This window comes from Salvelinus fontinalis, chromosome 19 (genome assembly GCF_029448725.1).
Source record: "Salvelinus fontinalis isolate EN_2023a chromosome 19, ASM2944872v1, whole genome shotgun sequence".
Classification (NCBI taxonomy): Eukaryota; Metazoa; Chordata; class Actinopteri; order Salmoniformes; family Salmonidae; genus Salvelinus; species Salvelinus fontinalis.
Window position 1 is genome coordinate 37,571,454 of NC_074683.1, and position 288,358 is coordinate 37,859,811.

The 288,358-nt window shown below is 43.1% G+C and overlaps 3 protein-coding genes, 1 long non-coding RNA gene and 1 pseudogene across 13 annotated transcripts in view; 3 read left to right on the forward strand and 2 right to left on the reverse strand.

Annotated features, from left to right (window-relative positions):
- Positions 1-76,277: 76,277 nt before the first annotated feature.
- On the reverse strand, positions 76,278-78,885 carry LOC129816687 (uncharacterized). Its single transcript, XR_008753589.1, has 3 exons — positions 77,608-78,885; positions 77,170-77,230; positions 76,278-77,085 (listed from the first exon to the last, which is right to left on the reverse strand). It is a non-coding gene; the product is annotated as an uncharacterized LOC129816687 (long non-coding RNA).
- Positions 78,886-79,148: 263 nt separating this feature from the next.
- LOC129816686 (heparan-sulfate 6-O-sulfotransferase 3-B-like) lies at positions 79,149-221,126 on the forward strand. Its single transcript, XM_055871456.1, has 2 exons — positions 79,149-80,245; positions 217,982-221,126. The coding sequence occupies exons 1-2, from the start codon at positions 79,707-79,709 to the stop codon at positions 218,724-218,726; spliced, it is 1,284 nt and encodes a 427-aa protein (XP_055727431.1). The 5' UTR covers positions 79,149-79,706; the 3' UTR covers positions 218,727-221,126.
- Positions 221,127-226,837: 5,711 nt separating this feature from the next.
- Positions 226,838-230,766, reverse strand: LOC129817032 (2-oxoglutarate receptor 1-like; annotated as a pseudogene).
- Positions 230,767-241,810: 11,044 nt separating this feature from the next.
- On the forward strand, positions 241,811-286,605 carry LOC129816688 (muscleblind-like protein 2a). Of its 10 annotated transcripts, none has more exons than XM_055871459.1 (10): positions 241,812-242,025; positions 243,249-243,330; positions 249,856-250,647; positions 269,353-269,517; positions 270,339-270,563; positions 271,495-271,749; positions 275,692-275,745; positions 276,159-276,312; positions 278,032-278,067; positions 282,915-286,605. In XM_055871459.1, exons 3-10 carry the CDS (start codon positions 250,474-250,476, stop codon positions 283,037-283,039), a joined length of 1,188 nt encoding a protein of 395 aa, XP_055727434.1. In that variant the 5' UTR covers positions 241,812-242,025; positions 243,249-243,330; positions 249,856-250,473; the 3' UTR covers positions 283,040-286,605. The 10 variants fall into 10 exon arrangements, with proteins under 10 accessions (XP_055727440.1, XP_055727434.1, XP_055727437.1 ...); XM_055871460.1 differs by lacking the exon at positions 243,249-243,330 and having other exon boundaries at positions 241,817-242,025; positions 282,915-283,076; positions 283,494-286,605; XM_055871461.1 differs by lacking the exon at positions 243,249-243,330 and adding an exon at positions 279,351-279,445 and having other exon boundaries at positions 241,819-242,025; positions 282,915-283,014.
- Positions 286,606-287,111: 506 nt separating this feature from the next.
- LOC129816691 (ras-related protein Rap-2a-like) overlaps positions 287,112-288,358 on the forward strand; it is a 21,401-nt gene continuing 20,154 nt past the window's right edge. The window contains exon 1 of the mRNA XM_055871468.1: positions 287,112-288,284. Within this exon, the coding sequence (XP_055727443.1) occupies positions 287,971-288,284 (314 nt within the window). The 5' untranslated portion in view covers positions 287,112-287,970. The remainder of the gene's footprint in view (positions 288,285-288,358) is intronic.

Below are 288,358 nucleotides of genomic sequence, written 5' to 3' on the forward strand. Positions count from 1 at the left end.
CTGAACATAATATAGTGGCCATATCTAGAAAAGTCAAAGTTCCAAAGGCTAGATCTAAAATAGTGTATAAGAGATCATACGAAATGTTTTGTACTGATTCCTATGTTGAAGATACAAAAAGTATTTGTTGGTCTGATGTGTGTAATGGGTAGCATCCAGACGCTGCAGTTGATGCAGTTATTGATAAGCATGCACCTACTTAGAAACAGACTTTTGGAACTGTTAAGGCCCTGTGGATTGATGAGGAATTGAAAAGCTGTATGATGGAGAGGGACGAGATAAAAGGAGCGGTGAATAAATCTGGCTGCACATCTGATTTGCAAACTTACTGTAAATTGAGAAAGAATTAACTAAACAAAAATAATAAGAAATTGAACTATGAAACCAAGACGGAGGACAATGTATAATACAGAAAGACTAATTCAACTCCATCTTTTATTAAATCACATGGCTAATTTATCACAAAAACCTTTTGGTGTTGCCAATTACGTTAATCACTATTTTATTGGGAAAGTAAGCAAACTTAGTCATGAAATGCCAAAATCAAAATGTGAATCATCATATTCATGCATGAAATACCTAATAATGAAAGAAAAGCATTGTCATTTTGAATTCTGTAAAGTTAGTGTGGGTGAGGTGAGAAAATGATTGTTGTCCCTCAATAATGAGAAACCACCTGGTATTGCCAACTTGGAAAGCTACTGAGGATGGTAGTGGACAATGTTGCCACTCTCTTATTTGTCATATTTTGTATCTGAGTCTAGAGACAAATGTTTGTTCTCAGCTTGAGCAGATACAATGCTATTTCTCTGTAAACAAATAATCAACAGACTTTCAGGGCACTCAACAAGTACTGCATTAATACAAATTACTGATAATTTGGTTGAAAGAAATTGCTAAGAAGAAGATTGTGGGAGCTGTACTGTTAGATTTCAGTGCAGCCTATAATATTATTGACCATAACCTGTTGTTGAAAAAACGTACGTGTTAAGGCTTTTCTACCTCTGCCATATTGTGGATTTAGAGTCATCTATCTAATAGAACACAGATGGTTTTCTTTAATGGTGTAACACCCAACGCAGGAGGTGAGAAGCAGGTACAGGGAGTGAACCATTAAATATAGACGGACATGCAATGGAACAAGAACAGCGTCTGGACATAAACACGACAAGCAATAATACTACAGGGAACAACACAGAGGAGCAGGCATATATGCAGGGGCAATCAACAATCGCTGGCCATGGCAGAACACTGACATTCCTGTCTTGCAGGAAATCACGCACAGAACGAGCAGTATGGCTGGTGGCATTGTCATGCTGGAGGGTCATGTCAGGATGAGCCTGCAGGAAGAGCACCACATAAGGGAGCAGGATGTAACGCACAGCGATGAGATTGCAGGCAATGACAACAACCTAAGTCCGATGATGCTGTGACACATCGCCCCATGACGGACCCTCCACCTCCAAATCGATCCCGCTCCATAGTACAGGCCTCAGTGTAACACTCATTCCTTCGACGACAAACACGAGTCCGACTCGTCAGTAAAAAATGTTTTTGGACAGTTCTGTCTGGTCCAGTGACGGTGGGTTTGTGCCCATAGGCAATGTTGTTGCCGGTGATGTCTGGTGAGGACCTGCCTTACAACAGGCCTATAAGCCCTCAGTCCCGCCTCTCTCAGCCTATTGCAGACTGTCTGAGCACTGATGGAGGGATTGTGCGTTCCTGGTGTAACTTGGGCAGTTGTTGTTGCCATCCTGTACATGTCCCGCAGGTGTGATGTTCGGATATACCTATCCTGTGCAGTTGTTGGTACACGTAGTCTGCCACTGCGAGGACGATCAGCTGTCCGTCCTGTCTCCCTGTAGCGCTGTCTTAGGCGTCTCACAGTACGGACATGGCAATTTATTGCCCTGAACGTGTCAGGGCAAGAAATTGACACAGAACGTGTCTCCTGACACAGAACGTGTCTCCTTTTTGAGCGGTACGACGGCTGCGTGGTCCCATGGTGTTTATACACTGCTCCAAAAAATAAAGGGAACACTTAAACAACACAATGTAACTCCAAGTCAATCACACTTCTGTGAAATCAAACTGTCCACTTAGGAAGCAACACTGATTGACAACACTGATTGAACTGCACTACCTGAGCCACTTGTGTGGGTTGTAGACTCCGTCTCATGCTACCACTAGAGTGAGAGCACCGCCAGCATTCAAAAGTGACCAAAACATCAGCCAGGAAGCATAGGAACTGAGAAGTGGTCTGTGGTCACCACCTGCAGAATCACTCCTGTTTTGGGGGGTGTCTTGCTAATTGCCTATTATTTCCACCTTTTGTCTATTCCATTTGCACAACAGCATGTGAAAATTATTGTCAATCAGTGTTGCTTCCTAAGTGGACAGTTTGATTTCACAGAAGTGTGATTGACTTGGAGTTACATTGTGTTGTTTAAGTGTTCCCTTTATTTTTTTGAGCAGTGTACTTGCATACTATTGTTTGTACAGATGAACGTGGTACCTTCAGGCCTTTGGAAATTGCTCCCAAGGATGAACCAGACTTGTGGAGGTCTACAATTTATTTTCTGAGGTCTTGGCTGATTTCGTTTGATTTTCCCATGATGTCAAGCAAAGAGGCACTGAGTTTGAAGGTAGGCCTTGAAATACATCCACAGGTACACCTCCAATTGACACAAATTATGTCAATTAGCCTATCAGAAGCTTCTAAAGCCATGACATATTTTTCTGGAATTTTCCAAGCTGTTTGAAGGCACAGTCAACTTAGTGTATGTAAAGTTCTGACCCACTGGAATTGTGATACAGTGACTGATAAGTGAAATAATCTGTCTGTAAACAATTGTTGGAAAAGTTAATTGTGTCAAGCACAGAGTAGATGTCCTAACCGACTTGACAAAACTATAGTTTGTTAACATGAAATTTGCGGAGTGGTTGAAACACTTATGTTGGAGTCATTAAAACTCGTTTAAGTAAACTTCCGACTTCAACTGTATTTTGTGTGTATGTATTGATATGTAGGCCGTGTGTGCTGTTTTTATGTGTATGTAGTTATGTCCTTTCACTGTTCTTGTTTATTATTGTTCTGTAGTATGTAATGTTAATGTTTTGTGTGGACCCCTGGAAGAAAGCTGCTGCTTTTGCAACAGCTAATGGGGATCCTAATAGGTCCCTGACAGGTAATTTAAACATTTCCGCGGTCGTAACTTTAACATAACAATTTGACAGGCCGAAGCAAGACTATGAAAGAGTCTCAGGAGTAAAATTAAAGCAATCACTCCAGCGAGATCTATGTGACAAGTGGATTTTGCACCTCTCAAACACAGGAAATAGATGGCTGCAAAGACAGCTCCTCAGGTGGGCGGTGCATGCACGTTTCTTGTGTCAGTGTAAACGCAACACGCTAAACAGACACACACACCTAGGTCTACAGTAGCACAATAAATAAAAAAATCTTAGAGTAACAGCTCAGTCTGGCTACGAGGGCACAGTGTCTCCTGCAGAAACCGAAACATTATTAGTGTCCATGTATTTTGGATCAACTCGCCCAACAATCAATGCTCTCACCACACTTCTGTTGATGTAACTTGATAAAATGAAGTATACGTAACATCTATGTATGGGAGAATGCACCGCACTCTTACCTAGCAATGGGGTCCCATATTCCCTTGTTCTCTGTGGCTTCACTGAGGAGGTCCTCACTGATATTTGTTCCTTGTGGCTTCACTGAGGAGGTCCTCACTGATATTTGTTCTCCGTGGCTTCACTGAGGAGGTCCTCACTGATATTTGTTCCTTGTGGCTTCACTGAGGAGGTCCTCACTGATATTTGTTCTCCGTGGCTTCACTGAGGAGGTCCTCACTGATATTTGTTCTCCGTGGCTTCACTGGGGAGATCCTCACTGAGATTTGTCAGCCTTTTTTATGCACCTACAGTGTAAAATCAGATGGAGGCACACAGTGTTTTCATTTCAATCCAGCATGCAATATCCTTAGATTATGAGATGACACATTACACTAACAGATACAAATAATGTCTCCTTAACTGCAGTATCTTGGAATTATGCACGTGGTAGAGATACAGTGCCTTCAGAAAGTATTCACATCATTGGACTTTTTCCACATTGTGTTGTGTTAAAAGGTGTGATTTATTTGTTTGTCAACAATCTACACAAACTACTATTATGTCAAAGTGGATTAAAAAAAACACTACTGTATCTTTGGTACATAACTATTCAACCCCTTGAGTCAATACATGTTAGAATCACCGTTGGTAATGATTACTATTGTGAGCATTTCTGGGTAAGGTTTTAAGATCTTTGCACACCTGGATTGTACAATATTTGCATGTTATTATTTTTTAAATCCTTCAAGCTGTCAAATTGGTTGTTGATCATTGCTAGACAGCAATATTCTTGCCATAAATGTTCATGCTGATTTAAGTAAAACTGTAACTAGGCCACTCAGGAACATTCAATGCCGTCTTGGTAAGCAACAGTATATATTTGGCCTTGTATTTTAGGTTATTGTCCTGTTGAAAGGTGAACTTGTCTCTTGGAAAGCAGACTGAACAAGGTTTTCATCTAGGATTTTGCCTGTGCTATGCTCTATTACATTTATTTTTATCCTAAAGAACTCCCCAGTCCTTGCCGATGACAAACATAGCCATAACATGGTGCAACCACACCATACTAGAAAATATTAAAGAGTGGTGTTCAGTGATGTGTTGTGCTGGATTTGCCCCAAACATAACAGGACCTAAAGTTTATTTATTTTCCAATTTATTTGCAGTTTTACTTTAGTGTCTTATTGCAAACAGGATGCATGTTTTAGCATAGTTTTATTCTGTACAGGCTTGTTTCTTTTCACTCACTTAGGTTAGTATTGTGGAGTAACTACAATGGTGTTGATCCATCCTTACTTTTCTCCCACCACAGCCATTCAACTCTAACTGTTATAAAGTCATCATTGGCCTCATGGTGAAATCCCAGAGAAGTTTCCTTCCTCTCCAGCAACTGAGTTAGGAAGGACAACTGTATCTTTGTAGTGACTGGGTGTACTGATACAACATCTAAGGTGTAATTAATAACTTTACCATGCTCAAAGGAATATTCAATGTCTACAATGTCTACTCCCATATACCATCGTTGTGACGCATTGGAAAACCTCCCTGGTCTTTGTGGTTTAATCGGTGTTTGAAATGCCCTGCTTGACTGAGGGATCTTACAGATAATTGTATGTGTGGGGTACAAAGATGAGTTACAGTGGTCATTCAAAAATCATGTTAAACACTGTTAATGCACACAGAGTGATTCCATGTAACTTATTATGTAACTTGTTTAGCAAATGTTTACTCCTGAACGTATTTAGGCATTTAGCCATAACAAAGAGGGTGAATACTTATTGACTCAGAACATTTCAGCTTTTAATATTTTATTAATTTGAAAACAATTCTAAAAACATCATTCCACTTTGACATTATGGGGTATTGTGTGTAGGCCAGTGACACAAAATCTCAATTTAATCCATTTTAAATTCAGGCTGTAACACGACAAAATGTGGTAAAGGTCCAGGGATGTGTATACTTTCTGAAGGCACTGTTTGTGGGTAGAGTATACATACCCTGACATTGATGATTCGCTATGGAAGCTGTTCAGCACAACTTTAAAGTCACCGTAAACTTTAGGAGAATCGGTCTTGTCATGTCAACAATTATGGTGAAATAGTTCTAATTTAGTAGGTATAACATAGTATTCTCTAAACAGCATCTCCTATTTACCTTCCCTCTGTAGAGTTGTACATATTTTAGTATCCATAAACGTGGACCACCAGCTAACGTGTACTAGTGACTGAAGAAGCCCACAGCACATCCCAGTCCCAGCCAAAACCATCAATCCAGAGGGAAGAAAAAAACAAGGACAACAACAAAGGTTATGCTCATGAAGGAAACATGATGAGAGAAAAGCATTGGAGACTGCCGACAAGGCACACATACAGACACAACAGAATGATGTGAACAGGCCATTCTGGGAACTCTGCCAGGGTCATGCTCAGACCATATTAATTCCTCCCTCTCATCCTTCAGTATCCCCTTTATTCCATTTTATTAGTTGTTACTTTCCAATCGTGCTTTCTGTGTTATCTATTGGCACATTCTTTAAAAGGAAACCCCTGTGGTATCGATTATGTGGCCACTGGCCTTGGCTTTGATTGTTTTTAAGACAACCCACTGCTCGATCCTTAACCCTTGTCCAGTGGAGAGTGTACAGGGTCTGAAGGTTGGAACATCACTGAACCTGAGCCTCTGCCTCAGTCGAGACCATTGTGGTAGGAAAAGGACCAGAGATCAATTTGTATCCCTGCTACAAGGAGAGCTGAGCGTCACATTCATCGCTGTCAGGGCCAGTCCGTGCCCTGCCCATACAGTTCGCTACAGGAGAGGGCAGGCATTAAGACTAGCATGGAACAGGCGCTCCCACTCAGCTCCTATTTGTAGATGTCCACATATTCTAAGTCAGAACCGTCCAGAGTAGTGATGCAGGACAAGCGGGCACGTGCGGGCAGCGATTGGTTGAAGAACATGCATTTAGTTTTACTTGTGTTTAAGAGCAGTTGGAGGCCACGGAATGAGAGTTATATGGCATTGAAGCTCGTCTGGAGGTTAGTTAACACCGTGTCCAAAGAAGGGTCAAAACTATACAGAATGGTATTGTCTGTGTAGAGGTGGATCAGAGAATCACCAGCAGCAAGAGCGACATCATTAATGTATACAGAGAAAAGAGTCGACCCTAGAGAATTGAACCTTGTGGCACCCCCATAGAGACTGCCAGAGGTCCAGACAACAGGCCCGAGAATTGAACCTTGTGGCACCTCCATAGAGACTGCCAGATTTGACACACTGAACTCTGTCTGAGAAGTAGTTGGTGAACCAGGCGAGGCAGCCATTTGAGAAACCAAGGATGTTGAGTCTGACGATAAGAATGTGGTGATTGACAGAGTCAAAAGCCTTGGCCAGGTCTATCAAAACGTTTTTAAAAAGAATAGAAAACAAAAGTGATAACTGGCTCAGGCACAGTATTGTCTCTTATCGATGGAGGTTATGATATCGTTTAGGACCTTGAGCATGGCAGAGGTACACCCATGACCAGCTCAGAAACCAGATTGCATAGCGGAGAAAGGACTCGAAATGGTCGGTGAGCTGTTTGTTAACTTGGCTTTCGAAGACCTTAGAAAGGCAGGGTAGGATAGATATAGGAGAGCCTTAGCTTTCCTAACTGCCTGTGTATATTGGTTCCTAACTTCCCTGAAAAGTTGCATATTGCGGGGGCTATTCAAATGCAGTACGCCACAGGATGTTTTGTGATGATCAAGGGCAGTCAGGTCTGGAGTGAACCACATGCTGTATCTGTTCCTGGTTCTAAATGTTTTGAATCAATCAATCAATCAATCAGTCTGTCTGTCTGTCTGTCTGTCTGTCTGTCTGTCTGTCTGTCTGTCTGTCTGTCTGTCTGTCTGTCTGTCTGTCTGTCTGTCTGTCTGTCTGTCTGTCTGTCTGTCTGTCTGTCTGTCTGTCTGTCTGTCTGTCTGTCTGTCTGTCTCTCTCTCTCTCTGGAAAAGCGAACAATTTCTCAACAGATAGAAAAGTAAGAAAGAGCTTAAGACGGGCAGCCAACTGAACTAATATCCTCATCGCCATCCACCTCAAGCTATGGACGTCTTGGAAGATATTCAAATGTGCTCATAGTTGCAGAGGATGGAATGCACCTGTGCTCGCCAGCAGCAAAGTAGAGTTAGCAGCCCTCGGTCACTGCTAGGGCATTGCAGTTGGAAGGAGTCTTGTGCTCTAAATTGGCTTAAAAATAAGCTTGTCCATATTCTCCAAAAGCCACAAATAAGGTTAATGCCACTCAATTGCGCAAACTTGATCGAGAGAATACATTAAAATCTCTCTATTGCCACCATACCTCTATGCACTACCAAATGTGTTTTTAAACAATTTGCCTTAAGAACCAGGGGAGGCCCAGAGCAATAAGATGGTGTAATTAAGCAGATAGCATCTGTGATGCAATCTCAGAGAGTTCCTGGGTGGTCAGACACACCCACACTACAGCACTTGGACAGGAAGTTTAATTAGGATCAGAGGAGGAGGTTTACCTCTTGAGGGGCGTCTCGGACAGACAGCTTGGCCCAGCAGTTCATAAACACCTGCAGTTTCGCATTGACCACTTGACTGAGCACCTGCAAGAGGAGGGAGGGGAAGGGGGGGGGGGGGGCACAGCGGGGGCAACCCAGTTACCACACAGCTAAATAAACCGCACTCAACGGTTCTACAGACAAGCTCAAAGTCTGTGATCTGTCACTACTCAGATACTGTATACTACCTTGAAAACCTGTTTGAACCAACGTTGATCAATGAGATAACAAGCTATATTCACCCACTCACAAAGACAACCAAAAATGTTCAATGATTTATCACTATGATTTCAACCATCTAAAAAGCACAACCAAATTACAATGGTTGAAATTACAATGGTACAAATGAAATGGTACAAATTAAAAACAATGTCAGATTTTTGGTTTAGTTATCACGCAAATGTACAGTATATCACTGCGCTTACAACCATTTAAAAGCACAGCAAAATTCAAATGGGAATACAGCGTCAGATATGTTGCTTATTTCATTAACAGATGATGGTGTTGTCACTGTGCTTCATCTAATAGAAGACCCAAATGACCTGGATTGTAGTTGAAATTACATTAAAAGTACATGGTGCAATGGATCACTGCCGTTCGAGATCTGCATAGATTATTATAGCAATTGTGAAGATCTCTACAGACCTGTGACGACCTACTGTATGCATGCTATCTTTATTTTTAATGCTTACTTTATATGATTACATAACAAGAAATGTGTAGTTACAGTAACCTCAACATGTGACCATGGATGTGTTACTCATTTTAAGGTTGAATGTTACATTAGCTGGTAAGATAGCCTTAACTTCAGTCTATTTACTGTATTACAAAGTAATATTGAATTTTGTTTGGTTAACAATGCAACCAAATATCAAGGAGATGCATCTACTTAAAGGAGATGTACCTACTGCTTGGATAGTTCCATCTGAGACACTGGCTTAAACCAATTTGTTAACTTGTCGACAAGTTAATAGGCTATTTATTGTATTTCAAAAGTGATATTGAATTGTGTATGGTTGTCAAAACAAACCAAATATCACCATTTGAAGGAGATGTATATTCGGACTGGATAGTTCCAGCTGTGCCACTGATTTAATCTGGCTTTAATTCCAGTTTGTCTACAAATCAATTATTGACATGTTGGATTCACATCTCCATCTCCACCAAAAATCAAAGGTAGCCATTTACACTTGTACCCATATCCGAGTTGAAAATGGCAGATTTGGACACTGATAAGCGCCTAAATTGGAACGCAGTGGCTGTACAGTAAAATGCTGAACATGACGTCTGAGCTCTGGCTCCGCTCTTCACAGCTCTGTATGGGTTTTGACTGCCAGCCTTTCTGAACTTGAGCACCACACGTGACACTAAATATAGTTGAAGATTCTTCTTTGAGTCAAAGAAAAGTTAATTGAACTTACTTAATACCTGTGCACACTTTGGAGAGGTTTGTGGCCACTTTGGAGAGGTGTGGGGCCACTTTGGAGAGGTGGGTGGTCAACGTTGGAGAGATGTGTGGCCACTTTGGAGAGGTGTGGGCACTTTGGAGAGGTGTGGGCACTTTGGAGAGGTGTGTGGCCACTTTGGAGAGGTGGGTGGTCAACGTTGGAGAGGTGTGTGGCCACTTTGGAGAGGTGTGGGCACTTTGGAGAGGTGTGTGGCCACTTTGGAGAGGTGGGTGGTCAACGTTGGAGAGGTGTGTGGCCACTTTGAAACAACAGTTAGACCTCTCACTCAAACCCTTGTCATTTTTATTTTATGTTCCACCTACCCCAAATTTTCCAATAATATTCTCATCATGTTACTGAATGTATACAGAGTATTTTCATAGTTCGTTATCAACAAGTGTGGCAAAAAGTACAGTAAATGTAAAATAGACATTTGATTAACCTGTCTGGCTCTGGCGTTCCGCTAGCGGAACTCCTCCCACATTCCACTGAAAAGGCAGAGCGCGAAATTCAAAAGATATTTTTTAGAAATATTTAACTTTCACACATTAACAAGTCCAATACAGCAAATGAAAGATACACATCTTGTGAATCCAGTCAACATGTCCGATTTTTAAAATGTTTTACAGCGAAAACACCACATATATTTATGTTAGCTCACCACCAAATACAAAAAAGGACAGACATTTTTCACAGCACAGGTAGCATGCACAAAGCCAACCTAACTAACCAAGAACCAACCAAACTAACCAAGAAACAACTTCATCAGATGACAGTCTTATAACATGTTATACAATAAATCTATGTTTTGTTCGAAAAATGTGCATATTTGAGGTATAAATCAGTTTTACATTGCAGCTACCATCACAGCTACTGTCAGAAATAGAACCGAAGCAGCCAGAGTAATTACAGACACCAACGTCAAATACCTAAATACTCATCATAAAACATTTTTGAAAAATCGATGGTGTACATCAAATTAAAGACAAACATCTTGTGAATCCAGCCAATATTTCCGATTCTTTAAGTGTTTTACAGCGAAAACACAATATAGCATTATATTAGCTTACTACAATAGCCTACCACACTACCGCATTCATTCATCAAGGCACGTTAGCGATAGCAATAGGCACGTTAGCGATAGGGAATAAACCAGCAAAAGATATTTAATTTTCACTAAATTAATAAACCTTCATCAGATGACAGTCCTATAACATCAGGTTATACATACACTTATGTTTTGTTCGAAAATGTGCATATTTAGAGCTGAAATCAGTGGTTATACATTGTTCTAACGTAGCATCTTTTTCCCAGAATGTGCAGATATTTTTATGACACTCCAACTATTCTGACCAAATAACTATTCATAAACGTTACTAGAAAATACATGTTTTATAGGAAATGATAGATACACTAGTTCTTAATGCAATCGCCGTGTTAGAATTCTAAAAATAACTTCATTACGACATCCAGCTTAGGTATAGCGAGAGAGTACCCAAAATCTGGGCGCAAACGACTAGTACAGATATATGAAATAGCATCATAAAATGGGTCCTACTTTTCATGATCTTTCATCAGAATGTTGTACAAGGGGTCCTTTGTCGGGAACAATCGCTGTTTGGATTTAGAATGTCCTCTTCTCCAGTCAATTAGCACGGAAAGCTAGCAAAGTAGCGCAAAGCTCTCCTTCCTCAACAAAGGCACACAACGCAACACGCCTAACGTCCCGAATAAATTTCAATAATCTAATAAAACTTTATTGAAAAAACATACTTTACGATGATATTGTCACATGTATCAAATAAAATCAAAGCCAGAGATTTTAGTCGTCCATAACGACAGCTTATCAGAAGGCAAAACCCGTTCCCTTCACTTCCAGAAAACAGGAAACTGGTGACACGTCATGCCGAGAGCTTTTATTCGACCCCAGATCAAGTTATACACTTCATTTCTTCTCTCACTGCCTGTCGAGATCTAGTGGAAGACGTATGAAGTGCATCTATACTAATAAATATCAAGGACATTAATAGGCAGGCCATAGGCAGGCCCTAGAACAGAGCATCGATTTCAGATTTTACACTTCCTGTCATGAAGTTTGCTGCAAAATGAGTTCTGTTATACTCACAGATATAATTCAAACAGTTTTAGAAACTGGAGAGAGTTTTCTATCCAATAGTAATAATAATATGCATATTGTACGAGCAAGAATTGAGTACGAGGCCGTTTAAATTGGGCACGATTTTCCCCCAAAGTGAAAACAGCGCCCTCTGTCCTCTTGTGAACTGTTGTGTCCTCTCCTTTAGTCCAATACTTGGACTAATACTTTTCCCATAACCTTTGAATTGCTACCATGGTTATCATATGCTTTTCAATTTTTCTTCTGTACAAACATTTCAGTTTAGCCCTATCAATATAGGCCAATTCCCACAAGTGTAAAGGCTTAAAGAATAGGACCAAATCAAACAACCTTAAAGGCACTTTAAATAAAGTGTGATTTGATTTAGTCATATTCTTTCACTTAGATTTTTGTTTGAGATGAAGACGTGAATCCAATTTATTAATTTGTAAACAAACTGGAATTAAAGCCAGACGAAGTCAGTGGCACAGACGATACATCTCCTTCAAATGTTAATATTTGGTTGCGTTGACAACCAAACACAATTCAATCTCACTAAATGTCAATGCATTAGAAATCAACCAGAGAATGAAACTCTAGGCCTATTATTGTATTGACTATTTTTTGTGGAATTCTGGGTTGAATTGAAACAATAGCTGTTGACGACTCTGCAAATTCTATATAGGGCTAAATAGCATCATTTGCTCTGTTAAACTTACCCTTTTGAATGACTTCGATAGCAACGATGAATCTATTAAGTGGAGATTTCTCAACAATCATTCTCATGATACCACGTTGGTAATAGTCAGTGACAAATATCATATAAGCAGATCTGGGCTTGGTTAAAACCTTGGATGGGAGACCAATTCTCCAGTAAGAGGTGCTGCCCAGTGGTTATAACATTGAAGATCTGACATGGTTTTAAAGGTAGAAATTCAACATGGTATAAACAAGGTTTGTTTATGTTGAAATTTGGTTACCATCGTTTAAATATCACCCTCAAAACAACAGTTTTTTCAAATCCAATGTATTTTCCACGTAGATTCCACATCACAATACGTTGATAAATGACATTGAAACAACGTTGATTCAATCAGCTTGTGCCCAATGGGAGTGTAAGTCTGGCTGACTACAGCTGGTTCTCTACTATACGTCCCAGATGTTCCTGGCTGCCTGTGAACACCACCCCATCACTACATACTGCAACACACTCTCCCGGTCTCCCCGACACACTCTCCCGGTCTCCCCGACACACTCTCCCGGTCTCCCCGACACACTCTCCCAGTCTCCCCGACACACTCTCCCAGTCTCCCCGACACACTCTCCCAGTCTCCCGGACACACTCTCTCAGTCTCCCCGACACACTCTCCCAGTCTCCCCGACACACTCTCCCAGTCTCCCCGACACACTCTCCCAGTCTCCCCAACACAATCTCCCAGTCTCCTCAACACACTCTCCCAGTCTCCCCAACACAATCTCCCAGTCTCCTCAACACACTCTCCCAGTCTCCTCAACACACTCTCCCAGTCTCCCCAGCACACTCTCCCAGTTTCCCCGACACACTCTCCCAGTCTCCCCAAGACACTCTCCTAGTCTCCCCAACACACTGTATATCATATTGTCTGGCTAGCTGGCTGGCTGGGTGGCTGGGTAGTTGGCTGGCTGGCTGGTTGGTTGGCTTGCTGCTCAGGCAGTGATAGATAGAATTCACATCAGTCATGTAACTGGGTTGGTTAAAGAGCCCAGCTAGCCCACAGCTGCAGCAAGCAAGCAGGCAGGCAGACAGGCAGGATGGCAGGCAGCTAATGTACAGAGAGCAGCAAGTGGGATTGTGTCAGTGAGTCATCATCAATAGCATATTGAATACGCAGGCAGCTCCAAATAGCACCATACCTTCCTTTCCCTGAGGAACTTAGAGCTTTACATCACACACTGTGCTGAATAAATAACTGGTTAATATCAAGATGGGTAATTACACTGAACAAAAATATAAACACAACATGTAAAGTGCTGGTCCCATGTTTCATGAGCTGAAATAAAAGATCACAGAAATGTTCCATAAGCACAAAAAGCGTATTTCTCTCATTTGTTTACATCCCTGTTTATTAACATTTCTCCTTTACCAAGATAATCCATCCACCTGACAGGTGTGGCATATTACGAAGCTGATTAAACAGCATGATCATTACACATGTGCGCCTTGTGCTGGATACAACAACAAAAAAACTCTACAAAAGTGCAGGTTTGTCACATAACACAATGCCGCATGCTGACTGCAGGAATGTCCACCAGAGCTATTGCCAGATAATTGAGTGCTCATTTTTCTACCATAAGCCACCTCCAATGTCGTTATAGAGAATTTGGCAGTATGTCTAACCAGCCTCACAACCGAAGACCACGTGTAACCACGCCAGAACAGGACCTCCACATCCGGCTTCTTCACCTGCGGGATCGTCCAAAAAATAATTTCTGCACAAACTGTCAGAAACCGTCTCAGGGAAGCTCATCTGCGTGCTCATAGTCCTCACCAGGGTCTTGACCTGACTGCAGGTCGGCTTCAGTGGGCAAATGCTCACCTTCCATGGCCACTGGCATGCTGGTTTCAGCTATACCGGGCAAATGGTAGACAGCGTGTATGGCTCCATGTGGGCGAGCAGCTTGCTGATGTCAACGTTGTGAACAGTGTGCCCCATGGTGGCGGTGGGGTTATGGTATGGGTAGGCATAAGCTATGGGACAACGAACACAATTGCATTTTATCGATGGCAATTTGAATGCAGAGAAATACCGTGACGAGATCCTGAGGCCCATTGTCGTGCAATTCATCTGCCGCCATCTTCTCATGTTTCAGAATGATAATGCACGGCCCAATGTTGCAAGAATCTGTACACAATTTCTATAAGCTGAAAAGGTCCCAGTTCTTCCATGTCCTGCATACTCACCAGACATGTCACCCATTGAGCATATTTGGGTTGATCTGGATCGACGTGTACGACAGTGTGTTCCAGTTCCTGCCAATATCCATCAACTTCGCACAGCCATTGAAGAGGAGTGGAACAACATTTCACAATCAACAGCCAGATCAATATCAGATCATATGATCATATGTCAAGGAGATGTGTCGAGCTGGTTATATGGTCACACCAGATACTGACTGGTTTTCAGATCCACGCCCCTACCTTTTTTTAAAGATATTTGTGACCAACAAATGCAAATCTGTATTCCCAGTCATGTGAAATCCATAGATTAGGGCCTATTTAATTTATTTCAAATGACTGATTTCTTTGTACGAACTGTAACTAATCTTTGAAATTATTGCATGTTGCATTTTTATTTTTGCTTAAAGTAACATGGAATAGGCCTTGAAGCGTAAAGAGTTATCTCTGAATCTAGACAAACACACAGTACCAGTCACAAGTTTGGACACGTCTACTCATTCAAAGTTTTTTTCTTCTACATTGTAGAATAATAGTAAAGATATCAAAACTATGAAATGACACATACGGATTCATGTAGTAACCAAAAAAGTGTTAAAACAAATCATGAAATATTTCAGATTTTAGATTCTTCAAAGTAGCACTTTGACTTGATTCTCTCAACCAGCTTCACCTGGAATGATTTCCCCACAGTCTTTAAGGAGTTCCCACATATGCTGAACACTTGTTGGCTGTGTTTCCTTCACTCTGCGGTCCAACTCATCCCAAACCATCTCAATTTGGATGAGGTCGGGTGATTGTGGAGGCCAGGTCATGTGGTGTGGCACTCCAATACTCTCCTTCTTGGTAAAATAGCCCTTACACAGCCTAGAAGTGTGTTGGGTCATTGTCCTGTTGAAAAGCAAATGATAGTCCCACTAAGGGCAAACTACCGGTAGATTGGTTGGCATATTGCTGTGGTAGCCATACTGGTTAAGTGTGCCTTGAATTCTAAATAAATCACGACAGTGTCACCAGCAAAGTACCCCCACACCATCACACCTTCTCCTTCATGCTTGATGGTGTGAACAACAGAGATCATTCGTTCACCTACTCTGCGTCTCAAAAGGACACAGCAATTGGAACCAAAAATCGCAAATTTTGTCTCATCAGACCAAATGACACATTTCCACCGGTCTAATGTCCATTGCTCCTGCTTCTTGGCCCAAGCATGTATCTTCTTCTTATTGGTGTCCTTAAGTAATTGTTTCTTTGCAGCAATTTGACCATGAAGGTTTGATTCACGCAGTCACCTCTGAAGAGTTGATGTTTAGATGTGTCTGTTACTTGAACTCTGTGAAGCATTTAAGTTGGGCTTCAATTTCTGAGTCTGGTAACTCTAATGAACTTATCATCTGCAGCAGAGGTAACTCTGGGTCTTCCTTTCCTGTGGCGGTCCTCACTTCCGGCGTTGACAGAGATGGCCGCCTCGCTTCGCGTTCCTAGGAAACTATGCAGTATTTCGTTTTTTTATGTGTTATTTCTTACATTGTTACCCCAGGTAATAATAGGTGTTATTACATACAGTCGGGAGGAACTATTGGATATAAGAGCAACTGTCAACTCACCAACATTATGACCAGGAATACGACTTTCCCGAAGCGGGTTCCTCTGTTTTGCCCAACACCCAGGACAATGGATCGGATCAAAGCCGGCGACCCAAAACAACGACGCCATAGAAGGGGCAGACGGAGCGGTCTTCTGGTCAGGCTCCGTAGACGGGCACATCGCGCACCGCTCCCGAGCATACTACTCGCCAATGTCCAGTCTCTTGACAACAAGGTAGACAAAATCCGTGCAAGGGTAGCCTTCCAGAGAGACATAAGAGACTGTAACGTTCTTTGTCTCATGGAAACATGGCTCACTCGAGACACGCTATCGGAGTCGGTACAACCAGCTGGTTTCTTCACGCATCGCACCGAAAGAAACAAGCATCTGTCTGGTAAGAAGAAGGGCGGGGGTGTATGCCTTATGAATAACGAGACGTGCTGTGATCATAACAACATACAGGAACTCAAGTCCTTCTGCTCACCTGACTTCCTCACAATCAAATGCCGACCGCATTATCTACCTAGAGAATTCTCTTCGATTATAATCACAGCCGTATATATATCCCCCCCAAGTAGACACATCGATCGCCCTGAACTAACTTAATTTGACTCTATGTAAACTGGAAACCACATATCTTGAAGCTGCATTTATTATATTTGGGGATTTTAACAAGGCTAATCTGAAAACAAGGCTCATTAAATTCTATCAGCATACCGCCCCGTAGCACTCACTTCCGTCATCATGAAGTGCTTTGAGAGACTAGTCAAGGACCATATCACATCCACCCTACCTGACACTCTAGACCCACTCCAATTTGCTTACGGCCCCAATAGGTCCACAGACGATGCAATCGCAATCCCACTGCACACTGCCCTAACCCATCTGGACAAGAGGAATACCTATGTGAGAATGCTGTTCATCGACTACAGCTCAGCATTTAACACCATAGTACCCTCCAAAATCGTCATCAAGCTCGAGACCCTGGGTCTTGACCCCGCCCTGTGCAACTGGGTCCTGGACTTCCTGACGGGCCGCCCTCAGGTAGTGAGGGTAGGTAACAACATCTCCACCCCGCTGATCCTCAACACTGGGGTCCCACATGGGTGCGTTCTCAGCCCTCTTCTGTACTCCCTGTTCACCCACGACTGCGTGGCCAGGCACACCTCCAACTCAATCATCAAGTTTGCAGATGACATTACAGTGGTAGGCTTGATTACCAACAACGACGAGACGGCCTACAGGGAGGAGGTGAGGGCCCTTGGAGTGTGGTGTCAGGAAAATAACCTCACACTCAATGTCAACAAAACAAAGGAGATGATCGTGGACTTCAGGAAACAGCAGAGGGAGCACCCCCCTATCCACATCGACGGGACAGTAGTGGAGAGGGTAGAAAGTTTTAAGTTCCTCGGCGTACACATCACGGACAAACTGAAATGGTCCAACCACACAGACAGCGTGGTGAAGAAGGCGCAGCAGCGCCTCTTCAAACTCAGGAGGCTCTTCAAACTCATTGAGAGCATCTTGTCGGGCTGTATCACCGCCTGGTACGTCAACTGCTCTGCCCATAACCGTAAGGCTCTCCAGAGGGTAGTGACACAAGGTCTGCACAACGCATCACCGGGGGCAAACTACCTGCCCTCCAGGACACCTACACTACCCGATGTCACAGGAAGGCCAAAAAGATCATCAAAGACGACAACCACCCAAGCCACTGCCTGTTCACCCCGCTATCATCCAGAAGGCGAGGTCAGTACAGGTGCATCAAAGCAGGGACCGAGAGACTGAAAATCAGCTTCTATCCTGCAGTGCCAGACGTGTCCCCCTGCTTAAGCCAGTACATGTCCAGGCCCGTCTGAAGTTTGCTAGAGAGCATTTGGCTGATCCAGAAGAATATTGGGAGAATGTCATATGGTCAGATGAAACCAAAATATAACTTTTTGGTAAAAACTCAACTCGTCTTGTTTGGAGGACAAAAAATGCTGAGTTGCATCCAAAGAACACCATACCTACTGTGAAGCATGGGGGTGGAAACATCATGCTTTGGGGCTGTTTTTCTGCAAAGGGACCAGGACGACTGATCCGTGTAAAGGAAAGAATGAATGGGGCCATGTATCGTGAGATTTTGAGTGAAAACCTCCTTCCATCAGCAAGGGCATTGAAGATGAAACGTGGCTGGGTCTTTCAGCATGACAATGATCCCAAACACACTGCCCGGGAAACGAAGGAGTGGCTTTGCAAATAAATTCATAAAAAATCCTACAATGTGATTTTCTGGATTTCTTTTTCTCATTTTGTCTTTCATAGTTGAAGTGTACCTATGATGAAAATTACAGGCCTCTCTCATATTTTTAAGTGGGAGAACTTGCACAATTGGTGGCTGACTAAATACTTTTTTGCCCCACTGTATATGTTTTCATATCCTACATTACTCATCTCATATGTATATACTGTACTCTATACCATCCACTGCATCTTGCCTATGCTATTTATGTACATATTCTTATTCATTCCTTTACACTTGTGTGTAGAAGGTAATTGTTGTGAAATTTTTAGGTTACTCGTTGGATATTACTGCATTATCGGAACTAGCACAAGCATTTCGCTACACTCGCATTAACATCTGCTAACCATGTGATGGTGACAAATACCATTTGATTTGATGAGAGCCATTTACATCATAGCGCTTGATGGTTTTTGCGACTGCACTTTGAAGAAACGTTCAATGTTTTTGAAATTTTCCACATTTACTGACCTTAATTTCTCAAAGTAATGATGGACTGTCATTTCTCTTTGCTATTTTGAGCTGTTCTTGTCATAATATGGACTTGGTCAATTACCAAATAGGGCTATCTTCTATGTACAACCCTACCTTGTCACAACACAACTCATTGGCTCAAACGCAATAAGGAAAGAAGTTCCAAGGCATACCTGTTAATTGAAATGTCATCCAGGAGACTACCTCAGGAAGCTGGTTGAGAGAATGCCAAGAGTGTGCAAGCTGTAATCAAGGCAAAGGGTGGCTACTTTGAAGAAGCTCAAATATAAAATATATTTTGATTTGTTTAACACTTTTTTGGTCACTACAAGATTCCATATGTATTATTTCACAGTTTTGATGTCTTCACTATTAGTCCACAATGTAGAAAATAGTCAAATCAAAGAAAAACCCTGGAATGAGTAGGTGTGTCCAAATGATTGAGTGGTACTGCACATTCACGAATGATGAAATTCAAAAGAAGCATTAAAAAAGTACCAATTTACAATTAAGAACTACGAGATTGTAGAGAATGAAAAATAACAACATCAGTTATCGGTTTGAAAACATTTTCTCTTCAGCCTGCAGTTGCACACTTGCTGTAACGTGTGCGCTGGGAGTCGGGAAGCAAGTTCAGGGAGTGAATCATTTAATAATAAATAAATGAAAACATAACACAAAACAAGAAACACGAACAACGCACAGCAATGAAACTGAAATAGAAACAATGACGCCTGGGGAAGAAACCAAAGGGAGTGACATATATAGAGAAGGTAATCAGGGAAGTGATAGAGTCCAGGTGAGTGTAATGACGCGCAGGTGCGCGTAACGATGGTGACAGGTGTGCGCCATAACGAGCAGCCTGGTGACCTAGAGGCCGGAGAGGGAGCACAGGTGACACTTGCTCTTGTCTCAGGTCGTTAATATAACTGTAGCCTTTCTGCAAATGAAACTACATGCTGAATGTCCTTGACGTAGTCACAATAAAATATGGGATGATAGAGGAAAGGGCTGCTCAACAGCGATGACATCTTCTGGGTGGCTCAAGCGGGCCACGTGGTCTTCTCCAGGAGTGAGATGGAGCACACTGGAGAGGAGAAAGAGAGAGCAGTCAGCACAGCACAGCAGCGTCAGTGTAACAGTATAGCTTCCGTCCCTCTCCTCGCCTCTACCTGTGCTCGAACCAGGGACCCTCTGCACACATCGACAACAGCCACCCTCGAAGCATCGTTACTCATCACTCCACAAAACCGCGGCCCTTGCAGAGCAAGGGGAACAACTACTTCAAGGTCTCAGAGCGAGTGAAGTCACCGATTTAAACGTTATTAGCGTGCAACCTGCTAACTAGCTAGCCATTTCACACTGGTTACATCAGCACAGCAGGGTCAGCACAGCAGCATCAGCACAGCAGCGTCAGCACAGCAGTCAGCACAGCCGAGTCAGGACAGCCGCGTCAGCACAGCAGCATCAGAAAGATACAGGGGTTATTACATCACTTATTCATTATGCTTCTTAAGGTGGTCAGAAATGAGTCCCAAATGACAACCTATTCCCTTCTTTAGAGCACTTTTGACAAGGGTCCATTTGGGGAATAGGGTGCACTATATTGGTGTAGGGTGCCATTTGGAACACAGAGACATCTTTCCTCGGTTATGACTTCAATCTGTTTTCGTGGAGGGGGGGGGGGGGGGGGTCCAATGAATAAGATGGCTAGAGACAGATCCAGAAAGGAGATCACAAGACAATTTACAAAAAGCAGTAGTTTCTAAAGTCTTTATAGATAGATTGTAGTTCAGAAGATAATCTTACTGTGAGACTAGAAGATACGACAAGCGCTTTAGAAAATGATCAGAGTATTTTCCCTTGATAACATCTTATGGCTTTCATCATAAAATGATACTTTGTGCAGATGGTGAAGCACAGGGCCCTGATACAGACAGTGAGTCCAAACAGAGAAAAAGATAGAGAGATGTTAACATACGTACTGATTTCCCTTCATTCCCATACTGCTTGATTCTAGTTTGATTTTCTCGGCTGTGGTGCTGAGTGTAATCTCTGTAACAAATCGAAATCCTCCACGTTGAATTACTCCTCCTTCTCAAATGGTGCCAGGCAATGTTCCCTTTAAACTGCGCGCATGAGAGGGCCCGCAGCTCCCCAGGACTGCCAAGCAGAATAAATATCAGCGTGCGCAGAGAAGCACGAGATTGAACTTCAGTCAACTTTATAGAGTTTTCCCCTATGCTATCAACATTTCTCTTTACTGTGGGAATTGTGATCGAATCAACGCAACATTAGCCAATTTCAATGCAACACACTGAAACAAAACGAACTACGCAATACTTAATATGGACAACCATCTATACAACAGATTTTGTTGTCGGCAGAACGCATCAGAATAGGATTCTATTGCATTGACAGGCAAGATTCAGGTACATACTCTAAATAGACCGGTGCGGCATAACCAAAGCTGCAGTAGGCCTATATGTAAATAGAATGTGCCATGTACTTTGAACTGGACTGTTTTTACAGCATGAGCAGTTGTGAGTAGATGCGCTTGTTTTGAGATCAAAGCGAGAGCTACATGTAGTGCCGTGTGCACATTTTGTCCATATCCTTTGCTAGTTAGTGAGTTATTAGCCCAGTAATACATCATTGGGACTCAGCAAAGGGGGAGTGATTGCTTCCTACAAGAGCACAAAACGTGTACATTTCTAGACATCTTTGAAAAGTGAGTCACATAAAGAGCGTTTAGGTCTTAAAGGGGCAGTGTTGTATTTTGTGACAGTCTTGAATAAGCTAAGTAGCCAATAGGCAGAGGGTAGCACAATTTGTCTGATTCTCTAAAATAATGGTGTGGGAATAATGATGCATTTTATTTTGGAAGGTTGTTTCTTGCATCAAACAGCACAACAACATGTTCAGTCACCTGCTTGTCTGAAGGACACGTGGAAAAACAGGTTCATGTCAAGCCCTGCATGTTTTTTTTCAAGTCTCATGGAATGTAGGTCTGCCCTACATTGAAGACCCCACATTGGCTGTAAATGTAGGCTGAACGAGAGAATAGCTATTTCCATGTTCAAATGTTATTGGATGCACATTAACCATTGTTTTTGATGGTAGGGCACTCTGGTAGGCCTACATTATGATCAAGTAGTCACAGTAGCCTACTTGACCACTGTGAAAACTAACTTAAGAGTGGGAACAGCCTCATTGTTCACAGTAAACGCACAAAGAACTTTCACAACGTTCAAGTTTGCACACAGCAGACATAAAATTTGCTCAGTGATGAAGAAAATGAGGGAACATTTGGTCCCTGGATCTAGCATGGAGGGAAGACCATTTCATTCAATGTTTTGAGAGGAATAGGTGGAAAAGTGAGGTGCCACACGTAGAGCAATAAAAACGTTCAAATGTAATAATAAACTAATAAAATGCATTCTTCAACAATGTCCAAGTCAAACAATGTGCTCTGATGTTTCTGTTTCTAGACTTTACATGTTGGACTGTGATACAGAGCAGCAGTATACCTACAGTATAGAACTAAAGCAAAGGGAGATGGGTGTTTCATCTCTTCCACCTACAGTTGAAGTCGGAAGTTTACATACACCTTTGCCAAATACATTTAGACTCAGTTTTTCACAATTCCTGACATTTAATCCTAGTAAAAAATTCCCTGTCTTACGTCAGTTAGGATCATCACTTTATTTTAAGACTGTGAAATGTCAGAATAACAGTAGAGATAATGATTTATTTCAGCTTTTATTTATTTCATCACATTCCCAGTTGGTCAGAAGTTTACATACACTCAATTAGTATTTGGTAGTATTGCCTTTAAATTGTTTAACTTGGGTCAAATGTTTTGGGTAGCCTTCCACAAGCTTCCCAGAATAAGTTGGGTGAATTTTGGCCCATTCCTCCTGACAGAGCTGGTGTAACTGAGTCAGGTTTGCAAGCCTCCTTGCTCACACACACTTTTTCAGTTCTGCCCACTCATTTTCTATAGGATTGAGGTCAGGGCTTTGTGATGGCCACTCCAATACACTGACTTTGTTGTCCTTAAGCCATTTTGCCACAACTTTGGAAGTATGCTTGGGGTCATTGTCCATTTGGAAGACCCATTTGCAACCAAGCTTTAACTTCCTGACTGATGTCTTGAGATGTTGCTTCAATATATCCACATAATTTTCCTCCCTCGTGATGTCATTTATTTTGTGAAGTTTAACAGTCCCTCCTGCAGCAAAGCAGGTAGTTTTCTGAGGTCTTGGCTCATTTCTTTTGATTTTCCCATGATGTCAAGCAAAAAGGCACTGAGTTTGAAGGTAGGCCTTGAAATACATCCACAGGTACACCTCCAATTGACTAAAATTATGTCAATTAGCCTATCAGAAGCTTCTAAAGCCATGACATAATTTTCTGGAATTTTCCAAGCTGTTTGAAGGCACAGTCAACTTAGTGTATGTAAAGTTCTGACCCACTGGAATTGTGATACAGTGAGTTATAAGTGAAATAATCTGTAAGTTAGCGGGATCAAATTCGACAACATCCGGTGAAGCTGGAGCACACCAAATTCAAATTACAAAATTGTAATATTAAACATTCATGAACACACAAGTGTCTTACATCATTTAAAAACTTATTGTTAAACCAACCGCTTTGTCAGATTTCAAAAAGGCTTTACGGCAAAAGCATACCATGCGATTATCTGAGGACAGCGCCGGCTTCACAAAAATCACAAATAGCGATAAAATAAATCACTTACCTTTGAAGATCTTCCTCTGTTTGCAATCCCAAGGCTCACAGCTACACAATGAATGTTTGTTTTGTTCGATAAAGTCCTTCTTTATATCCAAAATAATCAGTTTAGTTGGTGCCATTGATTTCAGTAATCCACTCCTTCAACCTGCATACAAAGGAATCCAAAAAACGTCATCCAAACAAGTAAAACAATGTTTCTAATCAATCCTCAGGTACCCTGATATGTAAATAAACGATCATATTTCAGATGGAAAGAACGGTGTTCCTTTCCTGATGAGAAAACCTTGGATAAACTACAACTACTTGTTTGTTTTTCAAGAAACAAGCCTGAAACCCTGTCTAAAGACGGTTGACATCTAGTGGAAGCCATAGGAACTGCAATCTGGGAGCTATTTTTGTATATCCCATAGGCTTGCATTGAAAAGGCCTGTCACCTCAAAAAATATATTTTACGGATGTTTTTTTTCTGTTTTTTGTCCTGCCATATCAGTTCTGTTATACTCACAGTTATTATTTTAACAGTTTTAGAAACTTGAGTGTTTTCTATCCAATGCTGCCATCCTACATCCTAGCTTCTGGGCCTGAGTAACAGACAGTTTACTTTGGGCACGTCAGTCATCCGGAAATTCAGGATACTGCCCCCTAGCCTTAAGAAGTATTAACAAGACATTTGTGGAGTGGTTGAAAAATGAGTTTTAATGACTCCAACCTAAGTGTTTTTAAACTTCTGACTGCAACTGTATATGGTCACTCTGCGTTCCAGAGCTGCTGCCTATCCATTTTTTTCGTTTCTATTTTAAGAGGAGAGAGAGCACCCCCTACGCTGCAGGACTGACTGTAGAGGAATGTAAAATTATATTAATTGTTACTGCCATCTCAGGGCCTGGCCCCTTCATCCTCTGCTGCTGAGACATCAGTCCTCAGCTCTGCACTATGATAACACACACACACACACACGCTCGCTGCAGACCTCTGTGAAACAGACGTCATGCTGACTGGACAGTCTAGAGGAGTTCAGTGAAACACCAGAGAGAGAATAGTCCCCTGCTACAGCAGCTTACTGTGGGATACCCCACTCATCTCATCTCCCCCTGACAACACTGACAGCGCTTACCGCACCAAAACGTCAATGTTCTATACTACCCCTCCAGATTGACAGTAATCCATGGCTCATATAATTATTTTTTATGTTGATTTAGTATGACTCAGTAAGTATTGCTGAGCAGAGACATTCCCTGGTTTATTCATGTCATTGCAGTGGACAGCAGACTGTCACTACAGCACTGGTAAAAAAAATATGTGTTACAGGGTCAGCCATAGTAGTACAGTGCACCTGGAACAAATAAGGTTTAAGTACCTTGCTTAAGGGCACAACGGCAGATTTTTCACCTTATCAGCTCATGAATTGGAACCAGCTACCTTTTGGTTACTGGCCCAATGCTCTAACCACTGCGCAGAGCAAGGACTGTAGTGTCCTGTCCACTCACCCTGCCGTTGCTGACCCACAGCCCTTTGTCCAGCATTCAGCTTCAGGACATCTCTGCAGAACAGCTGCGGATGAAATCCACCACCATTGTGTTGAATTTCTTCTCAAAGGCGTCCACATCCATGCCCTGCAGTGGAGAGGGAGACACAACACATACACTGTTGGAGGAGGATCAGGTGATATATGATCTGATAGGCCTCAAGGACATTGCTCCCATTGAAGTCCGCTCAGAACAAAGTCTGAATCAGATTGACATAAAGTATGATGCATGCCAGGCTAGAAATCACTATGTTATTAACAAATCATTGAAGTCCTGCATCACAGCAATCACTGCGACGCTTTTAAACATAAATACTGTATTTCATAGGCTTTTAGCAATGCGAATGCCGGGGGAAAGAAATCTGAAGAGATGAATCAATGTGCAATTAATCTAACGCAATTTTAATTAAACATTGGCAATTTTGGCAATAACAAACCAGCAACCAGAGAAAGCGTTAAGTTTGCAGAGTCAGATTATTAGTTTCTCAAACAATGTTTTTAGCCCCCAAGGAGAACAGGTGAAATAACAAAAATGTCAGGCCCAACTCTGTCAGCAAGTCTGTCTTGCAGCCAATAATAACCTCATATCCCCAGCCCTCTGGATCCCAAACCCCAACCCACAAAGCCTCCACATAGAGACAGAGTAAAGCTGGGACGATAAAGCAAACATTTCTGACGATAAACCAAACATTTCTGACATTGACTTCCTCTTACCGAAGCATTTTGACTGTCGGTAATTTTTGGTGATTTTGCTACACAACATTCCTGTAGATTGTTCTAGAACCATTATTCGAGCAACAGTAATAGCCTATCAAATCACATTTATTTATATAGCCCTTTGTACATCAGCTGATATCTCAAAGTGCTGTACAGAAACCCAGCCTAAAACCCCAAACAGCAAGCAATGCAGGTGTAGAAGCACGGTGGCTAGGAAAAACTCCCTAGAAAGGCTATGTATTATGTTGTTTCCTGTCACTGTTTTGCTGTCGGTTGTTGACTCTCACTGTGTGCACTGAGGAGGGAGAGATGCATTCTGAGAAGCAAAAGCATATGAGCATTGCTCAAAGTGCTATTGCGGGAAAAATACAGCTTTCAAAGTGTTTCCACTAGGCACATACAGTACGTCAATTCAACATATATTCCACGTTGGTTCAACACTAACTTAATTGAAATGACGTGGAAACGACGTTGATTCAACCAGAGTGTGCCCAGTGGGACTACTGTTGGTCTAGTTACAGAGAGGAAGGTCACAGCTTTCTGTGAAAATACCATGAAGTTTTCACCTTATGGCTGCAGGGGCAGTATTGAGTAGCTTGGATGAAAAGGTGCCCAGAGGTGCCCAGAGTAAACTGCCTGCTCCTAAGTCCCAGTTGCTAATATATGCATATTATTAGTATATGTGGGTAGAAAACACTCTGAAGTTTCTAAAACTGTTTGAATGATGTCTGTGAGTATAACAGAACTCATATGGCAGGCAAAAACCTGAGAAAAAAATCCAACCAGGAAGTGGGAAATATGAGGTTTGTAGGTTTTCAACTCATCGCCTATCGAATACACAGTGGGATATGGGTCATTCTGCACTTCCTGAGGCTTCCACTAGATGTCAACAGTCTTTAGAACCTTGTATGATGCTTCTACTGTGAAGTGGGGCCGAATTAGAGGGTATTGAGTAAGGTCCGCCATGACCTGAACATGCGCTGACCATGCGCATGTTCAGTGAGAGCGAGCTCTTTTTAAAGCCTTTTTTTAAATCGGACACTGTGGTGGGATTAATTAACAACAAGATTACCTTTTAAAATGGTATAAGATACTTGTATATTTGAGCAATTTTAATTATGAGATTTGTCACAAGCCGGCTCATAGCCTGTGACAAAAATGAGGGGACACGAACAACAGGTATAGGCCAATTTAAAAATGTTCTTTATTATTAAACAAACTATTAACTTAAACTAAGAAATAGGAATGAGGTGTGGATGTATCTGTATGTAAAGTGTATGTAAAGTGCAGGGATGTGTGAATATGTGTGTGTGAACATGACTGAGTGAAAACTATGCAAAACTACAAAGGAACAAACAAATCATGAGCATACCTGGAGGAGCAGAGAGAGAGAGAGAGAAGTGATTAGTGACAGTTTAAATATTTAGAGCCCAGGTGACTCCAATCACTAACGACCCTCCTCTGCCTGCAGGAGGAACCGCCCCCTGCACTGCAGAGGAGGAGCCGTGACAGATTTCTGTTTGAATTTGGCGCCCTGCATTTTCACTGGCTGTTGTCATGTCGATCACGTTAACGTGATTGCAGCCATAACAAGTTATACTTCGGGATTTTGGTATTTAGGGTAATTTCCTACTTATCCAGAGTCAGACGAACTCATGGGTGCAGTTTGAAGGAAATTGAAGGTATCATATTGTTAGCTTAGCCCCAATTGCTGGAAATCTATGGGTATCTACTAGCCAGCTCCTCTCAAAAGCAGGGAAATAGACATTATATCCTCCTTCCTACTCCAATGCATGGGAGGTCAGGACATTGCACTCTAAGTATTCTTTACAAAAATGGAATTATAATATTTTGATTATAGTTGTTTGAAAAACAAACTATGCGTTTCATTAATCCGCTGTGACTGTGGATGCAAGGATAGGCTATGCGTGAGTGTCAACTCAGCTGGCCAGTTTTTAACAAGTTTGGTAGATATCAAGTAAGCAAAGTGTGAGAAGAGCAGGAGAGGGGTAAGGCTTGTTTGAAAAATTAGACTGCATTTAGAAGAGGTACGATGATGAGAAAGCGTAAGAATGTCACTAAACTTAGACCTTCGTCTCCCGAGTACACACTTTCAACTCCTGAGTACATACCTTCCTCTCCTGAAAACAAACCAAGTAATCTTACCCTTAGGTCTTCTTGCTCTCTTGATAATCTTGAGGATCTCGAAATGGAGTTGGTTGGCAATGGTGAGTGCTCTGAAATTGAGCCAGACCAGGATGAAGTGGGCCTACCTGCGGCAAAAGGTGTGGTAGAGACTTCCAGTGTTTTCCCTGTGAATCCTACAGAGAAGATTTTGGACCGGTGGGCGGGAGATTTTTGGAAAGAGTGGAATCCTGCTTTTTTGGCCGACCCATACTTTGTGTCAAGCTGGGTAAAGGGCAAACTGGGAATGGTTACATCTGTTAAATTTTCGAGAAGTGGAATTGTTTGGTTTTTATTGTGCATCCTCTGCCCAGAGGAAGCAGATTCTTTACTCTCCGGAACAAGGCACCTCTCAAAGGAGGGATCATGTGGAAGTGGATCAATTGAAACATTATATTCCTGGTGTTCTGGTGAGATGTAGACCCGGTGGCAATGGCGAGACGGAGAATTCCCTGTCTGTCTTGTTGAGTTTTAACACAGAGTTTATACCTGATAAGGTCAGGTTAGGTTATATTTGTTATTCTGTGAGGGCCTATGTTCTGAACCCGCTACGGTGCTTTAAGTGCCAATGATTTGGACATTTGGTTGCGGCAGTGTGTAGAAGTGAGATCCCATGATGTGAGAAATGTGCAGGAGGGCATAGTCAGAGGGAGTCTACAGTTGGGATAGAGAAAGCACTGTGTCAACTGTTGGGGGTGGCCATTCAAGTGGGGATTCGAAGTGCCCTGTGAGAGAGAGACAGGTTGAGATTGCCAGAGTTCGAATGGGGCAGAAAGTTTCCTATCTTGATCCAGTAAAGACAGTAGAGGATAGTCCAAGGGTGAGTGATTCGACTGTGAGCCCCTCAGTGAGTAGGCCTGAAAAGAGAGATCCAGAGAGTATGCGTTTAGTAAGGTTGGATTTCTTTGTGTTTATAGCCATGGTGATAGTCACGCTGGTATAAAGGATTCGGAGACAGGCGCATGAATACATCATCTGGGTTTTTAATACACCCAAAACAAACACGTATACAAAACACTGGGATGTTCCCAAACAAAAGTGTGAGGGTAAACGTCGTAGAATGACACGGGACGAGACCCGTAATACACAATGCCCAAAACACGCAGCACAGGCTGAGACAACGCATAGGTACTCACACGACCTGGGAACACTAATCCACAGCTCAATGGGGAAACAAAGGCCACATTTATACAAACACATTCAGTGAGGAATTGGAATGAGGTGTGTGTAATGACACAGTTCAGTGCAGCCTAGGTTGACGTCACAGTTCAGTGACGTCAACCTCCGGAACTGGTGAACAGAATGAGCAGCAGCACCGGGGCGATCCGTGACAGTGATCAACTGCACTGCGCTGATGGAGCGGAAATCACAGAAGATAAGATGTGGTAGATGTAAATATTTTGCGGTGAGATTTAGTGCAGAAGATCAACAGGAAGTTTGTAGAGAAGGGTTCCATTCTCCCAGGCCGATGGCCTGGTGTAGGTTATTTTAGAACCAAAGTAGTGGTACGGTGGGGGTGGGTTTTTGGGGACACTGTATAGATGCAAGACTAGATGGTGGTGCAATTGAAGAGTTTCTAATCCCCCTTTTCCAGTTTGTGATCAAAATATGCCATCCACACTCAACACAGTGTCTAGTCTGCCGGAAAGCCACATGAAGAAGAAGTGAGAAGAGAACATGAATGACTAACCCCACAGAAGAAGAAGAGTTATATATATATATATATATATATATATATATATATATATATATATATATATTAAGAGTATATTGCTCGTCCAAAGCAACATTTTTAGCTCACAGCTGTAACTGTGAAGATTGTTGACATTGCTGGAAGTATTTTCAAGCTATTAGCTAGCTCGCCGCCTGAACAAGGCAGCTAACCCACTGTTCCTAGGTCGTCATTGAAAATAAGAATTTGTTCTTAACTGACTTGCCTAGTTAAATAAAGGTTTAAAAAAATGTGTAGTGAGACTTGTGTTACATCGACAGACTACCATCACAAACTTCCATTGAATGATCCAGACCGATTGAAATAATTGGCTAGTTCCATGAGCATACCAAACATAAGGAACACCTTCCTAATATTACATTGGCTGGATGTTCTTTGGTTGGTGGACCAAATCTTGATACACACAGAAAACTGTACACTCAGTGTAAATGACACCACTATTGACCTCAGAAAGTTAGTAGTTTGCTCTGAATATGTTTTACCAGGGGACTATTATGAGAGGATGGAACTGACAAGCCAAGATGAGATGTTTCCTGAGGGATACAGCATTCTACGCATGCCAGAACAAAGTGGAATGGGGGTAAGTGTGCTGATGATCTAACATTATCTGACTGATTGAATTGTAGCTAGCTGTTAACTCTGTTTATTGTCTATGCATAACCACTTTAACTCTACCTACATGTACATATTACCTCAATTACCTCGACTAACCTGTACCCCCCCCACATTGACTCTGTACCAGTACCTCCTGTATATAGCCCCGCCACTGTTATTTTACTGCTGCTCTTTAATTATTTGTTATTTTTACTAACTATTTTTTACTTAACACTTATTTTTCTTAAAACTGCATTGTTGGCTAAGGGCTTGGCTTGTAAGTAAGCATTTCACTGTAAGGTCTACACCTGTTGTATTTGGCGCATGTGTCAAATACAATTTGATTTGATAAAATGTGATAGGCTTGCCAATTTTCTGGTGGATAGGCTGTCCATGTCATTCGTTACATGTTTGTGAATGCCCTTCTTTCAAAGCCAAAGAATAGTACAACAACACGACAAAGAATGCTCATAACTGTATGCTGTCCTTTCAAATTGAGTAGTGACATTATTTTTGTATTTATTCAACTTGAATCAAATACTTCCAACTAATTATACAATTTCCACATCCTGCTTCAAGTGTGTTCTCCTTTGTTTATTTCAAATGAATACCAGCATTTCCTGTTTGCTTGTCCTTTATTTCTCACTCAGGTTGAGATAAGATACGTGCCCGCTGTGGACAGTCCGCAAGGAACGGACTCCATGTCTACTGGAGTATCACATTCAGAACCAGAATAGAGGACAAGCCTCAACCGTTGCTGGTAAGTACTCAATGTTCTGGTTTACACTTTAGCACTTGTTTTGTCATATTGGAATGGTAATGAAATCCTTGACCGATCCAGACAGAGCTCTTCTAAAAGAAAAAGGACAGGGAAATGGCCCATCTGAGATAGTTTGGTCAACATGTTTTGTCATGGGATGGTATTGCAATCATTGGCCTGTCCAGACAGATCTGTTCTAACCGAAGGACAGGTAGCCTAATTGCCCTTCCAGGATAGTTTGTTTGAATTGGGGAAAGTGTGTGTGGGGGGGGGGGGGTGTTCTTTGGGGGATGATGCTCCTTTTCAAGTGTGATCAGAGGCACCCTTTTTCTCATGTGGCACCTGACTATATCCACTACACCAGGGATGGGTAACTCCGGTCCTCAGGGGCTGGAGTGATGTCACACTTTCCCCCCCCATCTCTAGCAAACACAGCTGATTAAACTAATTACATTCTAAACTGAACATGATTAGTTCATTATTGGAGTCAGGTGTATTGGCTGGGGCCAAAGTGTCACACCAATCAGCCCCTGGGGACTGGAGTTGCTCATCCCTGCACTACACTAATTAATGTACACTACTGTACATTAATCTGACCAACTGCATCCAGCCTGAGTGCAATGTAGCAAACAAATAAGTGTCCCATATGTTCATTCAATATGTATGTCACCGTCATAACAATAAAAACAGTGTATATATAAGCCCACCACTCAATGATTCAGGAATGACCTGTTGGAGCGTGTCATAAAGCGATGCATGGACAAATTCTTGGAGCCCAAATCTTGTGGAAGAGGCCATCTTCTGGCTGCAAACAGCATTTTAGTCATTTACCAGACCTCTTATTCAGAGTGACTTACAGTTAGTAAATTCCTCTAAATTTAAACTAGTTAGGTGGGACAACCACATATCACAGCCATAATAAGTACATTTTCCCTCAATAAAGTAGCTATAAGCAAAGTCAGAGCTAGTAAGGTGGGGAAAAGTCACATTTGAGTGAGTTCATGAAGGGGGGCTGTGGGATTATTTACTCTTTGAAGAGGTAGGGTGTCACTCCCTGACCTTAGAGATCCTTTTTATGTCTCTATTTTGGTTTGGTTGGGGTGGGGTGGGGTGGGCATTCTATGTCTTGGTTCTATGTGGTCTATTTCTATGTGTTTGGCCGGGTGTGGTTCTCAATCAGAGTCAGCTGTCTATCGTTGTCTCTGATTGAGAACCATACTTAGGCTGCCCTTTTCCCTCTTTCGGTGTGGGATCTTGTTCTTTGTTTGTGTGCCGCTAGGTTGCACGACGTAGCTGTTCGGTCGTCGTATTTTTTATTGTTTTGTTGTGTCGTAGTTTCACTTCGTGATTAAAATTATGTGGAACTCAAAGAACGCTGCGCCTTGGTCTCATTCTTCCCAGGACGATCGTTACATAGGGTTTCAGATGTTTTTGGAAGATGGGCATGGACTCTGCGGTCCTAGCTTCAGGGGGAAGCTGGTTCCACCATTGGGGTATTTGTATTTGTACTTGTAGGCAGCATCTACTCTTCCTGGGGTCTGGCAAAATTAAGGCAGTTATACAGTTTTAAAGTGCTCGGGTTGAGGTGTAGGATTTGAGCATAGCCTGAAGGTAGAGAGGGGCAGTTCCTCTTGCTGCTCTGTAGGCAAGTACCATGGTCTTGTAGTGGATGCACGCTTCGACTGGAAGCCAGTGAAGTGTGCAGAGGAGTAGGGTTAAATGGGAGAACTTGGTAAGGTTGAACACCTTACCAGACGGGCTGCAGCATTCTGGATACGTTGCATGGGGGTTGATGGCACAAGCGGGGAGTCCAGTCAACAGTTGCAGTTGTCCAGACCGGATATGAAGTGCCTGAATTTGGACCTGCGCTGCTTCCTCTGTGAGTTAGGGTGGTATTCTACAGTTGTTGTAGAGTATCAACATATCAGCTTGTCACTGCTTTGATGTTTGCAGAGAATGACAGGGTGTTGTCCAGGGTCACGACAAGGTTCTTTACACTCTGGGAGGGGGAGTTGTCAACCGTGATGGAGATGTCTTGGAGTGGACAGGCTTTCCCCGGGAGGTAGAGCAGCTCTGTCTTGTCGAGGTTGAGCTTGAGGTGGTGGGCCGACATCCAAGCTGAGATATCTGCCAGGCACACAGAAATGAGTGTCGCCACCTGGATGTCAGAGGGGGAAGGAGAAAAGTAGTTGAGTGTCATAAGCATAGCAATGATAGGAGACACCATGTGAGGATATGACAGAGCAGAGTGACTTGGTGTATAGAGAGAAGAGGCCTAAAATTGAGCCCTGGGGGACACCAGTAGTGAGAGTACATGGTGCAGACACAGATCCTCTACCACGTCACCTGGTAAGAGCGGCCTGCCAGGTAGGATGCAATTCAATAGCGTGCAGAGCCTGAGACGCAGAGCCCTGAGAGGGTGGTGAGGAGGATCTGATGCTTCACGGTGTTGAAGGCAGCAGATAGATCTAGGAGGATGAGAATAGAGGAGAGAGAGTCAGCTTTGGCAGTGTGGAGAGCCTCCGGGACACAGAGAAGAGCAGTCTAGGTTGAGAGACCAGTCTTGAAGCCTGACTGGTTAGGGTCAAGAAGATTATTCTAAGAGAGATACAGAGAGAGTTGGTCAGAGACAGCATGCTCAAGTGTTTTGGAAAGAGTAGAAAAAAGGAATACTGGTAAGTCGTTTTTTATTTCAGAGGAATCAAGTGTTGGTTTCTTGAGGAGGGGAGCGACTCGGGACATTTTGAAGTAAAAGTTGACGCAGCCAGTGGTCAGGGATGAGTTGATGAAGGAAGTGAGGAGTGGGAGAAAGTCTCCGAAGATGGTCTGGAGAAGGGAGGAGGGGATTGGGTCGAGCGGGCAGGTTGTCGGGCGGCCGGACCTCACTAGCTGCAAGATTTCATCTGGAGAGAGAGGGAAGAAAGAGGTCAAGGTGTAGGTTAGTTCTGTGAGTGAGACCAGTGTACTCAATAGGGTGAGTGAATTTGGAGCGGATGTCATCAACCTTCTTTTCAAAGTGGTTGACAAAGTCATCATAAGAGAGGGAGGAGGGAGGGGGGGTTGAGGAGGGAAGAGAAGGTGGCAAAGGGTTTTCTAGGGTTAGAGGCAGAAGCTTGACATTTAGAGTGATAGAAAGTGGCTTTAGCAGTAGATGCAGACGAAGAGAAGGGAGTGAAATTTTTGCTAATCTGCCCGCAACCCTGTTCTGTAAACTCGCAATGTCACTCAGCCACGGTAAAGGAGGGGAGTGCCAAGCTGGCCGGGAGGAAAGGGGACAGTGCGAATCATAGGTTGCGGAAAGGGAGGAGAGTAGGGTCAAAGAGGCAGAATCAGGAGACTGAAGGGAGAAGGATTTAGCAGAAGGGAGTGATGGTATAGAAATGGAGAGAGTAGCAGTGGAGAGCGAAGATTGTGACAGTGCATGACCATCTGGGTAGGGGCTGAGTGGCTAAGGCTAGAGGACAGGGAAGAAACTAAGTAGTGATCAGAGAGGATGGAGGAGGATTGCAGTGAAATTTGGTCCCTGTTTTTCCGGATTTGAACATTCTGCTTGCCCTGACCCTGAGCCTACCTGCCGTTCTGTACCTTGTGACACTGCCCTGGTTTACTGACCTCTGCCTGCCCTGACCCTGAGCCTACCTGCCGTTCTGTACCTTGTGACACTGCTCTGGATTACTGACCTCTGCCTGCCCTGACCCGGAGCCTACCTGCCGTTCTGTACCTTGTGACACTGCTCTGGATTACTGACCTCTGCCTGCCCTGACCCGGAGCCTACCTGCCGTTCTGTACCTTTTGGACTACTGCTCTGGATTACTGACCTCTGCCTGCCCTGACCCGGAGCCTACCTGCCGTTCTGTACCTTTTGGACTACTGCTCTGGATTACTGACCTCTGTCTGCCCTGACCCGGAGCCTACCTGCCGTTCTGTACCTTTTGGACTACTGCTCTGGATTACTGACCTCTGCCTGCCCTGACCCGGAGCCTACCTGCCGTTCTGTACCTTTTGGACTACTGCTCTGGATTACTGACCTCTGCCTGCCCTGACCCGGAGCCTACCTGCCGTTCTGTACCTTGTGACACTGCTCTGGATTACTGACCTCTGCCTGCCCTGACCCGGAGCCTACCTGCCGTTCTGTACCTTTTGGACTACTGCTCTGGATTACTGACCTCTGCCTGCCCTGACCCGGAGCCTACCTGCCGTTCTGTACCTTTTGGACTACTGCTCTGGATTACTGACCTCTGCCTGCCCTGACCCGGAGCCTACCTGCCGTTCTGTACCTTTTGGACTACTGCTCTGGATTACTGACCTCTGCCTGCCCTGACCCGGAGCCTACCTGCCGTTCTGTACCTTTCGGAATACTGCTCTGGATTACTGACCTCTGCCTGCCCAGACCCGGAGCCTACCTGCCGTTCTGTACCTTTTGGACTACTGCTCTGGATTACTGACCTCTGCCTGCCCTGACCCGGAGCCTACCTGCCGTTCTGTACCTTTTGGACTACTGCTCTGGATTACTGACCTCTGCCTGCCCTGACCCGGAGCCTACCTGCCGTTCTGTACCTTTTGGACTACTGCTCTGGATTACTGACCTCTGCCTGCCCTGACCCGGAGCCTACCTGCCGTTCTGTGCCTTTTGGACTACTGCTCTGGATTACTGACCTCTGCCTGCCCTGACCTGTTGTTTGCCTGCCCCCTGTTTTTGTAATAAACTTTTGTTACTTCGAACCGTCTGCATCTGGGTCTTATCCTGAGGTCTGATATAGACTTCCAGTCATTGTGCTAACACTAGTTAGCATTGGCTCAATAAACAACCTCTAACGTCCTCCATACTGGACACAGAGACAAACAAATGGTATCCACAAGTTCATCTGACTCAGGGGAAGTAGATAAATGGCCTCAATGCAAAAATCCCAGTATCCCTTTAACACAGTGTTGGGGTTAAGTGGGTTAAAATATTCCTAGAAGTCACAGAGGATGATAGAGGGACATGTCAAAATACTGAAATGTGGCACGTCTACATTCATGTTAAAAATCAGATTCATTAAATGTTATATACACTGCTCAAAAAAATAAAGGGAACACTAAAATAACACATCCTAGATCTGAATGAATTAAATATTCTTATTAATTACTTTTTTCTTTACATAGTTGAATGCGCTGACAACAAAATCACACAAAAATGATCAATGGAAATCAAATTTATCAACCCATGGAGGTCTGGATTTGGAGTCACACTCAAAATTAAAATGGAAAACCACACTACAGGCTGATTCAACTTTGATGTAATGTCCTTAAAACAAGTCAAAATGAGGCTCAGTAGTGTGTGTGGCCTCCACGTGCCTGTATGACCTCACTACAACGCCTGGGCATGCTCCTGATGAGGTGGCGGATGGTCTCCTGAGGGATCTCCTCCCAGACCAGGACTAAAGCATCCGCCAACTCCTGGACACTCTGTGGTGCAACGTGGCGTTGGTGGATGGAGCGAGACATGATGTCCCAGATGTGCTCAATTGGATTTAGGTCTGGGGAACGGGCGGGCCAGTCCATAGCATCAATGCCTTCCTCTTGCAGGAACTGCTGACACACTCCAGCCACATGAGGTCTAGCATTGTCTTGCATTAGGAGGAACCCAGGGCCAACCGCACCAGCATATGGTCTCACAAGGGGTCTGAGGATCTCATCTCGGTACCTAATGGCAGTCAGGCTACCTCTGGCGAGCACATGGAGGGCTGTGCGGCCCCCCAAATAAATGCCACCCCACACCATGACTGACCAACCGCCAAACCGGTCATGCTGGAGGATGTTGCAGGCAGCAGAACGTTCGCCACGGCGTCTCCAGACTCTGTCACGTCTGTCACGTGCTCAGTGTGAACCTGCTTTCATCTGTGAAGAGCACAGGGCGCCAGTGGCGAATTTGCCAATCTTGGTGTTCTCTGGCAAATGCCAAACGTCCTGCACGGTGTTGGGCTGTAAGCACAACCCCCACCTGTGGACGTCGGGCCCTCATACCACCCTCATGGAGTCTGTTTCTGACCATTTCAGCAGACACATGCACATTTGTGTTCTGCTGGAGGTCATTTTGCAGGGCTCTGGCAGTGCTCCTCCTGCTCCTCCTTGCACAAAGGTGGAGGTAGCGGTCCTGCTGCTGGGTTGTTGCCCTCCTACGGCCTCCTCCACGTCTCCTGATGTACTGGCCTGTCTCCTGGTAGCGCCTCCATGCTCTGGACACTACGCTGACAGACACTGCACACCTTCTTGTCACAGCTCGCATTGATGTGCCATCCTGGATGAGCTGCACTACCTGAGCCACTTGTGTGGGTTGTAGACTCCCTCTCATGCTACCACTAGAGTGAAAGCACCGCCAGCATTCAAAAGTGACCAAAACATCAGCCAGGAAGCATAGGAACTGAGAAGTGGTCTGTGGTCACCACCTGCAGAACCACTCCTTTATTGGAGGTGTCTTGCTAATTGCCTATAATTTCCACCTGTTGTCTATTCTATTTGCACAACAGCATGTGAAATGTATTGTCAATCAGTGTTGCTTCCTAAGTGGACAGTTTGATTTCACAGAAGTGTGATTGACTTGGAGTTACATTGTGTTGTTTAAGTGTTCCCTTTATTTTTTTGAGCAGTGTATATCAACCCTCATACTACCAACTGGGGTATATTTTTCATTAATTCTATTAAATTCTTCATGCCTTTGTCAATTAACTTGTTCTTAATAAATCAAAATTGTTTAGTGTTACTGTATCAATCTGGACTTTAAAAAAATAATTCTAATTTCTATTCTAACTATAGCCTAATTCTGCCTATAGTAATTTGATAGTTACGATTTTTATTTGAATCTAGTTCGGATTGGTGTGCCATGTACTGTAGCACGCTTCTGTCTATAACATGAGCTGGTCATTATGTGTAGGTAATCGTTTCTAATGCGTCTTTTTTGAAAGATATAATGTCGTAGAAGTGCAAAGGTGTTGCTCTCCACTTCCGAGTTTTTAAATAAGTGGAATGCTTGGTGGAATATGAGTATGACAGCTAAGGAGATGGAGAAAATGCTGGCGTTTGATTGCAAATACGCAGACGGAGTTGAAAACAGAACACACAGAAGGCTGTTGTTTAAAACACCTGTCTCCGGATTACATCTTCAAACTAAGGGCAACCATTGCATCCGTGACAGAGAGGGAGAAGCGTCTATCCATGTACTGTATACGGGTAAGATAGTCTAGCTGGCAACATTTTCAGATATTACATGTTTCTAATTTTGTCAGAAAGTTTTCATTTCAAGTTAAAGCGTACTTGTCACGTTCTGACCATAGTTCTTTTGTGTTTTCTTTGTTTAGTGTTGGTCAGGACGTGAGCTGAGTGGGCATTCTATGTTGCGTGTCTAGTTTTCCCGTTTCTGTGTTTGGCCTGATATGGTTCTCAATCAGAGGCAAGTGTTAGTCATTGTCTCTGATTGGGAACCATATTTAGGTAGCCTGTTTTGTGGGTGGTTGTCTTCAGTCTTTGTGTGTCTGCACCAGACAGAACTGTTTCGGTTTTTCACATTTGTTGTTTTGTATTTTGTAGTGTTCACGTTTATTGTCTTTAATTAAACATTATGGACAATTACCATGCTCGCTAGCTAATGTTATTTGTATGATCTGTGTATTAATATTATTCATATCTCAGAAACATTTCCATTGCTAGTTATAGTCTAATGTTATCTAGCTAACTAACATTGAACCTGGTTGGTTAGCTACCTGCAGATTCATGGAGGGTAGTAACGTTATGAGTTGGGATTATGGTTCATTGTTTAGCTATGTACATCTCTAAACAAAAGACTCCACTATGCAAGTAACCATTTTAATAGAATGTTCATGATGTCACTACAACAACTGTTGATAGGCGTAGCTGTTGAATATGGCCGGTGTCAACAAACGTTGGCAAAAAAAACGTAATGAAATTGTTTCCAGATACACAGTTGCAGTCACCAACGCTCTGGATAACATAACAACAGCCTAACCAGCTCTGCTAGGGCGAGTAAAATGATCAGAGTGAGCTGTTCCCTCATTTGTGTCTGGAAGTAGCCAGCCAACGTTAGCCAGTTAGCTTGGGTGCTTGATTGCTATTGTTAGGGTCAGAGCGCTTGAATCAACCTTACTCCTCGGCCAGAGCGTCCAGTGTGTACTCTGAGCGCGCCGAGAGGGAAACACTGTGAATTTATGAACTGACAATCTGACAACGCTCTGAGATTACAAAATGTATAAAACACGTTTTTTGCTATGTCATTATGGGGTATTGTGTGCAGATTGATGAGGGGAAAAAACGATTTCATCCATTTTAGAATAAGGCTGTAACGTAACAAAAAGGTTAACCTGTTTGGGCTGCAAGGGGCAGTATTGAGTAGCCAGATAAAAAGTGCCCATTTCAAACGGCCTCGTACTCAATTCTTGCTCGTACAATATGCATATTATTATTACTATTGGATAGAAAACACTATCTAGTTTCTAAAACCGTTTGAATTATTTCTCTGAGTGAAACAGAACTCATTCTGCAGCACATTTCCTGACCAGGAAGTGGAAAGTCTGAAATCGATGCTCTGTTCTTTTTCCTGCCTCTAAATGGGCACCAGACCTATTAGTATACATGCACGTCATACACCTTCCCCTGGGTGTCAAGAGGCTGTGAGAGAAGAAATGAGGTGATTATCTTGGTCTGAGATGGAACACATCATCTTGGAATGACGTGTCCCCCATTTTCGGTACTCTGAAGAGCGCGAGGTGGACAGTGGGATTGCCTTTTGTTTAGCTGCCGTTATAGGCGACTACTATCTCCGGCTTTGAATTTATTTGATACATGTCACCATATCATCGTAAAGTATGTTTTTTCAATATAGTTTCATCAGATTATTGAAACTTTTTCGGGAGTTTTGCCGTGTTCCGTTCTCTTCCGTTTGTTGACATGGAGAGATTCGAGGCGCTTGGCTAGCGCGCTTGCTAAATGAAGAGGGAATGTTGCCGTTCTGAATCCAAACAACGACTGTTCTGGACAAAGGACACCTTGTCCAACATTCTGATGGAAGATCAGCAAAAGTAAGAAACATTTTATGATGCTATTTCATATATCTGTCGTAGTCGTCGGCGCCCAAGTGTTTCTGGCTATTGTGCTAAGCTAATATAACGCTACATTTTTTTTTCGCTGTAAAACACTTAATAAATCGGAAATATTGTCTGGCATCACAAGATGCCTGTCTTTCATTTGCTCTACACTATGTATTTTTCAGAAATGTTTTTTGATGAGTAATTAGGTATTTGACGTTGGTGCCTGTAATTATTATGGCTGCTTTCGGTGCAATTTCTGTTTGTAGCTGCAATGTAAACTATGATTTATACCTGAAATATGAAAATTTTTCTAACAAAACATATGCTATACAATAAATATGTTATCAGACTGTCATCTGATGAAGTTGTTTCTTGGTTAGTGGCTATTTATATCTTTATTTGGTCGAATTTGTGATAGCTACTGATGGAGTAAAAAACTGGTGGAGTAAAAAAAGTGGTGTCTTTTGCTAACGTGGTTAGCTAATAGATTTACATATTGTGTCTTCCCTGTAAAACATTAAAAAAATCGGACATGTTGGCTGGATTCACAAGATGTGTACCTTTCATATGCTGTATTGGACTTGTTAATGTGTGAAAGTTAAATATTTAAAAATAAATATATTTTGAATTTCGCGCCCTGCACTTGAAGTGGCTGTTGTCATAAGTGTACCGACGCCGGGCTGGGGGCTGAAAACCTTTTGAAAGCACTGTATCTTTAAGCATGGTCAAGTTAATTATTATGCTGTTGATGATGTATTAAACCACCCAGACACATCAAGATGCAGTCGTCCTTCTGAACTGAGCTGCAGGACAAGAAGGAAACTGCTTAGGGATGTCACCATGAGGCCATTGGTGATTTTAAAATAGCTACAGAGTTCAATGGCTGTGGTGAGAGAAAACTAAGGATGGATCTTTAACATTGTAGTACTCCACAATAATGACCTAAATGATAAGGTGAAAAGAAGAAAAATATACAGAAGGCAAATCCAACACAACAAATCACTGAGTAACTGCCTCCTTATGTTCAATCATGGTTGTGGCTGCATCATGTTATGGGTATGTTTGACATCGGCAAAGACTAGGAAGTTTTTCAGGATGAAAAATAAATGTGATGGAGCTAAGCACAGGCAAAATCCTAGAGGAAGACCTGCTTCAGTCTATTTTGCACCATACACTGGGAGAGGTATTCACCTTTCAGCAGGACTATAACCTACAACACAAAGCCAAATCTACACTGGACTTGTTTACCAAAAAGACAGTGAATTATCCTAAGTGGCCAAGTTGTGGCAAGACTTGTATCTATGGCAAGACTTGGAAATTGCTGTCTAGCCATGATCCCCAACACCTTGACAGAGCTTGAAGAATTTTTTAAAGAATAATGGGCAAATATTGCATAATACAGGTGTGTGAAGACTCACAGCTGTAATCGCTGCCAAAGGTGTTTCTAAACATGTATTGACTCAGCGGGGTGAATACTTACAGTATCTAATCAAGGTATATTAGTGTTTCATTTTCATTAATCCCCCAAAAATTAAAAATATTCCACTTTGACATTACACAGTACTTTGTGTAGATTGTTAAAAAAAAGACAATTAAAACATGTTAATCCCACCTTGTAACACAATAACATTTGAAGAAATCCAAGGGGTGTATAGACTTTCTATAGGCACTGTAAATATGACAAAATTCATATTTAGTTCAAAATTCTAAAAACGAAATGATACTACAACCAAATGATAGAGAATCAGCTCTTTAGTGGTAATGTGGAATGTACTTTGGAAAACAGCTGCACATAATTTAAGGGAAGGTGTATACATGCATTTTAGTTTTACAGAATATGAAATAACATTTTGTCTTTTTTATTATTCAAATAACATTATTTACATGTTTAATTATGTTTTGTTACGAATTAAGTTGATTGTTGCTCTTTCCAAAAGTTTCTTCCTAGGGTCAAATTGACCCAGCTGTTAATCCATTTATGCAAAATACGTTGGTAGTATGCGGGTTAAAGGACAATTCATTTTATACAAGAGGCTTTTAAAATGCTATTTTTGAGCACTATTTCTACTTAAAATATCAACGTTTTGCAAAAGGCGCTAATTCCGTGGAACGACGCAACTATGCCTATACAGAGAATGTTGTGTATGTCCTTGAAATGACTGTGCAGACAGGAGATTTGTTTTGGGAGTACGAGAGTCCACTAACTTTATAATATTCGTGTCTCATTGACAACTGTCTCAGTAGATTAGGTCATAATAACTGTACCTTCATAATAGTCTCAATAGCTTGCAATGGCCAGACCTTCAGACTCTGTTAATGGTCTGTTACGCTCGATGAGGATAAAGGTAAGGAGTCAGGCGCAGAGAGCAAAGGTAACGGGAAAAAACCACTTTTAATGTCCACCCAGAAATACAACTGGTAATGTCAAAAAACATTGGCGTACAACTCCAACCTGAATAAAGTCCAAAACTGGAAACATAAATACAGACTGTGGTAAATCCCAATGAAAAATAGCAACCTCAACATACAAACAGAGAAACAAGCCCGCACAAACATAAACGGGCTAAACGAACTTAAATAACCCCACCCTAACAACCAAACACTAAACAGGTGAAATCAATTAGACAAAAACAAACGAAAAGGAAAAAAGGATCGGTGGCAGCTAGTAGACCGGCGACGACGACCGCCGAGCGCCACTCGAACAGGAAGGAAGGCCACCTTCGGTAATACTCGTTACAGTACCCCCCTCCTGACGCGCAGCTCCCGCAGCGCGCCGACGCCGGCCTCGAGGACGACCCGGGGGCCGAGGCGCAGGGCGATCCGGATGGAGGCGATGGAACTCTCTTAGCATAGATGGATCCAATATATCCCCCACCGGGACCCAGCACCTCTCCTCCGGACCGTACCCCTCCCAGTCCACGAGGTACTGAAGGCCCCCCACCCGACGTCTGGAATCCAGAATAGACCTTATCCTGTACGCCGGGGACCCCTCTATATCCAGAGGGGGTGGAGGGACCTCCGGCACCTCACCTTCCTGCATGGGACCAGCTACCACCGGCCTGAGGAGAGACACATGAAATGAGGGGTTAATACGATAATAAGAAGGAAGTAACAATCGGTAACACACCTCATTTATTCTCCTCAGGACTTTAAATGGCCCTACACACTGCGGACCCAGCTTCCGGCAGGGCAGGCGGAGGGGCAGGTTTCGGGTCGAGAGCCAGACCCTATCCCCCGGTGCAAACACGGGGGCCTCACTGCGGTGACGGTCAGCGCTCTTCTTCTGTCGTCTACTCGCCTGACGCAGAGACTCCTGGACGGCTCTCCAAGTCTCCTTAGAGCGCTGTACCCACTCCTCCACCGCAGGAGCCTCGGTCTGACTCTGATGCCATGGTGCCAGAACCGGCTGATACCCCAACACACACTCAAATGGTGACATGTTGGTAGAGGAGTGGCTTAGTGAGTTCTGAGCGATCTCTGCCCAAGGGATGTATCTTGACCACTCCCCTGGCCGGTCCTGGCAATACGACCGCAGAAACCTACCCACCTCCTGGTTCACTCTCTCCACCTGCCCATTACTCTCCGGGTGATACCCCGATGTAAGGCTGACCGAGACCCCCAAATGCTCCATAAACGCCTTCCATACTCTGGAAGTAAACTGGGGACCCCGATCAGAAACAATATCCTCGGGCACCCCGTAATGCCGGAAGACATGGGTAAATAATGCCTCCGCAGTCTGCAGGGCCGTAGGGAGACCGGGCAACGGGATAAGACGGCAGGACTTAGAGAACCGATCCACAACGACCAGGATCGTAGTGTTCCCCTGAGATGGAGGTAAGTCAGTCAGAAAATCTACCGAAAGATGGGACCACGGCCGTTGTGGAACGGGGAGGGGTTGTAACTTCCCTCGAGGCAGGTGCCTAGGAGCCTTACTCTGAGCGCACACCGAACAGGAAGAGACATAGAATCGCACATCCTTCTCCAAGGTGGGCCACCAGTACTTCCCCCTAAGACCTCGCACTGTCCTCGAAATACCCGGGTGACCCGACGAGAGTATACCATGAGCCCATCGAATCAATTGATCACGAACAGCGAGCGGTACATACCTACGCCCCTCCGGGCACTGTGGAGGTGCAGGTTCCTCCCTTAACGCCCGCTCGATGTCCGCGTCCACCTCCCATACTATCGGTGCCACCAACTTGGCCGCCGGAATGATGGGAGTAGGATCGATGGACCGTTCCTCTGAGTCATAGAGACGAGACAGCGCGTCGGCCTTAGTATTAAGTGAACCTGGTCGATACGAGATAGTAAAACGAAATCTGGTGAAATACATGGCCCACCTTGCCTGACGCGGATTCAGTCTCTTAGCTGATCGAATATACTCCAGGTTACGGTGGTCAGTCCAGATGAGAAAAGGGTGCTTAGCCCCCTCAAGCCAGTGTCTCCACACCTTCAAGGCCTTAACCATAGCCAACAACTCCCTATCCCCCACATCATAATTCCGCTCCGCTGGCCCAAGTTTTTTCGAAAAAAAAGCACAAGGGCGGAGTTTTGGTGGCACACCCGAGCGCTGTGAGAGCACCGCTCCAACCCCAGCCTCGGATGCGTCCACCTCTACTATAAACGCCAAAGAAGGGTCCGGATGCGCCAACACTGGCGCCTCGGTAAACAGCACCTTCAACCTACAGAAGGCCCTGTCTGCCTCTGCCGACCACTGCAAACGCACCGGCCCCCCCTTCAGGAGTGAGGTAATAGGGGCTGCTACCTGACCAAAACCCCGGATAAACCTCCGGTAGTAATTGGCAAACCCTAAGAACCGCTGCACCTCTTTTACCGTGGTCGGAGTCGGCCAATTACGCACGGCTTTTACGCGGTCACCCCCTATATCCACCCCCGAGCTGGAAATGCGGTAACCCAGGAAGGAAACGGCTTGTTTAGAAAACTCACATTTCTCCGCCTTCACGTACAAGTCATGCTCCAGCAGTCGCCCAAGAACCTTGCGCACCAGAGACACATGCGCGGCGCGTGTAGCAGAGTAGATCAAAATATCGTCAATATACACCACCACACCCTGTCCGTGCAGGTCTCTGAGAATCTCGTCAACAAAGGATTGAAAGACAGCTGGAGCATTCTTTAACCCGTACGGCATGACGAGGTACTCATAATGGCCCGATGTAGTACTAAACGCGGTTTTCCACTCATCTCCCTCCCGAATACGCACCAGATTATACGCGCTCCTGAGATCCAGTTTCGTGAAGAACCGTGCTCCGTGGAATGATTCCATCGCCGTAGCGATGAGAGGTAGTGGGTAACTAAAACCCACCGTGATGGAATTGAGACCTCGATAATCAATACACGGACGCAACCCACCATCCTTTTTCTTCACAAAAAAGAAACTCGAAGAGACGGGTGACATGGAGGGCCGAATGAATCCTTGTCCCAGAGCTTCCGTGACATATGTCTCCATAGCCAACGTCTCCTCCTGGGACAAAGGATACACATGACTCCTGGGAAGTGCAGCGTTTACCTGGAGGTTTATCACGCAATCCCCCTGTCGATGGGGAGGTAATTGGGTCGCCTTCTTTTTACTGAAGGCGATAGCCAAATCGGCATACTCAGCGGGAATGCGCACGGTGGAAACCTGGTCTGGACTCTCCACCGTTGTCGCACCGATGGAAACTCCTACACACCTGCCTGAACACTCATCAGACCACCCCTGTAGAGCTCCCTGTTTCCACGAAATAGTCGGATTGTGAATAGCCAGCCAAGGAATTCCCAGCACTACCGGAAACGCAGGTGAATCGATAAGAAACAGACTAATCCGTTCCTTATGATTCCCCTGCGTAATCATCTCCAAAGGAATTGTGGACTCCCTGACCAGGCCTGACCCTAACGGTCGACTATCTAAAGAATGTACAGAAAAAGGGGGGTCAACCTTAACTAACGGAATCCTCAACCTCTGAGCGAGTCCGCGATCTATAAAATTTCCAGCTGCGCCTGAATCGACTAGCGCCTTATGCTGGAGAGAGGGAAAAAATTTAAGGAAGCATATTAACAAAAACATGTGACCAACAGGAAGCTCTGGGAGAGTGTGGTGCTGACTCACCTGAGGTGACCGAGGAGTGTTCTGCCTGCCCTCTCTATTCCCAGATGACCTCCTCCAGCACCGACCGGAAGTGTGCCCTCTTCGGCCACAACTGGTACAGGAGGAGTCTCCTCCGATCTCCCTAGATGCTGCCCCTCCTAGCTCCATCGGGATGGGAGCAGGAGGGTCAGGAGATGGAACGAACAGGACCCTTTCAGAACGTCCGCGAGCAGCTAGCAGATGGTCTAACCGGATAGACATGTCTATTAGTTCATCCAAACTTAGCGAAGTGTCCCGACAAGCCAGCTCTCTGCGGACGTCCTCTCTCAGGCTACACCTGTAATGGTCTATCAGGGCCCTGTCGTTCCATCCTGCTCCAGCAGCCAAGGTCCGGAAATCCAGCGCGAAGTCCTGCGCGCTCCTCGTCCCCTGTCGTAGATGGAACAGTCTCTCACCCGCCGCTCGGCCATCTGGAGGGTGATCAAACACGGCCCGAAAACGGCGGGTGAACTCCGGGTAGTGGCCCCTCGCTGAGTCGGCCCCGTTCCAAACTGCATTGGCCCACTCTAGGGCTCTACCCGTCAGGCAGGAGACGAGGACACTCACGCTCTCCTCATCCGAGGGAGCCGGTCGAACGGTGGCCAGGTACAGGTCTAATTGTAGCAGGAATCCCTGGCACCCCGCCGCCGCTCCATCGTACTGGCTAGGAGGCGTAATACGCAACGCGCTGGTACCGGGTCCCGCTGGAGGAGATGGTAATGGTGCTGGAGGGAGGGTAGGTGGGCTTGTAGTGTTTGTAGGGAGACCACTCCTCTCCCAACGATCCATCCTCTCCATCATAAGATCCATTGCTGATCCAATACGATGAAGGATGGACGTGTGATGAAGGACTCTCTCCTCCATCGTGGGGAGAGGGGTGGTCGCTGCTCCTGCTGGCTCCATTCGTGGTGCGGGCTTCTGTTACGCTCGATGAGGATAAAGGTAAGGAGTCAGGCGCAGAGAGCAAAGGTAACGGGAAAAAAACACTTTTAATGTCCACCCAGAAATACAACTGGTAATGTCAAAAAACATTGGCGTACAACTCCAACCTGAATAAAGTCCAAAACTGGAAACATAAATACAGACTGTGGTAAATCCCAATGAAAAATAGCAACCTCAACATACAAACAGAGAAACAAGCCCGCACAAACATAAACGGGCTAAACGAACTTAAATAACCCCACCCTAACAACCAAACACTAAACAGGTGAAATCAATTAGACAAAAACAAACGAAAAGGAAAAAAGGATCGGTGGCAGCTAGTAGACCGGCGACGACGACCGCCGAGCGCCACTCGAACAGGAAGGAAGGCCACCTTCGGTAATACTCGTTACATGGTCTTTCTCTTCTTATCTGCAGAAGTGAGTGAGGTGTAACCTCTGGCTGGGTTTTTAAAACCACCATAGAATATTTATGTGGGTATTTATCAGAGAACAACTGCAGCCTGTGTTTGTTTGTTTCAGGCTGAGATGAAATGTGTCCCATGCAAGTTTGACATTTTAATTCCAGAAAAGTTTCTTCACACCTACTTTGTTCAACTACAGTTGAAGTCGGAACTTTACATACCATCTTAGCCAAATATATTTAATCTCCGTTTTTCACAATCCCTGACATTTAATCCTAGTAAACATTCCCTGTTTTAGGTCAGTTAGGATCACCACTTTATTTTAAGAATGTGAAATTTCAGAATAATAGTATAGAGAATGATTTATTTCAGATTTTATTTCTTTCATCACATTCCCAGTGGGTCAGAAGTTTACATACACTCAATTAGTATTTGGTAGCATTGCCTTTAAATTGCTAAACTTGGGTCAACGTATCGGGTAGCCTTCCACAAGCTTCCCACAATAAGTTGGGTGAATTTTGGCCCATTCCTCCTGACAGAGCTGGTGTAAATGAGTCAGGTTTGTAGGCCTCCTTGCTCGCACATGCTTTTTCAGTTCTGCCCACAAATATCTATAGGATTGAGGTCAGGGCTTTGTGATGGCCACTCCAATACCTTGACTTTGTTGTCCTTAAGCCATTTTGCCACAACTATGGAAGGATTCCTGAGCGGTATGACGGCTGTGTGGTCCCATGGTGTTCATACTTGTACTATTGTTTGTACAGATGAAAGTGGTACCTTCAGGCGCTTGGAAATTGCTCCGAAGGATGAACCAGACTCATGGAGGTCTTACATTTTTTTTCTGTGGTCTTGGCTGATTTATTTTGATTTTCCCATGATATCAAGCAAAAAGGCACTGTGTTTGAAGGTAGGCCTTGAAATACATCCACAGGTACACCTCCAATTGACTCAAATGATGTCATTTAGCCTATCAGAACCTTCTAAAGCCATGACATCATTTTCTGGAATTTTCCAAGCTGTTTAAATGCACAGTCAACGTAGTGTATGTGAACTTCTGACCCACTGGAATTGTGATACAGTGAGTTATAATTTAAATAATTTGTCTGTAAACAATTGTTGGAAAAATGACGTGTGTCATGCACAAAGTAGATGTCCTAACCGACTTGCCAAAACTATAGTTTGTTAATAACAAGAAGTTTGTGGAGTGGTTGGAAAATTTGTTTTAAAAAGGCTAAAAATATATAAAAAACTAAATTAACGGCAACTCTGGAGCAATTAGGGTTAAGTGCCTTGCTCAAGGGCACATCAACAGACTTTTCAACTTGTTGGCTCGGGGATTCAAACGTGTGACCTTTCGGTTACCCAACACTAACTGCTAGGCTACCTGCCAGGGCTGCCTAACCCTCTTCCTGGAGATCTACCGTCCTGTGGGTTTTCAGTCCAACACACCTGATTCTACTTATTAGCTGCTCAACAAGACCTTAACTAGCTGAATCAGATATGCTAAATTAGGTTTGGACTGAAAACCTACAGGACAGCAGATCTCCAGGAAGAGGGTTGGGCAGCCCTGCTCTAAGCGCAAGGCTACCTGCCACCCCATTGCTCTAACTGCTAGGCTACCTGCCACCCTAACACTCTAACTGTTAGGCTACCTGCCACCCTAACACTCTAACTGTTACTCTGACTGTTAGGCTACCTGCCACCCTAACTCTCAAACCGCTAGGCTACCTGCCACCCCATTGCGCTAAGCGCTAGGCTACCTGCCACCCCATTTCTGGCTGATGTGAGTGTTGTTGTTTTTTGTATTTAGTACTGCATTCTAATTAAATGCAGCTATTCTACCAATGCTTTCACTGTACTGATTACTCTGAAGTCAGCCTAAGGACAGTTTTACTCAGTTTAAGACAAAACGAATGAAACATTCTCACAACCTAATACTCTAAACCTGCTTTCCTCTTGCTTTGTCTTACTCAGAGGATTAACTATGTGCCGCAGCTGGCCCACAAGTGTTCAGGGGTATGTTCCCTGGAGTCATCCACCAGATCTGGTGAGTCCCTGGAGGAGAGCAGAGCAGAGCAGAGGAGAGGAGAGGACAGCTGGGAGGGCTTGTGACACAAAGCCACTGGAACAGTTGGTTCTGGTTTTTAGAGGAAGTCATGTATAATGCGTAGCGACCAGGTCAGGTGAATTTGCACTTGTGGATACTACATGTCAAAGCAATCAGATTATAAAAGGTTGTTTGTTCTAGCAGAGTAGTCAATGGGACTTCCTTTTTGTTGTGTGCAGGTGCTGTTTCTGGACCCAGTTCAGGAAGAGAGTATTGAGCTGGTGAAAATGTCAGAGCTCTTCTGCAAACACAATATTGCTCTCGGCTACTTTAAAGGCTGCTGAGAACTACAAGTTTATCTTCACACCTGTCAACTCCACCAGAAGGTGAATCATACAGTTTCTACAAACTGAAACAATGAATTTTTCTGCTTATTTATGAATCAGATGTGTGTTTGTCGTCAGTACTGAAAGTCGATGGCATTACGGATGCTGGAGTTGCATTTTTCCGGATTTTGAATTACATCGCCGACAAGTATGATTCACAGGCTGTCATGTCTATGGTCTCTGTGAGTATCTTTTGCATTTACATCTCTGCCATTTCCAGCGAGCACTTTCTTGTGGAAATATTTAAGCACAATCTTTTGCAACTTCATGCAACCTTTGATGTTTATCACTTGTATAATGGTACCCTTAGTCCCGTTGGGCCGCTGTCTCAGCCAACATTGGACTAGACGAGTGAGGGTTTGCCTGAGGCATCAGCCTCTCTAGGCAGGGCTGGAAGTTAACTTCTCTGATCTACGGATCCCGGATACGGGTTTGAATTCGACAACATACGGTGATCGCCACAAATAGTCATATTAAACATTCCTGTAAATACAAGTCTCTCACATGCTTCAAAAGCCTAGAATCTTGCTAATCCAACTGCGCTGTCAGATTTAAAAAAGGATTTACTGCGAAAGAATACGATGCGATTATCTGAGCACAGAGCCCCATACCAAACTACTTTTTCAACCAGCACAGGCGTAACAAAATCACAGATAGCAATGAAATAAATCGTTTACCTTTGAAGATCTTGCTCTGTTTGCAATCCCAAGGCTCATTGTTACACAATGAATGGTCTTTTGTTCGGTTAAATCCATTTTTATAGCCTAACACGAAACATTTTGTGAAAGCTTATCTCGTTGAATTTCGTGTCATTCAATTTTCGACTAAACATTCGATGGAAATACACAGACTAAATCTGACTTTATTCAGTCATGTTTGGTTTCCTTGCAATCAACTGTTTGTTTGTAACACAACCAAACATGATGGGTCATTTCGCGGGACGTATTGACCCGAAAAAAACGATTGGAAGACAACAAGCAACGACCTCATTGTGCACCAATTATATGACCGCTGTTTCGTTGATTGACTGTATTTTAACCCAATGACCACTGATCGTCTTGAAATCTAGCTGGGTAGATAGCCAGTGAGCAGAGGTAAACGGCAATATCTAATGTTTGTGTTTTGGAAGACCAACCCATGTAGTAAACTCCGGCGTAAAGATCGTCATTCGCCATTGAAGTTTCAGACTGGAAGTAGCCAAACTCATTACGCACAGCACTGTTTCGGTAACAAGCATCTTCAGATGTTTATATATCGAAAAGCATGGCGAATAAGTCAGGGAAAGCTAAATCTAAGACTAGATATACGAATGTAGACAAAATTATAGAGGGAATTGATCGTGAGAGTGAAACATATGCTTTTGGAAGACAACTCAGTTAGCGACCATGACTCAAATGGAAGCATATTTTTTCAACGGAGAGGACATTGTTTTGGACTGGTAAGTTCTTCTCATGCTAATGCCGTTGTTTGAAATTAATAATATAAAATATTATTTGTGATTGTATTTACAATTTATTTGCAATATATAAAAATGTAATGAAATGTGTAAAGTACACATTGGCTATACTTCCTCCAGCGCATGCTTCCTCAACTCAGTCTACATATTATGGATTAGAGGGAGCATGGTCAAGATGTGTGTGTCTGCCGCCAACGTGTCCATCCCCAACGTGTGTCCATCCCCCTCTGAAGCTGGTTCATCCAGCTGGACCCCTGCTGTCTCTGGCTCCACACCTCCCGGGCCATCTAGAGGTAAACTGTTCATATTTACTCTTGAGGGCTATATAAATTGATTTGATTTGATAGAGGACTGAGGGTCTTCCAAATATTGAAAGTGTGTAAATAGTTACCCATATTATTTTGTAAATGTATATATTTATTTTCTTTATATTTTTTCCCAAATATTTTCCCCATTTTTTTTTTCTCCATTTTTTTGGGGGGGTGTGTTAGAATACCATTTTGGTATTTTGTATATAGTTATTTGTTTCAAAATGTATACCTTCACCAATTTGGCCACCTGGGTACATTTGGGCTACTTGTGTGGGACACCTGGGTGACTTCATGATAAATGTCATGTAGCACACTCATTTTGGAAGTTATCATTCTGAAACTTTGCACAAGTACTGTTGACCTCTTATGTGTTTCACTGAAATTGTCCCCATATTCATATCTGAATGCTTGTTTTATCTTGTTCATTTTAAAGATGATACAACAATTAAAAAGAAAAAACGTATGTTTTTTTTCATTGTATTATCTAAACCAGATCTATTGTGTAAATTCACATTTACACAAACTTCAGAGTGTTTTCTTTCAAATGGTACCACGAATATGAATATCCTTGCTCCTGGGCCTGAGCTAGATGCAGTTAGATTTGAGCATGTCTTCAGGCGGAAATTGAAAGAAGGGGGGGTAGTTGTTAGAGGTTTTAACCACAGTGCCTGTGATGTAAAGGAGATTGATGGTTAAGTCTCACTGAACTTTTTTGTGCACTTGCAGATGTAGAGTACAACAAAGTGCAGATCGGCGAGATATTATCTGTCGATACGGTGTCTGCATGTCTCAAGAAGAAATTCCCCAAAGCCAGTGCTGCAAGGATTCTTGGGGAGGATTCTGATTCTGATAACAAAATAAAGATATGTACAGTATGTTTCACTGGTGCATACAGTGTCTTGCAAAAGTATTCATCCCCTGTCACGCCCTGACCTTAGAGATCCTTGTTATTCTCTATGTTTGGTTAGGTCAGCGTGTGATTTGGGTGGGCATTCTATGTTCTCTATTTCTTTGTGTTTGGCAGAGTGTGGTTCCCAATCAGAGACAGCTGTCTTTCATTGTCTCTGATTGGGGATCATACTTAGGCAGCCCTTTTGCCCTTCTTCAGTGTGGGATCTTGTCTTTGTTTGAGTGCATGTAGTTTGCACGACGAAGCTGTACGTTCGTTGTGTTATTTATTGTTTTTCTTGGTGGAACATTTAAATAAAAGAATGTACGCCTACCACGCTGCACCTTGGTCTCCTTCCGACGACAAATGTTACATCCTCTTTGGCGTTTTTCCTATTTTGTTGGGGAAATGAAATGAAAAAAAATACTTGTTTCAAAAAAAAGAAAAGAATCAAAACTCAAAAAGTGGTGCGTGCACATGTCTTCACCCCCTTTGCTATGAAGACACTAAATAATATCTGGTGCAACCAATTACCTTCAGAAGTCACATAATTAGATAAATAAAGTCCACCAGTCTGCAATCTAAATGTCACGTTATCTGTCACATGATCTCAGTGTATATACACTGCTCAAAAAAATAAAATAAAAAATAAAGGGAACACTTAAACAACACAATGTAACTCCAAGTCAATCACACTTCTGTGAAATACAACTGTCCACTTAGGAAGCAACACTGATTGACAATAAATTTCACATGCTGTTGTGCAAATGGAATAGACAACAGGTGGAAATTATAGGCAATTAGCAAGACACCCCCAATAAAGGAGTGGTTCTGCAGGTGGTGACCACAGACCACTTCTCAGTGCCTATGCTTCCTGGCTGATGTTTTGGTCACTTTTGAATGCTGGCGGTGCTTTCACTCTAGTGGTAGCATGAGACGGAGTCTACAACCCACACAAGTGGCTCAGGTAGTGCAGCTCATCCAGGATGGCACATCAATGCGAGCTGTGTCAAGAAGGTTTGCTGTGTCTGTCAGCGTGGTGTCCAGAGCATGGAGGCGCTACCAGGAGACAGGCCAGTACATCAGGAGACGTGGAGGAGGCCGTAGGAGGGCAACAACCCAGCAGCAGGACCGCTACCTCCGCCTTTGTGCAAGGAGGAGCAGGAGGAGCACTGCCAGAGCCCTGCAAAATGACCTCCAGCAGAACACAAATGTGCATGTGTCTGCTCAAACGGTCAGAAACAGACTCCATGAGGGTGGTGTGAAGGTCCGACGACCACTGGTGGGGGTTGTGCTTACAGCCCAACACCGTGCAGGACGTTTGGCATTTGCCAGAGAACACCAAGATTGGCAAATTCGCCACTGGCGCCCTGTGCTCTTCACAGATGAAAGCAGGTTCACACTGAGCACATGTGACAGAGTCTGGAGACGCCGTGGAGAACGTTCTGCTGCCTGCAACATCCTCCAGCATGACCGGTTTGGAGGTGGGTCAGTAATGGTGTGGGGTGGCATTTCTTTGGGGGGCCGCACAGCCCTCCATGTGCTCGCCAGAGGTAGCCTGACTGCCATTAGGTACCGAGATGAGATCCTCAGACCCCTTGTGAGACCATATGCTGGTGCGGTTGGCCCTGGGTTCCTCCTAATGCAAGACAATGCTAGACCTCATGTGGCTGGAGTGTGTCAGCAGTTCCTGCAAGAGGAAGGCATTGATGCTAAGGACTGGCCCGCCCGTTCCCCAGACCTGAATCTAATTGAGCCCATCTGGGACATCATGTCTCGCTCCATCCACAACGCCACGTTGCACCACAGACTGTCCAGGAGTTGGCGGATGCTTTAGTCCAGGTCTGGGAGGAGATCCCTCAGGAGACCATCCGCCACCTCATCAGGAGCATGCCCAGGCGTTGTAGGGAGGTCATACAGGCACGTGGAGGCCACACACACTACTGAGCCTCATTTTGACTTGTTTTAAGGACATTACATCAAAGTTGGATCAGCATGTAGTGTGGTTTTCCATTTTAATTTTTAGTGTGACTCCAAATCCAGACCTCCATGGGTTGATAAATTTGATTTCCATTGATAATTTTTGTGTGATTTTGTTGTCAGCACATTCAACTATGTAAATAAAAAAGTATTTAATAAGAATATTTCATTCATTCGGATCTAGGATGTGTTATTTTAGTGTTCCCTTTATTTTTTGGAGCAGTGTATATACCTGTTCTGAAAGGCCCCAGTTTCTGCAGCACCACTAAGCAAGGGGCACCACCAAGCAAGCAGCACCATGAAAACCAAGGAATTCTCAAAACAGGTCAGGGACAAAGTTGTGAAGATGTACAGATCAGGGTTGGGTAATAAAAAAATATGAAACTTTGAACATTCCACGGAGCACCATTAAATCCATAAATAAAAAATGGAAAGAATATGGCACCATAACAAACTTGCCAAGAGAGGGCAGCCCACCAAATCTCACGGACCAGGCAAGGACGGCATTAATCAGAGAGGCAACAAAGAGACCAAATATAACCCAGAAGTAGCTGCAAAGCTCCACAGCGGAGATTGGAGTATCTGTCCATAGGACCATTTTAAACCGTACACTCCACAGATCTGGGCTTTACGGAAGAGTGGCTAGAAAAAAGCCATTGCTTAAGAAAAAAATTAAGCAAACTTGTTTGGTGTTTGCCAAAAGGCATGTGAGAGACTTCCCAAACATATGGAAGAAGGTACTCTGGTCAGATGAGACTAAAATGTAGCTTTTTTGGGCATCAAGGAAAACGCTATGTCAGGCGCAAACTCAACACCTCCCATCACCCTGAGAACACCATCCCCACAGTGAAGCATGGTGGTGGCAGCATCATGCTGTGGAGATGTTTTTCATTGGCAGGGACTGGGAAACTGTTCAGAATTGAAGGCATGATGGATGGTGCTAAATACAGGGAAATTATTGAGGAAAACCAATTTTTCTTCCAGAGATTTAAGCTGGGACAGAGGTTCACCTTCCGGCAGGACAATAACCCTAAACATATTGCTATAGCAACACTCAAGTGGTTTAAGGGGAAACATTTAAATGTATTGAAATGGCATAGTCAAAGCCCAGTCCTCAATCCAATTGGGAATCTGTTGTATGACTTAAAGATTGCTGTACACCAGCATTACCCCACCAACTTGAAGGAGCTGGAGCAGTTTTGCCTTGAAGAATGGGCAAAATTCCCAGTGGCTAGATGTGCCAAGCTTATAGAGACATGCCACAATAGATTTGCTGCATATGGTGGCTCTACAAAGTATTGACATTGGGGGGTGAATAGTTATGCACGCTCAAGTTTCTTAAATTTTTTCTCTTATTTCTTGTCTGTTTCACAATAAATATTTTAATAATAAATATTTTGCATCTTCAAAGTGGTAGGCATGTTGCGTACATCAAATGATACAAACACCCAAAACCTCAATTTTAATTCCAGGTTTTAAGGCAATAAAATAGGAAAAATGCCAAGGGGGGTGAATACTTTCGCAAGCCACTGTATACTTTAAAATGTAAACAATGATATTATGCAGTTGTTTCAAAATACATTTGATGCCTCTAAAGGTTGGTTCATGATGCCTACATACATAACTCATGAAACCAGTGGAGGCTGCTGAGGGAAGGAAGGCTCATAATAATGTCTGGAAGGGAGTGAATGGAATGTTATCAAACATATGAAAACCATGTTTTCGATACAATTCCATTTACTCCATTCCAGCCATTATTACGAGCCGTTCTCTCCTCAGCAGCCTCCACTGCATGAAACATACGATACAACATGTTACACATCTAATCAAATAGCATGCACATCCATCAACCCTGGCTCTGGTCTGTGTTGGGGGGGAGCAGACCGGTGCAGTGTTGTACAAGAAGAGTGCCTTGGGCCCCCTGCCTCTGTTCAACGGAGTCCCACTCAGTGCTGAAGAGAGAGTCTCCAGCTCATCTGGGTCTGTCACCCTGCAGCTCATCATGGACACCACCAACTTCTCCGAGAGAGCTGTCTGTATGGTAAGGGAATGTTGGGGGAATTGTAGTAATTTTTTATTTAATGACTCTTGCAGAAGAACAAGGACACTATGTCAATGTGTGTCCATTTATTGTCCATTTGTGGAAGAAGAGCAATAATACTTGATCTATTTGTGGAAATAGATTTTCTTTGTTATTGAATATGCTAGAACTGGCTCTGGATAGATTGAATATGGTTAACTCACCTGACCATGTCCAGCTGGCTCAAAGGGCAGATATGGTGACACATCTGACGGACCAGGCCAACGTGGTGCCACGCATCAACCCTCTCATTCTCAGCATAGACAGAACACATCTGGACCTCACAGCTTCTCCAGGTAACACAAACAATTTGATATCCTCTGTTGATGTGTATATTTACAAATACAGTCCTTTAAATACGTCTTACACAACGTTTGTTACCATGATGGATTTTTCCCTCCTTCCTTTCAGATGTAGATGAGTGGGAGGACACCACCATGTTCTCATACGCAAGACTGATGTGAAAGTGAATCAAGTATTTCACCAAAAATGGTGAGAGTCAAGAAATCATTTCTTTCACAATTTTTTTTCTTTATAATTTTTTCCCTCTTGAGTGTACATGCTGTAATGTTTTATGGTTCAGTATACTTGAACATGTAGACAATTTTGTTCCAACAAAGCGGAGCAGTTCAAACGAGACAGGGAACAACTGAGGAGTCTTTGTTCCTTAAACATCTCATCTCGCCAGGTGGATCTTCACTCTATACACATGGATATAATATTGACATATTAGTATGGGTCCAGGGATGTGTAAAATTGCCCTTTAGGGAAGTCGTCTGAGTTAATTTCTCTCTCTCTCTCTCAAAACTTGAGACAGATTAAATTTCCCTTCTCACTGCCTGTTTCCACTGTTAGTAGGTGATCTGTGTCAAGACCCTTTTAAGGGATTAACAATATTCCCTTATAAGGCAAGCTGGAGCTTTTAGATTGAGATCCCCCTTGTCAGAAATACTTTCATCTTTTTGCTTTTCATATGATGTCAAGACTGGCGGAGTCACTGTGTAGTTGAGTATTTGAAGTGATTCAGGGCATTTTGACAATGGCCGTTTTTCTGCTGTCAGAAAAGTCAACCTATTTATAATTTTTCATTATAGAGGAGAGTGGGGTTAGTTGAGCCACCTTAACTGGACTCCCGAGTGGCACAGTGGCACAACTGCATCTCAGTGCAAGAGGTGTAACTGCAGTACCTGGTTCAAATCCAGGCTGCATCACATCTAGCTGTGGTTGGGAGTCCCATAGGGTTGCGCACAATTGACCCAGAGTTGTTTGGCTGGAGTACTTGTTCTTAACTTACTTGCCTAGTTAAATAAAGGTTTATTACAAAAAAAATGATTTCTAGTAAACCATAAACAAAATGTATAATTTGACCAAATATTTAGGAAGAGCTCATCAAATCAAATCAAGGTTTATTGGTCACGTACACAGATTTGCACAGAAATGTGTTTTGAGCTACCTGTGTTTTGAGCTACAGTGCAGTAATATCCAGCAATGCAAAACAATACACACGTAATCCAAAAAGAAAGAAATAAAATAATATCAGAACAAGCAATGTCAGAGTCCGGAATATATACTGAGTATACAAAACATTAAGAACACCTGCCCCTTCCATGACATAGACTGACCAGGTGAATCCAGGTGAAAGCTATGATCCCTTCTTGATATCAATTGATAAATCCACTTCAAATCAGTGTAAATGAAGGGGAGAAGACAGGTTTTTTAGGATTTTTAAGTCTTGAGACAATTGAGAGATGGATTGTGTATGTGTGCCATTAAGAGAGTGATTGGGAAAGACACATTTTTTAAGTGCCTTTGAACAGGGTTTGGTGGTAGGTGCCAGGTGCAATGGTTTGTGTCAAGAACTGAAACACTGCTGGGTTTTTCACGTTTAACAGTTTCTCATGTGTATCAAGAAAGGTCCACCACCCAAAGGACATCCAGCTAACTTGACACAACTATGGGAAGCATTGGAGTCAACATAGGCCAGCATCCCTGTGGAACACTTGACTCCTTGTAAAGTCCATTCCCCCAACGAATTGAGGCCATTCTGAGGGAAAATGGGGGTGCATATCAATATTAGGAAGGTGTTCCTAATCTTTGTACACTCAGTAAGCTACGTGTGTGGGAAATACAACAAGACATGGTTTTAAAAAGGTAGTGGTAATATTTCATTCAATACAGAAATTCAAATAAAAAATAAAATACAATTCTATCGGTTACATTCACGTGTTTAGCAGATGTCATTGCGGGTGTAGCGAAATGCTTGTGCTTCTAGCTCCGACAGTGCAGTAATATCTAACAAAAATGTCTAACAGTTTCACAACATATACCCAAAATACACGTAAATCTAAGTAAGGAATGGATGAAGAATATTTATACATATATGTCAGAGCGGCATTGGTCCAAGATAACGTAGAATAGTAGAGTACAGTTTATACATATGAGATGAGTAATGCAAGATACAGAGACATTATTAAAGTGGCTAGTGATTCATTTCCTTAAAGTGGCCAGTGATTCCTAATATATGTCTGTAGGCATCAGCCTCTGATGTGCTAGTGATGGCTGTTTAACAGTCAGTGGTGTAGTATAGAATACAATACAGTATATACATATTTTGTAGGCAGCTCAACTTAACCAAAACACAGGGTAAATTGTGGCAAGAGACCACTTTTTCGGACAAGTTATGTTTTTAGAACTGTAATGTTGACATGAATTCTGATTATTTCCAGGGATACACAACATCCTGAAATATAATGTATGTAGATATCTTTGTTAGAAAGAACACTATATTTCCCTTGACAGAGTGATGCTGAATGTAAAAACTCTGCTCAACTTACCCAACCACCTCAACTTATGTCACACCCTGGCCTTAGTTATCTTTGTTTTCATTATTATTTTAGTTAGGTCAGGGTGTGACATGGTGAAGTATGTGTTTTTTGTATTGTCTAGGGTGTTGTTTGGTTTAGGGGGTTTAGTAGAATAGATGGTTTATGTTCAGTGTAGGTGTCTAGGAAAGTCTATGGTTGCCAGAATTGGGTCTCAATTAGAGACAGCTGGTTATTGTTGTCTCTGATTGGGAGCCATATTTAAGGCAGCCATAGGCTTTAGCTGTTTGTGGGTCATTTTCTATGTCTAGTCTATGTTGAACGTAAGTAGTTTGTGTGTGCACTTGCGTTTGTAGCTTCACGGTCGTTTGTTGTTTTTGTTAGTTATTCAAGTGTATTTCGTTTCGTGTTTTTTTTCGTCTTGTTCATTAAAATCATGTCATTTCAAAACGTTGTGTTTTGGTCGAATCCCTGCTCCTCCTCTTCTGATGAAGAGGAGGAGGAAAGCAGTTACAGAACCACCCACCTCACAACAGTGTGAAAACACCTACCTTAATATGACTCTCAGAGGAAATGAAAACCACCTGCCTCTAATTGAGAGCCATATCAGGTCACCCTTATACAAACATAAAAACACATAACATAGACTACCCACCCAAACTCACGCCCTGACCGTCTAACACATACAAAATAACAGAAAACCGGTCAGGAACGTGACAACTTACCCCACTCTCCCCTACAGTAATGGATGTTTCTCGGCAGATGAAGATGAAATTAATGGAGTGACAGCATGGATCATTGGAGATTTTGAAAAGGCCTCAGGGAGAAGACTGCTGCTGAACGCACTGAAACGTGGTGAGATTCTGCTGCTGTACTCTACTGCACATCTCCTCCTTCCCCTTATTCACACAATGCACACAAAAAGGAAAGCTTTTTCACTGGCAAAGTTTTGAGCAATGAATTAAGCTATGCATAAATAATAATGTATTCTAAAAAATAGAATCCAACGTTTTTGCTCAGTATTACCGATCAGTCATGTCAATTTGATTTAGGAATTCAAATGAATTACACTGCAGTGGCTTGCCCCACACCAATGCAAATGTGGTTTCTTATGTACAGTTGAAGTCGGACATTTACATACACTTAGGTTGGAGTCATTAAAACTTTTACTTGGTCACCATCCCGGATCCGGGAGCATCCTCATCAGTAAAAAAGCTGACTAGCATAGCCTAGCATAGCGCCACAAGTAAATACTAGCATATAAATATCATGAAATCACAAGTCCAAGACACCAAATGAAAGATACACATCTTGTGAATCCAGCCATCATTTCCGATTTTTAAAATGTTTTACAGCGAAAACACAATATGTATTTCTATTAGCTAACCACAATAGCAAATGACTCAACCACAAATTTTCACAATTTTTTTACTGCATAGGTAGCTATCAGAAAACCGACCAAATAGAGATATAATTAGTCACTAACCAAGAAACAACTTCATCAGATGACAGTCTTATAACATGTTACACAATACATTTATGTTTTGTTCGAAAAATGTGCATATTTGAGCTATATATCATAGTTTTACATTGCAGCTACAATCAAAAATATCACCAAAGCAGCTAGAATAATTACAGAGAGCAACGTGAAATACTTAAATACTCATCATAAAACATTTATGAAAAATACATGGTTTACAGCAAATGAAAGATAAATATCTTGTGAATCCAGCCAATATTTCAGATTTTTTAAGCGTTTTACAGCGAAAACACAATATAGCATTATATTAGCTTACCACAATAGCCAACCACACAAACGCATTTATCAGCAGCAAAAGGTAGCGATCGCAAAAACCAGCAAAAGATATTAAATTATTCACTAACCTTGACAAACTTCATCAGATGACAGTCCTATAACATCATGTTACACAATACATATATGTTTTGTTCGAAAATGTGCATATTTAGAGCTACAAATCCTGGTTTTAAAATATGAATACGTAGCCAAACTGCACAAAATTCTCAGGAGATATTTTGGACAGTCACCTAATCTAATCAAAGAACTCATCATAAACTTTACTAAAACATACATGTTGTACAGCAAAGGAAAGATACACTAGTTCTTAATTCAACCGCTGTGTTAGATTTTTTTTAAATAACTTTAGTACAACATACAGCTTACGTTATAGCGAGACAGCGCCCGCATTGAGGGCGGAAAATAGGACTAAACATTTTCCACAGAAATACGAAATAACATCATAAATGGTTCCTACTTTTGCTGAGCTTCCATCAGAATCTTGTACAAGGAGTCCTTTGTCCAGAATAAATCGTTGTTTGGTTTTAGAATGTCCTCTTCTCCTGTCGAATTAGCAACCATAGCTAGCCATGTGGCGCAAACGTGCCCAACTTCACCTGACGCAAAGAAAAGAAAATTCCAAAACTCGCAATAAACCTTCAATAAACTGATACAACTTGTTTGAAAAAAAACTACTCTATGATGTTTTTATCACATCTATCAAATAAAATCAGAGCCGGAGATATCTAACCTGTATACCGAAAGCTTTTCAGAAGGCAATCTGGGGTTCCTTCTCGCGCCTTCGAAGACAATGAAATTTCCAGACACGTCATTCCAAAAGCTCTTGTTCGGCCTCAGATCAAGCTAGACACCCCATTCCACCTCCCACTGCCTGTTGACATCTAATGGAAGGCGTATGAAGTGCATGTATATCCATAGATTTCAGGCAAATTAATAGGAAGGCCCTGGAACAGAGCCTCGATTTCAGATTTTTCACTTCCTATCAGGAAGTTTGCTGCAAAATGAGTTCTGTTTTACTCACAGAAATAATTCAAACGGTTTTAGAAACTTGAGAGTGTTTTCTATCCAATAGTAATAATATGCATATTGTACGAGCTAGAATAGAGTACGAGGCAGTTTCATTTGGGCATGATTTTTTACAAAGTGAAAATAGCGCCCCCCTATTGAGAAAAGGATAACCTCTTGGCGCACCGATCCCTTTAGCGGGATCATTTTCATCAACATCCGCAGAATTGCAGAGCACCAAATTCTAAAACAATTACTAAAAATATACAATTTTCATGAAATGACAAGTGCAAGCGCAGGATATGAGCCGGCGCAGGATATACTGGGCCGAGGAGGCACACTGGAGGTCTGGAACGTAGAGCTGGCACCACACTTCCTGGCTGGATGCTCACCCTAGCCCGCCAACTGCGGGGTGCTGGCACAGGACGTACTGGGCTGTGGACACGCACCGGAGACACAGTGCGCAGAGGGGCAGAACAACAGATTTTTACCTTGTCAGCTCAGGGATTCAATCTAGCAAACTTTCGGTTACTGGCCCAATGCTCTAACCACTAGGCTTCCTGACGCCCCAATAACGGAAGACCCTAGCTGTGACCCCACTGTCCAAGGTGTCTCAGGGGGAGTTGGGATATGCAATTTTTTTTTAAACATTTCCAATTTAAACATGCATATTATTACACACTTATATATATGTGTGTGTTGAGTCGGACAAATATAAGCACCTACCAAATTATTATTAAATATTGGCAACCTTATCTAACATATCAGCAACCTACAGTTCAGTTTGTGAAAACGATCAAATTCATTCAATGTTGCTGCACTTCATTCGATATTACCCAAGGAGGAGATATGATGCTGCGTTGGCTCCATCGGAGTGAATGGTGCATGAGAGGTTAATTACATGTATACAGTAGACTCCATTATTAGGAAGTAGAGAAGCAGACGTCTACTGTAGCTAAATAATACATTAAAAGCCAAACTGGCACTTTCAGCACTCTCGACCTCAAAAGGCTGAGAAACCTCCCTGAGAAATCCTAGAGCCACACTGGCATACTACTGTAACACTCCTTCCTGTCTATCTCTGCCCAGAGCAGACAAGCCAGAAGTAAACATTCTACGTGACAGACAGACAGCAAGCCTGGCTAGAAAAACACAACTACAGTATATTTAAATATGTCATACCATTTGTTTTTGTTTTTTCAATGCAATTTACATAATAACCTGTTGAGGATGGGGGCGCTGTTGTCACTATTTATGCTAATCGTGTAATTTTTGAAACGGCTTTCCACAAAATTCTTGATCGTACAATATGCATATTATTATTATTATTGGATAGAAAACAGTCTATAGTTTCTATAGGAGTTGAAATTTTGTCTCTAAGTGGAACAGAACCCATTCTACAGCAATTTCCCTGACATGGAGTCAGATTTCAGAAATGTTGGCCCCTGATCTGGAGTCAGTTAAAAGGGCACTGTTATTGCTATGAGTATACGGACACTGCTTACGTCTTCCCCTGGATGCCTTTACGTGATGACGATTTGAATGGGGTCGATTGCGCGTTCACAGGCACTATAAATTAAAAAAACCTGTAGCTAGCAAGTTTTTTCTTGCTGCGTAATGCGCCTGGAGGACATCGACCCGCACTTGTTCCAGGCATTAGTGGAGGGAGTAATATTACTCTGGTCATGTTTCTACTCGTTATGGGAGTTAAAAACATCATAAGGTAGTTAATTTAAAGCGTTTTATAGCAATTTATATCCGTTTAGTGCGATTTTGGGACATTTATTTCTGAAACGCTGTGAATTGCTGGGAACGCTTCCAGTTCATCCCGAACGCAGTTGGCATTTCCACATGGCAAGAGGACAGCTTTCCACCAAAAGACGATTAGACCCAAGAAAGGATCCTTTGCCCAAGATACTGATGGAAGAACAGCTCAAAGTAGGACATTTTTATTATGATAAATCGTGTTTCTGTCGAAAAATGTTAGTGGCTTAGGACGCCATGTTTTTTGACGTAGCTTCGCTTGGCGCAAACTGTATTGAAAAGTAAGGATAATTTAAAAAATGTAATTCCGCAATTGTATTAAGAATTAAATTGTCTATCAATCCCTGTCCACCCTATATTTTTTAGTCACGTTTATGAGTATTTATGTATAAGAGTAGATCACTGTCTAATATGGCGCACGGACATTTTCTCACCAGCTGGGCTACATTTCACATTGTCTAACCATGATTTTGGTGGCTAAATATAAACATTTTCGATCAAACTCTATATGGATTGTGTAATATGATGTTACAGGAGTGTCATCTGAAGAATTCTGAGAAGGTTAGTGAAAAAATTAATATATTTTGGCGATGTTGACGTTATCGCTCACTTTGGCTAGAATCAATGCTGGGCTGCTATGTGCTATGTGCTATGCTAATATAACGATTTATTGTGTTTTCGCTGTAAGACACTTAGAAAATCTGAAATATTGTCTGTATTCACAGGATCTGTGTCTTTCGATTAGTGTATGCTGTGTATTTTTACGAAATGTTTGATGATTAGTAAGTAGGTAAACACGTTGCTCTATGTAGTTTTTCTAGTCCATTTGTGACGGTGGGTGCAATTGTAACCTATGCCATCTACCTGAAATATGCACTTTTTTCTAACAAAACCTATCCCATACCATAAATATGTTATCAGACTGTCATCTGATGAGTTTTTTTCTTGGTTAGGGGCTATAAATATCTTAGTTTAGCCGAATTGGTGATAGCTACTGGTGTTGGTGGACAAATAAAAGATGGTGGATTATGCTAATGTGTTTTTAGGGAAATAGATGTACATCTTTACATATTGTGTCTTCCCTGTAAAACATTTTAAAAATCGGACATGTTGGCTGGATTCACAAGATCTGTGTCTTTCATTAGCTGTATTGGACTTTAATGTGTGAAAGTTAAATATTTAAAAAAAATATTTTTTTGGAATTTCGCGGCACTGGTTTTTCAGTGGGGGTGGGGGGGGAGTGCCGCTAGCGGCACCCTCATCCTAGACAGGATAATATGGCAAAGGGGCCTCATATTAAATTAAGGCTGGGCGATATGGCCAAAATATCATATCACAATATTTGTCCTTTTTTTGACAGTTTAAGTGTATCTGATATTTGTGAATATTACCCTTTCTACATATTCTTCATGACCCTAGGGTGGCCAGACATACATTCTACATTGTTTTAATGTTGTTTACCTTTATTTAACTAGGCAAGTCAGTTAAGAACAACTTCTTAGTTACAATGACGGCCTACCGGGAAACAGTGGGTTAACTGCCTTGTTCAGGGGCAGAACGACAGATCTTTACCTTGTCAGCTCAGGGATTTGATCTAGCAACCTTTCTGGTTACTGGACTAATGTTCAAACCACTAGGCTACCTGATGCTTTTCTCTCTTCGGATTGTTTTATATTATTCAAACAAACTTTTTCTGCATTTCTTCACTCATTTGTTATAATTTCCACACCGTACCACATTTGTTTTGTATTTGTACACCTCTATTTTGTGAAAAAGTATATTTTCCTTAATCAGAATCTTTGTCTATGACCATGTACATTATTTTCAATGGATTCAATGACAGTTCTTACGTTTGCCACTAGGGGCATTGTGACGATTTGTAGGGAGCTTTTGGCACCAGTATTGCCTCACAAGTAAGATTCATGGGAAAAAATATATTTGTGCACCTTTGCATCAGTGCTGCCTCACAAGCACTATTCATGGCAAAAAAAACGACAAAGATTGTCTATTATATTGACAAGATAGTTAAGTGACCACTCTAACAATGGGAATACATGTCCTCAAAGATGGAAGACAGGCAAGACCAGGTGGAACCATTATGGTCATTGAGAGGGCAGATACGTGTGTGAACAACAAGCCATGAAGATCACTAGAGGACTCATCTTTATCTGTGTCATTATAGCATCTGTAACAGCGTGGGCAGTGCCATTGAGGCTATCTCTTAACGTAGTCAGTTTAATTTTTCTTCATTGGCAGATTGCTCCCAACTCATAGGAATCCCCACTCAGTTGACAACTTTAAAATGGAGGAAGTCCTCAGTGGCAATGTCCATGCTGAAATGGGTTATGTCCATGAGGTAGGCCTGATTACCAACAATGACGAGACAGCCTACAGGGAGGAGGTGAGGGCCCTGGTGGAGTGCTGTCAAGACAAAAACCTCTGTCTCAACGTCAACAAAATGAAGGAGCTGATGGTGGTCTTCAGGAGACAGCAGAGGGAGCACGCCCCCATCCACATCGATGGTGCCGCAGTGGAGAGGGTGAAAAGTTCCACAGCATGCACATCACTGACAACCTGAAATAATCTATCCACACAGACAGTGTGGTGAAGAATGCTCAACATCTCCTCTTTAACCTCAGTAGGCTGATGAATTGTGGCGTTGCCCTTAAAGCCACCGGAGCCAGGGCATGTTCACCCCGCTACCATATAGAAGGTGGAAACAGTACAGGTGCATCAAAGCTGGGGCCGAGAGACTGAAAAACAAGTCATGGACTTTTGCCCCATTTAAGCATGTGCATCGTTCTCGGGACGTTGTCAGTTAACCCATCTATATTATAGCTTTCCTTGGCTGGCTACCCAGTGCAAAATTGAGGTTTTGGGCAGACTTGGACATGTGCAATTAGGGTTGCAAAGCTACTGGTAATTTACCAAAGTTATCAAAATCTTATGTAATGTTGGTAATTATGTTGGTAATCCATGGAAAAATTTGGTAACTTTGGTAATTTATACTTGAATAAATTTGATTTTTTTTTTTATATCTGTGTCCATATTATCCATAAGTTTTTACTGTATAGACCATATGGTTCAAGAGAAAATAGCCTGATTAATGAAAAAAAACATCTAATTAACAATGGCTTAATTTTCACCTGTTTGGCCCCAAGACATTACCAACCAAGACATATTGACATATAAAGAATATTCATTGTTGAAACCCTCATATTAAGTACCAAATGTGTTCACTAAGTTGATGCTTTTTTTTCAGTATAATGTATCACAGCTTTGTCATTCTATTTTTTATTTAAAAACTTCTTATTAGATTTTGTGTGCCTTTTACATGTGATAAAGCCACTCAGGGGGCCAAAGCACCTGTGAAAATATGAAGTTCCCAAAAAGGACACTAGACACAATCTGATAAAATTCCATATATTCCTTGAAAGTTACCAAAATGATGTTAGTTTACTGGTAAACTTCTAAAGTTTCCAGTAATATACCCTTCCTTTGCAACCTTACGTGCAATAGTTTAATCCACACCCCAATGCCAGCACTCAAGACAAAGCACCTGCAATGCTGGTCTGGGCCAGGCAAGATAAAAAAATAATTCACTTCCACAGGACTGTGTTGTTGGCACGGATTCATCTCTGACTCTCACCATTATACAGTGCGTTCCTTAGCTATTGGGACAATGGTCCATTTTGTGTTGTTTTGGCTCTGTACTCCTTTGGAATTAAAATGAGTTTAAAGTGCAGACTTTGAGCTTTAATTTGAAGGTATTTTCATCCACAACTGTTTAGAAATTACAGCACTTTTTGTACATAGTCCCCCCATTTTAGGGGACCAAAAGTTTTGGGACAAATTCACCTATACTGTATGTGTATTAAAGTAGTCAAAAGTTGTATATTTTCATAGTACTACATAAACCTTCTGACAAACGTGTTGGATGCATTTGCTGTTTGTTTTGGTTGTGTTTCAGATTATTATAATGTCTTGTTTCATTTTGAAGTCACTTTTATTGTGATTAAGAATATAATATGTTTCTAAACTCTTCTACATTGATATGGATGCTACCATGATTATGGATAGTCCTGAATAAATCACAAATAATGATGAAAATAAATATGCTAACCTCGCATCATTACAATAACAGGGGAGGTTAGCATTTTATATCATACCCCCAAGACATGCTAACCTCGCGTCATTACAATAACAGGGGAGGTTAGCATTTTTGAGGGGGTATGATATTTATGTGTCTAACTTTTCTCTCAAAAAATAAATGCTTCACTGTCCCAATACTTACAGAGGGCACTGTAGCTGGATGGTGGATGTTTAAGGTATAGTTTTCTTCCACTGGGATCATGGGCAGTCTCGCTAGCTTGCCCAGGTTTACTCCCTTAGTTGCCAGGGTATGGAGGCCCTCTAGAATCTTGGCTTCTCCTCTGATGGTGGCACTCCCATCTGTAACCCTGAAATGCTTTGAAAGGCAGGTCATGGCTCACATCAATAGCATCATTCCAGACACCCTGGACCCACTCCAATTCACATTCTGCCCTAAAAGTGCCGTCAGTGCCGTTTATGAGGATATTGGATGACTGTCATTCACAATCCATTCACCCAGTTCAAAGTAACAGCGATAGGTTTAGGCTACTACGTGATACTCAAATCTTCCCTACACCATCATGAAGTTGCTACAACCTAGTCTATGAATGAACGTTTACAACATAGGGGCAGACAGGTCGAGAGACAAATTTGAGACATGGACAGACAATGACATTCAATACCGCCTTGCACACTCTTGCCTGCATCAAGCTGATATAGGATGTAATTAGTAGTCCAACAGTTGCAAACTAGAGTTTATATTGGACAAATTCAAGTTGGTTTATCCCCATTTTGTTCCGTTTGCTTCCATTTAAGTAATGTTTTTCATCAGAATCGGCGGAATGAATACACCCCTGATCACACGTAAACACACAGCCACGTTGTATTCCTTCTGGCATCCATGCGCTCTCCTCCTCTGCTTGTGGACTTCAATGCACAACACATCAGCTGTATGTGACCTGGCAAAAAAACATTTCCAAGACAAAATGCCACACACAGCCTACATTGTTGTCACCATATTAGCTGGTGGGCCCCGGTGGCAATAAAACCAAAAGCGTACCTTGACTTGGAAGTTCCAGTGTTGTGTTGGATAATCATGGCCAGCTAGCTAACATAGCATCCCTCTGTTTGAGCAAGGTGTTTCAGTAGGCTAAACTAGCTAGTTGCATTTGCTAGCTAAGTAAGTGAAACTGAAAAAAAATGACAATCTGTCTCTATTTCTCTCTTGCTTCACCTTCATTTTGGAAGAAATACATTTGTTCAACTATTGTCTTTCTCTCTCACTTTGAGTCAACTACTCCCAACATTTTATACACTGCAGTCCTAGCTAGCTGTAGCTTATGCTTTCAGTACTAGATTCATTCTCTGATTCTTTGATTGTTTGGACAGCATTTCAGTTCATGCTGCAAGAGCTCTGATAGGTTGGAGGACATCCTTCAGAAGTTGTCATAATTACTGTAAGTCTATGGAAGGGGGTGAGAACCATGAGCCTCTTACGTTTTCTATTTAAGTCAATGTACCCAGAGGAGGACGAAAGCTACCTGTCCTCCGGCTACACCATGGTGCTGCTCTACAGAGTGCTGTTGATGCTACTGTAGGCCTTCTTTGTAAAATAGTGTGTTTTAATGAAATATTTGGTGACGTGATTATATTTATTATACATTTTAAATGTTTTACCATTTTTATTTTTATGAAATTCACTGAGCAGGATGGTCCTCCCCTTCCTTCTCTGAGGAGCGTGTTCTACTTTTCTATTATTTCTCAATTTTCTTTCTCTCTGCATGGTAAGTAATTATTTCACTGTTAGATAACACCTGTACAAAGTGAAATGTTATTTTATTTGATAGTGTCAAAGATTCTACTAAAGACAGAGAATCTAAGAAATCACAGGTCAGCTTTCATCTTCCCTGAACAGGGGAGCTGTCTGTTGATGGTGCGCTAAGCCAGCTCTGATCCTGCAGCCCTGGATCACTGAGCTGTGGGCAGCCAGCTAGCTCTGATCCTGCAGCCCTGGATCACTGAGCTGTGGGCAGCCAGCTAGCTCTGATCCTGCAGCCCTGGATCACTGAGCTGTGGGCAGCCAGCAGTGTTGGGGAGTAGTGAACTACGAACTACGTGTAAACTACCTTTTGCACACCGGAGGTTGGTGGCACCTTAATTGGGGAGAATGAGCTCGTGATAATAACTGGAGAGGAATAGGTGGAAGGGTATCACATGCTTTCCAAGTGTTTGATGCCATTCCATTTGCTCTGTTCCAGCCATTTAAGCCGTTCTCCCTTCAGCAGCTTCCTGTGCTTTTGCAGTAGCTCGGTGGTGGTTGAACTACATTCAAATCTTGGTAGTGTTTTCAGTAGTTAATAACTGTAGTGGGGTAGCTAACTACTGGAAACTACTTTTCAGTAGGAAAGAATTTCCTTTCTTTTTTGGTTACTTTAGTTCAGTAAACTATATTTTTCTTAAGGGTAGCTTAAGCGTAGCTTCACTTAATCCAGAGTGAAGTAATTGGTAGCTTCATAAACTATATTTTCAGAGTAGCTTCCTCAACGGTGGGAGCCCGGGCGAAGGCTGAGGTGACCTAGCGAGAGAGAGAATAGAGCAGGAGAACTTGACTGCAGAGCTGAGTTGAGCTGAGCAGAGGTTGTTGACGTCCAGATCATTGTGCAGGCCATTAATGTACAGGAATGCTTCTCCTGGGTGGATCCCCATGGTCTCGCTCAGCCGCTGCAACAGAGAACAACTCACTGCTGTTAGCCAGCCGCTGCAACAGAGAACAACTCACTGCCGTTAGCCAGCCGCTGCAACAGAGAACAACTCACTGCTGTTAGCCAGCCGCTGCAACAGAGAACAACTCACTGCCGTTAGCCAGCCGCTGCAACAGAGAACAACTCACTGCTGTTAGCCAGCCGCTGCAACAGAGAACAACTCACTGCCGTTAGCCAGCCGCTGCAACAGAGAACAACTCACTGCTGTTAGCCAGCCGCTGCAACAGAGAACAACTCACTGCCGTTAGCCAGCCGCTGCAACAGAGAACAACTCACTGCTGTTAGCCAGCCGCTGCAACAGAGAACAACTCACTGCCGTTAGCCAGCCGCTTCAACAGAGAACAACTCACTGCTGTTAGCCAGCCGCTGCAACAGAGAACAACTCACTGCCGTTAGCCAGCCGCTGCAACAGAGAACAACTCACTGCTGTTAGCCAGCCGCTGCAACAGAGAACAACTCACTGCCGTTAGCCAGCCGCTGCAACAGAGAACAACTCACTGCTGTTAGCCAGCCGCTGCAACAGAGAACAACTCACTGCCGTTAGCCAGCCGCTGCAACAGAGAACAACTCACTGCTGTTAGCCAGCCGCTGCAACAGAGAACAACTCACTGCTGTTAGCCAGCCGCTGCAACAGAGAACAACTCACTGCTGTTAGTCGAATACTATCCAAAACCTAGTATGCACTGAGAATACAAAACATTAAGGACACCTGCTCTTTCAATGAAATAAACTGACAAGTTGAATCCAGGTGAAATCTATGATCCCTTATTGATGTAATTTGTTAAATCCACCTCAATCAGTGTAGTTGAAGGGGGAGAGACATGATTTTTAAGCCTTGAGACAATTGAGACATGGATTGTGTATGCGTGCCTTTCAGAGGGTGAATGGACAAGACAAAACATTTAACTGCCTTTGAACAGGGTATGGTAGTAGATGCCAGGTACACCTGTTTGTGTCAAGAACTACAATGCTGCTGGGTTTTCACGCTCAACAGTTTCCCCACGTGTATCAAGAATGGTCCACCACCCAAACGACATTCAGCCAACTTGACACAACTCTGGGAAGCATTGGAGTTATCATGGGCCAGCATCCCTGTGAAACTCTTTCGACACCTTGTAGAGTCCATTCACCAATTTTATTAAGGTTGTTCTAAGTGCAAAAGGGGATGATAAGTGCACAGTTTTAGGGACAAACTGTCAGGGATCTATGGGAACAGTAAAACATGTACAGTCACCATCAGCTTTTTCTCCCCCATACCTGGAGTTGCCAGGACAAAATGGACACGTTCCTTAGGATGTCCACATTATACAGTGAGTAAGCTAGTATCAAATATGAAGTTAACAACCTAATAACTTCGTTACTTATTTCTTCACAATGCCGAGTAACTTTCCAGTTTTATTTTTGCCAGCTTAACATCAGAGTAACTTTATAATGATGTGTCTTAGACAGAAGCAGTGACAAGTGTAGCCCACTTGTCATTCTAATCTCCTTTGCTTTAGCGTAGCCTCTTCTGTAGCCTGTCAAATATGTGTCTGTCTATCCCTGTTCTCTCCTCTCTGCACAGACCATACAAACGCCTCACACCGCGTGGCCGCGCCCACCCTAACCTGGTGGTCCCAGCCCGCACGACCCACGTGGAGTTCCAGGTCTCCGGTAGCCTCTGGAACTGCCGATCCGCGGCCAACAAGGCAGAGCTCATCTCAGCCTATGCGTCCCTCCAGTCCCTCGACTTCTTGGCACTGACGGAAACATGGCTCACCACAGATAACACTGCTACTCCTACTGCTCTCTCTTCGTCTGCCCACGTGTTCTCGCACACCCCGAGAGCTTCTGGTCAGCGGGGTGGTGGCACCGGGATCCTCATCTCTCCCAAGTGGTCATTCTCTCTTTCTCCCCTTACCCATCTGTCTATCGCCTCCTTTGAATTCCATGCTGTCACAGTTACCAGCCCTTTCAAGCTTAACATCCTTATCATTTATCGCCCTCCAGGTTCCCTTGGAGAGTTCATCAATGAGCTTGATGCCTTGATAAGCTCCTTTCCTGAGGACGGCTCACCTCTCACAGTTCTGGGTGACTTTAACCTCCCCATGTCTACCTTTGACTCATTCCTCTCTGCCTCCTTCTTTCCACTCCTCTCCTCTTTTGACCTCACCCTCTCACCTTCCCCCCCTACTCACAAGGCAGGCAATACGCTTGACCTCATCTTTACTAGATGCTGTTCTTCCACTAACCTCATTGCAACTCCCCTCCAAGTCTCCGACCACTACCTTGTATCCTTTTCCCTCTCGCTCTCGTCCAACACTTCCCACACTGCCCCTACTCGGATGGTATCGCGCCGTCCCAACCTTCGCTCTCTCTCCCCCGCTACTCTCTCCTCTTCCATCCTATCATCTCTTCCCTCTGCCCAAACCTTCTCCAACCTATCTCCTGATTCTGCCTCCTCAACCCTCCTCTCCTCCCTTTCTGCATCCTTTGACTCTCTATGTCCCCTATCCTCCAGGCCGGCTCGGTCCTCCCCTCCCGCTCCGTGGCTCGACGACTCATTGCGAGCTCACAGAACAGGGCTCCGGGCAGCCGAGCGGAAATGGAGGAAAACTCGCCTCCCTGCGGACCTGGCATCCTTTCACTCCCTCCTCTCTACATTTTCCTCTTCTGTCTCTGCTGCTAAAGCCACTTTCTACCACTCTAAATTCCAAGCATCTGCCTCTAACCCTAGGAAGCTCTTTGCCACCTTCTCCTCCCTCCTGAATCCTCCTCCCCCTCCCCCCCCCCTCCTCCCTCTCTGCAGACGACTTCGTCAACCATTTTGAAAAGAAGGTCGACGACATCCGATCCTCGTTTGCTAAGTCAAACGCCACCGCTGGTTCTGCTCACACTGCCCTACCCTGTGCTTTGACCTCTTTCTCTCCCCTCTCTCCAGATGAAATCTCGCGTCTTGTGACGGCCGGCCGCCCAACAACCTGCCCGCTTGACCCTATCCCCTCCTCTCTTCTCCAGACCATTTCCGGAGACCTTCTCCCTTACCTCACCTCGCTCATCAACTCATCCCTGACCGCTGGCTACGTCCCTTCCGTCTTCAAGAGAGCGAGAGTTGCACCCCTTCTGAAAAAACCTACACTCGATCCCTCCGATGTCAACAACTACAGACCAGTATCCCTTCTTTCTTTTCTCTCCAAAACTCTTGAACGTGCCGTCCTTGGCCAGCTCTCCTGCTATCTCTCTCAGAATGACCTTCTTGATCCAAATCAGTCAGGTTTCAAGACTAGTCACTCAACTGAGACTGCTCTTCTCTGTATCACGGAGGCGCTCCGCACTGCTAAAGCTAACTCTCTTTCCTCTGCTCTCATCCTTCTAGACCTATCGGCTGCCTTCGATACTGTGAACCATCAGATCCTCCTCTCCACCCTCTCCGAGCTGGGCATCTCCGGCGCGGCCCACGCTTGGATTGCGTCCTACCTGACAGGTCGCTCCTACCAGGTGGCGTGGCGAGAATCTGTCTCCTCACCACGCGCTCTCACCACTGGTGTCCCCCAGGGCTCTGTTCTAGGCCCTCTCCTATTCTCGCTATACACCAAGTCACTTGGCTCTGTCATAACCTCACATGGTCTTTCCTATCATTGCTATGCAGACGACACACAACTAATCTTCTCCTTTCCCCCTTCTGATGACCAGGTGGCGAATCGCATCTCTGCATGTCTGGCAGACATATCAGTGTGGATGACGGATCACCACCTCAAGCTGAACCTCGGCAAGACGGAGCTGCTCTTCCTCCCGGGGAAGGACTGCCCGTTCCATGATCTCGCCATCACGGTTGACAACTCCATTGTGTCCTCCTCCCAGAGCGCTAAGAACCTTGGCGTGATCCTGGACAACACCCTGTCGTTCTCAACTAACATCAAGGCGGTGGCCCGTTCCTGTAGGTTCATGCTCTACAACATCCGCAGAGTACGACCCTGCCTCACACAGGAAGCGGCACAGGTCCTAATCCAGGCACTTGTCATCTCCCGTCTGGATTACTGCAACTCGCTGTTGGCTGGGCTCCCTGCCTGTGCCATCAAACCCCTACAACTCATCCAGAACGCCGCAGCCCGTCTGGTGTTCAACCTTCCCAAGTTCTCTCACGTCACCCCGCTCCTCCGCTCTCTCCACTGGCTTCCAGTTGAAGCTCGCATCCGCTACAAGACCATGGTGCTTGCCTACGGAGCTGTGAGGGGAACGGCACCTCAGTACCTTCAGGCTCTGATCAGGCCCTACACCCAAACAAGGGCACTGCGTTCATCCACCTCTGGCCTGCTCGCCTCCCTACCACTGAGGAAGTACAGTTCCCGCTCAGCCCAGTCAAAACTGTTCGCTGCTCTGGCACCCCAATGGTGGAACAAACTCCCTCACGACGCCAGGACAGCGGAGTCAATCACCACCTTCCGGAGACACCTGAAACCCCACCTCTTCAAGGAATACCTAGGATAGGATAAAGCAATCCTTCTGCCCCCCCCCCCCCCCTTAAAAGATGTAGATGCACTATTGTAAAGTGGCTGTTCCACTGGATGTCATTAGGTGAATGCACCAATTTGTAAGTCGCTCTGGATAAGAGCGTCTGCTAAATGACTTAAATGTAAATGTAAATGTAGGCGTAGTCTGCTTTTGGCGATAAAACCCATTTTTAATCTGTAAAATCTGAGGGGCCCTCAGACGGTAGTATATCTACAGCTGACTCTGTGAACATGAGCCACACCGCTGATTCAGCACTAGTGGGTTGTTGCTCATAACCACTGTCTAAAACAAGTTACATCCTAGGATTGGATTCAAGTCTACAAACTGGCAGTACTTCTTAATTCATTTCAACAGGAATATTTATTCCTGTTGAATGTGCGAGGGGTTTGAAATAGAAAGAGTGTGTGGCGGTGTCAAGGTTTACCTTGGCTCTGCTGGAGAAATTCTGACTTAGGTATGCTACAGAGAATCAATCTTTGGTACAGACAATGGTGGAAGCAGCTGCCTGGAAGCTTAGATCTACAGAATGAAACATTTAGCATTTTCATCAAAAGTAAAAATTATTTTAAATTGAGCCAGTTGATTATTTTTCTTGGGAATGTACATCACCTTGGCATGCCTATAGTGCTTGTTGAAAATGTTACATGCATAAACACAAATAATCGTACAGATTTAATAAAATATTATATAATATAATTATATACAATAAATCATATATTATTTGTTTTATTCAGAAGTACTCTGTGCAACTCTGTGTCCTGCAAAGTCTGTACATATATCATTGGCTCAATGTCAAAAATGTTCAAATAGAATCATACCATGCTGTGTTGAACTGATTGGGATTAAGGTTTATTGAGAGCTCCCTTTTCCTTTCCATTTATACAATCAAAGCCATAACACATGGGGTGGTTGGAGCAACATGTGGCCAAGCCCTGTCCATTTATCGTGTGCTTGGCAATCTCTCTATTGTACAGAATAATATTGTCCATAATAACATGATTGATTGCTTTAGTAAACTCTATAGTAAGTATAGTGCTATGATTTCCATTTCATTCCCATTAATCAAACTGTTACCACAGCGATCCTTACAGTCACGGATTCAGTGGGTAGCCCTTTGCTAATGGGTAGGGCCATGGGTTTTACTGTCTAGTTTTAACTAGGGCCCTGAGTTTTTCCTAGTCAGGTCATGTGGTCAGGAAAAACTTGCAGCATAAATAATGGTTGTTCCAGTACTTTGAAGGTCCCGCACTTTGAGAAGGGCCATGTCGTTGGTGCTTGCGGAGAGCCCCTAGCTGCTCCTCCAAATCTGGGTGTGATTTTCTGGGATGGAAGAAGGGAGAAGGTGATTATATTGTTCCGATCCTCATTATACAAATACATTCACTTACATATACATTGACTTACGTCAATTTCCCGACGAGAAAGCCCTGGACTTCATCAATGTCATCCTGTTCACTGTTCCTTTCTGTATAGACAAGTAATAGAGTTGCCATTAACGTTCTTCAATTAGCATCTGTTGAATATATTTTAATACAGAATAGACATGCACAAACACACTGTTTACTTGTGTGTCATTCACAGCTTTGTATTCAGTGCTTTTTATGGCCTGTTCAACACCATATCCAGACAAAAGCATATTTTGAGACTTTGGCTCCTGTAGTGGAAATAAACAACGGAAAAATAATCTTAACCATAAAAAACATTTGTTTTAATCCAAAAATAAGAACCAATGATCCTGATGTGTCTGGAATACCGACACTGAATACGTGGGAAGAAAAACATTTACTTCTAGGACTTCAAGGCCTATAGGAAATCATATTTTTTCTTTGTGAGTGGACTGACCCTTTTCATTTCCGTGACCCTTTGATTCTTAACATTTTCTCCACATCTCAGAGACTCTCTGAATGTGGCTCGGTGAACTCTGTGGTACATCTCTGAAAAGAACACATTAGTGGTGATCCTCACAGTGTCAGACCATCCGTTAGTCAGGCCTCAGCTAACTTCCTCTGCTTTTTCCGTGTTCTTCTGCTGAACACTGGCAGCTAATGCAATCCATGTGTAGTACAGTCCTGATGACTTTGTCCTTTTGTGGGTGTTGTTCTTAAAGCCAGCCTTCAGGCCACCCCTCCCATTCCATCTTCCCACAGGAGCTCAAGGTTGGGACCAGTGACCGCGTACCGTAAAGCACGAGCTTGCTGTCCATTGTCACTTCTAAGCCTTAATACCAACAACATCCGTCTAATATTGGTTTGAAATCCCAATCAGATTTTCACATGTACAACAGCACAGCCAACCATTATGAGGTGTAGCAGTTGCTGTGTGTGAAGTAGGCCTATTTAAAACTAATTTTGACTTGGAACTAGGCTGAATTTGGTTAATGTAATGTCTCCTATAGTTAGCCCACATAATGTGATTCCTGAAACAAAATAAGTAGACTGCAATATACATATAGTCTATTTGGATCTCTGATGTCTCTTTTAGAGGGATTCTAAAACATAGGCTATAACACAGCATATAACCGGATTCACTAACAATGTCTTGTAGGCTATAGGCTATTTTCCCACAAAGTGTTCATCGTGGGAATCAATCATCCTCACTACTACTGTCAGAACCATGAGTCAACAATTTATAGTAGACTCCATGCGTCAACAATTTGCAGTAGATTGCTTGCGTCAACAATTTAGAAAAGCCTAATGTATTGTTACGCGATACCTGGGATCTGTCCATGGTGCCTGAAGTCGAAAATGATGATGGTTCATTCCCACGAATGGTTGATACTTCAAAAAATATTTTTTTCACGTCTATATTTATTTTTTCATTAATGTATTAATATCGTGCAAACTGTGTTTCAATTGCTTTTGGCTCTCATGAGACCATATATCACTGCATGAATCATGCTGCATGAAGTTAGTAGCCTACAGTATTTGGATTGGACTGGGTACGATTGGCCGTCGTTTTTTATTTTATTATTCTAACCACTGACTTTCGAAGAAAATTTTCAACGTGCTTTTGGTTAAATTTTGTTGGTAAAAAATCTACTATTTGCTAATTGCCCAGCATTAAACTCACATTCCGTTCTCAATTGCCCATAGATTATTTTACGAACATCGACTTTCGGTTGTCCAGTCACTTGTGTGTGCTGATTGATCCGCAAGAGCTGATTGATCCGCAAGAGCTGAATGCAGGCTATCTGATAAGATTATGAGCCCTTTCTCCTATGCTAGCCTATAGCCAAGGTAGCCTACAATATGTGTCCACATAAATCGATAGATAGGATATGACAACGAAAAGTGCATAACATGATCACCGAGTCTTGGATACAGAATATTCAAGTAGTAGCCTACAATATTTGAAACAAACTAAACCGCGCGATGTATGAGGAAGCTTCAGGACCCATCCCACTGTAGTCGGAGCTGCAGTCACTTGCCTCCTTTTGCGCACGCCTTGGAGATAAGGAAAACGTCTGACGTTTCTCCAGTAACCTACAGCCTACATGCATGTTTGTGGTGCTGAATTTAAACAGACGGGACTGTTTCACGAGACGTAAATTGTCATTTTGTGGGATCAAAATGAAACATTTTGAATGGCTCGTTTCCACTTGAAATTCAAGTACGAGGGACGTTAGTATGCAGCGCCGTCTGTGAAGTTCGGACAACCAACAGGGATATGTAACCGAAATATGACGTTTATTTTTTGCAAACCTGCCTTGTTTTAAATGATCTGCGTTGAGGAATATGAATGCCGTATCATTAAAACATAAAGGTAGGCTACGTGTTTAGACCAGAATACCGTTTTTGATAGCCTAAATATATACTAAGTCTTGTCCATCAACATGTGGCACTTTGAAGGTCCGTAGACATTATTATGATGAATCAAGAAGAAACTAATGAAAGGATCATGTGTAATAATTCACACTAATATGAAAACACCTTATTGTTATAATGGATGAGAAATCCAATAAGCTGATTTTAGTTCCTATTTTAGCTGTTCTTTTTGTAATGATAGGCTATCAATATATCTGTCCAGCTGGCAGCAACTCTTGCCACTTCAATAGTGGGGAAAAATTGAGAGGGGCCAGTATACTTTCTACTCAATATCGGGCAACCGAAGACTTTTACACAGAACTGGAGGATGACAGCCCACCGAAATTGCTGTCAAAATTCAACTTTACTGAACGAGACCTTCAGCGGCACGTGGATTTCAACATCAAAGGAGACGATGTGATAGTGTTTTTACACATTCAAAAGACTGGTGGAACCACGTTTGGAAGGCACTTAGTTAGGAATATTCGTTTGGAGCAACCATGCGACTGTAAATCAGGGCAGAAGAAATGTACTTGCCACCGACCAGGCAAAGACGAGTCCTGGCTGTTCTCTCGGTTCTCTACGGGCTGGAGCTGTGGTTTGCATGCCGACTGGACAGAGCTCACCAACTGTGTACCTGTCATCATGGACAAGAAGAAAGCTCAAAAGAACAGAAGGTACTGTATAACATTCTATGTGATCTATGTGTGTGTGTGTGTGTATACACATTTGACTATACTCGAGAAATACCTTTACATTGACAATCACACTTTCAGTAGCATTGCCTTCAAGAAAAAGTGCTTCAACTTCTGAAATTGCTTCATAGCTACTTATAGTTAAACGTTGAACTTCGAGACTATGAACTGTAATGCAAAACAGATATTTTAAGTTACCTGAAACAACACTGAGTTGTCGGTGATGCTTTACAGGTCTCAGGGTTAGAGACATCCAAATCAAATCCAAATCATATTTTATTGGTCACATACACATGGTTAGCAGATGTTAATGCGAGTGTAGCGAAATGTTTGTGCTTATAGTTCCCGACAGTGGCAGTAATATCTAACAAGTAATCTAACAATTCCATAACAACTACCTAATACACACAAATCTAAAAGGGGTGAATGAGAATATGTACATATAAATATATGGATGAGCGATGGCCGAGCGGCATAGGCAAGGTGCAGTAGATCAGTGGTCACCAACCTTTTCTGTGTCAAGATCACTTTTGCAGTCGAAAAGCAAGCTGAGATCTACTACTCAGATTTGTATTTCTTTACATTAACCTCACACAAACAGTTTTGTAGGAATAATACGGTTTGGGCAGTAAGGCCTAATACATTATCACAGCATATTGGCTATATGATTGGCCTGCCAATACTGTTAATCAGACCATATTATATTTCAAAACTCGAGATTTGATAACAAAATAGATCAGTTGTTTTAGCACTTGTGAGGCACTGTGGGGCATGAATTTAAATCATTCGCTTTTTTATTTTACTGGACTGATGGTACCTGCATCTGATGGTCAACGAGGTCAAATCATGATGTCAGTGATCTTCAGGTCGAAAAGTCGGTGCGACCACTGCAATAGATGGTATAAGATACAGTGTATACATATGAGATGAGTAATGTTAGATATGTAAACATGATTCAAGTGGCATTATTTAAAGTGACTAGTGATCCATTTATTAAAGTGGCCAATGATGTGAGTCTGTATGTAGGCAGCAGCCTCTGAGTTAGTGATTGCTGTTTAACAGTCTGATGGCATTGAGATAGAAGCTGTTTTTCAGTCTCTCGGTCCCAGCTTTAATGCACCTGTACTGACCTCGCCTTCTGGATAGTAGTGGGTTGAACAGGCAGTGGCTCGGGAGGTTGTTGTCCTTGATGATCTTTTTGGCCTTCCTGTGACATCGGGTGCTTTAGGTTTCCTGGAGGGTAGGTAGTTTGTCCCCGGTGATGCATTGTGCAGACCGCACCACCCTCTGGAGAGCCTTGCAGTTGAGGGTGGTGCAGTTGCCGTACCTGGCGGTGATACAGCCCGACAAGATGCTCTCAATTGTGCATCTGTAAAAGTTTTCAGATTGCACAGACAGAGATCGTCGTAGGTGACAAGCCACATTTCTTCAGCCTCCTGAGGTTGAAGAGGCGCTGTCGCGCCTTCTTCACCACACTGTCTGTGCGCCGAGGAAGTTCCATTGTTCCACCTTCTCCACTATGTCCCGTCGATGTGGATAGGGGCTGCTCTGTTGTTTCCTAAAGTTCACCATCATGTCCTTTGTTTTGTTAACGTTGAGTGAGAGGTTGTTTTCCTGACACCACACTCTGAGTGTCCTCACCTCCTCCCTGTTGGCTGTCTTGTCGTTGTTTGGGAATCAAGTCCACTACTATTGTGTTGTCTGCGAACTTGATGATTGAGTTGGAGGCATGCATGGCCATGCAGTCATGGGTGAACAGGGAGTACAGGAGTGGGCTGATAACGCACCCTTGTGGTGCCCCAGTGTTGAGGATCAGCGGGGTGGAGATGTTGTTTCCTACCTTCACCACCTGGGAGCGGCCGGTCAGAAAGTCTAGAACCCAATTGCATAGGGCGGGGTTGAGACCCAGGGCCCTAAGCTTAATGATGAGCTTGGAGTGTACTATGGTGTTGAATGCTGAGCTGTAGTCAATTAACAGCACTCTTACATAGGTATTCTAGATGACACAGACAGAGATCGTCGCCTCACTTCAAGTCCTTTGGAAACTATGCAGTATTTGGTTTTTCATGTATTATTGCTTACATTGTTACCCCAGGAAATCTTAAGTCTTATTACATTCAGCCGGGAAGAACTATTGGATATAAGAGCGACTTCAACTTGCCAACATTACGACCAGGAATACGACTTTCCCGAAGCGGATCCTCTGTTTGGACCACCACCCAGGACAATGAATCTAATCCCAGAAGCCGACCCAAAACAACGGAGCCGCAGAAAGGGCAGACGGAGCGGCCTCCTGGTCAGGCTCCGTAGACATGCACATTGCCCACCGCTCCCGAGTATACTACTTGCCAATGTCCAGTCTCTTGACAACAAGGTAGATTAAATTTTAGCAAGGGTTGCTTTCCAGAGAGACATCAGAGATGGAAACATTCTCTGTTTCATGGAAACATGGCTCTCTCGGGATATGTTGTCGGAATCGGTTCAGCCAACGGGCTTCTCCATGCATCGTGACGACAGAGATAAACACCTCTCTGGGAAGAGGAAGGGAGGGGTGTATGCTTCATGATTAATGACTCGTGGTGTAATCATAACAACATACAGGAACTCAAGTCCTTCCGCTCACCCGACCTAGAATTCCTTACAATCAAATGCCGGCCATATTACCTCCCAAGAGAATTCTCGTCAGTTATCGTCACAGCTTTGTACATTCCCCCGAAGCAGACACCAAGATGGCCCTCAAGGAACTTCGCTGGACTCTATGTAAACTGGAAACCATATATCCTGAGGCTACATTTATTGTAGCTGGGAATTTTAACAAAGCAAATTTGAGAACAAGGCTACCTAAATTCTATCAGAATATTGATTGCACGACGTGCGGGGGTAATACACACGATCACTGCTACTCTAACTTCCGCAATGCATACAAGGCCCTCCCCCACCCTCCCTTGGGCAAATCCGACCACAATGCTATCTTGCTCCTACCATCTTAAAGGCAGAAACTCAAACAGGGTGTACCAATGACAAGAACCATTTAACACTGGTCTGACCAATCAGAATCCACGCTTCAAGATTTTTTCTATCATGCGTACTGGGATATGTTCCGGTTAGCCTCAGAGAACCACATCGATCTATACGCTGACTCGGTGAGTGAGTTTATAAATAAGTGCATTGGAGATGTCGTACCCACTGTGACTATTAAAACCTACCCAACCAGAAACTGTGGATGGATGGCGGCATTCACTCAAAACTGAAAGCACGAACCATCGCTTTTAACCATTGAAAGAGGACTGGGAATATGGCTGAATATAAACAGTGTAGTTATTCCCTCCGCAAGGCAATCAAACAAGCGAAATGCCAGTACAGGGACAAAGAGTCGCAATTCAACAGCTCAGACACGAGACGCATTTGGCAGGGTCTACAGAAAATCACAGACTATAAAAAGAAAACCAGGCCGTTCATGGACACCTACGTCACGCTTCTAGACAAACTAAACACCTTCCTTGCCCGCTTTGAGGATAATACAGTGCCACCTTCGCAGCCCGCTAACAAGGACTCTGCCCCCCCCCCCCCCCCATGTGTATTTGACCAATACCATTTGATTTGATTTGATTCCTCTTATCCAGATGGGATAGGGCAGTGTGCAATGTGACAGTGATGGTGGACCAGTTAACCCGGAGATTTTAAATGCAGCTGGTGGCAATCAATCAATCTCTGCACAGAGAGATAGTGCTGGAGAAGACAGTGGATGGATGTGATAGAAACCGGAAATATCTGTCACGTTCCTGACCTGTTTTCCATTGTTTTTGTATGTGTTTAGTTGGTCAGGGCGTGAGTTGGGGTGGGCATTCTATGTTATGTGTTTCTATTTTTGGTTAAATGTGTTGCCTGATATGGTTCTCAATTAGATGCAGGTGTTTGACGTTTCCTCTGATTGAGAACCATATTAAGGTAGGCTGTTCTCACTGTTTGTTTGTGGGTGATTGTCTTCCGTGTCTGTGTATGTCGCACCACACGGGACTGTTTCGTTTTCGTTGGTGTATGTAGTCTGTTCCTGTTCGTGCGTTCTTTGTGTTATTATGTAAGTTCACATGTTCAGGTCTGTCTACGTCGTTTTGTTGTTTTGTGTTCGTCTTCGTCTTTAAATAAATCATCATGAATTCAACCAACTCTGCATTTTGGTCTGACCCTTACTCTTCCTCCTCGTCCGATAGCATGGAAAGTGATGTAGAACATAAGGGATGTTGGCCAGTCACAAGGTTCAGAGCTTCCCTGGAGGATTCTGAACGCAGCTCTGTTTCCTCAGAAACATTTCCACCACTATCGACCTCTTGAGCGGTAGTGAACACACACAAACTGCCATTTACACTTCTGGCTTGTCTACAGCCAAGCCTTTCAAGTCGACATCTTCAGTGTAGCCTATTAATTTTGCTATTCGTGTTCAAACATGATGTGGTCAGTGTATACACCATTGAGAAACTCTTCGATTTTAAATAAAACATTTTTTTTTCGGGGGGTGGATTACAGGAGGGCTATTCAAGAGGACTATCTGAAAGGCATGCCAGTTCATAGTGTGGGTTGTGTGAGTTTTACTCTTTTGTCTGGTATCTGTTTCTGTTCAAACGCTCTCTATAATCTTCAAGTCAACCATGTAATCTCTAATCTAATCCATTATAGCTTCCTTTTAAGAATTGTATCTCCACTCCTCACTGTCTGTGGCATGAATTGTAATGTGTCCTCCAGACATGATGTTCATTTTCTTAAACAGTTCAGTGAAAATCTCACTTTATAAGTTCATATTATTTTAACTCATACCCAAATAATGTTGTTGACTAATCCTAAACTCGTTTTTGTGGCCTAAGCATAAATTGGAGAAAAAACACATAAAAAACCCTACCTCAAAAACGTGTATCTCGAACAGACCGTTTTAAAAATTCTTGCTATTTCCTCATACATTACCAGTCAAAATTTTTAGAACACCTACTCATTCAAGGGTTTTTCTTTATTTTTAATATTTTCTCGATTGTAGAATAATAGTGAAGATATTAAGACTATGAAATAACACATATGGAATCATGTAGTAACCAAAAAAGTGTTTAACAAATCGAAATATATTTTATATTTGAGATTCTTCAAAGTAGCCACCCTTTGCCTTGATGACAGGTTTGCACACGTTTGGCATTCTCCTAACCAGCTTCATGAGGAATGCTTTTCCAACAGTCTTGAAGGAGTTCCCACATATGCTGGGCACTTGTTGGCTGCTTTTCCTTCACTTTGCGGTCCAACTCATCCCAAGCCATCTCAAATGGGTTGAGGTTGTGTGATTGTGGAGGCCAGGTCATCTGATGCAGCACTCCATCACTCTCCTTGGTTAAATAGCCCTTACACAACTTGGAGGTGTTTTTGTCATTGTCCTGTTAAAAACAATTGATAGGCCCACTAAGCCCAAACCAGATGGGATGGCGTATCGCTGTAGAATGCTGTGGTAGCCATGCTGGTGAAGTGTGCCTTGAATTCTAAATAATTCCTAGAAAATGTCACCAGTAAAGCACCCCCACACCATCACACCTCCTCCTCCATGCTTCACGGTGGGAACCACACATGCAGAGATGCAAATGCATTCACCTACTACTAGTTGATGTTAAGATGTGTCTATTACTTGAACTCTGTGAAGCATTTATTTGGGCTGCAATTTCTGAGGCTGGTAACTTGAATGAACTTATTCTCTGCAGCAGAGGTAACTCTGGGTCTTCCTTTCCTGTGGCGGTCCTCATGAAAGCCAGTTGCATCATGACGCTTAATGGTTTTTGCGACTGGACTTGAAGAAAGTTTAAAAGTTCTTGACATTTTCCGTATTGACTGACCTTCATGTCTTAATGTAATGATGACTGTTGTTTCTCTCTTTTTGAGCTGTTTTTGCCACAATATGGACTTGGTCTTTTACAAAATAGCTGTATTCTGTATTCCACCTCTACCTTGTCACATCACAACTGATTATCTCAAACGCATTAAGAAGCAAAGAAATTCCAAAAATGTACTTTTAACAAGGCACACCTGTCAATTGAAATGCATTCCAGGTGACTACCTCATGAACCTGGTTGAGAGAATGCCAAGCGTGTGCAAAGCTGTCATCAAGGCCAAAGGTGGCTACTTTTGAGAAGAATAAGATCACCACATTGAAGCTTCCCAGCAACAGCAGTGTTGTCATCATACAGTCTCTTGAGGGGAAGGAGTCACTCCAAGAAATGGCCATATCACAGTCTGACGATATGTACAGCCCCATCAAGAGGATCCTCCTTGATGATGTATTTTGGGAGAGAGTGGTAAGCAGTCTGAAACTCCTGAAACCTTAAGCAATAGCCATTGCACGGATTGAGGGAGACAATGCCATCTTGTCTGATGTTCAGACTCTGCTTGCAGATGTCAGAGAAAACATCCGTACTGCCCTGCCCACTTCACTGTTGCTCCAAGCAGAGGAAACTGCAGTTCTGAAATACATCAAAAAGCGTGAAGACTTCTGCCTGAAGCCCATACACGCCGCAGTGTACATGTTGGACCCCAAGTATGCTGGCAAGAGCATCCTGTCTGGTGCAGAGATCAACAAGGCCTATGGTGTCATCAATACCGTGTCTCGCCACCTCGGCCTGGATGAGGGCAAGGTTCTTGGCAGTCTGGCGAAGTACACTTCCAAGCAAGGGCTTTTGGATGGAGATGCAATATGGCAGTCGTGCCACCTGATAGAAGGGACTTTGTGGATCTGAGGCTCTTTCCCCTGTTGCCTCCGTCATCCTCCAAATCCCACCAACATCAGCCGCCTCAGAGTGCAACTGGTCCTTGTTTGGGAACACACACACCAAAGCACGCAACAGGCTGACGAATACAAGGGTTGAAAAACGGGTGGCTATCCGGGAAAATTTGAGGCTTTTTGAGCCTGACAACGAGCCATCCTCAACAATGTTGGAAAATGACAGTGAAGATGAGGCCTCAGTCTGATGTTCAAGAGGTGGACATTGAGGAGGACCAGGGAGAAGACATGGAAGCCTGAGAGGAAGACAACCAAAGCTTTTGTTTCTAGACTATCATTTTATAGATGTATGTTGAAAATGTTTTTGGGAGATGCGATGGATCATTGGGGATCATTCAATCTTCCCTTTCTTTTGTTGTTCCGTGAAATCGTCCCATGTGAAGAGTCAACTCATTTAATTAAAGTTCAATTTGTAACTAAATAGTTTTTTAACATTTCTATTGGAAGGTTTTAATAATTTGCAATTATGATAAGGTCATGTTTATGTTTCTGTCTCCAATATGATTTGGTAAATATATCCAATGCAAAAAACATCTCCATTTAAATGGTATTAATATTCATTTGCATATATTTCCGTTAATTCCCATATATTCCCTTTAATTCCCACAGAAAGTTTCCACCTCTGAATATTCCCCAAAATGTGCAACCCTACTCAGAATCATATTTTTCAAGGAACTTGAAGAGACCCCACATCATTATATTATCGCTCTCAGAACAGTGTCAGATGGTGTTCTATTCAGCTGGAATGGAGCATGGTGTGATTTCCACACACCACCCCTGAAAGCTGAGAGTGTGTGAGCGCAAGGTGCTCAAGTCACCTTAGTTACTAACCAGAGAGTGGGAGAGTGAGAGCGAAAGAGAGAGAGAGTGAGAGAAAAAGCGAGAGTGAGAGAGAGAGAAACAGGGTGAGAGAGAGAAACAGAGTGAGAGAGAGAAACAGAGTGAGAGAGAGAAACAGAGTGAGAGAGAGAGAGAAACAGAGAGTGAGAGAGAAAGAGTGAGAGAGAGAGAGAAACAGAGTGTGAGAGAGAAAAAGAGAGTGAGAGAGACAGATAGAGAGAGAAAGAGAGTGAGTGAGAGTGAAAGAGAGAGAGAGAGAAACAGAGAGAGAAAGCGAGAAACAGAGAAAGAGAGATTGAAAAACAGAGAGAGAGAAACAAAGGGGTGACTGTTGTTTCTGCCACTGCTACTGATTATCCAGCAGTCTCTCTGTCTTTGCTTAAATTATTGACAACATTGCTGCAAACTTTGGCGAAATGGCAAATCAAAGCCCCACTCTGCCAGATGACTTTGTCATGCAAAGTAACAAGGTTCATGCTGTCTCATTGATTTACCAAATTAATACAAAGTTAATTATGGTCTTTAATGATTGTTTTCATCTCATTTGATGGAATGACATTCAATGTTTGACTTTGTCAGCATCTTCATTGGCTTGTTGCAGCCTGCAGTTGTTACACACAACTATAAATGTCAGCAAGAACCATTCATTTTAAAATGAAAAACTCTGTTTAGCAGTCGTCTTGACATTTAACAAATCACTGGCATAGCTGTGGGAAAATAAGTAGATTGACGTTCTATATCCCCATCTTAAATCTGCTTAAGATTCAATTATTAAAGTATTTGTATATTTGATATTAGCTACAGTGCTTCTTTTCATTTGTTCTCTTTTCAAAGTTTTCACGTGATTGAGCTTAAATTTCACATGTATAAAATGTAGAGTTCACATTTTCACCTCATATATAGAATCTTTTCACCTCATGTGGAATTTCAAGTTCACATTTGAAACACATTAACATGTGAAAATCATTTTTGCAGTTTCACATCTGAAAAAAACTCCACTTGTAAATCTCACTTTCACATGTGGAATTGCAAGTTCACATGAGGGGTTAAAATAGTGTTATTCTCCTCACATGAAAAGGTGGTTTCAATATATTGCTGTAGCAATGTTTCCACATGTGGAATTGCAATGGCTGTAATGCCATTCTGTACAATTAAAAGGTTACTTAGCCTACCTGAGTATAATAATTCAAGTTTGTTAAAAATGTCTTATTTCTGTGCCATCCACTCCACTATTACTGTCATCATCCATGGTGTTGCATTGATACACATGTGTACTTAACACTACCACTAGGCGGAGGCATTCGGAGTGTTACTGCCGCAGGCGCATGCCTCTCTTCTTCGCACGTTGGTCCGTGACTGTTGGAAGAAGTCTGGTGAAAAGAACAGAGAAGCTAGCTCTCTGTCACGTTCCTGACCTATTTCTGTTAGTTTGTTGTATGTGTTAGTTGGTCAGGACGTGAGTTTGGGTGGGCATTCTATGTTGTCTGTTTCTATGTTGGTTTAAGGGTTGCCTGGTATGGCTCTCAATTAGAGGCAGGTGTTTGGCGTTCCTCTAATTGAGAGTCATATTTAGGTAGGTTGTTTCACAGTGTTCGTGGTGGGTGGTTGTCTCCTGTGTCAGTGTTTGTCGCACCATACGGGACTGTTCGGTTGTTTTGTACGTTCTTTTTGTGTATTCTATTTTTCCCTGTTCGTGCGTTCTTCGTGTTTTATGTAAGTTCGTATGGTTCAGGTCAGTCTTCATCGTTTTGTTATTTTGTTAGTTAATTCAAGTATAGTTCGTTTTCTGTCTTCGTTGTTTTTGTCGTTTCTTGATTAAATTATGTCATCACAACCCGGTTCAATCACTATTCCTCCTTTTCGGTGGAAAAGGAGGAGGAACGCCGTAACAGAACCACCCACCAAATAACCAGAACCAAGCAGCGGTGTAAAGGGAGGAAGGGACAGCGCAAGAAGGAGGAATGGACTTGGGAGGATGTTTTAGACGGTAAAGGTTGCTACACATGGGAGGAGATCCTGGCTGGAAGGGATCGCCTCCCATGGGAACAGCTGGAGGCACTGAGGAGAGCAGAGGAAACCGGAGAAGGGAACCGGCTTTATGAGGGGACGCTTCTAGCACGGAAGCCCGAAAAGCCCGTGAGTACTACCCAAAAATTTCTTGGGGGGGGGCTAAGAGGTAGTGGGCCAAGGGCAGGTAGGAGACCTGCGCCCACTTCCCAGGCTAACCGTGGAGAGCGGGAGTACGTGCAGACACCGTGTTACGCAGTAGAGCGCACGGTGTCTCCTGTACGTGTGCATAGCCTAGTGCGGGTTATTCCACCTCCCCGCACTGGTAGGGCTAGATTGGGCATTGAGCCAAATGTCATGAAGCCGGCCCTACATATCTGGCCACCAGTACGTCTCCTTGGGCCGGCTTACATGGCACCAGCCTTACGCATGGTGTCCCCGGTTCGCCTACATAGCCCGGTGCGGGTTATTCCACCTCCCCGCACTGGTCGGGCGACGGGGAGCATTCAACCAGGTAAGGTTGGGCAGGCTCGGTGCTCAAGGGAGCCAGTACGCTTGCACGGTCCGGTATTTCCGGCACTACCTCCCCGCCCCAGCCCAGGACCACCAGTGCCTCCTCCACGCACTCTCTCTGTGGTGCGTGTCTCCAGCCCAGTGCCTCCAGTTCCGGCACCACGCACTGAGCCACCTGTGCGTCTCCAGAGCCCTGTACACACTGTTCCTTCTCCCCGTACTCGTCCTGATGTGCGTGCACTCAGCCCGGTGCCACCAGTGCCGGTACCACGCACCAGACAAATAGTACGCTTTGAGAGTCCAGTGTGCCCTGTCCCTGCTCCCCGCACTAGGCTTGAAGTGCGTGTCTCCAGTCCGGTGCCTCCAGTTCCGGCACCACGCACCAGGCCTACAGTGCGTCTCAGCCGGCATGAGTCTGCCGTCTGCCCAACGGCGCCTGAACTGTCCGTCTGCCAAGCGCCGCATGAACTGCTCGTCTGTATTGAGCCTGCAAAGCCGCCCGTCTGCCATGAGCCTACAGAGCCTTCCGCCAGACTGGAGCCGCTAGAGCCTTCCGTCAGACAGGAGCCGCTAGAGCCTTCCACCAGACAGGAACAGCCAAAGCCTTCCACTAGACAGGATCAGTCTAAGTCTCCGCAGCGCCATCTGAGCCATCCGTCTCCCCAGCGCCGTCTGAGCCATCCGTCTCCCCAGCGCCGTCTGAGCCATCCGTCTCCCCAGCGCCGCCTGAGCCATCCGTCTGTCCCGAGCCATTAGAGCCGCCCGTCTGTCCCGAGCCGTCAGAGCCGTTAGTCAGTCAGGAGCCGCTAGAGCCATTCGTCAGTCAGGATCTGCCAGAGCCGCCAACCAGACAGGATCTGCCAGAGCCGCCAACCAGACAGGATCTGCCAGAGCCGCCAACCAGACAGGATCTGCCAGAGCCGCCAACCAGACAGGATCTGCCAGAGCCGCCAACCAGACAGGATCTGCCAGAGCCGCCAACCAGACAGGATCTGCCAGAGCCACCAGCGAGCCATGAGCGTCCAGAGCCGCCAGCCAGCCATGAGCGTCCAGAGCCGTCAGCCAGCCATGAGCGTCCAGAGCCGTCAGCCAGCCATGAGCTTCCAGAGCCGTCAGCCAGCCATGAGCGTCCAGAGCCGTCAGCCAGCCATGTGCGTCCAGAGCCGTCAGCCAGCCATGAGCGTCCAGAGCCGTCAGCCAGCCATGAGCGTCCAGAGCCGTCAGCCAGCCATGAGCTGCTTCTCAGCCCAGAGCGGCCATTAATCATGAACTGCCCCTCAGTCCAGAGCTGTGTCTCTGTCCGGAGCTGCCCTTCAGTCCGGAGTTGCCCCTCTATCCTGAGCTACCTCTCTATCTTGACCTACCTCTCTGTCTTGAGCTGTCTCTCTCTCCTGCGCTACCTTATACTGGTGCTGCCCCTTATCTTGAGGGTACCATGTAAATTAAGTGGGTGTAATAGGAGGGTGGTCATTCTAAGGGGAAGACGTAAGCTGGGATTGACTATGGTGGGGTGGGGACCTCGCCCAGAGCCTGAGCCACCACCGTGGTCAGATGCCCACCCAGACCCTCCCCTATACTTTGTGCTGGTGCGCCCGGAGTTCGCGCCTTAGGGGGGGGGGGGGGGTTATGTCACGTTCCTGACCTATTTCTGTTAGTTTGTTGTATGTGTTAGTTGGTCAGGACGTAAGTTTGGGTGGGCATTCTATGTTGTCTGTTTCTATGTTGGTTTAAGGGTTGCCTGGTATGGCTCTCAATTAGAGGCAGGTGTTTGGCGTTCCTCTAATTGAGAGTCATATTTAGGTAGGTTGTTTCACAGTGTTCGTGGTGGGTGGTTGTCTCCTGTGTCAGTGTTTGTCGCACCATACGGGACTGTTCGGTTTGTTTTGTACATCGTTCTTTTTGTGTAGTCTATTTTTCCCTGTTTGTGCGTTCTTCGTGTTTTATGTAAGTTCGTATGGTTCAGGTCAGTCTTCATCGTTTTGTTATTTTGTTGTTAGTTAATTCAAGTATAGTTCGTTTTCTGTCTTCGTTGTTTTTGTCGTTTCTTGATTAAATTATGTCATCACAACCCGCTGCGCATTGGTTCAATCACTATTCCTCCTTTTCGGTGGAAAAGGAGGAGGAACGCCGTAACACTCTCCGTGTTTCCTTTTTTAAAATCCTGTTTTACGGTTTGTACGCGTAGATACGTATTCGACGTGTTTAAAACCTCTTGTTAATAGGGGGCGCTGTTTTCACTTTGGGAAAAAATCGTGCCCAAATTAAACAGTCTCGTACTCTGTTCTAGATCATACGATATGGATATTATTATTACTGTTGGATAGAAAACACTCTGACGTTTCTAAAACTGTTTGAATTATATCTGTGAGTAAAACAGAACTCATTTGGCAGCAAATTTCCAAACAGGAAGTGAAAATTCTGAAAATGGGTCTCTGTGTAAGGCCTTGCCTATTCAATTGCCTTTTATTTATGGATCTGTATGCACGTTATACGCCTTCCACTAGATGTCAATAGGCAGTAGAATGTTGAATAGGGTGTCTAGCTTGATGTGAGACCGAATGAGAGCTTTTTGAGTGACAGGTCCGCCATATTGGCAGTATTTTGCTGCGCACCAGAGAGCACCATATTGTTTTCTGCAATGCGTTAGGTAGACTCGACGAAATGCTCCGTCTTGGACGTTATTGGATACATATGAGAAAAACATCATAAAGATGGATTTTCAACTGAGTTTGACCAGTTTATTCAACGTTTATTATGACTTTTGGAATTTTTCGTTCCATGCGCCAAGCGTTCATGGACATGTGCGCTCCACCATGCTAGCCAAAGTTGCTAATTCGACAGAAGAAATGGACATTCTAAAACAAAACAACGATTTATTGTGGAACTAGGACTCCTTGCACTGCATTCTGATGGAAGATCATCAAAGGTAAGAGAATATTTATGATGTTATTTCATATTTTTGTGGAATATGTTGGCTCCAACATGGCGGAGAATGGCTGGGCGCTGTCAATCAATCAAGTTTATTTTATATAGCCCTTCATACATCAGCTAATATCTCGAAGTGCTGTACAGAAACCCAGCCTAAAACCCCAAACAGCAAGCAATGCAGGTGTAGAAGCACGGTGGCTAGGAAAAACTCCCTAGAAAGGCCAAAACCGAGGAAGAAACCTAGAGAGGAACCAGGCTATGAGGGGTGGCCAGTCCTCTTCTGGCTGTGCCGGGTGGAGATTATAACAGAACATGGCCAAGATGTTCAAAATGTTCATAAATGACAAGCATGGTCAAATAATAATCAGGAATAAATGTCAGTTGGCTTTTCATAGCCGATCATTAAGAGTTGAAAACAGCAGGTCTGGGACAGGTAGGGGTTCCATAACTGCAGGCAGAACAGTTGTCTCAGATTATTGCATGCTGTGCTTTGTACTAAAGTTATTTTTTTAAATCTAACACAGCAGTTGCATTAAGAACAAGTGTATCTTTCATTTGCTGTACAACATGTATTTTTCAGCAAAGTTTATGATGAGTTTTTTGGTTAGATTACGTCGCTGTGTAAAATTTCTCCGGACAATTTGGTGTTATTTGTGATGATGGCTGCGTTGTAAAACCCAGATTTGTAGCTATAAATATGCAAATTTTCGACCAAAACATAAATGTATTGTATAACATGATGTTATAAGACTATCATCTGATGAAGTTGTTCAAAGTTTAGTGATTCATTTTATCTCTATTTGTGGGTTTTGTGAAAGCTATGTTTGCGGTGAAAAAATGGCTTTGTGTGTTTGGCTATTGTGGTGAGCTAACATAAATATATATTGTGTTTTCGCTGTAAAACACTTAAAAAATCAGAAATATTGGCTGGATTCACAAGATGTTTATCTTTCATTTGCTGTACAACATGTATTTTTCATAAAAGTTTTATGATGAGTATTTATGTATTTCACGTTGCGCTCTGTAATTATTCTGGCTGTTTTGGTGTTATTTGTGACGATGACTGCAATGTAAAACTACGATTTATACCTATAAATATGCACATTTTCGAACAAAACATAAATGTATTGTATAACATGATGTTATAAGACTGTCATCTGATGAAGTTGTTCAAAGGTTAGTGATTAATTTTATCTCTATTTTTGTGGGTTTTGTGAAAGCTATGTTTGCTGTGAAAAAATGGCGTTGTGTGTTTGGCTATTGTGGTGAGCTAACATAAATATATATTGTGTTTTCCCTGTAAAACATTTTAAAAATCGGAAATGTTGGCTGGATTCACAAAATGTTTATCTTTCATTTACTGTATTGGACTTGTGATTTCATGAAATTATATTATATGATATCCCTGTGGCGTTAGCCTAGGCTATGCTAGTCAGCTTTTTTGATGAGGATGATCCCGGATCCGGGAGGGGGGGCCCATAGAGGTTTTAAGTAAACTGTGTTGAGTTGTCTGGTAATTTTGAGTGAGTGAAAAACGAGTGAGATTGACCCAGAGTAGCCAAGTATCTAGCTAGCTCACTTTTGTATGCAAGTCAATGAGAAAATATATAACGGGAAATAAATGTGTGTGTATAAACAGTGTGCCTTAGTACAGTTGAGCTCCATGGTGCGTACAGCATGGTGATAAATGCCCCAACAATTTAGAAAATAATAGATTCACAACCTCACCATTTCCAGGACAATCAGAGTAATGAGCAACCTGCAGCAGCAGTAATGGTCTGTTATTACTCACATGGCACAGCGATGACACGCTTCTGCCCCACTCCTGGCTGAATAATACACCACATCATATTTTATTCATTATAGCCAATGCAGAGAGGGCTGCAATTACTGATTACACCTTGATGCTTAGATCGGATCACCCAGCCATGTCTGCCTGCCTCCACCTGTCCCTGGTATCACTGAGCCATTTCTGGCTGCCTGTCCCTGGTATCACTGAGCCATGTCTGGCTGCCTGTCCTTGGTTTCACTCAGCCATGTCTGCCTGCCTCCACCTGTCCCTGGTATCACTGAGCCATGTCTGGCTGCCTGTCCCTGGTATCACTGAGCCATGTCTGGCTGCCTGTCCCTGGTTTCACTCAGCCATGTCTGGCTGCCTGTCCCTGGTATCACTGAGCCATGTCTGGCTGCCTGTCCCTGGTATCACTGAGCCATGTCTGGCTGCCTGTCCCTGGTTTCACTGAGCCATGTCTGGCTGCCTGTCCCTGGTATCACCCAGTCATGTCTGCCTGCCTCCCCCTGTCCCTGGTATCACCCGAATATGGTCTGCCTGCCTACCCCTGTCCCTGGTATCACCCAGTCATGTCTGCCTGCCTCCCCCTGTCCCTGGTATCACCCAGTCATGTCTGCCTGCCTCCACCTGTCCCTGGTATCACCCAATCATGTCTGCCTGCCTACCCCTGTCCCTGGTATCACCCAGTCATGTCTGCCTGCCTCCCCCTGTCCCTGGTATCAGCCAGTCATGTCTGCCTGCCTCCACCTGTCCCTGGTATCACCCAGTCATGTCTGCCTGCCTCCCCCTGTCCCTGGTATCACCCAGTCATGTCTGCCTGCCTCCACCTGTCCCTGGTATCACCCAGTCATGTCTGCCTGCCTCCCCCTGTCCCTAGTATCACCCAGTCATGTCTGCCTGCCTCCCCCTGTCCCTGGTATCACCCAGTCATGTCTGCCTGTCTCCACTTGTCCCTGGTATCACTCAGTCATGTCTGCCTGTCTCCACTTGTCCCTGGTATCACTCAGTCATGTCTGCCTGTCTCCACTTGTCCCTGGTATCACCCAGTCATGTCTGCCTGCCTCCCCCTGTCCCTAGTATCACCCAGTCATGTCTGCCTGCCTCCCCCTGTCCCTGGTATCACCCAGTCATGTCTGCCTGTCTCCACTTGTCCCTGGTATCACTCAGTCATGTCTGCCTGTCTCCACTTGTCCCTGGTATCACTCAGTCATGTCTGCCTGTCTCCACTTGTCCCTGGTATCACCCAGTCATGTCTGCCTGCCTCCCCCTGTCCCTGGTATCACTCAGTCATGTCTGCCTGCCTCCCCCTGTCCCTGGTATCACCCAGTCATGTCTGCCTGCCTCCACCTGTCCCTGGTATCACCCAGTCATGTCTGCCTGCCCCCCCCCCCCTGTCCCTAGTATCACCCAGTCATGTCTGCCTGCCTCCACCTGTCCCTGGTATCACCCAGTCATGTCTGCCTGCCCCCCCCCCCCCCTGTCCCTAGTATCACCCAGTCATGTCTGCCTGCCTCCCCCTGTCCCTGGTATCACCCAGTCATGTCTGCCTGCCCCCCCCCCCTGTCCCTGGTATCACCCAGTCATGTCTGCCTGCCTCCCCCTGTCCCTGGTATCACCCAGTCATGTCTGCCTGCCTCCCCCTGTCCCTGGTATCACCCAGTCATGTCTGCCTGCCTCCACCTGTCCCTGGTATCACCCAGTCATGTCTGCCTGCCCCCCCCCCCCCCCCGTCCCTGGTATCACTCAGTCATGTCTGCCTGTCTTCACTTGTCCCTGGTATCACTCAGTCATGTACGCCTGCCTCCACCTGTCCCTGGTATCACCCAGTCATGTCTGCCTGCCCCCCCCCCCCCGTCCCTGGTATCACCCAGTCATGTCTGCCTGCCTCCCCCTGTCCCTGGTATCACCCAGTCATGTCTGCCTGCCTCCCCCTGTCCCTGGTATCACCCAGTCATGTCTGCCTGCCTCCACCTGTCCCTGGTATCACCCAGTCATGTCTGCCTGCCTCCCCCTGTCCCTAGTATCACCCAGTCATGTCTGCCTGCCTCCCCCTGTCCCTGGTATCACCCAGTCATGTCTGCCTGCCTCCCCCTGTCCCTGGTATCACCCAGTCATGTCTGCCTGTCTCCACTTGTCCCTGGTATCACTCAGTCATGTCTGCCTGTCTCCACTTGTCCCTGGTATCACTCAGTCATGTCTGCCTGTCTCCACTTGTCCCTGGTATCACCCAGTCATGTCTGCCTGCCTCCACCTGACCCTGGTATCACCCAGTCATGTCTGCCTGCCCCCCCCCCTGTCCCTAGTATCACCCAGTCATGTCTGCCTGCCTCCCCCTGTCCCTGGTATCACCCAGTCATGTCTGCCTCCCCCCCCCCCCCCCTGTCCCTGGTATCACCCAGTCATGTCTGCCTGCCTCCCCCTGTCCCTGGTATCACCCAGTCATGTCTGCCTGCCTCCCCCTGTCCCTGGTATCACCCAGTCATGTCTGCCTGCCTCCACCTGTCCCTGGTATCACTCAGTCATGTCTGCCTGTCTCCACTTGTCCCTGGTATCACTCAGTCATGTCTGCCTGTCTCCACTTGTCCCTGGTATCACTCAGTCATGTCTGCCTGTCTCCACTTGTCCCCCAGTGCCTGGGCCTTAGCTAGTTAGTCTTAGACATCTCCCAGCGTTTTGACATGTGGGTGGGGATGGACTGTCAGGATGAAGTCTGGTTGTGGCTATACAGTAGGTTTTGTTTTTTAGAATACTACACAGTACTGTGACCTAACTTAAAGCCAAGAAAACATGGTTTGTCATTAACATATTGGTGGATTAGTAAAGGCAAGAAAACAGGGTTGACCATTAACATATTGGTGGATTAGTAAAGGCAAGAAAACAGGGTTGACCATTAACATATTGGTGGATTAGTAAAGGCAAGAAAACAGGGTTGACCGTTAACATATTGGTGGATTAGTAAAGGCAAGAAAACATGGTTGACCATTAACATATTGGTGGATTAGTAAAGGCAAGAAAACAGGGTTGACCGTTAACATATTGGTGGATTAGTAAAGGCAAGAAAACAGGGTTGACCGTTAACAAATTGGTGGATTAGTAAAGGCAAGAAAACAGGGTTGACCGTTAACATATTGGTGGATTAGTAAAGGCAAGAAAACAGGGTTGACCGTTAACATATTGGTGGATTAGTAAAGGCAAGAAAACAGGGTTGACCGTTAACATATTGGTGGATTAGTAAAGGCAAGAAAACAGGGTTGACCGTTAACATATTGGTGGATTAGTAAAGGCAAGAAAACAGGGTTGACCGTTAACATATTGGTGGATTAGTAAAGGCAAGAAAACAGGGTTGACCGTTAACATATTGGTGGATTAGTAAAGGCAAGAAAACAGGGTTGACCGTTAACATATTGGTGGATTAGTAAAGGCAAGAAAACATGGTTGACCGTTAACATATTGGTGGATTAGTAAAGGCAAGAAAACAGGGTTGAGTAGTCAATAGGAAGACTTATGTAAATGAATAATTACTGTTGTGGAAGTTCAAAAGGGATACGTTCCCTTCATAAGAAATACATTACTCTACACATTTAGCAAACACTCTTATCCAATATGTTTTACAGGAGACATTAGGGTTAAGTGCCTTGCACAAGGAGACTAGTCTTTCAACTAGTCGGCTCGGAACGGATACCTTGCGGTTACTGGCCCAACGCTCTTTACCACTAGGCTACATGCAACCATGCAACCATCAGCGAAACAAGAGCAACTGAAAAGGCCCCAGCGATGGTCTGACCTAACACATTACAGGAGGAGCAGCAGGCTATGGGCCAGAAGCCCAGGGACCACAGATAAACCTGCAGAAGTAAAGTTTTACAGATTTACGGCCCTGGCCGCATCAGCAGGCCTGCGAGGCGAGCGCTCCCGATTATGGGATGTTTATTATGTGTGGAGCTGAGTGTGCCCTTGTGGGCCCGGTCCTCTCGGGTGTGGAGATTGCTTTTCATGTGTCATTAATCCAAGCCGTCATCGCTGGCAGGGCAGAGCTGTAATCCAGTTGGTTCCAGTGGTGGGTTTACCATTAGGCAGAAGAGACAATTGCCTCAGGCCTCATATCATCAAGGGGCCCCATGAGCTGGGCATAATTTAAGAAAATAATAATAGTAAAATAATCATAAAATAAATATAAAGAGGTGCTTTCAGAGAAAATGTTAAGGCATTTATTTTGTAATAAACAGCTGCTGCTGACAAGACTGCCTTCGTCGTCGAGGTGGCTTCTCCACATGTTGCTGTGTTGCACACATCTACACACAATACCCCATAATGAGAAAGTGAAAATGTTTTTTTTTTTTACATTTCTGCAAATGTATTGAAAATGAAATACAGAAATATCTCATTTACATGAGTACATATGTAAGTGTAATAATGGCCGCTGTTTTATGGCCCTCTAACCAGTTGTGTTTTTGTTGCATTATTTGTATATGATTTTGAACATAATGTTTCTGCCACCGTGTCTTATAACTGAAAAGAGTTTCTAGATATCAGGACAGAGATTACTCACCACGTACTGGAGGAATACTTTTTCTTCAACGAGTCGGACGGGAAGGATTTACTTCAGACGCCCGACAAGGCCCTCATCCCCGTCATTCGCAGGAGAACGAGATGGAGGTACTAAGGTCTGGATCCGACGGCGAGTGGGTAATCTCCTTTTACCATTTGTCCTATTAGACAACGTACAATCAATGGATAATAAAATAGACTGACTGCGATCACGTATATCCTACCAACGGACATAAACTGTAAAGAATTTTCATCTATATTTTTCGTAGCTGTCAATTTACCACCGCAAACCGATGCTGGCACTAAGACCGCACTCAATGAGCTGTATAAAGCCATAAGCAAACAGGAAAACGCTCTCCGTAGCCGATGTGAATAAGATCTTTTAACAGGTCAACATTCACAAAACAGCAGGGCCAGACGGATTGCCAAGATGTGTACTCCGAGCATGCGCTGACCAAATGGCAAGTGTCTTCACTGACATGTTCAACCTCTCCCTGTCTGAGACTGTAATACCAACATGTTTCAAGCAGACCACCATTGTCCCTCTGCCCAAGAACACCAAGGAAACCTGCCTAAATGACTACCAACCCGTAGCACTCACATCTGTAGCCATGAAGTGCTTTGAAAGGGTGGTCATGGCTCACATCAACACCATCATCCCAGAAACCCTAGACCCACTCCAGTTTGCATTCTGCCCAAACAGATCCACAGATGATGCAATCTCGATCTATTGCACTCCACACTGCACTTTCCCACATGGACAAAAGGAACACCTATGTGAGAATGCTATTCATTGACTCCAGCTCAGCGTTCAACACCATAGTGCCCTGAAAGCTCATCACTGAGCTAAAGACCCTGGAACTAAACACCTCCCTCTGCAACTGGATCCTGGACTTCCTGACTATCCGCCCCCAGGTGGTAAGGGTAGGTAACAGCACATCCGCCACGCTGATCCTCAACACGGAGGCGCCTCAGGGCTGCTTACTCAGTCCCCTCCTTTACTCTCTGTTCACTCATGACTGCATGGCAAGGCACGACTCCAACACCATCATTAAGTTTGCTGATGACACAACAGTGGTAGGACTGATCACCGACAACGATGAGACAGCCTATAGGGAGGAGGTCAGAGACCTGGCCGTGTGGTGCCAGGACAACAACATCTCCCTCAACGTGATCAAGACAAAGGAAGATGATTGTGGACTACAGGAAAAGGAGGACCGAGCACACCCCCATTCTCGTTGATGGGGCTGTAGTGGAGCAGGTCGAGAGCTTCAAGTTCCTTGGTGTTCACATCACCAACAAACTATCATGGTCCAAACACACTAAGACAGTCGTGAAGAGGGAATGACAAAGCCTATTCCCCCTCAGGAGACTGAAAATATTTGGCATGGGTCCTCAGATCCTCATAAGGTTCTACAGCTGCACCATCGATAGCATCCTAACTGTTTGCATCACTGCATGCTATGGCAACTTCTCGGCCTCCGACTGCAAGGCTTTACAGAGGGTAGTGCATACGGCCCAATACATCACTGGGGCAAAGCTTCCTACTATCCAGGACCTCTATACCAGGTGGTGTCAGAGGAAGGCCTTAAAAATTGTCAAAGACTCCAGCCACCCTAGTCATAGACTGTTCTCTCTGCTACCGCACGGCAAGCGGTACCAGAGCACCAAGTCTAGGTCCAAATGGTTTCTTAACAGCTTCTACCCCCAAGCCGTAACAGCTAATCAAATGGCTACCCAGACTATTTGCATTGCCCCCCCCCACTCTTTTACACTGCTGCTACTCTCTGTTCATTTTCTATCTAGCAAAATGTCCTGAGCCTGACAAACTACAAGGTTTCCTCCGAGGCATTGAACTTCCTTGACGAGCTCAGCAGTGACAGAACTAGATAGACCCATATCAGAAGTTCTCAAAAACTCAAAAATAATGAAAGTCTCGGTTCTGATGGGCATATTAATGAATTCTTTAAAACCTTCCCGGACCATGTCACTCCAATATTAGTGGAAGTGTTTTCAAATGTATTAGAAACCAGAGATCTACCTCACTGTATACTTGGAGATAATCTCTGATCAGTGGTTTAAAGAAGGCAAAGATGCTACTGATTGTAATTCATTTTGACCTATGGCTTTGCACCAAAACAATTACCAACTGCTTACTTCCATCTTGGCAAAGCGACTAGGAGAAGTCATAACAGATATTTTAAACCCTGATCAAACGGGGTTCGTTGCTGGTCGTCAACTATAAGAAGATGCCTAAATGTTACATCATCTGCCCAGACTCAGGGTAGGGAAAATGTGGCTCTGGCTTTTGATCAGGTATCATGGCCTTGTCTGTTTCAAGTGCTGCATGAATTTGGATTTGGTCCCAAGGTCATTAGATGAGTCCAAATCTTTTATTCGACTCCCCACCCTAGAGTCAGACTAAATGGACATTTATCTGCAGCTTTCATCATTTAAACAGGGGTCTGGCAAGGATGCCCACTGAGCGCACCCCTTGTTGCCAGTAGTAGTGAACCTCTTTCCCAGACAGTTAGATCCAGTACGAATATCAAAGGTATAGAAATTGTTGAGGAAGAGCATAAGATCTCTCTGTATCCTGATGATGTATTACATTGCCTTGTAAAACTATTCCTCCCCCTTGCTGTTTTTCCTATTTTGTTGCATTACAACCTGTAATTTAAATGAATTTTTATTTGGATTTCATGTAATGGACATACACAAAATAGTCAAGTGAAATGAAAAAAATAACTTGTTTCAAAAATATATATACACTGCTCAAAAAAATAAAGGGAACACTTAAACAACACAATGTAATTCCAAGTCAATCACACTTCTGTGAAATAAAACTGTCCACTTAGGAAGCAACACTGATTGACAATAAATTTCACATGCTGTTGTGCAAATGGAATAGACAACAGGTGGAAATTATAGGCAATTAGCAAGACACCCCCAACAAAGGAGTGGTTCTGCAGGTGGTGACCACAGACCACTTCTCAGTTCCTATGCTTCCTGGCTGATGTTTTGGTCACTTTTGAATGTTGGCGGTGCTTTCCTTCTAGTGGTAGCATGAGACGGAGTCTACAACCCACACAAGTGGCTCAGGTAGTGCAGCTCATCCAGGATGGCACATCAATGCGAGCTGTGTCAAGAAGGTTTGCTGTGTCTGTCAGCGTAGTGTCCAGAGCATGGAGGCACTACCAGGAGACAGGCCAGTACATCAGGAGACGTGGAGGAGGCCGTAGGAGGGCAACAACCCAGCAGCAGGACCGCTACCTCCGCCTTTGTGCAAGGAGAAGTAGGAGGAGAACTGCCAGAGCCCTGCAAAATGACCTCCAGCAGGCCATAAATGTGCATGTGTCTGCTCAAACGGTCAGAAAGAGACTCCATGAGGGTGGTGTGAAGGCCCGACGTCCACAGGTGGGGGTTGTGCTAATAGCCCAACACCGTGCAGGACGTTTGGCATTTTTCCAGAGAACACCAAGATTGGCAAATTCGCCACTGGCGCCCTGTGCTCTTCACAGATGAAAGCAGGTTCACACTGAGCACATGTGACAGACGTGACAGAGTCTGGAGACGCCGTGGAGAACGTTCTGCTGCCTGCAACATCCTCCAGCATGACCGGTTTGGCGGTGGGTCAGTCATAGTGTGGGGTGGCATTTCTTTGGGGGGCCGCACAGCCCTCCATGTGCTCGCCAGAGGTAGCCTGACTGCCATTAGGTACCGAGATGAGATCCTCAGACCCCTTGTGAGACCATATGCTGGTGCGGTTGGCCCAGGGTTCCTCCTAATGCAAGACAATGCTAGACCTCATGTGGCTGGAGTGTGTCAGCAGTTCCTGCAAGAGGAAGGCATTGATGCTATGGACTGGCCCGCCCGTTCCCCAGACCTGAATCCAATTGAGCACATCTGGGACATCATGTCTCGCTCCATCCACCAACGCCACGTTCCATTGATAATTTTTGTGTGATTTTGTTGTCAGCACATTCAACTATGTAAAGAAAAAAGTATTTAATAAGAATTTTTCATTCATTCAGATCTAGGATGTATTATTTTAGTGTTCCCTTAATTTTTTTGAGCAGTGTATATATATTTAAAAGTGGTTCGTGCATATGTATTCACCCCCTTAACTATGAAGCCCCTAAATACGATCTGGTGCAACCAATTAACTTCAGAAGTCACATAGTTAGTTAAATAAAGCTCACTTGCTTCATGATCTGTTACATGATCTCAGTATATGTACACCTGTTCTGAAAGGCCCCAGAGTCTGCAAAATTACTAAGCAAGGGGCACCACCAAGCAAGCTGCACCATGAAGACCAAGGAGCTCTCCAAACAGGTCAGGGACAAAGTTGTGGAGAAGTACAGATCAGGGTTTACATATAAAATAATATCAGAAACTTTGAACTTCCCACTGAGAACCATTAAATCCATTATTAAAAAATGGAAAGAATATGGCACCACAACAAACCTGCCATGAGAGGGCCGTCCACCAAAACTCACGGACCAGGCAAGGAGGACATTAATCAGAGGCAACAAAGAGACCAAAGTTAACCCTGAAGGAGCTGCAAAGCTCCACAGCGGAGATTGGAGTATCTGTCCATAGCACCACTTTAAGTCGTACACTCCACAGAGCTGGGTTTTACAGAAGAGTGGCCAGAAAAAAAACATTGCTTGAAGAAATAAATGAGCAAACACATTTGGTGTTCGCCGAAAGACATGTGGGAGACTCCCCAAACATATGGAAGAAGGTACTTTGGTCAGATGAGACTAAAATGTAGCTTTTTGGCCATCAAGGAAAACGCTATGTCTGGCGCAAACCTAAAACCTCTCATCACCCCGGGGACCCCATCCCTACAGTAAAGCATGGTGATGGCAGCATCATGCTGTGGAGATGTTTTTCATTGGCAGGGACTGGGAAACTGGTCAGAATTGAAGGCATGATGGATGCCGCTAAATAGAGGGAAATTCTTGAGGGAAACCTTTTTCAGTCTTCCAGAGATTTGAGACTGGCACGAAGGTTCACCTTCCAGTAGGACAATGACCCTAAGCATACTGCTAAAGTAACACTCGACTTATTTAAGGGGAATCATTTAAATGTCTTGGAATGGCCTAGTCAAAGTTCAGACCTCAATCCAATTGAGAATCTGTGGTATGACTTAAAGATTGCTGTACACCAGCGGAACCCATCCAACTTGAAGGAGCTGGAGCAGTTTTGCCTTGAAGAATGGGCAAAAATCCCAGTGGCTAGATGTGCCAAGCTTATAGAGACATACCTCAAGAGACGTGCAGCTGTAATTGCTGCAAAATGTGGCTCTACAAAGTATTGACTTTGGGGGGGTGAATAGTTAGGCACACTCAAGTTTTCGTTTTTTGGTCTTATTTCTTGTCTGTTTCAACATATTTTGCATCTTCAAAGTGGTAGGCATGTTGTGTACATCAAATGATACAAACCTCCCAAAAATCTATTTTAATTCCAGGTTGTAAGGCAACAAAATAGGAAAAATGCCAATTGGGGTGAATACTTTCGCAAGCCACTTTATCCATTGATGAAATTGATAAAAACATGGGATTTACTCAGGATATGAACTGAATGTCAAAGCAGCAAAGCAGTTTACCACCCTGCATACCACTGCTGGCTTGCTTCTGAAGCTAAGCAGGGTTGGTCCTGGTCAGTCCCTGGATGGGAGACCAGATGCTGCTGGAAGTGGTGTTGGAGGGCCAGTAGGAGGCACTCTTTCCTCTGGTCTAAAAAATATCCCAATGCCCCAGGGCAGTGATTGGGGACACTGCCCTGTGTAGGGTGCCGTCTTTCGGATGGGACGTTAAACGGGTGTCCTGACTCTCTGAGGTCATTAAAGATCCCATGGCACTTATCGTAAGAGTAGGGGTGTTAACCCCGGTGTCCTGGCTAAATTCCCAATCTGTCCCTCAAACCATCATGGTCACCTAATAATCCCCAGTTTACAATTGGCTCATTCATCCCCCTCCTCTCCCCTGTAACTATTCCCCAGGTCGTTGCTGCAAATGAGAACGTGTTCTCAGTCAACTTACCTGGTAAAATAACGGTAAAATAAAAATAAATAAAAAATATATAAGTAAGACTGAAGCCTACGCTATGAATTGATTCACCCTCTATCAGGTACCCTGTCTGTCAAAAAAAAAAAAAGCATTACTAATCCTACCTCTCTTGAGGATCTGTATAAAACGAACTATACCAAATTAATTGATGCGATAACCACAGATCTTAGAAGATGGATGATTTTACCTCTCACTTTATCAAGAAAGGTAGAAACAATTAATTAATATTCTTCCCAGACTGCTATTCCCATTTCAGACACTAACAGTTTAGGTTCCAGAATCCAAATTTTAACAAATAGACCCGCCTAATATCAAGGTTCCTAAGGCAAAGTAAAACAATGTGGGTGATGTACAAAACCCTCCAACTGCAATCATGACAGAGTGAAAACATCGTTATAGATTTTTTTGCAAATTTATTGAAAATTAAACACATATCTAATTGACATAAATATTCACACCCCTGAGTCAATACTTTGTAGAAGCAGACCAGAAACAACCAGTGAATGCTGAAGAAAATGTGGGGAACTATTCACAAATGACCTACATATATTCTGGTCTTGTCCTAGAAAAATGACATTCTGGAATTATGTTTTGACTTTGTAAACAATCTATTTAAATGCTCCCTGGAAAAGAACCCAAAGAGTGCTCTCCTTGGAGTAATACCTGAATGCTTTCCAAATGCCTGTAGTGTCTATTCATTATACTTTTGTCTGCAGCAAAGAAATGTATTACAGCACATTAGCTAAATAAGAACAGTCCTACCATGGAAGAATGTAGAGTGAAAATAAATGTATTTAATGGAAAGGAATACTCATAAAATAAATCTGCAAACAGATATGTATGTGAAAAAAAGATGGGAACCACTCCTTGTAAATAATATTGTGTTCACAAAAGCCTAATTTGTTTCGAAGAAACAAAACATAAGATAAATGTCATTTTTGCATTCATGTATTGTTATTATTATTGTTATTGTTATTTTATTCTAATTGTTTTTAATTTAGTTGCTTAATTGTATAGTTATCTGGTTTGTTGTATGCCTGTTTGTATCTCAGAAGACCAGAACCTTCATAATATTCACCATATTTACGTCACAAACATTAGGTATACTAGTTGACCACATATAGCACACAGGCATAGAACTGACTCTGGTTGGGAAAGGGTATGGAGGCTTGACAAGCAGAGACCCAGACCCTGCTGCTATCGGAGATCACATATACTGGCTCAAGGTAGTTAAGGAATGGGTAAGGGATATCTCTATAATGAATTGTTGTGATGTAAACTTGTGCTTGAAAACTTTATCATAATATATACACTGTATATATATTTTTAAAAACACTACCATTGCACAGAGAGTGAGTCCCTGCAACGTATTACATTGCATTCTGAAAGTATTCAGACCCCTTGACTTTTTCCACATTTTGTTACGTTACAGCCTTATTCTGAAATGGATTACATATTTGTTTCCCCTCATCAATCTACACACAATAGCTCATAATGACAAAACCAAAACAGGTTTTTAGACATTTTTGCAAATGTATTTGTATTCAAATGTATTCAGACTCTCCTCTATGAGACTTGAAATTGAGCTCAGGAGCATCCTGTTTCCATTGATCATCCTTGAGATGTTTCTACAACTTGATTGGCGTCCACCTGTAGTAAATTCAATTAATTGGACATGATTTGGAAAGGCACACACCTGTCTATATAAGGTCCCACAGTTGACAGTGCATGTCAGAGCAAAAACCAAGCCATGAGGTCAAAGGAATTGTCCGTAGAGCTCCGAGACAGGATTGTGTTAAGGCACCGATATGGGGAAGGGTACCAAAAAATGTCTGCAGCATTGAATGTCCCAAAGAACACAGTAGCCTCCATTATTCTTAAATGGAAGATGTTTAGAAACAGCAAGACTCTCCCGAGAGCTGGCCGCCCGCCAAACTGAGCAATCGGGGGAGAAGGGCCCAAGTCAGGGAGGTGACCAAGAACCTGATGGTCCCTCTGACAGAGCTCCAGAGTTTCTCCTTGGAGATGGGAGAACCGTCCAGAAGGACAACCATCTGTGCAGCACTCCACCAATCAGGCCTTTATGGTAGAGTGGCCAGACAGAAACCACTCCTCAGTAAAAGGCACATGACAGCTCACTTGTAGTTTGCCAAAAGGCATCTAAAGGACTCTGACCATGAGAAACAAGATTCTCTGATCTGATGAAACCAAGATTGAACTCTTTGGCCTGAATTTCAAGCGTCACGTCTGGAGTAAACCTGTGAAGCATGGTGGTGGCAGCATCATGTTGTGGGGATGTTTTTCAGCGGCAGTGACTGGGAGACAAGTCAGGATCGAGGGAAAGATGAACGGAGCAAAGTACAGAGAGATTATTGATGAAAACTTGCTGCAGAGTGCTCAGGACCTCAGACAGGAGCGAATGTTCACCTTCCAACAGGACAACGACCCTAATTACACAGACAAGACAATACAGGAGGGGCTTTGAATGCCATTGAGTGGCCCAGCCAGAGCTGTTTAATCAGTTTATTGATATGCCACACCTGTCAGTTGGATTGATTATCTTGGCAAAGGAGAAGTACTCACTAACAGGGATGTAAACAAATTTGTGAAAAAACGTGAGCGAAACACGCTTTTTGTGCATATGGAACATTTCTGGGATCGTTTATTTCAGCTCATGAAACATGGGACCAACACTTTACATGTTGCGTTTATATTTTTGTTCAATATAATTAATTTAGACATTATGGGGTGTTGTTTGTCGGGCAGTGACAAAAAAATCTATTTAATCCATTTGAATTCAGGCTGTAACATAACAGAATGTGAATACTTTCTGAAAGTGTAGCCCATGTATCTGATGCTGTCTGGCCCAAAATAATTTGGCATGTCAGCTTGTCCTCTCCCTGGGGTCTCCAAATGACTAAGTCCGCCCCTGGTTGATTCGATAGTTAGGTGTTACCTAGACAGGGGATGGTTACAGCATAGGTAAAGCACTTGTTCACTGTCTTGACAAAGCAAATAAAAGGGAGGCAACCAAGCATGTGATTAAATATGATTTCAGAGTAGATACATTATCGGTACTATCAGTGTTGCAATTTGAAAACACGTTTAAAGATGATATAGTCAAGTAGTTCCAGTGTGCTCGTGCTCACATGAAATCCTATTGGCTCTTCTCATATGTGTGGTGGTCATGGAAACAGGCCACTTCTGCTTATTTGTTTTTGAGTAATGTCTCTGTGGGCCTTTAACATGTCTGTTTTATGATTCTGATGTCCGTCTCTGTTAGGATGTGTAGGCTGAAACAAAGCATATATTCAGTGCTTCAGAACTTTTTAATCTATTACTACTTTGATGAAGATTTGCGTAAGCACAGTGAAGTTTATTTTTTTAAGCAGAAACAAGACAGAAATGTGATGCTTGGTTTGTGACGGATTAAAATGGTGCACGAAGTTGCCTTCACGTTTTTTGTTGTTGTTGTCTTGTGTGCTTTGATTAAATAGCAGAGAGCACTGATTTGAGTTTACAGGCTCTGGCCCAGTACTATTAGCATTTTGGGAAATGAAAAGCCCTGCATGTTTATGAGATCGTTCTGCATATTTGATGCTATTTCCTATGAAACTGTTTAATATGAGCTCATAGTGTATCTCTAAAAGCCACTCTGAGTAATGAAAGGCGTGCAGCTTGCCAGAACAGCCAGACAGGCAAACAGCTCGTCTGCTCTGACGCTGCTGTCAAATACTTGCTGGTCCGGCAAATATGAATCTCCTAGTATATGATTCAGCTCTTCTTCTCTGATAATTATTTTTTATTTACCCAGGCAAGTCAGTTAAGAACAAATTCTTATTTACAATGATGGCCTAGAAACAGTGGGTAAACTGCCTTGTTCAGGGGCAGAACAACAGATTTTTTCCTTGTCAGCTCAGGGATTCGATCTAACAACCTTTCGGTTACTGGCCCAATGCTGCTCTAACCATTAGGCTACCTGCTGCCGATATAGAGGTACTCCTGGACTGGACGAGTGGCTGGCCAGGACCTCTCTGCTTCCTGAAGCCTCAACACTACTGGAGATGGCTTGTTGAGTGTTCAGGTCTCCCTGTTTCACTGTAGTCAGATCATCTTTCTGCATTTATCCATGTACCAAATACACTGTTGCATTTTAATATTTTGCAGCCTTATTTTGATGATGTTTGACATTTTTAGTGCTCCAGTTTTAAGACTTGTCTTAACACTCTCTTTTATTTCCTCTCATTGAGACCTCTTGTAAATCCTGCAGTGCTTTTGAGGTGGAATGAGATGTAATATTTACAATAGGCTTGAACACCTAGTGGGATAATTCTCTACTTCATAGGGCATATTGTGCCTGAACACAATATAGACACCATCCACACTGTTTCTCTTTTATTTGATAAAAAGGAGATCATTGCCAGACGGGGAGAGGACGGAGGATGTGGCTGCACACTGGAAAAACAGATCAAGTCATCAATGTGATGTGAGTGAGTCACTGCACACATAGTGGAGTGAGTCAGAGACAAGGTGCCCTGCATGTCCCCCAGAGTGACTCAGAGACAAGGCGCCCTGCATGTCCCCCAGAGTGACTCAGAGACAAGGCGCCCTGCATGTCCCCCAGAGTGACTCAGAGACAAGGAGCCCTGCATGTCCCCCAGAGGACTTCCTGCCTGTGTGGTGGCTGAGCTCAACATTACTAACTGTAATGGCGAAAAACTGGAGATTGTGATTATAAATTCTTCATTGTACACTAATGAAAATATCTTGATCAGCAGTTTCTCACAACAACGTGCTTGAAGGATTTAGGGAAAACTGACATAAACAGCTGGAATGCTGTTTCTTAGCTTTCTTTTTCTGTCGTCTTGCACATCTCGGGGTTTGTTTTAAGACTCTTACGCGTTTGTACCTCCCATTAAAAGTTTTAGTGTCACAAGCTTGCTCAATAAACTCAGTTAGTTTAGATTGTGTTAACCTCAACAGAAATAGAAGATATTTGAAAACCATGCAGATAACCACAGTACTGGGATAGGTAAAACCTTTAAAAGTCTAAGCCATTGGGTGGAGGTTCAACGAAACTAAAATAGGCCTTTACTACTATAGCCCATACAAACACATTGAATAAAACATTCTTAAATAGCAATGAAAAACTGTTTGTCCTATATCTGGGAGATATAAGAAAGATCAGGAAATATTTGTCTTTTTTTTTACACATATTTAACCCCTTTTTTGGGTAGACACAAAACTACCTCCATACTTCCATAAATGTTTTAACCGGTGCCGGGTACCTTCAGACGAGTCCGGTACCGGGTACCTTCAGACGAGTCCGGTACCGGTTACCTTCAGACGAGTCCGGTGCCGGGTACCTTCAGACGAGTCCGGTGCCGGGTACCTTCAGACGAGTCCGGTGCCGGGTACCTTCAGACGAGTCCGGTACCGGTTACCTTCAGACGGGTCCGGTACCGGGTACCTTCACCGGGTACCTTCAGACGAGTCCGGTACCGGTTACCTTCAGACGAGTCCCATGGGGCTTGTGGGTGAGTCTCATCTTTCCATAGAATGGTCATATTATTTAGTAGGCCAAACCATTTGAACGCTACAAACGTTTTCGTGAAAAGACCAATTTTTTTGATGTCTCCTGGTCTGACAAACAGCGCTGTAGCTCTGCCTCTTCCACTTTCCACCGCAGATACAGACTGGCATCATAGGCAAATGATGGATTGAGACCCAGCCAATGCAAAAAAAACAAATTCTGTCAGAATTTGATGGAGTTTTATTTTTAATGTGTTCTGTAGATTGGCGCACGTCAATAGACTCTTAAGGATTTAATGGTGGTATCTTCCATTGCTGTCTACCGTGCAAGTTTTCAATTTCTGTAGGATTATTCTGTACATAGGTAGCAGTGTATGTGCTCAGTTTGAGTCATGTAGAGGTGTTATTGTATGACAGCATACTTATTATCTCACCAAACACAGTCTTAAAGACAAAGAAAACTAGATTGATTTCGCTGTTGATTTCTACAGCCAGGGACTGACTTTCCTCTCTGAAGCCGCGTGTTGTTCCTGCTTCGTTATTTAAGTGACAGATTGACAGATCAAACAGCGACAGGGAAAACGCCAGCTCAGATACTTTGCTGTGTTATTTTTCGATTGATACCTGTAAGGCCTGATGAAAGGTTTCTGCCAGGGAAAGTCTGATTTATCAGAACAACCTGGAGAAAGGTCATCTGTCCTTATTTGGGGCGTGCTGCTGACAGATATGTTATGCTGCAGGGAGGAGAGGAGAGGGGAGGGGAGGAGAGAGGGGGGGCCGGGGTTGGAGAGAGGAGAGCCAGCGAGGAGAGGGGAGCGCCAGGGTTGGAGAGGGGAGGGCCGGAGAGGGGAGGTGAGGGGATGGCCAGGGAGGAGAGAGGAGGGCTGGGGAGGAGAGGGGAGGGGAGGGCCAGGGAGAAGAGGAGAGGGGAGGGCCGGGGTTGGAGAGGTGAGAGGAGGGGAGGGCCAGGGAGGAGAGGGGAGGGCCAGGGAGGAGAGGGGAGGGGAGGGGAGGGGAGGAGAGGAGAGGGGATGGCCAGGGAAGAGAGAGGAGGGCTGGGGAGGAGAGGAGAGGGGAGGGGAGGGCCAGGGAGAAGAGGAGAGGGGAGGGCCGGGGTTGGAGAGGGGAGGGCCGGGGTTGGAGAGAGGAGGGCCGGGGTTGGAGAGGTGAGGGGAGGGCCAGGGAGTAGAGGAAAGGGCAGGGCCGGGGTTGGAGAGGGGAGGGCCGGGGTTGGATAGAGGAGGGCCGGGGTTGGAGAGGTGAGGGGAGGGGAGGGGAGGGCCAAGGAGGAGAGGGGAGGGGCAGGGAAGAGAGAGGGGGGGGGGCAGGGAGGAGAGGGGAGGGCCGGGGAGTAGAGGGGAGGCTTGTGGGGCTGGTGCTCATCTTTACTGCAGGCCCAGACCCAGGGCAGGGCTCAGCTCTGCTCTGCTGCCAGGGGATTGGTTCATCCCTGTGATGTCACTGTGCCAGCCTACAGAGCACCAATCGTTGTGCTGGTACGGATTTCAGGAACCTCTATTCCACTGCGGGGTCGATCTCTGAGGAGTGATTCTTAGGGATGTTGACAGTGATTGACAAATATGTGGAGACACTCTCAGGGCCCCTTGCAGAGGCTTTTGACAGTGCTTTTAGTGGCTCTGACTATAATCTCAGATACTACTTTATTATGCACAGACCACCCCTCTACGACCAAATGTAATTCACAATGTTCTCTCCTGAAAATCTCCATGGCATTTTGGAAACATCTCTTTCCGTCTCTTCGTCATGTAGAAGACTGGCTGCGAGAGAGGCTAGAATGATCTCACTGAACAGATTGCAGCCCAGATTGCTTCTTAGACTCTTCTGTTTATAAATAGATGCTTGTCTATGTTCCTGGTTTCATTTTCTAGATCATTTCTAATATTTCTAATAACAGTAGTGCACTGTATCTAAGGATATGCACATATTTTTACATCCTTTTAGTTTTACATCCATAGTTTCTTAACCACTCGACTTTTTGGAAAAAGTGAACACCTATTTTGATTACGTATGCATTTGAGGATATAACTCTGATGCTTTCAATTGAAATGTTTTCTCTCCTAACTTCAGAATGTCTCTTCTCGTCATCGTTCAACACAGTGTTTTCAACTGACAGTATAAGAGAGCCGAATTTGGTACTGTATACATATCATTTTGTATGTTCTAAGTTCTTTCCGACTAAAGTATAATGGCCCCATATTGCAGTATAATGGCCCCATATTGCAGTATAATTGCCCTATATTGCAGGATAATGGCCCTACATTGCAGTATGTTGGCCCTATATTGCAGTATAATGGCCCAATACTGCAGTGTTCCCCTATATTGCAGTATAATTGTCCTATATTGCAATATAATTGTAACGATATGCGCTGAGAGTCGGGAAGCAAGTTCAGGAAGTGAGTGTTTTAATAAAATATATGGAACATAATACAAAACAAGAAACACTAACAGCACACAGACATGAAACAATAACGCCTGGGTAAAGCAACCCAAGGGAGTGACATAAATAGGGCAGGTAATCAGGGAAATGATGGAGTCCAGGTGAGTCTGATTGATGATGCGTAGGTGCGCGTAACGATGGTGACAGGTGTGCGCCATAACGAGCAAGCTGGTGACCTAGAGGCCGGAGAGGGAGCACTCGTGACAATAATGGCCCTATAATGCAGTATAAATCGACTCCCAGTCCACTGTATCATAATTATGGACTGGAAATCCATCCAAACAACAGGAATGGCACTAGAGAATAGAGTAACTTCTTGTGGTATCACAGAGTGGTAGTGTGGAACAAATAGCATTGTACCCCAGTGTTGGCTGGGACACAGAACATCAACTTTATCATAGGAAATGAATCAAATGTCCCTCAATGTAAGCCAGTCCTGAGCCGCTAGCGCCAGGACTACTAGCTACAGCTAGAAATTCAGGGATCACTCTTCACTGGCAACACACTGGTTGAATCAAAGTTGTTTCCATGTCGTTTCAAATAAATTACATTGAACCAAGGTGGAATAGAAGTTGAATGGTAATCTGTGTCCAGTGGGTCTGCTGTCATCAGTCTGGGTTCTGCAGTGAATCATATACTTTTCCGCCGAGCGACTTGTGTGTTATTCAATATTCAAGCCCAGTTCCCTGTGTTCACTGTCTGGAAATTCAGGGAGGATTTGTTTGCTTGCTCTTCGAGGGCGGTAAAGGAACTGGCCCTATTGCTTCATGTGTTGAAAGTGCTTGTAATGCCAAGCATGCTTTTGAATCGTAATCAGGAACAGACGAACGTCATTACATATCTGGGTTTGAGTGGTCCCACTTCTTCTCAGTCTGAATGATCTCCAACAGGCGATCTCATCCCTTCTGTCAAGACAGAACGGCTCACTCTGTTGTCATGCCAACAAGTTAAATATCCTATGGCACATTATGAAGATTCAGTTCCAAACAGCCAGTGAGTGCATGGCATCGGAGCAGTGACACGTAGTCCTTGTCACTTTGCCACCAATTCCACAGCTGCCAAGAGTCCCTCTACCTCTGGCCGACACATTCTACAGTAATTGTGCACCCATTGAGGGCATTGCTTAATTTCTCATCCATGGGTCTGGACCTGTGTGGAGGAGGTGTAGGGAGGGCTGGGCCCCAGCCCCAGGAGCACAATGCAGGGTGCCAACATGACTAATGGGCCTCACCTGGACCCGCTATCAACTGCATAGAAAATATGCCTAAACCATAATCTGCCCTCCAGTAATTTGGTTTCATGGAAATGTGATGTAAAACATAAAATGTTGCTGCAGCAAGGCAGAAGGTGCTGTTAAGTATCATCCAGAACATCAAACGTGTAACATGACCAGCGAGGTGTATTCTGACCCATGCCCCCTGTAGCCCTTTTCTCTTCAGTCTAAGGTCCGTTTTCATCATGTTATTTTGGAATAGACTACAGTTTGAACTGATTGATTTCCTTTGACATTTTTTTTGTCTGTTTATGACAAGCGATTTGTTTGTTAGTGTAACGGATGTGAAATGGCTAGCTAGTTAGCGGGTGCGCGCTAGTAGCATTTCAATCAGTTACGTCACTTGCTCTGAGACATTAAGTAGGGTTGCCCCTTGCTCTGCAAGTGCCGCGGCCTTTGTGGAGCGATGGGTAACGATGCTTCGTGGGCAACCGTTGTTGATGTGTGCAGAGGGTCCCTGGTTCGCGCCCGTGTCGGGGCGAGGGGACGACGTAAAGTTATACTGTTACATTGCCAAGACATCGTCAAGGTAACACAGCAGGCTAAGAAAGTTCTGATCCCCAAAGATGTTTAGCATCATCCTCATAAAGGTTGCAGGACTATTACATAACCCCTGTGGCATACGATTGTATTCGTACAATCCAAATGGCGACGTAAAAGCTGTGAATCTCCGGTCATCCTCATGCACTTCCACATTGTAGTAGCCAGAGGTAAGGTCCATTGTCGAGAAAAAGGCATTTCCACCTAAAGCAGCCAGTGCATCAGCCTGGTGAGGGAGTGGGTGGGCGTCTTTGATGGTGCGAGCATTGAGCAAACGAAAATCAGTACAGAGTCTCAGGTCTCCAGACTTCTTCCATACAAGGACAAGGGGAGAGGCGAACTCACTACTAGACTTCCTTATGATTTCACGTTCTTCCATCTCATTCAATGCTTGTTTGAGCTTCTCATAATGATTTGGTGAAAGGCGTCGGTAGGGCATCCGAAAGGGTTTCTCATCATAGCTAGCCATTTCACATCCGTTACATTAGCTTGTTAGCTATTCCGAGTGTATCTCAGCTTCCCAGTTAACTCACCCGTCCCTCTTAGTTTTAAGAAATCCTCCAGTCTGTGAGAACAAGACTGAGCAGAACACATCTTCATAACTGTACTTTCTTGGGTTCCAGTCCAGCAATACTCTGTTCGGGAAGACCTTGCCTGAAGTCTGCGAATGACATTCCTAATCAGAAAATCATTATAATAGCAAAAGCCATGTGTACACAGCCGGTGTAAAACAGAGGACACGATACGTACGCACTTCACCATGCTGTCAGGGTCAAAACATGATTGCATTGTGTGCTCTGGGCTTCCTATTTGAGCCACACTGATTACATTTCTGTGGCAATTCTCGTTTGTTTTCTCCTGCAAGTACAAGCACAGCCTCAAGTCAAATTAGCAAGTGCTGTCCAGTTGATGTGGAAACCAGATATGGCTGTTCCAACCAGGCTGTGCCAGTTTGATATGTAAATAGGATATGACTGTCCCAGGCAGGCTGTGCCAGATTGATATGTAAATAGGATATGACTGTGCCAGGCAGGCTGTGCCAGTTTGATATGTAAATAGGATATGACTGTCCCAGGCAGGCTGTGCCAGTTTGATATGTAAATAGGATATGACTGTCCCAGGCAGGCTGTGCCAGTTTGATATGTAAATAGGATATGACTGTCCCAGGCAGGTTGTGCCAGTTTGATATGTAAATAGGATATGACTGTGCCAGGCAGGCTGTGCCAGTTTGATATGTAAATAGTATATGACTGTCCCAGGCAGGTTGTGCCAGTTTGATATGTAAATAGGAAATGACTGTGCCAGGCAGGCTGTGCCAGATTGATATGTAAATAGGATATGACTGTCCCAGGCAGGTTGTGCCAGTTTGATATGTAAATAGGATATGACTGTGCCAGGCAGGCTGTGCCAGTTTGAAATGTAAATAGGATATGACTGTCCCAGGCAGGTTGTGCCAGTTTGATATGTAAATAGGATATGACTGTCCCAGGCAGGTTGTGCCAGTTTGATATGTAAATAGGATATGACTGTGCCAGGCAGGCTGTGCCAGTTTGAAATGTAAATAGGATATGACTGTCCCAGGCAGGTTGTGCCAGTTTGATATGTAAATAGGATATGACTGTGCCAGGCAGGCTGTGCCAGTTTGATATGTAAATAGGATATGACTGTCCCAGGCAGGCTGTGCCAGTTTGATATGTAAATAGGATATGACTGTCCCAGGCAGGCTGTGCCAGTTTGATATGTAAATAGGATATGACTGTCCCAGGCAGGCTGTGCCAGTTTGATATGTAAATAGGATATGACTGTGCCAGGCAGGCTGTGGCAGATTCACATCTGTTTCTGGACACCACAGGATCATTCTAATGGCCACAGAGGAATTCACTTTCAGTGCCACTGTTGGTCTAACTAACACATGACATGAACATGCTATTATAACACTAAGTGCTGTGTAATGACATAGTAATGGCAGTGTACTACACTAGCTATTATGATTCATTGACTTTGTCCCTCTGTGAAGATAATATACTGTGTTAAGTCTGTTCTCGCATCAGTTAGTAGGTCTGTGTTTACGTGCGTGTGTGTGCTCAGCTATAGGTGTAGTTAGGATTGTGTTGAAAAAGCCACAGCAGTAAATGGGATATTTGTTATACCCGAGGGACAATGTTTAAGCAACACCAATATCCTAAAGCTGAGTGTCGGAGATGGAGCTGAACGCTCTAAGTTTTCTCCAAAGCTACAATGTAGATGATTGATATAGGTGCAGTGGACAGGGAAGGAGGGAAAGAAGGGAGAGGTTTTGGGCTGTGTTCATTAATTATGCTACATTACCACACAGAAAACATTTATCACACCTGACCATAGGCTTCAGTCTAAAGGAAATGTTGAACCCAATCTCACAGCTCACACACAATCCATTCAGGGACACAAAAAGGAAGGCAGGAGATCCAACCACATCCATTTATTGGATATGACGGGGAGTGCTCCCCTGAGTCGAAGAGAGCCCCTGGAAATCCAAGAGCCATTCAGTTCTTGTATTTCATATTTTGAGTTTAACTTTTGATCTATCTAACAGTTCTGAACCACAGTGCTACTGTATATATATTATATAGTATTATATACAGTACCAGACAAAAGTTTGGACACACCTACTCATTCAAGGGTTTTTCTTTATTTTTACTATTTTCTACATTGTAGAATAATAGTGAAGACATCAACACTACGAAATAACACATATGGAATCATGTAGTAACCAAAAAAGCGTTCAACAAATCAAAATGTACTTTATATTTGAGATTCTTCAATGTAGCCACCCTTTCCTTGATGACCGCTTTGCACACTCTTGGCATTCTCTCAACCAGATTCACCTGGAATGATTTTCCAACCCAGTCAACAGGGTTGAAGTCAGGTGATTGTGGAGATCAGGTCATCTGATGCAGCACTCCATCACTCTTGTTGTTGGTCAAATGGCCCTTGCACATCCTGGAGGTGTGTTGAGTCTTTGTCTTGTTGAAAAACAAATGATAGTCCCACTAAGCGAAAACCAGATGGGATGCCATATCACTGCAGAATGCTGGGGTAACCATGCTGGTTAAGTGAGCCTTGAATTCTAAATAAATCCCGACAGTGTCACCAGCAAAGCACCCCCACACCACCTCCTCCATGCTTCACGGTGGGAATCATCATCCGTTCACCTACTCTGCTTCTCACAAAGACATGGCGGTTGGAACCAAAAATCTAAAATGTGGACTCATCAGACCAAAGGACCGATTTCCACCGGTGTAATGTCCATTGCTCGTGCTTCTTGGCCCAAGTACTTCTCTTATTATTATTTTGTCCTTTAGTAGTGGTTTCTTTGCAGTAACTTGACCATGAAGGCCTGATTCACAGTCTCCTCTGAATAGTTCATGTTGAGATGTGTCTGTTACTTCAACTCCGTGAAGCATTTATTTGGGCTGCAATTTCTGAGGCTGGTAACTCTAATGAACATATCCTCCGCAGCAGAGGTAACTCTGGGTCTTCCTTTCCTGTGGCGGTCTTCATGGAAGCCAGTTTCATCATAGCGCTTGATGGTTATTGTGACTGCACTGGAAGAAACTTGAAGAAACAAATTGACTGACCTTCATATCTTAAAGTAATGATGGACTGTCATTTCTCTTTGCCTATCAGAGCTGTTCTTGCCATAATATGGTCTTGGTATTTTACCAAATAGGGTTATTGTCACGTCGGTAACAATGATTCGGGAGACAGGCGCAGGAATGCGTAATATGGTTTTTATTCAGACCAAATTACTGTGTGCCGTGTAAAGCAAAGGGACGAAGACCAAACAAACACGTAACAAAACCACAGGGTTGGAACCCAAACAAAAGAGCGAGGAGTACCTATAATAAATAACACACACGCACAATGATTAACACATGGGACGAGACCCGTAATCATCTGCGCAATCCACAAGGGCATGAAAGCCCCAAAACACACAACACAGGTACTCACACGCACCAACAGACATAGAACAATAATAGACCCCACCATGGTGAACAAAGGGCACATATGTACAAATACGATCAGAGGGAATAAGGGCTAGGTGTTTACGCAATGAATGTTCCAGCGGGATCCGTGACAGCTATCTTCTGTATACCCCCCCCCACCCCCCCCCCCCCCCCCCCCACCTTGTCACAACACAACTGATTGGCTCAAACGCATTAAGGAAGAAAGAAATTCCACTAAAAAGGCACACCTGTTAATTGAAATGCATTCCAGGTGACTACCTCATGAAGCTGGTTGAGAGATTGACAAGAGTGTGCAAAGCTGTCATCAAGGCAAAGAGTGGCTACAATGAAGGATTTCAAATATAAAATATATTTAATTTTGTTTAACACTTTTTTTATTACTGCATGATTCCAAATCCCTGGACTGAGTAGGTGAGTCCAACGTTTTGACTGGTACTGTATATTTAGGTGCTTTTGTGTTTGCAACATGCTTGCTGCAACTTGAAAGTGTTTTTTTCTGTATTTGTTGGTGTTCTTTCAAAGAATCATATACATTGAGATGCGCCGGAAGGAATGGCAGCAGTTTTACAGGTGCCCAACCAATTGTGTTTTTTTTTGTTGCGATATTTGTAAATTATTTTGTACATAAGGTTTCTGAAACCATATGTTACGGCAGAAAAGAGCTTCTGGATGTCAGGACAGCGATCACTCACCTCGGATTAGACAAAGATTTTATCAACAACAAGCAGGACTCACACGATATTCTCCAAACACCCGGCAGGGCCGACATCCCAGTTATTCGCAAGAAGAAGCGACGCAGGTACAGAGGACAAAGAGCCGGATGCCTCGTCAGGCGAGTAGGAAAGCTGCCGTTACCGTCAATATTGTTCGCCAACGTGCAAATTGGACAACAAATTAGACGAGGTACGATCACGAATACCAACGGGACATCAAAGACTGTAATATCCTATGTTTCACATAATCGTGGCTGAATGACGACATGGATATTCAGCTACAGAACAGCACACTCCGGTAAGACGAGGGGGGGGGGTGGTCTGTGCATATTTGTAAACAACAGCTGGTGCACGAAATCTAAGGAAGTCTCTAGATTTTGCTCGCCTGAAGTAGATTATATTGTGATAAATTGCAGGCCACACTACTTGCCTGGAAAGTTTTCAGCTATACTTTTCGTGGCTGTTTATTTACCACCACAAACAGATGCTGGCACTAAAACCGCACTCAGTCAGCTTTATAAGGAAATAAGCATACAGTAAACCCCTCACCCAGAGGCGGCGCTCCTAGTGGCCGGAGACTTTAATGCAGGGAAACTTAAATCAGTTCTAACAAATCTCTATCAACATGTTAAATGTGAAACCAGAGGGGAAAAAAAGTATAGATCACCTGTACTCCACACACAGAGACGCGTACAAAGCTCTCCCTCGCCCTCCATTTGGTAAATCCGACCACAACTCTATCCTCCTGATTCCTGCTTACAAGCAAAAATTAAAGCAGGAAGCACCACGACTCGGTCTATAAAAAAGTGGTCAGATGAAGCAGATGCTAAACTACAGGACTGTTTTGCTATCACAGACTGGAACATGTTCCGGGATTCTTCCGATGACATTGAGGAATACACCACATCAGTCACTGGCTTTATCAATAAGTGCATTGAGGACGTCGTCCCCACAGTGACTGTACGTACATACCCCAACCAGAAGCCATGGATTACAGGCAACATTCGCACTGAGCTAAAGGGTAGAGCTGCCGCTTTCAAGGTGCGGGACTCTAACCCGGAAGCTTACAAGAAATCCCGCTATACCCTGCGACTAACCATCAAACAGGCAAAGCGTCAATACAGGGCTAAGATTGAATCATACTACACCAGCGCTGACGCTCGTCGGATGTGGCAGGGCTTGCAAACTATTACAGACTACAAAGGGAAGCACAGCCGCGAGCTGCCCAATGACACGAGCCTACCAGATGAGCTAAACCACTTCTATGCTCACTTCGAGGCAAGCAACACTGAGGCATGCATGAGAGCATCAGCTGTTCCGGACGACTGTGTGATCACGCTCTCCGTAGCCGACGTGAATAAGACCTTTAAACAGGTCAACATACACAAGGCTGCGGGGCCAGACGGATTGTCAGGACATTTGCTCCGGGCATGTGCTGACCAACTGGCAGGTGTCTTCACTGACATTTTCAACATGTCCCTGATTGAGTCTGTAATACCAACATGTTTCAAGCAGACCATCATAGTCCCTTTGCCCAAAAACACAAAGGCAACCTGCCTAAATGACTACAGGCCCCTAGCACTCACGTCCGTAGCCATGAAGTGCTTTGAAAGGCTGGTAATTACATCAACACCATTATCCCAGAAAACCTAGACTCACTCCAATTTGCATACCGCCCAAACCGATCCACAGATGATGCAATCTCTATTGCACTCCACACTGCCCTTTCCCACCTGGACAAAAGGAACACCTATGTGAGAATGCTATTCATTGACTACAGCTCAGCGTTCAACACCATGGTGCCCTCAAAGCTCACCACTAAGCTAAGGAACCTGGGACTAACACCTCCCTCTGCAACTGGATCCTGGACTTCCTGACAGGCCGCCAATAGGTGGTGAGGGTAGGTAGCAACACATCCGCCATGCTGATCCTCAACACTGGAGCTCCCCAGGGGTGCGTGCTCAGTCCCCTCCTGTACTCCCTGTTCACCCACAACTGCCTGGCCAGGCACGACTCCAACACCATCATTAAGTTTGCAGACGACACAACATTGGTATGCCTGATCACCGACAATGACTAGACAGCCTATAGGGAGGAGGTCAGAGACCTGGCCGGGTGGTGCCAGAATAACAACCTATCCCTCAACGTAACCAAGACTAAGGAGATGATTGTCGACTACAGGAAAAGGAGGACCGAGCAAGTCCCCATTCTCATCGACGGGGCTGTAGTGGAGCAGGTTGGGCGCTTCAAGTTCCTTGGTGTCCACATCACCAAACAAACTAGAATGGTCCAAACACACCAAGACAGTCATGAAGAGGGCACGACAAAGCCTATTCCCCCTCAGGAAACTAAAACGATTTGACATGGGTCCTCAGATCCTCAAAAGGTTTTACAGCTGCAACAACAAGAGCATCCTGACCAGTTGCATCACTGCCTGGTAGGACAATTGCTCGGCCTCCGACCGCAAGGCACTTTAGAAGGTAGTGCGTACGGCCCAGTACATCACTAGGGCAAAGGTGCTTGCCATCGAGGACCTCTACACCAGGCAGTGTCAGAGGAAGGCCCTAAAAATTGTCAAAGACCCCAGCCACCCCAGTCATAGACTGTTCTCTCTACTACCACATGGCAAGCGGTACCAGAGTGCAAAGTCTAGGACAAAAAGGCTTTTCAACAGTTTTTACCCACAAGCCATAAGACTCCTGAACAGATAACCAAATGGTTACCCTGACTATTTGCATTGTGCCCCCCCCCCCCCCCAACCCCTCTTTTACGCTGCTGCTACTCTCTGTTTATCTTATATGCATAGCCACTTTAACTATACATTCATGTACATACTACCTCAATTGGCCCGACCAACCAGTGCTCCCGCACATTGGCTAACTGGGCTACCTGCATTGTGTCCCACCACCCGCCAACCCCTCTTTTTACGCTACTGCTACTCTTTGTTCATCATATATGCATAGTCACTTAAACCATACATACATGTACATACTACCTCAATAGGCCTGACTAACAGGTGTCTGTATATAGCCTTGCTACTCTTATTTTCAAATGTCTTTTCACTGTTGTTTTATTTCTCTACTTACCTACACACACACACACACACACACACAAACAGACATACCTTTTTTTTGCACTATTGGTTAGAGCCTGTAAGTAAGCATTTCAATGTATTCGGGGCACGTGACAAATACACTTTAATTTGATTTGATTATATGTGCATTCCCTTTAAACTATGTTAAAAAATGTTTAAATCCTCTGTCTCCTCTAAAGTTTCGCTCTACACCAACTTTTAATGAGTTGTGTTGTGACAGGTATGAGCTAATTACCAAAGTGTCATTTTAGCAGGCATGGAAGTGATTGCCAGTGGTATAATGCCTCATGGTGCTACATGACATTGTTTTAGTGGAGCAGGAGAGCCCCCTCAGTGCTCCACGCCCCTCAGTCCCAAACGTGGGCTGTGGTAATGGTTCTGCCAGTGGGGGGATGCTTTCACTCCCTGAAATAATGGGCATGGAGCTCAATGGGACCTTCCCATTGTCCCGCCGAGGAAGCTGAGCTAAAAGCCACTTAATACAGCTCAGCCAGTCATGTGAGAGGTGTTAAGCTTTTAATTGGGAGATACACTCATCTTAATGCTCTTGTTTACTTTAGTGTGGGCTTGTGTGGGTTTTGAAAAATGCCAGCACTTCATCTTTGGTGGTATTGATCAAATGTCACATTGGATTGGGAGGTGGGCCATACACCTTTCCTCTTGGATGAGTAGAAGGGGCCTTATGTTCTCTTCTGCGTCATACATTTATTTACTGTACCTTAAGAAGAGTAAACGTGTGGTGGAAATCAGGTCCTAAGTGGTTGGCTTCACATTTTTATTTTACTGGACGCTCTTATCGATCAGGGTTAAGTGCCTTGCTCAATGGCACATCAACAGAGTTTGCACGCTGGGACTCGAACCAGCAACCTTTCAGTCACTGGCCCCAACACCGCTAGCCTACCTGCTTCCCTTAAATTTCCCAGAATCACAGAGTGGTTCATTGTGTCTAATTGGTTGATGCATTAGGAGAGGGTAATGTAGAAAATCTCATTATCAAGATTATTCTTTTCATAAGCATACAACATATGTGGTAGTTTGTATGTTGTTAATTGTCAGCATTATAATGTTTTCCATACTTTTACACAAATGCTAAGACGGTGATAGCTTTAGAAAGATAATGTATATTTTAAATAACTGTATGGTTGAGACTTACGGTATGGTTGAGTAACTGTATGGTTGATACTTACTGTATGGTTGAGCCTTACTGTATGGTTGAGCCTTACTGTATGGTTGAGTAACTATATGGTTGAGACTTACTGTATGGTTGAGACTTACTGTATGGTTGAGTAACTATATGGTTGAACCTTACTGTATGGTTGATACTTACTGTATGGTTGAGTAACTATATGGTTGATACTTACTGTATGGTTGAGCCTTACTGTATGGTTGAGACTTACTGTATGGTTGAGTAACTATATGGTTGAGACTTACTGTATGGTTGAGCCTTACTGTATGGTTGAGACTTACTGTATGGTTGAGTAACTATATGGTTGAGACTTACTGTATGGTTGAGCCTTACTGTATGGTTGAGACTTACTGTATGGTTGAGACTTACTGTATGGTTGAGTAACTGTATGGTTGATACTTACTGTATGGTTGAACCTTACTGTATGGTTGAGTAACTGTATGGTTGATACTTACTGTATGGTTGAACCTTACTGTATGGTTGAACCTTACTGTATGGTTGAGTAACTGTATGGTTGATACTTACTGTATGGTTGAACCTTACTGTATGGTTGAACCTTACTGTATGGTTGATAGTTACTGTATGGTTGATAGTTACTGTATGGTTGAGCCTTACTGTATGGTTGATACTTACTGTATGGTTGAGCCTTACTGTATGGTTGAGACTTACTGTATGGTTGAGTAACTGTATGGTTGATACTTACTGTATGGTTGATACTTACTGTATGGTTGAGCCTTACTGTATGGTTGAGACTTACTGTATGGTTGAGACTTACTGTACTTACTGTATGGTTGAGACTTACTGTATGGTTGAGCCTTACTGTATGGTTGAGACTTACTGTACTTACTGTATGGTTGAGACTTACTGTATGGTTGAGCCTTACTGTATGGTTGAGACTTACTGTACTTACTGTATGGTTGATACTTACTGTATGGTTGATACTTACTGTATGGTTGAGTAACTATATGGTTGATACTTACTGTATGGTTGAGACTTACTGTTTGGTTGAGTAACTGTATGGTTGAGTAACTATATGGTTGATACTTACTGTATGGTTGAGTAACTGTATGGTTGAGCCTTACTGTATGGTTGATACTTACTGTATGATTGATACTTACTGTATGGTTGATACTTACTGTATGGTTGAGTAACTATATGGTTGATACTTACTGTATGGTTGAGACTTACTGTTTGGTTGAGTAACTGTATGGTTGAGTAACTATATGGTTGATACTTACTGTATGGTTGATACTTACTGTATGGTTGAGCCTTACTGTATGGTTGAGTAACTGTATGGTTGAGCCTTACTGTATGGTTGAGTAACTGTATGGTTGAGACTTACTGTATGGTTGAGTAACTGTATGGTTGAGACTTACTGTATGGTTGAGTAACTGTATGGTTGAGCCTTACTGTATGGTTGAGTAACTGTATGGTTGATACTTACTGTATGGTTGAGTAACTGTATGGTTGAGCCTTACTGTATGGTTGAGTAACTGTATGGTTGATACTTACTGTATGGTTGAGTAACTATATGGTTGAGCCTTACTGTATGGTTGAGACTTACTGTATGGTTGAGTAACTATATGGTTGATACTTACTGTATGGTTGAGTAACTATATGGTTGATACTTACTGTATGGTTGAGTAACTGTATGGTTGAGCCTTACTGTATGGTTGAGTAACTGTATGGTTGATACTTACTGTATGGTTGAGTAACTATATGGTTGAGCCTTACTGTATGGTTGAGACTTACTGTATGGTTGAGTAACTGTATGGTTGAGACTTACTGTATGGTTGAGTAACTATATGGTTGAGTAACTATATGGTTGATACTTACTGTATGGTTGAGACTTACTGTATGGTTGAGTAACTGTATGGTTGAGCCTTACTGTATGGTTGAGTGACTGTATGTTTGAGAGTTACTGTATCATAGCTCCATGCCAAGATCCTAAGAATGTGAAGAATATTTAAAGAGACATCAAGCCTATCGCCAACATATGGACGTGTATGAAGCCCATCTGTCCTGGGCTGCACAATGTCAGTGTTTAGACAGTGTGTCTGGTCTCTCTCCCTCTCTAGTACCCCCTGTATATGTTTTATAATTGTTTAAAAGCACGGCTGTTGCACTACACGCTCCCTTAGGTCCTAAGCACTGACGCTTGATAAGGTAACATAAACAGGTACTTGTTTATACGGGGCTTTGATGAATGTGCTGTGTTTTTCATGTTAGGAAGACGCACAACATCGACGGAAGGGTAACTACCGCATGTTTTCATTCAACTGACACACTTGCAATCACGGCAATAAACCTGTCCGCCGTCGCTGTCTGATGAAAGTAAATCACAGTCAAACCCATCCTAACAGTTTGATGTGGTTCCCTGACGTCTCTGAATGGGTGTTTGCCTGGAAATGAGGGAGGCAAATATATATTTCTGGAGTTTAACATCACTCCACATTCGGAGGCTTCCTGTTCAGTCAGGATTGAGGTGCTGTGACATTCCCCTCTGACTCAGAGAGTGGCAGGTCCTCCTGAAATGTTTATGCATAGAAACAAATGGAAATTAAATGAGTGTGAGAGGTGTCCTGCATTGATGTGCGGTGGAGGGGAAGACAGTGACATTTAACTGTGAGGAGGAGACGAGCATTCCTCCGCCCATCTTGAGTGCACAGCTCAACAGCAACAGAGGCCTCCTCCACGTACATTCTACAAGTCTCTGTCTGGTCATTATAGAGGAGAGAGAGGACCGAGGAAAGACAGAGGACCGAGGAGAGACAGAGGACCGAGGAGAGACAGAGGACCGAGGAGAGAGAGAGGACCGAGGAGAGAGAGAGGACCGAGGAGAGAGAGAGGACCGAGGAGAGAGAGAGGAGAGAGAGAGGACCGAGGAGAGAGAGAGGACCGAGGAGAGAGAGGACTGAGGAGAGAGAGAGGACTGAGGAGAGAGAGGACCGGGGATAGAGAGAGGGCCGATGATAGAGGTTCGAGGAGAGATAGAGGTCCGAGGAGAGATAGAGGACCGAGGAGATAGAGATGACCGAGGAGATAGAGATAGAGGACCGAGGAGAGAGAGTGGACCGAGGAGAGGGTAAAGGAGCTACCCCAGCCTTGTCCTGCCAAAGTCGGAGGAGACAAAAAGGAAAATCAATAGTCCCACTCAGGACAGCTCACTACAACGACCTCCCTCAGCACCACTGTCTGTAACAGATAGTCCCTCAAGCAGGACGAGAACTGCTGACGAGAGTTGTCAGACCACTGAGAACACCCTCACAGAGAGATAGAGCGAGGAAGACAAAAACAGCGGGAGTTCAGCGAGTGAGAGAGAGAGAGTGAGAGAGAGAGAGTGACGTTCGGAATTAAAGAGCGAGAGGTTTTACTAGAGGGAGAGATGTCTACAGAGAGACAAAGTAAAATGTGTCCACAGAAAGGTTTGTAGAGATAGAGGGCGGGTAAAGATAGAGGGGGTTGAGATATAGTGGCAGGGTAGAGATAGAGGGGGTACAGCTATAGAGGTGGGGTAGTGAAAGAGGTGGGGTAGTGAAAGAGGTGGGGTAGTGAAAGAGGTGAGGTAGAGATATAGAGGGGGTAGAGATATAGAAGGGGGTTGAGATATAGTGGCGGGGTAGTGAAAGAGGTGGGGTAGTGAAAGAGGTGGGGTAGAGATAGAGGTGGGGTAGAGATAGAGGTGGGGTAATGAAAGAGGTGGGGTAGTGAAAGAGGTGGGGTAGAGATAGAGGTGGGGTAGATATATAGAGGGGGGTAGTGGAAGAGGTGGGGTAGAGATAGAGAGGGGGTAGACATATAGAGGGGGGTAGTGAAAGAGGGGGTCGAGATATAGAGGGGGTAGTGAAAGAGGTGTGGAAAAGATATAGAGGAAGTAGAGATAGAGAGGAGGGTAGGAATATAGAGGGGGATAGGGATATAGAAGGGGGTTGAGATATAGTGGTGGGGTAGTGAAAGAGGTGGGGTAGAGATAGAGGTGAGGGGGTAGAGAGAGAGGGGAGGGGGTATAGATAGAGGTGAGGGGGTAGTGATAGAGGTGGGGTAGTGATATAGAGGGGGTAGATATATAGAGGAAGTAGAGCTAGAGAGGGGCTAGAGATATAGGTGGGGGGTAGAGATATAGTGGGGGGTAGAGATTTAGAGGGGGTTAGTGAAAAAGGTGGGGTAGAGATAGAGAGGGGGTAGAGATATAGAGTGGGGTAGTGAAAGGGGTGGGGTAGAGATATAGAGGGGGGTAGAGATATAGAGGAAGTAGAGATATAGAGGAAGTAGAGATATAGAGGGGATAGAGATATAGAGGGGGTAGAGATATTGGCAGGGGTAGAGATATAGGCAGGGGTAGAGATATAGTGGGGGGTAGAGATTTAGAGGGGGTAGGGATAGAGAGGAGGTAGAGAGAGAAGAGGTACAGATATATAGGGGGATAGAGATATAGAGGAGGGTGGATATATAGAGAGGGGGTAGAGAGAGAAGGGAGTAGAGATAGAGAGGAGAGTAGAGATAGAGAGGAGAGGAGAGATAGAGAGGGGAGTAGAGATAGAGAGGGGAGTAGAGATAGAGAGGGGAGTAGAGATTGAGAGGAGAGTAGAGATAGAGCGGGGGTAGAGAGAGAAGGGGTAAATATATATAGGGGGATAGAGATATAGAGGGGTGGTGACTTAGAGGGGGTAGAGAGGGGTTAGAGATAGAGAGTAGAGTACAGATTGAGAGGAGAGTAGGGATAAAGATGGGGTAGAGAGATAGAGGGGAGTAGGGATAGAGAAGGGGTAGAGATAGAGAGAGATTGGGTAGAGAGAGGGGGTAGAGAGAGGGGAGTAGGGATAGAGAGGAGAGAGGAGAGGAGGGATAAAGAGGGGGGAGTAGGGATAGAGAGGGGAGTATAGATAGAGAGGGGAGTAGAGCTAGAGAGGGGAGTAGAGATAGAGAGGGGAGTAGAGGTAGAGAGGGGAGTAGAGGTAGAGAGGGGAGTAGGGATAGAGAGGGGAGTATAGATAGAGAGGGGAGTAGAGATAGAGAGGGGAGTAGAGGTAGAGAGGGGAGTAGAGGTAGAGAGGGGAGTAGAGGTAGAGAGGGGAGTAGAGGTAGAGAGGGGAGTAGAGGTAGAGAGGGGAGTAGAGGTAGAGAGGGGAGTAGAGGTAGAGAGGGGAGTAGAGGTAGAGAGGAGAGTGGGGAGCGAGAGGAGAGTAGGGAGCGAGAGGGAAGTAGAGATAGCGAGGGAAGTAGTGATAGTAGAGGGGAGTAGAGATATAGAGGGGAGTAGAGATGGGGAGTAGAGATTGAAAGGATAGTAGAGATAGAGATGAGCGTAGAGAGTGTGAGTAGAGATATAGAGGGGAGTAGAGATAGAGACGGGAGTAGAGGTAGAGAGGGGAGTAGAGGTAGAGAGGGGAGTAGAGGTAGAGAGGGGAGTAGAGATAGAGAGGGGAGTAGAGATAGAGAGGGGAGTAGAGATAGAGAGCGGAGTAGAGATAGAGAGGAGAGTAGAGATAGAGAGGGGAGTAGAGATAGAGAGGGGAGTAGTGATAGAGAGGGGAGTAGAGATAGAGAGGGGAGTAGAGATAGAGAGGGGAGTAGAGATAGAGAGGGGAGTAGAGATAGAGAGGGGAGTAGAGGTAGAGAGGGGAGTAGAGGTAGAGAGGGGAGTAGAGATAGAGAGGGGAGTATAGATGGAGAGGAGAGTATAGATATAGAGGGGAGTATAGATAGAGAGGGGAGTAGAGATAGAGAGGGGAGTATAGATATAGAGGGGAGTAGAGATAGAGAGGGGAGTAGAGATAGAGAGGGGAGTAGAGATAGAGAGGAGAGTAGAGATAGAGAGGGGAGTATAGATAGAGAGGGGAGTAGAGATAGAGAGGGGAGTATAGATGGAGAGGAGAGTAGAGATAGAGAGGGGAGTAGTGATAGAGAGGAGAGTATAGATAGAGAGGGGAGTAGAGGTAGAGAGGGGAGTAGAGGTAGAGAGGGGAGTATAGATGGAGAGGAGAGTAGAGATAGAGAGGGGAGTAGTGATAGAGAGGAGAGTATAGATAGAGAGGGGAGTATAGGTAGATAGGGATGTCTGTCACAATGGTCAGAATATAATTCATGGCAATAACAGTGTTACACTAGCATGTGTGTTTTAATGGTCTTTCAGGCCTTCCATTCTTTAAGTTGTAAATGTAAATAACTGTTAATATTTGTGTTTTTTGAAGGGCATACAGTAGCTCATTCAATGCAGATATTAGGCTACATGTGTAGCTTAACTATGAACATTCTGCTTCTCTGACGTCTTCAACTTTCCCTCAGTAATAGTTTCAACATTCTCTCGGTAATAGTTTCAACTTTCCCTCGGTAATAGTTTCAACTTTCCCGCAGTAATAGTTTCAACATTCTCTCGGTAATAGTTTCAACTTTCCGTCGGTAATAGTTTCAACATTCTCTCGGTAATAGTTTCAACATTCTCTCGGTAATAGTTTCAACATTCTCTCGGTAATAGTTTCAACATTCTCTCGGTAATAGTTTCAACATTCTCTCGGTAATAGTTTCAACATTCTCTCGGTAATAGTTTCAACATTCTCTCGGTAATAGTTTCAACATTCTCTCGGTAATAGTTTCAACTTTCCCTCGGTAATAGTTTCAACATTCTCTCGGTAATAGTTTCAACATTCTCTCGGTAATAGTTTCAACATTCTCTCGGTAATAGTTTCAACTTTCCCTCGGTAATAGTTTCAACATTCTCTCGGTAATAGTTTCAACATTCTCTCGGTAATAGTTTCAACTTTCCCTCGGTAATAGTTTCAACATTCCCTCTGTAATAGTTTCAACATTCTCTCGGTAATAGTTTCAACATTCTCTCGGTAATAGTTTCAACATTCCCTCTGTAATAGTTTCAACTTTCCCTCGGTAATAGTTTCAACATTCCCTCGGTAATAGTTTCAACATTCCCTCTGTAATAGTTTCAACATTCCCTCGGTAATAGTTTCAACTTTCCCTCGGTAATAGTTTCAACATTCCCTCGGTAATAGTTTCAACATTCCCTCGGTAATAGTTTCAATATTTCCTCGGTAATAGTTTCAACATTCCCTCGGTAAAAGCTGTGTAACCATTGAGATAAAGAAGGAGGTACAGACAGTCAGAATCAAGTTCTTCCCACAGTATATTTCCACAGTATTAAGATGGAGGGGGAGCTCCCTCAGTGAAGGCTGCCAATGGTAATGAAGCCACCACTTTAAATAGGCTAGTCATTCATGATTAAGTGGCGTGTCATGCACAAAAGTAATTGCCTTAATTAGCTACTGAACAGGTTTCAGGGTTAATGGGACAACAGGTTGGCAGTGAATGTAATTTACCATTGGAACTTAATATCACTCTCATCTTCCCCCTTATTCCTCGAAAATGTTTAATTAACAGTAGAGAAGAAACAGATCCGCTTGTTTGTTCATACAAAATCAATTTCATGGCTGTCTGAACTATCCCTGACAGTGTTTTTTTTGGGGTGAGCAAGGTCCTCAGTCAGCCTCCAGAGAGAAGAGCAGACAGACAGACTAGTCTACCCGAGTTTGCCTCCTTCCAGGATAGGGAATGGACTTTTCTTTGTCCCTTTGGGAAAACCTGGCATCCCTCATCTCATGTCCTGCCTGCTAGTTTACCTCACTACGTTTTTTGGGAAGAATTGCAGCCAATCCAGTGTGTGTTCCTGTTAGGCTTATACCCCGGAAACAGTCTATGTCAGTAATTGGAGAGCAGGTACTGTAGAGTCCCAGGAAGACTAGATCAACAGGCTTTGAAACATCAGGTGAGTTTAAAATGTCAGGCAATAATATTGCCTTTAAAACCACCAGCAGCAGGGTCACCTAATTGGGAAACCATGGTTTTATATTGAACTCAAAATCGCACAAACTTTTTTGTTAACTTAATTTTCTCTCTAAATGGAAATACTTTGATAGTGAAACCCAATTTGGCCCTGCTTCCGTATGGCATATTTTTCCTGTGGCTTGACTAGAGTAGAGACACTATGCCTGGGTCATGACTAGAGTAGAGACACTGGCTGGGGCATGACTAGAGTAGAGACACTATGCCTGGGGCATGACTAGAGTAGAGACACTATGCCTGGGGCATGGCTAGAGTAGAGACACTATGCCATTGCCATGACTAGAGTATAGACACTATGCCTGTGGCATGACTAGAGTAGAGACACTATGCCTCTGGCATTACTAGAGTAGAGACACTGCCTGGGGCATGACTAGAGTAGAGACACTATACCTGGGGCATGACTAGAGTAGAGACACTATGCCTGGGGCATGACTAGAGTAGAGACACTTGCTTGGGAATGACTAGAGTAGAGCCACTATGCCTGGGGCATGACTAGAGTAGAGACACTATGCCTGGGGCATGACTAGAGTAGAGACACTATGCCTGGGGCATGACTAGAGTAGAGACACTATGCCTGGGGCATGACTAGAGTAGAGACACTATGCCTGGGGCATGACTAGAGTAGAGACACTATGCCTGGGGCATGACTAGAGTAGAGACACTGTGCCTGGGGCATGACTAGAGTAGAGACACTATGCCTGGGTCATGACTAGAGTAGAGACACTATGCCTGGGGCATGACTAGAGTAGAGACACTTTTCCTGGGGCATGACTAGAGTAGAGACACTATGCCTGGGGCATGACTAGAGTAGAGACACTATGCCTGGGGCATGACTAGAGTAGAGACACTATGCCTGGGGCATGACTAGAGTAGAGACACTATGCCTGGGGCATGACTAGAGTAGAGACACTATGCCTGGGGCATGACTAGAGTAGAGACACTATGCCTGGGGCATGACTAGAGTAGAGACACTATGCCTGGGGCATGACTAGAGTAGAGACACTATGCCTGGGGAATGACTAGAGTATAGACACTATGCCTGGGGCATGACTAGAGTAGAGACACTGCCTGGGGCATGACTAGAGTAGACACTATTCCTGTGGCATGACTAAAGTAGAGACACTTTGCCTGTGGCATGACTAGAGTAGAGACACTTTGCCTGGGGCATGACTAGAGTAGAGACACTTTGCCTGGGGCATGACTAGAGTAGAGACACTTTGATTGGAATAGTTAACAACTACGAGAAACGTGTTTGGACAATGAATGGGGACCAATAGTCTGACCATCTGTATCAGTTTACTCCGACTTACTTCATTAGAAGTTTTAAATGATTGTTCTGGATACAGAGATACACAGCTGGGGGTATTTGATCTGTTCATTTTGGATGCATGTGTTTTGTTCTATGGTTCTGTGCTTTATACGTCCAACAGACTATTTTTCCCCATGCAGAAATATCCTGTGCCTTGGGCTTTCATGGTTACGCCACATCAGGTTTGGTTTTCAATAGCGGTTGCTGTGGTCATCTTAGCATCTTGATGTCATCCCTCCCACACCACCTCGAGGTTGCCCTTGTGTGCTGGAGTATCATTCAAAAAGGGTTTGCTGGGATGGCTGAATCTAGGACATCATATTTTGACAGTCTCTGATATATACAGTACAGTGCCTTGAAATGTATTCACACCCCTTGACTGTTTCTAAATTTTAATGTTTTACAAAGTGGGACTAAAATGGATTCAATTGTCTTTTTTTCTCAACGATCGACACAAAATGCCCAATAATGTTAAAGTGAAGATAATACAACACTAATATATAGTGACTTGATTAGATAAGTATTCAACCCCCTGAGTCAATACATCTTAGACTCACCGTTGGCAGTGATTACAGCTGTGAGTCTTTCTGGGTAAGTCTTAAGAACTGTGAGTCTTTCTGGGTAAGTCTTAAGAGATGTGAGTCTTTCTGGGTAAGTCTTAAGAGCTATGAGTATTTCTGGGTAAGTCTCTAAGAGCTATGAGTATTTCTGGGTAAGTCTCTAAGAGCTATGAGTCTTTTGGGTAAGTCTCTAAGAACTATGAGTCTTTCTGGGTAAGTCTCTAAGAGCTTTACACACCTGGATTGTACAATATTTGCCCGCTTATTATTTTCTAAGTTCTTCAACTCTGTCAAATTGGTTGTTGATCATTGCTAGACAACCATTTTCAGGTCTTGCCATAGATTTTCAAGTTGATTTCAGTCAAAACTGTGACTTGGCCACTCAGGCACATTCACTGTAAGCAACTCCAGTGTATATTTGGCCTTGTGTTTTAGGTTATTGTCATGCTGAATTAATATCCCAGTGTCTGGTGGAAAGCCGACTGAACCAGGTTTTCCTCTAGGATTTTGCCTGTGCTTAGCACCATCCCTTTTCATTTTTATCCTGAAAAACCCTGCAGTCCTTAATCATACCCATAACATGCTGCAGCCACCACTGTGCTTGAAAATATGGAGCGTGGTACTCAGTAATTTTGTTGTATTACTTCAGTGCCTTGTTGCAAACAGGATGCCTGTTTTGAAATATTTTTATTCTGTACAGACTTACTTATTTTCACTCTGTCATTTAGGTTACTATTGTGGTGTAACTACAATGTTGTTGATCCATCCTCAGTTTTTTCCAATCACAGTCATTAAACTCTGGAACTGTTTTAAAGTCACCGTTGGCCTCATGGTGAAATCCCTGACCAGTTTCCTTCCTCTCTGGCAACTGAGTTAGGAAGAACACCTACAGTATGTTTTGTAGTGACTGGGTGTATTGATACACCATCCAAAGTGTAATTAATAACTTTACCATGCACAAAGGGATATTCTATGTCTGATTTTCTTTAGCCATTGTTAGTTTTTTGAAAAAGTTTTTTTAATGTTTTAAGTGTTTAAAGTGTTTGCCTCAGAATTCTTCACACATTCACACTATCAACTTCCTGGGATGTTTTTGTGTCTGTTGGAATACAATTTCTTATTCAAATACTTCAAGTACTTTAACTGAAAGAACAATGCCTCAACCTGACAGAGAGAGGAGGAGGAGAGTAAGGAGAGCAGTGTGTGCGTGCGTTCGGTGTGGGTGCGTGCCTGTGTTTGTTTGTGTTCCTCTGTCAATCCCAAAGTGTCTTTTTTTTATTAACTGATAACGACTTTGATGAAGTTTGAATACCAACGATAAAAACAGCAGCAGCCAACTGCTCAGACTCACTTTCTCTCCCTGTAGTCTTCTGATCAGGGTGTCAGCTCTGCCAATCCCTTCATTCATTAAACAAGTCTTTCTACTCAGATTGTCAATGAAACTTTGTAGTGTCTGTGCTATGCAGCGATGCAGGCAGTCAAAGCTTTTCTCATCTGTCAGACTGAGACTGAGCGAGGTTGTAGGGGATTTGCTGTAGCACTGAGGTGTCTGTTCAATTGCGCTGTTCTGTAAGAAATCATTTACAACCATTCCATGCCCTGAACTGGGGCTAATGCATGCCAGGGTAGGACATGACACTCAATTAGTATGGGTAGGTCATGACACTCAATGAGTATGGGTAGGTCATGACACTCAATTAGCACGGGTGGGACATGACACTCAATTAGCATGGGTAGGAAATGACACTTAATTAGTATGGGTGAGACATGACACTCAATTAGCATGGGTCGGACATGACACTTAATTAGTATGGGTGAGACATGACACTCAATTAGCATGGGTCGGACATGACACTTAATTAGTATGAGTGGGACATGCCACTTAATTAGTATGGGTAGGACATGACACTCAATTAGCATGGGTAGGAAGGGACACTCAATTAGTATGGGTGGGACATGACACTCAATTAGTATGGGTGGGCCATGACACTTAATTAGTATGGGCAGGTCATGACACTTAATTAGTATGGGTGAGACATGACACTCAATTAGCATGGGTAGGACATGACACTTAATTAGTATGGGTAGGTCATGGCACTTAATTAGTATGGGTAGGCCATGACACTCAATTAGCATGGGTAGGAAGGGACACTCAATTAGTATGGATGGGACATGACACTCAATTAGCATGGGTAGGAAGGGACACTCAATTAGTATGGGTGGGACATGACACTCAATTAGCATGGGTGGGACGTGACACTTAATTTGTATGGGTAGGATTGGACACTCAAATATCATGGGTAGGCCATGACACTCAATTAGTATGGGTAGGACATGACACTCAATTAGTATGGGTAGGACATGACACTCTATTAGCATGGGTAGGACATGACACTCAATTACTATGGGTAGGACATTACACTCAATTAGTATTGGTAGGAAGGGACACTCAAATAGCATGGGTAGGATATGACACTCAATTAGCACGGGTGGGACATGACACTCAATTAGCATGGGTAGGACATGACACTTATTTAGTATGGTTTGGACATGACACTCAATTAGCATGGGTAGGTCAGGACACTTAATTAGTATGGGTGGGACATGACACTCAATTAGCATGGGTAGGACATGACACTTATTTAGTATGGTTGGGACATGACACTCAATTAGCATGGGTAGGTCAGGACACTTAATTAGTATGGGTGGGACATGACACTCAATTAGCATGGGTAGGACATGACACTCAATTAGTATGGGTAGGAAGGGACACTCAATTAGTATGGGTAGGACATGACACTCAATTAGCATGGGTAGGTCATGACACTCAATTAGCATGGGTAGGACATGACACTCAATTGGTATGGGTAGGACATGACACTCAATTGGTATGGGTAGGACGTGACACTCAATTGGTATGGGTAGGAAATGACACTCAATTACCATGGGTAGGCCATGACACTCAATTAGTATGGGTAGGAAGGGACACTCAATTAGTATGGGTAGGACATGACACTCAATTAGTATGGGTAGGACATGACACTCAATTATCATGGGTGGGAAATGACACTCAATTAATATGGGTAGGGAATGCCACTCAATTAGTATGGGTGGGACATGACACTCAATTAGTATGGGTAGGACATGACACTCAATTAGCATGGGTAGGACATGACACTCAATTAGTATGGGTAGGACATGACACTCAATTAGTATGGATGGGACATGACACTCAATTAGTATGGGTGGGGCATGACACTCAATTAGTATGGGTAAGACATGACACTCAATTAGTTTGGGTGGGGAATGACACTCAATTAGCATGGGAAGAAAATTACCCTCAATTGGTATGGGTAGGTCATGACACTCAATTAGTATGGGTAAGACATGACACTCAATTAGCATGGGTAGGCCATGACACTCAATTAGCATGGGTAGGACATGACACTCAATTAGTATGGATGGGACATGACACTCAATTAGTATGGGTGGGGCATGACACTCAATTAGTATGGGTAAGACATGACACTCAATTAGTTTGGGTGGGGAATGACACTCAATTAGCATGGGAAGAAAATTACCCTCAATTAGTATGGGTAGGTCATGACACTCAATTAGTATGGGTAGGCCATGACACTCAATTAGCATGGGTAGGCCATGACACTCAATTAGCATGGGTAGGACATGACACTCAATTAGTATGGATAGGACATGACACTCAATTAGTATGGGTGGGGCATGACACTCAATTAGCATCGGAAGAAAATTACCCTCAATTGGTATGGGTAGGGGGCTAACACTCAATTTGCATTTTCTCTTTTCGCACAGAGTGAAGGATCTCTACAAATCAAAACTGTACACAAACACAGATCCCAAATAACTGCCCTTACACAGTTATTCTACCACAATCCACCGTGTTTAAAGACATTGAACTGCTTGCACGCCTGTTTCCAGTAGTTTCAGTTACATTCCTGAGACTGTCTGTGCAGCCCATCCTGGAAGGGGAGCTGAATCAGCTGATTTGGTTGTGACTGAACCTGTGCGGGGTGCTGTGGTGCTGTCAGCACGAGGGCCAGGCTCTTTGCGGCCAGCCGGCTACAAGAGAAGGCCTGTAGCAGGAAAACATGGAGGAGATCAATCACTGATGTTATCCGGTGAAGAATGGGACCACGGGTGCTCCTTCACTCAAACTCTTAGCAGATCAGAGGAGCTGTCCAGCCTGGTTCCCTTAGAGATGCCCTGGTCTAAATGCTCCAGAGCAGCAGACGGACACAGACAGACAGACGGACGGACGGGCGGATGGACAAAGACAGACGGACAGACAGACAGAGAAATGAGAAATACATACAGACAGCCAGCCAGACAGCCAGCCAGACGGACGGACGGACGGAGAGAGAAACAGAGAGACGGACAGACAGGCTGAGAAAGACAGACAGACAGACAGACAGACAGACAGACAGACAGACAGACAGACAGACAGACAGGCAGGCAGGCAGACAGACAGGCAGGCAGGCAGGCAGACAGACAGACAGACAGACAGACAGACAGACAGACAGACAGACAGACAGACAGACAGAGAGAAAGACGGACAGAGAGACAGAGAGAAAGACGGACAGAGAGACAGAGAGAAAGACGGAGAGAGAGACAGATGGACAGAGAGACAGACACACGCTGCTGTACGATAAAACGCTTTACCACTACTGCTAGCCACACCTGTCTGATAATGATGGTCAGATAAGCTGGGTTGTATTTCTCCTCGATCTCGGCGGACACACATCGTACGCATCACAGGGGGAGAGAGGAAGAGGATATGACGCAGGTTATAGGAAACACACTTAGACCTGACAAGAGGTTCACCTTGACCCTGTCAGTGTTCCTGACATACAGCTTCACTAACAAGCATCTGAAGTCTGCTCTGAAAGAAACAAGACACAATAATGTCGATTCTGTATACTGTACTGTCTGAAGTCGGCTGTAGATTCAGACCTCTTTACTTTCATGAGCCGTCATCAGCTTGATGAAGTTGAATGTGTGATTTATTGACAAGTAAATGTCTAATTGTGGGAGTTGGACCCAGATCTATGATAGCCTGCAGCATGACGTGTTGGCGGGGAGGCAGTATGAGCTGCGTCCATCTGTGTGTCCATCTGGTGTGATGGGCGGGCATGACAAAGCTAACAACGCCTGGTTATCCAGGAGGCTTCACTATGGATAACCAAGATGAAAGACATAACATGACCTGACATGACATAGCACAACTTGACATAGAGTAGCATTATACCATGTTAGTCCGATAACCCTGAAAGGGCCTGAATGTCACTTTACACTATCACCAAATAACTTCTTCCTGACATTCACTAGCTCTAAGGAGAAACCTTGTGTTTTATCTGGGTGTGTTTTTAATAAGGTCTGTCTGCATGCTACATGCTTGGATGATTAGCTCCAGTACTGTAACCTCAATCTCTATACCATATCTCCAAGGCAGAAATGTCACAATTGACTGAATGCTGGGAGGAAAGGCTTAGCAGTTTGTGAGGTATGACGTTTCCTATGGTTGTTTAAGATAAGCTCACACATTATGTCCATGAAGAACAGGGGTTATCTATCTGGTATTAATCATTTATGGTTTTAAAAAGCAGCATAAATCATGTTATGTGTAATAAGCTCAATGTTTTTAAAATGTCCCCCCGTCCCCCGTCCTGAGATGGACAACATGCATATTGTAAAGCAGGATATCTCTCTGCCATCGTCGAAAACAATAAGAGCTGTCAATTAGGGTTGTTCCTGGGAGGCCTGGGGAAAACTCACAATGGCAGTTTCTTATTTTCACTGAAATGTCCCTCACATGGTCCGGAGCACAAGTTGAAACCCAATTTTTGTCATAGTAACGGGAAAGAACAGTGAAATTTGAGCTTAATCCGCAGGAGGGAAACGTTTCTCTGTGATGATATCATGCCTGTCAGGAAGTGTGGGCTGTTAGCAGTGGGATATATTGGTGTAATGAGGTAACAGAGAGCAGGAGCAGAGTGAAAGTGTCCTTCCACCTCAAACAGCCAACGCCACTAGGATGGCAGAGACACTGTGAAACTGTGGAGATGGAATTAAACAGGACAGCAGATGCACAAGCAGTGTGTGTGTGTGTGTGTGTGTGTGTGTGTGTGTGTGTGTGTGTGTGTGTGTGTGTGTGTGTGTGTGTGTGTGTGTGTGTGTGTGTGTGTGTGTGTGTGTGTGATTTGAGCATATAAAACCAAATGCAATTTGATAGGTTACATACACATGGTTAGCAGATTAAATGCTTGTAATCCATGGATGTCTCTTTACAGTAGTTAAGTTTAAATGCATGTCCACTGTGTGTGTCTGTGTGTGTGTGTGTGTGTGTTATACAGAACATGGCATGGATTTGTTTTGCTGGGAGGATTCATGTGTGAGCAGTGCTGTGGTCTGTGCTTATGGCTCTGCAGGAGGGTGAAGATCAACCAAGTCTCCAGAATGGTGCAGTATTATCTCTGCCTCACAGGACAACAGTGAGCAGGCAGGCATGGAATCAGACAGCGGCTTCTGCTCCACTGCCCTGCCATCCACACTACTGTAACATCCACGATCTGCTTAGCTTCATCACTCCCATCTCAGAGATCACTATTTAAGTATAAATTTTTAGCCTGACAACCATCTAGTGATTCTGATTGATGCATAGTGATGTGCCAAGCCTTTTGGGGAATCTTGAAGACAAAGTGGTTGTTTCTGGTAATGGTAGTGTTGGGGAGTAATGAAGTACATGTAGTTCACCTAGTAATTGAACTACATTTTGCAGTAGCTTGGTGGTAGTTGAACTAACTTCTAATCTTGGTAGTGTTTTCAGTAGTTATGGCTTGTTAGCCATGTAGCAGTGTAGCTAACTACTGGAACTACACGCTACTGTTTTACCATGTAGCAATGTAGCTAACTACTGGAACTACACACTACTGTTTTACCATGTAGCAGTGTAGCTAACTACTGGAACTACACACTACTGTTTTACCATGTAGCGGTGTAGCTAACTACTGGAACTACACGCTACTGTTTTACCATGTAGCAATGTAGCTAACTACTGGAACTACACACTACTGTTTTACCATGTAGCAGTGTAGCTAACTACTGGAACTACACGCTACTGTTTTACATTTACATTACATTTACATTTAAGTCATTTAGCAGACGCTCTTATCCAGAGCGACTTACAAATTGGTGCATTCACCTAATGACATCCAGTGGAACAGCCACTTTACAATAGTGCATCTAGATCTTTTAAGGGGGGGGGGGGGGGGCAGAAGGATTGCTTTATCCTATCCTAGGTATTCCTTGAAGAGGTGGGGTTTCAGGTGTCTCCGGAAGGTGGTGATTGACTCCGCTGTCCTGGCGTCGTGAGGGAGTTTGTTCCACCATTGGGGTGCCAGAGCAGCGAACAGTTTTGACTGGGCTGAGCGGGAACTGTACTTCCTCAGTGGTAGGGAGGCGAGCAGGCCAGAGGTGGATGAACGCAGTGCCCTTGTTTGGGTGTAGGGCCTGATCAGAGCCTGAAGGTACTGAGGTGCCGTTCCCCTCACAGCTCCGTAGGCAAGCACCATGGTCTTGTAGCGGATGCGAGCTTCAACTGGAAGCCAGTGGAGAGAGCGGAGGAGCGGGGTGACGTGAGAGAACTTGGGAAGGTTGAACACCAGACGGGCTGCGGCGTTCTGGATGAGTTGTAGGGGTTTAATGGCACAGGCAGGGAGCCCAGCCAACAGCGAGTTGCAGTAATCCAGACGGGAGATGACAAGTGCCTGGATTAGGACCTGCGCCGCTTCCTGTGTGAGGCAGGGTCGTACTCTGCGGATGTTGTAGAGCATGAACCTACAGGAACGGGCCACCGCCTTGATGTTAGTGGAGAACGACAGGGTGTTGTCCAGGATCACGCCAAGGTTCTTAGCGCTCTGGGAGGAGGACACAATGGAGTTGTCAACCGTGATGGCGAGATCATGGAACGGACAGTCCTTCCCCGGGAGGAAGAGCAGCTCCGTCTTGCCGAGGTTCAGCTTGAGGTGGTGATCCGTCATCCACACTGATATGTCTGCCAGACATGCAGAGATGCGATTCGCCACCTGGTCATCAGAAGGGGGAAAGGAGAAGATTAATTGTGTGTCGTCTGCATAGCAATGATAGGAGAGACCATGTGAGGTTATGACAGAGCCAAGTGACTTGGTGTATAGCGAGAATAGGAGAGGGCCTAGAACAGAGCCCTGGGGGACACCAGTGGTGAGAGCGCGTGGTGAGGAGACAGATTCTCGCCACGCCACCTGGTAGGAGCGACCTGTCAGGTAGGACGCAATCCAAGCGTGGGCCGCGCCGGAGATGCCCAACTCGGAGAGGGTGGAGAGGAGGATCTGATGGTTCACAGTATCGAAGGCAGCCGATAGGTCTAGAAGGATGAGAGCAGAGGAGAGAGAGTTAGCTTTAGCAGTGCGGAGCGCCTCCGTGATACAGAGAAGAGCAGTCTCAGTTGAGTGACTAGTCTTGAAACCTGACTGATTTGGATCAAGAAGGTCATTCTGAGAGAGATAGCAGGAGAGCTGGCCAAGGACGGCACGTTCAAGAGTTTTGGAGAGAAAAGAAAGAAGGGATACTGGTCTGTAGTTGTTGACATCGGAGGGATCGAGTGTAGGTTTTTTCAGAAGGGGTGCAACTCTCGCTCTCTTGAAGACGGAAGGGACGTAGCCAGCGGTCAAGGATGAGTTGATGAGCGAGGTGAGGTAAGGTAGAAGGTCTCCGGAAATGGTCTGGAGAAGAGAGGAGGGGATAGGGTCAAGCGGGCAGGTTGTTGGGCGGCCGGCCATCACAAGACGCGAGATTTCATCTGGAGAGAGAGGGGAGAAAGAGGTCAAAGCACAGGGTTGGGCAGTGTGAGCAGAACCAGCGGTGTCGTTTGACTTAGCAAACGAGGATCGGATGTCGTCGACCTTCTTTTCAAAATGGTTGACGAAGTCGTCTGCAGAGAGGGAGGAGGGGGGGGGGGGGGGGGAGGATTCAGGAGGGAGGAGAAGGTGGCAAAGAGCTTCCTAGGGTTAGAGGCAGATGCTTGGAATTTAGAGTGGTAGAAAGTGGCTTTAGCAGCAGAGACAGAAGAGGAAAATGTAGAGAGGAGGGAGTGAAAGGATGCCAGGTCCGCAGGGAGGCGAGTTTTCCTCCATTTCCGCTCGGCTGCCCGGAGCCCTGTTCTGTGAGCTCGCAATGAGTCGTCGAGCCACGGAGCGGGAGGGGAGGACCGAGCCGGCCTGGAGGATAGGGGACATAGAGAGTCAAAGGATGCAGAAAGGGAGGAGAGGAGGGTTGAGGAGGCAGAATCAGGAGATAGGTTGGAGAAGGTTTGGGCAGAGGGAAGAGATGATAGGATGGAAGAGGAGAGAGTAGCGGGGGAGAGAGAGCGGAGGTTGGGACGGCGCGATACCATCCGAGTAGGGGCAGTGTGGGAAGTGTTGGATGAGAGCGAGAGGGAAAAGGATACAAGGTAGTGGTCGGAGACTTGGAGGGGAGTTGCAATGAGGTTAGTGGAAGAACAGCATCTAGTAAAGATGAGGTCAAGCGTATTGCCTGCCTTGTGAGTAGGGGGGGAAGGTGAGAGGGTGAGGTCAAAAGAGGAGAGGAGTGGAAAGAAGGAGGCAGAGAGGAATGAGTCAAAGGTAGACATGGGGAGGTTAAAGTCACCCAGAACTGTGAGAGGTGAGCCGTCCTCAGGAAAGGAGCTTATCAAGGCATCAAGCTCATTGATGAACTCTCCAAGGGAACCTGGAGGGCGATAAATGATAAGGATGTTAAGCTTGAAAGGGCTGGTAACTGTGACAGCATGGAATTCAAAGGAGGCGATAGACAGATGGGTAAGGGGAGAAAGAGAGAATGACCACTTGGGAGAGATGAGGATCCCGATGCCACCACCCCGCTGACCAGAAGGTCTCGGGGTGTGCGAGAACACAGGGGCAGACGAAGAGAGAGCAGTAGGAGTAGCAGTGTTGTCTGTGGTGAGCCATGTTTCCGTCAGTGCCAAGAAGTCGAGGGACTGGAGGGACGCATAGGCTGAGATGAGCTCTGCCTTGTTGGCCGCAGATCGGCAGTTCCAGAGGCTACCGGAGACCTGGAACTCCACGTGGGTCGTGCGGGCTGGGACCACCAGGTTAGAGTGGGCGCGGCCACGCGGTGTGAAGCGTTTGTATGGTCTGTGCAGAGAGGAGAGAACAGGGATAGACAGACACATAGTTGACAGGCTACAGAAGAGGCTACGCTAATGCAAAGGAGATTAGAATGACAAGTGGGCTACACGTCTCGAATGTTCGGAAAGTTAAGCTTACGTTGCAAAAAAAATAAAAATAAAATACAAGATCTTATTGACTAAAATGATATAGTACTGCTGGCTGGTGAAGTAGCCTGGCTAGCAGTGGCTACGTTGTTGAAAGTGAAGCTGGCTAGGTAACCTCGACAGTTTCACTAAATTTCTCTAAACTACACAATTATCGTGGATACAAGGACAGCAAAGACAACTAGCTAACACTACGCTAATCAAGTCGTTCCGTTGTAATGTAAGTTTCTACAGTGCTGCTATTCGGTAGAAGTTGGCTAGCTAGCAGTGTTGGCTAGGTAGGAGGACGGCAGCGCGGCAGGCGAAAAATAGCTGGCTAGCTAACCGATAATTACTCAAAGCTACACAATTATCTTAGATAAAAAGATAGCAAAGAAAACTATGTAGCTAGCTAACACTACACAAGTCAAGTCGTTCCGTTGTAATGTAATCGTTTCTACAGTGCTGCTAATCGGTGGCTAGCTGGCTAGCTAGCAGGGTTTACTACGTTACGTTACGTTAGGGCGAGAATACCTGGCTAGCGAACCTCAGCGAACCTTGATAACTACACAATTATCACCGATACAAAGACGGCTATGTAGCCAGCTAAGTAGCTAGCTAGGATCGAACAAATACAAATCAAAGATAGCAAAGACAACTGTGTAGTCAGCCAACACTACACTGATCAAGTCGTTCCGTTGTAATGCACTCGTTTCTACAATGCTGCTATTCGGTGGCAAGCTGGCTAGCTAGCAGTGTTGGCTACGTTGCGTTACGTTAGGGCGAAAATAGCTGGCTGGCGAACCTCAATAACTACACAATTATGTTTGATGCAAAGACGGCTATGTAGCTAGCTAAGATCAAACAAATCAAACCGTTGTACTGTAATGAAAATGAAAATCAGACCGTTGTACTATAATGAAATGTAATGAAAAGTTATACTACTATTCGGTAGACGGTGGACGTTTGCTAGCTGCTGGGCAGATAGCAGTGTGGACTACGATAGGCGACGAAATACGATAATTACGCAATTATCTTTTATACACAGACGGCTAAGTAGCTAGCTAAGAAGAAATTGCTAAGGTTAGACAAATTAAACCGTTGTACTATAATGAAATGTAATGAAATGTAATGAAAAGTTATACTACCTGCAGAGCGAATGCAAATGCGACCGCTCGCTCCAAACCGGATGTTCAAATGTAACAGTGTAGCTAACTACTGGAACTACACACTACTGTTTTACCATGTAGCAGTGTAGCTAACTACTGGAACTACACACTACTGTTTTACCATGTAGCGGTGTAGCTAACTACTAGAATTACACACTACTGTTTTACCATGTAGCAGTGTAGCTAACTACTGGAACAACACACTACTGTTTTACATTGTGGCTGTGTAGCTAACTACTGGAACTACACACTACTGTTTTACCATGTAGCGGTGTAGCTAACTACTGGAACTACACACTACTGTTTTACCATGTAGCAGTGTAGCTAACTACTGGAACTACACACTACTGTTTTACCATGTAGCGGTGTAGCTAACTACTAGAATTACACACTACTGTTTTACCATGTAGCAGTGTAGCTAACTACTGGAATTACACACTACTGTTTTACCATGTAGCAGTGAAGCTAACTACTGGAATTACACACTACTGTTTTACCATGTAGCTGTGTAGCAAACTACTGGAACTACAGACTACTGTTTTACCATGTAGCAGTGTAGCTAACTACTGGAATTACACACTACTGTTTTACCATGTAGCAGAGAAGCTAACTACTGGAATTACACACTACTGTTTTACCATGTAGCGGTGTAGCTAACTACTGGAACCACACACTACTGTTTTACCATGTAGCGGTGTAGCTAACTACTAGAATTACACACTACTGTTTTACCATGTAGCAGTGTAGCTAACTACTGGAATTACACACTACTGTTTTACCATGTAGCAGTGAAGCTAACTACTGGAATTACACACTACTGTTTTACCATGTAGCTGTGTAGCAAACTACTGGAACTACAGACTACTGTTTTACCATGTAGCAGTGTAGCTAACTACTGGAATTACACACTACTGTTTTACCATGTAGCAGAGAAGCTAACTACTGGAATTACACACTACTGTTTTACCATGTAGCGGTGTAGCAAACTACTGGAACTACAGACTACTGTTTTACCATGTAGCAGTGTAGCAAACTACTGGAACTACAGACTACTGTTTTACCATGTAGCAGTGTAGCTAACTACTGGAATTACACACTACTGTTTCACCATGTAGCAATGTAGCTAACTACTGCAATTACACACTACTTTTTTTGCTACTTTAAAGAATCTCAATTATAAAATATATTTTGATTTGTTTATCACTTTTTTGGTTACTACATGATTCCATATGAGTTTTTTCATAGTGTTGATGTCTTCACTATTATTTTACAATGTAGAATAATAGTTAGGAATAAAATACATAGAATGAGTAGGTGTGTCCAAACTTTTGACCGGTACTGTATATATTTTTTCTCATTCAAAATGGACCATTATGATGGAAGCCTGGAGGCTGTTCCAGGCGTGAAGATATTTTAATTTCTCTAGGGATAGCCTAATATTGTCTTTCAGTTCAAAGAACATCCAAATAATATCAACAAGAATCATCAATTAATTAACTGACGTATTTGGCAGTTTATCAATTCAGTTGCGCAATATCATCCAATTTATCACTTGATTGGCACAATATCTTCTCTCAAAAGAGAAGTTGGCACTGTGAAAGTTTAGACAAGACAGATCATTCATCTGTAGGCTACATTTGTTTTAAGCATCATTTTGTAATAATTTATTACAAGGTAGTTTGGATGTAGTGAACTACTTTTTTAAAGTAACTTTAGTTAAGTAAATTATATTTTTCTCAAGTGTAGCTTAAGTGTAGCTTAAGTAATTGTTAGCTTGGTAAACTATATTTTCAGAGTAGCTTTTCTAACACAAGATAATGGATACACTAAGGGCCAGCTGCGCAAAGTTAATTTAAATCTATGAGAAAAATAGTCCTGTCCCCAACACCTCTCAAAAATAGTCTCTTCAATAAATTATCGTCTAGCTGTTGAAATCCTTTGTGTATTTGCATGGTGCTGCACTGAGTAATATTTTGGAGAGAGAGAGAGCTTTGGAGGAGTTTTAATGTCAAGGTAAATCAGATATTCTCCATCAGATAAGAGAAAGGACGGATGTGCTATTGCCCACATGATGTTTACAGGTTGGGGAGAGGCTTGGGAGAGTGATGATCAAAGAGCGTAAAAAGCAACACTTTTACACAAAACTTACGGAGATTTATTAACCATAATGCCTTTTTGCTCTCAAATCAAATCAAAATGTATTTGTCACACGCTTTGTAAACAACATGTGTAGACTAACAGTGAAATGCTTGCTTGCGGGTCCTTTTTCAACAATTCAGAGTTAGAGCAAAAAAAGTAATCGAAATATTGACACAAGTAATAAATACACAGTGAATAACAAATAACAATGACGAGTAACAATAACATGGCTATATAAAGGAAGTACCAGGTAATAACATGGCTATATACAGGAAGTACCAGGTAATAACATGGCTATATACAGGAAGTACCATGTAATAACATGGCTATATACAGGAAGTACCAGGTAATAACATGGCTATATACAGGAAGTACCAGGTAATAACATGGCTATATACAGGAAGTACCAGGTAATAACATGGCTATATACAGGAAGTACCAGGTAATAACATGGCTATATACAGGGAGTACCAGGTAATAACATGGCTATATACAGGGAGTACCAGGTAATAACATGGCTGTATACAGGGAGTACCAGGTAATAACATGGCTATATACAGGGAGTACCAGGTAATAACATGGCTATATACAGGGAGTACCAGGTAATAACATGGCTATATACAGGGAGTACCAGGTTATAACATGGCTATGTACAGGGAGTACCAGGTAATAACATGGCTATATACAGGGAGTACCAGGTAATAACATGGCTATATACAAGAAGTAACAGGTAATAACATAGCTATATACAGGGAGTACCAGGTAATAACATGGCTATATACAGGGAGTAACAGGTAATAACATGGCTATATACAGGGAGTACCAGGTTATAACATGGCTATATATGAGAGCTCCAGAGTTTCTCTTTGGAGATGGGTGAACCTTCCAGAAGGACAACCATCTCTTCAGCACTCCACCAATCAGGCCTTTATGATAGAGTGGCCAGACAGAAGCCACTCCTCAGTAAAAGGCACAAGACACCGACACGGCCCGCTACCAAAGACTGTGGGCTCTCCATCTCCGTGGCCGACGTGAGTAAAACATTTAAATGTGTTAACCCTCGCAAGGCTGCCGGCTTAGACGGCATCCCTAGCTGCGTCCTCAGAGCATGCACAGACCAGCTGGCTGGTGTGTTTACGGACATATTCAATCAATCCTTATCCCAGTCTGCTGTTCCCACATGCTTCAAGAGGGCCACCATTGTTCCTGTTCCCAAGAAAGCTAAGGTAACTGAACTAAATGACTATCGCATCTTCAACCTCAGGAGGCTGAAGAAATTTGGCTTGCCACCTAAAACCCTCACAAACTTTTACAGATGCACAATCGAGAGCATTCTGTCGGGCTGTATCACGGCCTGGTACAGCAACTACACCGCCCTCAACCACAAGGCTCTCCAGAGGGTAGTGCGGTCTGCACCACGCATCATCGGGGGAAAACTACCTGCCCTCCAGGACACCTACAGCACCTGATGTCACAGGAAGGCCAAAAAATAGCACCAAGGACAACAACCACCCGAGCCAATGCCTGTTCACCCCGCTATCATCCATAAGGTAGTTGTTGGGAATTTGTTAGATTACTTGTTAGATATTACTGCACTGTCTGAACTAGAAACACAAGCTTTTTGTTATACTCACATTAACATCTGGTAACCATGTGTATGTGACCAATAAAATTCGATTTGATTTGTTTTGAAACAAGATTCTCTGGTCTGATAAAAGCAAGATTGTACTCTTTGGCCTGAATGCCAAGCGTCACGTCTCGAGAAATGCTGGCACCATCCCTACAGTGAAGCATAGTTGTGGCAGCATCATGCTGTGGGGATATTTTTCAGCGGCAGGGACTGGGAGACTAGTCAGGATCGAGGGAAAGATGAACAGAGCAAAGCACAGAGAGATCCTTGATGAACCTGCTCCAGAGACCTCTGAAGACTGAAGCGAAGGACAACAACCCTAAGCACACAGCCAAGACAACACAGGAGTGGCTTCAAAACAAGTCTCTGAATGTCCTTGAGTGGCCCAGCCAGAGCTTGGACTTTAACCTGATTGAACGTCTCTGGAGAGACCTGGAAATAGCTGTGCAGCGATGCTCCCCATCCAACCTGACAGAGCTTGAGAGGATATGCAGAAGAATGGGAGAAACGTAAAAATATTTAACCTTTATTTAACTGGCAAGTCATTTAAGAACAAATTCTTATTTACAATGATGGCCTACTCCGGAAAAACCCGGACGGTGCTGGGCCAATTGTGCGCCGCATTGTGCGACTCCCAATCACGGTCAGATGCGATACAAATACAGGTGTGCCAAGCTTGTAGCGTCATACCCAAGAAGACTTGAGGGTGTAATCACTGCCAAAGGTACTTCAACATAGTACTTAGTAAAGGGTCTGAATACTTTTATTCATGTTTTCTTTAAAAAAAAGCTTTTTGCTTTGTCATTATGGGGTATAGTGTACAGTATAGATTGATGAGGGGAACAATTGATGAGCAATTTTTTGTCTTGTTTAGCAGTCTTTTGGCTCGGGTGTAGAAGCTGTTCAGGGTCCTGTTGCTTCCAGACTTTGTGCACTGGTACCACTTGTCATGTGGTAGCAGTGAGAACATACTATGGCTTGGGTAGCTGGAGTCTTTGACAATATTTTGGGCCCTCCTCTTACACGCCTTTCATAGAGGTCCTGGATGTTAGGAAGCTCTTGCGGTCGGGTGCCTTGCAGTTGCAATACAAAGCGGTGAGGCAGTCAAGAGGCTCTCAGTTGTGCAGCTGTACAACTTTTTGATGTTGTTTTCCGTTTTGCTCTGCAATCCCTACATTTGTCACGGAACTTGTCTGAAGGTAACCGGTACTGGTTTTAGAAAATAAATGGAAGTATGAAGGTAGTTTTGTGCCTACCCGAATAAAGAGCTTAAATGTGTGTAATAAAAACTTAAAATATTTCCTGAGCTTTCTTATATCTCCTAGATATTGGACAGACGCCTCAATACCTTGTTTCTTATGATACATTTTTTTTACTGTCTTTTTTGCTATTTTATGAATGTTTTTCTCTGGGCTATATTTTAAAGACCAAATTCAGTATTTTCTATATATTTTTTATACCTTAAGGGGTCCTACTCTGGCAACAAGGCAGTTGCTTTACCTCTGGTAACAAGGCAGCTGGTTTCCTCTGGTAACAAGGCAGTTGGTTTACCTCTGGTAACAAGGCAGCTGGTTTACCTCTGGTAACAAGGCAGTTGGTTTACCTCTGGTAACAAGGCAGTTGGTTTACCTCTGGTAACAAGGCAGTTGGTTTACCTCTGGTAACAAGGCAGCTGGTTTCCTCTGGTAACAAGGCAGTTGGTTTACCTCTGGTAACAAGGCAGTTGGTTTACCTCTGGTAACAAGGCAGTTGGTTTACCTCTGGTAACAAGGCAGTTGGTTTACCTCTGGTAACAAGGCAGTTGGTTTACCTCTGGTAACAAGGCAGTTGGTTACCTCTGGCAATAGAGTGTATTGTTGCGCAGCAGAGCTTTAGAGGTGAATCCTATGAAATCCTCCAAACAGAGGGCTCTCCAGACCCAATCACAACAGACCCGTTTCAGCTGTGGAGGGAGTTCATGGCCATATAGCAAATCAGAGATTAATATTTGATATGGCTACTGAAATACCGAGATACGTAATTCAGTTTGTGACAGAAAAGAATGAGAGTGATAATTCAGCTGCAGACCCAATAATCCCCTGAAATAACAAGCTTATGGGGCTAAACCCTCTATAATTTTATTTTCCGTACAGTGGGATTATATTTACATCAAAGCAGGACTGCTGATTCGCGTCTAACAAATCAATAGACAGAAGAGCCGCATTCATGCTTAGTATGTGGCAAAGTGGAGCAGGGGGAGAGCTGGGGTTTGGAGCTTGAGTAGAGCCTGGAGATAGTGTCTGGATGGGAGATATCCGACCTGCTAAGGCGCTACTCCCTTTGTGCTCTGCTCTGTGGATTACAGCTGCTGGGTGGACTTTGCACCAACATTATTTTTTATTCCTGATGGGTTATTCTCCTAGGCAAAATGTACTGTGTTTCTTTAGTTCATTAGTTGTCATGCTGTGAAGGTTTAGATTGGGGAAACCCCTTTAGGGCTAGAAGGGAATTAGTATGCTTACTACATATGTTTTGTGAATTATCAGATGAGGATTTCTGTGTTTCTACATTTCTGCAATACATTTTTTGCTGTACTGATTGTTGTTAGTAAAATGGATGAATACAGGTTTATCTTATACTGCTTACCATTTGAATTATTTTATGCAGTCAAAGGTGACATAATGGATTTTCTTTTAACCAAATCATTCCATACATTGGGCTCCCGAGTGGAGCAGCGGTCTAAGGCACTGCATCTCAGTGCAAGAGGCGTCACTACAGAGTCCCATAGAGCGGCGCACAATTGGCCCAGCGTCGTACGGGTTTGGCCGGTGTAGGCCGTCATTGTAAATAAGAATTTATTCTTAACTGACTTGCCTAGTTAAATAAAGATTAAATAAATACAATACGAATTTATTGATTGATTGGCACACTGCACTCAACAGGTCAAACCACAAGGCAAGGGTGAGCGTGGCAAGGAAACATTTAACTGCAAATTCTTTGTGAAAATACATGCAACACATGCTATTTGAAATGTCACTGTCCGTTTTGATGACAGGGGCACTTTTTTGCGATGTCAAAATGTGCCACTGTATGTAGAGTTGCCAGAGTTCCCATTCAGAGATCTGTTTCTGCCAGGCCAAGCAGCATAGCCTCTCTGACGTAATCAGCCTGTGAGGGCTGCAACCCTGCCTGTCCCAAGGACATAGCTTTCCTCTGCTCTCCTCTCCTAATCTCCTCTCCTCCCACTGACTGACACTATTTTCCCATTCCAAGCCATCTTCTTATTCCTCCTCTGAATATTCTCTGTTGCCTTAGGAACATGGGGGAATGGGGCCGCTTGGTTCGCTCTGTGTTTTTATCTGAACGCTACGTAATTTCATATGAGGGACTGTCTCCATGTAGGAATTGCAGAGGGAAGCAGCTCTGAGGAAATCAGTGATGCATTACGCTAGCAGTACATTTAATCTTCTGCTATCACCCTCCCTAGGTGCCACAGAGTATGTACGGAATGCATAGTAGCTCTTCAAAAGGGCTTTGGCGATTTTAAAAGAGTGCAGAATATGATATCCAAAGAATTTTAATCAGTCCCTTGTATCAGCAATGTATGAACACTGGTCTCTCTCTTTCCAGGAAAGACAGGGGAATAGAGGGAGTGGGACACACACAGGAAATGCTGTTGTGAATTATTTGTCTCACTTTGCATCAGCCTGTAGACCACTGGTTTAATAAGGCTGAGCGGTGAGGGCTCGGAGCCCTGCACAGGCAGAGACACGCGAAGTCGAGTCAAGTGGAGATTGATTAGGGTAACGCGTCTACACGACCGAGCCTAGTCATCCCTGGACTGGGCCTGGCAGGGACCTCAAGTGCTCCACTAGATTAGGACGGTGCACAGCAGAAGTAATACATGGCTGAGGAACACCGATTCCTGATGGCAGGCTGGGCTGTTGGGAGGGAAGAGAGCTGAGCTCGGTAATAGGTCAAAGCTATTACTGGGGCATCATCGTGTAAGCTCCATCCCTGTGGGCTCAACCTGTACAAGAAAACAAATGGAATATATCAGCTCATCATATCCATCACTGAACAATATAACCTTTATAGAAAGGAACACAATGTGTCGATGTGTATTGAAATTAGTTTATAATAGCCTCAATCAATAGTTATTGATTTAAAGATGCCCCCAGAGGGCAATTCTTCCCCGACTTTTGACGTAATTCCTGTCCTAGAGCGGAAATGTTTGTTTAGTTCCACCTCCGAAGAATGACGCAGGCTCCTATTAAATATTAATGAATTGGGGGTGTGAACGTCCACATGGGAGTGGAGAGAAACATCAACAAATAGAGAGGGCAGTCAGTGTTGCTAGCTAGCATGCTAACCTTATCTAGCTAGCTAGCATGCTAACCTTATCTAGCTAGCATGCTATCTTGCTAACCTTAACTAGCTAGCTAATGTTATCTGTTGTTGCTGTTTTTTTAACTACACAGTGTTCAAAAGATTAGCCAGCTGGCAATGGCTGGTTCTGGAGCTGGATTTGTCATAAGCGTTTAGGGAAAACTTTGCCACATATGGATAGGGGAAACTAGTATCTTTGACTTCGCCGTCTATTGTTTTCTCCAAAAGTTTGGCATAATGCTTCCATAAATTGCGGCTGCGAAGCCACCATATAAATAGTTAAAAATAATAAGATGAAGCTCTGGAAATACAGATAACTATTATGCAGTTTGGGCTAAACTGTTTTTTATATTGTAATGGACAAGGTGCAACCCTTGGTACACTGCTGGTAGGCTCCTCGGCTACGGTACAGCAAAGCCAAGTCAAAGCAAACTGTCTCTAACCAGAATAGAAAGAAGATTGGGAGGCCCCAGTGCACAACTGAGCAAGAAGACAAGCACATTAGAGTGTCTAGTTTGAGAAACAGATGCCTCAGAAGTACTCAACTGGCAGCTTCATTAAATAGTACCTGCAAAACACCAGTCTCAACGTCAACAGTGAAGAGGCAACTCTGGGATGCTGGCTTTCTAGGCATGAACGTTGTTTATTCTAACCTGCCATGTTATTTATCCTAACCTGTCACGTTATTCATCCTAACCTGTCACATTAGTTATCCTAACCTGTCACATTATTTATCCTAACCTGTCACATTATTTATCCTAACCTGTCACATTAGTTATCCTAACCTGCCACGGTAATGATCCTAACCTACCACGTTATTTATCCTAACCTACCACGTTAATGATCCTAACCTACCACGTTAATGATCCTAACCTTCTGTAACGGTGGTCCTCCTCCTCTTCAACCGAAAAGGAGGAGTAGTGATGGAACCAAGGCGCAGCGGGTTGTGAACACATAATTTATTTAAAGAAAAGACGAAAAAACACGAACTTCACTATAACTAACAAAACAACAAACGGAGTAGACAGACCTGGACGAGGAACTTACATTCAACACGAAGAACGCACGAACAGGGAAAATAAACTACACAAAAAGAACGATGTACAAAACAAACCGAACAGTCCCGTATGGTGCGTCAAACACTGACACAGGAGACAACCACCCACAACGAACACTGTGAAACAACCTACCTAAATATGACTCTCAATTAGAGGAACGCCAAACACCTGCCTCTAATTGAGAGCCATACCAGGCAACCCTTAAACCAACATAGAAACAGAAAACATAGAATGCCCACCCAAACTCACATCCTGACCAACTAACACATACAACAAACTAACAGAAATAGGTCAGGAACGTGACACCTACCACGTTAATTATCCTAACCTACCACCTTATTTATCCTAACCTGCCACGTTAATGATCCTAACCTACCATGTTAATGATCCTAACCTACCACGTTATGTATCCTAACCTGCCACGTTAGTTAACCTAACCTGCCATGTTATTTATCCTAACCTTCCACATTATTTATCCTAACCTACCACGTTAATGATCCTAACCTACCACGTTATTTATCCTAACCTGCCACGTTAATGATCCTAACCTACCATGTTAATGATCCTAACCTACCACGTTATGTATCCTAACCTGCCACGTTAGTTAACCTAACCTGCCATGTTATTTATCCTAACCTGCCACATTAGTTATCCCAACCTGCCACGTTATTTATCCTAACCTGCCACGTTAGTTATCCTAACCTGCCATGTTAGTTATCCTAACCTGCCATGTTATTTATCCTAACCTGCCATGTTATTTATCCTAACCTGCCATGTTATTTATCCTAACCTGCCACGTTAGTTATCCTAACCTGCCATGTAAACAAACCATCTGTGGCAACAAATCATCAGTATCACCACAGGTTTCTTTATCCTGACTCTGAGACTGATTATCTGAGGTGAAATAGTGGCGTGGATCCCCGCACACTGTGTACTGTATACCTGCAAATGGTTGACGTACACATCGTTTCAGCCATACAAACCTTAATCAAAGCAACAGAGTGTTTACGAGTATGTAACATAACAAATAAATACTTGTTTGTTGACAGTTGAACCAGTGATTTACAATGGCATTCTCTGCAACCTAACAGGAACAACTTTGCCTGACATTATACTAAACGTTAGTAGGTCATGTCATCAATGTTATTGGTAATACACTAAACTGAACGGAAGTGAGAGTAACTGAATCTATGGGCTTAAAACGACCACTCTATCTGAGCCACAGCACTCAGAGATTCTAGGTAATCGACAAGATAATGCTGTTGTTTATCTGTGGTGCTGTAGCTGTTACGTATGTAGCCAAACACTGAGGAAAGTTTCTCTGAGTCTGAGCTAAGGTTAAGCTGGTGGTAAAAGATGTATTATTAATTCATCACACATACATGTTTGTCATTCACCCATATCCCGCCAGGCTCATTTCCATGTAGAGAAAACAATCTTCATTTGGGCATGATGAGCATTAATATCAAATCAAATTGTACTGGTCACATGCGCCAAATACAACAGATGTAGACCATACAGTGAAATGCTTTCTTACGAGCCCCTAACCAACAATGCCCTTTAAAAAAAATACAGATAAGAAAAAGAAATAAAAGTAACAAGTAATTAAAGAGCAGCAATAGAATAACAATAGCGAGACTATAAACAGGGGGGTACCGGTACTGAGTCAATGTGCGGGGGCACCGGTTAGTTGAGAGAGGAAAGGTGAAGGCCAGGAAGGAGTCTGGGGGTGTGGGAGGAGGCAGAATCATGGACCCTGATTGAGACAAATAAATTAAGTTGTGAAACTGCCCCCCTTTATCTCAAATGGAGAAACTGTCACCAATCACATTGACACCTTGATTTATTTGTCTCAATCATGGTCTAGGATTCTGCCTCCTGCTTCTAGATTCCACACTAGAAGGCAAACCAGTCCAGGGCTTGATGCCTTCAAGGATTTCTGCTCACTGGTATTTACTTACCAATCCTGCTTTCATGTAAGCAAGAGCAGAATAAATGCCTACAGAAATATCTCAGAATATATCAGGCACACTGAATTTCTTAGGGTATGCATTAATTTGATAGTAATAATTAAATACATGATAAGAATACAGAATATAAATAAGCAATGAATTACAAGAAATGTAATTGTAGTACATAACCAGTACATACCAGGTCGCCCTATCAAAATTGTTGTTTAACCTCAATTAGTCTTATCTAGGGCGGCACACATTTGGCCCAGCGTCGTCTGGGTTAGGGGAGGGTTTGGCCGGGGTAGGCCTTCATTGTAAAATAAGAATTTGTTTTTAACCGACTTAGTTAAACGACTTAGTTTAACCGCCTAGTTAAATAAAGGCCAAATAAATCAATAAATAATACCTGGTTAAATATAGGTTAAATATATATATATACTGTATATATATATAAAAATATATAAAAAATTAAAACATGTTTTATTTTTTATTAAATAACAGCATGTCCTATTGTGTATGTGCTGATGGCATTGGACTAGTCTCTTTTAAAATTATTATCTCAACCTTAAGGTCTTCTCACTCTTCATGAACGAGGACATGGAGCTTGTAACACCAGGGTAGTGGGTTTGATTCCTGGGACCACCCATACGTAAAATGTCTGCTAAATGGCATATACGGTATTATTATAGCACCCTGTGTTACAAACAGTAAAGGCCTTTTAAATGAACTGTCCAGTGTCTCCCAATTTCTATGAAATATTACATCATTCATTATAATATTGATTAAATAGTTTTTCCTTCCAATATTTTTTGTTAAGTATGTTAAAACCTGTTTGGGGTGCAAGCCCGACCTCGGACCGAAAATGACACCCCTGCAGGGCGCGAAATTCAAAATCTATTTTTTAAAAATATTTAACTTTTACACATTAACAAGTCCAATACAGCATTTGAAAGATAAACATCTTGTCAATCCAGCCAGCATGTCCGATTTTTTAAATGTTTTACAGAGAAAACACCACATATATTTATGTTAGCTCACCACCAAATACAAAAGTGGACAGACACGTATGAATTATGATTATGAAGTATGAATTATGATTGAAGTAGCATGCACAACCAACCGAAATAAACTAAAACCAACCTAAAGAGCCCAGAAAAAACGACCTCAGATGACAGTCATATAACATGTTACACAATAAATCTATGTTTTGTTCATAAAAAGTGCATATTTTAGCTATAAATCAGTTTTACATTGATGCTACCCAAAAATGCTAATACATAGCTTGAGTCTGAATCCAGCCGGGAGTAGCCAGAGAAAATACATAAACCAACGTCGGCTACTAATTACACCTCATAAAACATTTCAGAAAAACATATGGTGGATAACTAATGAAAGACAGATATCGTGTGAATAAAGCCAACATTTCCGATTTTTGAAGTGTTTTACAGCGAAAACACAATATATCGTTATATTAGCTAACATCATAAGCTAGCATAAGGCAGCATTGATTCTAGTCAAGCGCTAGCCTAGCACAGTTAGCAGAGTTAGCATTCAACAGTTCGACATATATATGAAAAAGCATCCCAAATTGGGTCTTATCTTTCTTGGTACTCCATCAGAATGTTGTAACGGGGTCCAATGTCCAGTAGAGTCTTTAGTTGGGTTCCAGAACGAATTATTTCCCTCTTTGGTTAGCTAGCACGATAGCATTGCTGCGCTAGAAAGCTTTTCTTCAAAAAATTCTTCCGTCGTTTCACATCTAAAGTCCAGAATAAATTGCAATAATATAATTAAAGTATATTGAAAAAACATACTTTAGGATGATTTTGTGACATGTATCAAATAATATCGTAGTCAGGCATCATATTCAACGTTATCTACCTTGTTCCAAAAGCCGAGACCAAATTATCCTTCGCGCCCGGATTTTTTTTTTAACTGCGCAGGTCTCACAAGAAGTTGTGTTATTCAGTCCAGGGACGAGATATTCGACTCCTTTCAATTCTCACTTCCGCATTACAGTCTGACGAACGCCTGTGACGTGTCTCTATCGTCCCAAGTCAAATGGCCTTTTATAGAGAAGGTCTTAAAGAGACACATCGCATTTTGGAAAACTCAATTCGGCTGGGAAAATGGCTGTAAAAATATTTCTGTTCGACTTAGAGAAACAATTCAAACCTTTTTAGAAACTACAGACTGTTATCCATCCAACAGTAGTAAATATATGCATATTGGAAAATAAAAAGTTTCTTAGGAGGCCGTTTGAAAATGTGCACACATTTTCCAGTTTTTTCAATATTCAGCGTGCAGCCATAACAGGTTAAAAAGCAGCTTAATATGGCTGCAAGGGGCAGTATTGAGTAGCCAGTTAAATCGTGCCCATATCAAACGGCCTCGTACTCAATTCTTGCTCGTACAATATGCATATTATTATTACTATTGGATAGAAAACACTCTCTAGTTTCTAAAACCGTTTGAATTATTTCTCTGAGTGAAACAGAACTCCTTCTGCAGCACATTTCCTGACCAGGAAGTGGAATGTCAGAAATCGATGCTCTGTTCAACTTCATGCCTATACATGGGCAATGAACGTAAGAGTCTACGATGAGAGAAGAAATTTTGTGTCTATCTTGGTCTGAGGTGGAATTAAAGCTCTTTGTATGACGTGACCGTCCATTTCCTGTTTCTGGAGCGCGCGAAAGAAGACATGGATTTGCCTTCTGTTTAGCTGTCGTTATGGACGACTAACATCTCCGGTTTAGATTTTATTTGATACATGTGACCATATCATCGTAAAGTATGTTTTTTCAATATAGTTTAATCAGATTATTTAAATTTTTTGGGGAGTTTTGTTGTGTTCCGTTCTCTGACTTTGTTGACGTTGGAGAGATCCGTGCCACTTGGCAAGTGCCCATGCTAAATGAAGAGGGAAATTTGCCGTTCCAGATCCAAACAACGACTGTTCTGGACAAAGGACACCTTGTCCAACATTCTGACGGAAGATCACCAAAAGTAAGAAACATTTTATGATGCTATTTCTAATATCTGTCGCGCATGTGAACTGGTCGTTGGCGCCCAAGTGTTTCTGGCTATTGTGGCTACGCTAATATAACGCTATATTGTATTTTCGCTTTAAAACACTTGATAAATCGGAAATATTGTCTGGAATCACAAGATGCCTGTCTTTCAATTGCTGTACACTATGTATTTTTCAGAAATGTTTTATGATGAGTATTTAGTTATTTGGCGTTGGTGTCTGTCATTTTTCTGTCTGCTTTCGGTGCAATTTCTGACTGTAGCTGCAATGTAAACTATGATTTATACCTGAAATATGCAAATTTTTCTAACAAAACATATGCTATACAATAAACATGTTATCAGACTGTCATCTGATGAGGTTGTTTCTTGGTTAGTGACTATTTATATCTTTATTTGGTCGAATTTGTGATAGCTACTGATGGAGTCAAAAACTGATGGAGTAATAAAAGTGGAGTCTTTTGCTAACGTGGTTAGCTAATAGATTTACTTATTTTGTCTTCCCTGTAAAACATTTAAAAAATCGGACATGTTGGCTGGATTCACGAGATGTGTACCTTTCATATGCTGTATTGGACTTGTTAATGTGTGAAAGTTAAATATTAAAAAAATATATATTTAGAATTTCGCGCCCTGCACTTGAAGTGGCTGTTGTCATAAATGTACGGACGTCGGGCTTGCACGCCAAACAGGTTAACGGCCTCCCGAGTGGCGCAGCGGTCTAAGGCACTGCATCGCAGTGTTGCTGCGTCACTACAGCCTATGGGACTCCCGGTCAAGTCCCATAGGGCGGCACACATTTGGCCCAGCGTCGTCTGGGTTAGGGGAGGGTTTGGCCAGGGGGGCTTTTCTTGGCTCATCGCGCTCTAGCAACTCTTGTGGCGGGCCGGGAGCCTCCAGGCTGACTTCGGTCGTCAGTTGAACAGTGTTTCCTCCGACACTGGTGCAGCTGGCTTCCAGGATAAGTGAGCAGGTGTTAAAAAGTGCAGTTTGGCAGTTTGTTTCGGAGGATGCATGACTCGACCTTTGCTTCTCCCGAGCCCGCTTGGGAGTTGCAGCAATGAGAACATTTTTAAGAAAAAGCAGCTTTTCTGTGTTGAAATGGTGTGGGCGTATCCCAGCAACACAATCTTTGCTCATTACAGATATCCATGTGAGTAAACCACTGATTGGCCAACTCAGCCAATGAGCCAACATGGTTTTTGAAGAATTTTTCTCCAATTTATGCTTTGGCCACAAATATGAGTATAAGACAAGTCAACAACATTATTTGGATATGAGTTAACGGAATATTAACTTTTAAAAGTGAGATTTTCCCTGCAAAATTATTTTTATGTACAATTAGTAGTCACTTCAAAATTAAGTGTGCCCAATCCCCTCTCAGGCCTCTCAAACCGTAGTGTTGATGCTGGGATTGTCAAGGACAGAGATCGATATCTGTTCTGCCTTGTGGCATGGTGCTGCCGCTGTGGCAGTGCCCTCTGCCACCCCCTTGCCCTCTGTGCCCTCCGTTGTCTTGTGGAGACCACTACTCCTGTTACAGTACTACCGGGCCAAGGGGTGATTTAGCAAACCTTGCCTTTGTCTTGGTTACAGTGGACCTAAAGTCATCCGAAAGCTGGAGAGAGAGTAACCTCATCGATCCACATCCATTCTCTACAGAAAGCAGTGCTCACTGTATTTATCATTAGCTTGAATAAGTAACCGGCTCCAGGGGCTGATATTGTATTCCCTTACAGTCCTCCCCCTCCACTCAATAATAATTTAATTATTGAATGTCAGTTGAACAGAGAACAATGACACACACACACAATACCAGACATTGCAACGTAATTGCCGAAGGAGTTTTCTGCTCATTTGAAAAATGATGGGCTATAGCTTCAGGGTAAATGATGACAATTAATGTCAGTTAAGCCATTAAAAGATGTTTAAGCATTAGACAAACGTTTGGAATAAAGATTCCTATTTACTAACCCCTCCTCCCACAACCTTTTGATCTCATCTGCATTTAATCGTGCAAATGCTCAATTTTAAATCACCACACTTACATATTCATCATGCAAATAATTTTATTGAAATGAATAGGCACATTCAGTTTAGGCGTTTCATATGAACCTAGATTGGCATAGAGTGAGAGCAATTCAAACAGCCAACCTCAGTTGTACCTACAGAAACCATCATAGGCTGCTGCTCAGTAACTGGACAGAGCAATGTGCTTACTGTGGGTATGGGAAGGGTAAATAAGGCATGGGTATTCCACAGGGCTTGTATATATAGTAGAGTCTCTGATGTATTAGGCATTTTAAAGGCATTTTCCTGGAGTTGACTATTAATAACGTCCGCGACCTTGATTATAATGAATGAAAATTGTCTTGGCAAGCATTGATTTCAGGGTCTTCATTTCTCCATCGTAGCAGCTTGTCCAAGCTATGATTTGAGGGAACAGATGGATAAAGTATTTAGCTTTCTGTTGCAACTGCTGAAAATCCATTGCGTTCCATTTACAAAGCAGACAAAGGTGACTTGGTTAATTTGACCATGAAAGACCATCTTTCTTTAGTTGTCAGCAAAAGTAAATGTCCAAAGCCAACAGAGCATTGGTTATGAGAACTGACAAATAATTGAATTATCCAAGCTCACATTTAAAGGTCATTGTGTTTCTACTGCACTGCAATGCTGTACTCAAATTATTATTTGAGCGAATACCAGTTTAGGAATTTTGAAATACAAGTCAGTTCCTTCACTGTAAATATAGAAAGTCTCAAAACTCCATGATCGTGTAATGAAACCATGAAAAGTAGTTCACCTAAACTGGTGTTTGAATGTAATCCCAATGTTAGTGTTTCAATACACAGCATGTGTTTTAAAACATACATTAAGTACTCTGAAACAACCAAAGTGGTTCTTCGACCTGAATATTGATGATTTTAAGAGAGTGTTGTTCCTCATACAATCAATGGTTTAGAAATGCAAATGGTTTATAGCCTAAATATTGATTGAGGATTAGGGCCAATGGAGAATATTTTTTGTGGAATTCCACCTTTATTCTTTCAATGCTTTATTTAGTCAGATTAGAAATAGGAGGGGCAGTAAAATGATACATTTCTATTGGAATATGCCCACTCAGAAATCATCACCAGCCCATTGTGGAGGTCCTGGGCGGGCGTGGTTACACGTGGTCTGCGTTTGTGAAGCCGGTTGGACGTACTGCCAAATTCTCTAAAATGACATTGGAGGCGGCTTATGGTAGAGGAATTTACAGTACCAGTCAAAAGTTAGCACACCTACTCATTCCAGGATTTTCTTTATTTTTACTGTGTTCTACATTGTAGTATAATAGTGAAGACATCTACTATGAAATGACACATATGGAATAATGTATTAACCAAAAAAGTGTTAAATAAATATATTTTATATTTGAGATTCTTCAAATTAGCCACTCTTAACCTCGATGACAGCTTTGCACACTCTTGGAATTCTCTCAACCAGTGTCACGCTCGTCATAATGATTGGACCAAGATGTAGCGTGATATGTTTCCATCCCTTTTATTAGGAAGAGAAAAACTCAAAGAACAAAAACAATAAAGCTCACAAACGAACCGTGACGCTGATATGATGCTCACTGGCAACTATACCTAGACAAGATCCCATAAAGCACAATGGGGAAATGGCTACCTAAATATGATCCCCAATCAGAAACAACGATAAACAGCTGCCTCTGATTGGGAACCATACAAGGCCAACATAAATATCTAATTCCTCTAGATAACCCAACCTTAATCACACCCCGACCCAACCAACATAGAGAATAAACAGCTCTCTATGGTCAGGGCGTGACAACCAGCTTCATGAGGTAGGCACGTGGAATGCATTTCAATTAACAGGTGTGCCTTGTTAAAAGTTAATTTGTGGAATTTATTTTCTTCTTAATGCATTTGCGCCAATCAGTTGTGTTGTGACAAGGTAGGGGTGGTATACAGAACACAGCTCTATTTGGCAAAAGACCAAGTCCATATTATGGCAAGAACAGCTCAGACCTACTAGAAGACTAGTTCTGTTGTGATAATAACGTTAGCTAGACCTACTAGTAGACTAGTTCTGTTGTGATATTAACGTTAGCTAGACCTACTAGTAGACTAGTTCTGTTGTGATAATAATGTGAGTTAGACCTACTAGTAGACTAGTTCTGCTGTGATAATGGCGTTAGCCAGACCTACTAGTAGACTAGTTCTGTTGTGATAATAACGTTAGCTAGACCTACTAGTAGATTAGTTCTGTTGTGATATTAACGTTAGCTAGACCTACTAGTAGACTAGTTCTGTTGTGATATTAACGTTAGCTAGACCTACTAGTAGACTAGTTCTGTTGTGATAATAACGTTAGCTAGACCTACTAGTAGACTAGTTCTGTTGTGATAATAACATTTGCAATTCCGACTAGTAGGCTAGTTCTGTTGTGATAATAACGTTAGCTAGACCTACTAGTAGGCTAGTTCTGTTGTGATAATAACGTTAGCTAGACCTACTAGTAGACTAGTTCTGTTGTGATAATGACGTTAGCTAGACCTACTAGTAGACTAGTTCTGCTGTGATAATGGCGTTAGCCAGACCTACTAGTAGACTAGTTCTGTTGTGATAATAACATTTGCAATTCCGACAAGTAGGCTAGGTCTGTTGTGATAATGATGTTAGCTAGACCTACTAGTAGACTAGTTCTGCTGTGATAATAACATTTGCAATTCCGACTAGTAGGCTAGTTCTGTTGTGATAATAACGTTAGCTAGACCTACTAGTAGGCTAGTTCTGTTGTGATAATAACGTTAGCTAGACCTACTAGTAGACTAGTTCTGTTGTGATAATAACGTTAGCTAGACCTACTAGTAGACTAGTTTCTGTTGTGATATTAACATTAGTTGTGTTGTGTCAGAGCTAAAGGGAAACTAGACAATATTTGGTGTGTTTTTCCAGTCTCCCTACATAATTCTGAGTGATAAAAGGGTGTTTCAGACATAATTCTGAGTGATGAGAGGGTATTTCAGACAGAATACATTTTCGTGCCAGGAGAGTTGATGTCATTGGTTGATTGGGCCTGCTGTCTAATCTAAAAATTAAGAGTCATGTTTTATTGCAATTATTGTGGCCTTTGTGTTTCGCCGATTGCACAATCACGCAAGTAGATATGGTTGTCCTTGTTCAACAGAGCTATTGGACTTGTCTCAACGATGTTCATATCTGCCAGGACATTGCAGGATATCTAGGTTGACAAATTTCCCCAGGCTTTGTAAAGACTACAGCCTGAAGGGAGTCATACTTCCTTGTTCCCACCCTCGAAGGCAGGCTGCTCACAACGGGGGCGGTACTAGTTTACAGGTTCACTGTCTATCCGAGGCCGCTAAATAATTAGCTACAATAGCTGCTTCTGACGATTCCTCTTTTCAAGAAGAGCTGGACGACAAAACATTTTTAGATGTTCTTCTGCAAAGGAACATACAGCCCTATTTATTTGAGCTGGAATACACTGAAGATGAGTTGAGATGGCAAGAAAAATATTTGAGACCAGCAAGCAGCGGCAGCCTAGACCAGCTGGACCAGGACTCATGAGGGTAAATTACAAATTAGTTAAGTTATTTTGCTGTCGGTAGCTAGCTACCAATATAATATATATTTTAACCGAGGCAGTGTTCGGTATAGTGCAATTTGGTGATCAATTCGGCCATAACAGGGATTGCTAGAATGACTACAAGCCAAGCTAGCCAAGTTTAGCTAGCTAGCTAGCTGTGTTGTTTGCTATAAATAAAATGTACTGTAGTCTAACGTTATAGCTAGCTAGCTAACTAGCCTCAGTGCCTCTCATTATGAGAAAAACTGGATAAATGTTTAGATGATGGCAGAGATTAAAGGAATTACTTTGGCTTGATTATATTAGTATTGGAGTAACTATACCTGTGTGTTGTAGCTAGCTAACTAGCTAACGTGTGTCTGTGAGATGTCTCATATTCCACACCGTGCTTCTACTGAAGGAATACATACAGTAACTTTACACTGTATTGCCCATGAATGTGTAATGGTGTTTCCGTCTTTCTTACAAACATTACCGCTTGGATACAAAGAAGTTAATGCATCTCAAGATGAGATATGAATGGTCCGAAACACACCATATGCAAGTGTTCCTTTTGTAGAACTGTAGTATTTATTATAGGCGTTAGTAGTATATTTCTACTGTATACATGTCATATAGTAAATTACAGTAGCTGTTCCTGCATACTCTCCTTGGTCTCCAGAGCAAATAAACTTATAATGGGGCCTCCCAAGTGGAGCAGCAGTCTAAGGCACTTCATCGCAGTGCTAGAGGCGTCACTACAGACCTGGGTCCGATCCCGGGCTGTGTCACAACCGGCCATGATCGGGAGACCCATAGGGTGGCGCATAATTGGCCCAGCGTCGTGCGGGTTAGAAGAGAGTTTGGCCGGGGGAGGCATTACTTGGCTCATTGCATTCTAGCAACTACTTGTGGCAGGCCGGGCGCCTGTAGGCTGACCTCATTGGTCAGTTGAACGGTGTTTCCTCCGACACATTGGTGCGAATGGCTTCCGGGTTAAGCGGGCGGGTGTTATGAAGGGGGGTTAGGCAGGTCATGTTTCTGAGGACGCATAACTCGACCTGCGCCATCACGAGGCCATTGGGGAGTTGCAGCGATGAGACAGCATCGAAATTGTGGAGAAAAGGGGGGTAGAATACAAATAAATACAATAAAATATGTTTTTTTTAATACACGCCATGTCTACTTATTTGCTATATTGACAGACTAATATACTGTTTTATTGAAACATGTTTACTTGCCAACAAATTGTTTTTAATGATATACCAACTCCCTGCATCCTTTGTTTCAGCAGTACGTTACATTTCATGAATATGACACTGAATTGATAAAGAAGTTAAGTCAACTCTTTAAATGTTTCTGATGCAGCTGGAAACATTTAGGCTCTTGTCAGAAAACTTGTAAAACATATTACAGTGCATTCGGAAAAGTATTCAGACCCCTTGAATTCTTCCACATTTTGTTACGTTACAGCCTTATTCTAAAATGGATTTTGTTTTAAATCCCCTTATCAAGCTACACACAATACCCCATAATGACAAAGCAAAAACTACTTTTTAAAATGTGAAATATTACATTTACATAAGTATTCAGACCCTTTACTCAGTACTCAGTACTTTACGTGCCTTTGACAGTGATTACAGCCTCAAGTCTTCTAGGGTATGATACTTCAAGCTTGGCACACCTGTATTTGGGGAGTTTCTCCCATTCTTCTCTGCAGATCCCTTCAAGCTCTGTCAGGTTTGATAGGGAGCATCGCTGCACAGCTATTTTCAGGTCTCTCCAGAGATGTTAGATCGGGTTCAAGTCCGGGCTCTGGCTGGGACACTCAAGGACATTCAGAGGCTTGTCCCGAAGCCACTTCTGCGTTGTCTTGGCTGTGTGCTTAAGGTGGTTGTCCCATTGGAAGGTGAACCTTCTCCCCAGTCTGAGGTCCCGAGCAGGTTTTCATCAAGGATCTCTCTGTACTTTGCTCTGTTCATCTTTCCCTCGATCTTCCAGTCCCTGCCGCTGATAAACATCCCCACAGCAGGATGCTGCCACCACGCTTCACCGTAGGGATGATGCCAGGTTTCCTCCAGATGTGACGTTTGGCATTAAGACCATAAAGTTCAATCTTGGTTTCATCAGACCAGAGAATCTTGTTTCTCATTGTCAGAGTCCTTTAGGTGCCTTTTGGCAAACTCCAAGTGCTCCGTCATGTGCTTTTTAATGAGGAGTTGCTTCCATCTGGCCAGTCTACCATAAAGGTCGGATTGGTGGAGTCCTGTGGAGATGGTTGTCCTTCCGGGAAGGTTCTCCCATCTCCACAGAGGAACTCTGGAGCTCTGTCAGTGTGACCATCGGGTTCTTGGTCACCTCCCTGACTTTGGCCCTTCCCGATTGCTCAATTTGGTCGGGCGGCCAGCTCTCGGGAAGAGTCTTGGTGGTTCCAAACTTCTTCCATTTAAGAATGATGGCAGCTACTGTGTTCTTGGGGACCTTCAATGCTGCAGACATTTTTTGGTACCCTTCCCCAGATCTGTGCCTCGACACAATCCTGTCTCAGTGCTCAACAGATAATTCCTTTGACCTCATGGCTTGGTTTTTGCTCTGACATGCACTATCAACTGTGAGAGCTTATATAGACAGGTGTGTGCCTTTCCAAATCATGTTCAATCAATTTCATTTACCACAGGGGGACTCCAAGTTGTAGAAACATCTCAAAGATTATCAGTGGAAACAGGATACACCTGAGCTCAATTTCGAGTCTCATAGCAAAGGGTCTGAATAGTTATGTAAATAAGATATTTCTGTTTTTTATTTTTAATAAATGTGCAAAAAAAAATTACAACACTTTTACTTTAGTCATTATGGGGTATTGTGTGTAGATTGATGAGGGAAACAAATATTTAATCCATATTAGAATAAGACTGATATGTAACAAATTGTGGAAAAAGTTGTGGGGTCTGAATATGTTGAGTGCACTGTATATAAATCACTATTATATACATATGTACAACAGCTAAGAATATCTAGAATACTACGCATTCTGTATTATACTACCACATCCGTCTAACTGAATATGGATGTTGTGTTGGTTGAATGTTCCAGGCAAGTTCCAGAATGTTCTTCAGCTAGTGAACCTCTTCTTGTGTATGGTAATGGAAGCTGATTTAGCAAGCTGTGGGGATGTTGGCAGGGATGTTGAGTTTGAGGGGCTGTGACTCTGGCTCCTTGTAGACAACCATCGGGTCCTTTCTGCAATCCACAGCCCGGTTGACAAACCACTCGTATCACTTTCTTCACCGTTCACTCCTTCCACCTATTGCAGAAGATTTGTCTGTGCTGCAAGTCTCCTGGAAAGACATGAAGACTGCTTTTGAGGATGTGTAACCAAACAATAAACCATGTTTGTGATTGCGAGTGATTTCCATTTTTCTAACGGTTTTCAATTGTTATTTTTCACTGCTCATCCCTCTGTCTGTCCTGTGCAACAATTTAAAAACCGGCCACAAGTTCCCAACCAGGGGTACTAGGACCACTGGAGGTACTTGAGAAGACGCATGAAACCTTAAGCCCAGGGTCGATTTTAACATGTAAATCTTGGTGGGGGGGGGGGGGAGGGGGGGGGATGCATGCCAGCAAAGCCACTACACAACACGACACTAAACAATAAATGAATCGCACTTTAATGGTGACAAACGGTGCCCACAAACTGTTAGGGCCTACATAAATCTGTCCCAACACCTTACCACTGCTACACCTGGCTATCAGCGGAGCCTTGTCTGGCAGTGAAACATTTCATGCAACCTCATTTGCTGCCTTTAAAAAAAACATAGCTGATATGGCTGACTTGCTTAAATGAATGTGGTTTCTAATGACAATTGAGATGTACAAACTGGCATAAGAGGATGACAAGCGGATAAGAGGCAATCCGTAATTTCGATTAAGACATTAATGAACGAGCGACGACGGATGTAGTCAATATAATTATTTGTTCTGCACTTTTGAAATGTACAGCTACAGAATTCAGAACATGGGCCGTTCTTTCAGTGTACTCCCTGTACACCAAGTCAGAACCGTAAGATAAATAAAGGGGGCATATATGCAGACAATGAAAATTCTTATAATATTCGATGATTACATTTCTCTAAAACAGGTTATATGCTACATGTGCACCACCAAGTCAGAACAGTAGGTGAAATTAAGAGGTGAAAATAGATCAAATTATTAGGGTGAGGTACATTGAATGCTGTTTGGGTCTTTGCGCTTCAAAAAAGATACATGTCAAATAACACTATTTGACGCGTTAAATAATCTTTTAATTTGACACGTCAAAGAACACAATTATATTATAGAATGTTGTGAGTGCTGAATTTGCACGTGCAAGCCAAGCGCCACCACTACTATCAGTAACACTGTCAAAGCTGTACAAAAATAATTCTGCAAACAAGCACACACCAGTCACGAACGATGTGTTTACAATACGGCGTTGGTGAAAATAGACCAAATTATTAGGGAGAGGCACATGGGCTACTAACAGCTTGATACCCAACATACACTTAGTGTTACTTTCTTAGCTGCAGTATACATATCTCCCTTGCATTTTACATCTTGCATTTTACAAGACATTTTTGGACACACATGGGCTGTGCTCACTTAAACAGGAAGGTGGAGTGGCCGTCCTTTGTGGGAAAATTTTGTCATCAAAGTCTGTCATTTTCTGTAGTTGTGTTGGGAACTCGGGAAAAAAAACACACAGCCACTCCACTGAATAGCAGACTAGTAATTCCTCTTCATTATTTCTCTTCATGTTACAAGGATTAAAAATGATTTTCCAGTAGATTGTCGACTTGATTCATGATGATGACTGCTAGCTAAGATCAGTCCAATCAAAGCTACTGTACATATGATGTGATTTGATGTGATTTTATCTGTGGCCAATGACATTGAGCCTTGTTGGAAGTGCTCTTCTAATGTAATTCTATGGCAGGACCCAAAGGGTTTAAATGTTAGATGACTACCCTTACTAAGGACTTAGACTTGGCCTGTGAGGTAGTGTCCCCGTGAGTGACAGAACACTGAGCCAATAGGAGCAATGCTCCTATTTTCTGCTGGCTTGCCCCACCACCACAGAAAGCACTGAGCTTTTTTTTGGCTATTATTGTTTGCAAGTTAGTACACTACTCTAGTCTAGGCTGTAAACTACAGTGACATGTCATTTGAATAACCGCTCAAAAGCCTGGCATTTTGAATGCATAATCATAACTGCATCTAGCCTGCCTGATTAGGCAACCATTTGGGTCAGTTATGTGGATTTTTCTCAGCAGTTTAGCGTACAAGGTCCAGACACATTAGCTGTAATATGTTGTATTGTGTCAGAATGTATTGCCTAACAGAAACATGCTAATGCAGAGGTTTCTCGTGGTGCACATATGAATTATGATAATGTGTGAGCATGGGGTGAAGTTGTATCCATAGTCCTTGGCTTCCATGTTTTTAAAGCGTTTGAAAATGAGGGAGCCCTTGGTCTAGTGGTCAGGCACCTGGCTTAAACACATGTCCCCACCTCACCGAAGACGGTGTTCAATCTGTTTCTCCCACCTATCTGTATCCCCTCTGTCATTTCATAAGGGGGAGGAGTTGCAGTCTACTGTAGAGATAGCCTGAAAAGTTATGTGATACTTTCCAGGTCTATACCCAAACAGTTCCAACTTCTAATTTACTTTTTTTTTATCTCTTTTTTTATCTCTCTTACTAAACGATATCATAACCGCCATCGATAAAAGACAGTACTGTGCAGCAGTCTTCATCGACCTGGCCAAGGCGTTCGACTGTCAATCACCGCATTCTTATCGGCAGACTCAATAGCCTTGGTTTCTCTAATGTCTGCCTCGCCTGGTTCACCAACTACTTTGCAGACAGAGTTCAGTGTGTCAAATCGGAGGGCCTATTGTCCGGACCTCTGGCAGTCTCTGTGGGGGTGCCACAGGGTTCAATTCTCGGGCCGACTTTTTTCTCTGTATATATCAAATCAAATCAAGTTTATTTTATATAGCCCTTCGTACATCAGCTAATATCTCGAAGTGCTGTACAGAATCCCAGCCTAAACCCCCAAACAGCAAGCAATGCAGGTGTAGAAGCACGGTGTAGAAGCATATCAATGATGTCGCTCTTGCTGCGGGCGATTCCCTGATCCACCTCTACACAGACGACATCATTCTGTATACTTCTGGCCCTTCATTGGACACTGTGCTAACTAACCTCCAAACGAGATTCAATGCCATACAACACTCCTTCCATTGCAATTTTCAACCGTTCGCTGCCCGCACCCTCCCGACGACTAGCGTCACCACCCTGAATGGTTCTGACCTAGAATATGTGTACAACTATAAATACATAGGTGTCTGGCTAGACTGTAAACTCTCCTTCCAGACTCATATTAAACATCTCCAATCCAAAATCAAATCTAGAATCGGCTTTCTATTTCGCAACAAAGCCTCCTTCACTCATGCCACCAAACTGACCCTCGTAAAGCTGACTATCCTGCCGATTCTCGACTTCGGCGATGTCATCTACAAAATAGCTTCCAATACTCTACTCAGCAAACTGGATGCAGTCTATCACAGTGCCATCCGTTTTGTTACCAAATCACCTTATACCACCCACCACGGCGACCTGTATGCTCTAGTCGGCTGGCCCTCGCTACATATTCGTTGCCAGACCCACTGGCTCCAGGTCATCTATAAGTCTATGCTAGGTAGAGCTCCGCCTTATCTCAGTTCACTGGTCACGATAACAACACCCACCTGTAGCACACGTTCCAGCAGGTATATCTCACTGATCATCCCTAAAGCCAACACCTCATTTGGCCACCTTTCCTTCCAGTTCTCTGCTGCCAGTGACTGGAACAAATTGCAAAAATCGCTGAAGCTGGAGACTTTTATTTCCCTCACCAACTTTAAACATCAGCTATCTGAGCAGCTGATTATTTACTTTTTATTTACTTTTCTGCTCTTTTGCACACCAGTATCTCTACTTGCACATCATCATCTGCTAATTTATCACTCCACTGTTAATCTGCTAAATTGTAATTCTTCGCTACCATGGCGTATTTATTGCCTACCTCCTCATGCTTTTTGCACACACTGTATATAGACTTTTTTCCCCAACTGTGTCATTGACTTGTTTATTGTGTTATTGGTTTGTTTATTGTTTATTCCATGTGTAACTCTGTGTTGTTGTCTGTTTCACACTGCTTTGCTTTATCTCGGCCAGGTCGTAGTTATAAATGAGAATTTGTTCTCAACTAGCCTACCTGGTTAAATAAAGGTGAAATAAAAATAAATACATAACTGTCTCAATAAATACCCCCAAAACGTCTTTAACCTGTCTCCTCCCCTTCATCTACACTGCTTGAAGTGAATTTAACAAGTGACGTCAATAAGGGATCATAGCTTTCACCTGGTCAGCATATGTCATGAGGTGTAATGGATCATGATGAAAGGATATCAAAACCGTCAGGCAAATTGACGTTCAATGAGGACAGCACCCATTTCCACATTCATGATTGACAATGGAAGTGACAGGTGCAGAATCCTCAATTCTAGCAGTTCAACCTCCAGTTACTGACAATACCAGCCCAAAAACGGTATAAAAATGGCAAATGGTCAAGTACAAAAAATGTCAAACATTAAGACATCAGACAAAGGGATCTAATTCTGCACTAGACAGGATTCAAAACATTAAAATGGTGTTTGGAAGCTTTAGAGAAATGACACCAAAAGAGAAAGTATCAAATGTTGCACTAAACAGGACTCGAAACACCATTATAGTGTTTTCAACCTATTCTGTTAGTGCTCTCAGACCCTGGCAAGGTTTTGCACAACACTTGATTAAGTGATGTTACAACACAACATGTAATGTTTCAAAACATTTAGGATGATGTGTTTAAATACTGCAGCAAAGTTAAAGTTTCCTCTCCTTCAAGTTGGTGGCAGCTCAGTTGCCACTAGTTTTGGTGTTAGAAAGCACTTCATTTTAACAGTGTACAAGCTAAATGTAACTACTTTATAGCACAAGGCTATGATGTTAGTCTATATCAATCCCATCAGCTAATACATGGATTAATGAATTAAAGCCTTATTAGGTAACTCTACGCACCAGGTTTTTCTCCATTAATGTTATTTATGAAACTGACATAACCGTTTGGGGCAACCCGGGACAGGAGTTACCTCAGAGTTGATTTTCACAAATAAACTGGTCCAAAAAAAAAATCGATGCAGCCCTTCGTTGAATCCCAATGCTCAGTCTCCACCTTAATATGGTTAAATGGCGATTTTGAGTGTCACCAAGCTACCATAGCATCATTTATTTGTGTAAATCTCCTGGTTTAAGGACAGCAACGGTGTTTTTCACGTTCAATACCATCAGTGTCCAGCCCCAACATATGCATGAACAAGATATTACATTTTTTGTTGTTGTACTTTTACCTGTTTTTTTCTCACTAATTTTGTGATATCCAATTGCTAGTTATGATCTTGTCTCATATCTGCAACTCCCCAACGGGGTGGACGAGGTGAAGGTCGAGACATGCATTCTCCTAAACATGCCGGCGCTTCTTCTTAACACACTGCTTAACCCAGAAGCCAGCCTTGAAAACCTTCAATGAGATTTCAGCTCTGCTTTTAGAAATTCTGCGACATATTAATTAATATACCATTGGCTCAATAATTTAAACCATCAACATAACATCTAGGGTGAATATTTCATTGTCATGATTTATAGATTCAGATAGTCTTACTCTGATCAAAACAACAACTTGGTCAATTGAAAGCTGTATCCATATTCACTGTGTTCACTCTTTACTGTATATATTTAAGTCAGAATCAGTGATGTGTCTTCAGTTTAACTAAACCGGTCGGTCTAGAAGTTGTCGATTTAACTCTGTGGGTCTGGCACCAGTGTAGTAAAATGAAGCAGGGTCAAATCAAATGTTATTAGTCACATGCGTCGAATACAACAGATGTAGACCTTACAGGGAAATGCTTACTTACAAGCCCCTAATCAATAATGCTGTTAAAAAAATAGGAATAAGAATAAGAAATAAAAGTAACAAGTAGTTAAAGAGCAGCAGTAAAATAACAATAGCGAGACTATATACAGGGGGGTACCGGTACAGAGTCAATGTGCGGGGGTACCTGTTAGTCGAGGTAATTGAGGTAATATGTACATGTAGGTAGAGTTATTAAAGTGACTATGCATAAATCATAACAGAGAGTAGCAGCAACGTAAAAGACGGGAGGGGTGGCAATGCAAATAGTCTGGGTAGTCATTTGATTAGGTGTTCAGGAGTCTTATGGCTTGGGGATGGAAGCTGTTTACAAGCCTCTTGGACCTAGGTTTAGCGCTCCGGTACCACTTGCCATGCGGTAGCAGAGAGAACAGTCTATGACTCGGGTGGCTGGAGTCTTTGAATTTTTTTGGGCCTTCCTCTGACACCGCCTGGTATAGAGGTCCTGGATGGCAGGTAGCTTGGCCCCAGTGATATACTGGGCCATACGCACTATCCTCTGTAGTGCCTTGCGGTCGGAGGCCGACCAGTTTCCATACCAGGCAGTGATGCAACCAGTCAGGATGCTCTCAATGGTGCAGCTGTAGAACCTTTTGAGGATCTGAGGGATCCATGTCAAATCTTTTCAGTCTCCTGAGGGGGATAGGTTTTGTCGTGCCCTCTTCACGACTGTCTTGGTGTGCTTGGACCATGATAGTTTGTTGGTGATGTGAACACCAAGGAACATGAAGCTCTCAACCTGCTCCACTACAGCCCCGTCCATGAGAATGGGGGCGTGCTCGGTACTCCTTTTCCTGTAGTCCACAATCATCTCCTTTTCTTGACAACGTTGAGGGAGAGGTTGTTGTCCTGGCACCACCCGGCCAGATCTCTGACCTCTTCCCTATAGACTGTCGGGTCATTGTCGGTGATCAGGCCTACCGCTATTGTGTCATCGGCAAACTTAATGATGGTGTTGGAGTCGCGCCTGGCCTTGCAGTCATGAGTGAACAGGGAGTACAGGAGGGGACTGAGTAGGCACCCCTGAGGGTGGCGTGTCACCAGTTTCCGGTTTTCTGGAGAGCGCGTGAAGGGACCTGGTTTTGCCTTCTTTACAGCTGTCGTTGTAGACGACTAATATCTCCAGCTTTGATTTTATTTGATACATGTGACAATATCATCGTTTTTTCAATATAGTTTTATTAGATCATTGAAATTTTTTCGGGACGTTAGGCGTGTTGCGTTGTGTGCCTTTGTTCAGGAAGGAGAGCTTTGCGCCACTTTGCTAGCTTTCCGTGCTAATTGACTGGAGGAGAGGACATTCTAAATCCAAACAACGATTGTTCCCGACAAAGGACCCCTTGTACAACATTCTGATGAAAGATCGTCAAAAGTAGGACCCATTTTATGATGCTATTTCATATATCTGTCGAACATGTGAAATAGTCGTTTGCGCCCAGATTTTGGGTACTCTCTCTCTATACCTAAGCTGGATGTTGTAATTAAGTTATTTTTAGAATTTAAAACACGGCCATTGCATTAGGAACTAGTGTATCTATCATTTCCTATACAACATGTATTTTTTGGTAACGTTTATGTCTAGTTATTTGGTCAGAATAGTTGAGTGCCATAAAAATATCCGCACATTCTGGGAAAAAGATGCTACGTTAGCACAATGTATAACCACTGATTTCAGCTCTAAATATGCACATTTTCGAACAAAACATAAGTGTATGTATAACCTTATGTTATAGGAATGTCATCTGATGAAGCTTATCAAGGTTAGTCAAAAATGATATATCTTTTGCTGGTTTATTCGCTATCGCTAACGTGCCTATTGCTATCGCTAACGTGCCTTGATGAATGAATGAGGTAGTGTGGTAGGCTATTGTAGTAAGCTAATATAATGCTATATTGTGTTTTCGCTGTAAAACACTTAAGAAATCTGAAATATTGTCTGGATTCACAAGATGTTTGTCTTTAATTTGCTATACACCATCGATTTTTTTGAAATGTTTTATGATGAGTATTTAGGTATTTGACGTTGGTGTCTGTAATTACTCTGGCTGCTTCGGTCCTATTTGTGACGGTAGCTGTGATGGTAGCTGAAATGTAAAACTGATTTATACCTCAAATATGCACATTTTTTGAACAAAACATAGATTTATTGTATAACATGTTATAAGACTGTCATCTGATGAAGTTGTTTCTTGGTTAGTTTGGTTGGTTCTTGGTTAGTTAGGTTGGCTTTGTGCATGCTATCTGTGCTGAGAAAAATGTCTGTCCTTTTTTGTATTTGGTGGTGAGCTAACATAAATATGTGTTGTTTTTGCTGTAAAACATTTAAAAAATTCGACATGTTGGCTGGATTCACAAGATTTTTATCTTTCATATGCTGTATTGAACTTGTTAATGTGTGAAAGTTAAATATTTCTTGAATTTCGCGCCCTGCACTTGAAGTGGCTGTTGTCATATTGTGCCCGGCTTCGGGCTTGCAGCCCAAAGAAGTTAAAGGTCTTACTCACATCAGCTGCAGAGAGCGTGATCACACAGTCGTCCAGAACAGCTGGTGTTCTCATGCATGTTTCAGTGTTATTTTCCTCGAAGAGAGCATAGAGGTAGTTTAGCTTGTCTGGTAGGCTCGTGTCACTGGGCAGCTCTCGGCTGTGCTTGCCTTTGTAGTCTGTAATGGTTTGCAATCCCTGCCTCATCCGACAAGTGTCAGAGCCGGTGTAGTACGATTCGATCTTAGTCCTGTATTGACAATTTGTCAGTTTGATGGTTCGTCGGAGGGCATAGCGCGGTTTCTTATAAGCTTCCGGGTTAGAGTCCCACTCCTTGAAAGTGGCAAATCTAGCCTTTAGCTCAGTGCGGATGTTGCCTGTAATCCATGGTTTCTGGTTGGAATATGTACTTATGGTCACTGTGGGGACAACGTCATCGATGCACTTATTGATAATGCCAGTGACTGATGTGGTGTACTCCTCAATGACATAGGAAGAATCCTGGAACATATTCCAGTCTGTGCTAGGAAAACAGTCCTGTAGCTTAGCTTCTGCTTCATCTGATGACTTTTTTATTGACCATGTCAGTTGTGCTTCCTGCTTTAATATTTGCTTGTAAGCAGGAATCAGGAGGATAGATATATGGTCAGATTTGCCAAATGGAGGGTGAGGGAGAGCTTTGTACGTGTCTCTGTGTGTGGAGTAATGGTGGTCTCGAGATGTTTCCCCTCTGGTTGCACATTTAACATGCTGATAGAAATTTGGTGAACAGATTTAAATTTCCCTGCATTAACGTCCCCGGCCACTAGGAGAGCCGCCTCTGGATGAGTGTTTTCCTGTTTGCTTATGGCGGAATACTGCTCATTGAGTGCGGTCTTAGTGCCAGCATCGGTCTGTGGTGTTATGTAGACAGCTACGAAAAATACAGATAAACTCTTTAGGTAGATGGTGTGGTCTACAGCTTATCATGAGACACTCTACCTCAGGCGAGCAAAACCTCGAAGACTTTCTTAGATATCGTGCACCAGCTGTTATTTACAAAAATACATAGTCTGCCGCACCTTGTCCTGCCGATACAGCGTATAACCAGCCAGCTGTATGTCGTCGTTCAGCCACGACTCCGTGAAGCATAAGATATTACAATTTATTTTTATTTTATTATTATAATTTTTTATATAATGTCCCGTTGGTAGTTTTATCTTCCTCGTAGGTCGTCAATTTTATTTTCTAATGACGTTAGCTTGTAGAATGGAAGGCAAAGTTTTTTTTCCGATTGCTTACGAATTCTCAGTCCAATCCCCATCCTTTTGTCCTCCGTCTTCTCTTCATGCAAATGACGGAGATTTGGGCCTGTTCCTTCCCGGGAAAGCAGTATGACGTTCATGTCGGGCTCGTTGGACTCGTTAAGGGAAAGACAGTTTGTGGTGAGTAATTGCTGTTCTGATGTCCAGAAGTTATTTTCGGTTAAAAAAATTCCCACCAGTGGTGTTTTCACCAAACGTACTTGTTGTTGCAAACAATCAGTGCATGATGACGTAGTGCACACAAAATGTCATTTCCGCTTAAGTTTGCCATGTATCGATTAAAAATCTAAAGTTCAATGTGTTTCCATCGGATGTTCAACTCTACCTATAGTTTTGTCACAAAAACTGTTAAATACCAAATGTGTCTACTCTTGTCTTAGCATGTGCACTCTAGCCAACAGCTCGCAGGATCAAACCCTCAATATTTATTGGAAAGGAGCATCAATATCACAGTACACTTTCATCACCTTGTGAAGTTCAAGTTATTTCATCTATAGCCTAATAAACTGAAGGGTTGGGTTTATGGTTAGTGGTTAGGGAAAAATGGGTTTTGGGTGGGAATCAATTGTTTGGACCTCACAAGGATAGTAAAACAAACGTGTGTGTGGGTGTGGATCAATGGGCGTAGCAATCTGCAGCCTGGCGGCTGTGGATGGGTGTCAGTGAGAGGTAGAGCGGTGAGGCAGTCGGCTCCAGTTGCCCTCAGCAAAGAGAGGGCAGGCAGTGAGCCTGCCCGGCCCCCTGTCTGACACTACCTACCAAGCTAGTGTCTTCCAAACAAGATCAGCCCTCGCCTCCTTTTGCTTTTCATTAATGTACAGAATAATTGCTGTGTCCCAAGCAGCTTTATAGCACCACATAATAATAATAATAATGTATCCATGGTAATAATGATGTATCCATGGTGATAATTATGTATCCATGGTGATAATGGTGTATCCATGGTGATAATGATGTATCCATGGTGATAATGATGTATCCATGGTAATAATGATGTGTTTCTATTTAGTCATTTTAGTATTATTTAGATATTGTGGACAGAGCTATGCTCCGGTAATAATGTATTTGAGGCCAGGTACATTGGAGCCCCCAAAGCCCTACTCTTCTCAATTTGAGAAATAAACCTACTGAATATTTCATTAAGTAACAGGCCAAGGCACGCATCCCTCCACCAGTCACACACACACACACACACACACACACACACACACACACACACACACACACACACACACACACACACACACACACACACACACACACACACACACACACACACACACACACACACAGGTATCCCCCCACCACACACATCGCTTTCTCCTCAGGAAGTCTGTTACAGATGTGAATAATTCATCCAGCTCTGTTCCAGGTCCAGATATGTGTCTGTTGTTTGATTAACCTCCTGATCTGAGGAGAGAGGAGGAATTCCTGCTCCCTGGCTTTTAACAGTGAGACGCCTCCAACATCTACCCCCCAGCTCCCTAAACCTGCTACCCCCAGGCACTTCTAACAGACCCGGCCTTGGCTCAGACAGGAAATGAAAGGGCATCTGGACAAGATGGACTTCAGAAGAAATAGAGAAAAAATCAAAAAAATCCACCCAGAGACAGATAGAGTGAGATCCTTTCCTTAGAGAAGCCAATCAGGCATCTGACAGTGCAGACAGCAAACCTCTCTCCCCCTGTATCTCTTTCTCTCTCTCTCTCTCTCTCTCTTGCTCCCTCACAGTAATCACTGTGGTAGGGCACTGGCCTCTGAGTAGTCAGCCAGGGAGAGCAGCTTAATGTCAGTCTACAAGCTCTTACACAAGCTCACAGATAATGACGCTACAAAGCTGAGAGACAGTTTTACCTACTGTATAGTAGCAATGTCCTCAGCTTCAGCAAAAGCATTACTTTTCTTTTACACAGCATAAGAAATGTCAACATATTTCTTTAGCGCTAAGACTCAATGATATGTAGCATTTAGGTCCACGTGAATGTGATGAAATAATAGGAAGAATATCCTATTTTATTATATTCAGGAAGAAGATCACCAGATCACTGCAGTATTTATTACCATTCCAGTAGAGATTTGCCAGAGCTCATGGTTGCTGATGCAGAGTGACATCAGGGATGATTTCACCACTAGTATGATAACTGCAGAGTATTAAATAATGCATAATTGCCACATCAACCTTCCAGGAGAGCCTGGTCCTGCGATACATCCCAGTTTATAGCCATATATCACTGATGCCAATCAAACATGACTGATCTGATGCCAAAGCAATCTCATACTGGCTGTTACTTGTCATTATGACATGCAGAAGGAAAACCATTTCCCAACTTCAAAGACCTGAAAATCTATTTAGCATCAGAAACAGAACCGCAAATAAAAAGGAATGTTCTCTTTTTAGGGTCTCTCTCTCTCAGTGCATGCCGGGAGTGTTTTGTAGTTGAGAGGTCATGTGGAGGGTCTTTTCTTCCAATTTTTATTTTCTATGGTGGAGGTTTAACATACTGTTAGTTTAGCGTTACCCACTGTTAGTTTAGCGGCACCCACTGGTGTTGTAGATGAGGCTGGGCCTAGTAATGTTATGGATGGTGGTGTAGCGGAGACTGGGACTAGTCATGCTATAGATGGGGGTGTAGATGAGGCTGGGTTTAGTCATGTCATGGATGGTGGTGTAGATAAGGCTAAGTCTAGTCATGCTATAGATGGTGGTGTAGATGAGGCTGGGTCTAGTCATGTTATGGATGGTGGTGTAGATGAGGCTGGGCCTAGTCATGCTATGGATGGTGGTGTAGATGAGGCTGGGACTAGTCATGTTATAGATGGTGGTGTAGATGAGACTGGGTCTAGTCATGTTATGGATGGTGGTGTAGATGAGGCTGGGACTAGTCATGTTATGGATGGTGGTGTAGAGGAGGCTGAGTCTAGTCATGTTATAGATGGTGGTGTAGATGAGGCTGGGGTTAGTCATGTTATGGATGGTGGTGTAGATGAGGCTGGGCCTAGTCAGGTTATAGATGGTGGTGTAGATGAGGCTGGGTCTAGTCATGTTATGGATGGTGGTGTAGATGAGGCTGGGCCTAGTCATGTTATGGATGGTGGTGTAGATGAGGCTGGGCCAAGTCATGCTATGGATGGTGGTGTAGATGAGGCTGGGTCTAGTCAGGTTATGCTAGTGGATGAGGAGAGTATGGTGGAGAAGGGGACGCGACTAGGGGGGGTGGAGGACGGTGTCATGTGGAAGAGGAAAAAGGGGGAGAAGAAAATAGTTGGGAGGGGAGGGGCTGGTGTGGTGTGGTCAAATGCACTGAGGAATCTTTGCCTGGTGCTGGGGGGGGGGGGGGGGGGGGGCTGACTAGCGAGATTGGGCAGGTGGTCAGGATGGGAGATGGAGATGAGGAGGGAAATGGTGAGTCTGAGGAAGAGGATGATGAGGAGCCTTTCTATTCAGACTCCTCATCAATGGGTCCAGAGCTGACAGCCAGTCAGGCAGAGGGGTCAAAGGACACGGTGAGGGAACTGTCAAGGATCCTGAATGAGACTAAAGGGAAAAATGTTCATCTTCAAGCTTTTTTTTTTGCGATTCGGGAAAGTTTGTAAGATCAGTACAGCACGCTATGAAAAGGGGCATGGTGTCCTCTAACCCAGGAAACATTCTAGGTTGAGGAAGTGGGTCACAACCGTGCTTAAGGGTCTACCTTCAGTTGCTGTCTAGATTTTTTTATGGCACTAGGGCTTTTTGAGCTTTGCTATTGGTCTCTTTCTTTGCTGGCTTTTCTCCCACTTCTTATGGAGACTCTTCGGGTAGGCTCGCACTTGCCACTATAGGGGGTGCTGTTTCGCATTAGCATAATTTGCTCTACGGATTAAACTGCCTAGTACTCAATTCTTGCTCGTACAATATGCATATTATTATTATTATTATTGGATAGAAAACACTCTCTAGTTTCTATAGCCGTTTGAATTATGTCTCTGAGTGGAACAGAACTCATTCTACAGCACTTTTCCTGATATGGAGTCAGTTTAATTTCAGACATCTTGGCCACTGATCTGGAGTCAGTTTAAAGGTCACTGTAAATGCTATGGAGAAACAGACACTGCTTACGTCTTCCCCTGGGTGTCAGTACGTGATGACGCTTTGAATGGAGTCGATTGCGCAATCGGGGCCTGAATAAAACACCAAATACCGGAAGTAGCTTCCTTTCGCTGCCTGCGCCTGGCGCACGGAGGACGTCGGACTCGCCTCCTTCCAAGCTTTAGTTTAGCCAGTAATATTTCTCCGGTCATGTTTTTACTCGTTATAGGTGTTAAAAACATCATAAGGTAGTTAATTTAAACCGTTTTATAGCAATTTATATCCGTTTAGTGCGATTTTGAGGCATTTCTTTCTGAGACACTTTGAACCTCTGGGCACGTTTCCAGTTCATGCCGACCGTTAGTGGGCATTTCCACATGGCAAGAGGACAGCTTTCGACCAAAAGACGATTAGACCCAAGAAAGGATTCATTGCCCAAGATTCTGATGGAAGAACAACTCATAGTAAGAACAATTTATTATGATAAATCGTGTTTCTGTCGAAAAATGTTAATCGCTTATGCCGCCATTTTGTTAGATGTAGCTTCGCTTGGCGCAACCTGTATTGAAAAGTAAGGATAATTTTAAAAATGTAATTCAGCGATTGTATTAAGAATTAAATTGTCTATCAATCGCTGTCCACCCTATATTTGTTAGTCAAGTTTATGAGTATTTATGTATAAGACTAGATCACTGTCTAATATGGCGCACGACATTTTTATTGTCATTGTCTAACCATGATTTTGGTGGCTAAATATGCACATTTTCGAACAAACTCTATATGTATGTTGTAATATGATGTTACAGGAGTGTCATCTGAAGAATTCTGAGAAGGTTAGTGAAAAAAGTAATACATTTTGGCGATATTTACGTTATCGCTCTCTTTGGCTAGAATCAATGCTCTGGTAATGTTTGCACATGTGGTATGCTAATATAACGATTTATTGTGTTTTCGCTGTAAGACACTTAGAAAATCTGAAATATTGTCTGTATTCACAGGATCTGTGTCTTTCAATTAGTGTATGCTGTGTATTTTTAAGAAATGTTTTATGATTAGTAATTAGGTAATACACGTTGCTCTGTGTATTTATTCTAGTCGAGTTGTGATGGTGGGTGCAATTGTAAACTATGATTTATACCTGAAATATGCACATTTTTCTAACAAAACCTATCCTATACCATAAATATGTTATCAGACTGTCATCTGATGAGGTTTTTTCTTGGTTAGTGGCTATCAATATCTTAGTTTAGCCGAATTGGTGATAGCTACTGGTGGAGAGAAAAAATGGTGGACAAAGAAAAATGGTGTCTTTTGCTAACGTGGTTAGCTAATAGATTTACATATTTTGTCTTCCCTGTAAAACATTTTAAAAATCTGAAATGGTGGCTTTATTCACAAGATCTGTATCTTTCATTAGGTGTCTTGGACTTGTGATTTAATGATATTTAGATGCTACTATTTAATTGTGACGCTATGCTAGCGATGCTAATCAGTGTGGGGGGGGGGGGGGGGACCCGGGGTAGGGAGGAGTGCTCCCGGACCCGGGGTAGGGAGGAGTGAAAGGTTAATATAAATGCCGCCAGAGATGCAGGAAAGAGGAGTCTGTTGGGTGAATATGTGACACAAAAAAAAAATACATTGTGTTGTTTCTGCAGGAGACCCATAGTGATCTGGTGAATGAAGGGACTTTTGTGGGGGCTCAATTGGGGGCTTTGGTTGAAAGGGGCAAGTGTGCTGAGCCATGGAACAAATGTGTATTTCAGGGGTGGCAGTTATTTTTGCACCGGGTCTGGCTGTTAAAATTTGCTCCTCAAAGGAGATGTGTAGGGGTAGCCTGCTTGTAGTAAAATCAGAAATTAACAACAGAGGTTTTGTCCTTAGATATGTGTTAACGCCTAACACAGGGAGAGAGAGGGGGTGTCTGTTTGGATGTCTTAGACAGGAACTCTCACAGGTAGCGCCTGAGGAGACACTGGTGGTTGGCGGGGACACCAGTGTCCCAACACAAGACAGTATACATGGGTGAAGGTCTTTGGGCCTAGGGTGAGTGCAGTCCAACTCGATCGATTTTACATATCCAGGAATCAGAGCAATAGGCTCTTGGGCGCTACCATTCTCCCAGTGGGTTTTTCAGATCACCACATAACCATGGTTTGGCTGTCTATTTTACCAGGGCCGGGCAGGCATCCTATTGGAAGTTTAATGTAAAGCGCTTACAAAATGCCAATTGCTTAGGTTTCCAGAATTTTTGGGAAAGGTGGGTGCAGCGAAGAGAGGAGTATGAGTCTCTGAGTCAATGGTGGGATGTGAGAAGTCCAAATTCGGCTTTTCTGTCAACATTATACAGATCTCTTATCGTCAGAGGCTAGAAGAGTATAGGGGGAACTCAAGCGTAGTATCAGTGAAGTGGAGGTAGAGATGGTGGAGCAAGGCAATGTAGGCCTCCAGGCTAATTTAGCTGAATTACATAGGGACCTGGACATTTTTTTCTATGTTAAAGCAAAGGGAGCACTTGTAAGAGTGGTTTGGAAAGACAAAGCAGTGAAGCCTAGGGTATACATTGTCTATGACTTTCAGATAGAGGGGTGGCCTCTGTGGTGGGGAAGATGAGGGAGCGGACTGTGGAGTTTTATACTGAGTTGTATAGGGCAGAACTGTGTGATCCTATGTGTGCTCAGGTTTTGTTTGCGGAACTCCCTAAGCTTTCTCTGGTACAGAGAGATGACATGGACATTCCTCTGTTGTCCCATGAACTGGCAGAGGCCGTAACCCATATCAAATCAAATCAAAGTTTATTTTCGTCACGTACGCTGAATACAACAGGTGAAATGCTTACTTACAGGTTCTAACCAACAGTGCAAAAAAGGTATTAGGTGAACAATAGGTAAGTAAAGAAATAAAAACAACAGTAAAAAGACAGTGAAAAATAACAGTAGCGAGGCTATATGCGGTAGCAAGGCAATAACAGTAGCGAGGCTACATATAGGGACCGGTTAGTCGGGCTGATTGAGGTAGTATGTACATGTAGATATGGTTAAAGTGACTATGCATATATGATGAACAGAGAGTAGCAGTAGTGTAATGCAGATAGCCTGGGTTAGCCAATGAGCGGGGGCACTGGTTGGTCGGGCCAATTGAGGTAGTATGTACATGAATGTATAGTTAAAGTGACTATGCATATATGATAAACAGAGAGTAGCAGCAGCGTAAAAGAGGGGTTGGGGGCACACAATGCAAATAGTCCGGGTAGCAATTTGATTACCTGTTCAGAACTCTTATGGCTTGGGGGTAAAAACTGTTGAGAAGCCCTTTTGGTCCTAGACTTGGCACTCCGGTACCGCTTGCCGTGCGGTAGTAAAGAGAACAGTCTATGACTGGGTCGTGTCTTTGGCTATGCCGGATTAAGTGATATGACATGCTATTCTATAAAATCCTTTCTCTGTAATTAATATTACCTGATTGAGCTAATCATGTAAATGCAATGAACTAGAAAGGTCATTCTAGTCTGCAGGGAGTGTGCTGGACAGGTATGGGTGTGTTGACAGGCATAGCAGTGTCGGCATATGCAGATGACATTTGATGACACTGGAACGAACTGCAAAAATCACTGAAGCTGGAGACTCATATCTCCCTCACTAGCTTTAAGCACCAGCTGTCAGAGCAGCTCACAGATCACTGCACCTGTACATAGCCTATCTGTAAATAGCCCATCCAACTACCTCATCACCATATTGTTATTTATTTTATTTATTTTGCTCCTTTGCACCCCAGTATCGCTACTTGCATACTCATCTTCTGCACATCTATCACCCCAGTGTTTAATTTGCCATACTGTAATAATGTATGCCACTATGGCCTATTTATTGCCTCGCCCCCCTTATCCTACCTCATTTGCACACACTGTATATAGACATTCCCTATTGTATTATTGACTGTATGTTTGTTTATTCCATGTGTATCTCTGTGTTGTTGTTTGTGTCGCACTGCTTTGCTTTATCTTGGCCATGTCGCAATTGTAAATGAGAACTTGTTCTCAACTAGCCTACCTGGTTAAATAAAGGTGAATTAAAAATAAAAATTGAAGGAAGAGTGTCCCCTCAAGTATTAGATAGCACAACAGTAGCCTTGAGCTCCAGGCCAGCGTTATTTTCATAATGCTGTGTTGAGTGTTGGCCTTGAGCTCCAGGCCAGCGTTATTTTCATAATGCTGTGTTGAGTGTTGGCCTTGAGCTCCAGGCCAGCGTTATTTTCATAATGCTGTGTTGAGTGTTGGCCTTGAGCTCCAGGCCAGCGTTATTTTCATAATGCTGTGTTGAGTGTTGGCCTTGAGCTCCAGGCCAGCGTTATTTTCATAATGCTGTGTTGAGTGTTGGCCTTGAGCTCCAGGCCAGCGTTATTTTCATAATGCTGTGTTGAGTGTTGGCCTTGCGAGACTAGTAGAATAGCGTTGTGTGACTCATTATTTGTGTCAGAGGTGTGTATTTTCCTTGGTTGGACTGAGATTCTTACTTGATGCATGTCAGATTCTCTCAGTCTGAAAAGTGAGGGAGTTACCACCTTGACATACCAATCCTAAAGTGTATCTGGGAATGGATATTTTGTGACAGAGGTGCTTTATTTAACCACCTTTAGTGGAGGAATGTCTCATAAAAAATAATTCCTTTATAAATAGTGTGACTAGGGCTTCCTGAGTGGAGCAGTGGTCTAAGGCACTGTATCGGAATTGTTGGCTGTGCTACTAGAGATCCTGGTTCGAGTCCAGGGTCTGTTGCAGCCGGCCACGACTGGGAGACCCATGGGGCGGCGCACTATTGGCCAAGTGTCGTCTGGGTTAGGGGAGGGTTTGGCCAGCAGGAATGTCCTTGTCCCATTGTACTCTAGTGACTCCTGTGGCGGGCCGGGGGCATGCATGCTGACACAGTGGCCAGGTGTATGGTGTTTCCTCTGACACATTGGTGTGGCTGGCTTCTGGGTTAAGCGGGCATTGGCTGTGGTCCAAACACTTAAAAGACACACCCTATCCCCTCAGCCCTCAAGGTAAGTGGACACTTCTGATGATGTGTTATGATGTCTGACGAGTATACACTTACAGGGCAAGGAGTGAGGGATGAAGGAAGGATTTTTAAATGGACCACCCTTGGCCGGAAATTCATCACTCGTTCATCCCGCAATGATTGTGTTTTCAGCCACCGGTGACTTGTGTGTGCATTATATGCGCTACAGTCAATTATGAGTGCATGTCTACATATATTAAATATATAATTATTAATATGCGCCTACTGTATGATGCCTAGCTGGAACTTCTGAAGAAGGAAAATGTTTTATTTTTACAATTTCCAAAAGATAACCAAACAAAAACATATTTACTTTTTACGTAGTAGCAAAATGTCTAACATATTTGCATTCATTTTTTTTTTTTTTTTTTTTTTGGGGGGGGTGGATCAGCTTAATATTGCGGAAAGAATGTTGCTTCCAATGTAATTGTCTGCATCATTTCCAATCCCCCATATTTTTTGGGGTAAATATATATATCCATTCACGTATGCATACATATACACATATATACATACACATACCTACATAGACATACATACTTTTTTTAAAGAGTATACCTTTATTATTATTCGCCGCAAACCCTACCACCGATCCCCCAATTGGAGTAAACTGATAAACATTTCTGTTTTTACCTTCAATTTATACATCTTATACACATTTTACAGACACAGTCTACTTTATAATAGTTCTCTCTTGTTTGTTCTTAGTCCTTCCTCTATTTCTGTTGTCCATCCAGTTTGATTTCCACTTGTAACTGTGCTATTTCACAATAGCTCCGCACCTATACACATTTCACAGATCCCGTATGCCCTACATTGTTTATCTTGTTATTAGTCCCACCCTTCAGCTCCACTCAACCTTTCCCATCTATCTTCCAACATCATCCATTTCGGATTTTTATTTGCCATATATTTTTCAACTGTGCTGTGATGCTTCACAAAAGATTTGAATCTTCCTATTCTCATAGCTTCCACGGATTGTAAATTAAAAATAAACATTTTTGCTAAAATAATTATTATATTATTGATTGATTGACTATGGCTTTTCAAATCCCCCAGTATTGCTATCTGTAGCGTTAGTTCTACGCAAATGTTCCAATTCTTCATTATTTGCATTGATTTTTACTTACACTTGTATGTTGACTTCTCCATTGATGTTGTTTTTAAGTTTTCACAGACTTTTCTTGGCGGATGTACAATCTCGCGAATTGAATTATGGGGAGTTTCAGGCCCGGAGTGAACATTATTATACACTTGCAAAGCCCACTAAAAACGAGGGCTGAGGGGCTTACGTTGCAAACTTCCCTTGCTTGGCTAATCATTTGGACCAACCGCCAACATGGCGACGGGGATTCCCCCAAGGGCATAAGGCGAGGGTAAGTGGACGAGGGTGTGTCTTTTAAGTGTTTGAACCGCAGCCATTGTGTCAAGAAGCAGTGCGGCTTGGTTGGGTTGTGTTTCGGAGGACGCATGGCTCTCGTCCTTCGCCTCTCCCGAGTCCGTACGGGAGTTGCAGCGATGAGACAAGACTGTAACTACCAATTGGATAGCACGAAATTGGGGAGAAAAAGGGGTAAAAGTTTAAAATATAAAAAATTGTGACTAGGATCTGCTTATTATTATATCCGTTATTAATCATTCTTTGCCGTCACATTAAAGAAGGATTTACTGAGTAATACCGAATCCAGCTACTGCCACTTCCTCATGAATACATCATACACCTAAATCATGGTACTTTAAATGATGGTGGAAGGAATATGATGTTGATGAAGATGAGGATGATGGGAAGGGATATGATCTGTGGGTGTGGAGGTTTGTTCACAGGGCGGTTAGGAGGATTATACGTCTCCAAGAGTCACATGACTATCACTGTGATGTAAAGTGATGGGTGCCATGTTGAACCGCCGTCCGCCTAGTGTACATACATCTCTTCTGGCGTTATCATTTATTCAGAGATTGTATGACGTGTGTGAAGGAAAGTCTATCAAGTCTCCTCCTTCTTCTTCTTCCCTAGCCTCTTGGATAAAGAGATAGAGATGAGAAATAGTGTGAAAGAGAGAGAAGAAAGAAAGAAAGAACGAAAGAAAGAAAGAAAGAAAGAGTGTTAGTTACAAATGAGGCTCAGGACATAATTAGACAGGAGGTTTTTCATGGTAATTGACTGTCAAATTAGAATATTTAATTGGCCTCAAATTACAGGAGATGAATCAGAATGACTGGGAGTAGAACTAAGAGTTCCTCTCACAGTCGACTGACTATTCACAGTGTGTTTCACCGCAAAACTTTTTTTTACTCTGTATAACTTACAATACACATACTTGTATTTACATGTTTCAGAGAATAGCAATTCGCTACCTGTGAGCTACATGAATAATGATACCCTTGCATTTATTTCTATAATACTAGAAAGTCGTTTTAAAGATAAGGAAAATTCCCTGTTGCACCTAGTATCTCCGAGCTCCCACTTACAGTATAGCCTTGGTCTGTGCTGGTAAACAAACAGGGGGTCGAGGAGACGCTGCTGTCCGTGTGCTTAAAACTTCTTATGGCTGCAATCCCGGTAACGGGTTGATATGACAACAGCCAGTGAAAGTGCAGGGCGCCAAATTCAAAACAACAGAAATCTCATGATTAAAATTCCTCAAACATACATGTTTCTTATACCATTTTAACGGTAATCTTGTTGTTAATCCCACCAAAGTGTCCGATTTCAAATATGCTTTTCAGCGAAAGCACTACAAACGATTATGTTAGGTCACACCAAACCACAATAAGCACAGCCATTTTTCCAGCGAAAGATAGCAGTCACAAAAAGCAGAAATATAGCTAAAATTAATCACTAACCTTTGATGATCTTCATCAGATGACACTCATAGGACTTTATGTTACACAATACATGCATGTTTTGTTTGATAAAGTTCATATTTATATTTAAAAAACTGAGTTTACATTGGCGCGTTACATTCACTAGTTCCAAAAACATCCAGTGATAGTGCATAGCCACATCGTTTCAACAGAAATACTCATCATAAATGTAGATGATAATACAAGTTATACACATGGAATTATAAATATACCTCTCCTTAATGCAACCGCTGTATCAGATTTCAAAAAAACTTTACGGAAAAAGGAAACCAATAATCTGAGACGGAGCTCAGAACAAGAGTAAAATTAGCCGCCATGTTGGAGTCAACAGAAACCAGAAATTACATGATAAATATTCCCTTACCTTTGATGATCTTCATCAGAATGCACTCCCAAGAATCCCAGGTCCACAATAAATGCTTGATTTGTTCGATAATGTCCGTTATTTATGTCCAATTAGCTACTTTGGTTAGCGCGTTTTGTAAACAATTCCAGAGTCACAAAGCGCGTTCACTAAAACGTGACGAAATGTCCAAAAGTTCCGTAACAGTCAGTAGAAACATGTCAAACGATGTATTGAATCAATCTTTAGAATGTTGTTACCATACATCTTGAATAACGTTCCAACCGGAGAATTACATTGACTTCAGATGAGCGATGGAACGGAGCTGCCTCTCACGTGAGCGTGCGTTGTCAAAGCATGGTCACCTCATGGCAGTGGTTACTCATTCCTGTCTCCTTCGGCCCCCCTTCACAGTAGAGTCATCAGACAAAGTTCTATTGACTGCTGACATCTAGTGGAAGCCGTAGGAAGTGAAAACTCATCCATATCTCGCTGTAATTTCAATGGGAGCTTGGTTGAAAATCTCCCAGCCTCAGAAAAAATCCAAACAGGAAGTGGAACTTCTCAGGTTTTTGCTTGCCATATGAGTTCTGTTATACTCACAGACATAATTAAAACAGTTTTAGAAACGTCAGAGTGTTGTCTATCCAATACTAATAATAATATGCATATATTAGCAACTATGACTGAGGAGCAGGCCGTTTACTCTGGGCACCTCTGTGCACCTTTCATCCAAGCTACTCAATACTGCCCTGCAGCCATAAGAAGTTAAATGAGACGTTAGATCTCGTTACAGATAGACAGATTCGACTGGAGATTAATAAAAAGGCTATTCCCTAAACTGCCTCCTCAGTTGATTCTCCTGGAAGTAAACTGTGTTTTCAGCATTAACAACATTGGAACTAAACTCTAAAAGCATGTTTTCTCCTCTACTCAACAGCCTATGTTAGTTAGAAAGATGTTTAACATGCAGGAACCTATTGACCTAACATGATTTTATGTAATCCTTACTATTGTGCTTCTAGGTCAAATTCTCTTCCATTACAAAATTGAAAATGCATGTATTTTCAACAACAACAAAAACTCGTATTCTCTTGTAGAGAACAACCACCTACGACTGCCCTTTGAAATCTTGTCTCTGTCACTAGACACTCACTGTGTTCAGACAGTAAATGTCTTTGCTTACTGTTGTCACCATCCAATAAGTGGATTCTCATGTCTCAGAGCAGGCAGACTGTTCCTTGATGCTCACTGTAACTGCATCTCCCTTATGTAGAACCTGTCTGCCTGCCTGTCTGCCTGTCTGTCTGTCTGTCTGCCTGTCTGCCTGTCTGTCTGCCTGTCTGTCTGTCTGTCTGTCTGTCTGTCTGTCTGCCTGCCTGCCTGCCTGTCTGTCTGTCTGTCTGTCTGTCTGTCTGTCTGCCTGTCGGTCTACTTGCCTGCCTGCCTGTCTGTCTGGGTGTCTGCCTGTCTGCATGCCTGTCTGTCTGCCTGTCTGTGGAACTGCTTTGGAAAAATCCTTAGTCCCTCAATGGACATAATATTTTTACAGCCCGAAAAAGTCAAATAGACACTTGTAATTGCCATGATTTTATGACAGGTGATAATTGAGGGATGTCATATTTTCTGTCTCTCCCTTTTGATTCCATACCATAATCAATGCCCTAATACCTGCCATTGAACCCTTCAATGTGTCTAGTTTTTTCTAATGTATTTACAGTAGTTGAGTTCTATAGAGATAACATCTGCTGCACACTGAAATTCCCACCAGTATGGAAGAGGATGGAGTCTGTCTTTCTCAGCAGTTTTTCTCCTTGTTGATATCTGGCAGTAGAAGCACTTTCAGTTTGCGAACCATGTCAAGTCTCGTAAATGAAAGGCCCTGTCGTTCTTCTCCTCCTCTCTTCCCAGGTGACACACTGTCCCCATTCCGTCACCATCAGAAAGCTGAACAAGACGCAGATAAACTCAGAAGACGCTCCATTATGGGCTGCCAGGGGGAGCACAAACACCATTAGGGAGTGATATCGGTTACAAATAATGTATGTCTCCAGTCCCGTGTTCATCTGGTCTGAAGGAGAGAGGAGGAAGGGTAGTGCAGAGAGACATGCACCAATGAGTGGCCTCCTCACTCCTACACACCAAAGGGCATCTGAGATGCACAGACCACCAAGGACATTTCTGGAAAATGTGAAGTCGTTTTTCTCTTCCATTCATCTGAATCTAGATCTATATTTTACTGTTCAGTCTTTATGTTGGTTAATGCCTTAATCTAATAACAAACATTGTTTCGTTTCTTTAAGCAGATACTGTAGATCACAATACGACTAACTGTGCTGTCTGCATATATACAGTAGAGTATCTCCATCATGTGTTTGTGAATGCAGAGGCTGATGGGTACCGACTATTTTGTGCAGTTTCGTAGACCGTCTAGATCAGAGATGGTTGTCTTAGTAATGACTTAATATCAGCAGTCATACAAAGTGACATTGATAACACCAGCGGTAAGGTTTTTGAGACTCTGTGTCCTCACTACTGAATCGGCAGGCAGTATTGGGGTCTAATATCTGGCCACAGATGTGGTGTGGCCAAACCTCTGTGTTCATTCTTTGCTTCGTCATTACATGAATGACTGTAGAAGCCCATCATCCACTGAAGGAACACACAGTGTAGCTCAATCAGCAATTTCTCTGTATTGCTAAGATGGGATCCTAGCATCTCACGTCTCCGTAATGTTAAGATGGGATCCTAGCATCTCACGTCTCCGTAATGTTAAGATGGGATCCTAGCATCTCACGTCTCCGTAATGTTAAGATGGGATCCTAGCATCTCACGTCTCCGTAATGTTAAGATGGGATCCTAGCATCTCACGTCTCTGTAATGTTAAGATGGGATCCTAGCATCTCACGTCTCCGTAATGTTAAGATGGGATCCTAGCATCTCACGTCTCCGTAATGTTAAGATGGGATCCTAGCATCTCACGTCTCCGTAATGTTAAGATGGGATCCTAGCATCTCACGTCTCCGTAATGTTAAGATGGGATCCTAGCATCTCCGTAATGTTAAGATGGGATCCTAACATCTCACGTCTCTGTAATGTTAAGATGGGATCCTAGCATCTCACGTCTCCGTAATGTTAAGATGGGATCCTAGCATCTCACGTCTTTGTAATGTTAAGATGGGATCCTAGCATCTCCGTAATGTTAAGATGGGATCCTAACATCTCACGTCTCTGTAATGTTAAGATGGGATCCTAGCATCTCACGTCTCCGTAATGTTAAGATGGGATCCTAGCATCGCCGTAATGTTAAGATGGGATCCTAACATCTCACGTCTCTGTAATGTTAAGATGGGATCCTAGCATCTCACGTCTCCATAATGTTAAGATGGGATCCCTGTAGCAATAGCTTTATTGGCCATGTTTGTGATGTTTAAGATGTAGGGTGAAACTGGGGGGGGGTTGTGGTGGATTAGCTAGAGAACCACACTATGCCACTCTGCTGTGTTAAATCCCATGCTCACTGGGGTCACTTCCTGTGGCCGTGGTGGAAAAACCACAATGAGTCAATGAAGACCATGCTCTTGGAAGCCGTGTAAATACAGTGGAGGAACTGTAGAAATAACAGTATATGAGATTTAATTCAGCATCCATCTGGCTGTCTCAGAACTTGATAGTCAAATAATTGGATGAATATACGCTCGTACATTCGGTCATTTCCTTCTCAATTGAAATGATAAGGCAACGCTGCTGAGTTGATAATAGCACTTCCAGTTTTATAAATGTAATGATTTTAAGATTGAATCTGAAAAACTCTGAAGGCTTTGCCTTTTAGTTGTAAGATAACATTAGGTTCAAGGGGTAGTTATGTATATTTAATGGAGGACCTAAATTGCCTTCATACGCATGTGATTTTCCCCCCAAATGAAAACTTTGCAGACTACTGGTTTATGAATGTCAAGCAGACTGCTAATTCTCCCCTGACGCTTTATGGGCCATAGGCTATAGCATTAGGATACTCACTGACGACCATGTGAAAGACATCTGCAAAAGATTGGACATTTTATGCAGAAAGAGTCACATGACTATTGACAAATAGGAGGCCTCTCAAAGTTATAGGCCTACTGTTAATCGAAATCTGAAATGAAATACAAACTGTGTCAATGGTAGTATCCTCTGTCAGACATGGTAGCATACTGACTAACTACTGTGTAGTTCCTTTTAAACCTCTTCGGTGAAGCATCTGTTCCACAGGATAGTTGTCTGTGTTGATTTGATCAGTCTTTGTTTTTATCAAGGTTTGAATCTGCAGCACAGTCAGTACGGGAGAAAGAATATCTGGGGTTATTTCTTTTCCAGAGTTGTAGAAAACAAGGATTCACGTCATTTATTAAGGACATAAGGACTGGAGACAGCTGGGTCTCACTTGTATCATACAGTAGCAACATGGATCAGTTTGTATGGTTCTGTTAGTTCCGAGGAATGATGAGACATGATTCTTCACTATACCCCGAGAGCCGTACGTATGGCTGTGATACGCCCTACATCCTCTAGACCATATAGATACAATATGTTCTAAGTCTATTTCCATGCACTAACTACATTCTAAGAGGCACACATTGTGTATACAGGTTAGACCTCTTGTATTGGTCGAAAAGGGTTCTCATCTAGACCTGTGGTTCTCAACTGGTTTTGCCTCGGGGATCCAAATGGAACCAGGTTGTCTCAGTCCCAATCCAAATTTGAATTGTAATTTTGTTGCCAAAATGCAATCTGGAGAACTAGGTTTAATGCAATATTGATAGTAAAAGTACCAATTATATGCCAAGGGAACAACAGTCCCCCCTTTTTCATTGTCAATAATTACATGTTGCCCATATTCTTGATGAAGAATGTTAAGCTCACTAGTTTGAGACCACAAAATTAACCAAATTTGCTAAATAGCGCTGCTTATAACGCTATTGAATAGACTGTGATTGAAGAAAATGTTTTGCATTATTTAAAAATATAGGTTAATTCTCTTTTCTAAACACTTTCCACCTGGTTTTAGTTGTTTAAGTATTGTTTATTTGCGACCGATTCCACACTGCGACCCACCAGTTGAGTATCGCTGCTCTAGACAACTTAAAGAGTGGTAATAAAACTCTCTCTCATTATAGTGCATCCTGGTTGTTTTGGTCCTCGTGTTTTGCATCTAATCTGTATATATATATATATATTTCGGACAAGTGACGTGTTGTGAAATGATGATTGTCAGGAAATGAATGTTTCAAGTGAAGAAAAGACAAGTTTGAAATTAATGAGATGCTGCCTGGCGGCTGTAAACTCTAATTAGTAGACCATGTCTCCTATCTCAGTTAACCCAGAACTAGAGTCTCACGTAATTGGTCAGCTGCTCGACTAAGTTCTGGGTTCATACGTGTTAAGGGAAGAGATGAAAAGATGCTAGAACGAGGAGTGGAACCAAAACTAGGAGCTCCACCCTCTCTCTTTGGAAATTACAGGCCGAGTGTCCCCTCCCCTTCCAAAATTCTAAAGATGCTAACACCTGCGAAATCGTGATTCGTCCAAATTGCCAGTGACAAAAAACCCACTCATTTTCCTTCCCGACATATTCTACTGTTCCAGTTCTGTCTAATGTCTTCAATAACCAGGAGAGGAACATTTGGTACTTATACTGTAATAATGCCAGATTAAAAGTACAGGGGGATAGTTTCTGCTTCTTGATTGTAGCTTAGGGAAGCTTTAGGGTGGCAGGTAGCCTAGTGGTTAGAGCGTTTGGCCAGTAACCGAAAGGTTTCTGGATCGAATCCCCTGGCTGACAACTTAAAAATCTGTCGTTCTGCCCCTGAACAGGGCAGTTAACCCACTGTTCCCCGGTAGGCTGTTATTGTAAATAAGAACTTGTTCTTAACTGACTTGCCTAGTTAAATAAAGGTAAAAATAAAATGTTAAAATGTTGTGCTAATGTTGTCATGTCTTTTCGTCAATGGATTAGCCTAAGTAAATGCAAATACATTGATATACATTTGTAAAAAACAGGGATAGAAAAATGACATGTAGTTTAACCACCAGTAATACAATTTAAATTGTAGTCCGCCCACACACAGTAAAATGTTTGTAATGCAGAGGTCTATATGGTGATACTGTTGTCGTGCTATTTGCCAGCATGCTTGACTTAAACAAGAGAAATAGCAAACTCTGACAGCATTCACCGTTGGCAATACCGCATGCTGAAACTGAGAAAATGATAAAAGATTGCTGCTCCTGGTGTAGAACCCATCTCTGTCAAGGTTATATATTACTTTTTCAGGGGAGTGGAAATTAAAATTTTCTCCAAACCCAGTGACGCATCTGCATTGTTTGCTCTGGCTGCAGTTCAGTGATCTTCTTAGTGTGTGTGTGTGTGTGTGTGTGTGTGTGTGTGTGTGTGTGTGTGTGTGTGTGTGTGTGTGTGTCTGTGTGTCTCTGTGTCTGTGTGTGTGTGTGTGTGTGTGTGTGTGTGTGTGTGTGTGTGTGTGTGTGTGTGTGTGTGTGTGTGTGTGTGTGTGTGTGTGTGTGTGTGTGTCTGTGTGTCTCTGTGTCTGTGTGTCTGTGTGTGTGTGTGTGTGTGTGTGTGTGTGTGTGTGTGTGCTCTCTTTGGGAGGGGAAGTGATAATGCCACCGGTACGTATTCTACTATGTGACAGTGAAAGATCAGAAGGAACATGGCAGTCATCCTGACTGCTGTACATACTATAGCTGTTGAAAATATAAGGATGTGTTGTCATTGATTCAGATGAAAATGTACCTAAACAAATTCAGGTCTGCCTTTTGTGCTGTGTAGGATGGAATGTAATAATTCCCCTGGTATCTCCTGTAGTGATCAAATGGTGTAGAAACTTTATTATGTACACTGGTATTACGATCATGGTCAACAGAAACGCTAAATATGACAGTGCCAATAATCGGAGGCTAAGTCCAATTTTAGAGTCAAAAAATTATAATCATATCCCTTGTTAGTTGAACAGCAGAGGATTTATTTGAGGTGGGAACTATAGCCTGAAACGCAGCAGGAGGCAGTTTTTATAGTTTTTATGCCAGGTCGCAGTTGTAAATGAGAACTTGTTCTCAACTGTTCTACCTGGATAAATAAAGGTGAAGTAAATAAAAATAGTGAACTACCCTAGGTTACTGGGCTACAGGGCTACTGGGTACAGCAGTACTGAGCTTATGAATTGGCATCAGGCCAGGCAAATCCCCAAGGAGGTGCTTCAAGCAGGGCACCACTTGTATCTTTCTTTCACTCTCTAGCTGAGACCACAAGCCAGTGTGACTCCATGCAGCTACACTGACGAGGAAGCTTTCCTCACTCCTGCTGAGAAGCAGATTTCTCCCACAGGAGTCCTCTTCCGCGTTAATGACACGAAGACGGCGGTGGAAACAAGAGGACATTATTTGCCCTCAATAGAATCTGCCATCTGATGCTCCTACTATATTAATTGCCCGGCTTGTTCTACGTATAGAATATAACAAGCAGTTGAGTTTGTACAGAGGTCTATGTTGATGTGGCTCAGTTGGTAGAGCATGGCACTTGCAATGCCAGAGTTGTGGGTTTGATTCCCACGGGGGACCAAGGACAAAAAAAAAGTATGCACTCACTACTGTAAGTTGCCCTGGATAAGAGTGTCTGCTAAATGATTCAAATGTAAAAATGTAAAATGAGCACAGTGTGATTGGAATGCAGTTGTGTTTGCAGGCTGAGGATGATGAGTTCTCTTGAGGCTGGGCGAAGCAGTAGTTTAACCCAGGGCTGCACCAGCGGAACACCCCTATAATGTCCTGCTGTTGACTGGCTAAGGTGGGTTTGGCCTTTTAAAAGAAAAAATGCATATGCAGAACATGCCTCATCCCTACTGTAAAATATGGTGGTTGATGTTATGGGGCTATTTTGCTTTCACTGGTCATGGGGCCCAAGTTAAAGGTCCAATACAGCTGTTTTTATCATGACTGGATAACGATTAAGTTCCTAACTGTGATAGTTTCCAATTAAAATGGTCTTAAAGGAACCAAAATAGCTTATTAGCAAAGAGCAATTGCTATATTGCTATATATCCTCTGGTCTAAAAAATATCCCAATGCCCCAGGGCAGTGATTGGGGACACTGCCCTGTGTAGGGTGCCGTCTTTCGGATGGGACGTTAAACGGGTGTCCTGACTCTCTGAGGTCATTAAAGATCCCATGGCACTTATCGTAAGAGTAGGGGTGTTAACCCCGGTGTCCTGGCTAAATTCCCAATCTGGCCCTCAAACCATCATGGTCACCTAATAATCCCCAGTTTACAATTGGCTCTTTCATCCCCCTCCTCTCCCCTGTAACTATTCCCCAGGTCGTTGCTGCAAATGAGAACGTGTTCTCAGTCAACTTACCTGGTAAAATAACGGTAAATAAATAAATAAATAAATAAATATTAAGAATTTTGCTAGGACTGGGGAGGGGAAAACTGAAAACTAGCTGTTATTGGGAGAGGGGTTTGGAACTCTTTTTCTTATATGTCTATTGACTAATGTATCGCCTGGTGAAGTCACTAGACAGGCCAAACTCCATCCCACCAAAACAGTCTGAAACTTCAGACGGTATTTTCATTCTTTCACTAAAAGGGCATTATCATAATTTTCACAATATTATTCCAACCTTATAATGTGGAAATATACACTGAGGGTACAAAACATTAAGAAGACCTGCTCTTTCCATGACATTAACTGATCATGTAAATCCAGATAAAAGCTATGATCCCTTATTGATGTCACTTGTTGTATCCACTTCAATCAGTGTAGATGAAGGGGAAGAGACAGGTTAAATAAGGTTTTTAAGCCCTGATGGCTGCATTCCCGCGGGATTTCCACCAAACATGCCGTGTCCCTACAGAGATCATTGCGGTGTGGTGTGGTCGACATTTTTCATGCTGCAGGCGGGAGCGGGCGGTCAGTCAGACGACTTTGGGATAAAAATAGTTTTGTTGACCCGCCGATTATTTGGGAACTGTTGTTCTTCTGGTTTGTATACCTATTTTTATTAAAAACACATTATTTTTGCATTATTCACACACTCAGAATTCACTGCTTCAACTTCAGTAGCCTGCCTCTCCTAGTTTGGTGTGCGACTTCATTTGTGCCTAGTATGTGTGATCTCATTGAATTGGATTCTCTACATGGGCAGAGAATCACAGTTAACTGAAATATGATTAGACTGTAGTTTACAGTGTCTGTAAATAAATATTGATAATGAAAAGAAGTAGAGGACGTTCAACCAACGTGAGTCAAAGTGCAATCAAAACATGTAATCATGACTGAAAAGGAAAAGGCACAACCCACACATAGGTTAGGCTACTATGGTGAACACATAGGTTAGGCTACTATGGTGGACACATAGGTTAGGCTACTATGGTGAACACAGGTTAGGTTACTATGGTGAACACAGGTTAGGCTACTATGGTGAACACAGGTTAGGTTACTATGGTGAACACATAGGTTAGGTTACTATGGTGAACACACAGGTTAGGTTACTATGGTGAACACACAGGTTAGGTTACTATGGTGAACACATAGGTTAGGCTACTATGGTGAACACACAGGTTAGGCTACTATGGTGAACACATAGGTTAGGCTACTATGGTGACCACAGGTTAGGTTACTATGGTGACCACATGGGTTAGGTTACTATGGTGAACACACAGGTTAGGTTACTATGGTGAACACATAGGTTAGGCTACTATGGTGAACACACAGGTTAGGCTACTATGGTGAACACATAGGTTAGGCTACTATGGTGACCACAGGTTAGGTTACTATGGTGACCACATGGGTTAGGTTACTATGGTGAACACACAGGTTAGGTTACTATGGTGAACACATAGGTTAGGTTACTATGGTGAACACATAGGTTAGGCTACTATGGTGACCACAGGTTAGGTTACTATGGTGACCACATGGGTTAGGTTACTATGGTGAACACACAGGTTAGGTTACTATGGTGAACACACAGGTTAGGTTACTATGGTGAACACATAGGTTAGGCTACTATGGTGAACACACAGGTTAGGCTACTATGGTGAACACATAGGTTAGGCTACTATGGTGACCACAGGTTAGGTTACTATGGTGACCACATGGGTTAGGTTACTATGGTGAACACACAGGTTAGGTTACTATGGTGAACACACAGGTTAGGTTACTATGGTGAACACATAGGTTAGGCTACTATGGTGAACACATAGGTTAGGCTACTATGGTGAACACATAGGTTAGGCTACTATGGTGAACACATAGGTTAGGCTACTATGGTGAACACATAGGTTAGGCTACTATGGTGGACACATAGGTTAGGCTACTATGGTGAACACAGGTTAGGTTACTATGGTGAACACAGGTTAGGCTACTATGGTGAACACAGGTTAGGTTACTATGGTGAACACATAGGTTAGGTTACTATGGTGAACACACAGGTTAGGTTACTATGGTGAACACACAGGTTAGGTTACTATGGTGAACACATAGGTTAGGCTACTATGGTGAACACACAGGTTAGGCTACTATGGTGAACACATAGGTTAGGCTACTATGGTGACCACAGGTTAGGTTACTATGGTGACCACATGGGTTAGGTTACTATGGTGAACACACAGGTTAGGTTACTATGGTGAACACACAGGTTAGGTTACTATGGTGAACACATAGGTTAGGCTACTATGGTGAACACATAGGTTAGGTTACTATGGTGAACACACAGGTTAGGTTACTATGGTGAACACATAGGTTAGGTTACTATGGTGAACACACAGGTTAGGTTACTATGGTGAACACATAGGTTAGGCTACTATGGTGAACACAGGTTAGGTTACTATGGTGAACACATAGGTTAGGCTACTATGGTGAACACATGGGTTAGGTTACTATGGTGAACACAGGTTAGGTTACTATGGTGACCACATGGGTTAGGTTACTATGGTGAACACATAAGTTAGGCTACTATGGTGAACACATGGGTTAGGTTACTATGGTGACTACAGGTTAGGCTACTATGGTGAACACATGGGTTAGGTTACTATGGTGAACACATAGGTTAGGCTACTATGGTGACCACAGGTTAGGTTACTATGGTGACAACATGGGTTAGGTTACTATGGTGACCACATGGGTTAGGCTACTATGGTGAACACATGGGTTAGGTTACTATGGTGAACACATAGGTTAGGCTACTATGGTGAACACATAGGTTAGGCTACTATGGTGAACACATAGGTTAGGCTACTATGGTGAACACAGGTTAGGTTACTATGGTGACCACATGGGTTAGGTTACTATGGTGACCACATGGGTTAGGTTACTATGGTGACCACAGGTTAGGTTACTATGGTGACCACATAGGTTAGGCTACTATGGTGAACACATAGGTTAGGCTACTATGGTGACTACATAGGTTAGGCTACTATGGTGACCACAGGTTAGGCTACTATGGTGAACACATAGGTTAGGCTACTATGGTGAACACATGTTAGGCTACTCTGGTGAACACAGGTTAGGCTACTATGGTGACCACATGGGTTAGGTTACTATGGTGAACACATGTTAGGCTACTCTGGTGAACATAGGTTAGGCTACTATGGTGAACACATAGGTTAGGCTACTATGGTGAACACATAGGTTAGGCTACTATGGTGAACACATGTTAGGCTACTCTGGTGAACATAGGTTAGGCTACTATGGTGAACACATGGGTTAGGCTACTCTGGTGAACACATAGGTTAGGCTACTATGGTGAACACATGGGTTAGGTTACTATGGTGACCACATGGGTTAGGCTACTATGGTGAACACATAGGTTAGGCTACTATGGTGAACACATAGGTTAGGCTACTATGGTGAACACAGGTTAGGTTACTATGGTAACCACATGGGTTAGGTTACTATGGTGGACACATAGGTTAGGCTACTATGGTGAACACATCGGTTAGGCTACTATGGTGAACACATAGGTTAGGCTACTATGGTGAACACATAGGTTAGGCTACTATGGTAAACACAGGTTAGGCTACTCTGGTGAACACACAGGTTAGGTTACTATGGTGGACACATAGGTTAGGCTACTATGGTGAACACATAGGTTAGGCTACTATGGTGAACACAGGTTAGGCTACTATGGTGAACACAGGTTAGGCTACTATGGTGAACACATGGGTTAGGTTACTATGGTGACCACAGGTTAGGTTACTATGGTGAACACATAGGTTAGGCTACTATGGTGAACACATAGGTTAGGCTACTATGGTGAACACAGGTTAGGCTACTATGGTGAACACATAGGTTAGGCTACTATGGTGAACACAGGTTAGGCTACTATGGTGAACACAGGTTAGGCTACTATGGTGAACACATGGGTTAGGCTACAATGGTGAACACATAGGTTAGGCTACTATGGTGAACACATAGGTTAGGCTACTATGGTGAACACATAGGTTAGGCTACTATGGTGAACACATAGGTTAGGCTACTATGGTGAACACATAGGTTAGGCTACTATGGTGAACACAGGTTAGGCTACTATGGTGAACACAGGTTAGGCTACTATGGTGAACACATGGGTTAGGCTACAATGGTGAACACATAGGTTAGGCTACTATGGTGAACACATAGGTTAGGCTACTATGGTGAACACATAGGTTAGGCTACTATGGTGAACACATAGGTTAGGCTACTATGGTGAACACATCGGTTAGGCTACTATGGTGAACACATAGGTTAGGCTACTATGGTGAACACATAGGTTAGGCTACTATGGTAAACACAGGTTAGGCTACTCTGGTGAACACACAGGTTAGGTTACTATGGTGGACACATAGGTTAGGCTACTATGGTGAACACATAGGTTAGGCTACTATGGTGAACACAGGTTAGGCTACTATGGTGAACACAGGTTAGGCTACTATGGTGAACACATGGGTTAGGTTACTATGGTGACCACAGGTTAGGTTACTATGGTGAACACATAGGTTAGGCTACTATGGTGAACACATAGGTTAGGCTACTATGGTGAACACAGGTTAGGCTACTATGGTGAACACATAGGTTAGGCTACTATGGTGAACACAGGTTAGGCTACTATGGTGAACACAGGTTAGGCTACTATGGTGAACACATGGGTTAGGCTACAATGGTGAACACATAGGTTAGGCTACTATGGTGAACACATAGGTTAGGCTACTATGGTGAACACATAGGTTAGGCTACTATGGTGAACACATAGGTTAGGCTACTATGGTGAACACATAGGTTAGGCTACTATGGTGAACACAGGTTAGGCTACTATGGTGAACACATAGGTTAGGCTACTATGGTGAACACAGGTTAGGCTACTATGGTGAACACAGGTTAGGCTACTATGGTGAACACATGGGTTAGGCTACAATGGTGAACACATAGGTTAGGCTACTATGGTGAACACATAGGTTAGGCTACTATGGTGAACACATAGGTTAGGCTACTATGGTGAACACATGGGTTAGGTTACTATGGTGACCACATGGGTTAGGCTACTATGGTGAACACACAGGTTAGGTTACTATGGTGGACACATAGGTTAGGCTACTACGGTGAACACAGGTTAGGCTACTATGGTGAACACATAGGTTAGGTTACTATGGTGACCACATGGGTTAGGCTACTATGGTGAACACACAGGTTAGGCTACTATGGTGAACACACAGGTTAGGCTACTATGGTGAACACACAGGTTAGGTTACTATGGTGAACACATAGGTTAGGTTACTATGGTGACCACAGGTTAGGCTACTATGGTGAACACATAGGTTAGGCTACTATGGTGAACACATAGGTTAGGCTACTATGGTGAACACATAGGTTAGGCTACTATGGTGAACACATAGGTTAGGTTACTATGGTGAACACATATGTTAGGCTACTATGGTGAATAAACTATAAACTATCAAAATAAAGAAAGTCGCACACTCCATATATAAACTCCCAGCAATTTAATGGGTATTTACCAACGTTTCGGCATCACTGTGCCTTCCTCAGGGTGATCATAGCTTAAGTTACTATGGTGAACACAGGTTAGGCTACTATGGTGAACACATAGGTTAGGCTACAATGGTGAACACATAGGTTAGGCTACTATGGTGAACACAGGTTAGGCTACTATGGTGAACACATGGGTTAGGTTACTATGGTGACTACAGGTTAGGCTACTATGGTGAACACAGGTTAGGCTACTATGGAGAACACATGGGTTAGGTTACTATGGTGACCACAGGTTAGGCTACTATGGTGAACACAGGTTAGGCTACTATGGTGGACACATAGGATAGGTTACTATGGTGAACACATGGGTTAGGTTACTATGGTGACTACAGGTTAGGCTACTATGGTGAACACAGGTTAGGCTACTATGGTGAACACAGGTTAGGCTACTATGGTGAACACATAGGTTAGGCTACTATGGTGAACACAGGTTAGGCTACTATGGTGAACACATAGGTTAGGCTACTATGGTGAACACAGGTTAGGCTACTATGGTGAACACATAGGTTAGGCTACTATGGTGAACACATAGGTTAGGCTACTATGGTGAACACAGGTTAGGCTACTATGGTGAACACATAGGTTAGGCTACAATGGTGAACACAGGTTAGGCTACTATGGTGAACACATGGGTTAGGCTACTATGGTGAACACAGGTTAGGCTACTATGGTGAACACAGGTTGGGCTACTATGGTGAACACATAGGTTAGGCTACTATGGTGAACACATGGGTTAGGCTACTATGGTGAACACAGGTTAGGCTACTATGGTGAACACATGGGTTAGGCTACTATGGTGAACACAGGTTAGGCTACTATGGTGAACACAGGTTAGGCTACTATGGTGAACACATAGGTTAGGCTACTATGGTGAACACATGGGTTAGGCTACTATGGTGAACACATAGGTTAGGCTACTATGGTGAACACATGGGTTAGGCTACTATGGTGAACACATAGGTTAGGCTACTATGGTGAACACATAGGTTAGGCTACTATGGTGAACACATAGGTTAGGCTACTATGGTGAACACATAGGTTAGGCTACTACGGTGAACACAGGTTAGGCTACTATGGTAAACACATAAGTTAGGCTACTATGGTGAACACAGGTTAGGCTACTATGGTGAACACAGGTTAGGCTACTATGGTGAACACAGGTTAGGCTACTGTGGTGAACACATAGGTTAGGCTACTATGGTGAACACATGTTAGGCTACTATGGTGAGACAGCGTTGCACCTTTTCATTCTCAATAAGTATCGATTATCCATTTATTTGTCTCTGCCTGCAAATCATGCTCCTAAAAGGTAGGCTATATCCTATAGGACTCTGCAAAACGTAGCAAGTGTTGATATCATCATTCTTGCTGCTTCCAGTTCAGTAGCCATACCTGCAAGAGCAAGTACTCATGTGGTCTTAATTAAACAGAGTAAGCTATAGCCTATGAATGGGCATTTCTTTCCAAGGAAATGTATTTCCTGAATATGATTAGGCTATAGTTTACTACATTGCCTAGAAATTAATAATGATCACCCATATTTCTCGTCTGAAAATCATCCCACTCCTAAAAGGTAGCCTATAAAAATAGCTCAAGAGACAGCGCAAGTCTCGCCAACTCTGCTCTTTTCAAACTACAACTAGGATATTTAAGCAATAAGGCACGAGGGTATGTGATATATGGCCAAGTACCTAGACATTTTAGCTAAAAACCTGGTGGCCTCTGCCAGGAGGCTGAAATTTGGCCGCAAGTGGATCTTCCAGCAAGACAACAACTCCAAGCACACATCACAATCCACAAAGAAATGGTTAATTTACCACAAAATCTAACATTTTCCAGACTTGAACCCCATTGAAAACCTGTGGTTTGAATTAGAGGGATATCAAGGATCTGGAAGGATTCTGTATGGAGGAATGGTCTAAGATCCCTCCCAATGTGTTCTCCAAACTTATAAAACATTTTAGAAAAAGGTTCAGTGTTACCCTCGCAGGGTGAGGGTGATAGAGCATTTAAAAACAGGGGATCCAATGATATTTTACCTCTATCTTAAAAATAAAAATAAATGTATTACTTAAATATCTTTCTCTGAGCAATTGTATTGGTATAAAATAATATGTTTTAGCATACAATATAGATCAGTATTTGTAAACAGTATTGTTTGCTCATCTTTATCAGAGGATCCAATAATTCCGGACCCCACTGTATATGACACACAAAGTAGTGTGTGTCTGTGGAGTTTCAATACAACTTGCTAATATGAATAATGAAACATAGAGTAAATCATCGTCCCTCTACTGGCAGTATGATAGAACTAATACACCGTCTAAAACCGTCAGCACAGTTCTTTATTAGGAATTGATTTCTCCTTGCTTTGGATACTGCGATCTCGGGCAAGATAGGCATATAGCAGACTAAATGTGTTTGTCCCGATGAAATCAAGCTGTCTGCTGGAATTTTGGTTATTATTTTTTAGTAAATCCCATGAGGTTGGTGGCACCTTAATTGGAGAGGACGGATTGGTGGTGTTGGCTGGAGTGGAATAAGTGGAATGGGATAAAATACAATGCCATTCCATTTGCTCTGTTCCAGCCTTTATTGTGAGCCGTGCTCCCCTCAGCAGCCTCCTCTGTAGCCAACAGTGCATAGAGATAATTTATTTCAGAGCAATTGTATCTTTTTAAACAACCAGATTCAACAAGAAAGCTTCACAGTTGTTCATATATATATATGTATATAAACAGTATATCACAAAAGTGAGTACACCCCTCACATTTTTGTAAATATTTGAGTATATCTTTTCATGTGACAACACTGAAGAAATGACACTTTGCTACAATGTAAAGTAGTGAGTGTACAGCTTGTATAACAGTGTAAATTTACTGTCCCCTCAAAATAACTCAACACACAGCCATTAATGTCTGAACCGCTGGCAACAAAAGTGAGTACACCCTTAAGTGAAAATGTCCAAATTGGGCCCAAAGTGTCAATATTTTGTGTGGCCACCATCATTTTTCAGCACTGCCTTAACCCTCTTGGGCATGGAGTTCACCAGAGCTTCACAGGTTGCCACTGGAGTCCTCTTCCACTCCTCAATGACGACATCACGGAGCTGGTGGATGTTAGAGACCTTGCACTCCTCCACCTTCCGTTTGAGGAGGCCCCACAGATGCTCAATAGGGTTTAGGTCTGGAGACATGCTTGGCCAGTCCATCACCTTTACCCTCCGCTTCATTACCAAGGCAGTGGTCGTCTCAGAGGTGTGTTTGTGGTCGTTATCATGTTGGAATACTGCCCTGCGGCCCAGTCTCCGAAGGGAGGGGATCATGCTCTGCTTCATTATGTCACAGTACATGTTGGCATTCATGGTTCCCTCAATGAATTGTAGCTCCCCAGTGCCGGCAGCACTCATGCAGCCCCAGACCATGACACTCCCACCACCATGCTTGACTGTAGGTAAGACACACTTGTCTTTGTACTCCTCACCTGGTTGCCGCCACACACGCTTGACACCATCTGAACCAAATAAGTTTGTCTTGGTCTCATCAGACCACAGGACATGGTTCCAGTAATCCATGTCCTTGGTCTGCCTGTCTTCAGCAAACTGTTTGCGGGCTTTGTTGTGCATCATCTTTAGAAGAGGCTTCCTTCTGGGACGACAGCCATGCAGACCAATTTGATGCAGTGTACGGCGTATGGTCTGAGCACTGACAGGCTGACCCCCCACCCCTTCAACCTCTGCAGCAATGCTGGCAGCACTCATACGTCTATTTCCCAAAGACAACCTCTGGATATGACGCTGAGCACGTGCACTCAACTTCTTTGGTCGACCATGGCGAGGCCTGTTCTGAGTGGAGCCTGTCCAGTTAAACCGCTGTATGGTCTTGGCCACCGTGCTGCAGCTCAGTTTCAGGGTCTTGCCAATCTTCTTATAGCCCAGGCCATCTTTATGTGGAGCAACAATTATTTTTTTCAGATCCTCAGAGAGTTCTTTGCCATGAGGTGCCATGTTGAACTTCCAGTGACCAGTCAGTATGAGGGAGTGTGAGAGCGATGACACCAAATTTAACACACCTGCTCCCCATTCACTCCTGAGACCTTGTAACACTAACGAGTCACATGACACCGGGGAGGGAAAATGGCTAATTGGGCCCAATTTGGACATTTTCACTTAGGGGTGTACTCACTTTTGTTGCCAGTGGTTTAGACATTAATGGCTGTGTGTTGAGTTATTTTGAGGGGACAGCAAATGTACACTGTTATACAAGCTGTACACTCACTACTTTACATTGTAGCAAAGTGTCATTTCTTCAGTGTTGTCAGATGAAAAGATATACTCAAATATTTACAAAAATGTGAGGGGTGTACTCATTTTTGTGATATACTGTATATATATATATATATATACACTGCTCAAAAAAATAAAGGGAACACTTAAACAACACAATGTAACTCCAAGTCAATCACACTTCTGTGAAATCAAACTGTCCACTTAGGAAGCAACACTGATTGACAGTAAATTTCACATGCTGTTGTGCAAATGGAATAGACAAAAGGTGGAAATTATAGGCAATTAGCAAGACACCCCCCAAAACAGGAGTGATTCTGCAGGTGGTCACCACAGACCACTTCTCAGTTCCTATGCTTCCTGGCTGATGTTTTGGTCACTTTTGAATGCTGGCGGTGCTCTCGCTCTAGTGGTAGCATGAGACGGAGTCTACAACCCACACAAGTGGCTCAGGGAGTGCAGTTCATCCAGGATGGCACATCAATGCGAACTGTGGCAAAAAAGATTTGCTGTGTCTGTCAGCGTAGTGTCCAGAGCATGCAGGCGCTACCAGGAGACAGGCCAGTACATCAGGAGACGTGGAGGAGGCCGTAGGAGGGCAACAACCCAGCAGCAGGACCGCTACCTCCGCGTTTGTGCAAGGAGGTGCACTGCCAGAGCCCTGCAAAATGACCTCCAGCAGGCCACAAATGTGCATGTATGTATGTATATATATATATATATATATATATATATATATATATATATATATATATATATATATATATATATGAGAGAGAGGTAGTAGAGTGAAAGTGGGAGAGATAGACGACTGGAATCAGAAGCGTGATTAATCCGACAACCTTTAGAGGAAAGGTTGGGAATCCTAAGGGAGGAGGAGAAGCAGAGTGGAGAGTGCTGATGTCTGTAGGACATGGACATGGAGGAGAAGCAGAGTGGAGAGTGCTGATGTCTGTAGGACATGGACATGGAGGAGAAGCAGAGTGGAGAGTGCTGATGTCTGTAGGACATGGACATGGAGGAGAAGCAGAGTGGAGAGTGCTGATGTCTGTAGGACATGGACATGGAGGAGAAGCAGAGTGGAGAGTGCTGATGTCTGTAGGACATGGACATGGAGGAGAAGCAGAGTGGAGAGTGCTGATGTCTGTAGGACATGGACATGGAGGAGAAGCAGAGTGGAGAGTGCTGATATCTGTAGGACATGGACATGGAGGAGAAGCAGAGTGGAGAGTGCTGATATCTGTAGGACATGGACATGGAGGAGAAGCAGAGTGGAGAGTGCTGATGTCTGTAGGACATGGACATGGAGGAGAAGCAGAGTGGAGAGCGGAGGAAAGGCCAGGAGTCAAGTGAGGTATACATCTACAGGAAGAACCCCTCCTTAGGTAAAACCCTTGTAGTTGGACAGTCTTCGTGGATATTTGACACCAAAGGACTTGGAATGGAAATCATCACCGCTACCTGTAACACAGTGTTTGCTCTGTGGATAATGTCACTGATTGGTTTGAGTAAAATCAAGCTCATTAAGACTATTCTTGGCAGGACGGAAGAACAATGGCACCTGGTTCCTCTTTAGGTTTCTTCCTAGGTTCTGGCCTTTCTAGGGAGTGTTTCCTAGACACCGTGCTTCTACATCTGCATTGCTTGCTGTTTGGGGTTTTAGGCTGGGTTTCTGTATAGCACTCTGTGACATCGGCTGATGTAAAAAGGGCTTTATAAATACATTTGATTGACTGATTGACTTGCATAATAAGTCAAGTTTACACAGGCACTCACAATAATTGTCTGTCCCTAAAGCATGACTTGAAATGCATATTAAAACCAGATTTTCATGTGTTTTATATATATTTCCACACTATGAGGTTGGAATATTATTGTGAAATAGTGAAAATTATGATAATGCCCTTTTAGGATAAGAGCTGTTTGAAAAGACCACCTGAAATTTGAACCTGTTTTGGTGGGATGGTTTTGGCCTGCCTGGTGACATCACCAGTTAATTATCAGCTAATAGACCAATAAGCAAGAGCGTTCCAAACCTCTCGGCCAATAACAGCTAGTTTTCAGTTTTCCCCTCCCCACAAACCGCTCCCAGACAGTCCTAGCAGAATTCACTCATTACTCTGCAAAGAATATTTCTTTAGTGTCTTTTTGACCATTTTTATTGAAACAATCACAGTAATGTACTTAATTGTGACCCAGAAATTATTTTATATTGCGCAAAAAAATTGGCTGCATTTGACCTTAAAGCTCAGTTGAGTTTAAGCTTTATTTTGTCGTATATATTTCTCTCTGATACATCTCTTTCATGAGCGGAGACTGCCTTTGAACGAAAGGTATCAGCACAGAGAGCTGTTTGACCCTTGTAATCCTGCTGGGCAGACGGTGAACTTCTGAGGCTTCTGAAAAGCAGAGTCTGAGCAACACGCTTCATACAGAGAGAGGGAGCAGTAGGTTTGAGGCTTCGCCAGGTCCAAGATGAAACGCAGCGCTTGTCTGAAATGGCCTCGAGCGCAGGCCATTGGAGTTCGTTGCATATTCATTTCTATTACATGATGCGGCACAGAAAAGGATGTCGAGCAAGTCTAATCAGCCACACAACATGGGGTTAGATTCAGCACACACTTCACGTTCCCTGTCTATTTCCAGCAGACTGCAGTGGGCTAGCAAACAAAGTGATCAAAGCTTTTCTTAAGTGGTTGTAAACCATACATGGTGCAGTTAAACAAGTGAACAGATTGGGTGAGAACCTCAAGGGAAAGATATGAGGTAATTTCTTATAAAACAACACTCAGGAGATCTCCGTCACACGAGATCAGTCGGCGCCGGTGCGTCAGTTTCTGGACAAGGCCTGACTTGCTTACTTACAGAATCACAATGGTACACATTAGAAGTCGACTGATTAATCGGAATGGTCGATTAATTAGGGCCGATTTCAAGTTTTCATAACAATCGGAAATCTGTATTTTTGGACACCGATTTGACCGGTAAGAAGAATGCCCCTCTCCCCACAGGTGTAATTACTACCTCTGAGGTTTTAGAGCTTGAGGTAGTCACCTCATACCAGTACTTGGGAGTATGGCTAGATGGTACACTGTCCTTCTCTCAGCACAAAGCTGCAGGCTAAAGTTAAATCTAGACTTGGTTTCCTCTATCGTAGTTGCTGTTCTTTCACCCCAGCTGCCAAACTAACCCTGATTCAGATGACCATCCTACCCATGCTAGAATATGGAAACATAATTTATAAATCGACAGGTAAGGGTGCTCTCAAGTGGCTAGAAGTTCTTTACCATTTGGCCATCAGATTTACCACCAATGCTCCTTATAGGACACATCACTGCACTCCATACTCCTCTGTAAACTGGTCATCTCTGTATACCCTTCGCAAACGCCACTGCTTATTTCTAAAACCTCAGGCCTCACTCCCCCATATCTGAGATACCTACTGCAGCCCTCATCCTCCACATACAACACCCGTTCTGCCAGTCACATTCTGTTAAAGGTCCCCAATGCACACACATCCCTGGGCCGCTCGTCTTTTCAGTTCGCAGCAGCTAGCGACTGGAACGAGCTGCAACAAACACTCAAACTGGACAGTTTTATCTCCATCTCTACATTCAGACTCAATCATGTACACTTTTACTGACAGTTTTGGCTGTTTTGTGTGATGTATTGTTGTCTCTACCTTCTTTCCCTTTGTGTTGTTGTCTGTGCCCAATAATGCTTGTACCATGTGTTGTGCTGCTACCTTGTCAAGTTGCTACCATGTTGTTGTCATGTGTTGCTGCCTTGCTATGTTGCTGTCTTAGGTCTTTCTTTATGTACAGTTGTTTCTTGCCGTGTTGTGAGTTTTGTTCTAATTTATATTTAAATTTTTACTCCCCGCCCATGTCCCTGCAGGAGGCCTTTTGCCTTTTGGTAGGCTGTCATTGTAAATAAGAATTTGTTCTTAACTGACTTGCCTAGTTAAATAAAGGTTAAATTAAAAAAAATTAAAATAGTGTATAGTCAAACAAAAGTTGAAACGTTCATTTAATCCAAGCAGCATAGCTCCCTCTCAGCCTCATTTGGATCCATATGTTCTTCTACGCTTCATCCATGATAATGACCCATTAGTCTTCGCTCCAGTGACTCGTGCTGCTGCCTTTCAGATCAACATCCCGGAGCTGACTGAGATGCAATATGCTTCACATCCATTATTGATCCATGATTAACTGGGGTTCAACAGCCCTCCAACTTAAACACTTGGTTGGAACGTCAGAGATGTCTATCTGCCTCCTGGTGACATTACGTCAACATATTAACAAACTCCAAATTATTCCATCTGAACATTCAAGATAGCAAGTGCCAATTCAACGTGTGATTGCAGACGATGGCTATACGAAGTGATTAGGATGGAGGAAGGGAGAAAAGCGTAAGGGAGGTAGCTCGCTGGGCCGACTCACCTCCCCTGTCTGAAGATCATCTATGGTATGCAGGGGCTCTTCTCTCTGAGGCGGCGATGTAGATGCTTTGATGCTGATGTTCCATGACACTGATGGTGCACACGGATGACCTTTGAGCGTGTCGGCGTGCTCAGGCAACACTTGCTTCATGTGTTTATGTCCCTGAGACAGGCTAATGAGGATATGTGTGTCTGTCTGCTGCGTCTGAACAGCCAACTCCAGTATGAAGAGAAGAGCCAGGGTGCAGCTGCTGCCAGCGGGGATCTAATCACAGCTTACTGCCTGACACACAGTGCCATCTCACCACGTGGTGGGAGAGAGAGAGGGTGCTCTCCGCACCCATGCACACTGATGTCATGGCACATCACAGGGGAGTTATTGGAGTGTAAGAGTATACAGTACTTTCAGAAACCTTTTCCCCACAATAGTTGATTTAGTGAAAATCGGAGTAATCCTGATGCATAACGAACAAACGCCCCTTTTCAAGACTACATGTTTACTGTAATTTAATAATAATGATACCTTACTAATGTGAACATGCAATGTCTTGCAGAGAAAGAGACCGGGGAAAAAACAGTTAATTTGGCTTATATTCAGTGGATATTGTTGCCCTGACTGTTGCTAGTGAGTAACGAGTCCATTTGACAGGACAGTGTGTAGTCTTCAAGTGAAGTTATCTAGATTGTAGAAATACAATGTTACTGTGTGGTGTATCCTTGCAGACTATGACTATGGTCATGACAGTATTGTAATCTAAGCACTCTTATTTTTCCAGAGCAGGGGCTGATTTACAGTACTGACAGGGGGCCAGAAATAGGGCTGATTTACAGTACTGACAGGGCGCCAGAAATAGGGCTGATTTAACAGTACTGACAGGGGGCCAGAAATAGGGCTAATTTAACCGTATTGACAGGGGGCCAGAAATAGGGCTAATTTAATCGTATTGACAGGGGGCCAGAAATAGGGCTAATTCAACAGTATTGACAGGGGGCCAGAAATAGGGCTAATTCAACAGTATTGACAGGGGGCCAGAAATAGGGCTGATTTAACAGTACTGACAGGGGGCCAGAAATAGGGCTAATTTAACACTACTGACGGGGGAAGAAATAGTGCTAATTTAACAGTACTGACAGGAGACCTGAAAGAGGGCTAATTTAACAGTACTGAAGTACAATGTGTAGTTGTTAGAGCAGAATACAAGGAACAGGGCATCTCAGAATACAGAAGACTAGAGAGTGGTTTGAAGTCTGCATTGGTTAAAATCCTGCGGGATGAGTGTGTGTGTCAGTGTGTGCGTGCCTCCGTGTGAATGTATCTGTTTACCTGTGTGTGTGTTTATGGTGTACCTGAAAAGCTGAGTAGCTTTGGAGTCCCCTGGGTCACATCTCACTTTATCCAGCCAGTCGGTTCTCTTGGGTCACATCCCACTTTATCCAGCCAGTCTGTTCTCCTGGGTCACATCCCACTTTATCCAGCTAGTCTGTTCTCCTGGGTCACATCCCACTTTATCCAGCCAGTCAGTTCTCTTGGGTCACATCCCACTTTATCCAGCCAGTCTGTTCTCCTGGGTCACATCCCACTTTATCCATCCAGTCTGTTCTCCTGGGTCACATCCCACTTTATCCAGCCAGTCTGTGCTCCTGGGTCACATCCCACTTTATCCTGCCAGTCTGTTCTCCTGGGTCACATCCCACTTTATCCTGCCAGTCTGTTCTCCTGGGTCACATCCCACTTTATCCAGCCAATCTGTTCTCCTGGGTCACATCCCACTTTATCCAGCCAGTCTGTTCTCCTGGGTCACATCCCACTTTATCCAGCCAGTCAGTTCTCTTGGGTCACATCCCACTTTATCCAGCCAGTCTGTTCTCCTGGGTCACATCCCACTTCATCCAGCCAGTCTGTTCTCCTGGGTCACATCCCACTTTATCCAGCCAGTCTGTTCTCCTGGGTCACATACCACTTTATCCTGCCAGTCTGTTCTCCTGGGTCACATCCCACTTTATCCAGCCAGTCTGTTCTCCTGGGTCACATCCCACTTTATCCTGCCAGTCGGTTCTCTTGGGTCACATCCCACTTTATCCAGCCAGTCAGTTCTCCTGGGTCACATCCCACTTTATCCTGCCAGTCTGTTCTCCTGGGTCACATCCCACTTTATCCAGCCAGTCTGTTCTCCTGGGTCACATCCCACTTTATCCAGCCAGTCTGTTCTCCTGGGTCACATCCCACATTATCCTGCCAGTCTGTTCTCCTGGGTCACATACCACTTTATCCAGCCAGTCTGTTCTCCTGGGTCACATCCCACTTTATCCAGCCAGTCGGTTCTCTTGGGTCACATCCCACTTTATCCAGCCAGTCTGTTCTCCTGGGTCACATCCCACTTTATCCTGCCAGTCTGTTCTCCTGGGTCACATCCCACTTTATCCAGCCAGTCTGTTCTCCTGGGTCACATCCCACTTTATCCAGCCAGTCTGTTCTCCTGGGTCACATCCGAATGCGGCAATGTAATATTAATTTGCACTTAGAGGAGGCCACCTCTGCCTTGACTAACATTCCTGGAGTTTGGGAGCAGTGTTGTCATGCCCGGACAGGACACAGGGGCACATACCCCGTCAGATTTGTCCTGTTTATAAAATTAAATATAAAAAATATTTGGTTTATTTTGTTTCTCTGTAATACTAATAGCCACCTAGAAATGTTATGATGTTGGCTTTAGCTAGCCCAGATAGGTTCCCAAACTCTTAACACCTACCAAGAAGCCATTTCAGGCCATCAATCAATTTTAAGTAGCTGGCTTGTCTAACTATCTTGGTAGACTTTAGAAAAGCAAGCATTTACTAAATGTTCTGTATAAGACTCACATTCCTTTTTATCTTTGACCCACATTTTAGCAAAAGCAGAGAAGCATATTTAGTTTCTTAAAAAAAAAAATATATACCACTGTTCAGGAGGATACACAGCTGAAGAGGTACGCTTAGATATGCAGAAAAATAAACCTTTTTTTACATAGAAGCATAATGGTTATGGCTCTAGATTGCTAGAAAATGCTGTTTCCGAAGTTTAAAAAAATGATACATTCTCCACCCCTAACCCTTCCTCATGTACTTCGTGCCATTTCAGATGTTTGGTGTGTTTGGGAGTCTGATGTTTTTCCTTTGAAGTTGTCACAAAGCCTTGTGGTAATTTGTATAAATGGACAGCTCTCTTTGCAAAGTACAGTGTGGAAAACATTATGAATCTTCTTATATGTGTTTGTCCATTAGGAGCCGGCCAGTATTGTGGAACTCGACTGTCTATCATTCCCACTAACTACATATTTTTTGAGGAAGTTTCAGAGTTTGTTCTCCATAGCTTTTAGACAGTGTTTTCACTTTGTTCTAAGTTGCTTACTGGTCTCGATTTTCCAGCACATTCTCCGATTGTACTGTAGCCTTTACACTGTTCTTCTCCTATGAATATCCTTTAAGTTGGCACTACAGGAATCTGTTGAATTTAAAGATTCTACATTTTTCTTCTGTAGCAATGTGCGCTGAGAGTCAGGACGCAAGTTCAGGGAGTGAGTGTTTAAAAAATGTAAAAAACACACCAAAAAACAAACTAAGAAACACGACCAACGCACAGACTTAACACTGGAACCGAAACAATGACGCCTGGGGAAGGAACCAAAGGGAGTGACATATATAGGACAGGTAATCAGGGAAGTGATAGAGTCCAGGTGAGTCTATGATGCGCAGGGGCGCATAACGATGGTGACAGGTGTGCGCCATAACGAGCAGCCTGGTGACCTAGAGGCCAGAGAGGGAGCACACGTGACATCTCCCATGTTCCGTGGCTGTACCTAGGCTAACATGGTCTGAGGAGGTAGTCCCTCTCTGCAGGAGAGGCAGTGATGTGTCTAAAAAAATTATCTTTAATTTAACAGCTCTCCTCTCCACCAAAGTGCTACTGGAATTTCTCCTATAAAACGTGTAGCTCAGTTTGGTCGTTAACTGATGGGTAGAGCACTTGATTAGGACTGCAAAATACTTCTGTCACAAACACCTCCTCCTCATTCAAATAAAGCAGGATGGATCTGATATGTTTTAAATACATACTTGGCCAACTAGGTTTGTGCTTCAGGCTATTTCTGATGACTTGACATGCTCATCAGTACTGTAATATCATCAAAGTATGAAGACATACCTCAGATGACTTCTAAAACAGGACTTTGTTGATATTCACAATATTGACACCATAAAGAACATACATGTTCAAGGACAGTAGGGAAACAGACCTCTCTGAGCCTCTCTCAAGTTTCAGTTTGGTAATTAGCATCCAACCTTTAAGTGTACTACACAGACACAAAAGTCCCCACCTGTCAGTACAATGCTGCGTGGGCCTGTGTGATGTTTATGTGTTCACAGCTCTCTGACTGTTTATTTTGTCTGCAGGAACTTCTACTACATAACCATGCTGCGTGACCCCGTCTCCCGCTACCTGAGCGAATGGAAGCACGTGCAGCGCGGAGCCACCTGGAAGACCTCCCTGCACATGTGTGACGGGCGCTCACCCACGCAGGACGAACTGCCCACCTGCTACAGCGGGGACGACTGGTTGGGCGTCACCCTGACCGAGTTCATGGACTGCCCGTCTAACCTGGCCAACAACCGACAGGTGCGCATGCTGGCCGACCTAAGCCTGGTGGGCTGCTACAACCTGTTATCAATGAACGAGAGTGAGCGCAACCACATCCTGCTGGGCAGCGCCATGAACAACCTGAAGAACATGGCCTTCTACGGACTGACCGAGTTCCAGCGCAAGACGCAGTACCTGTTTGAGCGGACGTTTAGCCTGCGCTTCATCGCCGCCTTCACGCAGATCAACAGCACGCGCGCCGCCAACGTGGACCTGAGCGAGGCTGTGCGCCGCCGCATCGAGGAGCTAAACTACCTGGATGTGCAGCTGTATGAGTACGCCAAGGACCTGTTCCTCCAGCGCTTCCAATACACCCGCCAGCGCCAGCACCAGGAGGAGCGCTTGAAGAGGCGCCAGGAGCGCCGTTGGCTGCGGGAGCAGAGGGAGCAGAGAGAGCAGAGCAGGGACTCTCTCCCCAAACCACAGGTGGGCGGGGAAGGGGGGGGAGACGAGCTGGCCACCACCACCGAAGACTACACCAGCCAGGTGGCTCGCTGGTGAGGTCCCACTCCTGACCTCACACCCAGAGATAGGTCACAGAACAGTCAGTCTCATATGGTACTCTCTCTCTCTCTCTCTCTCTCTCTCTCTCTCTCTCTCTCTCTCTCTCTCTCTCTCTCTCTCTCTCTCTCTCTCTCTCTCTCTCTCCCTCTCTCTTTTTCTCTCTCTCTCTCTCTCTCTCTCTCTCTTCCTCTCTCTTTCTCTCCCTCTCTCTTTCTCTCCCTCTCTCTTTTTCTCTCTCTCTCTCTCTCTTCCTCTCTCTTTCTCTCCCTCTCTCTTTCTCTCCCTCTTTCTTTCTCTCTCTCTCTCCATCTCTCTCTCTCTCTCTCTTTTTCTCTCTCTCTCTCTCTTCCTCTCTCTTTCTCTCCCTCTCTCTTTCTCTCCCTCTCTCTTTCTCTCTCTCTCTCCACCTCTCCTCTCTCTCACTATCTCCTCTCTTTCTCTCTCTCTCCCCCCTCTGTCTACTCCCCCCCCTCTCTCTGTTTCTGTCTACTATCTCTATCTATCTCTCTTTCTCAGTTTCAGCCCTGCTAAAGTTTATTGGTTTGTTTTGGTGCTCCTGCACTTTCCTGCCTATCAGTCATAGTTAGCTATAATCATGCAGGTTGTGATAACTCTATCAGTCATAGTTAGCTATAATCATGCAGGTTGTGATAACTCTATCAGTCATAGTTAGCTATAATCATGCAGGTTGTGATAACTCTATCAGTCATAGTTAGCTATAATCATGCAGGTTGTGATAACTCTATCAGTCATAGTTAGCTATAATCATGCAGGTTGTGATAACTCTATCAGTCATAGTTAGCTATAATCATGCAGGTTGTGATAACTCTATCAGTCATAGTTAGCTATAATCATGCAGGTTGTGATAACTCTATCAGTCATAGTTAGCTATAATCATGCAGGTTGTGATAACTCTATCAGTCATAGTTAGCTATAATCATGCAGGTTATGATAACTCTTAAAGAGAACACAATCAAAATATGCTGCTTAGAATTACTTTTTTAATTGCAATTTAGTGAGAGTTTACATGCACACTAATAATACGATATTAAACAGATTATGGCAGTAGGCAGACTATGCGATAGTCATCTAAACACCTTACTCTGTGATCAGCTTTCGGCCCTCGTGCTCACGACGTCACACTCTGTGGTTTTCCCATGTTTGCGGAGCCCGCGCCAACAGCACTGTTGGATCAGCTAACCTGATGTGTTGTTCTGTTATGAGCATTTCAACTCTCCAATGACAATATTTTCATTCAAATATTAATCTACTTCTGATTTGATCGTTCTGTCTGATCACTGAGCACAATTTTGGTCAATTAACCTTAACCTGTGAGTGGAATTGTTTATGTTGTTTAGTATTAGTATTAAATTAGTATTAGTATTACGAATCCATGATCCAAATTAGGCCTGCGCTTGGACTAAAAAGCCTGCTAAATTAATCATCTCTATTGAAAGTGCTTTTTTGACCAAGAATACGCAGCATCTAGTTGCGGGGAAACTAGTCCTTTGCGTTTTAAGTAATTGTATGAGCTAATAAATTATTATGGTTGTGTGTGTGTGTGTGTGTGTGTGTGTGTGTGTGTGTGTGTGTGTGTGTGTGTGTGTGTGTGTGTGTGTGTGTGTGTGTGTGTGTGTGTGTGTGTGTGTGTGTGTGTGTGTGTGTGTGTGTGTGTGTGTGTGCGTGTGTGTGTTTTTGTCATCATTGTATAATGGTCACGATGTCATTGAGCCAACACATCCACTATGTTAATACATTACCTCATCATTTTCAAATCAACATTATGGATACAATACCATGAGTGTTTTTTTTTCACTTTTCTTTCAAAAGGTTGGAATGTGCTGTGAATAAATCGCCCTGACAAAAACAACATTTTATTTTCATGTAGTTGTTATCTGCTCAAACTTACAGTAGTGTGATGTATATATTGATGCAAAATCTGGAAAGTCTGAAATGAATATTTCAAAACCTATGATCTCTGTGTAAATGAAGTGATGAAACTGGACCTAAAAAGGTCATGTCACACTAGATATTGTACTGCCATTCCCTAATCCCTGTGATAGGCCATGTTGTGAAAGAGTGATTTGAATAAACTTCAACTGTCATTCAATTTAAGTGCACATCTTTGAATAACAGATAATCTTACATTTATGTATTGCAAAAGAGGTTTTGTCTTAAAGGAAAAATGTTATATACCATCACTCTGGGAAGTGGTGTTTAAGGTTAACTTTTTAAATGTATGAATCTGTATGATACTATTCAAATGATTGTGTATGAAAAGGGCAGTCTTGATTCCATTTGACGTGTCATACTTTATCAGCAATTTTCTTGTCAGGTCTACAAAGCTGGGTGAATACTACTTCAGATATTAGAAATAAATGCCTTGATCAACCATGACCAATTTCTGACTGGAATCACTTGTATAAAACCAGATTCATTAGAAATGTTATTGAAGGACATTTCACCGCATACATGAGATCTCAATATTTAAATGTAATTCCAGTTACAAGCACTTGGTTCGGCCATGTTAGTAAACAGCACAAATAAACACTGTCCCAGTAATGTGACCAGGCATCCACCTCTTCTTCATCAGTAGGCTATGCACTCCTGTCAATATGCATATATAACCGTGTTTACATTATGTCACGTTCGTTCTCCTCGTCTGAGGAAGAGCATGGATCGGACCAAAACGCAGAGTGATATGAATACATCTTCTTTTATTAGAGACGAAGACGAAACGAACACTATACAAACTAATACTAAAAACAATAAACCACGAACGTGAAGCTACAAACGAAAGTGCACACACAGCTACTAGCGTTAGACATAGACAATTACCCACAACAGCCCAATGCCTATGGCTGCCTTCAATATGGCTTCCAATCAGAGACAAATGAATGACAGCTGTCTCTGATTGAGAACCGTTCAGGCAACCATAGACATACCTAGATACCTACACGCAACACAAACCCATACACTCTAACAAAACCCCCTAGACACTACAACCACCCAAGACAAGACAAAAACACAAACATCCCCCCTGTCAAACCCTGACCTAACCAAAATATTACAGAAAATAAAGATAACTAAGGCCAGGGCGTGACACAATAATTATTAGCATTGGTTGTGTTAGCAAAATTTTGGCCTTTATTATTTCCATCAATATTTTGATATTCATGGATCATAATGAAGTATCCTTTTAGTTGATGTACTTCATGTCATACTGTGTCTGTCTCCAGTAGGCTATATTTCAATAAGAGGTCCGACCTGGGTTCAAATTAAATGTGAATTGAATTATTTGTTCTTTAAATACTTACTTTCTGTGTATTTCAGAATTTTCTAAAAATGGGGCCAAAGTCAACTACTTCAATTGGAAATATTTTTTAAAAATTAATTTAAAAAATCCCCAAATACTTTCCTATAAATAGCGTACTATTTGAAAATATTTGAAAATATGTATTTCCAAATACATTATTTCAAATACTCCTGGGTTCAACTGCATACCAATACTTTCCAAGTGCATTTACAAAAAATATCAGAATACTTACTTTGAAATGTATGTGAAAGTAATTTAAATAATTAAAATGGTATTTGATCCCAGGTCTAAGAGATATACATGTAAGTATTGTAAAACACCAAAATTAGGCAAACACGAGAGGACCATTGAGAGGAACACTAAATATTTAGTGTCATTTCCTCCTGCTATAGTAAGATTATCGCTAAGGGACAAGGGGAAATAATTCAGAATGTTCTGGTCCAGAAATGGTAGTCAATATACAGTATATGAACTAGACAATCACCAGTCTCTTCCACTTGCTTTTATTCAGCAGTAACAAGGTAAGGATATATTGGTCTGCTTATCAGACACTGATTTGACTACTACTGTACCTGCCTAAGACAAGCTTCTCTCCATGCAGAAAATGTACTTTTTGGGGGGGGAAATGTAACCTTTATTTAACTAGGAAAGTCAGTTAACAACAAATTGTTTTTTACAATGACGGCCTACCGGGGAACAGTGGGTTAACTGCCTTGTTCAGGGGTAGAACAACAGATTTTTAGTTGTCAGCTTGGGGATTCAATCCACCAATATTTCGGATACTGGCCCAACGCTCTAACCACTAGGCTACATGCCGCCCTTAAACACTACAATGTGTTTATTTTAAGGTTCTAATCAAGACAGGAAAAATTGACTTTCCACAACACAACTGGACAGACAGACTCCACTGTCTACTCTCTACAGATCCCTCTGTCTTCCTCTAACCCTTCCTGAACTTGATGTTTAGGAGGGGAAAGGACTCCTCCCCACAAACAGGGAAAGTAAACAGAACATGTCCTGTATTCTTCTCCGTGCTCCTTTTCTGTGGACCCAATCTTACTGCATTCATTTGAGCAAATTCAGATGACTGGGTTATTATTGTGTACAGACTGGCAATGTGAAATAGCTATTGATTTATTACGATGTTGGCTGTTGTGAAGAAATGGGGTCCACCTGCACAAATGGATCCTTATACAATGAGGTCATTTTGGCATCTAAAATCCATTGACATACATACATTTGAAGCCGGAAGTTTACATGCACGTAGGTTGCAGTCATTATAACTAGTTTTTCAACCACTCCACACATTTTTTGTTAACAAACTATAGTTTTGGCAAGTCAGTTAGGACATCTACTTTGTGCATGACACAAGTAATTTTTCCAACAATTGTTTACAGTGTAACGATTGTCGTCGGGAGAAGGAGAGGAGGACCAAGGTGCAGCGTGGTAAGTGTTCATTATTTTAATAAAACAACTGAACACTGAACAAAACAACAAAAACGACAAACGAACAGTCCTGTAAGGTGACGAAAAACACTAAACAGAAAATAATCACCCACAACTCAAAATAGGAAAACAGGCTACCTAAGTATGGCTCTCAACCAGAGACAACAATAGACAGCTGCCTCTGATTGAGAACCATACCAGGCCAAACACATAGAAATAGAAAACCTAGACCTACAACATAGAATACCCACCCACATCACACCCTGACCAAACTAAAAATGGAAACATACAAAGCAATCGACGGTCAGGGCGTGACATTCAGACAGTTTATTTCACTTATAATTCACTGTATCACATTTACAGTGGGTCAGAAGTTTACATACACTAAGTTGACTGTGCATTTAAACAGCTTGGAAAATTCCAGAAAATTATTTATTGGCTTTGGAAGCTTCTGATAGGCTAATTGACATAATTTGAGTTGGTGTACCTGTGGATGTATTTCAAGGCCTACTTTCAAACTCAGTGCCTCTTTGCTTGACATCATGGGAAAATCAAAATAAATCAGAAGAAAGACCTCAAAAATGTGGACCTTCACAAGTCTGTTTCATCCTTGGGAGCAATTTCCAAATTCCTGAAGGTACCATGTTCATCTGTACAACCAATAGTACGCAAGTATATACACCATGGGACCACGCAGCCATCATACTGCTCAGGAAGGAGACACGTTCTGTCTCCTAGAGATGAACGTACTTTGGTGCGATAAGTGCAAATCAATCCCAGAACAACAGCAAAGAACCTTGTGAAGATGCTGGAGGAAACAGGTACAAAAGTATCTCTATCCACAGTAAAACGAGTCCTATATCGACATAACCTGAAAGGCTCTTCAGCAAGGAAGAAGCCAGACTACAGTTTGCAACTGCACATGGGGACAAATATCGTACTTTTTGGAGAAATGTTCTCTGTTCTGATGAATACAAAAAAATAACTGTTTGACCATAATGACCATCGTTATGTTTGGAGGAAAAAGGGGGAGGCTTGTAAGCCGAAGAACACAATCCCGACCGTGATGCACGGGGGTGGCAGCATCATGTTATGGGGGTGCTTTGCTGCAGGAGGGACTGGTGCACTTCACTAAATAGATGGCATCATGCGGTAGGAAAATGATGTGGCTCTATTAAAGCAACATCTCAAGACATCAGTCAGGGAGTTAAAGCTTGGTCGCAAATGAGTCTTCCAAATGGACAATGACCCCAAGCCTACTTCCAAAGTAGTGGCAAAATGGCTTAAGGACAACAAAGTCAAGGTATTGGAGTGGCCACCACAATGTCCGGACCTCAAAATTTGTGGGCAGAACTGAAAAAGCGTGTGCGAGCATGGAGGCCTACAAACCTGACTCCGTTACACCAGGACTGTCACGAGGAATGGGACAAAATTCACCCAACTTATTGTAGGAAGCTTGTGGAAGTCTACCCTATACTAATTGAGTGTATGTAAACTTCTGACCCACTGGGAATGTGATGAAAGAACTTAAAGCTTAAAAAAATCATGCTCTCTACTATTATTCTGATATTTCACATTCTTAAAATAAAGTTGAGATCCTATCTGACATAAGAAGGGACATTTTTCTAGGATTAAATGTCAGAAATTGTGAAAAACTGAGTTTAAATGTATTTGGCTAAGGCGTATGTAAACTTCCGACTTCAACTGTATATTTCTTCCATAAAGCACTGATTAATTATTCACTTGTGTAACAATATTGATGGACTTTGTGCCCTGCTGTTGACTTCCTTCTCCAACCCTGAGTTTACTTCCTGTTGATTTAGACTACTCGGGTAGTCACGTGTCTACTGGCTCCATGATGTACACACATTAGGGTCACTGTATTACTTTGAAAGTTCTCCCTCCATACCATTTCTACTGACATCCGTCCTCCTCAAGCTCCATGGATCGTAGGCTCAGCCCAATAGATGATGTCTTCAGCATGTCATTTACACGCAGGATGCCCACTTGTATTGTACTCTCAAGTTTAACAGCAAGAAGTGTGTAATGACTTGAAAGAGACACGACTAGACTACTTTCTGCTTTCTGGGCTTTTCTACTGATCTTCCCTCAGGTGTACACAAGCCATATGAGAGGAATGGGTTGACAGCTTTTCTATGTGAATCACAAGGGCAATCACCCTGCATCAAAGTCTGATATACTTATTGAATCTATGGCTCTATAGCATGTTCATAGGTGACAGTGTTTAATCCTGAGTCCGATATTTTGAGGCAATATTTTAGTCCAATATTTACTGACACAGTGATTACATTTTATTGATTTAATTTCAACTTACCAACAGTATAACAACATGTCAACCTCATTGTGTTGCATGGTTTTGGAGCTTGTATGGTTATAATGCCATTTGAAACACTATTGCCAGGACTGCCCCAGAAAAACTATGCGAAACCCAGAATTTCCTAACTGAATCCAGTCTACTCAATATATGATCAGCCAGCTGTGATTTATCTATCACTGCAGTCAAAAGAACCAGTTTCATGGCAATAACATGTTGACAATATGAGTAATGTTTAGAATCACAGTCAGCCTAGAAAGGCAGCATGACCAATATTTTATTGACATTTTCACTTTGTTATAGAGAAACAACAGCATACAACAAATACAAAATGACAGGAGCCAATGAATACTAATGAACTCACTACCCATGAGAAAAATTAAATAGAAAAGAAAAAGGATGACAGCAAACAAAAACCAACGGAAAACTGGAATACATTAAAATAAAATCACTGGCTAATCACGTCACACTGGCAGAGAGAACAGGAGAAATACATCAGCCAAGATTCTAGAACACATTGAAAGAGTTTGGCTTATGGCTGAAATGTAACACTCCATTTTCACTGAGGTCTCCTGAACCACTGTTATGATCAAGATATGTATCTAGCGTCAAATAATATTTCGCCACATGGTTGATAAGTCATAAAGAATATTTCTTGTATGGTGGTAAAGTACCTAGTTGGAAGAACCATACATTTACTGAGGGTAAATCAGAGGCTTTCCATTCTCTAACCAGACATTTTCTTCCAAGCATAAGGGCTGCATGTACCCAGTCTGTAGGGGATTTTTTTTTGCAGGACAGGACAATATAAAGGGAACCAAAGAGCCATCACTCTCCCTGCATCTCCAACACTCTGCACTAGAAAGCCTGCATCTGATAAAGTTACTCAAAGGCAGTTCGAACCATAAGTTAGTGAAGAGAAAATTGCCATGTTGTCAACATCCAAAAGCAGACTTCTATGTGTTTTGGAATGAAATAAGACAACCGTATAAAATGTGTAGTATTTTTGACTTAACTCTTTAGCATTTTAGCCTCTGAAATGCTGTTGCTGCCTGGTTGGCCGATCACTGCAGCCACGATGGGCCTCTTGGTCTTGAGAAACTGGAATCTCCGGTGGAGGAGGCCTTTCTCCAGCCAGTGTGTACAGAGCCAGGTTGAAGAAGGTATGGAGCACTAGAGATGGTATAGGCTGCAGTATAAACTGGGTGGTTCGAGCCCTGAATGTTGATCAGCTGAAAGCCGTATACCACGGCTATGAATAAACATCTATATATTTTATTGCTCTAATTACATTGGTAAACAGTTTATGATAGCAATAAGGCACCTCGGATGTTTGTGATAAATGGCCAATATACCACGGCTAAGGGCTGTATCCAGGCACTCCACGTTGCGTTGTGCATAAGAACAACCCTTAGCCGTGGTATATTGGCCATATACCATACCCCTTCTGGCCGTATTGCTTAATTGACGCCCCTCAGCAGTATACAGGGCAGCAGTGTTTTGGCTTCCATCTGGGTATACATCCGCATGGCACGGAGGATGTAGAAGAGGATGAAGCACATTACAAACACAACCAGGATCATCACAGCAAGCCTGCGGGCATGCACACGGCTCAAATCAAATTTGATTGGTCACATACACGTGTTTAGCAGATGTTATTGCGGGTGTAGCAAAATGCTTGTGTTTCTAGCTACACGGGTTCAGTAATATCTAACAATTTCACAACAATACACACAAATCTAAGTAAAAATTATGGAATTGGACAGCCTTCGTGGGGTCCATCGGTCACCGGCATAGCTCAGGCACACCACCACCATCAGGGGAGTAGGTAGCCCAGGACTGGGAATAGCCAGGCATAGACCCATTAGGAGAGTAGGTAGCCCAGGACTGTGAATAGCCAGGCATAGACCAACTAGGGGGAGTAGGCAGCCCAGGACTGTGAGTAGCCACGCATAGACCCATTAGGAGAGTAGGTAGCCCAGGACTGTGAATAGCCAGGCATAGACCAACTAGGGGGAGTAGGTAGCCCAGGACTGGGAATAGCCAGGCATAAACCCACTAGGGGGAGTAGGTAGCCCAGGACTGTGAGTAGCCACGCATAGACCCACTAGGGGGAGTAGGTAGCCCAGGACTGTGAATAGCCAGGCATAGACCAACTAGGGGGAGTAGGCAGCCCAGGACTGTGAGTAGCCACGCATAGACCCATTAGGAGAGTAGGTAGCCCAGGACTGTGAATAGCCAGGCATAGACCAACTAGGGGGAGTAGTTAGCCCAGGACTGGGAATAGCCAGGCATAAACCCACTAGGGGGAGTAGGTAGCCCAGGACTGTGAGTAGCCACGCATAGACCCACTAGGGGGAGTAGGTAGCCCAGGACTGTGAATAGCCAGGCATAGACCCACTAGGGGGAGTAGATAGCCCAGGACTGGGAATAGCAAGGCATAGACCCACTAGGGGGAGTAGGTAGCCCAGGACTGGGAATAGCCAGGCATAGACCCATTAGGGGGAGTAGGCAGCCCAGGACTGTGAGTAGCCAGGTATAGACCCACTAGGGGGAGTAGGTAGCCCAGGACTGTGAGTAGCCAGGCATAGACCCATTAGGGGGAGTAGGTAGCCCAGGACTGGGAATAGCCACGCATAGACCCATTAGGGGGAGTAGGCAGCCCAGGACTGTGAGTAGCCAGGCATAGACCCACTAGGGAGAGTAGGTAGCCCAGGACTGTGAATAGCCACGCATAGACCCATTAGGGGGAGTAGGTAGCCCAGGACTGTGAATAGCCACGCATAGACCCATTAGGGGGAGTAGGTAGCCCAGGACTGGGAATAGCCAGGCATAGACGCACTAGGGGGAGTAGGCAGCCCAGGACTGTGAGTAGCCAGGCATAGACCCACTAGGGGGAGTAGGTAGCCCAGGACTGTGAGTAGCCAGGCATAGACCCATTAGGGGGAGTAGGTAGCCCAGGACTGGGAATAGCCACACATAGACCCATTAGGGGGAGTAGGCAGCCCAGGACTGTGAGTAGCCACGCATAGACCCACTAGGGGGAGTAGGTAGCCCAGGACTGTGAGTAGCCAGGCATAGACCCACTAGGGAGAGTAGGTAGCCCAGGACTGGGAATAGCCAGGCATAGACCCATTAGGGGGAGTAGGCAGCCCAGGACTGTGAGTAGCCAGGCATAGACCCACTAGGGGGAGTAGGTAGCCCAGGACTGTGAGTAGCCAGGCATAGACCCATTAGGGGGAGTAGGTAGCCCAGGACTGGGAATAGCCACACATAGACCCATTAGGGGGAGTAGGCAGCCCAGGACTGTGAGTAGCCAGGCATAGACCCACTAGGGAGAGTAGGTAGCCCAGGACTGTGAATAGCCACGCATAGACCCATTAGGGGGAGTAGGCAGCCCAGGACTGTGAATAGCCACGCATAGACCCATTAGGGGGAGTAGGTAGCCCAGGACTGGGAATAGCCAGGCATAGACCCATTAGGGGGAGTAGGCAGCCCAGGACTGTGAGTAGCCACGCATAGACCCACTAGGGGGAGTAGGTAGCCCAGGACTGTGAATAGCCAGGCATAGACCCATTAGGGGGAGTAGGTAGCCCAGGACTGTGAGTAGCCAGGCATAGACCCACTAGGGGGAGTAGGTAGCCCAGGACTGTGAATAGCCAGGCATAGACCCACTAGGGGGAGTAGGTAGCCCAGGACTGTGAATAGCCAGGCATAGACCCACTAGGGGGAGTAGGTAGCCCAGGACTGTGAGTAGCCACGCATAGACCCACTAGGGGGAGTAGGTAGCCCAGGACTGTGAATAGCCAGGCATAGACCCACTAGGGGGAGTAGGTAGCCCAGGACTGTGAATAGCCAGGCATAGACCCACTAGGGGGAGTAGGTAGCCCAGGACTGTGAATAGCCAGGCATAGACCCACACCTCTTCTGGATTATTACTAGCAAAATCCAAACATGAACATCATTGTAAATAAGAATTTGTTCTTAATTGACTTGCCTGGTTAAATAAAGGTTCAATAAAAATAATACATACATAAATGACGTTCTCAGTCTCCTCCACAATGGTCATGTAGACCATGGTTGTAATCTTCAATATAGATATGAACCATACAGCCGAGCAGTCGATGACAGCCCAGCTCTTCCTCTGTACCTGGGCTGCCCTCAGCGGGTGGACCATGATGACCACATAGTGGAACTCACTCAGGCAGGTGAGGAAGAGGATGCTGCCGTACAGGTAGAAGTAGGAGCTTAAGCCTACAAACATTTTCCAAGTTGACAATTCCACATAGCTGTGCGGTTTATAGTAATGTACTGTTAAACCAACATTTCTTTGAAATGTATGGTATCATTTACTGTTTACGCCTAAAATCACCCAGAGTGCATTGCCTTTTATGGCAATTTACTGTAAATAATTAATACAGTACTTTACTGTTTGCTTTATTGTATAATACTGTCAAAACAACAATAAAGTTTTACTCTGTACTAATGAAACCAATTAGTCCAACTTACATTTACATGTTTTGTTGCCGAGGATGCTGCCATACAGGTTAAAGTACAGGTTGAAGTGAGACCTACAGCAGACGATGGGACACATGACGTCGCCCATGATCCAGTCGTCCTGGATGTAGTAGTGGACCAGGAAGGACACAGAACGTACAGGAGGTCTGCCATGGAAAGGTTCACCATGATGATGCTGCTGCTCTTCCATGGCCACAACCTGACCACGTAGATAATGATTGAGGTGATGTTTCCCACAAGCCCCAATACCAAGATGATCCCATACGTGACCAGGAGATAGTACCTCCTACTGTTCTCATCAACTGGGAAACAGTCAGTGGCCTCATTGTTCACTTTTTCTCTAGACATGGTTGTGTTGTAATATCCAACAAATTGACCTAAGACACAAGTAGAGAGACAATTTGTGTATAATGTTATCCCATTAGAAAATTACTAGTTGAATTTATCTATGTGGTTTAAGAAAGTGTTTATTGACACCATAAACTGCGGTGTTTCTCCAGTACCCGTCTGTCACTCCTGAATTTCCTGAATCTTCAGGCAGCAGTCAGTTTTAAGAGCATCCCAGAGCCCTCCCACACAGATTTAGTACCACTGCCTACCAACAGAGGAAGTAGTACACCCATAAGAGTCATACAGCAAATTGTAACAGGTTTAAAGTTCTCAAATGTGTACTCAAACTAATCAGGCACGTGGTTGGATTTTGGTATTTTATATCACTTCTTGAGCCCTTATCAAAGGCTAAAGGACATGGAAAATACTCAACCATTAAAGGTATAAGACTTGCTGCCGCTGTTCCCTGTGCACATTACATTTTTGGGGTCACTACTACCACATATCGGTTCAATTGGTACAGCACTCTCATTAACGTCTGGCACAAATGTAGCCTATTACAAGGCACTCCCCAAAATATTTAAATTAGCCAGAAACAACAATACCATGTCATTTAGTAAATCGTAGAAATGTTGTTCGCACCTTTTTTGGTTGGTTCACTTCAGACCTTGATGTCTCTCAATCCTTTCACTCAAGAATTGTTTGAAAAAGTTCCAAGTTGACAATCCCACAATGCTTTGCGGTTACAGTAATGTACTGTTAAACCAAAGTTTCTTTGAAATGTATGGTATCATTTACTGTTTACGGCTAAAATCGCACAGAGTGCATTGCCTTTTACGGCAATTGACCGTAAATAATTGATATGGTACTTTACTGTTCATTTTATTGTATAATACTGTCAAAACAATAATTCAGTTTTACACTGTACTAATGAAACAAAATAGTCCAACTTACTTTTACATGTTTTGTTGCCGATACACAAGTGCTAAACTGTAGTTGTTGTTTAAGAAATGCCTGCAGTATTGGGATTTGATAAGAATTCAGACTTCTCCGATCCTACATACTTGAAAGATGTGTCATGTATCCCTCTGCTTGACCAAGGACACAAGTGGCAGACATACTCCACCTCCAGGTTATTGTTCAACTATTGACCACACACTAATGGTCACATAGAATGTCCTTTCATTTCCTTATTAGAATACCACGGAAACAAGCCATCAATTGTCCGCTGAATCGTCCCTCGACACAAAAGGAATATTGATGGGACATACCTCTGGGACATTTCAATAACATTTTTATAATAGAACGTAAACTTTCAAATAACTTGATAGAAAGCATTCCACGGTGATTATGAATGATTCTCCAGTGGTGGTCCAGTTTCTTGTGTAGTCCTAAAAAACAGACAGGAGGAGAGTGACATCTAGCGGCTATAAGCTGAAATTGCCTCAAAATAATTAATACTGTATGATTATAATTTGATATTTTCAATACACTAAGCCAAAATATGTTTTATTTATTCGTTTTTTTAATACATTTTCAGTCAAGCTATTAGGTCCGTCCAAACCCATTTTTGTACAAATATTAGTACCTTACATTCTTGCAATAATAAAATTACACCTACATGTGAAAATTGCAAAATTACATCTACATGTGATGTATGGGACAAATGCTGAAGTTTTTGTTGACTACATTTTTTACAGTTTTTAACCATATTCACTATACTGTACAAACATAACAAATATATTGTTGTCAACTTGTCAATAAGAAAGTGATTTTTTACCCCTAAATGGGGCATAATATCAGAAACTGATTCTGAAGAGAAAAACACTATAATTGTATTGTAGTTTATGGAATTAACATTACGGTAAAATTTAACAGTATAATAAAATCATATCATATTTTTTCCTCTCATCTGAGAATTATCAGTATCAATTAACAGTACAAGATATACAGTGAAGATGAGGAAGTGTGTATAACAGACAATGACTAGTAGGTAGATGGATGAAGTGATATTCATGGCTGTGCAGACTGGCACCGACAAATGTAGGAGGGACGTGGGCACTGACCAGCCATCACTTTCACATTGACCTTCTACCCACCTTCCCGTTGGCTCTGGATAAATGAGAAGTGCTGATACACAAACTGGAGAGGTACTGTCTCTCTCATTTCCTGTTTCTATTTCTATGTTCAGTACTTCTTCCCTCATCTATAGCATTATATTACTGTGTGCAGTACTTCTTCCCTCATCTATAGCATTCTATTTCTGTGTGCAGTACTTCTTCCCTCATCTCTAGCATTCTATTTCTATGTTCAGTACTTCTTCCCTCGTCTATAGCATTATATTTCTGTGTGCAGCACTTCTTCCCTCATCTCTAGCATTCTATTTCTATGTTCAGTACTTCTTCCCTCGTCTATAGCATTCTATTTCTGTGTGCAGTACTTCTTCCCTCATCTCTAGCATTCTATTTCTGTGTGCAGCACTTCTTCCCTCGTCTATAGCATTATATTTCTGTGTGCAGTACTTCTTCCCTCGTCTATAGCATTATATTTCTGTGTGCAGTACTTCTTCCCTCATCTCTAGCATTCTGTGTATCTCACTCTCATTCTCTCACATAAATAAACACAAGGAGGCAAACGGGTTTGAATAGGCTTTATAGGACCTTACCCTTATCCCGTAATTTTGTCTCAGAGTTGTAATGCTTTAATTGCTCTGAACGTATTGATTTAGCACATCGACTGTAAATATTTTCAGCAACTGAACTGAGAGAAATTATGGTTACAGTTTTTCTCAATTGCTAAAACACAATTTCTGAAATCTTGCTCCATTTCCTGAAAACATTAAACCTCATCTTCAAGCACTATTTACATAACCTCTGACTCCTCTCGCAAAATGAAACATTCGCCTCAAAACAGTTTTACCTGTGTTCAAAATCAAACACTGCTCTCAAATCATAAACACAGTGATCAAAATGATATACACTCTCAAGCAGTCAGTAAACAATACACCAAAAAATAGAAAACACATTGTTCAAAACATACAATTCTCACGGAGAAGTACATTTTTAATCTAAAACAATATTCATATTTTTCCATCATTGTCTATTGATGAACGAAAACATGATCTATCATAGTAGCTCAAAATTGATCAGAAATTACTACTCTGCTTTGCTCTTTGCAATTTTGTTTTTCCTCCTCCTTGTACCCCTATTTTTACAGTACTTTACCCTGCATCTCACAAAGTTGTCCTTTGTCTCTGTGATACTGTAATTCTTGTTCTTTGTCTCTGTGCTACTGTAATTCTTGTTCTTTGTCTCTGTGATACTGTAATTCTTGTCCTTTGTCTCTGTGATACTGTAATTCTTGTTCTTTGTTGATATGAACCTGCAACCAGTCAAAATCTATTGAGCAGTCAGTACTGTTAATACATGGAAAGCACAATGTTCAGGGCCATACAATGTGTCCATTGTACAGTATACAGCCTACAATGCACTGTACTACAGTATACAGCCTACAATGCACTGTACTACAGTATACAGCCTACAATGCACTGTACTACAGTATACAGCCTACAATGCACTGTACTACAGTATACAGCCTACAATACACTGTACTACAGTATACAGCCTACAATGCACTGTACTACAGTATACAGCCTACAATGCACTGTACTACAGTATACAGCCTACAATGCACTGTACTACAGTATACAGCCTACAATGCACTGTACTACAGTATACAGCCTACAATGCACTGTACTACAGTATACAGCCGACAATGCACTGTACTACAGTATACAGCCTACAATGCACTGTACTACACTATACAGCCTACAATACACTGTACTACAGTATACAGCCTACAATGCACTGTACTACAGTATACAGCCTACAATGCACTGTACTACAGTATACAGCCTACAATGCACTGTACTACAGTATACAGCCTACAATGCACTGTACTACAGTATACAGCCTACAATGCACTGTACTACAGTATACAGCCCACAATGCACTGTACTACAGTATACAGCCCACAATGCACTGTACTACAGTATACAGCCCACAATGCACTGTACTACAGTATACAGCCTACAATGCACTGTACTACAGTATACAGCCTACAATGCACTGTACTACAGTATACAGCCTACAATACACTGTACTACAGTATACAGCCCACAATGCACTGTACTACAGTATACAGCCCACAATGCACTGTACTACAGTATACAGCCTACAATGCACTGTACTACAGTATACAGCCTACAATGCACTGTACTACAGTATACAGCCTACAATACACTGTACTACAGTATACAGCCTACAATGCACTGTACTACAGTATACAGCCTACAATACACTGTACTACAGTATACAGCCTACAATGCACTGTACTACAGTATACAGCCTACAATGCACTGTACTACAGTATACAGCCTACAATACACTGTACTACAGTATACAGCCTACAATACACTGTACTACAGTATACAGCCTACAATGTACTGTACTACAGTATACAGCCTACAATACACTGTACTACAGTATACAGCCTACAATGTACTGTACTACAGTATACAGCCTACAATGCACTGTACTACAGTATACAGCCTACAATGCACTGTACTACAGTATACAGCCTACAATACACTGTACTACAGTATACAGCCTACAATACACTGTACTACAGTATACAGCCTACAATGTACTGTACTACAGTATACAGCCTACAATACACTGTACTACAGTATACAGCCTACAATGTACTGTACTACAGTATACAGCCTACAATACACTGTACTACAGTATACAGCCTACAATACACTGTACTACAGTATACAGCCTACAATGCACTGTACTACAGTATACAGCCTACAATACACTGTACTACAGTATACAGCCTACAATACACTGTACTACAGTATACAGCCTACAATACACTGTACTACAGTATACAGCCTACAATGTACTGTACTACAGTATACAGCCTACAATACACTGTACTACAGTATACAGCCTACAATACACTGTACTACAGTATACAGCCTACAATGCACTGTACTACAGTATACAGCCTACAATACACTGTACTACAGTATACAGCCTACAATGCACTGTACTACAGTATACAGCCTACAATACACTGTACTACAGTATACAGCCTACAATACACTGTACTACAGTATACAGCCTACAATGCACTGTACTACAGTATACAGCCTACAATGCACTGTACTACAGTATACAGCCTACAATGCACTGTACTACAGTATACAGCCTACAATGCACTGTACTACAGTATACAGCCTACAATGCACTGTACTACAGTATACAGCCTACAATGCACTGTACTACAGTATACAGCCTACAATACACTGTACTACAGTATACAGCCTACAATGCACTGTACTACAGTATACAGCCTACAATGCACTGTACTACAGTATACAGCCTACAATACACTGTACTACAGTATACAGCCTACAATGCACTGTACTACAGTATACAGCCTACAATACACTGTACTACAGTATACAGCCTACAATGCACTGTACTACAGTATACAGCCTACAATGCACTGTACTACAGTATACAGCCTACAATGCACTGTACTACAGTATACAGCCTACAATGCACTGTACTACAGTATACAGCCTACAATGCACTGTACTACAGTATACAGCCTACAATGTACTGTACTACAGTATACAGCCTACAATACACTGTACTACAGTATACAGCCTACAATACACTGTACTACAGTATACAGCCTACAATACACTGTACTACAGTATACAGCCTACAATGCACTGTACTACAGTATACAGCCTACAATACACTGTACTACAGTATACAGCCTACAATACACTGTACTACAGTATACAGCCTACAATGCACTGTACTACAGTATACAGCCTACAATACACTGTACTACAGTATACAGCCTACAATACACTGTACTACAGTATACAGCCTACAATGCACTGTACTACAGTATACAGCCTACAATACACTGTACTACAGTATACAGCCTACAATACACTGTACTACAGTATACAGCCTACAATACACTGTACTACAGTATACAGCCTACAATGCACTGTACTACAGTATACAGCCTACAATGCACTGTACTACAGTATACAGCCTACAATGCACTGTACTACAGTATACAGCCTACAATACACTGTACTACAGTATACAGCCTACAATACACTGTACTACAGTATACAGCCTACAATACACTGTACTACAGTATACAGCCTACAATGCACTGTACTACAGTATACAGCCTACAATGCACTGTACTACAGTATACAGCCTACAATGCACTGTACTACAGTATACAGCCTACAATGCACTGTACTACAGTATACAGCCTACAATGCACTGTACTACAGTATACAGCCTACAATGCACTGTACTACAGTATACAGCCTACACTGCACTGTACTACAGTATACAGCCTACAATGCACTGTACTACAGTATACAGCCTACAATGCACTGTACTACAGTATACAGCCTACAATGCACTGTACTACAGTATACAGCCTACAATGCACTGTACTACAGTATACAGCCTACAATGCACTGTACTACAGTATACAATACTAAAAGGGACAAAAATCAGAGGAGTAAACATGTGATCAATGTGCTTCTTCTTGTCTTTGGGCTGGGTCAGGCCAGAGCACTTCTTCTTGTCTTTGGGCTGGGTCAGGCCAGAGCACTTCTTCTTGTCTTTGGGCTGGGTCAGGCCAGAGCACTTCGTCTTGTCTTTGGGCTGGGTCAGGCCAGAGCACTTCGTCTTGTCTTTGGGCTGGGTCAGGCCAGAGCACTTCTTCTTGTCTTTGGGCTGGGTCAGGCCAGAGCACTTCTTCTTGTCTTTGGGCTGGGTCAGGCCAGAGCACTTCCTCGACATCACAAGCAATATTGTCCCTCCTGAGGCAACGGGGGAAGAAGCCTCTTGTGTGCCGTATCCAGCCCTGACATGATTCCTCACCTATATCACCACAGGCTAAATCCATGGCTTGCAGCAGATTTACTCTGGTGTAGGGTTGTCTATCATACACTTTCCATCTCCAAGAGGAGAAAAACATCTCAATCGGATTCAGGAAAGGCGAGTATGGAGGGAGGTACAAGTTCATAAACTGCCCATTGATGTTAAACCATTCCCTTACCTGAGCAGCTCAGTGGAAACTGACATTGTCCCACACTATCACATAGGTGGGAATGGGATTCTCATTTAGCTCTTGACCCTGCTGCTTTTGAACCTGCTGCTAAAATAAAATATATCTTAGATTGGCAATAAATCTTAGAAGGTGCTGGGTGTTATATGGCCCGAGTGTAACATGGTGATGTAGAACACCATGGTTGCTGATAGCAGCACAGATTGTGACATTGCCACCTCGTTGACCAGGGTCTTCAACAATGGCCCGCTGTCCAATCATGTTTCGGCCTCTCCTTCTTCTCTTTGTTAGATTGAAGCCTGCTTCATCGACAAAGATGAACTCATGGGGTCTGTCCAAGGATTCCAAGTCAAATATTGTCTGTGTAGAAATACAATATACTGTATGTAGGATTTTGTAAGTCGTACAGAGACAGTGCTATACTGTAGAGTACAATTAGGCTTCTGATTCACATACATTGTATGTACTGAAGTTGTACAGTTACAAAACATATTCATGCAGTACAATACATACAGTGATTAACTTTACAAATGTCTATTGAAACAGCTGCATATAGTGTAGTACAGTAAATTTGCAATTACAAAAATACAGTTGTATACTGTACCTGTTCTCTTCTCTGAATGTCCTTACTATGTTGGACACAGAAAATCGGCTCAAATTGGGTTGCACTCTAAGTCCTGCTTCCCTCATTGTCAGTCCATGGACAAGAACATGGTCTATAACTGTTGCTCGAATTTCATCAGATATTTCCACTCTTTGTCTTCCTCTTCGTCCTTCTTTATCTTGCCCTCCTCCTCCTCGTCGCCCACCTCGCATACTCACTCGTCCTCGTCCTCTCACATTGATTCTTCTATCCATTCTCAGACTTTCTCCTTCCCACCTTCAACAACCTGTTTGCTCTCTGAACTGGCTTATATTGGTTGTGTCGCATCATTTGAAACAGGTTAAATCAATTTTGAGTGGTTGTGTTCAATCAATGACATGTGTTCTCTATTTGTATTTGATTGTTGCCACTTGTGTTTACCAGTATGGATGACATGTGCATTAGAGTGCAGAATGTGTTTTGAGAATGAGAATGTGTTTAGAGTTTTGCTGAAAAGTCTAAGTGAGATCTGCAAATTGTGTTTTACCATGTGAAATGGTTTAAGGTATTGACAACAGACTGCATAATTAGCTAAATGAGTCCAGGCAACTGAGAACTTTGTTCAGCCAATGGGTTTTAGTGTTTTAGCAATTGAGAAAAACTGTAAGTCCAAATACATCCAGCCCAGGAGTGACTGCTGTTGGAATAGAGAGTGCCTCAGGGTTGCTGAAAATACTTCAACACAACAGAGTGTGTAGTGTAGGCTACTATCAAACGAGTATTAACAAATGACCTAAATAATAATCATAAAAATAATAATATATGTGTGTTGGTATGTGTGGATGCCAGAGAAGGTTGGTAATCATCATTATTGGGGAACGAAACGTTTTAGAACAACCACTTTTCAAAAATATTTTTTTGGGGGGGAACATTTAATGACAAAAATGTATTGATTGCATTATTTTACAATTTTTTATCTTATAAATTAGCTCATAGATTCCAATATAGCACACAGAGGAGGATAAATCAGTTTGATGCCTCAACAAAGTCAATGGGTAACTGTTTTCACTCTCATATTGTCTCTTCCGTATCTCAGTCTGTTTGACCAACCTGGTCAGCGACAGTGACATTTCTCCAGTCCCGAAGGGAGAAAGGTAGTGACCTTTCCACACACAGCTCTGATGTGTCTGCTTCATTCTTTTGAAGGGGAGAGTCAATGCGACAAGATCAAAGATTGGACCTCTCCTGGTGGTCAATATTGAATCTCAAAGCTACATATGACATCTGAATCAAGAGTCTAATTAGTCTGACTTAGTTTTAATTTAGCTATCCTTCTCAGAGACTGATCCAGTTTAATTTAGCTATCCTTCTCAGAGACTGGTCCAGTTTATTTTAGCTATCCTTCTCAGAGACTGATCCAGTTTAATTTAGCTATCCTTCTCAGAGACTGATCCAGTTTAATTTAGCTATCCTTCTCAGAGACTGATCCAGTTTAATTTAGCTATCCTTCTCAGAGACTGATCCAATTTAATGTAGCTATCCTTCTCAGAGACTGATACAGTTTCATTTAGCCATCCTTCTCAGAGACTGATCCAGTTTCATTTAGCTATCCTTCTCAGAGACTGATCCAGTTTAATTTAGCTATCGTGCTCAGAAACTGATCCAGTTTAATTTAGGCATTATTGACCGGTAGATGGATGGCATGAATGGAATTTCATCGTAGTAGATGACTTTAGATGACAATTTATATGGCTGTATCATTTGACAGTGTGTTCCACTGCCGTTTTGCCCCACCTCTTCTTGACAGTCACATGATTGGTGGGTTGTGGAGTGGCCAGGATAGCGAAGCCCAGTCAGCAGGCTTCCCCCACCACCAGTCTGACATTCCAGTCTGGTTATCTTTGTTCCTATGCCTAGAACAATACCGGCTCATCATTCCACACATACCACTTTCAATTTAGTGGAAGTCTCCATAAATACCTCCATAATCCCATATCTGACACTCAACAAATGACAGGGAAAAGACATGTTCCATGGTTACGTGACAGAATATAGGCGGTCTGTCAGAAGAGATTAAATAAATAACAAGAACGTCCTGTGACTTCCTGACTAGAAATGGACCATCTGTGTGTAAATGTCTTAACAAGCAAGAGTCACATTAAATCCTCACAATCTTCCTCAGATATACTGTCCTTGGAGAAAATGTCACAGGATTATGCAGTGTTCTACCTTGTAGAGATTTCCATAAATACAAAGGTTTGCTAACCGTGTACATCATTAGTGTGTGATGTCCCCAAGACCGATGTTATGGTTGATACATTAGGTACAACTGCTGGTGTGTGTCCTGCAGGCATGCATCTGTAACAGAGTGGCCACACAGGCCCTAAACATGATGTCAGTGGGAAAGTTCCGGGCTGATAGATTTCATTGACCACTTCTCCTAGGTTAACAAGTTCACAATAAATACTGAACACTTCCTATAGCCATTGTAGCAGATGATTTCATTACTCAATTTGCCTGATCAAAACTTTTTAACACATCCTCTCTGAACACGTTTAGGTTTAGCCCTAGTTATTTGTTTGCTTCTAAACTGTCCTGATTTCAACAAGGTATAGATGGAAGTTGTATCATTGCCGATCCTCCTACTATACTATAGACAACATCCCATCAATCAACAAGGTGCAGCCTTAATCTTGTCCACAGCATTCTGCCCTGGTCATTCTGCTGCGGTGGCCTTGTGGTGACCTTGAGTGTAATGCAGGGTCAGGAGGATGCTTGCTGTTCATTCCCTCAGGATGTGGGTGAAAAAGAGCATCAGTAAGCATAGGATACGATTTCAACTCAGATTCAGATTTAATCAGAGTGAATTGTTTTTTTCCCCATGAATTTCATAATGACTAAATCTGTTTTGGGACAGCTTTTAAAACATCTCATAGGCCAATTGTTTTATGTTCAATACCTAGCGGTGAATAATATCACTAACAGAGGAATAACAAAAAATGAAATGTTTTCTTCCCAGAAAAAAGGAGATGGATGATGGCGTGATTTTTTTTCAGAAATCCTTGATATAAAAACCTGTAATAAACTAAAAACAAAAAATCCCTGTAATTTTCCTCTCGATTCCATTGCTGTTCCCTTGGTAACAAGCAAACCCTTGCCCTTCTGGAGCCTCCTGACATTCGCTTGGAATGTACCATTATGGCTGCTGTGGGGAGATAGTAGATTTCCATTTCACTAATACTTTTGTTTGACCAAAAAGAGGTTATTTGAATGACAAGGAATGACGTGCCAGTATCTGTTAACATTTCAAAAAGATTCATATTTCCAACGAATCTTCAGATTTTAGTATGCACATTGGCACACTGTGACAGAATGTTACCCTTCAAATAAATCAAACTGGCAGTCGTAGAGCGAGCTGTCAAATGCTTGTTGCTTGTGTCAAATCTGTGCTACAAAGTAACGAAGAGAAATCAGGCACCTGGTTGTTTTCCTCTGAAAGTGTCTATAGCTAACTAATACGACAATAATTAAGTGGACCATTGAACAGCACCCTGTCCTCTTTACTTCACGTGATGATGAGGTAAGCAGGTAGAAATGCTAGCTTCACCTTGTCAGACATGTTGTCTTGCTAGCTCGCTAGCTTGCTAGGTCCCCCACAGACGTGTTGTGTCATGTATTGCATGTTAGTAAAAGTGAGTGCCTAGTAATAAAGTGTTTCCCTAAGAGACTAGCTAAATTGGAGTATAGAAGATAGCCTATTCTGCGTGTCATGTTAGCGCTTGCTAGCTATCAAAGTTCCAGCTACTGTACAGTAGCTAGCTAGCTGTGACGTGTGGTGGTAGCTCGTTCACTGACTTTGGTAGATAGCTTGTAGCCTATTTTCCTTGCTAGCTCATGATGAATACAGCAACGTTAACTCCCAAGACTTCAGATACCGATACTTATTGTTGGTGTTTATTGTTGTTTATTGCCAGCTATAAACTCACATTACAAGTTACTTTGATGACGTCTCTTGGGGGGGTGACTGTGGGGGGGGGGGGGGGGGGGGGACTTTAAATAGAGAGAAGGTTACGTTAAAAACCTTTAGCCAGTGTAAACCTTTTTGGTTGTTCACCTTATGAGAAAGCATAGAATAAGCTAGTGGAGAAAGTACTGTTATGTTAGAGATGTTCTTGATTACACATCCAATATTTAGTTTAGTAAATTATTATATGTATTTATATGTAACAGTGAACAATAATGCTTCCAAATCAAAGGAGGAATTATGTTAAGACTTGGGTCTAGAGATAATCTGAGATAATCACAGGAGGTTGGTGGCACCTTAATTGGGGAGGACAGGCTCATGGTAATGGCTGGATCGGAATCGGTGGAATGGTATCAAATACGTCAAACACATGGTTTCCATGAGTTTGATGCCACTCCATCTGCGCCGTTCCAGACATTATTATGAGCCGTCCTCCCATCAGCAGCGTCCATTGGTAATAATGCTTATCAACAGAGCATACAGGTTTGGCATCAGATCAGTGTCTGCGGCTAGCCTGGCTGTCAGTCTGAGCCTTGCAGGCATTTTTTTGCACAGCAAATCTGTTCCTGATATGCTATTGGCCAGAGCCTGCTGGGAGGGTCTTCCTGGAGGTGGGTGGGCAGGCAGGAAAAGAGGTGGCTGGAATTGTTTCAGCCAGAGATTTAAGCAGACAGTCTTTTACTGCACTGTCGTGGAAAGAAAATCCCTTTCTAGGCATGGGCCTGAGCACACAGCGCTGAGAGGGGAATGACAACTATTCACATGGTGATTATATTTAGACAGAAAGTAATTAGAAGTCGGACTGCTAACCCAGACTGTGGTGGAGGCTAAAAAGACTGGAGAGCTCCAACACTGCATGAGGTGAGAGGATTGTTTCCCTGGCTGCTCCTGTTTTCCTGACTAGTTCATAAAGGAATTTGCTGCATTATGCTGCATGCCATGCGGTGAGAGAGAGAGATAGAGGACTTCACTCGTAGAGATGGTTAGAATCTGCTTCTCTTGAAATTGCTGCTGCTTATAATGGCTGTTTATCTCAAATGTTCAAATTTAGCTGGTCAGTGTGGGGAATTTACCTCTCCCATCCTGCCAGGAAAGAACAATGTGCTCCCTTTATGCCTGCCTGCTCTGCAACTTCCTGTGGCGTTTTACTACTTACCCAGGCTGTCTGTCCTGTGTCTGACTGACTTCAAGTGTGTGTGTTTGTACAAGGTTTGTAGGAGTGTTAAGCACAGGGTTGTGGAGGACTGAGGGCCAACACATCTCATAAGCATGATTTATTCTCTCAGGCAACAGGTGTTAACCTGTCATCAAAGCAAACACAGACAGAATATACCAAGGAAAGTAACTGGAGAAGGACTCTCACAAATAGGGACATGTAAGGTTTACCTACTCTACATTCCCAATACAAAGTTGGTTGTAGGTTGGGCTGGTGTACATTTTTTTTTTTCTAGGGCTGGGACCTCACGATACGATATTATCCGATTCTATACAGTATGCATTGCGATTCGATCCTGCCATTTTATTGCAATTTGCTGTTCCAAACGCAGTGTTCTGTATATGTCTGCTGCAGAGAGACAAGTGAGAGTATGAGACAATTAGTTTTGATGAGTCATGGGAATAAAAGTGCTAAAAACATGTTGGCTCACTTTAAAAGTAAGATGGAGAACAAACCATAGGTTTAGAAATACCTGAGTTTTGGCGCAGTTACAGACGACTAGCGCTAGCTAACATTGCCTATCAAAACAAAAAATGAAGTATCGATATAATATCGTCCAAAATGATTCTGCGATATGTAGCTGAATCGATTCTTTCCCCATCACTCGTTTTCTCCTGTACTATAGGGTAATTTTTGAAGCTAGGCTATGATTTTTTATTGGAAGTTATTAATGTTGTAACTTTCAATTCCATTATTTGACAGCAGTGCTTGAATGACAACTTTTTATTTTCACTCTCAACCAGTGCTTTTAACTTTTTTTCTTATTTTTTTCCCCTCAAGCCAAGAAAATTACAGCCTACACTATAGGAAGGATTTATTTAATGTTGTATTAGTTTGGTCTCCCTGGTTACTGTAGATACAGTAAGTACTGCTGATTGTCTCATACAGCAGTGTGATTGGAGCCTTAGTAACATTAAGAAAATTCAAGTCACGCCAGTTCAGTTGGTAGTTAAGACTATTATAATATGAAGTTCATGCTCCTGCAGACTCAGTAAATAGCTACCTGCATTGTGCCTGGCTGAAAGCTGGATGGTTAACAATAGTAACCTCTGTAACTGTTAGGCCCTAGAGCCAGTTGCTCATCCCAAACAGACATAACAGGATGCCAGAGTTCACACTGACCAAACTAGCCCATCAATCCATAGATAGGCCTAGACCTAGTTTCATTTGTATGCACAGCGGATAATTTGACTCCATTAACAAATTTAATGAGAAATTTGCCAAGACCTGTCACATGTTATCAAACTAGAGTCAATCTTTTCATGAGATCAGTCTTTCAGTCTGTAGGAAAGTAGGCTATTTTTAAGTGTCTAAGTGTCATTCTCTGGTCCATAGGATTATTTAAGGCTGTCCCTTAATTTTAATTTTACAGCTGCCTTTAGGGAATCCAGCTGCCTTTAGGGAATCCAGCTGCCTTTAGGGAATCCAGCTGCCTTTAGGGAATCCAGCTGCCTTTAGGGAATCCAGCTGCCTTTAGGGAATCCAGCTGCCTTTAGGGAATCCAGCTGCCTTTAGGGAATCCAGCTGCCTTTAGGGAATCCAGCTGCCTTTAGGGAATCCAGCTGCCTTTAGGGAATCCAGCTGCCTTTAGGGAATCCAGCTCTCTTTAGGGAATCCAGCTGCCTTTAGGGAATCCCGCTGCCTTTAGGGAATCCCGCTGCCTTTAGGGAATCCCGCTGCCTTTAGGGAATCCCGCTGCCTTTAGGGAATCCCGCTGCCTTTAGGGAATCCAGCTGCCTTTAGGGAATCCAGCTGCCTTTAGGGCATCCCGCCCGCTGCCTTTAGGGGATAAGTAGAAACACTCAAAACCAGGAGCTGAACAGCTGCAGGAGCTGAACAGACCCAGGACCACTGCAAAGCAGGATGAGCTAGGAGCAAAATAAGAGTCTCTCTCTCTTTCTCTCTCACTGACAACCTTCCAACTGAATTCACAAGTGTTGCAGTGCAGAGCCTCCCACACTAAAATAAAGGTCAAACTATTCAGTGATACTGTTGCATTTCTGTATTTCCGTTGCCCCTGATATGTTTTGTTAATAACCGCAAAACCACACTCACTTTCTCTACAGTACAGAAAATACAGAATACTCACCGTTTACAATAGAATAATACCTCTAACGAGAGATGCGCATGTCTACCTTCTTCAGTTATTCCTTACAAGCTATTTAAAGTTGCTTGAGAAAGAAACATATCACAATTACCCCAATTACATACATTTCTGTCTTTTAATTCAATTGTAATTTTTTCCCCCTGTGACTTGGTGTCCTACTTTTTTCCCCACCAGCGACAGCAGTTAGAATGTGAAGGATATTGTTGTTGGCACTTTAATCATTTACTTCAATTGTAAATAGCTTAGGTGTCAATTTATTTACCTTCAACCTTTCGTTCATGATGTAGCATAATAAAATGCATTCAGTAGCCTACGCTCTGGCCATGTCCCCCCCCCCCAAAAAATAGTCTTATCAGAAATATCATGCTGACATTGAGGCTAACATTTTATTCTCTTCTGCCCTTCCAGGATGTAAACAAAATGTATATTGTTGCCTGTGACTATTAGACTCAGGCCCAGGGACCTTTACTCTTTTTGGGCTCCTCCTCCTGGGGTACCCCCAGCTGCTCTGGCTCCCCCCAAGCATATTGATACATTTGTCTTATTGGACTTGTCGGTTTGAATAGAAAAGCTGCCTGGAGATGGAGTGCACAGAATTAAAATGTCATAATTCAAAGGCTGAACACAGATTCAAGGTCAGAAGCATTAATCAGTCAAATATGTCACTCTGATTAGATGATGGCTGCTGTGTGTGACGCTGGTGGCTGGGCTGTGGATTTATCACAGAAAACGCATGCACATCTCTTGTAATGTCAAAACAACATATCAGAGGCAGGGATTTTTCTGCCATAGAAATCCTTAGGTGGATCCAAATTGTAAAACTGTTGTTTTAAAAAAAAATACATTTTCGGGAACGAAAAACACTTTCAATGTAAACCTAAACGACTTAAACCAGATGTGCGTTCGGAAAGGATTCAGACCCCTTGACTTTTTCCACATTTTGCTGTTACAGCCTTATTCTAAAATTGATTAAATCATTTTTTCCCCCTCATCAATCTGTTGGAAAATTTATAAAAGACAAAAATAAAACTGCAATATCACATTTACATAAGTATTCAGACGCTTAACTCAATACTTTGTTGAAGCACCCTTGGCAGCGATTACAGCCTCGAGTCTTCTTCGGTACGACGTAACAAGCTTGGCACACCTGTATTTGTTGAGTTTCTCCCATTCTTCTCTGAAGATCTTCTCAAGGTCTGTCAGTTGGATTGGGAGTGTCGCAGCACAGCTATTTTCAGGTCTCTCCATAGATGTCCAATCGGGTTCAAGTCCGGGCACTGGCTGGGCCACTCAAGGATATTCAGAGACTTGTTCCAAAACCACTCCTGTGTTGTCTTGGCTGTGTGCTTAGGGTTGTTGTCCTGTTGGAAGGTGAACATTCGCCCCAGTATGAGGTCCTGAGCACTCTGGAGCAGGTTTTCATCAAGGATCTCTCTGTACTTTTCTCTGTAAATTTTTCCCTCGATCCTGACTAGTCTCCCAGTCTCTGCCGCTGAAAAACATCCCCACAGCATGATGCTGCCACCACCATGCTTCACCTTAGTGATGGTGCCAGTTTTCCTCCAGACGTGACTCTTGGCATTCATGCAAAATAATTAAATCTTGGTTTCATCAGACCAGAGAATCTTGTTTCTCATGGTCTGAGAGGCCTTTAGGCAAACTCCAAGCGGGCTTTTACTTTTTACTAAGGAGTGGCTTCTGTCTGGCCACTCTACCATAAAGGCCTGATTGGTGGAGTGCTGCAGAGATGGTTGTCCTTCTGGAAGGTTATCCCATCTCCACGTAGGAACTCTGGAGCTCTGGTCCTTGGTCACCTCCCTAACCAAGTCTCTTCTCCCCCAATTGCTCAATTTGGTCGGAGAGGCCAACTCTAGGAAAAGTCTTGGTGGTTCCAAACTACTTCAATTTAAGAATGATGGAGGCCGATGTGTTCTTGGGTTCCTTCAATGCTGCAGAAATGTTTTGCTACCCTTCTCCAGATCTGTGCCTCGACACAATCCTGTCTCGGGGCTCTACAGACAATTTCGACTTCATGGCTTGGTCTTTGCTCTGACATGCACTGTCAATTGTGGGACCTTATATAGGCAGATGTGTGCCCTTCCAAGTCATGTCCAATTAATTGAGTTTACCACAGGTGGACTCCAATCAAGTTGTAGAAACATCTCAAGGATGATCAATGGACACAGGATGCAGCTGAGCTCAGTTACGAGTCTCGTAGAAAAGGGTCTTGAATACTTATACTTAGGTATTTCTGTTTTTATTTTTTATTCCTTTGCAAACATGTCTAAAAACCCGGTTTTTGCTTTATCATTATGGTGTATTGTGTGTAGATTGATTGTGTGTAGGATTGTGTGTAGGATTTTTTTAAAATTTAATACATTTTAGAATAAGGCTGTAATGGGAAAAAGAATTGGAAAAAGTCAAGGGGTCTGAATACTTTCCGAATGCACTGTATGTAGAAAAGATAATGGACCTATATAATGTTTTATTAATTAATCTTTGAGAACTAACACTCACCAAAATAAAAGCTAGACAGTTAGGGGAAGTTATACAGTATTGATTTTGGTATTAAGTTTGAGCAAAATAACACAAAATGCATTGAATTGCAGGAAATTATCTTCAAAATTGCAACATTTTCTCTCAGTTCAATGGCAGAATATGTAGAAAATTTGGAATTGAGTTTTAAAACTGCAAAAATGTATCTCGGCTTCATGAAGAAATTCTGAGAATTGCAGGAAATTGGCATAATTATTGCCGCTACGCAAAGAAAATACTGAACATGAAACAATATTTCTGCCGAGGCGCACGTTGAAGATGGTAGAACAGTCCACATTTACTTTTCCTCTGCAAAAAAACAAGTAATTTAATAGAAAAATCTGACAACCCCATAGTAGAATAGTTTATCTATTTACCTAGTCGGCTTGTTGTTGTTGGGTTCTATGGGAGAGAGATAGTCTCCTCGTAGTGCTTTCAAGTTATGAATACCATAACTTCTTGCACTTGCAAAAACAGCAGTTTTAATGGCCTTTGTTAAAAAGAGGGGGTTTCCAACTTACCATTCCTACTTTATTTATTTCTCAACTCCTAGATATGCGTGAACTGCGCCATTTTAAACCCAGAGTTTTTAGCAGCAGCGTGGTTAAGCATGTTACCGTTCTGCAATTAGCAGTGAGAGCATAGGGGAGAGGGGCTGAATGTGACACTTGTCAATTCTAGCGTAACTTGGGGATACAATGCCACCTCTACCTCAAAACAATTTTGGGGGAGTGACTTAAAAAATTGTGATTAGACGGATCATATTTTTAGTTGAGCAAGAGTAATTGTGGCAGGCCGGGGGGTGTGTTTCCCTGGGTGGCGAGTTACCCTAACAGATAGGCCTACATTATATTCACGGTGTTTAGGCAAGTTGTTTTGGCACATAAAATGAATGAATAGGATAATAACTAGTTAAAATATCACATTTGGGATCTGGCTAATGATTAGCCCAATAGGGTAAATGCAGATAGGCAACCCCATGCTTCAGCCTATTTGTTTGTACTTTGCTGCATCAGTTGGGCTAAATCTGATCATGTTTATTGCTAATAGCATACCTGATAATATAGTCCATGCATAGGCTAAATACAGCACATGGTCCAATATGTTATAATAATTTTAACAAATTATTTTAACAACGTGTTATTGGGCTAATGTCTGGAGGTGGACATTCTATTTTAGATGGTATCAGCATCCTTTTATTTTCATTCATTTTGTTGTGTAATGTCCCTTTTTAAAAAGTCACCGGAACAGTGCTTCTGAGTACTTTCACATACCCCCCCCATCAACCCCCCTCTGCAACCTTTTTCCCCCCACTGCTACACATTTTTCCAGAGTAAATACTGTTATGCTGTACCCCACCCTGCTTTCACAACTGTAGCTTTGAGATTGCCTCAGTTTCATCAATTGAAAAGAGGTATTAGCAACAAGAGCAGCATAACATGAAAGTAAGCCTATAGTATAGCAATAACTATAGTATAATAAGAGCAATAATAGTATTTTAAACAAATAACTCTTTCCTATCTTCCAGATCACCAACGGAAAGTGCTTTTCAGAAAACATCTCCAACTTCAACCTGCTCTCTGGTCTAAATGTGCATGGGAAGCCAGCCCTCCCTTCTAGGCCAGGCCTGAGCAGTGACGGGATACTTCAGCTGCAGATCTTCAGCCGCCTCCAATTCATTTCTGAACAACTCCAGTGGCAAAGGTATCCCAAGGGGAAAGATTTACTGGAGGGGAGAACTAACGAAGCACAAATTCTGAGAAGTTGGCAAAGTCAATACCAGGCAAGTCTTCATTAATATTCTTTCAAGGAGCTCCATTGCCTCGACATACCATTAATGAGAGAGTCCTTGTCAGTGGAGGAGGATAGACACGCAGTTGTGTCACAGAGCAAGCCCTCAACCCTTCCAGAGGTCTCCCATTGGTGCAAACTGATTGATGAGTGATTTCTCGTTGATTGATTAGCCTTCCTCCCAGCTGATGCAGTGAGGCCAGTCTGGTTGCTTCATATGATTTGAGAACTTTTCAAGCACTAATCAGACAGAGACAAAAGTTGTGAACTTTTTTTAATGTGTTGACGTTTTTTGAGTTAAGAGTCAACTCAACTGATACATTGGACTGGCAGCATTCGATTGGAACCTGTTGACATGGCTCTCAATATATCTTCAGTAAGGGACACAAAATGGCTGACGTTGGAAGTGTGTCGGCAGTTTCAGAGAGGAACTTGTTCACGGAGTGATGAGGAATGCAAATTTGCACACCCACCAACGAGCTGCCAGGTTGAAAATGGAAGAGTTATTGCCTGCTTCGACTCGTTAAAGGTAAGGAATGTCATGCGCCATTCTTCTGTTAGATTCATGACTCTGCTTTATGTACCAGGAGACTGATATGTAGGAGCCTAAACAGATAATTACATTCTAAAGTGTTTACTGTACGGAAATGGAGACAGAACCTGTACTGTACTGTTTATTCTAAGCGAATGTGGACATCCCACACTACTAAGCCCCATGGTGTGCAGGCTATAGTCTTGTGCTGGCTTCCAGTGGGATTACTGCATTCTCCCTCTCACCTGCTGCTGGGCCTGGCTGTCTGCTGCTGGGCCTGGCTGTCTGCTGCTGGGCCTGGCTGTCTGCTGCTGGGCCTGGCTGTCTGCTGCTGGGCCTGGCTGTCTGCTGCTGGGCCTGGCTGTCTGCTGCTGGGCCTGGCTGTCTGCTGCTGGGCCTGGCTGTCTGCTGCTGGGCCTGGCTGTCTGCGGATTGGCCTGGCTGTCTGCGGATTGGGCTGGCTGTCTGCGGATTGGGCTGGCTGTCTGCGGATTGGGCTGGCTGTCTGCGGATTGGGCTGGCTGTCTGCGGCTGGGCCTGGCTGTCTGCGGCTGGGCCTGGCTGTCTGCGGCTGGGCCTGGCTGTCTGCGGCTGGGCCTGGCTGTCTGCGGCTGGGCCTGGCTGTCTGCGGCTGGGCCTGGCTGTCTGCGGCTGGGCCTGGCTGTCTGCGGCTGGGCCTGGCTGTCTGCGGCTTGGCCTGGCTGTCTGCGGATGGGGTTGGCTGTCTGCGGCTTGGCCTGGCTGTCTGCGGATGGGGCTGGCTGTCTGCGAGCCAAGCCCAGCTGCAGGCCGTCTGCGGATGCTGGGCCTGGCTGTCTGCGGGCCTGGCTGGGCCTGGCTGGGCCTGGCTGGGCCTGGCTGGGCCTGGCTGGGCCTGGCTGGGCCTGGCTGGGCCTGGCTGGGCCTGGCTGTCTGCTGGGCCTGGCTGTCTGCGGCTGGGGTTATTCCACAGAGAAGCTCACACTGCCACCGCAACACAATGCTGCCCATTGGATTATTCTGATGTTCAATCATCTCCTTACCTCCACTGGCCATTTTAAACACGCTGTGACAGGGCAAAGGGTCTAGTCCCTATTGGTCAAGGCTGGTGCTCAGCCAACCATCAACAGAAATTGCTACAAAGGACCTATTTTCCAAAATGCCTCTTTAGGTTTTGGTCCTTTTTTGAAGGGTTTAAAAGACGAAGATAGTGTTGCAAGTCACTTATTCTTATTGCTATGGGTGGCAGGGCAGTGGTGGCTGCTGAGGGGAGGACTGCTCATAATTATGTCCTGAACAGAGTCAATGGAGTGGCATCGACCACGTCTTTGATGTGTTTGATACCATTCCATTGACTCCATTCTAGATATTTATTATGAGCCGTCCTCCCCTCAGCAGCCTCCACTGGTGGCAGGGAATTTAGGGCCTGACTAGTTGCCCAGCCATTCATCTTATAAAGAGTCACACTGTTGCCCAAGCTCATTCCAGAACAGTGTAGGCATTGAGCTGCTTGTCCTCCAATTCTTGTATACCTACCATCCAACTCATGTGACAGCCTACTTACTGGGCCCTCTGAGACTGGAGGCTGGTGACTCAAGGCTGGTGATAGAACCTTGGGGGAAGTCTACCCAGAACTTACAGGTTTCTTCATAACAGAGACTTGTGTGCATCTGCATTAAGTTTGAAGTGTAGGTGGACAAGGTTTTACGGACAGTATATTGAGTGTACTACTCTCGTTTCCAAAATATATAATTTTGTTAAATCTGCAATATGTAACTTTTTGGACGATCTGAACAAATTCACATAGAAATGTGTGTTGTAGATATGTCATTCTCATTGAAGGCAAGTCTAAGAAGTGGTAGATCTGTTCAATGTGCTGTTTTTCTATGCTTCCCGTTCTTAAGTTTCGTTTTAGCGTCTTTTACTTTTGGTTTTGTACACCAGCTGAAAATACAAGAGTTTTGGTTAAATTAAAATGTATTTCACAGTGGTTTAGATGGTACAAAGATTCTCTACACTATACACAGCTTGTTTTGCCACATAAACAGAAATTAGGAAAACAATTTGGAATTTTAGCAACCAGGAAATGACACAGCTATTTCTGCGTATTGCATCTTCAACTTTTTTGTTGTTGTTTATTCTGAAATATTGAGGTGTGCTAGCAAGGCTACATTAATGCCTTTAGCAAACAGGGTTAACATCCTCTCTTGCTCAACCCACCCACACGTTTCAATTCAGCCAGTATTGTCTGAATTGTTATGTCACCGTTGCTCTTCTAATGAGAGAGTATTCAGTTGTTATTTTTTGACAACACTTGAACTGATTTGAATGACACTAGGCTAAATGTCATCACTTCTGGGTCCTATAATTTATGTTAATTTCTAAGGTGAATTGATTTCCTGCTGAGGTTCAATTGAAATAGGCTAATGATTCCTAATCATAATCAGGATTTTGATTTGCTTGAACGACAATCCCTGACGATATTAGGGGATAAATCTTAGCTGAAAATGTGTAGGACTATCTGCACTGTTTAGAGTGAGAGAGAGAGGATCTGTTGTTAGCCGAACGAAGGGGGATGGGAAGAGATTGGCTAGAAAATATACAAACGCCTCAGTCATGTGATGATGTCACTGTTCTGTTGAATAGCCTGTTGTTTAAAGAGAGCAACTTGAGTGTTGTCTGTTCCCGACACTTCCATTGGCTCAGCTTTACATTTACATTACATTTAAGTCATTTAGCAGACGCTCTTATCCAGAGCGACTTACAAATTGGTGCATTCACCTTATGACATCCAGTGGAACAGCCACTTTACAATAGTGCATCTAGATCTTTTAAGGGGGGGGGGGGGGGGGCAGAAGGATTGCTTTATCCTAGGTATTCCTTGAAGAGGTGGGGTTTCAGGTGTCTCCGGAAGGTGGTGATTGACTCCGCTGTCCTGGCATCGTGAGGGAGTTTGTTCCACCATTGGGGTGCCAGAGCAGCGAACAGTTTTGACTGGGCTGAGCGGGAACTGTACTTCCTCAGTGGTAGGGAGGCGAGCAGGCCAGAGGTGGATGAACGCAGTGCCCTTGTTTGGGTGTAGGGCCTGATCAGAGCCTGAAGGTACTGAGGTGCCGTTCCCCTCACAGCTCCGTAGGCAAGCACCATGGTCTTGTAGCGGATGCGAGCTTCAACTGGAAGCCAGTGGAGAGAGCGGAGGAGCGGGGTGACGTGAGAGAACTTGGGAAGGTTGAACACCAGCCGGGCTGCGGCGTTCTGGATGAGTTGTAGGGGTTTAATGGCACAGGCAGGGAGCCCAGCCAACAGCGAGTTGCAGTAATCCAGACGGGAGATGACAAGTGCCTGGATTAGGACCTGCGCCGCTTCCTGTGTGAGGCAGGGTCGTACTCTGCGGATGTTGTAGAGCATGAACCTACAGGAACGGGCCACCGCCTTGATGTTGGTGGAGAACGACAGGGTGTTGTCCAGGATCACGCCAAGGTTCTTAGCGCTCTGGGAGGAGGACACAATGGAGTTGTCAACCGTGATGGCGAGATCATGGAACGGACAGTCCTTCCCCGGGAGGAAGAGCAGCTCCGTCTTGCCGAGGTTCAGCTTGAGGTGGTGATCCGTCATCCACACTGATATGTCTGCCAGACATGCAGAGATGCGATTCGCCACCTGGTCATCAGAAGGGGGAAAGGAGAAGATTAATTGTGTGTCGTCTGCATAGCAATGATAGGAGAGACCATGTGAGGTTATGACAGAGCCAAGTGACTTGGTGTATAGCGAGAATAGGAGAGGGCCTAGAACAGAGCCCTGGGGGACACCAGTGGTGAGAGCGCGTGGTGAGGAGACAGATTCTCGCCACGCCACCTGGTAGGAGCGACCTGTCAGGTAGGACGCAATCCAAGCGTGGGCCGCGCCGGAGATGCCCAACTCGGAGAGGGTGGAGAGGAGGATCTGATGGTTCACAGTATCGAAGGCAGCCGATAGGTCTAGAAGGATGAGAGCAGAGGAGAGAGAGTTAGCTTTAGCAGTGCGGAGCGCCTCCGTGATACAGAGAAGAGCAGTCTCAGTTGAGTGACTAGTCTTGAAACCTGACTGATTTGGATCAAGAAGGTCATTCTGAGAGAGATAGCAGGAGAGCTGGCCAAGGACGGCACGTTCAAGAGTTTTGGAGAGAAAAGAAAGAAGGGATACTGGTCTGTAGTTGTTGACATCGGAGGGATCGAGTGTAGGTTTTTTCAGAAGGGGTGCAACTCTCGCTCTCTTGAAGACGGAAGGGACGTAGCCAGCGGTCAAGGATGAGTTGATGAGCGAGGTGAGGTAAGGTAGAAGGTCTCCGGAAATGGTCTGGAGGAGAGAGGAGGGGATAGGGTCAAGCGGGCAGGTTGTTGGGCGGCCGGCCGTCACAAGACGCGAGATTTCATCTGGAGAGAGAGGGGAGAAAGAGGTCAAAGCACAGGGTTGGGCAGTGTGAGCAGAACCAGCGGTGTCGTTTGACTTAGCAAACGAGGATCGGATGTCGTCGACCTTCTTTTCAAAATGGTTGACGAAGTCGTCTGCAGAGAGGGAGGAGGGGGGGGGGAGGGGGAGGAGGATTCAGGAGGGAGGAGAAGGTGGCAAAGAGCTTCCTAGGGTTAGAGGCAGATGCTTGGAATTTAGAGTGGTAGAAAGTGGCTTTAGCAGCAGAGACAGAAGAGGAAAATGTAGAGAGGAGGGAGTGAAAGGATGCCAGGTCCGCAGGGAGGCGAGTTTTCCTCCATTTCCGCTCGGCTGCCCGGAGCCCTGTTCTGTGAGCTCGCAATGAGTCGTCGAGCCACGGAGCGGGAGGGGAGGACCGAGCCGGCCTGGAGGATAGGGGACATAGAGAGTCAAAGGATGCAGAAAGGGAGGAGAGGAGGGTTGAGGAGGCAGAATCAGGAGATAGGTTGGAGAAGGTTTGGGCAGAGGGAAGAGATGATAGGATGGAAGAGGAGAGAGTAGCGGGGGAGAGAGAGCGGAGGTTGGGACGGCGCGATACCATCCGAGTAGGGGCAGTGTGGGAAGTGTTGGATGAGAGCGAGAGGGAAAAGGATACAAGGTAGTGGTCGGAGACTTGGAGGGGAGTTGCAATGAGGTTAGTGGAAGAACAGCATCTAGTAAAGATGAGGTCAAGCGTATTGCCAGCCTTGTGAGTAGGGGGGGAAGGTGAGAGGGTGAGGTCAAAAGAGGAGAGGAGTGGGAAGAAGGAGGCAGAGAGGAATGAGTCAAAGGTAGACATGGGGAGGTTAAAGTCACCCAGAACTGTGAGAGGTGAGCCGTCCTCAGGAAAGGAGCTTATCAAGGCATCAAGCTCATTGATGAACTCTCCAAGGGAACCTGGAGGGCGATAAATGATAAGGATGTTAAGCTTGAAAGGGCTGGTAACTGTGACAGCATGGAATTCAAAGGAGGCGATAGACAGATGGGTAAGGGGAGAAAGAGAGAATGACCACTTGGGAGAGATGAGGATCCCGGTGCCACCACCCCGCTGACCAGAAGGTCTCGGGGTGTGCGAGAACACGTGGGCAGACGAAGAGAGAGCAGTAGGAGTAGCAGTGTTATCTGTGGTGAGCCATGTTTCCGTCAGTGCCAGGAAGTCGAGGGACTGGAGGGACGCATAGGCTGAGATGAGCTCTGCCTTGTTGGCCGCAGATCGGCAGTTCCAGAGGCCACCGGAGACCTGGAACTCCACGTGGGTCGTGCGGGCTGGGACCACCAGGTTAGGGTGGGCGCGGCCACGCGGTGTGAAGCGTTTGTATGGTCTGTGCAGAGAGGAGAGAAGAGGGATAGACAGACACATGGTTGACAGGCTACAGAAGAGGCTACGCTAATGCAATGGAGATTAGAATGACAAGTGGGCTACACGTCTCGAATGTTCAGAAAGTTAAGCTTACGTTGCAAAAAAATAAAAATAAAATACAAGATCTTATTGACTAAAATGATATAGTACTGCTGGCTGGTGAAGTAGCCTGGCTAGCAGTGGCTACGTTGTTGAAAGTGAAGCTGGCTAGGTAACCTCGACAATTTCACTAAATTTCTCTAAACTACACAATTATCATGGATACAAGGACAGCAAAGACAACTAGCTAACACTACGCTAATCAAGTCGTCCCGTTGTAATGTAAGTTTCTACAGTGCTGCTATTCGGTAGAAGCTTTGACAGGGGTTTCCACTGTGATTTAGTCTAGCCCACAATTCATATTGATGATGATAATAATAATAATTCATCATTTGGTCTGAGTTTATATTTGTGTTTCTATTTGACCTATTTCACATGTGTAAATTGGAAATGTGTTTTTTGCATGTCCCAGCTCCCCCTGAGAGATCCTCGTAGAGCGGCGTCATGGCCAGGCTCTTCCATTATTAATGGAAACTCTGGAGCAATTAGGGTTAAGTGCTTTGCTCAAGGGCACATCAACAGATTTTACACCTTGTCAGCTCGGGATTCGATCTAGTGACCTTTCTGTTACTTGCCCAATGGTCTAACCGCTACCTCTCGCTCGAGTTGTGTGCTTCAGTAATGATAGGCAAGCCATGTTGGCCCACGTTGACAGTTTGGATGTAATATCATAAGAAAGACCAGTGTGTGTTCAGCTTGTAATTTGATGATAGGCTTACTCCCTTATCAACCTCCCATAGCAAAAGTAATCTGATAAATCATTTTTTTTAGGTGAACCATTTTAATAAATGCTGACTGGAGCTTGGGCCTAACTCTGAAAAACTGGTGAGGAAGCATCTCCTCTTATGGTTGTTACAAGGCTGTTCCTGTCCTGACTCTTCCCCTAACATTCTTAACTGCATGGGATTCCACTATCCCAGCAGAAATCCATGCATGACAGTAACTACCAGGGTTTTTTCTCATTCAAAAAAGGGCAAATGTGGTGGGCGTGGCAGTGGGCGTGGCAGGGGGCATGGGAAGGGGGCATAGCATTGGGAGAAAATGTTGTTTTAAAGGACATTTTAAAGCAAATTTCCTGCAATTCTATGCATTTTGCCATGGCACTGCTGTGTTATTTTTCTCAAACATAATATCAAAATCAATACTTCTAAATTCTAGGGCTGGAGGATACCAGTATCGCGATGCGATGCTTGTATCGTGGAATGAAAACAAAACACAAAGTGGATTTATGTTTAGGAAAACAGCCCTGATGTTGGAAACAAACATCTTTATATTTTCATCCTGAGGCAACATTTATTTATTTCCCAAGCTTATAGCAAACAATATTTTACATACAGCAGGTTTTTAAAGGACAAAAGAGTTTGGTCTGCTTCATGTTGTTATTTTTGGCATGTAAAAAAATATTGTGACAATGGTATCGTCACAGCCCTACTAATTTCATTGTTTTTGGCATTTCCAATTGTCCCCGACTGTCTGGCTTTTATTTAAGTGATAGTTAGTTCTCAAAGATTGTAAAAAAATATATATAGGTCCTTTTCTACGTAGTTTATATCTGGTTTAAGTTTACATTGAAAGCGTTTTTCCATTAAAAATACGTATTGGATTTGCTGTTTGTTTTGGTTATGTTTCAGATTATTTTGTGCCCAATAGAAATTAATGGTAAATAATGTATTGTATAATTTTGGAGTAATTTATTGTAAAAAATAATATAATATGTTTCTAAACTCTTCTACATTGATGTGGATGCCACCATGATTATGGATAGTCCTGAATAAATCGTGAATAATTAAGAGTGAGAAAGTTACAGATGCACAAATATCATACACCCCAAAAATGCGAAACTCCCATGTTATTGTAATGGTCAGAGGTTAGTTAGCATGTATTGGGGGTATAACACATTCCTTTGACCTCATGGCTTGGTTTTTGCTCTGACATGCATTGCCAACTGTGGAACCTTATATAGACAGATGTGTGCCTTTCCAAATCATGTCCAATCAATTGAGTTTACCACAAGTGTACTCCAGTCCAGTTGTAGAAACATCTGAAGGATGTTCAATGGAAACAGGATGCACTTGAGCTCAATTTTGAGTCTCTTAGCAATTCCAGGGGATTGCCTGCCTCTTATCTGAATCAACAGGATGAGAAGCCATGCCTTTCTGATCAGATTTCCTCCCCAGAAACCGGGTTGGGAATCAGGCCTTGTTTCTCCCACTGCTCATAGCCTAACCCAACACTGCTGTGCTGGCTGGGGGCTGGCTGGGGGCTGGCTTGGTGGCTGGAGGCTTTGTGTTGTGTTGTGGCAAGGCAGGGGGGTATACAGAATATAGCCCTATTTGGTAAAAGCCAAGTCCGTATTATGGCAAGAACAGCTCAAATAAGCAGTGAAACGACAGTCATCATTACTTTAAGACATGAAGGTCAGTCAATCAGGAACATTTCAAGGACTTTGAAATTTTGTTCAAGGGCAGTCGTGAAAACCATCAAGCGCTATGATGAAACTGGCTCTCACGAGGACTGCCACAGGAAAGGAAGACCCAGAATTACCTCTGCTGCAGAGGATAAGTTCATTAGAGTTACCAGCCTCAGAAATTGCAGCCCAAATAAATGCTTCATAGAGTTCAAGTAACAGACACATCTCAACATCAACTGTTCAGAGGAGACTGCGTGAATCAGGTCTTCATGGTCGAATTGCTGCAAAGAATCCACTACTAAAGGACACCAATAAGAATAAGAGTTTTGCTTGGGCCAAGAAACACAAGTAATGGACATTAGACCGCTGGAAATCTGTCTTTGGTCTGATGAGTCCACATTTGTAATGTTTGGTTCTAACCGCCGTGTCTTTGAGATGCAGAGTAGGTGAACGGATGATCTCTGCATGTGTAGTTCCCACCTTGAAGGACGGAGGAGGTGGTGTGATGGTGTGGGTGTGCTTTGCTGGTGACACTGTCTGATTTATTTAGAATTCAAGGCACACTTAACCAGCATGGCTACCACAGTATTCTGCAGGGATAGGCAATCCCATCTGGTTTGCGCTTAGTGGGACTATCATTTGTTTTTCAACAGGATAATGACCCAACACACCTCCAGGCTGTGTAAGGGCTATTTGACCAAGAAGGAGAGTGGCGGAGTGCTGCATCAGATGACCTGGCCTCCACAATCTCCCGACTTCATCCCATTTGAGATGGTTTGGGATGAGTTGGACCGCAGAGTGAAGGAAAAGCAGTCATCACGTGCTCAGCTTATATGGGAACTCCTCCAAGTCTGTTGGAAAAGCATTCCAGGTGAAGCTGCTTGAGAGAATGCCAAAAGTGTCAAAAGCTGTCATCAAGGCAAAGGGTGCCTACTTTGAAGAATCTCAAATCTAAAATATATTTAGATTTGTTTAACACTTTTTTGGTTACTACATGATTCCATATGTGTTATTTCATAGTTTCGATGTCTTCACTATTATTCTACAATTTAGAAAATAGTACAAATAAAGTAAAACCCTTGAATGAGTAGGTGTTTTCAAACTTTTGACCGGTGCTGTAAGTATTCAGACCCTTTGCTATGAGACTCGAAATTGAGCTCAGATACATCCTGTTTCCATTGATCATCCTTGAGACGTTTCTACAACTTGTCCACATACTTTTGTGTATATATAGTGTATGATTATGAGCTTATTATGAAACTAGTTGCACCAGTTGATGCAAAAGCAGTGAGTAGTAAACATTTCATTCAGTTGGATGGCTGCTTAAGTCGTTGTGTCTTGCCTAGGTTAGCTTAGCCTACAAGTTAGCTTAGCCTACAGGTTAGCTTAGCCTACAGGTTAGCTTAGCCTACAGGTTAGCTTAGCATACAGGTTAGCTTAACCTACAAGTTAGCTTAGCATACAGGTTAGCTTAACCTACAAGTTAGCTTAGCCTACAGGTTAGCTTAGCCTTTAGATTTTACAGCCTACGCAAGCCTATTAGGTTGTACATGTGTTATTACCAGCTATAAACTGGTTGGTTCCAGCCCTGAATGCTGATTGGCTGACAGCCGTGGTATAAACATTTATTTTTACTCCTGTAATTACGTTGGTAACAAGTTTATAATAGCAATAAGGCACCTCGGGGGTTTGTGGTATATGGCCAATAAGGGCTGTGTCCAGGCACTCCGCGTTGCGTTGGGCTTAATAACAGCCCTTAGCCATGGTATATTAGCCATATACCACACCCCCCCCGGGCCCTATTGCTTAACTATAGCACTCTGAAAATTTTAAATGTAGGACATGCTTTCCTCAACTACTGTGTTGGTCACTACAGTTACCTTCCAACACAACAGAATGTAGCCTAAGCTAAACCCTGCCATCTGACCAACAGAATGGAGTCCTTCTTTACGGTTTCTGAATCATTGTGCTGACGGCTATATTGAAAGTAGCAGCCGGAATATTAATGGAACATCCATTCCATGCCTCTTGAATGGCTGTCAATTTAGCTAGCTGTGAAGTGTGAACTGAATCTAGGCCTAATTTTCTCCTGACACATTTGGGGGGGGAAATGAGATTAGAAGACTTAAGGTGGTTTAAACTAGGCTGACACCAGAATGACTGACTATTCTTTTGCTGGAATGTGGTGAGCAACGGCAATTTTTATTCTGCACTGGGCATGGGACTAAAGCTGAAAGCCTTATTACATGTCTCTGCTCAGAATCACTTTTAATCCCCATTAACCTGCATCCCAAACAGGACTGAGGAGCAAATATGAATTGTGTATTTTGTGCTCAGGCTGCTCCTTCAGCTTTTCGGCCTGTCTTGTTTATTGCATGGTGTTTAACATTCAGTGTGTGGGTGGGGTGGCCAGCGCAGTATAGCACAGCACGCTGTTATACTGAGATTAGTCTGATTTGTCTGCTCCACGTCTGCTGCCGTGCTAGCAAAAATGTATGTACAGAGCTACCACCAGATACAGTACATCACAAAAATGGCTCTTGTGTTTCATGGGCTTGTACTTTTAGCACCTGGTAGATCATATATTGTGAAGCCTGTTTTTAGATGTGGAGGGTTTATGCCAAGGGAAAAATAAAACCTTCTCTTGTTACTCTGAGTTATATCTCCTCCAAATAGCCTAGCAATTGTGGAAGTCAGCTATTCGTCTCATACTCTGTAATCTGAGACGATGTGTGATATGACAAATTGATAATCAATGTGTAAATTGATCACTGAACATCTGCCCCATATTGAAAGGGGACTTTCTTTGACATTAGATGGATGAAACATAATTTAATTCTAATCTCAGAATGATACATTGTTATAAGCCAGTGTAGCCTAAATCCTGTTCTGTCAATACAAGATTTTTAACGTTTGTTCTACCTCTGCAAATCCTTGTGCATTATTCTAGAACAGCAGTGCACTGAGGGCTAGCCAAGGACACCAGAGGGGTGGACCAGGGGTTGACAGAGTCCACTTGTGGAAGGGAACTCAACCAATGTTTAACATTTCACACTTGGGACAAAGCTGTCACAGCAAACAAGCAGGCAAAAGACATAATGGAGCCGAGGCGGACTGAGAGAAGGACTACTTTACAGAGGCGGACTGAGAGAAGGACTACTTTACAGAGGCGGACTGAGAGAAGGACTACTTTACAGAGGCGGACTGAGAGAAGGACTACTTTACAGAGGCGGACTGAGAGAAGGACTACTTTACAGAGGCGGACTGAGAGAAGGACTACTTTACAGAGGCGGACTGAGAGAAGGACTACTTTACAGAGGCGGACTGAGAGAAGGACTACTTTACAGAGGCGGACTGAGAGAAGGACTACTTTACAGAGGCGGACTGAGAGAAGGACTACTTTACAGAGGCGGACTGAGAGAAGGACTACTTTACAGAGGCGGACTGAGAGAAGGACTACTTTACAGAGGCGGACTGAGAGAAGGACTACTTTACAGAGATCAGATCTACAGTACATTAGAGCTTTTTTATGATAGGGGGGGTGACTACGTCACCCCTAATTCACCCCTTTCCTCTCAGCAGTCACCTTCTTTTCAGAAGTAGGCTAAAGCAAATTGAAGCGCCTGTGCGTCACCCAGGGTCATTATTTCTGATTCCTCATTTACGGCAGTGTTTTGACAGCAGCTGAGACTGCCAAGTCCCCATAAGACCGTGCCGAGTTCCCATAAAACCACGTCGTGCCCCCATAATCCCACACCGGTCCCCCTTAAGACTGCCCCGTGACCCCATAAGACTGCCCCGTGCCCCCATGAGATCATGCTGTGCCCCCATAAGACTGCCCCGTGCCCCCATAAGACTGCCCCGTGCCCCCATAAGACTGCCCCGTGCCCCCATAAGACTGTGTGCTCCCTTTTAATGTGTTGAGGACCAGTAAATATGTAAGCAGAAGAGCTGAAAGGCCATGGATTGTACAGATTAAAATATTATCGTATTAAAATAATGGCATTAAACCCAGAATGACCCCAGAAATTTACAGTACCTCATTTCTACCTGTTTTATGCTCACTTAATTTACATAAATCTATATGCTAGTACTGTATCCGCACGTTTTGCTTGGGTCTCCCAGAGACCTTTCATGCTGCTAATGTCATCATCATTGGTTATTTATCCACTCCTGGCCTAAGCACTGCATATTGATTTGACATTTCATCTTAACTTGAATAATGTACACTGAGTATACAAAACATTAAGAACACCTGCTCTTTCCATGACACAGACTGACCAAGTGAATGCTATGATCCCTTTTTCACGCTAGGTTTTTCATGCTCAACAGTTTCCCGTGTATGTGTCAAGAATGGTCCACCACCCAAAGGACATCCAGCCAACTTACCACATCTGGGGGAAGCATTGAAGTCAACATGGGCCAGCATCCCTATTGGACACTTTCGTCACCTTGTAGATTCCATGCCCCAACAAATTGAGGCTATTATGAGGGTAAAAAGGGGGGTGCAACTCAATATTAGGAATGTGTTCTTAATGTTTTGTTCACCCAGTGTATATTCACGTCAATATGTGACTCATTTCAGGTAGCTAGGCATATGTCACTACTTCACAGGAGAGGCATTTGAACGGCTTTATTTTTTTGTTGCAAAAATGTGTTTCATGTGAACTTTCATGGGCCTTAATAACAAACTTGTATTCCATCTGTAAATATAAATAAAATGGTTAAATTAAGAGCCTAGTTGGTTTAGCCACGGAAAAGGCAGGATCCTTCCAACTAGCCATGATTGGCTGACATAATGGATGGGCTGGACATACCAGGAGATGAGTTTGGATTGGTCTGACATGTAGTATGCTTCTGTCTATAATGTCAGCTGCTCAATATATGTTGATAGTCCTTCTTACCGCAGCTGTTTTAAAAGATATATAACGTTAGCCATCGAAAAACACAAGTTTTGTTTCTTTTCTCAACAACATTGATGCCCTGATTTTAGCAGGCGCTATAGACAGATCAGTTGGGAAAAGTTGTGATGGGCTACTTTCTGGAGTGGGCTACCGGAGTGACCTGACACAACGCTGGTTAAACGAGATGTACACTACTGTTAAAAAGTTTGGGGACACTTAGAAATGTCCTTGTTATTGAAAGAAAAGCATATTTTTTGTCCATTAAAATATCATAAAATTGATCAGAAATACAGTTTAGACATTTTTAATGTAAAATACTATTGTAGCTGGAAACGGCAGATTAAATTTTTTTTAATTAAAAATGAAAAAAAATGGAATATCTACATAGGCATACAGAGTGCCATTTATCAGCAACCATCACTGTTTAAGTGTTCTCTTTATTTGTGTTCCAATGGCACGTTGTGTAGGCTTATCCAAGTTTATCATAAAAAGGCTATTTGATCATTAGAAAACCCTTTTGCAATTATGTTAGCACAGCTGAAAAGTGTCGTTCTGATTAAAGAAGCAGTAAAACAGGCCTTTTAGACTATTTGACTATCTGGAGCATCAGCATTTGTGGGTTTGATTACAGGCTCAAAATGTCCAGAAACAAAGCACTTTCTTCTGAAACTAGTCAGTCTATTCTTGTCTATTCTTGTTGTTAAATTTAAGATGCTTAATATGAGTCTGGAAGGAGAGTTTACAGTCTAACCAGACACCTAGGTATTTGTAGTTGTCCACGTATTCTAAGTCAGAGCCATCCAGAGTAGTGATGCTGGACAGGCGAGCAGGTGCGGGCAGTGATCGGTTGAATAGCATGCATTTAGTTTTACTTGCGTTTAAGAGCAGTTGGAGGCCACGGAAGGAGAGTTGTATGTCATTGAAGCTCGTCTGGACGTTAGTTAACACAGTGTCCAAAGAGGCCAGAAATATACAGAATGGTGTCATCTGCGTAGAGGTATATCAGAGAATCACCAGCAGCAAGAGCAACATCATTGATGTATACAGAGAAGAGAGTCGGCCCGAGGATTGAACCCTGTGGCACCCCTATAAAGACTGCCAGAGGTCCGGACAACATGCCCTCAGATTTGACACACTGAACTCTATCAGAGAAGTAGTTGGTAAACCAGACGAGGCAATCATTTGAGAAACCAAGGCTGTCGAGTCTGCCAATAAGAATGTGGTGATTGACAGAGTCGAAAGCCCTGTTCAAATATGTTGGAATGATGAGTTGTACACATCATGCATGCTCTGCACTTTATTTGGCTAGTAGGCAAATAGGCTTACATTAGGATATAATGACTCTGGCTGAATCCCTCTAGAAGGGCAGGGAGGCTGAGGGGTGCTTTTCTGGAGGTGCGTGATGCTGTGTGGAGATCTCAAGCTCTTCAACTGGGCAGCAGTTTCGTGATGGAGGGAATAGCCTATACAGAGACTACCTAAGACCTCTGCGACAGAGTTATTGTAAAGTGTGGGAGTAAGCTTAAGCCTATGTTTTAACCTCTCCCTTGGGTCATTTCAAAGTCCATACGTTCATGACACGATGCATGTAAATCATGTCAAATTATTTTAAATTCATGTTAACCCCTCCTACAGAATATGTTTTGGCAAGATTTTGAGTTTAAAAAAATTATATCAAAATACTATATATATATATATATATATATATATATATATATATATATATATATATATATATACTGCTAAAAAAAATAAAGGGAACACTTAAACAAGACAATGTAACTCCAAGTCAATCACACTTCTGTGAAATCAAACTGTCCACTTAGGAAGCAACACTGATTGACAATAAATTTCACATACTGTTGGGCAAATGGAATAGACAAAAGGTGGAAATTATAGGCAATTAGCAAGACACCCCCAAAAAAGGAATGGTTCTGCAGGTGGTGACCACACACCACTTCTCAGTTCCTATGCTTCCTGGCTGATGTTTTGGTCACTTTTGAATGCTGGTGGTGCTTTCACTCTAGTGGTAGCATGAGACGGAGTCTACAACCCACACAAGTGGCTCAGGTAGTGCAGCTCATCCAGGATGGCACATCAATGCGAGCTGTGGCAAAAAGGTTTGTTGTGTCTGTCAGCGTAGTGTCCAGAGCATGGAGGCGCTACCAGGAGACAGGCCAGTACATCAGGAGACGTGGAGGAGGCCGTAGGAGGGCAACAACCCAGCAGCAGGACCGCTACCTCCGCCTTTGTGCAAGGAGGTGCACTGTCAGAGCCCTGCAAAATGACCTCCAGCAGGCCACAAATGTGCATGTGTCTGCTCAAACGGTCAGAAACAGACTCCATGAGGGTAATATGAGGGCCCGACGTCCACAGGTGGGGGTTGTGCTTACAGCGAGAGCACCGCCAGCATTCAAAAGTGACCAAAAAATCAGCCAGGAAGCATAGGAACTGAGAAGTTGTCTGTGGTCACCACCTGCAGAATCACTCCTTTTTTGGGGGTGTCTTGCTAATTGCCTATAATTTCCACCTTTTGTCTATTCCATTTGCACAACAGCATGTGAAATTTATTGTCAATCAGTGTTGCTTCCTAAGTGGCGATCGGTAACCAATGAGAGGGCTACAAATTGATTGGGGGGATGGCGTGCTTGGGGATGATTACTGTCATTCATAAAAATCTGTAGAAGTATGTCGTGTTTATTTTTGCGATCGGTTGAAGAGCATGCATTTAGTTTTACTTGTATTTAAGAGCAATTGGAGGCCACGGAAGGAGAGTTGTATGGCATTGAAGCTATATAAAGAAACATGTCAATACTTTGCCCATTGATAACCAATGCATGTTGGTGTATGTTGTAAAATCATTACATGGTCGCTGTCCATATCATTGCATAGTGCAGAAAATACATGAGAGTTCAGGGGCCTTGCTTTAACAAAGTTAATAATTTTCACTGTCGTGTCCAAAATGTCTTTGAAGCTGTCAGGCATTCCCTTGGCAGCAAGAGCCTCTCGGTGGATGCTGCAGTGTACCCAAGTGATGTTGGGAGCAACTGCTTGCACGTGTGTTACCACTCAACTATGTCTCCCTGTCATGGCTTTTGCACAATCAGTACAGATTCCAACATATCTTGACCACCAAAGTCCATTTGATGTCACAAAGCTGTCCAGTACTTAAAAAATATCCTCTCCTGTTGTCCTGGTTTGCGGAAGAGGATGTCTTCCTTAATTGACCCCCCATAAACGTAACAGACATACAGTTGAAGTCGGAAGTTTACGTACACCTTAGCCAATTCAATTTAAACTCAGTTTTTCACAATTCCTGTCCTTTAATCCTAGTAAAAAATCCCTGTCTTAGGTCAGTTAGGATCACCACTTTATTTTAAGAATGTGAAATGTCAGAATAATAATAGAGAGAATAATTGATTTCAGATTTTATTTCTTTCATCACATTCCCAGTGGGTCAGAAGTTTACATACTCATTTAGTATTTGATAGCATTGCCTTTAAATTGTTTAATTTGGGTCAAACGTTTCGAGTAGCCTTCCACAAGCTTCCCACAATAAGTTGGGTGAATTTTGGCCAATCCCTCCTGACAGAGCTGGTGTAACTGAGTCAGGTTTGTAGGCCTCCTTGCTCGCACATGCTTTTTCAGTTATGCCCACAAATTTTCTATAGGACTGAGGTCAGGGCTTTGTGATGACCACTCCAATACCTTTTGTTGTCCTTAAATTTTTTGCCACTACTTTGGAAGTATGCTTGGGGTCATTGTCCATTTGGAAGACCCATTTGCGACCAAGCTTTAACTTCTTATGGCTGCAATCCCGTTAACGGGATGATATGACAACAGACAGTGAAAGTGGTATACATGTGTCTTATACCATTTTAAAGGTCATCTTGTTGTTGATCCCACAAGTGTCCGATTTCAAATATGCTTTTCAGCGAAAGCACCACAAACGATTACGTTAGGTCACCACCAAGAATGCCAAGAGTGTGCAAAGCTGTGGCTATTTGAAGAATCTCAAAGATAAAATATATTTTGATTTGTTTAACCTTTCTAGCGCAGGCATTCCGCTAGCGACCCACCTCGACAACATCCGGTGAAATTGCAGAGCGCCAAATTCAAACTACAGCTTAACACTTTTTTGGTTTCTACATGATTCCATATGTGTTATTTCATAGTTTTGATGTCTTCACTATTATTCTACGACGTAGAAAACAGTAAAAATAAAGAAAAATCCTTGAATGAGTAGGTGTTCTAAAACTTTTGACTGTTAGTGTGTAACACACTGTGGCTGAGGAAAGACGCTACTCCCAATATAAGTGAACCCCAAATCAATGTAATTCTCGTCAAATTTGCGCCTCTTCGATGGTCCAACGTCCCTGTCTGTTGTTCGGTGCTTTCCCGGATAAGAGGGCAGTAGCTCTTCGGCTGCATCAGATTCACAACTGTCAGTGTCCATGCTAGCTGGGCTAACAACAAATGTAGAATTACTGATGCTAGCATTGGATGTGCTCGTGGAAGCAGAAGAACTTGTCGTTATTGCTGGTAGTAGCAGTACCACCAGTAGAGCTGGTGTGTGTCTCTAAAGGGCCTTAATTTTTTGTAACCATTTATCCATTCGAGCAAACGGAATGTGCAGCAGATACGTTTGGCAACATACAGACCGTTAGTGGAATTCCCGAGAGAGAGTAACTGTTAATGTGATTGGATGTTAATTATTTGACTAGGCTACCTGTATTTGACATTGTGTTGTTATTTTGCTGAACACTAGATGGTTTAATTTTATTTTTGGCATTGAAACAAGGCTTCTCAGGCGAGGGGAAAAAAACTCATACAAATGTATAGCCCTGTTGGAAAATATAAATGGACTGTGATTTAAAGAAAAAAAAAAAAAGAAAAAGAAAAAAGCATTTGAATTACATTTTTATTTGGCGTACCACTGACGGCATTTGCGCGTACCCCAGTTTGGGAATACCTGCTCTACAGGCATCCATCTCTTGTGTGCATTTGTCTTGGGGCGCAGTGTGCTCCTCTCTGTCAATCATACTGCCTCTGCAATAACAATAGCATCAGCCAAACTACCATACTATCTGTCCCCACAGAAAAGCATTTCAAGTGTGAAGGTGTGATTCTGTGTCACTATGATTGAGTTTCCTGGTATTGCATTAGTGTCCTGTCCTTTGAGCTGAATGGTCTTGGTCTGTTAGGGGCGTGGGCTACTGCTTCTTCAGGACATGATTGAGGCTCAACATGAATCTTTCATGAATGTTCTGGGAATGGTATTTTGTGTCTTGTTTTTATGGACGTCTTTGTCGCTTTCCTTGGTTGTCAATGAATTCTAGTGACCCTGTCCAGTAAGGATGCTTCACTTTATGTAACATAAATATGTATATTATATTTATAAAGCTGTAGGCATAGACTACTCATGCTAGGCTTAGGCCTATGTTTTTAAGGGATTTATCTTGTCTAATATTTAGATTTCTTTTGTGTTCTTACTCTTATTCCAGGGTCGTTGTTCAAGAGAAAACTGTAAGTACCTTCATCCGCCTTCTCATTTAAAAACCCAGCTAGAGATTAACGGACGCAACAACCTCATCCAGCAGAAGACGGCAGCAGCCATGCTAGCCCAGCAGATGCACTTCATGATCCCAGGCACGAGCATGCAGCCTGTAGTAAGTACAGTTTATTATAAACTGGGTGGTTTGAGCCCTGAATGCTGATTGGTTGAAAATCGTAGTATATCAGACATTATAAACTGGGTGGTTCGAACCCTGAATGCTGATTGGCTGACATCTGTGGTATATCAGGCCGTAAACCACGGGTATGACAAAATATTTATTTTTACTGCTCTAATTACGTTGGTAACCAGTTTATAATAGCAATAAGGCACCTCGGGGGTTGGTGATATATGGCCAATATACCACGGCTAAAGGCTGTATCCAGGTCTTTTGGGAATGAAATTGGCCACTTAATTTTTTTATGCTACTTGAAGTGCATTGCATGTGATGCACATTATGACCACAAGGTGTCACTATTTGCTCAGACAGTGGCAGAGAGGCAGTTTTGTACATTATGTACTCAGTAGGCCTATATCCTAGATGTATTGCTTTAAAAGAAAACCTATTTTTAGCTTCTTTTGAGTATATTGAAAAGTGAAAGACTAAAGTTACATACATGGGATGCTTTGGTGAATTTCAGAATGTCTGGAATAGAAAAGGCAGAAATAAAACAATTCAATAAGTATTCGCAGGCAGTCATCCAAAACATAGTCCTATGCAGTCGTTAAATTCCTATAGAAGGTGGCAAAGGCTGAGGATGTGTGTTCAACAGGCGTTGCGTTGTGCGTAAAAACAGCCATTAGTCGTGGTATATTGGCCATATACCACACCTCCTCGTGCCTTATTGCTTAATTATACACCATCCCAAAACTCAGATCCTTAATTTCAGATGTGTAGTAGTGTCTGTACTGACTGCTGTCCCTTCTCTTTTACAGCCTGCGTTCAATGTCACCCAGGGGCTTGGTACGAGCCCAGGTCTCAGCTACTCTCCTTACCTTACTCCCATGACCTCCATGAGCCATGGGATGAGCCTGATACCCACGGAGCTGCTCCCCAGCACCCCAGTCATGGTCCCTGGAAGCCCCCCGGTCACACTCCAGAGCTCCAACTCGTCCTCCTCTTCCCCCTCCCAGAAGCTATTGCGTATCGACAAACTGGAGGTATCAAATCACCTTCACACAAACAAGAACGAGGCCGTATCATTGTCTGAGATATGCTGTATTAATACACTGAATATACAACACATTGAGAACACCTTCCTAATATTGAGTTGCAGCCCCCCCTTTTGCCCTCAGAACAGCCTCAATTCGTCAGGGCATGGACTCTACAAGGTGTCAAAAGTGTTCCACAGGGATGCTGGCCCATGTTGCCTCCAATGCTTCTCACAGTAGTGTCAAGTTGGCTGGATGTCCTTTGGGTCGTGGACCATTCTTGATACACACGGGAAACTGTTGAGTATGAAAAACCTAGCAGCATTATTCTTCAGAGACTAGATACATGTCTGTTTTGTGAGGGGTGAACATGGAGCCTGAGTTCTTACCACAGCTGCATTAATGCTTTTCACATCCCTTCACATCCCTTCATATGCCTTCACATCCCTTCATATGTCTTCACATCCCTTCACGTCCCATGGCTTTATGTCCTTTGGGTGGTGAACCATTCTTGATACACACACAAAACTGTTGAGCGTGAAAAACCCAGCAGCGGTGCAGTTCTTGACACAATCCGGTGCACCTGGCACCTACTTCCATACCCTGTTCAATGGCATTTAAATCTTTTGTCTTGCCCATTCACTCTCTAAATGGCACACATACGCATGCCATGTGTCAATTGTATCAAGGCTTAAAAATCCTTCTTTAACCTGTTTCCTCCACTCCATTTACACTGATATGAAGTGGATTTAACAAGTGACATCAATAATTGATCATAGCTTTCATATGGATTCACCTTGTCAGTCTATGTCATGGAAAGAGCAGGTGTTCCTAATGTTTTGTACATTCATTACGGAATGCCTGTTGACTGTCGAACAGGGTACATTTCCAGGGTGCTATTACTTCATCCATCGCTTCCTGTGTGGTTGTCCTATTGTAGGTGTGTCGTGAGTTTCAGCGGGGGACCTGTGCGCGAGGCGAGACGGACTGCCGCTTTGCCCACCCCAGCGACAGCCCCATGATCGACACCAGTGACAACACGGTCACCGTCTGCATGGACTACATCAAGTCGCGCTGCTCCAGGGAGAAGTGCAAGTACTTCCACCCCCCTGCACACTTACAGGCCAAAATCAAATCCTCTCAACACCAGGTCAACCATACGGCTGTGGCAGCCCAGGCAGCAGCTGCAGCCATGGTAAGATGCTTCCCTCCAGACCCATGTGCAGCAGCATAGAACACACACCATTGGCCTATATAGCTACTATAATACTGTAGCATCCCTTCTGATTAAGGGCAACTTGTCCTATTCATTTTAAAATGCAACACATTCTTCATTCACAGCAGTAGGCCTACTATCTTAATCCTATTCAATTACCCGTTGTTGGTTGATTAGCTAACTTATTGAATGTGGAGCACTGCTTTATTTATAATACTAATAATTTAATGGGTGCTTATATTTGTCCTATTTCACACATCTGCAAGTGTGTATTATACGCATGTTTGAATTGGAAATGTATTTTTTGCTTACCCCAACTCCCCCTGAGAGAGGGGGTCACAGCCAAGGTCCGCCATTATCAACGGCAACCCTGGAGCAGTTAAGGATAAGTGCCTTGCTCAAGGGCACACCTGCAGGTTTTTGACCTTGTCATCTCGGACATTTGAACTAGCAACCTTTCTGTTTCTGGCCCAATGCTCTAACCGCTAGGCTACCTGCCACCCTATTTTTATATACAATGTAGCTACATTATAGATTAAAGATTGTTGCATCTAATATATGCTCTTATGACTCAAAGTGTAATTTGCCAAGTAAGTAGTAGTCCTCAATTGCCTTTAAACTGTCACATAGCATAAACATACATTTGTGTATCTCGTTATGTGACGCTAACCTTTTACCTAGCTGTTTAACTAAAGCTAGGCTTTACATAGCTGTTTAACTAAATATAACCTTTACCTAGCTGGTTAACTAACATTTACCTAGCTGGTTCACTAACCTTTACCTAGCTGGTTCACTAACCTTTACCTAGCTGGTTCACTAACCTTTACCTAGCTGGTTCACTAACCTTTACCTAGCTGGTTCACTAACCTTTACCTATTCATTTAACTAAACTTTATCTAGCTGTTTAACTAAATGTAACATTTACCTAGCTGGTTAACTAACCTTTACCTAGCTGGTTAACTAACCTTTATCTAGCTGTTTAACTGAAGCTAGCCTTTACCTAGCTGTTTAACTAACCTTTACCTAGCTGTTTAACTACACTGTATGTAGCTGTTTAACTTAAATATAACATTTAACTAGCTGGTTAACTAACCTTAATCTAGCTATTTAACTAAAGCTAGCCTTTACCTAGCTGTTGAACTTAAGATAACATTTACCTAGCTGGTTAACTAACCTTTACCTAGCAGGTTAGCTAACCTTTACCTAGTTGTTTAACTAACCTAGCTGATTAACTAACCTTTACCTCGCTGATTAACTAACCTGTTCCTAGCTTTGGCTGTTTTGCTTTCATGCTTTTTGAAAATCTATGTTCGATTTGCCAGCTGCTGCAAAGTGAACCCTGTTTCTACAGTTACTGTCTTGTTTCATTGTGATCTATTGTCTGCTGTTGGTTTTGCCTTCATCTTAAACTTCCGAGAAGTTCCTAAGAATAAAGCCCTATCTGCTAAACATCCATAGTCACATTCTCCAGCAGCAGCATTTGAATAGCTGATTCAACAGTTAACATTACTCTCATGTACACAATGTACACATTTCACATAATGGCACATTCAGACTTCTATTTTGGCTGTTAAAAACAACAACATGCATGGCCTTACATAGACTGTTCTGTATCCTCCATCCTAGCTCTGCTATTTTCTGTTCCTCCATATATTTTATTATCAGTTATCATCTGTTTTCATTTTTTGCATGGTCTCAGAATTACTTAAATACTGTTGTATTACAGCACTAGTATTACTAGAGTTGGTAAATGCTTTAGTACCTTGATACACTATATATACAAAAGTATGTGGACACCTTCAAATTAGTGGATTTTACTATTTCAACCGCACCCTTTTGCTGACAGGTGTATTAAAATCGAGCACAGAGCCATGCAATCTCCATTGGTCATTAAAAGATCCCATGACACGTATCGTAAGAGTAGGGGTGTTAACCCCGGAGTCCTGGCTAAATTCCCAATCTGGCCCTCAAACCATCACGGTCACCTAATAATCCCCAGTTTATAATTGGCTCATTCATCCCCCTGTTACTGTTCTCCAGGTTGTTGCTGTAAATGAGAATGTGTTCTCAGTCAACTTACCTGGTAAAATAACAGATAAATTAAATAGACAAACATAAGCAGTAGATTGGCCTTACTAAAGAGCTCAGTGACTTTCAACAGGCCACCTTTCCAACAAGTCAGACCGTTGCCCTGGTCAACTAAGTGCTGTTATTGTGAAGTGGAAACTTCGAGGAGCAACAATGGCTCAGCTGTAAAGTGGTAGGCCTCACAAGTTGTAGGCCACAAACTCACTACCGAGTTCCAAGCTGCCTCTTGAAGCAACGTCAGCACAATAACTGTTCATCGGGAGCTTCATGAAATGGGTTTCCATGGCTGAGCAGCAACACACAAGCTTAAGATTACCATGTACAATGCCAAGCGTCGGCTGGAGTGGTGGAAAGCTTGCCGCCATTGGACTCTGAAACAGTGGAAACGTGTTCTCTGAAGTGATGAATCACACTTCACCATCTGGCAGTCCGAAGGACGAATCAGGGTTTGGCGGATGCTAGGAGAACGCTTCCTGCCCCAATGCATAGTGCCAACTTTGGTGGATGAGGAATAATGGTCTGGGGCTGTTTTCATGGTTTGGGCTAGGCCCCTTAGTTCCAGTGAAGGGAAATCTTAACCCTACAGCATGCAATGATTTTCTAGACAATTCTGTCCTTCCAACGTTGTGTCAACAGTTTGGGGAAGGCCCTTTCCTGTTTCAGCATGACAATGCGCCTGTGCACAAAGCGAGGTCCATACAGAAATGGTTTGTCGAGATCGGTGTGTAAGAATTTGACTGGCCAGCATAGCCCTGACCTCAACCATATCAAACTCCTTTGGGATGAATTGGAACGCCGACTGCGAGCCAGGCCTAATCGCCCAACATCAGTGCCCGACCTCACTAATGCTCTTGTGGCTGAATGGAAGCAAGTCCCCGCAGCAATGTTCCAACATCTAGTGGAAAGCCTTCCCAGAGAGTGAAGGTTGTTATAGCAGCAAAGGGGGGGACCAACTCCATATTAATATCCATGATTTTGAAATTAGATGTTCGACGAGCAGGTGTCCACATACTTTTGGTCATGTAGTGATACGTCTGTAATGCTGAGGAATTTTGTAGTGAAGGTACGGTTTTTGACTGAAACGATGAATGTTTTTAATAAATTTAACAAAAAGTGCAAATTTGATACCTAATCTCACAATAAACAGAGCTCCACATTCTGTACATAAGTTATCAATTCAGTGGGTATATTGTTCTCTCTGTTCCCTATTTAGTATGACATGTAAAACACTCAAAATTACATGAATCAGACCTAGCTCTCAGGCGAGAAAAAATTCACAAGGGTGACCATTCACAGTAGCCTAGCTAATGCCAGTTAGCCTTTTACCTCTTGTCTCTATTTCAAATTGATGTGTATCATGTACAATCCTGGTATAGCAATTGTCTGTCAATTAATGCATTACTAGAACATTTATTTAGTAGCCCTAAACTGTATATTCAATTTGAAAATGATTTGATAATGATGAACATATTTTGATCTACTGCTGTTTCTGTTTTCTACATTAGCAGATAACCTCAGTCCTAATGTTGTTGCACAGTATTGTTGTAATTCTAAATTAGATTAAGCTATTAATGAGTATGGTAAATGCTTACATACTAATTCAGGAGTCAGTCGTATGTTTCCTTGAATCAGTTACATGTGTTTATTGTGCATGCCTATTGTTTTGTATGTGGTGGTAAACTGCATTCAGATTATTTTTGTTTTCTCCTTCTCACCTATCCACAATGCAATGCTGTCCCCATGACGCACCTCTGCTTGCTGTTACCTGTATGTTAATACGCTTGAATCCCATTGGCCCACTGCCATCATGTGCTCGCTGTCTGCTATTAAAAGACTCAGTCGACTGCCAAAGCAATGAAGCGACCCCTCGAGGCAACTGTAGACCTGGTACTTTGACCTTTCACCTTTTGCTTTGCATGTAGCTATTAATTGTACTGTAGCAACTCACATAATTTAATTTGTCATTTTTGTTTTTATAACTTCTTAATTAAGACTCCTCTAGTATGTGTACAGAATCATTCACCGTCAGTTATCGTTCAATAATTTAATAGGTGTTAAATTAACAGTATAAAGTTTTAGCCATTCACTAATTTGATCATAAATACCTTTATTTTGTGATTTAATAGTTGTATACAGTTTTGCTCTACCATTTGGCAATGATTGTAATATTATTTACATACAGTATAAAGCTCATAGCCAGTGATATTATTTACATACAGTATAAAACTCATGTGGATTTTTGAGAGCTACTGTTAAATGTTTTATCTGTGTTGTGTTGACATGTCCTTTGTCCTCGGCAGGCGTTCCCTTATGGCTGCCTGCAGCCCCTTCCAAAGAGACAAGCACTGGAGAAGAGCCCCGGGGCCAGCTCCTTCTTCAACCCCAGTATGTTGCACTACCAGCAGGCTCTGGCCAATGCACAGCTCCAGCAGACAGCTGCCTTCTATCCCACAGGTATGATCCATGGCTCCACAGCCCAGTTTTCTGAGTATAATCCATGGTTCCACAGCCCAGCTGTCTGAGTATAATCCATGGCTCCACAGCCCAGCTGTCTGAGTATAATCCATGGTTCCACAGACCAACTCTCTAATTATAAGCCATGGTTCCACAGCCCAGCTGTCTGAGTATAATCCATGGTTCCACAGCCCAGCTGTCTGAGTATAATCCATGGCTCCACAGCCCAGCTGTCTGAGTATAATCCATGGTTCCACAGACCAACTCTCTAATTATAAGCCATGGTTCCACAGCCCAGCTGTCTGAGTATAATCCATGGTTCCACAGACCAACTCTCTAATTATAGTCCATGGTTCCACAGCCCAGCTGTCTGAGTATAATCCATGGCTCCACATCCCAGCTGTCTGAGTATAATCCATGGTTCCACAGCCCAGCTGTCTGAGTATAATCCATGGTTCCACAGCCCAGCTGTCTGAGTATAATCCATGGCTCCACAGCCCAACTCTCTAATTATAATCCATGGTTCCACAGCCCAGCTGTCTGAGTATAATCCATGGTTCCACAGCCCAGCTGTCTGAGTATAATCCATGGCTCCACAGCCCAACTCTCTAATTATAATCCATGGTTCCACAGCCCAGCTGTCTGAGTATAATCCATGGTTCCACAGCTCCACTGTCCCTTTATTACTAATGAGGACTTTATAATTATAATTCACTCCTCATTCACTCCTCAACTGCTAATATTTGGTGGTGATATCTGTTTAAGGTGGTTTATTGTGAGTCAGGTGTCTTTCTTTGTTTTTCTGCATATCCTAGCTATGATGAAGTAATGCAACACCTTGTAATTTGAGCTGTTAATTATTTGCAAATGATGCACATTCAATGTCACTGTCACATACGTAATAGTTCAATGTCCTGGCAGTTAGATATATCAGTGCGTCCAGATGACATCATCCAGGTTGGTTGAAGGAGACCTGCTTTAATCAAATGTATCAAATTCAGGCTATTGGCCTACATTGTTGTGATACAGTAAGTACGTGGCTAAGTAGAACCCTATATTTATATACCATTATAAACTGGGTGGTTCGTGCCCTGAATGCTGATTTGGCTGACGGCCGTGGTATATCACGGGTATGACACAACATTTATTTTTACTTCTCTAATTACGTTGGTAACCAGTTTATAATAGCAATAAAGCACCTCGGGGGTTGGTGGTATATGGCCACTCCACTTTTCGTCGTGCATAAGAACAGCCCTTAGCCGTGGTATATTGGCCATATATACCACACCCCCCTGGGCCTTACTGCTTAATTATATCATGAGCTTAGCTCTTTCTCTCAACATGGCCTACCTCTGACAGCCATAATCAACAGTAACAGCCACTGTGCACTCTTGTTAGATCTCGCTACTAAATTAACTACTGTACTGCCTGGCTGCCCTAGCACTGATTCCCATGTCAGTCGACAGGAGCTATTTTATTATGCAAGTCTCATCTACACCCTACACTTAAACCCACACACCATACTTCTAACACGCATCGGTTGTCATGTGCTTGTATCTGTGTATGCTCACCAAGCTAAATAACCCTTGGTTTCCATTGAGGGGTTAATGTCTGACTTGTATTTGGTTTTTGAATATGTAAAAGCATGCTGAAAACTAGCTAACCTGTTTTTTTCTCCCTCATTTTCCTCTACTCAATTCCCACTGCACAATCACACAGGGTCCGTGTTTTGCATGTCTCCTGCTCCCGGCGTTGGTAGGTCCCTTGTTTCTTTTTTCTGATATCACCTCTAATGAATGGAGAATATGGGTGGAATGTTCTCTCTGTTGGTTTCAAATTAATTTCCTGTTATTCCAATGTTCTCTTGGATAAATATTCTCTGGGTCAGGGGGTAAGGGTGTTTTATATACGTTAGGAACCAGTACATTTTTAAATCACCTGAGGGAAGGTGTATTTTTAACAAGTTTCAGCATATATTTTTTTTCTCGGTTAGCCATGTCCGTGACAAAGCTCTGGCTTTTATTTTATACTCTTTGCCATCACTGATTGGCCTACTTTTTTTCTTATGATTATTTAGTTTATTTGTTTTGTGTCTGTTGTTCTCTGCAGTGATAATCATACCGTTGTAGATAATACAAGTATTCAAAATATGTGACAACAGTTACAAGCGCTGCTGGTTGATATTTATAGTTCTTTACTGCTCTGTGGATTAGGATCAGTTTGATCAGTTTCCCAGACATTTTATTGGACATGTCTTGGTCTTTCCATATCAAATTGCTTTCCTCTATTTGTATAAAAAGGGAAGTTATTTCTAACACAGCAGTGAAGATACCATCCTAATGAGGATATATGCTATAAGCAAAACATCATTTTTCCATGTCGTAAATGGAAGCGTTTAGTTTCAAATGGTCTTCTCTGGGAATCAGACAAATATCTGACAAATTTCCTGAAATGTTACTTAAAACAGCTTTCCTCCATTATTTTTCCAATGCTTTCTTGCTTTGCACTGTGATTGCATGACCCTTGCACTGTGATTGCATGACCCTTGCACTGTGATTGCATGACCCTTTGCACTGTGATTGCATGACCCTTTGCACTGTGATTGCGTGCCATCTGCTGGTCTAACCTAGGAATCCTGAGTGGCGCAGCGGTCTAAGGCACTGCATCGCAGTGCTAGAGGCGTCACTACAGACCCGGGTTTGATCCTGGGCTGTATCACAACCGGCCGTGATCGGGAGTCCCATAGGGCGGCGCACAATTGGCCCAGCGTCGTCCGGGTTAGGGGAGGGTTTGGCCGGGGGAGGCCGTCATTGTAAATAAGAATTTGTTCTTAACTGACTTGCCTAGTTAAACAAAATAAATATATATTTTTTAAAAAGTTAAATATAGGTTACATTAAAATAACCTAATGATGGCTTGCTGCTGATGTTGTTGTACTGTATTCACCATGCGAAGAAGAAATAGACTAAACGTTGCTATGGTTACCATAATGCTCCAGCTACCTGTTCATTGCTTCCATGGTTCCCTTCCTGAAAAAGTACCCATGATGTACAGTGCTACGCCTGCTACTGTCTCTGCAGCAACTACTCCTGCCACAAGTGTTCCCTACGCAGCAACGGCACCAGCCAATCAGGTTTGCTCCTTTTTCTAAAGCTTTCTTTCATGAATCCCTGAGCTCTGATTAAGTGCTGGTCATGACATCATCAAGGCTCTCCTGCCTGTTGCCTTGCTTTTTAGCAAGCTTGACTAGAATTATTCTACATGCTGTATTAAATATAGTAATGACAAAAAGCACTTAGAGAGCTCTCATCTGCAAATAGTAGTTTGTTGTGCGTTGCAGAACTTCCTTAATAGTTTTTTATTTAGTGACAATTGTTTTTTTTAAAATGCAGGTGTTTCTATAATTCTGTCAAGTGAGAGAGAAAAAAATAAGCTATAGATAAGCCTATGGGTTGAACCAGCCTAAATTAGCCCCTCAGACTAAAGAGACCAATTGAATGAATTAAAGCTTAGAATTTGCTGTTATTATCACAAGAAGGACTTAAGTGTGTGTGTGTGTGTGTGTGTGTGTGTGTGTGTGTGTGTGTGTGTGTGTGTGTGTGTGTGTGTGTGTGTGTGTGTGTGTGTGTGAGAGGGCCGAGCTTTATGGACAAAATATCATATCACTGTATTTTTTTTCTAAGTCGGACTGTATTCAATGGTCATTTTATGTTTTTGAATAATAAAAGTTGTTAATTTGCTTCATGAATAGTGCGTGACCCTAGGGTGGCAACACATACATTCTTAAGTGATTTGAATGGGTTTTCCGCCATTCTGATTGTTTGATACAGTTCAATTCAACTTCAATCAAAAATAATTGTTGACATTTTCAAACATTTCTGCATTTCTTGTACTCATTTGAGATAATTTTCACACAATGGGCTGGACGATATGGGCAAACAATTAAGGCCTTATTTTTAACCAAATGTTCCAATTGCGATTTGACTTGTGATTTAGAGCAAAACATTTGGGTGAACTGTTGAAATCATGGAAATAGAATGATTATTCTAATTCTGTAGTTATAATATAATAGTGGGCACTTGAATACAGTGTTCTTTGACATGACAATTAATTAAAATGCCAGGGAGGAGTTATTGTGACCGGGTAGGAACCAACGTGTTGGTCAGTGTTTCCTAGGGGACCCTATAATATTTGGTTACATATTGAATGCATTCTCTTAGCTACTTCATGTAGCGAACATTTACATGCTTCCTCTTTGATTTAGAAGATACTGTTGCAAAAACAACATGCTGATTTAGGTGTACACCATCGCTGCTATTATCAGGCTAACAAGATTTAGCCCCATCTTGCTAAGAAAAGACAAACTAGTTGTTTCAAGATGTAAGATGTAAACACAAACTAATAGTGTAGTTATATAATGTTAGTGGATTTATATTAAGAAGCAAAGTGAAAAGAGCCTTGATGTGGTTTAGTGGATGGTATACCCACTTATTTTTCAGTGGGCATTGCGTATACTCACTTCTTAATCCCCACTGATACGTATCAAAGTAGTGTAGTGGAGGTATTTGATGTATAAATACATTTTGCAAACTCCATCTCATGTGCTAGAGAAACACTGCTAATCAAACAGTAGTGCTATGTGCCTGCACACTTCAATTAAAGGGGAACTACTCTCAGAAATCAAAATGTATTAGATTTTACTTGGACCGCAAAAGTGGTCTCCCTGTTGTGGTTTAAGCATTGTTATGGACTTAGAATATACCATTTTGTTGTTTAAAAAATAAATAGAAAAAATAAAAAGGTCTGACTTTGAAAACGAAAATCTGAAAAAATTGGGTAAAAATCTGAACCTGTGAATTTCTGACTCAGTTTATCTGTTTCAATAGTAGGCCTACTATTATCCTACTGAACAGTACAGCTTGGGTTGGCCTGATTGTGAAAGACCAATATGGGCTTCATCATTTTAGATCATTCAGAGTGTATGTCACTGCTTCTCATAGAATGATTCACACGGTGTACCTTTCCTTTGCCCGAACGGGCCATTCGGCAAAAATTATGGCAAAATTAGAGTATACCCACTTCTCAAGGCACCGCTACACCACTGGTTGTCATCAACATTATTGCATGTGCTGCATTGACCATGAAGACTGAACGCAAGTGTCTCGTGGTCGAGCAACAACAAATGCGCTCCTTGAGTACGCGGGGGCTAGGTCTGTGTGGAAAGTGGTATGGAGAGATGACTCAAGTAGCGAAGTAAACTATAAAAAATGGACGTTACACACCGCGTATCACATTTAACAAACCAAACGTTCAAATACCATTATAGAAAGTAAAGTAAAAACCCAAACAGGTCTTGCATCAATACCGATATATAGTACAATACGGTATACCGCCCAGCACTAGTGTGTGTGTGTGTGTGTGTTTGTGAGAAGGCTGTCACATGTGCCTGTGACTTTCCTGTGTTGCCTCTTTTAGAAACTTCCACTTGGGGGGTCAGGTCAGATTCTGGGAGAACATTAAAACATACACATACTTGCAAACCACCAGCCTTGTCCTGAAGCTTATTCTGCTGGATGTTTTGGTATTTTACTTCACCCAGGTTGTTAACATGGAATATACATCGAGTGTATAAAACATTAGGAACACCTGCTCTTTCCATGACTTAGACTGACCACGTGAATCCAGGTTGAAAGCTGTGATCCCTTATTGATGTCACTTGTTAGATCCACTTCAATCAGTGTAGATGAAAGGGAGGAGACATGTTAAAGAAGGATTTGAAAGCCTGAGACAGTAGAGACATGGATTGTGTATGTGTGCTATTCCAATATTAGCAAGGTGTTCCTAATGTTTGGTATACTCACTCAGTGTATGTGTCTGTCTCCCGAGTGGCACAGTTATCTAAGGCACTGCATCTCAGTGCAAGAGGCGTCACTGCAGTCCCTGGTTTCGAATCCAGGCTGCATCACATCCGGCTGTGATTGGGAGTCCCATAGGGCCGCGCACAATTGGGACAGAGTCATCCGGGTTTGGCGGGGGTATTTTATTGAAAATAAGAGTTTGTTCTTAACTGACTTGCCTAGTTAAATAAAGTAAATATACAAAAAAAATCTGTAGCTAGGCTATACATCATTTTTTGTAACTTTCTCTGATTTCAATTAGTTTTTGTTGAGATTTGCAACATTTTAGTTTGCGCTTTTGTTGTCGATTTTGTTATTCTTATTTTCAATGTTATTACAATAACCTGGATATGTAGACTACTGCCTCAGCTCTGAATCTTATCTGAAAGATATCTCAACTCAACAGAATTATGTTTGTTTTACATGCAGGATTTAAATGTATATTTTACCCACGGTTTTCTTTGTTTCGTCAGCATTGTTTGATTATACTGGTCACAGTTTTGCTACTGTTCTACTTCGGCAGATAAGAACCCCTTTTCTTTCATCATTTCCTGCCATGAATCTTGTACAGAACTGCATCAGTACTGTTTTTGTCTTCCAAAAACTCACTGGCACTGTTACTTGGACCTAAGGGCAATCGGTCATGTTGATTGTGAACGCCACCAATTGAGTAACATGATGTCTCAATCTCTGCTCCTAAAACAGATCATCCTCAAGTAACTAACAGGAAAGGAACAGAGTGTCAAGACGCTGCCCTTAGAGGTCCCAAACAGCCCGTCTGTAAATACTACATTTGCTCCACAAGAGAACTACAGCAACCTGCATGCTGAGATGAAGATTAGAGGCAATGTATAACATTGAGCTATGGTAAAATATATATATATACTGATGATATACCAGTGTTGCTAGGACTACTACCATTACTGATATGTAAATGACTGATTTTATTATATGTATACACACATGATTGGGGATTCTGAAAATGTAATTGTAAAGGTATTCAACAGTTACTTTTTCTGACCTTTTTAATGTTTTGCTAAAACTACACAACACTCACTGAAATCAAACTTCTTTTTTTTTTTTCAGAAATGATTGTGCATCTAAGTGTTTGATTCCTTTTATTTGAAACACAGACCGTTGAAAAGCTCTCTTGTTTTTACTACCCCATATACAAATGTACACTTGGCCTGTGCATCAGAGTGCTCTTCTTGTTCTTGTAAAGGATGAATGTGACAGAGGATGGGATAGTCTGTTGTTTATCTGATGGTTGTTCTCTGATTATAGGATCACTGCTCCCCCTCCCGGTGTGCCTTGGTCCCTTTATGATGAAGGAATAAGACATGATAATAGCAGAACATTGAATTCTTCTACCTTATGGTGGCCAAATGGCAGTGATATATAATCAGCCACTAATTCCAGAATTGATAATGAATCTAGCGATCACTGGTTCCAAGTGTCTGTTTGCGCTGCAGTGTTTGTGTTATGTCTATTGGGCCTTGAGTATTTTAGCGTTCATCCAAGAAACACCATATACCAGATGTGCCAATGACCTAGCAGAGGGATTTGGTGGGCTGAAAATAAGCCACCTTAGAAGAACTGAAAGGCTGAGTAAGAGTTTGGTGAGCTATTAGACATTTAAAGGGTTAGGTGGTTATACTCGGCCACAGACATTAAAAGAGGACCAGAATGATAAGACTTCAAAGAAAGGTACAGTACATGTGGTGATCTTTGTTTAAAAGGCTTACTTACACATGATGGGAGGTCACTTGTTAATCTGGTCTTATTCTAACTGTAGAAGTGCCTAAAGTAATGTATATAACATGCATCTTGAAAAGGCTCTGTGTGAAAAAATATTCCACATTAAATAGAAAACCCTCACAATTTCTCAAAACACTCCACAGTCTCACAATAATCACTTCTGGAAGAAAATTAACACCTGTTTTGTGTGATGTGAATTCAGTGCATTGGTACTCTTTGTACAGTGGGTTCGTTTTTACTGCTTTAAACTTTCATTGATCATTGACTTTTATTTTATTTTAAATGTCAATATCTGAAAGATCTGAACATGACTGCTTTGGCATGATGTTCAGTGAGGGTTCATTATGTAACATGGTTTAGCTTCATGCTTAATGAGTTGAACGTTTTTTGCGACTAAAAAAAGTGATTGCAGATGAGATTAGAAAACCGGATATGTATCGTAATTCTATGTTGCTAACTCATTCTTCTCTTTATACAGCTGTCTTTATCATATCCTCACGTTTACTGCATTGATATCATAGCCTAACATCTTTCAAGTAGAATGTATCATAATACATGTTTTAGTGGTAGGACGTGGTCACATTACAAATGTAATGAAACTCATATAACTCTACATATGTTATTGTCAAAGCTTCATTGTATTTACAAACTGGTCTATAAAACTAGCACTTACAAAACACAAGACAGATTTATCCACCAGTGCAAAGTCTATACCTGTTATTTACAGTAGGGTATAGAAGACTAATGAAGCCAGTTATTTACAGAAGGATATAAAAGACAAAAATAAAGTAAAAAATATTGAACTATTTACATTTTATCTACACGTACCATTATTTTACCTTTTTGCTCAAACTTGTATGTTTTATTTGCTCTTGAAATAACATTTAAAAACTTCACACAGGTGCAAACTGTTACCCAGTCTTTCATTCTCCCCTTTTCATTTTGTGTGTGAGTGAAATCTGTAGGTGTAAAAAATAAAAATCTCAACAGTTTCAAGGAGATTTTTTCCATGTTTGATCAATTCAGACAATCAACAGTGAAGTCTCCTTTACGCATGTCCTTACCATCTTTGTCCTTTTCCATCACTTTTTATTTTATTTAACATTTTCAAAAAAGTTAATTTTTATGTAATGTTTGATGGAAATAAATGGAATATACTTAGTTTTATTTGTTTAACATTGTTCAATAACTAATGTTGTATTCTATTTTAAAATGAATGTAATTTATTAAGCTGAGCTTTGCTCTGCTGGTGGTTCCTCAAAGGACCTGTCCTGTCACGTTAGCCTATGAAAAACCGTCTGTGATCAGGGATGGAATGTTGGAGCTACCAATGGCAAGCTTCCACGTCTCATCCTTGTCACTGCCTTGTCACTTATACAGGACAACACACTGCAGTACGAGCAAGGTTGTAGAATTGCTTTTATTATGTATAAAAACAGTTTATTGTATAGGTCACAGTCTACCAAAAAATAAACATTTAAGTAAATGTACTTTTCATTGTAGTACAGTATCATTTCATAACTATATTAATTTGTCTCCTAAAGTTGCAATTACGGAAGCTCTGTATTTTTGGAAATTATGTAATTGTTACGCTTTTCTAGAGCACTGCAACACACTAGATTGTATTGCCGGAATCTAAACATTTCCTATTTTATGGCAAAAACAATATTTTCAGTATCATGTTGCCTTGGTATCACAGTACTACATTCATTTTGCATTTGACAGCCTACCCATGGCATTTACATACCCATTAATACATGCTCTAATCGTTCTATTCCACCAGATAAAAAGTGTCCCTGGACTCATACAGACGAGGGAAAACTCAAAAATGCACTTTTGTTAAACATATAGTCGTGGGTATGGCTAATGTGGCAGTGATTGTCCTAAATTATGTCAATTGTTGACCGAAGGCATCTTTCACAAGAAAAAAAAAATGTTTCTATGAAAATGTTTATTTCAATGTTAATTTCAACTTGATTTTTGCTAAATGTTTTGAATGTTATTATAGCTAGATAAATCTGCACCTGAAAGTCAGTTGAGATTTTAGACCACCCAATCAAAAGAGTTGGACAGTCAGAATGTGTTCACTCTTACTGACCCAATAGTAACAGGATTCCTTAGCACTTTGTGAACAGTTGGTAAACTGATCTGAGCAGACTGGCTTATTAGTGATCTTTGCCTTGCCTTTTGATGTATTGTTCTTAAGTTGTTATGTGTTAGGACTCATGAAATATAAGGATTTTTTGGGATAGTCTTATTGCAATTTGTGAAATATGCTGTTTTAATTCTCACTACAGTACATTTTCATTTTGAGGTCAAAATGGTAGATTGTAAAGAGTGCAGTCAAATATTTCACTGAGAAGAGCTTGATGATGATGAAAACTGACAGGTGCCATTCTAAATGGTGGTGCTACAGTTACTGCAGGGTTATGTTTAAACTGCTGTGCTGGTTCACATATGGTTCCATCTGTAGTGCCGTACTCTAGAACAGAGGGGAAAACCCTTACTAATTTTGAATCTGTTCATGTGGCAATTTTAAATGTTTTATTTGTGCTCATTTATGTTATATACAGTAGTTTTGGTAAATGCTAAATTGTGTAAAATCTAATGTTAAAAAATAAATAAAAGTTTAAGTAAATGCCAAGTTTCTGATTCCTTTGTTTTGGTGATTCACATACCCCAAATAAATAGGCTTATTATTTCCTATTTTATATAAGCAGAGGACATTGTTTCACAAGCCCCAAATAATGAAATGCTCTATCTCAGGAATTCAATATACATGTTAGGTTTATTAGTCTTTTATTAGTCTGTTATCCCATTTCCTATGACAAAAAAAAACATGAATTATTGGGTATTTTTGGATGAATATGCTAAATTGTTGCCATTTGTATCGAATAGTCTGTCTGCACATCTGCATCTGATAACACAACTTTGCAGATATTGCAAAGACATTGACTTATCCAAATGCATCCACATCCTGCTGTCTAGTTATTTATAGTCCTCTATACAGTCTAGTCCAAGATGGTATTTTGCTAGCCTCCACTTTACCATTGTACTGCTGTTTGTTTGAAACGCAGCTACTTTTTTGATGCATGTACACGGCTGGTAGCGTTACCATCGCAACAGCATCCAGGCGCACAATCCTTGTCTTGGATACACATCCTCAAGCTGCTTCTGTGATTGGATGAGCGCCCCGAGGATGTCACTTGGCTACCGAATGATGAGAAATTGAACACATGAACGGAAATACAGTCCTTGAATTTTACTGTCCGTTTCCGTGTGACATTCAGATAGCCATGAGTGAGGTTTACAGCAAATAAAGGTAGCCATTGGACTCTTGGTACATATTTCTAGTGGCGAAGACCCGTTTCCTTTTCGTTGGTACGGAAGCCGAGAGAAGACTGGTTGGTTACGCGGTGGCGGTGGGTCTCCACCCGAGAGTATGGCGGCCAGGATTGTATTGGTGAGCGCATAAGGAACGGGAAGAGATGGTGAAAATAATCAAAGAAGAACGCTTGTATTATTAACTTTTAAAATGGGATTTATGTATCAACATTTGTTGAGTTAATACGCGACAGTCTTCTTGCAGAATCCATCATCAGGAGCCGTCCTGTTTTTTCTCCAATGTCTTCGCTGGAGCAAGTTTTGTATTTATGATCCATAGAATGGTAAGCGAAGCAGATGAAAAACCGCACGTTTCACATTGACCCGCGTTTTGATAGCTTGTAATGCACATTTTGAAGTTGCAATAGTTTGGATGCAAATTGTCATGTCTGGAATGCCTGGGGGAATATCTACAATGAAATCCATTTTCGGTCAGCAAGGCTTTGTGCTCTGCTTTTGTATTTGCCATTGCTGAACAGTGGTAGGGAAGGCAATATTTTTTATATTCGTTCAAAATGGAACACGAATAAATGCCATTTGCGCGGGGATATTCTACTCTGTCTCGCGGAGAGTGATAGCTTTCGACAATCTCTTGAAATCATCAACTAACAAGGGAGCAATGCGCGAGTACAAAGTGGTGGTCCTTGGCAGCGGTGGGGTCGGGAAATCCGCCCTCACGGTTCAGTTTGTCACCGGGACTTTTATTGAGAAATACGACCCGACCATAGAGGATTTTTACCGCAAAGAAATCGAGGTGGATTCCTCACCCTCTGTTCTGGAGATTCTTGACACTGCTGGTACTGAACAGTTCGCATCCATGCGGGACCTTTACATCAAAAATGGCCAAGGCTTCATACTGGTCTACAGTCTTGTCAACCAGCAGAGCTTCCAAGACATCAAACCAATGAGGGACCAGATCATCAGAGTGAAAAGGTGGGTGGTTTTGGATCAAATTCATGTAATATGGAAGGCCTACAGTAGGCCTATTTCTCATTGTAAACATGCAT

Excerpts from the sequence above, each read along its gene's own strand:
- LOC129816686 (XM_055871456.1), top strand. The coding sequence starts at position 79,707 with ATGGATGAGAAATCCAATAAGCTGATTTTAGTTCCTATTTTAGCTGTT. Across the intron at positions 80,246-217,981 it reads AAAGCTCAAAAGAACAGAAG|GAACTTCTACTACATAACCA; the intron begins GTACTGTATAAC and ends TTTTGTCTGCAG.
- LOC129816688 (XM_055871459.1), top strand. The coding sequence starts at position 250,474 with ATGGCTCTCAATATATCTTCAGTAAGGGACACAAAATGGCTGACGTTG. Across the intron at positions 270,564-271,494 it reads TGCGTATCGACAAACTGGAG|GTGTGTCGTGAGTTTCAGCG; the intron begins GTATCAAATCAC and ends GTCCTATTGTAG. Across the intron at positions 276,313-278,031 it reads AGCTGCCTTCTATCCCACAG|GGTCCGTGTTTTGCATGTCT; the intron begins GTATGATCCATG and ends ACAATCACACAG.